The following is a 285,537-nucleotide window of genomic DNA, read 5'->3' on the forward strand; positions in this document are numbered from 1 at the left end:
GTGGATACTAAAGTATTTTCTAGACTGTCACCACGGAAATTTAGTGTGCAAGGCTTAAAATACATTTATTCATAGAAAGTGACGGGCGGAGTGTTGAGAAGTGCTTGTACTTTCATACTTCAGCAGGATAGTACGTATACGTGCGTGGACCACACCAGAGTACCAGCTCCAAGCTTAGCTTGTCCTGACTCAGCGGTTTTCACTGTGGAACCGTGTCGCTTTGGCATCGTCGGGTACTATAAAAGAAAGGCTCAACGTTATAGCGTTGAATAGCCTTTGAGCCTTCTCGGCGATGATTTTGTTCCAATCATAAAGTGGAAGATTGTATCCATATAAATTGGACACTGAGCCAAGGCATGAGCAAGGAAATATCGTTTGTAAGAGCGAAAGAATCCAGAAATCACTAAGAACTTCACTTAATGTAACACGGCGATGCTCAAAATAAACGCAAGTCATGCTACTGTGACACTATTTGATATTACGGAGTGCAGCGTACTGAAAGCATCATTCGCAATAAACTGTGTGTATTGAAGAGGCAGTTCATTTATTATAAAAATATGTTAACGGATAGCAAACCCTGAGGTTTTATCACGATCGAAACGGAATTTCAGTGTCGGCGACGTCAGCTGCTTGAAATGCGAAACTGAGTTTCGATGCGAAATTTACAATAAACTCCGTGTGACAGTGCCTGCATAATAAATTTCATCCTGAATTTGTTCTCGCTGTCTATTCATTTCTCTTTCCTCCTCTCCTGTGCAGCCGCCGCAGCCGTACACTTTCGGCTACGACACTGTGGACGAGTACGGCAACAAGCAGTTCCGCAATGAGCAGAGCGACTCGAACAACGTGAAGACCGGTTCGTACGGCTACACGGACGCCAATGGCCTGTACCGCCGGGTCAACTACATCGCCGACGCGCACGGCTTCCGCACCACCATCGAGACCAACGAGCCGGGCACCAAGGCCGGCGCCAGCGCTGACGCCGTCTACAACGCTAACCCGGTGGTCAGCGGTCCCGTGGTCAAGGCGGCCGCGGCCTTCGTGGCACCCACGTACGCCAAGCTGACGGTGCCCGCGTTTGCGTTCGGCGGACACCACCACCACGGTTACGGGTCGCGCTACTAGGCAGATCCAGGTGTCGTGTCCGAACCACAGACCGAGATGTGCGGTTGAGCGCGTTCGGATCGCAGCGACGAACGTCGGCAGCGTAGTAGCGAGTACTAGGGTGACGATGCAAGGTTTACGCCTCGCCCGCTAGATGGCGACAAAAGGCGTGCATGAGTGTGTTCTCACTCGATGTTTACGTCTTTCTGGTAGACTTTACGCACAACTACAACTTGGTGATATTCTCAAGTAACAGCGGAGAGAACCATCTACAGCTAAATGACGTAAATAGCGACTGGGACACAGTTCAGGACGTGAGCTTTTGGATAAACGTCGAGAATAATTCACTGCATCCGAACTGGCTCTGCACATCTAGCTTCGTGGTTCGAAGCGATGGTTAGCTTTCAGGAAAAGGCTTCGTTTTGCTTTGTCATAGCCATTTGCGACGGTATTTGCTTCAGGCGTGGATGCTGTACAGTGCGACGCTTTTGTCATGACTATTCCCAACGTTTAGCATGTCGTTTTACATGTGTTTTGTGTCTTGTTTGGTTCCGAAGTGCCTCTGTCAAAGAGTCCCTAAATTTCATTGATTTGTGTGGTATACAGCCACGATCGTCCTCTTATTTGCGCGAAGTGACTTGCTTCAACGCGGGCGCTGCGATCGCTTTCAGGCAAGGTCGGTATTTCTATACGGGCGGCCACGTCACCGGAAATAGAGCGAAGCAAGCTTTTAATCTTTTACTCTTGATAGCAGAAGGATTGGTTTTGACGATTATTACTGAAGTTTACCATCAGAAAGTTGTTTAAGATTTTCATGCAATCTAGAAGCGAATCACAAATACAAGGAAAACATGGCGCGCCAAGTTCATGCAAAGAAATCAAAAATTTCTGTGACAATATTTAGCAGGAAGTTCTGTATGGAGTCAAAGCAAGAGTAATCTTTGTTCGGTTAAGGCCTTCCGACCTGTCACTGGAGCTTTGAAAGATTTTGCTTTTTGAACACTTAACTTTTGTAGTTGACATAAAAAATAGAGGTGCCATTCACTGACATGATATGTCTCATTTAGTTTGAACGTGCGTCCCTTCGCAAAGGTAAAATTTGACCCAGGAAACGCTGAGCACAATGAATAGCAGTGTACAAAGCATCCTTGCACGCTCAGGTTCTATGTCTTTCGGTGTCGGGTTATTTCTGCCTTTTCGGTGGATTCCAGTTAAGCCAATGACATTTCTGCACAAACTGTGACTGTAACTTTCCTTTACATTGACCAAGAAGCTCGTCCACTGCAGAGTGCTTAACGTCCGCAAGACCAAAGAATTGCTATGAGCAAAGATTTTAACGAACTGGAGTCCTGCGAATTTCACAAGTATTACGTTCCCTATTTATTTTCACACATTACGCACGTTGTGATAGCACTGCTCCATATAAGCCACGTCCCCTGTTCCTGGGTACGTTTACTTTTTTTTTCTTCATATGTAAACTATGGTCAGAACCCATATGTGTAGTCGGTAAGGAAAAGTTTAGCACACCGCTTATGTTAATTAACTATATAGATTCTTAGGAAATGTACCGCACCAAATACGTACTGCCTGAAGAACTTATCCACTGTTGTATGAGGCCAGCGTAATGAAGCTACTCTCGCTTGGTAACCAAAGTAAAGCTCTTTTTAAAATGCTTGGAAGCGGAAAACTTTGAGCTATAGCACTCTTATTTTCTTGTGCTCAACGAAAGCCTACATCAAAGCCCCTTACCCTGAACCCCTTTTATGTTGTTGCATGTTTTTGTTAGATTTGTTGTCTTCACTGGTCACTATGCGTCCTAGTCCTTGTTGACTTTCTCGTTGTTTCGGCTTCGTCTTCTGGTGGTGTGCAGGTACTTTATTTCATGTAATACACCCTAGAGGAGTCTAGGTATCACCGCGTGCGCGCTCCATATCGGCGTTACTTTGATGTCAGCTTGACTGGAATAAATATGTTGAATTTCATCCCTGTTTATTGCGCATTCTTAATGCACCATAATTACATCGTATATTGGCGAGAAAGTTTTAAATGAGTTCAAGACAAAAATTCTCTTATACAGTATTACTGATGAAAATGTGTACTTTATTTTTCGTGCTTTCTGTGTTACGGCACTTAGCACGTGATGTGAACTGTGGACATCAAATGAGACTCCAAGCCGTTGGAGCATGGAGGTAGGAGTTTCACATACTATGTCAGGGGCGAACGCCGGTGGTGCGACGCGGCGAGAACGGACGGTCGAAACGGACGGTCGGAGACCCCGGAAAGAGGTTCTATGTGGAGTGAGAGTACGCTTGAGGCCGACGGCCCACTATAGGTGAATCTGAGTGCTCACCCTCTAAGGACGCCTGAAAAGGAGGTCAGGATCAATCAAATATGGACAGAAACCCTGCTGTCCCCAATCCCACCTATTTCCCACAACCCAAACCATTTGCCAACTTCCCATTCGTATAGCCCATCCCACCCCTCTACTTTCTAGGGGAGATTAGGGGAGTCTCCCCGGGCCCGCTCCCCCGGCGGTGGGGCGCTGTAGTAGAGTTTCCTTATTGATTTCTTTCCACCTTCGGGTGGAAAAATTTCAATTGCCCACGGGCCAAATCTTTTATTTTACTATTGGGCTTACACCCGCGATACAGTAGTGGTGCAGGAGAGGCAAATTATCTTATTAATTTTTTTATGCCTCAACTACAATTTGTGTTACGGCACTATTAGAAAACGGTTCCTCAGAGAGGTGGGCCTGCGGTGGAACCGCGAATGTGACTATGTGAAGTGGACTATGGAAAATCGGTTCAACAGCAGCCTCTGCGGCTACTGGTCTCCACTCCTTCTTTTAACTTTCTATCTCCTACATTCCACTCCCCCTTTCTCAACTTATGCCTCATGGCACACTTCTCGAAAAAAACGATTGTCTTTGGTCCACAGAACGGAAGACTGCCCTACATTACATTAATTGGCAAGTGCTAACGTAAGATTTTCGGTCCAGTTGAGAAGTAATAATAAAGGTATGAAGATGCTCGCCAGGTAACGCAGCTAATGTTTTTCGAGGCCGAAGCGTCGTGCGTGGCCCCAGGAAGGCTTAGAACGTATTTTTCCGAGAACGTATTTCTCCTACATTGGGCTCTGTCTTCTTACGACGACCTTAGCACGATTCTGCTGTAGCCCTGGTCAACTTGGTCGCTGTCACCACCTGCCAGTCGAGAGTGCTCTCGTACTGCCTCAAGGGAAGAATAATCCCGCTAGAGGTTCAGGCCTTGTTTGGTGGACTGGCGCCTTTCTGTGGCCACGCACGACGCGTCGACAAGGTCCTGAAGTCTGAAGACTGACGACAACTTAGATTGTACCAGGACTGCCTCACATGTGTCATCCAAGACGACTGTGGCAGCCAGCGCCCGTCCTGCGTTTCGTGTTTATTCTATCTTGTCCTCGTTACGTTGCGCTGTGTTAATATGTTTCTTAAAGTAGTACGTTCCACGGTAAAATGCAAGGCTATATGTCTAAACGATAACAAAGCAACAAAATAATCTGGGCATCCAAACGCAAAAACACTTTTTTTCTGGTGGTAGTAAAGCGTGCATTTGTAAGTGAAATAAGTGTTTGGCAAGGCAGGAACGGATGAGTTCCCTGTTCTTGTTCACTTCCAATGGTGTCCGAACTGAAATGCACGCATCTTTTTTTTTGTGTGTGGCAAAACGAACGGCGAAACGAAAATAGCGAGAGCAACTAGCAGACGGCGAGACGTCGCCCATCATTCATACGTGAACCAGAATAATGGGTCAATGAAATTCGGTTTGCGGCGCAGTCACAGTGAAGCCTTTCCAGCGTAGAGGATGGGGAGGTTGGCTTTGTCGGAATAGAACGTGAGCAAGTTTTTATTTTCATTTTCCCCGCCTTACAGGCCGCGCACGCCTCTAATATATTGCAAAGACATTGATAAAAGACAATGTATGCACTGGGCTTCTCTGTAGTCAGTGTGCAAACATGGTCAGGAGCCCTTTAAGTCTGCCATCAGGGGCACGAATGATTCGCTCCTTCTCGCGAACACAGAGCAAAAAGCCTGAACGCTAAGCTTTCGATAGCGGGAGCCCATCCCCAAGTGCGAACATAGCCAAGCGGCTTCAAATACGAATGTCTCCCCACCAGACTCCCCTTTGATCTACGATCGCATGTTCCTATCTTGTCTTCCTTATGAAGTGCAGGTGCCCTGATTCGCCTGCGTACTCTCCCCTCCCTCATTACTTAATGACGTTGGAAAAGGTGTCTTCTATATTGATTAAGGCTGAGGCGGCTTTTATTCCGTAGGTGGAATGCCGATGCGGCTGTCAATAAAATGCAGTACCTAGCACATGTCAGAAGTGTTCCACGCCGACCGCTGGGGTGCGAGATCGACGCCTGTTTTGGACGTGTCCAGGAACAAAAGCCTCAGGGACAAGACGATTACCATCAGCAAGAAATGAAACGCGAACAAGGCAACTGAGCCACGGACAGCAAAATACGCAGCTCTTAGCAAGGGGAAGCTGAATACCGGTTTCTACTATTTTATTTTCGAAGGCGCGAAGACTCTTCTTTAGAAGTGTTATTCAACCTCGCTAGTATTTTTCATCCAGGAGCTAATACTTTGGTGTTATTGTGTTGCTACCTACGTTTTCTTGTTCGCGTTTCATTCGTTGCTGATAGTACATGAAGTTCGACCCAAGGCCACATAATAAGGAAGAAGGAATCGCCCATAGCTTGACGAAAACACTAAAAGCCGAAGCCTGCTGATGTTGCTGGCTGAGAATAAACCCTTCATGACCTTCTGCAGCATATCGACTTCCCTTTTGCTGAACAAGGCACATCCTCGAGCTGAAAAAAAAAATAATTGTAGGGCAGATTACACTCTCGTGTAAGACTGATGACACAGCGATGCTGTTTGAGTTTGGTTCGACTAAGTTAACCGTGATTATACTCGTCATTTCTATCTGTTGCCGTCTATAGTACCCCCCCCCCCCCCCCCCAAGATCAACGAACACTGTCATCAGTACGTACGTTTATTCCAGTACCACCCACGGACGCCTGGCGCCACTGTCGAAGTGGACAACAACTGATACAATAGTTGTTGTCCGCTCCGACAGGTGGCGTTAGGCGGCCATGGGTGACCTTATTACTGCGAACACAACCACGCTGCGCACATGGCTGCGCACGACTAACGGAACAGCCTCCGGATTAAACAGCATCGCTGCTAAAAAAAAATGTGCGAGCGTTCATAGCACACGAGCAGCTTCCCTTCCCCGATAAGATGAATCTATGCACGTGTTGTATGACAAGGTGCGCATAGTAAAATAGATTGAACCATTGAAAGAAACCTCGTTCATAACCTTAACATTTGAATCGACGCGCACGACAGCGCACCATGAAATTTATATCACAGATTGGCCGTGCTGAGAGTTTATTTTACGACATTATGACGCATGGAAGCATACGTCCAAAGTCTTGCTCTTTTTCTCGTAAGCTCAGTGGTACCAGAGTGACCACCGAGCGTAACTTTGAACGTGAAGACGTACCGCATGGGCAACCACGCGAAAGCCTTGGCAAAAACGTGTGCAGCGCGTCCAGGCTCTGCCAGCAACACGAGCAACTTCACGCCCTTTGCTCGCGTGGCCGCTCTCAATACACCGATATAGAAGACAGTTCAGAATAGCGTGCGGACAACACCGAAATACAAGCAAATAAGTAATTTTTGACAACACAACTCCGTTCTGGGATCTGAATGGGAAGTGAAGTGAAGTTTATGTTTGACATCGATTAGTCAGAGGTGACGGGACAAAAAGCAATTCATTTTTTGCCTGACGTGGCCCCGTCACCCGTTACATTGCTAGGGGGTGGCAAATTACGCAGCAAAGTACACAAAGCAAAACAAGAAAAGTAACAACATCGCATACGTACTACATGAATTATATGTAACGATAAATGAGTTACACATAATTAACACAGATGCAATGGGAAATGCAAATAGCAAACAATGCGATGCAAATAGCAAACAATGAGATACACAGAATTAACATTAACATTAATTAACATACACAGAATTAACGTATAGACATAGTTGAACAATTTAAATGCCTTGGAGTAGTTTTCTCTTCCAGCATGTCTTGGGAACACCCCACGGACCATATTGTCACGAAACTGGCTCAAATAACCGGAGTCATAAGTCGGCTCAGATACGTCATTCCAAGAACAGTAAAGTTACTCCTCTATAATTCACTTTTCTACTCCTATTTAAACTACTGCCATCTAGTGTGGGGCACAGCTACGGTTAGCTGTCTTCAGCGTATCTACATTTTTCAGAAAAAGTTCCTTCGTCATGTTTACAATGTCCCCTGGGACTCACCAAGCAAAGATCTCTTTCTACAAAGTGGTGTGCTAAAAATACACAACTTGTATAAATATCGCTTGAGTGTCCGGTTTAAACTCGAAACACGTAGAAATGTAAACCACATACGTAAACTTGCCGAACTACATACCCGAGATGCAAGCTACACAACAAGGTATGCGGAGACATGGATAGTCCTGACCCCACGGTTAAACTCGGGTAGAGAACGCCTGCAGTTCACTCTTCCGTCCCTGCTAAACGCGTATATATATAATAATTTTGACCTTTTCAGTTCGTCAAACAGGTCTTTGCGTGCTTTGTATGCTAGCATGTAGAATTTTTGTTTTGTGTTTTTTTTTCTTTCTCTTTTTTTTCTTTACTGCCATTACCTGAGTCTACCCAATGTGAATATTGTGTCAGTATTGTATAATGTTCTTTCGCTTTCTCTTGTACCTGCTCATTATTGTATACTTGTTATCACGCTTTGCAACTGCCTTTTGTATTAAAAGCCTTGCTGTCAAGCTGCTGCCAAGCGAAAGGGGGCTGCGGCTTAGTCAAGCTGTCTCTCACAGCTTTTTCTGCGCCTCCGCTGTCTGTATCTTTACAAGGCAGAAATAAAGAATTTGAATTTGAACATACAGGCAAGGGGAGAAATAGCACGCAAACCAAAAACAATGAAAGCCGCATCGCATACCTCATACGTCTTTAGGACAACAAAACCAAAAATAGTCTGTATTTAGCGAATTACAAGAATATACCCAAGGTGCAATTACATGACACAAGAAAAAGTAACGCAGGTGGCTAAGAGAGCAGCAACGGAGCTTATGTGGACATAACTAACGATATCACCCCCCGAGAACGCGAAAAGCATGCAGAAGCACGCAGAGTCTTAATTCAATATTACCGGTAGCACGGCATGTCACTTTGTCGACCGCTGTCGCCGCCCATCTGCAGGAGCAAAAACTTCTTGGCAGCCCCAAGCTGTCCATGGTCTGGCAGAAGCAAAAAACGAACATGCCTCAATCAGCTTTCAGACCGGTGGGCGGAGCTTTCGGGTTGCTATGTTATGTCACCATGTAGAACCACCACCTGCCCAAAAAATATACCTGTAATTATTGTTTTAGATAGTACCCTATACGAACCACTATTTCCTGAAAGTCATTGCCAAGATGTCATACACCAAGGTTACTTTGTGTGGTATGTTACTATGGTTGGTTGGTTGGTTTAATGGGGTTTAACGTCCCAAAGCAATTCTGGCTATGAGGGACGCTGTAGTGAAGCCCTCCCGAAATTTCGACCACCTGGGGTTTTTTAACGTGCACTGACATCGCACGGTACATGGGCCTCTAGAATTTCGCCTTCATCGAAATTCCGGAATCAAACCCGCGTCTCTCGGGTCAGCAGCCGAGTATCATAACCTCTGAGCCACCGCAACGGCCCAGTATGTTACTATAGAGAATATATATATATATATATATATATATATATATATATATATATATATATATATATATATATATATATATATATATATATATATATATATATATATATATATATATATATATATATACATGTATATATATACATGGTCTGTTCTGAAAGTAGTAGGACTCATTTTTTTAAACAAAATTTATTCAAGAGAATAGTACAAACGATTACAATTTTTCAAGGTAGCACCCTTCCGTACCTACACGCTGCTGCCAATGAGTTTTACAGTTTTCGTACGCCTCCAGGAACGCCTGGACCGGAATGCTGTTTAGCTCCCTCGTCACGGCCTGTTGAACCACCTCTACCGACCCGTGATGTTTCCCCTTGAGCGTCGATTTTATTCTCGGGAATAGAAAAAAGTCTGGCGGGGCCAAGTCGAGACTGTAGGGGGGCTGAGGGAGCGTTGCCGCCATGAGCTGGGCAAAAAATCGGGGTCCTCATTCACACGATGAAGAAGATCCTACCGGTTGGCCTTTTCCTCCTCTGACAACACTCCCGGCACCAACTTCGCGCACGCTTTCCTCATGGATAAGTTTTCTGTCACGATCTCAAAAACTTGGGTTTGAAAAATGCTCAAGTCATCAGCAATCATTTTGATACTCATTCTACGATCACTGTTAGGTAAATGTTTCACTCGCTACACATTTTCGTTGGTCTTGCTGGTCGAAGGGCGTCTGGAGCGGTCGTCTTCCTCCACTCTTTTCTTACCTTCTCGGAACAGCTTGTGCCACTCAAGAACCACCTGATCTACCCATGGAAGCGTCACCGTAGGCTTTCTTAATCATGTTGTGAGTCTCTTTGCCCGTTTTAACAAGATTTACTCAAAATTTGATCGCGTATCGCTGATCCAGTAAACGCTCGATGACGTCGATAAACGTCTCGTCACGCAGAAGCGTGACGAGACGTTTCGACAAGGGTTTACAGTACAAGCGACCTCCTCTCTTCAACGGCCGAGAGCCGACTGCCGATTTTCCCCAGCATTCCCAATATCCCCCTTGAACGATCCTGCACGCGCGGATCACCTCTCGTCTGCCCGTTCGACCAGGAAAAAATCAGTCCTACTACTTTCAGAACAGACCCTGTATATATACACACTGATGAAGGACGGTCCTCCGTTCGAAACTGTTGGCATTAAAGAAGATAATCGCAAAGTTATGACCCCGTCTTCTATATATATATATATATATATATATATACAGGGTGTTTCACCTAAGACTTTCTGCAATTTTTAAAAATAGGCTATTTGAATTAGATGCGCGCTTTTTCTGGCATAGCATTGTCAGTGGTGTAGTACATCATAATGCAGCTAAGACGTGCTAACTAGCGCGCTTGTTAACCAATATTTAATAGTTAACTTTTAAACTATTACCGTTGGGCTCCTTAATTATTGAGAGGAATGTAGCCCACCGTAAGTAATGTCCATATCCGTTTTTAGAATTTCGAGAACGCGATTATCCTCGGCGCTGTAGCCCAACAAATTTCGCCTACATCGCGCCAAAATACATGCGGTTTGAGAAGCTTGCAGGCAAAGCAACCTCTCCAGTGAACCTAACTCGTCGAAATAGCCAAAATTTGTTGGGCCACAGCGCCGAGGATAATCGCGTTCTCGAAATTCTAAAAACGGATATGGACATTACTTACGGTGGGCTACATGCCTCTCAATAATTAAGGAGCCCGACGCTAATAGTTTAAAAGTTAACTATTAAATATTGGTTAACAAGCCTGCTAGTTAGCACGTCTTAGTTGAATTATGATGTACTACACCATTGACAATGCTATGCCAGAAAAAGCGCGCATCTAATTCAAATAGCTTATTTTTAAAAATTGCAGAAAGTCTTAGGTGAAACACCCTGTATATATATATATGACCTTCCTTAGAAGATGACGAGGAACCACACGGCGATTGGGAAAAGACGAAGTGAAACTGCTCCGTCTCGTGCTGACCTGACTGACTGGCTGCTTGGCGTTCCTCGGTGCAAGAGTGACTTCTTTGTAACGTTACGTTACAAATCTGGTGGAGGTAGTGCCGGGTACGCTTCCAGTGCTGCATAACCTACCTCTCACTACGGAGCTTACTCCGGTACATCAGCGCCTCGGCCGCCGCCTACGTGGAGAGCCCCCGGAATTCGGACCCCTTCCGGCCGCTACCAGGACGACGCAGCCTCGGGCCCCTGTAGCACCTGCGGCAATGACACCTGAGAGCAGGCTTCCCGCAAACATCCTGTGCGATCAGCAGCGAACACCACCGTCTTTTCATGGCGACGTGTTCGAGGATACCGAGGAACACCAGCAGCCAGTCAGGTCAGCACGAAACGGAGCAGTTTCACTTCGTCTTTTCCCAATCGCCCGTGTCGTTCTTCGTCATCTTCTAAGGAAGGCATGTGTCACTATATATATATATATATATATATATATATATATATATATATATATATATATATATATATATGCCACTTTATCCAGTTTCACTGTACATAAACGAATTAAAAAAGGGCCACAATTTGGGCTTCTATCGCACGAGGCGGATTTAGGGTAGCATGACGGCGGAACTTATCTCTGATCCGTCAAGGTAACTGCAACTGTACAACCTGAATGCGGGCCTTCAGTACAGGGCACTCAGCAAGTGGTCTGAGAGTGAAAACTGAATACGTACATTGGCGCTAGCTACAGCGAAGTAAGCATAACATTCCTTCGTTTGCAACGGTCAGAAAACGACCACGTAATCCAACGACGGTGGTGTTATCGTGGTGGTATAATAGAGTATCCGCCTCATATGCCGGAGGGGCTGGGTTCCGACGCCTGTAGCGCCAGAAACTGTGCGATCTTAGGACTAATGCAGGCGTCCCCCTTCCGGGCGCTCGACTTTACCATGGGGAAGCGAAATTTCTATAAATTTATCAAATAAACTATGGTACACTTTGCACGCCAGCCAAATCTAACTAGGGGCTCGAAAGGCAGTGGCCAGCAATTAGGAGCATCAAAACTTAGATAACAGAATCATATAACCTTGTAACTGCAGTAAAATATATAGAAGCGGTAGTGGTAGCCATTGTAGTAGTAGTATACAGATATTTTGCTTCTGCTGGTGCCGCTGGTATATGCTGCTTGTTGCGTTGTGTTCTTCCTCTTTGCTGTGTCTTGTTTGCTTATTGTTGCTTGCTGCTTGCTCTGTGTGGTGGACGCGCACAGCATTGCTTGCATTTATGTTTTCTTGTTCGCATAATGGCTTCCTGAGTTTTCATTTAGCAAAATATGACGACATACAAATTGTGGTACAAATTGTGCTACATGCTGTGCACCAGTATCTTTCCGCTGGAACTTGCAAAATCACTGAAACCTCATTGATGCCCGCCGGCATAAGTAATGGTGGTCAAAGCCAAGGTCAGCGAAGTGGAATCATGGAAACTGTAGTTGGATACAACTCGGAAATGAAAAGCCAAGTGCCCCTGTATGCACACCGTCAAACTAATGCCATCCCACCAGCTGTCAGGACATCGCTGTCAACCAACCTCCTTGCGCTTTCCACGGCTGCTGGCAGGCGCAGTGCGATTAACCTCGTCGTCATAGGGGCTTGGTGATAGTACGATGGTACAACTGTAGCCCATGACACCATTTATCAGACGGCCTCTTTTGAGAGGCATTTGGCGCTATATTGCTGGGTTGTGTCCGACTATAGCTGTCACCAAGCATTGTCGCCATGTGTAGTCTGGAACACGTGGATACAAAGCTAGCTGCAGCCAGATGGACAGTATAAAAAACACTGAGGGAAAGACGGCAAAGATGGTCCAGTACACGGCTTCGGTATTTTTCTTTCTTTTTTAAGATGCCCTCAAGAACAGATTGGAGACTATTTAGCTGAGCTGTAGCCCGTTTGAAGCCATCTGTTGTGAGCTACCGGCTAAACCAAGCTGACATGTAGGCGACTACGAGGGTTTGACAAACAGACAGCTGGACGTCTTCAAGATCGCTTTGAATTTGTTGGGGTGTGCTGTGCGCCGCCTACTGCTTGCTGTGGGCTCCTGCTGTTGCTCCTTTGTACGAACGCGTAATGTTCCGGCCATACTACTACCATGCCTCCTCCGAGCACTAGTTAACCCTGAAACTTCGCCATGCTGTTTTTACTTTGTTTCCGCTTAATTATCAATGAAAAAGTTCTTGTTCTGCAAGCGCAGCCACCGCCGCCTCCGCCAAGGGGTGAAAAACACAAAAATGAGGTTGAACTTGCCGAACCTTTCCCGTAGAAAATCAAGTGATAAAATAGAAAAGGCACCGAGGAGTCCGTTATGGAATCACTGGCGCACGAAGCCAGCCTGGCAGTAGAATGGAGGAAACTAGGCGTTCCTGGAATCAAGATCAATCAAATGATTTGAAAATGCATCAATCTTACGTGACAGTTGGATAATAGGGTAAATTTTTTTTATTCGTACTGAATTGTAACCACTCCCCTCTCTAATGCCAATGGCCCTCAGGGTATATGAAATAAATAAATAAATAAATAAATAAATAAATAAATAAATAAATTGTGCTATGTCTAAATAAATCAGAGAGCTGGTCTTTGAAGTGGTGGTATTTGTAAAATGAAGATAAAAATAACAGATTTGAACAGATGAAATGATGAGGTTATAAATCTGATGAGGTAGGTATAGCTACTGGGAGGCCTGAAACAGGGCAATCTGAGATCAGCGGTGGAGCTTTGTCTCACAGACTTAATTCTGCTGCTGCCAGTAATGATGAACATAATGAGTGAACTATACGCATAAATACCATTCACCGTGGAAGCAAACAAGATCTAAACAAGTCCAGCAACAATTCGGACAACGAACTCCTTCGTGATGTCTCCATTTCCTGCCGTCAGGTCGTCACGAGTCCCTTGCTGTGTCATAATCGTCGTTTCCTGCTCTCCAGCTCATGCTGTCTAGCCTCTTTACACCACTCTCCTATATCACCTGGTACCATCTAAAGCCACACTTTCTGTTTTCGTGCGCCGCTTTCCACTTCTTGCCTGCTGCGGAGGCACTTTTTGTAACAACAGCCTAAACAAACAGAAGTTTTACTGCTGCCGCCATCTAGTGCTGAATCTGGGAGTGAGCGAAACGCCAGACGTTATCAACTCCTGCACGATGGCGCTTGCTTACTCGAACTTTGGCGGCGTGGTGTTGTAATGGAACGACATCCCCGTAATTGCAGCTCATGTTGCAGCTGTTTGTCATCGGTAGCTTCAAGAGATATGTATGTGTTACGCCGCATTACAGATATAAATTACACACAGGTTGCGTATTACCTATATATTACATATAGGTAATATACATACATATACATATAGATATACGCATATTCGATTGCGCTGTAGTTGCTGCTGAAGGTTGATGTGACACCTGACAATATCGGAATAATAACCGTTCCGAAACCAATTCATGTACTTATAGACGCGTTACGCGAAAAGGATGAGAATTTTAAGAAGATTAAAGTAAGTGCGACTCAACTTCTGAGCATTATTTAGCGTTATCTGCTCCGTGCAGTGGTGTACTATTTAGGTGAGCTGCTCATGACAGCACTACCTAACGAGAGGGTGAGTTCGTTACGATGCTCAGAAAGTGTTGCACGACTCCTTTAAGAGTGAAGTAAGCTTAACTTTATCTAATTAGCATAAAGAGTAACCTCTTTATCAGGATAGTTTACCTTCGGCTGGTTTGGTTTGGTTTATGTGGGTTTAACGTCCCAAAGCGACTCAAGCTATGAGGGACGCCTTAGTGGAGAGCACCAGAAATTTCGACCACCTGGGGTTCTTTAATGTGCACTGACATCGCACAGTACACGGGCCCCCAGAATTTCTCCTCCATCGAAATTCGACCGCCGCGGCCGGGATCGAACCCGCGTCTTTCGGGTAAGCAGCCGAGCCCTATAACCACTGAGCCACCGCGGCGGCTTACCTTCGGCTGATAAAAAAATGGCGGCCTGCAGTCGAAGCTGTACAGTTATGCGCATTTACAATATCTAGCTGTGCGGTTTAAAATTTACCGTTATTCTCTACTGTGCCAGCATTGATGTAAATTCTGAGCTTCTACTTCTTAGCTTTTGTTCCATTCTCCGCACCTCGCACTGCATTCGGAACCACGCTTCCCCTTTATAATGCGATACTCAGAAATAACAGATGACTGAGCTTCGCGGGAAACGCAGCCTGTTGATGTCCTGTCAGAATTCCCTGTCGGCATTGAGCCATCACCATCATCATCATCATGCCTACGCTTACTGTTGGACTAAGGCATCTCCCATACCTTTGCAATTAACCCTGCCTTGCACCGGCTGGGTGCGCCACCTTATCCCCTCATAATACACATAATACAGATGGGCATATAGAGAGACACAATGAGCTTCGGAATTTGTATCCCGGAGCAAAATGACAGGGTTGGGCTAATGCCACAAAAGGCGCATCTCACGTCAACTCGGCGCTACTGGTGGGGTGATAGGGTTCCAGGCAGTAAATGTGGAAGGTCCACTGACACGGGTCACTCCCCATTTGCCAGAGAGCGTTCGGGTTTGCGCAAATGAGCCTTCCTACAATTCCTAAAGACAGCAACTCGTGACGCTTGACACGAATAACGTGTTTCGCGTTGCCCCCCCCCCCCCCCCCCCCCCACACACACACACAAATAAAAAAGTGAGAAAGCGGTCGTCGAAAAGGCGTCTTGCACATTTTCCCTTGGACAATATCGCCTTGTTTCGCAGCGAGCCAGTGGATATGAAGCTACCAGAAACCGGGCACCGCGCCGTCATTGACAGTTTAGTTAATCCCGCCATCGCATGTCTACTTTGTCATTCCCGCCTGATACCACGCTTTTAAGGCCGTGGACAAAGTAGATGCTTAGCTTTTGTGTGGCTGATGCTGTCAACACCTATCGTTCGAGCCTTCAGCAAGGCTTACATTATACGCTTCGTTCGACCTCAGTAATAGGTCTGTTTTCTTCTTATTTAAAGTCCTCGCACACTTCATATTCGCTCTCCCGCTATTTAGGTGCTGAAGATAATGTGATAATAATTAAATATCCACCTAATTTACAAGTGATCAAAATAGAATGTGAGAGTGGGATGACTGCACCAATTATTCAGTGCTGATACCTAATAATTTTGAATGCCGCTGGGGAAAAAGTCTTTCTATTCTAATTAAGAAGACACCACAGGATTCGTTTGGCACAACATCAAGTCAGGTTTATTGAAGCAACGTCGCTGTGTTTCATGAGTCAGCGTTACTCGCTGATTGTTATCGATGAGACCAATCACAACACAATGGCACACAGACAGGCGGGCCTTCTTGTACCAGCACGAAGCCCGCCGAAAAAATCCCACGCATGCAAAGTAGAGCGATCAAGAATCAACCCGCAGATAAGACCACACACCAGGGTATGAATATTTACAAGAGACGTCGCCGGCGACCCCGTACGTACAGCTCTTAGTCGCGAAGCTTGCCCTGTCGGTTCCAGTCGAGGTACTTCTTGTACCTCGATGCTACACCAGATGGCGCAATGTCAAAAGACTGTGGATGCTCAAAAGGGCGGTTCACCTCCTCCGGGTTTATGTAAGTGACGCCCACAGGGATGCCGTGCTTGTGGGTGACTTCGGTCGACTCATCAGTCTTTTTCTCTGGCGAGCCTAGTGTCGGGAATGGGCGAACGGACTTGTATACAGGAACGGCGTTGGGAGAAACCTGCTTGGTGTAGGATGTCTGGGGATCATAGTAGCCTTGGCTTCCCTCATTCGAGTACTTCTGAATTCTCTGCGGCTCTGGGTAGTACCCAAAGTCAGAGGTGTCGTCCTCGGGAGTCCTCCGGTAGTCCTGCACTGGCAGAGGACTGCGGTTATCGTATTCAGCTGGACTGTATCCACCCAGCCTTCTTGAGTCGTAAGTTGGATAGTAGCCATTTACAATATCGGTAGCTGGTATGGGGGCCACGGGCCTTTGTCCTGTGGGATGGTAGGAAGGAGAGCCACCTACGGCCGGAGTGGCCACTACCCCAGAAGGATGGACTCTGCGGACGGGTACTACTCCCGGATCAGTGAAGGCTGGTACTGCCGCGACCGCTGGTCGAGCCGCGATAACATCTCTGTGTACTGGTCCGGAATCAGCGAAGGCCGGGAGTGGTGCGACCGCTGGTCGAGCGGCTATCACCTCTGCGGGCTCGACCAGGACACCGGGATGCATTGCAGGAGTCATGTCAGCAACCACTGTTTTCTCCACGACCTTCGGCGGTGGCTTTTCGGCGGTGATTTGGACGTCGGCGGGATCCTGGCTGCTAGTGCCGGGCTCGTTCGTCTTGATCCATGCCCTGAAGCCCCCTCTGTCGGCAACGTACGTCACGTGGCGGTAAAGGCCGTTCCGGTCCCGGAAACCGTAGGAGCCCTTGCGGTTGTTCCGGCTGTCACTGTGCTCGCTGTGATGCTGCGTGTTGCCTTCTTTGTCTCGTATCTGGTACGAGAAGTGGTACGACTGTTGCCGGGTGATCGGTGCGCCGCCCTGCAAGTAGTGATTAGAATGAAGAAGGCTCGCTTGCTCGCTGTATGTTTTACGTACGCTAAACGATAATCAAGCATATAGGATTTTCTGCCTCGTGAGCGCAGTGAAGTGTACTGCCATTTATACTTGTTTGTTTCGTGTAAACACCCACAATAAAATTGATTACTCGTAGCTCGTCGTTTTGACGGCGTTCAATAAGAGCTCTGGCGCTGAAGGGGGCGCTCCTCTTGAGGTGACAGCACATTACAAGCAGGCCTAGCTAGAATGAAGCTAAAGATACACATGAAGACACAAAGCTTAGATTGTCTAACGCCTATGCATCAGCGACATAAAAAGAATAAGGGAGTAATAAAGTTCTGCAATTAGTCGATAACAACATCTTATACGTCTAGTATGCCAGCATTATACCCATTCAGCAAAATTTCAAATTTAGAAAAAAATCAGCGCACTGCAAACAGGTGGATAATGAGCGATGGTCACGTCTAGGGCGTGAGCGTCTTTCATAATTCCTCGGATTCTGATGGATAATAAGCTATATTATATAACAGATTTGTTAACCATGTGGTAGGGTTAGTGTCGGTGAAATTTAACAACTTCAAGCTTAGTTGGATGTTCCAGAACAAAATCAAGTGCGTTGCCAATGAATGTGAAACTGTGAGTACAGATGACCACGATTATTATTTTTTTTCCTATCTTCAGTCCATCACGCTATCTGCAAAATTCCTGAATTTTTAAAAGATGCTCCTCCCAAAACATTCTATACAAGCGAAAATGAAAAGTTAAACCTTTTTTAATCTCATTGTGTTTGGCAAAGTTCATATTTTTATTCACTCAAGACAAGCGAAGGCCTTTGTGCTCAAATGCGTCAGGCTTTTTTGAATAAGTGAAATATGACAGCTGAAGCGGGTGATCAGTCTTGTACGCGCGAGATCGCCCTTAACGTCACGTTTCAAGGCGGCAGGCTGTCACGAAAAGTGACAGGTCCTCGGCTCATACAGTTTTGCGCCTTCGGCCTTGCGCCTCGGTTTTGATGGACAAGGCGTACCAGCCAAGCACTTCACGGTCTTGAGTTTGGGGGCAAGGTCTCGAATACTTGACCTCCATGCCATCTGAGAATTTCTCGGTATTTATGTTTTTGACTTTCAACAGAGCTCGCCCTGTCTCACCTTCAAAACGAGAGAGCGCGAATGCATAATCTGCGCAGTTATTCTTTTGTTCGCAGAATGCACTCTCCAGCTCTTCACGTTAGTACGCACAAGTATCGTACTTTTGCTGGTTTCTAGCGGTAGTGTAGATCTAAACGCCACCTAATGGCATTAGATCGTATTAGAGTGCTTTTTATCATGCAGTACTCGTGAATGTTGTCATATGATGAAACAAGAGGGTCTCTGCACTATGCGCTGTTCTCGTGGCAAAACAGTGACAACCATAGATACAGAGTCCACTGATTAAGTACGCACACCGTAGACATGGATTGCATGATATGGGTCAGATTAATATGATATGTCAGAAGATCGCATGATCGCGGATAGGAGACAACGTAGTGTTTTATGTTACCTTCTGTGCCATTCATATTCGGAAGCCTTCCGCATACAGCTGCCACTATCAAATTTAGCATACGTTACGTTTACTGCCTAGCATTAGACCCTTAGTGTAGCTTACAAAAAGTTGATGTGCAAAGAATTCCTCGCTTCACATTCTAACATATCCTTTCAGGAGTGGCCGATTTCACACAAGGTGCTCATGACAGAACTGAACCAATTTTTTCTTTAAATATCGGCATCTCATGCAAAGCATTTAACAGGTAAAGGCGCATTTGTTCTAACACAAAAAATATTAATTATTTCATCATAAATTATAAAATTCCGTATATATTACGTGGTTTCCAGACAGGGTAGATCAATATTACGTAGCTGAAGATACTCTAAGGTAAACCAGATCTTTATGCTTGATATAAATAAGGTGCAGTAATTGGCTTGGAGAAAGACAAACCCCTTCGCTATAGAAAGGAAGCAGGGAAAGTATATTGCAATTATTATTTTTCCATTTCGCTGTTCTCTCGCCCTACCACCAGTCCCGCTTGCGTGTAAGGTCAGGGCTTACGGATAGCAAGCAGTGCCAGTCACCGACTCTGACATTAAAGGCAGTTGTGACAAACAGCAGGGGCTAATGGTTGAATCTGAACATAAATCCCTGCAATGTAGGAGGGCTGCAGCTCTTGACCAAATGGTGACGACTCGAGGTTTACACCCCCGTGTATATTCCACTGCTCTGCGAAAAAAAAAAGAGTTTTTGAGGAAAGGAAACGGCGCAGTAACTGTCTCACATATCTCGGCGGACACCTGAGTCGCGCCGTAAGAGCAGGAAGGAAGGTGGGAGGGCAAGAAGAAAAATGAAAAAGTGGTCCCGTAGTTGAGGGTTCCGGTATTACTTCGACCACTTATGAATCTTTAACGTGCACTAACATCGCACAGCACACGGGCGCCTTTTGTTTTTCGCCTCCATTGAAACGCGGCCGCCACGGTCGGGTTCGAACTCGGGTAATACTGCTCAGTACCCGAGCGGCCTAACCACTGAGCCACCGTGGCGGGTCTGCAGTGCGAGAAACGCTTTCTAGCATACATTTTCGTTCTCGTCTTCTTGCGTGACCACGTCGTCCGGTCGGACGCCGGCATTGCCGTCGCCGAAGGCGGGAGCCGCGTGCACACCCGGGATAGGCGAGTTGGAGTCTTCGTCCAGCGGCTCGTACGGTCGTAGTGCCCTGGTACTATGGCCGCAGAGCAGGAAGGTCACCAGCAGTGCCTGTGATCGGAGATAACACACGAAATGGTATGGATCAATCAGCCATTAGATGAATCGATAAATGGCTGCAGTGAAAGTACATAGGGTGTGAATCTGGGCTATTTGTAGTCGGTTCTATGAATTAAAAATTCTGTTAAGGAAACAGAAAATGAAGGCATTGACACAATCCGTTTGCTTTGAAAGTTGGTTTTGGAGGAAAGGAAATGGCACAGTAATTGCCTCACGTCTCGGTGAACACCAGAACCACGCCGTAATGGAAGGGAGGAAGGTGGGAGTGAAAGAAGGAAGAGAGAAAGAGGTGCCGTAGGCTGGGTTCCGGAATAGTTTCGACCACCTGGGGATCTTTAACGTGTACTGATGTCGCTCAGCACGCGGGCGCCTTTTGCGTTTCGCCTTCATCGAAACACGGTCGCCGCAGTCAGGTTCGAACCCGGGTTCGGTCCCTCTTTTTCTCTTTGTTTACTTGGCAGAAATCCCTGGGCAAATTCCTGTACGCAGAGCAACTACGTTTAGTGTGCAAACTGCTGCGAACTACAGCTTAGAGGTAAATCACAAAGGTAGATAAACGACATATGGCAAACGTTCCAAACGTTATTTTTAGTCAGCTTGAGCAGCTTAGATGGCAGTGTAAAGTTGTAAAAACAAAGCAAGAGAACAAAAATGGATTTTCATGCAGGGCAAGGCTAAACTTCACTAAGGACAGTAATGGTAATGGGAAAAGGAGTGCAGTGGGCTCATTATTACTGCTGCTGCACTTGAGGAGTTAGACGTCCGTGCTCCGAAGGCACTAACCAGGCAATCAAGTGCTGACGGCTCATGAGAAGCAAAAATATTGCTGAGGACACCTCATTCACATACGTACTCCGAAAGGCTTGTATTTGATTCTCGAAAAAAGAGGTGAATATTAGTTAGAGATGTATTTCCCGATATTGGCAGTCATATTCCTCCGGATGACAGGGCGCAGTATTAGCAGCAGCGCCGGCAGCGTATCAAAATCACGTAGGGATGCCCTGGTTCTCAGTGGCCGCGATAATTGGATCCCCTTTTTTCTCATCTGTTTTCTGAAGGTAAGGAAAGAACAGGGGGGGGGGGGGGGGGGGGGGTCTGAATTAAAGTTGGGTTCAACACCATAGGTTATGTTAACCGTCCAATTCAGTGCTGAGCTCCTACCAGATGAGACCATCTTATTGCATGAGGATGTTACGCGACAACGCACCATGTCCAGGTTCAGCAGATGAGACAAGAAGGGAACATCGTCCTTAATACCGAAGCAAAGTTGACACCACGACGTGAGCTTAGTATAACTGTCACTGCAAACTCCGTCCGGCCTCGTCTGAAAATTCATCAGCGCTCTCTCGCTATTTCAAGATTGAGTCAATGCTCTCAAGCAGCACATGCTATTGTGTTGGCGTGTATGTTGCAGGCAGGAAGTGCATCATCACTGAGCGAGTTCCGGTTCTCCATCTGCAGCTGCTTTCATAGATATCAGGCCCCTTGAAATGTAAGTTTCTAGCGCGATAAATGCTATTAGACTGCCTATGTGTTGTCCTTAAACTTCTTGAACTCGAGTAAAACGCAGCCGTTGGCCGAAGTTTATGTTTATCTGCCAAAAATATCTTTTTTTTTCTCGTCATAAAAAAAAAATCTGTTCATAAACGTAGTTTCAGCAAGCCATATTGAAATCCTTTAGCTGTCTCATTACGGAAGTATTTGTGTCGCTTTGATCTGTTTGCTCTTTCAGGGAAGAAATGTCATCTTCTCTTCAGAGACAATATTTACGACGAGAATGTGGCGGATGTAACTCCTTGACGTTTTACCGGAAGCTTAACAAGAACCGCACTTGAATAAAAATTGCGTAGGAAGAACAAGCCAGACTGTGAAACTCGTTATGGGCTCATCGCAGAGAAGCTCCAATCTGATTGGGGAAACAGGTTATAACCTGCTTTCTAGAGCTCTGACATAACCGTAAGCTTGACTTGTAACTTGTAACTTACTTTAGTAGAGTGGAAAGTGTCCGGACTTAGAGGGACATTTTCACCATATAAAAAAAAAACACTTGTTTACTTGCTTATTGATCAACAGTAGGGCATATCGAAGGCTTATTGTATTTGATTTTGCTTGTTCTGTCCTGTGTATACCGCAGCTTCTTGTTTGTTTTCCATTGGTAGGTTTAGGTGGATACTATGCATAAGTAAATAAATAAATATATTTACTGATTATGTGCATGTACCTTGGTCCTTTTCACTGGAATGCAGCGCCTTAAAGTTGGATGGAGCGCTGGGTTGCCTTACCAACGTCCAAGCTGTGCGTACCTGCATATTTGTTTCATAACGGGCTAGCGATTCATGCGCTTTGCACAATATCCCAGGCGTGGGCGCTTGTCTAGTCCGGCTGCTGCCTTTGCAGTGAATGTCAGTTACGCGAAAGACCCATTAATGCACAAAGGTGCACATCTTCGTGATTGGGAATGCCCTAGCCAAATCTTCTGATATAATAAACTGTTGCGCAATGCATTACGGTACACGGGTTTCCGATTAAAAAAAAAAAGTGACCAACGCTGGGTTACTTACCACTCGAGCATGAAAATAAGAATATATAAACAGTTATTAGAGCTGCTATTGTCCGAAATCCCTCACGAAAATGCCGGTGCCTCTAAGAAGACAATATTCTGCTCGGCCAGCGGACGTCGGCAAACAGAGCGCACATTGAAAATTGCTACGAAGCATCGACCCACACGCGAGACACCAGCAATCAATGGACTTACGTACCTCCCGTCGCGCAATACGCGAGTTACTCAGCCGGAACAGACGGGAATAAAGTAGAAAACAAAAAGAGGGGTGGCAATAATACAGGCAAAGTACAAACGGCCCACTATAAGAGCGAACAGCAAGCAAGACGTGCAACCCCTCTATGTAGAAAAAGAAAGAAGCAAGAGGTTTGAGTATATCAGTGGCTGAATTAAGACGGAATTAAAGAACCGATATTACAAGAAACTGCTATTCATATCTTCTTCAACAAGCGCGAAGAACAGTTAACGGCTTGATCACTAGTTAGTGACTGCGACTATAAGTTTGTTGAGTTGCGCTAAACTGACCAATATATTCATCGAAGGGTGCAGGTCAAACTTATATGTCAAAAAGTTTTAGCTATATTCATGCGAAGACTTCTCAGCAAGCGCTTTGCTTACAAAGCACAATGCCACTTCAAAGCGACACGCTCTTACCTTTATGTCCAAGGACAGAACGTCAAGAGATGAATACCTCGGGCGCGTTTTCCCGAGGAGTCGGTGCAGGGCGTGACGAAATTCTCTTCACGTACGCTGTGACGCAACGGTCAACAAGCCGTGCGAATTTGTTCCGGTCGTTACACTGCGTCGCCCGCACCCGTCAATCAGACGGACGCGAGCGTTCCGCATTCTACCTTGCTGACCCGAGAGGAATTCAAGGCCGAAAGCTAATATATGTGAATCGAAAATTAAATCTCTCCGCACGTTCGGCCGAAGGTTTCCATCACTTCCGAGATGGGTACACCCACGCTCGCACTGTGTTTGAGACAATGCGTAATGATCTCTCCTGACAGCAGCGACAAGAGATGGTCGATGATGCCCTCAATCAAGCCTCGTGCGCGTATGGTCACTTTTGAATGCAAAGGTAATCAATGCATCGCTCAGCAAGATGACTATTTAAAGTAGAAAAACTTTTTATTGAACCCCTTTTAAACTTTAGAGTTTACTGCTCATATGTATGTTTCATTTGAGATAACGAACAGATTATTCAGCCAAGTTGCATATTGCTATTATTAAACTTCACCTTGCATAAATGTGCAAATCAGCGCACAGGGCCTAACCGCTGCTTGCTTCTAGGCTACCATGCTAGTTATTTAATTGTTATTTTCTGGTTGAAAAAGAAAAGCGTTTCCTGTTCGTGCCATCGTGACCTTTATTCAGATGTCATAAATGGCAACTGCATTTGCCATTGTGGTTTTAGTCGTTTAAACCATTACATGAAAAAATGAATCGCTACTCCTATTTCATGCTTCGTTTTGCTGCGAATTTTTCATCCCTAGCATGCATGCGCAGTGCAATCAGACTATTTTTTCTTTTCAAGATAAAGCGCTGAACTGCATGCGCTGTAAGACTGGCATGTTTGATGTTGCATCAACTCTAAATGTAGAACATGTAACTTAGGTCCTACAATGCAAACTTCTCGACATCTGCAAGTTTTTTCTTCGCTATGCGCTTCCGTAAACATCAGCCACTCGCCTCACCCCCACCCCATCAAAAAAAAAAAAAAGCCAAGTCGCAGCCACAATCTGGAATCAGCTCTTTACGTTGCCTCAGTCGGCGTCGGAATGAACTGCCGCTCGTTAGGCTTACAAGTTAAATAAAAAACCTTACACGGCCGGCAAATCTGCGAAGATAGCAGGTCCGAACAAGCCGGCGAGTATGCAGCCCTCGGTGTTTCAGTATACTATGCGGTGCTGTCCAAACGACTGAGTAGGCGTCCGGCGTGGGGGATGGTATCTGCTCCCCATCGACTACTATCGAGGACGGAAGAAGGTTTCGCAGTAGACGTGGGCGTGGATACACGCCGAAGAAGCGCTCAACGAGAAACGAGTTTGCGCTTTGTAGGTTTTTTGTTTCCACTGAGAACAGATTGATTTTGGTGGAGCGCTTTTATACGGTGCTTAAACGGTGCTATATGTAAGGTGAACGACATAGGGATAGGACATCGAAAGCGAAGGTAAGTAAAATCTAAATTTTTGGTGTTCTGGGATAATCTGATAATCTAATTACCCCGACTGAATTTTTCTGAATAGTGGCTACAACAAGATCGTTTCCTGAGAAATGAAAACAAACTATCTAACCTCGATTCGTTTATTTCTAGATATTGTTATATCCCGAGCAAGTGAAAACATTATGTACAAGGTTAAATATTTCACTCTTTCCTATCCCTTTGACTACTCACTGCATCTTTGTATATTCAGCAGAGTTTGAATTCTGCTTTGGCATTGGTGTATTGATATGGTTATTCTTCGCAAATAATCTACGCCATTGAGGTCTTGGAAAAATGCATACGACTTGATTTTCTCTTGCCCGTCACGTTGCATTTTGATCAATGAAAACAGGTGATTTCATTTGAGCTATGAATGCATTACACTATCGAGGCCATGTGATTTTTTCCTCGATGGCTCTTGAGCGCAAACAATTTTACCACAACGTGACTGCCAAAGCTTCTCCTTCTAGCAAAGTTCCATTCAAGAAAACCAAGTGATAAAAGTCGTGTAAAAAGGGAAAACTTGGTCGTAAATTTCTCACTAGCATTCACACTGTTCCTTGAGAAAGAAAATAAAAGTGAAACTTAACAGCATTTTGAATGGGTGGCTACAGCTTTAAAACCCCTTGAAGGAACATAAAAATAAACAAGAAAGCTCGAGAGAGAATCTGCAGGAGATAGATTTCCCGTCGCAACCGCAAACACTGATTTGCGGCCGACCCGCACGACCGGCGCAGTCAGTGAACCTGAACGCGGCCTTCCTGTCTAAATTCACGGGCGCCACTCGACCGGTTCGCACGGGTTCCGGTAGCCGTGCACACGATACGGCCGCCGCGATGCCCCAGGGACGCACTTTGGCGTGCCGCCCTTTGTGGAGCCGATAATTCAGCTAGCTCGTTTTGTATTCACGGTTGACCAAACTTTTACTTTTGGAGCAGCAAGGCCGGCATGACTAATGCAGACCGCGTGCGCAGGGCAGAGGCTGAGATACTCGGCGGTTCAACGACCAGCAGGAGTTCGGAGGGTAGTGCTCATGTTTATTCACGACGCTTGCATTAGCTCTCGTCAGCGCCTCCTGTTTTAAAAAAAGCACGAGAAAATCACGCAACGTTGCGCAGTTCTAGATAAGATGCCGGTCTAACCACTGGTTCACGAAGAAGCAAAGCACGCTTGATCGGCCAACAAACTACTAATGCTTGTGATGAAAAGCTAGTAGGCAGCAATTTGTCAACAGTTTAAAAAGAGGAGCTTTGCATAATCATTTCAGTCAGGCTGTTTCTGTCTCGTTATGGAGAGGTCTCGTTATGGTATCGTAATGAAGGGGAAAGGAAAGCGTACAAATGAGGGCGTCAGCACATTGAGTATGCTTAAATTTAGAGACGCAAGGAGTGTGAAGGTGCGTAACATCTAAGCGTTGTTGAGCTGTTCGGTTTCAAAACTGCACTAGCGAAAATAAACTGCAGCAAAAACATTTGATACGATGGCTTTCGTGCAGGAAAAAAACATTGTGATAACGATGTGATGTACACATGAATATTCAATACATAAGATTATTCTATTATACCGGAACCTGGAAGTTTGAAGCGAACGCTTGTTACTCAAGCGGAGTAGTGCTGGGACTTATTTCTTTCCTTGACACCAGCGACTACGGCTTTTTTTTATTTAGGCAATTCTGTTTTTCCACGGGGGAGGTTGGTGTAGATGTTCAAACCACGGTCGCTGTAGTCACACTCTTCGAAACTGTGCCAACAAACGATGATTCGCGACTCGCAATCGGCCAATATGCTTGCTGACGTCAACTGTTACAAAGATCACGACAGCAGCTCCTACAGCCCGCCTGTTCGAAGCAGAAAGAAAATAAACTGCATGTTCCTTGTGGTATTTGTACCAGCAACCGGCGACATGCAGATGGAATTAAATTTTGCAACTCATCTGTACTAGCCCATCTAATTAGTTTGACTTGTAATTAATTAGTGTGACCTGTAGAGCAGCAGCCACCGTTATTTTACGCCATGCTTCCTGCATGTTAAGCCATTCGGAAGGTTGGACACAGAAGGAAACTGAAATCACATTTTTTTTTCCATCTAATTGGAAGACAGGGAAGCAGGTCACCTCTAGTGTTTTTCTTTTTTTCAGCTTAGATTTCTAGAGCTGAATAAAAATTTTTATTTAAGGAATGACGCAGCACCAGTGAGGCAGGCGAAATGCATCAGTTTCAGTTCGTTCGAGGCATAAATGTGTGCGGCGCAATGGGCTCACAGTTTTCCTCAATGATTGAATGCATGTTTAACCTTCGATGCGGTCACACTTTTCCTCCGACTGCCAGAATGGAAATTTTCTAATCTGTCGAAGAAGACAGTCCTCAAGCATTGAGCAGCTGCGCCTAATCCCACGGTTGTAGGTTTGGGATGAAAAGGTTTAGGAAGCTAAATAAGGTTCAATAACGCAAAGCCACGTATCTTGCAGATTGCACTTACCATGCTGCCGCATTGAAACCCACGCGTAAACTTTGAAAGTTTAGGCGAGTGAATCTCACTTTCAGGATAAGAAACAAAAGTGATGGGTTAAACTGTGCAGGTTCTGTGCTCGTACGTCGTACATGTGATGTGCTTCCTGTGAACTGCGCTAAAGATAATTCAAGAGCGTTCAGATACGACGTACTCTAGGGTACATTCATAAAGAGAAGGCTTTGCTTTACTGGCTGGCTATTTTTTCTACTTATCAGAAAGCAGAATAAGTTAACTTTTCGACCGAGCCGAGAAACCTTCACCACTACAATGAACACCCCCACAGCAATGCTTTCCTACTCTATGTATGTGCTGAAACATACGGTAGTAGCATGTCCGTTTTGCTTCTAACGCCTAAACTACAACGGTGTGGTAAATTCGCGAGGCTGAAATTGAGCAGACGATGAAAGGGCCTCGAACCATCATAGTTGCATTTGATTTTAACCGATTCTGCCAACTTTTTACCCTTCACACAGCTTCCACCATGTGCCGCCATGTGCGTGGATTTTGTTCCGCATCTCAATACGACGGTTAATGAATAGCATCGGGCTGTCTAATTCTCTCTGCCTAAAACACTTCAAAATGCCTTTCCACAAAGTCCGAGCCGCTACCTCCCCGTCCGGTGCACCCAGCCTGAAGCCAGTGGTCACCACAGCACTCATCCTTTAAAGACGATGATACCGGCCCGATCCTCCGGCGCTAACCGGCTTCCTGGCCGGATGCAAACGTGACGCGGAATCAAGCGCCTCAGGGAAAAATACACGGGACGACCAGCGCCGTTGCCGAAAGGTGCCCGACGGTTCGTCCAGAATGCAAGCGAAGGCACCTCTTTCCCTGGGCGCGCGCGCAGGCGACTAGGAAGAAAGCGCCAGCGCAACGTCGATCCCGTGGGACCGTATACGGGGATCGTTATTATCACCGGCACGTTCTTCTCACACTTGTGGCGCTCCAGACACCTGGCGTACGGCGCGCCTTTACCGCGGAGAATCCAGGAAGCCTCGGTTAAGCTCGGAGGGAGAAAAGCAAAAGGTTTACCTTCCCCTTGGGGCACGTTCAATTTAGTGCGCGTAGAGACCAGGAGCAGGAACAAAACTCGCCACGCGCGCTTTTAGCCGAAGGAAATGCCGAGGACCATCGAGCGAACGGAGGAACTTGAGCCTTTTTTTTTCTTTTGCTTTCCGCTTCGGTAATGGCCGAGCTTTCTGCAGACAGCCGCGTCTGGAGGGGACGCGGGATCGCCAATGGGGCATAGCATTGAAGGCTTTATGGTTCGTTTATCCCGGAACGCTCTGAAAGGCGCGCTTTCCGAAAGTTGCGAAAACCAAAAGGACAGACTCCAGGATTGTTTTATTTATGTGGCTTCCTCCGCACTTGACTTTGCCTGTTGAAGGACAAACCCATTAATTTGAGGAAGAGGACGCGGAAATTGCTGACACGGGGGGCTCGTTGGTTCCTGCTCCACGTGAGTGTGGCAAACCGATACCACAAAAAGTTCAGTGCAGCAAATATATCAAATCAACCTTTTTAGTGTGCGACATTAACATCCCTGCTGAGTATGCAAACCACCTCAACCGGTACTAAATCAGCATAGAAATACAGGCAGCAAGCCTAACTAACGATAATTTTCGTAACACTGTAAGACATAGAAAAATGTAGCACTGATGTTTCCCTGCGAAAATGAGAGTATGGTCAGTATAAGAGTATAGGAGTAATGAACTGACAATAATAGCATAGTTCAATGTTTAGCAGAATCCTCTAAGGTAGAGTAGATTTGTAATGAGGGAGTAATTATTCATTAGCGTCCACCAAAGGGCAGCCATAAGACAACAGAAACTTCGCAGTGCAAGAAAAAATCGTTGTTCTTTAACCTTGAAGAGTGCGAATTTTCCTTTCACTACACAGTTTCTGCGGAAACTGAATAGCAATTCTCTTTGTAGGCGTATTGCTATGCTTGAGTGGATGCCGATGAGTAATTACTTCCATGTTATAGTATTGACAGCTAGCTTCATTGCGACGTGCCAGCCTGTATATTAGAAAGTTATAAATAGAATATTCTTTGAAACGTTTAATATTACCAGTACAAAAAAAATATGGCCACCCGGCTCTTTTGATACTCTCCTGCAGAGTGGTTTTACATCTCGTCGTTGCCTTGCTCATCATCCAAGGCCACAGTCAGCCTATCATTGAATACCACTTTGTGTGGCTCTTTCTTGACAACCTCAGCATGTGCTCCCTGTAACAGTTCGCAAAACATTCCTTCAAAGACATCTTTCTTTCACAACTCCTGCTCCTGTAATGCACACCTCATCCAAATGTAAAGGCGTTTAAAGATGTATATAGATTGCCAAAGCTTCTCTTTCTTGTTGATTCTCAAAAAGTAAACCCTTTCAATAATTTTGAAGTCATAAGCCTCCTGTACCCTTAAGCATCACTTTCATCCTCGTCTCCTGTAATATTATAACCAGTTTGTGGTGTACTGATAGCGCATGCGCATGTTTTAAACACTGCATTTTCATGATTCGCTTATCAGCCACGCAAGCAGTCGTCGGCAGATCACATGTTCATCGGCCTATAAAAAGGCACTGTATCAATAAACGTTTGTTCAGTTCCAGCCTGGCGTCCGTCTGATACACAACAGTTGGCGACGAGGCAGCGACGGCGATGGCCGTCGGAAGGATCGGCGAGTATCGTCTCGGCACGAACGCGTCATGGGACGAATACGTCGAGCGCCTGGAAATGTTCTGCGAAGCGAACCAGATAACGAAAGAAGAGCAGAAAAGAGCAGTCCTGTTGAGCAGCTGCGGCGAAGAAGTGTACGGGCTCATCGTAACTTTGGTGAAGCCAGAAAGACCGACAGCAGCAACCTACGAAGAAATCAAGACTGCCGTGCGCAAGCACCTGCATCCAAAGCCTTCGGAGCTGTATGCAAGGTTTTTGTTCTACAGGCGAAACCAGGCTGCCGAGGAATCGGTTGCGGACTACGTCACGGCGCTTCGGAAGCTAGCCGAAGACTGCGGTTTTGGCAGCGCCCAACTCCCGTTGGACGTCATGATGCGGGATCGTTTCGTATGCGGACTCCGGAACGAAGGGGTTCAGCAGCGACTTCTCGCAGAACACAGCCTTACGTTTAAGGTTGCGTATGACGTGGCCACAACTGCAGAAGCAACCGCTAAGCAACAGCGAGACATACGCAAGCACGGTCGATACGAGACGGACGGCCAGGAAATGGTACAAGCAACCCGTGCGAAGCAAGACACCCCAGCGGAGGGGTCCAGCTGTTACCGGTGCAACGGTAAGCACGCTCCACATTTGTGCCGTTTTAGAAAGGCGACATGCTTCAACTGCAAAAGGGTTGGACACATAGCTAAGGCGTGTCGGTCGAAAGACGATAGAACTGCTCGGAAGACAGCGTATGAGCAAAAGAAGAAAGGAGATAAGCGCAAGGGCGTGTACGAAATGAGTGCGTTGTTTTCCCTGTGCGAAGTGAATGAGCAAGAACAGAAGTTCATGGTTCAAGTAATGATTGAAGGGCAAAAAGTTCCGATGGAGGTTGATTCTGGCGCATCGTGCTCAATTGTGAGTGAAGATACGTTCAGGGTTATTGAAAGGAATCACGGTAAAATACCACTGCAAGATTCTGGAACAACTATCGTAACCTGGTCGAAGGAGGCGTTACCCGTGCTGGGTCAAGCAAGTGTCTTGGTGGAATTCAAAGGCAGGAAGGCAAAGCTACCTTTGCTCGTAGTACAGAAGCAAGGCAACAGCCTGATTGGGCGAAACTGGTTTAACCCGTTAGGTATTGGCTTGCGGGGAATACAGCAAGTAAACGTGGAGGACGTGCCTTCGCGATTTCCCGAGGTGTTTCGCAGGGACCTTCCTGGCTTCAACGGACCGCCAGTTCACATCGAACTGAAAGATGACGCCCAACCGGTGTTCCTCAAAAGTCGACCAGTTCCACTGGCCCTCAAGGACGACGTGGCCAATGCAGTGGACCGCTTGGTGCAACAAGGTGTGTGGGAGCCCGTCAGCTACTCCAACTGGGCAACACCACTGGTAGTGGTAAGAAAAAAAGATGGAACTTTACGTCTTTGCGGAGACTATCGCAGTACCGTAAACAAAGCTATTAAGAGCAGTGGATACCCCTTGCCCACTACAGCTGAAATGCTGACGGCTCTAAGTTCAAGCAAGTTTTTTACCAAGTTGGATCTAGCCCAAGCTTATCAGCAGCTTACGCTAGACGACGAGACGGCTGAGGTGCTCACAGTCAACACGATAAAGGGACTGTACAAGGTTAAGCGGCTACCGTTTGGAATTTCGGTCGCACCTTGGGTGTTTCAACGAGTCATCGACACGCTGTTAGCGGGCATTCCCGGAGTGAAAGCTTATCTGGATGACATATTAATTTCTGGATGTAACGCCGAAGAGCACGCCGAGAGATTAGAGACTGTGCTATCGCGTCTGCAGAAGGCACAGCTACGAGTAAACAAGGACAAGTGCGAATTTAACCAAACGAGCATCGAATTCTTGGGACACAGGATTGATGACTCAGGAGTACATCCCAGCCGAAGCAAGACGGACGCCATCCGGCAAGCGCCTGCGCCCGCAAGCAAAAAGGAGCTGCAAGCCTTTTTGGGATTGCTGAATTTCTACAGCAGTTTCCTCAAGGGCAGGACGGAAGCGGCCGAACCGCTTTATCGACTGCTCGACCGTGACCACGAATGGAAGTGGACAGGTGAGCATCAGCGGGCTTTTGAGAGACTGAAAAATTTACTCAGCTCAGACTCCGTACTTGTGCCCTACGATTGCAAGCGTCCTTTAATTTTGTGCTGCGACGCATCGCCTGTGGGGGTGGGGGCAGTGCTAGCCCATCGTGCGGATGACGGGAAGGAGCAGCCCATAGCTTATGCTTCTCGCACTCTTGGCGTCAGTGAACGCAACTATGCTCAGATTGATAGAGAGGGTTTGGCTGTGGTCTTTGGCGTAAAAAAGTTCCACCAGTACCTAGCTGGGCGAGAATTTACAGTGATAACAGACCACAAGCCGTTACTCGGCCTGTTTAACACGAACAAGCGAGTGCCCGAAGTTGTGTCGCCCAGAATGCTTCGTTGGATTTTACTGTTGTCTGCGTATAACTACCACCTTGAGTACAGACGAGGCCAAGACAACTCCAACGCCGATGCACTCAGTCGTCTACCAGCCCCGGGAGACGAGGACGAGCCAAGACCGCCTGGGGACGTGCTCTTGTTGGAAGCGGTCGACTGCGCACCGCTGCAAGCGGCAGATATTGCTGCGCTGATAAAAAAGGACTCGGTTCTATCCCGGGTAAAGGAATGGCTACTCAGTGGCTGGCCGTCAACACAAGTGGACAGCAAGTTTGCGCCTTATGAGGTGAGACGGTCGGAGTTGTCATTGCATCGTGATTGCATACTGTGGGGGAATCGCGTCATAATTCCAACCGCAGCAAGAGAGAATGTGCTTCAGCTCCTGCATGCAAATCATCCAGGGATGAGTGCCATGAAAGCGTCAGCTAGAGGGCTCATGTGGTGGCCGAAGATGGACCACGAAATTGAGGAGTTCGTTCGGCACTGTCATCCATGCCAGAGTAACCGGCAAAGCGATTCCAAGGCTCCAGTTCATTTTTGGATCAAGCCAGATCAGCCTTGGAGTCGACTGCACATTGATTTCGCTGGCCCAGTTAAAGGAGAAGTTTTCTTAGTCGTGGTAGACGCGTACAGCAATTGGGCTGAAGTCGAAATCATGCCATCCATGAAAGCTACGGCTGTCGTCAACAGCTTAAGGAAGATGTTTGCGACACATGGTGTACCTGACGTTATCGTTTCGGATAACGGCACAGCTTTCACTAGCACAGAGTTGCAAATGTTTTTGAAGTGTAATGGCGTGCGTGCTATGTTCACTGCACCTTATCACCCAGCCAGCAATGGTAGGGCAGAGAGGATGGTAAGAGAAGTTAAAGAAGCATTGAAGAAGCAGCAGGAAGGTTCGACGCAGTGCAAGATTTCCCGGTTTCTGTTTAAGCAACACACGACGCCACATTCGGTCACGGGAAAATCGCCAGCAGAGTTAATGTTCGGACGAAGACTGAGGTCAGCGTTAGACAGACTCCATCCGGACCGGCAACACGCGCCTGAGCTACAACGTCCGGAGACTAAGAGGTTTCGTGTCGGTGACGCGGTCTACGCTAAAAGCTTTTGTCCAGGTCCAAGGTGGAAGGCTGCCAGGGTTGTGGCAGTCAGAGGTCCGGTGTCGTACGTGGTACAGCTAAACAACGGCGAGCGTCATCACAGGCACCGCAACCAATTGAGGAGCGCCTGGACGCGGCTCGAAGTTGACCCAGCCACAAGTGAGGACTACCACGTCAGGCTTCCTCCTACAGCTAGGCAGCCACAGCCGCTGTCTGCTAGCCCAGAAGCAACCCCTGGGGCGAGTCCAGGCCAAGCCACCCAAGTGCCGGTCGAGCCGCGAAGATCAACGCGTGTTCGACGACCTGTCCTGCGTTATGGCATTGATGTCTAGCTAGTCAGTTTTGGATTGTGCAAATAATCTTAGGAGAAAGGATTGTGGTGTACTGATAGCGCATGCGCATGTTTTAAACACTGCATTTTCATGATTCGCTTATCAGCCACGCAAGCAGTCGTCGGCAGATCACATGTTCATCGGCCTATAAAAAGGCACTGTATCAATAAACGTTTGTTCAGTTCCAGCCTGGCGTCCGTCTGATACACAACACAGTTAAAATGATTTTATAATCAGTTACACAAAAGGCAGTGAGATCCTTCCTATCACTGCTACTGCAACAGGCATTCCCTTCTCAAACTACGTAATATTAACTACAGAATGCTGTCGCAATGATACTCATCGACAGTAAAATAACTGAGTCCGCGTGCGGCGAGCAACGCAGAATTTCGCACAAAACAGACGGCTAAGATGTCAACCATAAGCAATCTGAGAAGATTCCTCCCACATCCCCGCAATGCCGGACACAAAATCCCCACTTAACACTGTCACACCCACCTGAACAATCATGATGCCGGTCGTCAAACACACGAGGCGACCGTGTTAATCTCCACAGGAAGGAAAGACCGACCGGAGCGCCGAAGAGCAGGCAGGAGGTGCCGGACAGGTGAGGACTAGACGAAGAAGGACCGGCTGTCGATGGGACGCTGCGGCAACTCTCTTTCTGGAGGCGGGCTCGCGCTGCGCCGGCGGAGAAGCTGCGGAGGATGCGCTCTTCCCGGTTACCGCACTGATATTTCTTTCACTTTCTCGCCGACCGCGGCACTTTTTATACGGAGAGGGGCTGGATGCCCTAGTTTACGTCCCCTCCCTGCTCCGCCACCGGACGGACGCGGCTCGCTTCTGGGAAGGGAAAGAGTGCGGGCTGTCCGCACGCTGGCCGCAAAATAAATAAAGAGAAAAGGACGCCTGAAAGAAACGACGCGCGGAAAGGAAGAGGCAGCAACAGCAAGAGCATCGACAGGTCTAGACGCCGCATCTATGCACGCTTCAGAGCGCATCACCACCATCCTCCCTCGTGGAAAGTACGGACTCGGAGAGGCAGTGCAGGGCAAGCAACAAGAAAGGACCAAAAGTTCGGCGACGACCTTGCGACCGTTCCTTCACCTTGTCAGGCAGATCGACCTCGTGAACTTGGCGGCTTCCTTCTCGTTCACCCTTTCTTCGCCGCAAACGAAGCAGCGAAAACGAGCAGGGCGCACGTGGCAAGTGCCGGCTCAGGCCTTCTCTCCGCTCAGGCTAGCAAGGAAAAAAGGATGCTCAAAGAGGCGGCGACGCCCCTAGTCGTAAATATTATGCGAGCTTGCGTTCGACGGCAGGTTGTCTTGGGACTCCAGGCACCGGCGATGGAAGACGCCCTGGAGGTCTCACGTTATCGCTCGCTCCTGTTCTTTCACCCTTTTTCTTTAATGAGGAGCCCAGTCTTCAAGTTCGATGTCTCCGTCTCAGGGTCAAGATAAGGAGAGGACAGCATCCAGCGCCGTCTGGCCTGTCGTGGAAGCGAGTAGACGTCATCATTTGCCACTCTCTGCGCAACGTGTTCTCCACTTCATGTGGCAGGTGCTGTGGCATAACCATGCCTTATTGGGCTCAGATATTTTTGTAGGTGCTATGCTTAGGCAAGATTGAAGTGTTGTGTATGGCGCCTCCAACATTTCTTCCGAGGCATACTGTGAATAACAAACAGGGCGAGATTAAATACAAGTGATATCAAGCTTTGTAAGCCAGCGTCGTTTAAAACTTGTCCGTCTGTGCAGAAGGGTTAGAAGAGCTGTAACAGGCACCCGCGAGGTGAGGCTTTAAGTTTCAAGCCAAGAAGCGCTTATTTTTCGAGAAGGAGATAACACAGTGGATGGGACAGAAGGCCACGGGAGCAGGAGAGATAAATGTTTGTTCTCCAGACCAGCAATGTTGTTCATAACGTATGTGTAGAGGGTTCCGCTTCGGGTTTTGCGAAAGAGAGACGTATGCGAAAGAAAAGGAACTGCTCCCGCATTGAGCCCTTCCTTAAATAGGTCGCTGTCAGGAATGCAATTTTGACTCGCTGGTTTTATTCGAGGTCAGATTTCTTCTGAGTTGAAGCAATGGGCTTAGTTTTCGCTTCTTCATTTGATTTTTCAATGCAAGAGATGGCAGGTGTTGGCTTCCGCAACAATTAAAATTTGTCCCCTGAAGAACCGTTATTTCAAAGCCCTTCCTTTCTTAGCGCACCAGAGTGCGCTAAAGTGACTAGTAAGCGTACATTTCGTGGAGCATTCTTCCGCACATTCATGTTTACTCCAGCACGTCTTGCTTCAGGGTTTAAAATCGCACTGCTCTGTTTTTTTTGTTTTTTTACGGAAGGACTGACTGAAACTGGCTATGGTATTTTCACACTCGAAGGCCTACTACTTTTTGTGCACAAAAACTGACATCCACCATGAAGTCGAAGATTGTTTTACATTCATTAATTCGTCGTGTCATCCATTCTGTGTAGAATCTGACGTCAGCTGGAGAGAACCCAGCGCTTGGTTTCTTTTTATTTAAAACAATGTTCTGGCTTTTGAACGCTCAATGATCGAAAACAGGGCCAAAGGACTAATGACTGGTGTTCACAGCAACTGAGTGAAGCGTTTTGCGGTACGCTACCGGAGAGAGAGGAATTGTCTAATAATACGAGACGGTCCACTCTTAAAATTTTCTGAGAGGACGAGCAGCGCTTGGATTTATGTGTCTGACCCACCTACGATAAGCTTCGCTGAGCAGAATTTCGCCAAAAGGGTAACGAAAGTGCGTTCTTTGCAGCCTAAAAATGCAAGCGTTCATAGTTACGATGGTAAACCTTATGTTTACAAAGGATTCAATCGGCGATAGGTTACATAAGAGAGAGAGAGAGAGAGATTTTAATGAATACTGGAGAGGTATACGTGGTTCTTAACATGGTGTACTACTCCACATGAGGCTGAAGGAAGAGGGTGAAAAATCGAGAGAAAAAGGAACAAAACAAAAGGTAAAAAGTCAAATCAAGCATAAACAGCACTCGCGCACTCACAAACACACAGGATCATCAAAGGGTGTCTATCAAACCCGTGTCCCTTAAATAAACAAGTAAGGGTTTTGTCCGACGCACAGCCCAACCTGCCTCGCTTCTAGGTCCAAGGACATGCTCCAGGCACAGGGTGCCCTTCTGTGGAAGTCCTAAAGTACTTAGCAATGCCTTGCGGTGAGTACTCAAAATCTGACAGCAGCATAGCACAAGTTCAAGATCTTCGCGAACAGCGCATGTCTAGCACAGAGGGCTGCTTGATGCACCAATTTTATGAACACCGTATTTTGTGCAAGAAACGTCTAAACATATTCGGTGCAGGCAATTACGGCCGACGCGGTGGCTCAGTGGTTATGGCGCTCGGCTGCTGACCCGAAAGACGCGGGTTCGATCCCGGCCGGGACGGTCGAATTTCGATGGAGGCGAAATTCTAGAGGCCCGTGTACTGTGCGATGTCAGGGCACAGTAAAGAACCCCAGGTGGCCGAAATTTCCGGACCGCTTCACTACGGTGTCCCTAATAGCCTGAGTCGCTTTGGGACGTTCAACCCCTATAAAACAAAGAAAAGCGATTACGGTTAAGCCGGTCTCAATTTCGTGGCATGCGAAAATCACAAGTTGTGTCGATACGAGGAAGGGGTCCGTGCTAACGCTGATGATCACACCACAGAGAATCTTGTGTCAGCCAAAAATCAGAAGCCAAAAATCGAGAGCCGTCACTACGAGAAAAAGGAACGGGTGGCAGCACGGAGGTATTGTCATGCGTCGTTTTTTCTGGTCGTTAGCGTGATCGTTGACTGCGGGGCCACTGCGAGCGGGCAACCACTTCAGCACAACATGGTGACGTAGTTCGCATGCCTTTGTACGTAGACTGTTGAAGTCCCCGGTGAGCTGCTCCTGAATGCACGATAACTTTAACGAGTGTAGTGCAGCGTGACAGTCACTGAAGATTGCCCACGCAATTAAGGGCCGTTGCAGAATATAAGTAAAAAGAACAGGCAGCAAGTGTCGCATCGAGGATGACACCACCAGCCTGGCTAAAAAGTAGCAGTAATAAAACAAAGGAACAGGACGCAAAAAAAACAAACAAACAAAAGGGGGCTTTAAAAACTCTACAAAGGGTAGCAGCACTTACATTTACAATGAATGTCAAGGAATAAAGGCAACGAATGTGAATAGAGTGCTCCAGGCAACCCAATCTTCTGCTCGTGGCTCGCCAATACTGCAAATAGCCATTGGGCTTTTGCTTCTCCAAAATATCCAAACGTTCTCTTCTCGACGACTTTTGCACGTGATCGAAAAGAAAATGTTTTTCAGAGAGCAGTACAAAGGTAGCGAGCAGAAGACGGGGAGGCGATTATACCCCAAATGCCAAACACTGTTTGATCAGTGTGGTTTTCCAGCCACCAGTGCCCCACCGCCACATGCTGCCCATAAGTTCGATTCGGATAAGTAATTTTTCGACCGTGAGACTATGAACGCGGAACTTTGGTCAGTAGTCTTACTTTTCGGTGCAAGCAAGACGCAAATTTGGGCGGACGCAGTTGACAAACCGGGTCAGAATGGCAACGGTGGTCATGGTGAGTGGCGGTAACAGCCCTGACATACGGCTAGGACGTACCCAGAACCATCAGGCATATAGTAGATATCGACTTGTCAGTTTATCTTTTCTCACGACGCCAAGCACGTGAATAGGTTCAATGGCCAAACGAATGATTGACTGACTGTCTGACTAATTGTAGCTACTAACATTTTCACAAAGCAAACCCGATGGCTTTCCTGCTAATGCGCTCAACCTGGCGCCGAGCTTACATCTCTGTTTAAAGGTAGAGAGGACATAGGCAGTATATGTACTGGACGGGATAAATGCTACACCAGTTGGGCGAGCCTTGACACAAGGTGGTCAAGGCAATTTCCACGTCTTAGGGTCGACGGAACTGATGATTGCACCAGTTCCTCTTCCCAGGTTGACCCTGTGGAAGATTTCTTATCCCACATGTTCCTTATGGCTTTGTGCAGCAGGGAGCAACTGTAGTTTTCGGCACCGGTATTGTGCAGCTTTCACGCCCAAAGCCCTTCACTCAGATTCCTACCAGAACGATAGTCCTAGAACAGGGAGCAGTAGGAAGTCCTTCATAGTTGCAGGCCGTCCGCACGTCGACTTCAGACTTCTTTCTGACTTCGTGAAAGCCTAATTACTTATGACGTCGCCACCAAATGCTGAGCAAGCGAGAATTCGAAACGTTTTAGCAATTGGTTTGGTTTATTGGTTTATTGGTGTTTAACGTCCCTAAGCAACTCAGGCTATGAGGGACGCCGTAGTGAAGTGCTCCGGAAATTTCGACCACCTGGGTTCTTTAACGTGCACTGACATCGCGCAGCACACGGGCCTCTATAATTTCGCCCTCATCGAAATTCAGCCGCCGCGGCCGGGATCGAACCCGTGTCTTTCGGGTCAGCAGCCGAGCACCGTAACTACTGAACCACCGCGACGGGTTTTAGCAATTGGTGAAAACGAGCAATTACTCAGAAAGACACCAAAACCCTTTTTTTTTTTTGTCGAATGGTCAGAGCATAAAAACGTGGCATACTTTATTTTAAGATTAGTGCCCTAGAAAGCGCGTTTCAGCCGTTTTAAGTGGCTATATATCTGCTGTTTATATCCTGACATTATAGACTCCAGCTTCCCCCTGCGTTCAACAACGCATTGAAACCCGATTAGAATAAAAGAAGCACGAAAAGAATATCTTCTTTCAATTGAATAATCTCTAGAAAATGTTCTCTGAAGACAACGAGTTTGAAATTACGAAAAGAGGGCCAGAAAATCAGTTTTAAAAAACAAATAAGGAAAAAGCAGACAGGAAAGGGAGCAGCTCGCAATTTTGCGCTTCGCTTAAGAAAATCTTCCCACAAGCTCAGGCAGAAAGACATTGGTTCTAGTTGTCGTATACTGTATAAAACCGCCATGACTGTGGGAAAAAATGGAAAAGTCCGCCTCATGATCTAAGCTATCTAGCATCGTAGCACCATGTGTTCCATTAACTTTATCATATCTAAGGGTAGCGATATCAAGCGGTTAAGCTTTTCACGTTATATCTCGAGGCGTTCATCGAAAAACGGGGCAAAGTTCGACGACTTTAAGCTTGATAGTATATCTTCGTTGCCTGATATTTTATTGCACCCAGAGACGTTGACGAAAGGCAGCATTTGCGTTTCAGTGTGAATGATGCCTACAGCTATGCCCACCTGGAGCAGCAACGCGAATTTTTCAGAGACAAACGCAGCTCATACAATGCTTAGGGGTTTCATCGATAACACTGAATTCACAGCACTGGAATATCCCGAGGAGTTTGTTGCTTGTAGACTGAAGAACACCAAAACTTCACGCGAAAACCTCAGGTGGTTTCGAAGTATTTGTCCAAACGCTAGCAGTTCGATTAAGACTGACTGTTCAGAATAACGGCAGATTCATAGAATGAAGTACACACTCTCACATACACTGGCCATTATTAGAATACCGCGAAACGCCGCCCAGCTCTTAAGAAGTTTCTTTGTCCGCGGGTCATGGGATAGGGTAGTATATACCAATCCAAGGTGTCTTATAAGTTCTTCGACTTCGGCATTATGTCTTTGAGTGCTTTCCACCAATTTCACCTCACCCGATACAAAATTGTTTGCTTATACATCCCTCGTGCGACCAATCTTAGAATACAGCATAACATGCTTGTTCCCACACACAAATAATTTAATTACCAAATTAGAAAACATACAACGCAAGGCAATTAGATTCGTCTATAACAAGTATCGCCGCCACGAGTCCCCACCCGAACTTCTTACCCAGGCTGGTCTCAGCACTACTAGTAGACACGCCAGGCATACAGGCCTCAAATATATTTATCTTCTCATATCTGTAGCCTTTAAAATCAACCGTGAGAGTTACATATCCCGCTCAGCTCACCGTAGCACTAGAACACAACACTCCAAGCATTTAATCGAATACCGGGCACACAGCAACACTTCTAAGTATTCATTTTTTCCCCAAGCAGTCCGTGAATGGAATGTCTCACCTGATGACGTGGTCAAGTGCCCGTCCCTTGAAAGTTTTCTTTCCCAGCTATCAGCTGTACCCTGACTGCAGAATGTTCTCGATATGTTAGTTTTGCCTTCCTGCAAATTTTTTTTGTGGCTTATGATCTCTGACTGTAGTTTGGTTTCCTTTGTTCCACAATGCCAACCAGAACTGTATAACAATTAGTTAAGTCTACTTTGTCTTACTGTCGTTTCCTCGCTTGTATAATATGCCCCAATCCTGCAACAGTTTCGGCATGAGGCTAGCAGTATATACTAAATAAAACAATAAAATCTCACTTACTCACTGGAGGCTTCGTATTCTCTTTAATCCCCTCGTAGGCAGAAGTTCCCAGCGATAGACATCAACTACTTCCCTACTAAGACTTACGGGTGAAACCACATCTCTTGCGCTGCTATGGTTGCTTGTTCACCTTGGCAGAGAACGCAACATTTGCAATGGCGAGACAGCCACCGCTATAGCTGGGTGCCTGTGAGTGAGCATATTCACCCCGTTTTCTTGAAAGGGCTCTGAAGCACCTACTGAGGAAAGCCCATAAACTCGCTGAGTCACTACATTCTGTCGTCATTAACACCTGAGACAAACAATACACTCCTGCATGCAGCAAACCACAATCGTACGCGAAAGTTGGCGAGTCCTTGCTGGAGACTTTTTCATGCTCTCGTCCTCCTCCGTCACACGCTCCTGTGTAATTCTGTTCACAGATGCCCACTGCTTAGATTCTCTCAGGCGTCACGCAGCTACTAAGGCCGCAGCCAGTCATAAACGTCGCTCCGGCTTCTCAGGAAGCTACGCCCCCCACCGAGGAATTCCCGCGCGAAGAGCGCCTCCTTTAGAGTGCGCAAATAGTGCCGGGAGAAGAGGAAAAGGCGCGACGACGTTGAAATCGCAGCTTCGACGCGGTAGTTACTGAGAGTTTCTCGAAGTACGGCCTAGCATCATATCACGACATTGCTAATGATTTTAAACTAGACAGATGGATCTTCACCCCTCCAGACAAAACCTTAGATAAACAGCAGGAGACCACCCGGAGGCGGTTCAGACTGGATCCTTCACGACTCCTTACTTACTACCAAAATTCTATCCAGGCGATTATGAACCGGAATGTACACTATGTGGGCCACTTACGCTCACATATTGTGTAAATGTACAGATGAGCCGCCACCGGAATCTCTAATACAAGAACCTACTCTCGAGCAATGGGAGGCCGTGTTGGTCTGCTAATACCTGGACGTTCAATCCCGGGCCATTGAATGAACTACTCAAGTCTCTGTCAGCTGTGAACTGATAGCCACTTAGCATGAATCATCTGCATTTCACCTTTTCTGACAAAAAAAAATGTTTTGAATCCAATCTAAGAAAACGCATTCAAAAATTCATGTCGGAGCAAATTCGTGAAGTGGCGTCCTTTAACATCCCTGGAGTGTCGCACCTTTTTGGCAGGCCCTTTCAGAGTCCCTTTAAAGCGACTGCGTCGGACTTTACTGCGCTGCTGCATGGTGCTCATAACGTACGCCATGGCATGAGTATTCTTAGCACGATGGTCTCTTTCGTTGTTTTCGACCTATAGCTTCTGTATGATGCGTGGTCCTGATAGGAGCCACTAAGCTTGCTTCAAGTGGAACTACATTACACGTAAAACACATCTGTCTGGTGAAAATTTGTGGGCGCGAACAAACAAAAGACAGCGAAGAAACCACAGGACAAGCGCCTTTCTTCGCTGTCATTTGTTTGTTCGCGCCCACAAATTTTCATCATGAACAACCTACAACTAGCCCAGCTTTCCATTCTGTTGAACATCCGTCTGGAAATTATTCTCGAGTGTGCATCGGCATGTTGAGCTAAAATCTGAGTGTCAAGCCGCTTTGCGTCCTTAGAAAGGACACTCAAGAATGCGCTCGGATTGAGCCGTAGCTCCTGCTCTAACATGACGACTCTAGTGCGAACTTAAAGATGGCATACAAAAAGGATGCATATCTGTGTCCGACGAATTCCCCTCAGTGAGTGGGTCTTCGAGCTTCATCGTTATGATCTTAAGCAGCCTGACAGGCCCATGCTAGCCAAACCTCTCCAATAGGCATCACAATCTGTTTCTGATATTCATTTAGACCTCGTCAGCGCGTGTATTTGAGCACATTTTAGGCATTGTCGTGTGGTCAAGGCAGTGTTTAAAGTGGCGCTCGCTTACACAAGGCCTCGTAACGTGGTAACCACTAGACCACGGCCAGAAATTCGGACGAAATGGCCAGCGTAAATGCATTTTAGGCCCCGGAGGGGCCTCATTATGAACGTATCAACAAAGCACTGCACAAGCCCCATATCGATATGACGTAGCAAAAAATACGTTGACTCATTTCGAGTCTTCGCCTTCGGACAGCAAGCACTTTATCAGAAATCATTTTTTTTTTAAGCATGACTCCTTTGCAATACATGTAGTTGCGGTATTGGTACCAGTGCGTTTATTTCCGTTCAGTATTGTGGAGGCACAGCAAAAGGCTCCAGTTTACTGTCTGACGAGATATGGTCGCCTAAACACAGCAGCTGTGTGAGCACTAACTGGCGTGACATCGCAAGTCATGCCGATCGCGCCATGGCCATTTTGAGACATGTAAGCCAGGGAAGAAAGCAAAGACATGCCGAGCTTGACCTGCACAGCCTCCTCTTCCTTTCTGTCAACGAGAAATATGTTTTTTGATTATTTGCGCGGACCTCTAAAATTATACCGGTCATCGTGCTGAAAAACAAGTTTAAGAGCTTTTACTCCTTTAGGACGTTCATCCTTGTTCCTTCGGAAGGCATGAAGGCAGCCGACGCGGTAACCATTCTTTAACGGATTAGCATCGCCTTGCTTTGAGAGGACGTCTCCCTTTAGGATTTGACTTTGAGCGGTAAGCACTGGGAAGCTGGAATGCCCCAGAGCCGTCTGACCTTGATTTCCACAAGTCAGAGTCAACAGCCCCGCTTGACGACGCGTAGAGATGCCTCGGAGCAGCAGGAGGTCTCACTGCATCTCCTACAGCGTCCAGGTTCATGCCCTCTGCACTTGCTTTCACGGTAAGATAAGTTCCCCCCTAGGGGCAGATTTGAATGTCCGCGGTAAAGTTATGCATGTACTTGCAGCGCCACAGGAGAAAACAAATAAACAAAGTAAACGTCCCGCTGACACAATGTGAATTGGTCGAAATGAGGGGCTGCTACCTATTCAAAGCATAAAAACTGCAATCGTAGTTTTATGTTTACTTTTAGATTCCATTACCAGATACAACATCGCAAACAAGGGGGCTTGAAGTTTGTTGTCGATCTCACAAACTAGAATGGTGAATATGTCGGCAAAAAGGGCTGTACAGCACGTGTGAGAAGATCCATATCCAGCCATGTGCTCATCAGTTTTTCTGATAAGCACTTCTTCCCGAGCTCCTCGAAGGATGAAATCTAATAAAGTTCCATCTCTCTTGCACTGATTGGCGTTTTTTTACAAGAAAAAAGAAATTAAAGAGAAACAAAAACCTCTTTGTGTAATGGCCTCTGCTACCCTTGAACGGCGTGAAAATTTTCAAGCATTGTCGGTGCACGTTTTCGTGTCGTAATAGTCAAGTAGTAGAAAGTCCGAATGCTTCCTTTTCACATGACATACCGTCTCAAAGCCGGCGGCTCACTTTCTTTCGGTCCACCGCAAAGCTCAGAATTGATGACAGCAGGGGCAGGATGATCATACGCGGGCTCGCCTTCATAAATGGGTTCTTAAAAAATATGCGTAAAAGCCTCGATATCCATAGATCCATTGTTTGACTTAATGTTTCAGTTGCCTCCACGAGGTTTGCGATTTCCTCCAAACAAAACCGCAGTGCAGGATTAAGAAGTTTTTTGAGATGGTGGAATTCTCGAGGCTATTCATGTGCACAGTGTATGTGCAATGTTTTAAGACGTTTTTAAGGCAGCTTTTTAAGGCGTTAAGTACATAATTGTGTATATTGCTAATTCCAAGTCTTTTCAGGATGCGTGAAGCTGCTAGCAGTGATTTCATTGTTTCAGCCTGATTTGGCAGCAGTTATACTTAAAATTTGTCTATTTTATTTATTTATTACACAACGGTGCAGTTCTGAAAGACATTATTAGAAGCGGGAATGACATCATATGCCGGTAAGGACAAATAGGAAAAATACAGTGACACAGAAGTAACCAACAAAACTCATAAAGAAGAGGACAACTGCATGACACGTCACATATCAAATATGAATGCGCAGAATCTTCATCGGAGCGTTAATTAACGCCAGTAAGTAAGCTGCTCCAGTTTTATTATCAGTCAAAAGCGTTTTAATACATCTTTCTGACATTTAATTTCATGGATATCCCAGTGATGATTAAGCCGTCTGGATTGAAAATTTCAAAAAGTTTGAATCAAAAACTGGTCTCCGTTGACGTTAAGCCTTTGAAAATACATCCGATACGTCATTTCTAATCAGAAGTTATTTTTCTCTGCACTTAGCTAAGGAATGCCAACGCAGACGGTTGATAAGCAACGTGTCACTAGTTGAAAAGTTGCTATCGCCCGACAAAAATCTCACAGCGTTCAAGCATATCAGATAAACAAGGAAAATGGAGGCCCGTACTATAAAGGCATATTGAACAATAGGCCCTATGAAAGTGAAATACAACCATTAATTGACGTCACATGGCGATTCATTTAAATTTTGCTTTAGGAAATCTAGCATGTAGCAAGCATTGGATGCAATATATTAAGCCTGCCTCCTCCACGTAAGGTTAGATAAGAAGCGAACGCCATGATACTTATACTCATCGATTTTTTTTGCAAAGGAATGCTATTTATAGCATCGAATTGAAATCAGGGTACGTTTTCGATGAAAACAAAAAAAAATTCAATTTTGAGGTTTCCAAGCAAAATTGGCCGTTCACAACCCCTGCAGTGAACTGAATCTAAGTCACCTTGAAGCTTCAGTACATCATAAGAACTTTGGTTGGTTGGTTTGGTTTATGGGGTTTAACGTCCCAAAGCGACTAAGGCTGTGAGAGACGCCGTAGTGGAGGGCTCCGGAAATTTCGACCACCTGGGGTTCTTTAACGTGCACTCGACATCGCACTGTACACGGGCCTCTAGAATTTCTCCTCCAAAGAAATTCAACCCCCGCGGCCGGGATCGAACCCGCGTCTTTCGGGTCAGCAGCAGAGCACCGTAACCACTGAGCCACCGCGGCGGCACCTATAAGAGCTTGCGCACCTATAGTAAATTGCGCAATCGTCAGCATAGCGCCAAATTTCACATGTAACATGCAAAACCGTATTATCAGTACAAAATCAGCAAAAAGCGAGGTCTAAGAGTTTACTCTTCGGCACACCAGAGGCTACAGTGACGTAACCTGAATGGCAAATTAATCAAAACGCGCTGCCTACGGCGCTGATGATACTAATGAAGGCAGTAAAGCACGTGGGAATGTAGCCCAAGGCAAAATTACGTGTGTAATAGGAGTACAGGAGGTACAGGATCGAATTTGGGGTGCTTTTATGTCAACTAGCCATCAAGATCACTATTATTTCACAAAAGAATGAACTTGGCCCTGCGTCGTTATCACGCAGACAGGTTGCGTCGCCCCCAATATCACTATTTTCCGCGTTTCTAGGGTGATTTGTATCTTGGAAAAAATACAAGTAACATGAATCCCCTGATTGCTCCCGTAACGTTCGACAAATGCTGCTGTTTCGATATTACAGTCTTTGACCACTGTGTCATTTTGCACGGAGTTTCGTAAATTCCTGTAAAACAATTACCGTCGTTGTTTTCTGCCACGAACCAGAATATAATTGGTTTTTGTGGCCTGCATAAATTATTTATAAGATAAAATGAAACGTCTGAAGATCATCAGTGGGTTGCGTTCCAGGTGTTATGAAAAAAAAAAAAGACGCGGCAAAATTTTCAGCTCATTTGCTTTAATTCGGCAGATAAGCACGCCGACAGTTGGCTCTTCGAAACTGTCTCTGCGGCCTTTGGCTGCAAAAGACATGCATTCGTTTATCATGCCGACTAAAATTATGACTGAAACGTAGTTCATAACGCAATTTATTTTCGTTAATAAACACCAAAGATTACGTTAGCAAAGTTTCATTGCGTTCGTTAACCAACCTAGACAGCATAATGCCAATGCGTACCCCAAGTAGGTACCGTCTTTGTAACCGTCTTTGTAGGTACCGTCTAGGTAAGTAAACAGGCTGCATGGTTTGCTTCTAGCTTGCATAGTGGAGCCCGTGTGGCTTTCCTAAACATCAAAGGGTGTTGGAAGGTAAGAAAACCCTGAGTCCTTACCTTTACCTACCATTTCAGCTTCAGGGAAGCTGTAAGGGCTCCACTGGACGAGCTAGAAGTAAACCATGCAGCCTGGTTACTTTTGATAAAGACTGTACATAACGTGCAAAGTTGTAGCGGAGCAAAGAAGAGCATTCAAAGATGGGCGAACTAGTTAGAGTCTTCCTATACCAGTTTCTGTGATCTCAATTTTCTCCTTCACATCGACTACATGCAAAGGTCTCGGCAAAGAGTCTGTACTTCTATTTCCCCTTTCTTGTTTTTGTGCTCCTCTGCAAGTTTGATCGATTATGACTCTCTACTCATCGAACAATTTCCGGACGCCTACTACGGCTTCTAACTAAAACAACCCTCCCTAAAATGCTTTTTTGTTTTCTGATGATAAAGAAGAGGGACCATTCTAGTTTTTCAAGTATTTTTATCCAAGCATCTCAAAAACGAGTGACCCCTGCGAACGGTTTAAGTCAGGAGTAGTGCATACGATACATCAGTATAAGCAGTATGCATTCAACGCTTGCTTTCACCAGCGTCCTCGATATGCAGCTGCATGCGCCGGAGCAGGCTCGCGAAACGAGCAGCGCAGCAGGCGTGGGTGACCCGGTTGTGACGCCGCATAATGGGACGGGGCTTAAACGTGCACTTCCTATTTGCGCTTCGCCTCCTTGAGATCCTTATTGGTTCTTGGCGATGTTCGTGTACACAATGTCGAGTGTTCCCCGTGTTCCGTGTTCGACAGGAGCGCTCTAGAGAACAGTAAAGTGGCGTTCGGCAGATAGACCGTCGGCTTGGGCTCTGACGCACTGAATCGCACACACTTCGAAAAGGCAACAGGATTACAACGGCATGTTGGAGAGTACAGCACCTGGAGGAACAATGCTCGCAAAAGTATGCTAGAAAAGTGACAAGCGCTTTGCACTGACCACGTTAGATATGCAGTATAACCTTCGGTTCGTACCAGGAAGATCGCTGCCAAGTTCCAAGAAAAAAAAAATACTTTTCATTTGCGTGTTCAACAGTACTTGCAGCAACACTCCATATTCCGACAGTCATTTAGAGAGAAAAATGTGCTGTGCTTTTCTCTAGTGCATTTATTTTTGTTCTGCTGCAGGTGACAGCCATTTATAGTAAGCATCAAACAGTAATCACCGACCTCAGCCGCTAGCAGTGAATCCGCTAACCTTTGAAGTACCGCACTTCAACTTAGAGTAGTCGGCCGCTGACGGCTACAATTTCCTCGAGCACCAACAAGCAGCTGCTGGTGCATACGGGCATTAGAAGAAATTCTATTTGTCTGCGATCTAAGTTTTAAAGTGAGCTAAAGAGCAGCACTCCAAAGGTAAGTTGACTCCTACTGACTTAAGGCTGATAATGATGTTTGTGTTTGTTATAGATGATGTTCAATAGCGGGAGAAAAAAAATAATGGAAAAAGCTGCTCTTCGAAGGCAACTGAGTTGACTGGTACTGGCTTAAGGCGATGACTAATGTTAGCGTTTGTTACAAATGACGTTCACCAGAAGGAGGAAGAAAATTAATGGAAGGTTATTCTCAAAGAGACCTCTAGAAAGAGCTACCCTCAAAGGTGCCCCTAGTCTGCGACAGCCAAGAAAAAATATGCGTGCTGGTCGCTAAATATGCGTGCGGAAATGCAGACATTTATGGCAGCTTTGCTTTCGCAAGTCTGCAAACAGTGTCCTGTGGAAAGACATAGAAGGCCATAGTTGCTCCTTCTGGCCTATGATAGCCTACAATTCAAGACAGTGAGTTTAAAATTACAATTGTAAACCAAACGAATGGAAGGTACATTTGTGATTTCGAAGCCTAAAAAATTAAAAGAAAGACTGAGACAAAATTATCGAACAGAAAAATTATTATAAAGTGAAACCTTGTCCAGCTACATATTTCCAATCAATTTTTACTTTTATTCTCCGAAGCATATCATCAAGACAACCAAAGATAACGCGACAGTTTCTTTGTCTGTTGTTGCAAATAGATATGGATAGCTATTGTACACTGATAAAAAACCTTGTATAAATGATCATCGTAGAGTGCCAAATAAATTTATACAGTAAACAAAATAGCTGGTTCCTCGTTCCTAGTTGCTGAATCCATGAACAAGTTCCTCGATAGGAAAGGTATTCTTGTGAAGCAAACGACGCAAGCAGCACTTGCTTAACTGAACAACCGTATGGGCGCATTTCACCTTCCCATGTTTAGATACCAGTGCCAACTACACGAATCACTTTAGTTAAGGTAGGGATCTTATACAGGTTCCCACATTGACCGCCCTAATGTCGTGCAGGTGTCCACTCGTTGCACCATTTGCTGACAGCCTTGCTTCGCAAACCTCCACGTGCCGATTGACGTGGGTACCCAAATCTTCCCAATAAAGTCGGTGACCTAGATCGTGGCCTCCTATCAGGGGGTCATCACTAAAACTCCCCTCATCCAATGGTCCAATAGTTGCACAGTACGCAAAGCCGGTACGCGCACTCGTTCCTTCTAAACTAAAAGCATGCACACGTCAAAAACAAATCCCACGCACTATCCCTCGAGGACGGAGAACTTAGTCATTATCTCGCGGTTTGTCGACCCGTCGCTTCGGCCCGCGCATTTCCTGAGCAAGAATGCAAACGCAAAGCGTCGTTGCTGAGCGGCGCCGGATGTCCTCTTTCCAGCATAACAGCGCGGCCGGCGCCGTCGCTAAAGGGCTGGCCATTAGAATTCTGTACGAGCCGCATTCCGTATCGGGTTGCGCGCTGATTCTCCATGAGAAGAAACAGAAGGCGAAATAACATGCAGTCCAGCCGGCAAAGCCGCGAGAACTTCTTCTAAGGTAGAATGCATGATCGACGGGTGGGGTCGCACAGACGTTTTATCACTCGCTCAGCATCCAGCGCTCTAACGAGGAGCCGTGCGATGACATACGTGCACGCACGAATAGTGGTCGTCTTCAGTTTCTTGACCTCCAGTTCCTGAGTCAGAAGGGTCTTTTTCCTGGAGGAAAGATAAAAAGATGCAAGAAGAGGGGACACCTTCGCTCGGCTAAGCCTTCCGAAATCCACAGCGTGATGCAACAGCGAGGAACCGGCGACAGTGCTTTCGCAAAACCTGACAAACACGTTCCTGTGGAATGACAAACAGGCCCCGAGCCGCTTCTTCCAAGATATGATAGCCGGCCTTTTGCTTGATCTGCTCGCCTCACTCGGTTTTGCCTCTCGGCGTGGTCCTAGTAGCGGGCAGTGATGAGCTAGGCGCGAGGGATGGCAGTCTTGCAACCCTTTAGGTTCGCGCTCAGCTTCCATCTGCACTTCCTCCCTCTTGTTCTCTGACCTCTGAGCAAAAGGGGAAGTAAAGACGAGAGAGAGAGAAAAATTTACGGCTTGCATTTGCCTCTTCAAAACAGCTTTTATGGTCGTGCCAGAGCAATACCGGTTGGAATCTGCATATTCCGAGTCCCCAAGTGCACGGGTTTCACCGGGTCAAGCAATCGCGCGAGCGACTCCCATTTGAGAAAATACCATATTATGAGAGGCTACTTTGGGTATATAAGACGGTGTCGTGCCGTGTTCTTGCCGGCGAGCGGAGTGAGGCAGGAGAAGTACGACCTTGCATTCAGCTGTGCATAACGTTTGCAACTTTCGCGAACGCGCAATGTACTTTCCGCTAGCCGCTTCGCTGCCCGCAGTTAAAAGTAGACGAAGAAACCACGTTAGATTAAGTTCAACTATCCTGCGAGGAGCGGCATTATTCATTTCAAAACAGGTGCCATAGTGTAAGTGTTTATCTTCTCATAACTTTCTTTTATACTTCAGCATCGTTGACGCCGCCATGCACGAAAAAAATTCAGGATAAATTCACTAATTCTTGGTTAAGAGTATCTCAAACACGCTTGAACAAAATTCGTGAACAGAGAATAAGGAAAGGTAAGTACAATTCCGAAATTTTCGAGCAAATCGCAGCCGTCGCTGAGAGTTGGAGTGATGAGGTCGGTGTCAAAGGAGCTGCATTTCGTTGACACAAAAGGCATACCAAGAAATTCTGGAGAAGCGAATTTTTCAACGGGAAGCTGTTTATGAACGCAATTTTTCCATATATCGTATGATTCCACTATGACAATCTTTGGATCCGCAGATCTCGACTCGTCAGGCTTGCATTTTTTTGCTCTTAACGTACATGCCATCGTCAAAAACGTTTCTCATTGGTTTCCTATGGCAGTCTTTACTACTCGAGCGATGTGCACACTTTAAAAAAACAAGATTTTGCTACGCATCGGAATAATGGACCATTACCTTCAATGTTTCCATAACAGCACCTGATAGTCCACAGTTATCTCACAATTAAAATTGATGTCCAGGAATCCGGTCTTTAGGGCATATCTGGGGTCATTTTTTTATTGCGTATTATTGGGCGAAGAGTCCTGGAATTCGGGATTTTGTTATATTTTTTTTTGTTATCGCAGATGTTTTGTTCGTGTTGGGTAAATCTTTTCACTTCACCGGTCGTCCTCAATCGTGCTTCATGCAATTGGTTTATACTTGCTCCACACTTTCCCCAGTGCTCTCTACCATTCGCTTTTCACGCCATGTTTAGTGCTAACATCGCCTTCTACTTTTCAGCAAACTACCCGCAATGTAGGGTAGCCTACTGGGCATCGCCTGGTTAACCTCCCTGCCTTTCCGTCCATTCCCTCTCTCTCTCTCTATCCGCACCAGTAAGCTTTAAAGGGCCGACGCCAATTCTAGCAGCAGAATTTATGATCGCAATTTCCGGTATCCAGTCGGTGGGCTATATATGTTTAGAAGTTGAAATTTAGTGCTATCTATACGTGTGAACAATGAGGCTTTCTTTTTAATAACGCCGAATGCAGCAGCAAATCCCCAACGCTTATTCCATTAGGAATTTTTCTTACACTTACGCTTAGCGTGCATATACGTTTCTATATGTGGATTGCACACCTGGCTCCAGCAAGGTACGTACCGGACGCATACGATATACTAAAATTTTTCTGCCAAAATTGAGCTCTGTGAACCATACACGGAATGGGAACTGCATACGGGAATTGCGGTATCTTACGTGTTGGCGACTCCACGCGTAACAAAGAAAGGAGTGCTTTACGCTTCAATTGGCAAGCTAGCTTAGCCCCCAGCAGACCGAAGAATTGTGAAGCGAAGCGCTGTACATGTCATGAGCACTGCAGATTGAGAGTTTTTCTGACTGTCGCTTGCCCTGCTAAGATAGTGCTAGGGATCAATGTGGTTGTGGCTTTCAGCTCCTCTATCTGTCCCGACGACGTGTGTCTCCCGATTCATTTAGATAATGAAAACGCATTGTAGCTAAACTCTTTGGAAAAGCGGCTCCCCTCTGACTTCGCCCCGGTAACTTCGTCTCCATCCTGAATGGTCTCTTACAGTTAAAAGCTATTACTGCGCCATCACACTTAAGTTACGATTTCAACCTCTTGGAAACAAATGGCTTCTTTGCGTTCACGCAGGGACATGAAGAGGAGCGTCAGTAGTTCACTTATCTAAAGGTTCGTCAAATACTACAGCCACATTGTCAACATCATCGGTGTTTTTGACGACATGAAACACCATACAGAGTTTATATTCCGTCCGACTCGATGTATCTTTGGACATTATACAAACGCGAAACAGCGCTAGAGCACGGCCTTCCAGTGGGATAGGGTGCGGATGGGATGAGGAGTACACTGCCACGTTGTTAGAGCAGGTAAGAAGAAAAATTACACAGACTGTTAACATTCGCTTTAGTGCGAAAACACAGGCTCTTTTTTTGGCAAAAGACTATTTTACTGATTTTAAATGGAATAACGACTGCAATGAGGCACACAAATGACGACTGAGTAAATTTTCCGTCGTTTTTTAGCGAACATGCAAAATCCAATTTTGCTCGGATCAGAACCTCCTGGTTAGCGCTACTTGGAAGACTACGATAAGCAGGCAGTGCCGCGGGACGGAGAGCTCGCGCTAGGCCAGCTGCGGACACGCAAGAGACGATTTTGCTGAGGCATAACCACCGGGTAAGTGCTGGGTAGAAGACAACTATGAGAGGCCAATGCCGTAGAACGTAGCATGCGTGCTGGGCACACACGCAAGAGACGATTTTGCTAGGCTCTGAATGTCGGATTTACGGCTTTCGCACTAAAAAACGTGGCTGTAACAGTTCATGAAGACGACAACGTAGGAGCTGGCTGACACGAATGCGCGGTTTAGGCGAATTCGTGACGATAATGGATGAAGAACCAGACAAAACCTCGTGAAAGCGCAGATGGCAGGAGTGAAGCGGGCAATATGGTGAATAATCGCCATTCCGACTACGAGGAGTGTGTTCAATGTGTGTTTCAGCAAAGTAAAAATTGTGCTGCCACTTTTCTAAATGCAGCAGCACCACGCAGAAACAACACCGGTGCGTACCGACACGACACTGACGTCGCGTTCTCCGGACACGTCTGCAGACTCCGTATGACGTCGGTCCTTCCCATATCACTAACGACGACGCCAGCACTATGACTGGCCGTCGTTTCAGTGTAGCCACGCGGAAAGACACAGTAAGCGAACTGTCGGCGACTGGCCTTTGGTAGGTATCGCAAACTGTACCGTGATATGACTCTTCGGCCTCAGTAATTAGGCTTTTGTTTGCCATATTCAAGCGGGAAATGTAACAAGCGTCTACATTTTGAACATTCGCACTTCGGCACTCAGCAGCCGTCAACACTGACCCCATCTGATCCCCTTTCATTTCGAGTAGACCTCATAAATGGCGGAGTTAGTCCAAGTTCAATTTTGATCTAAAATTGACGACGGCGTGCATAGCAAGCAATGCAAGCTATGAGCGGAAAGTGCAAAATACGCTTAACGCGGCAGCGTTAAGGCTCCTGCTCTACAGAAAATCCGGCGTTGTGGGCGGTGAACGAACAATCTCCGGAGAAGCAGCTGAGATGGCCCACATAGGTCACGTCGCCTTACGGCGTCATCACAACCTGCCCACCGGATTCTAAGCAACATGACCTCAGTGACAGGTGACAGTTAAATTAATGATTGATTGTTCAGGAACCGCAACCTGGGTCGTGAGAGCCCCACCGGTGGCAGCCCCTGCCGTCGCAGGGCAGTGGCGCACCGCTCAACCGCTGTACCACTGTGCCTGTAGTGGTACGGTGACTCTCGGCGATCTATGAGCGCAAAGTCGATAATGGTCAATTCCGCATATAATGGCAATAATTAACTCATTAACGTTATTGCGCCATACCGTTAAAGCGCAGCTGAAGTGTTCATTTCCCATTTTTTTCCCTGCCCTTCCAAATCCCAATAGGCACCTTATAGCCACCATCGTAGACTCGTAGACTCCTCTCGCGTCTGTCACTACAAAAGCCTGCGAAATAGTGCGTATCTCTTTCTTTCTGGCATTCTCCTGCAAGTAGGATATTGTCACCACCGAAAGGAAAATTTCAACTCGTCCTGTTGGTAGCAAATAAGATTTGTTTTCACGTTTCAGGCGTCGTCATCATCATCCTGACTGCGCCCACTGCAGGGCAAAGCCCTCTCCCATGTCTCTCCAATTGATCCTGTCCTTTGCCAGCTCCGGCCACAGTATCGCCGCAAAGTTCTTAATCTCATCCGCCCACCTAACTTTCTGCCGCCCCCTGCTACGCTTGCCTTCGCTTGCAATCCACTCCGTTACCGTTAACGACCAGCGGGTGTCTTGCCTTCGCTTTACGTGCCCTTCCCAAGCCCATTTCTTTCTTTTCATTACGACTAGGATGTCATTAACCCGCTCTTGTTCCCTCATCTACTCTGCCCTCTTCCGGTATTTTAATGTTACACCTATCGTTTTTCTGTCCGTAGCTCGTTGCGTTTTCCCTAACTTAAGCTGAATCCTTTTCGTCAGCCTCCACATTTCTGTCCCGTAAGTGAGTACCGGTAAGATGCAGCTGTTGTATACTTTTCTCTTGAGGGTTATTGGTAAACTGCCTTTCATGACCTGAGAGAATCTGCCATATGCGCTCAACCACATTCTTATTCTTCTTGTTATTCCCTCTAATGATCCAGATCAGCGGTCACTACCTGCCCTAAGTAGTTGCATTCCCTTATGACTTCCAGCACCTCGCTACCATGTTTTCGGTACTCTCCTGCAATAGCCTCTTTATCGCTTGTGCTCGAGAAACATCTTTCTATCAGCGAAACTGCTGTTCAAAAAATTCAGAGAGCACTTTGTTCACCTAAAGTGCGGTGAGGTGAACGCCTTTAGCGCGATGTTCCTGCTTGTGTCACTGATGTGTGTTTAAAATGTTAATTAAGTACACAACTGTTTGTGAATCCTAAATGCTGGAGACATTGGAAGGCGTTTGTGAGGCATCCGTCTGATTCGACGCGTTTCTGAGAAGTCCGCCGCGGTGGTTCAGTGGTTATGGCGTTCGGCTGCTGACCCGAAAGACGCAGGTTCGATCCCGGCCGCGGCGGTCGAATTTCTTTGGAGGCGAAATTCTAGAGGTCCGTGTACTGTGCGATGTCAGTTCACGTTAAAGAACCCCTGGTGGTCGAAATTTCCGGAGCCCTTCACTACGGCGTCCCTCATAGCCTGAGTCGCTTTGGGAGGTTAAACCCAAATAAACCAAACTAAACCAGCCTTTCTGCAAACACTCGCCAGCGTCCTAGGCAAAGCGAACTACATATGCGTTGGCAGGAAGTAGCGTAGCCGCACGCTCGGCTGCAGAACGGAAGGATGGTGGTTCGAATCCCATCGTGCACAAAGATTTTTTTTTCTGGTCTGACTAGAAAAAGCGTGACATTTCTGTTGACAACCCTCTGTCGACAACGATGAGGCATTAAAGGCTTTCGCCTTAACACAGGTCTACAGTTGAACGGTTTGAAGCTAAGGACTAGTTCTATCCACCATTGCATCACTAGCTGTACCTATAGGGAACTTTCATACCATATTACTGTGATCGGTTCATCCCACTGCCATTGTATATTCAATGTTTTCCGACGCTGCGCGAAATTGACCTCTTATAATATGGTCTCCTATCTCCATGTATTACGCTCATGGCTGAATTATTTAAAATATACGGTTAGAGGGGCAGTAGTTATCATGTACTAGACTTACTTTGGTTTGCATGAGAAGAACGGGACTGCTGTATCTGTCATTTCCGTCGAGCATAGCGCCCAAAAATTTCCATATAAGCCTCGAGCACGCGAGCCAAACTTTAATCGAATCAAAAGTTGTCACTTTGGCGACTGTCCAGTGATGTTGGTTTCGACGAGATGGGAGCAAGTATTTGAAACGAAAGCATGTTATAAGTTTCTGGTAAAATTATCGTAGCAGATCACTGAAGATAGCTATGAGACTTTCAAGAGTGGCGAGTAAGTGTACGGAAAAAATAGGTTTCCAATAGTTGGGGACGTGTCTTATCTGCATGTGTGAAAAAAAGAAAAATAACTAAATGGGCTGCAAAGCAACATGAAGCCTACTAAATATTGAGAAAGTAAAAAAAAGAACAAAATATTTACGAACGCAGCCAGAAACCTGAATCCTGCACTGAGATTAACACTCTTCCCGAAGTACTACCTCGGACCTCACAAGTACCAAAAACCTCACACAAAAAAAGCGCAACACATACACTGCTATAGGACGCACAGAAAACCACTTTCGACCTCATCCTGGCGGTCAAAATCACTACATAAATATGAAACAAACCTCCCAAAATCTGCTTATAAATAAACGCATCTGTTCACTCCAGTAGTTCATCGAACGCATCCAGACTTTCCTCACCTTCCAGACGAAATCACAGAAAACAGAGTGCGCCACACGCTGGCAGAAGTCAGCGAGTACTCTGCAGCGACGCCTGCGGGAAATACAGGCGCTTCCCGTGACATAACGACACGATACCCAAAACTGCAACAGGTCTTATTCGCGCAGCCGCCCGCACCCGTATACGCTCGGCTAACAAAAGGCGACGGCGCGTCGACGCGCGTTCACAGAGCATGCAAAGAGAGGTGTTCAGGAAAGGCGCGTCTTCCTGAGCACGATTTTTGGAGGCGCCGCAACGCCTATGCTATATACTAAGCGGCGAGATTAAGATTTCAACGGACCCTGCGACGACTGCGACTTAAAATAATCTTTAGCCCACCGCTCCTGCACATATCAGGCTCGCAGCTGTTTTCGGGGAATGTGGCAAGTCACGAATTCGCTTTGCATGACAGGAATGTAAGGCTGTGACTTCAAGAAGCAGGTGAAAAGGCTGAAAAGTAATAGCCGGCTTCGCGCATCTCGAGGTAGAGCGCTCCCAGAGGAACTGCTCCCGCTTTATAGCCCCAAGCGTGAACCGAGCTGCCTTATATAGCAGTACTTCTCCACACTGGCGCTCAGTACAAATAAGAGCGATACGTCTAAATCATTCCCGTCTAATGTGGAAAGAAGTTGCAAAGGACAAGAGTTTATTTTTGTCGTTGAAACTAGCGGAGACAAATGAACAGTGCAACATTTGCATTCTCTTTCCACTGAAGTAAAAAGTTAACCATACTTTGGTGGGATGATTCGCAATAACAGTTTGATTTCGCCTTGAACGCAAGGACCGGTTGACATAAAGTGCGTGAGCCATTTTAATCTACTCTTGCAAGTATCCTCTGCAAGTTTGAAAGATAGGCGATACGTTGCAGGTAGTACATGTTTCGGTGTTTGCTTTTCTGTAAGTTTGACTGGCCGCTGAAACATGTTTGTTCCAAGTGCATGCAACGCACAAAACTAAACGCACACAACACAACCCTTACACAGAAAAAGTTTACAACATACAACACGCACAGAACAAAGAACATTTATTATTTTTAACACCACTCTCCTCCCCGCCCCATACTCGTTAACGGAAGCTTGCACAGCCACGAGGTCTTAAACCGCATTAATCTAGAACGTAGACTTATTAAAGGTGCAGTGAAGAGGAATCTGAACTCGTCTTATTGCCGCGGGAAATCGATCTACACGTTCCCAGCGTTCTTAGAAACTCCGATTTATTGCCCTGTGTGGCTGATTTCCCTAATTAAATCGAATTAACGTCCGGCTCCCGCCTTTTTTTTTTTAATTCTCCCCGTCCGGTGGGCGGAGTCGACCAACGCGTGGAGTGCCTTTCACTCAGTCCCGTGGCGGTTTGCCGCTCTGCCATCGGCGGAGTAATACGTAATAATCCGTAGAAGCAAATAGTTCGCGCGTATATTTATTTCTGCGGGCTTATTTTGCGGCTATATTATCCGCGAATGAAACTATTCATCCACAGAAACCTAGAAAACAAAATAAAGCGAAAGCAAAGCCTCCACGGAGCTGGCTGAAAGGCAATCCACGTGTTGGTCGATTCCGCCCACCGTACGGGGAGAATTCAAAAAGTAAAGGCTTGAGCCGGACGTTAATTCGATTTAATTAGGGAAATCGGCCACACAGGGCAATAAGTCGAAGTTTCTACGAATTCTCAGAACGTGTAGATCGAGTTCGCGCGGTAAAAAGACGAGTTCAGATTCCTCCTCAGTGCACCTTTAAGGCCTAAAACGCCGAATAATATCACACCTGTAACCTGACACTAAAAGCCAACAATCATTGGTAAACTTGTCAGATCAATTTGAGAGGGAAAAAAATTGCAAGGAAACCTAAGCTCCTCCTTATGGGTATGACGAGATAGTGTAATGGGTTAATGCCCATACATACGGAATTGGTCATTATCGACTTCACATTCGTGGATTACTTCGAGTTCTCATACCACTCCTGGAGCAGTGGTGCAGCGATTAAGCGATGTGCCACTGCCCTGTGATGACAGGTTCTGCCACCAGGGGGCTTGTGCAACAAAGGTTGCTCTTCCCGGGGAAACTCTCGCATTCAATCATTAATTTAATTGCCATCTGCCACGGTGCTCAGTTTACTAACAATGCAGTGAGCAGGTTGAGATGACGCCACAGGGTCAGGTCGCCTAGGTGGCCCACAAATATCTTGCTTCTCCGGGGATTTTTCGCTCACAACGCCGACGGCGACATGGTAGCCCTAACGTTATCGAGTCAGAATCAAAAGGACCCACCAACATGCTCCCTAAACGAGGTTACAAGCCATCACCGCATGAATATTTTACGTGAAATCCCGGTCGGAAACCATAACAGAAAATATTTTGCTCTCATTGAAGCTTTCTTTTCCAACATTTTTGGACATGGCCTTGACGTAACGACATATATTGTTGTAGTATCAACAGAATATTCGCTAGAATTGCGCATTCCCTTGTAACGACAGAACCCGTTGGTCATGACGACAAGAGATTTCCAAACAGTACAGAAAACTGTCGTTACGGCAGGAAGACCAAACATTTTGTTGTATTCTAGGCACGACTATGCTGCATTTTTTTATAAAACACACCCACGTAAAATTTTCGGTACAAATAGAAAAATTGAATAACAACGGCAGAGGAGAGAACTCCATCGCGTCCTCCACGCACAAGAGGCGAATATAGTCCTATGCTTAATAGGTGTTAACTGGGATGCCTCGACCTTAAAGGGCGAATAGCTGCAGTCTTGAGGGGGCTGCCCCCAGTCACTGGGTGGTGTTGCAACCGCTGGCTGTACCTCCTTTGATTGGTGAACAGGTTTCACGTCCTAACCCCCCCCCCCCCCCCTCCCCTCCACCGCATGTCAGCGAAAAATAAAAGCTTCGAATTAGAACAAAAGTTCTTTGGAGGAGGTTTTTCCTTATAAACCCATGCGTCAGCCGTGTCACGCGGTTAGCGGCGCCACCACGGGATGGCGCTGTGTGAGCTCGCGCCAGAGAGGGCGAAGCGCATAGAGCGAGTACGAGACTGAGGAGGGGCGCGGAGAGGCCCCAACGACAGCGCAAACATTCTATGACGGATGGAGTGAAGTGAGAGGATGAGGAGGAAGGGGTGGTGGTTAAAACATATAGGGGGGCCCTGAGTACAGGGCTCCAGTGCAGAAGGCCACTCTCCTGGCTTGTTCCACTAGGCGACATTGGTCACCCAGTTGCGAGCTAAGCAGCGCAGCCTCTCCTGTTTCACTACAGACACAGCGTACAGACACAGACACAGACGAAGGAAGGACAAGCCTCCTTATAACTGAAAGTTTATTGGAAAAGACGTGGATAGTATATACTTAGGGTTATTCGTTTTCGGGTTTTATATTTTTTAAATTCGGGGGGTAAAAATCGGGCGTTATTTTTCGGCTTCATAATCGGGGAGAAATCCAGTTTTTTGTGGAAAATCTCCGAAATTCGGGTTTTATCGGGTTAAATTTGCAAGCTAATAATTTATTTCATTTGCTCTAACCGGTGGGTAACAATTAGGGCTATATCTTGGGCTGCTTTTAAGAAAGTATTGCGAAATTTGGCATTTCTTTGGTAATTATTACTCGCAGTGAGAGGCAACGGTCAGTTTTGAGAAAAGAAACATTTCATTCACGAGGGCTGGTCATCGACGTTCTACACGTCCTTATTAACATACATAATCATCTGCATGCGCAACATCTCGGTTTTCATCCGAGACCTGTCTGGTCTCTGCAGGTACCTTAGCTGAGAGAACGTTCGCTCAACGTCACAGCTGCCATTAGCTAGGCACAACAATGACAACGCTGCATTTGCTAGCCTTGAGTAACGCACAGTTGCGTCGTTCCACATCACTTCAACACCTTCATCTGCGGGGCTTGCTTCCAGCAAGTAGTGGTTAAACTCCTCGCGAAGCGAGCCTAAATCGTCCATCACGGAAATAAAGAGAGGTCGGTAGTCATCAAACGACTGACTCAGCAGCCGCTTCCGGAACGGACCGAGTACGGCTCCCAGTTTCCACTATGTCAACTGGTTTTCTTTGTCTGAGACTAGAGGCACAGCAATTCCGTGGGCACAATTATTTCAGAAATCGCGAAAAATCGGGTTTTACCCGATATTTTAGGAACACGTTCGGGGCGCAAAAATCGGGTAAAATCGGGTTTTACCCGAAAACGAACAACCCTATATATACTCAATCTACAACCAGAAACGCATGCGCTTCGCCAAAAAGGAACAGAATACAGATAAGGAGATACAGATAAGAAAGACGTTTTGTGCTGGGCGAGTACAGTACGTCTTTAAAAGGTTCTCCTTCGTCTAACCTGGCCTTGCATTACAAAGATGGTTGTGTTAATTATTCCATTTTTTTTTATTTTTAATTGCCTGAGGACCCGTGTTAGGCGTTACACAGGGGAAGAAGTAAATATGGAGTTCCTCGAAGAAAAATTCGTACACTCCTCTGTTTAAAAAAAACTTATGTTCTATATAGGCATAAAGAACCGTTAACAAGATAAATAGGTGAGGCATGTCATATTCACGAGAACTGTGACGCGTACGTTAGCACTCCTCATGTTCTTATCCACGACTGTGAAATTATGTACCAGGATTCCTATCAGTAAAGCATTTTGTGTCTTGTTGGGGAAGCGCATTCTCTCCTAGCTGTAGACTGAGTGTGCATTGTCCGTGTCTTTTCCAATAAACTTTTATTTGTTAGTAGCACTTGTCCTTCATTATTCGTCTATTGCCGCGGCGCTGTTTGTAGTCAAACAATGTATGAACTAGCTCATTTCTACGTTCTACTGCAGTTCCTCAGGTGTGCGGTGATGTGAAGGGGCTGGGTGGAAGGTTTTGAAGGAAGGTTTAATGTGTGAGGTTCGCAGGCTCACGTTAGAGAGGGATAAAGAACGATGAGACTCATATTGACCAAGTGTTACGACATGCTCCAGACGAGGAAGAAAATCGCCGAGTACGTGAAGCACTAGCATTGCGTGCAATACAAGCCGAACAAATGAAGTGTTCGAGGAAAGCGGATGCAGAATGAGTCACGAAGGTGTTTCCCAAGCAACTGCAAGGCATTGTTTGCAGTCATTCTGAGTGAGATCACCTCTGGTTCTGGAACGACCGCATGCATTACCATCGTTTTGTTGTCGTATACGCTCAAAGATCCGTTTACGACTGCGGAACTCGCTAAAAAATTTCCACCTGGCCACCGCCTGGCTCTGAATTTCATGTTGTTTTTTTTTGTTTCATGTTGTTTTCAGTTTGTTTTTGCACCCAACTAATGAATCAGAAGTCTACACAAAATTTATGCATTTGAATAACAGTGCAGCATTAGATGTAGACAATATCCTGTTAAATATGTTTTGGAGCATATTCTTCCTGTTCTAACTCATATCTATAACTTGGTCCTTGAAACGGGCATATTTCCAGTTGCCATGAAGAAAGCTAGATTAACTGCAGTTCATAAAGGAGGCGATAAAAATTTGGTTTCAAATTACAGGCCAATATCTGTCCTCCCAATATTTTCAAAGGGGCTAGAGAAATTAATTTATGATCGAGTAATTCTTTTTCTAGATAAGCATAATGTGCTAACCAATGCTCAACATGGATTTCGGAAAAATAGATCAACCTAGACAGCCTTATTGACTCTGAAAGAAAATATACTAGAAAATATAGAAAATAACAATTATACTTTAGGTTTATTTATTGACTTCACGAAAGCTTTTGATTGTCTTAATCATGATATACTACTGCATAAGCTTTCACTCTACGGAATTCGGTGCATACCACTGGAACTGTTTCGATCATATCTCAGTGGTAGAAAACAGTGCGTATGCGTCGATAGGGAACAGTCAAACTTTTTAACAATTACTCATGGCGTACCACAAGGAAGTGTTTTGGGGCTTTTATTATTTAATTTATATATAAATGATATTGTTACACTTGACCAAACGGCGAAGTTCATAATATATGCAGATGACAGCACAGTGTTATTTTCTGGCCAAAGTGTACCCAAATTAGTATTAAAATGCAATGATGTGCTTGACAAGCTCTTGCTCTGGTCGCAGCGCAACAAGATAAATATTAATGCAGCAAAAACAAAAGCAATTATCTTCCGGGCAAAAAATAAACCATTTGAAATTCAACACGCAATTAGATATGCTGATAATGAGATTGAAATTGTGCATGAGCATAAAATTCTGGGAGTAGTTTTCTCAGCTAATCTTAGCTGGGATACGCAGGTTTATAACATCTGTAAAAAGCTCGCTGCGACAACAGGAGCACTGTCACGATGCCACACGCTGCTACCGTCAAAGGTTAAGCGACAAATTTATTATGCACTCTTCGAATCACATATTAATTATTGCAGTTTAATATGGGCAACCACTACGAAAGCAAATATCGCGATGATTCTGTGCCTCCAAAAGAAAGCCCTTCGTCACATCGCAAATGTACACTACTTATCCCCAACAACCATTCTCTTTCCATTGTATCACATCATCAGCATTGACCACATGTACGACTTCCGGATGTTACGTTTGTTTTATTTTTCTAATAGTTCTTACAAGGCCTTTATTACAGAAACAGCGTCCTTAAAAACTAAACATACCTCAGCTAATACCTGCAGCACGGATACTTGTTTGTTCCTCATTTTAGGACTAATTATAAACTACAAACACTGCAACACAATCTTCCGCATGTACTCAACAAATATAAACATACCACAGATTTCAGATTCACAAAATTGCGGCGGTATTTTTTTGATATGTGATGTTTTTTTTGCACTCATTATGTATTTCTGATTCTCTAGGTGCACTATGTTCTAAAATTTTTGATCATTTTATACAACTTGATGTGTGTACTCTGCTTTAATGTATGTATATTTCATTGTAAGTGTATTTTATTGTTTGCATTCTATAGTGTGTACTTTTGTTCTCCTTTTGTTGTATCTTGCTTATGTTTATTTTAATCACCTTAAATGTCTAAGCCACTGTATGTAACGGTTTTCCGGGCCCAGTCAAGCTGCGAAAGCAGATTTTGCCTGGAAATCCTTCCAGTTGTTCTGAAAAATAAAATTCAATTCAATTGCCGTAACCGGGGCGTCATTTTAATTCGCTAGCATGAATATCCTAACTATGGCAAAATCTGTTGGTCTGTTGCGTGATGCCACCACCCTCTAGGTTGCTGCCCCTAGCTACCCACCCATCTTTTTCCTCTACTCATCGCCACCCTCCAGAATCTTCCCTCACCACCAAACAACCTTTGTTAAGCCTCCAAAAGCTTCACCCACCACCCAACTTCTCCTTCTAGTAGGCTTACACCCACTAACCACCCACCTTTGTCCTGCACCCACCTTTACCATCCATAAGCCGCCACCCAACACCAACCAACCCACATATAAAACAAAAAAGCTACAACTACCACGAACTAACCATCTTCGCACTCCAAAGGCCATACCCCCCACCGATTCACTCACTCCGCCCTAAAGACGCTACCACCCGCGATAACCTTACGCAGCACTGAAACGAAAAAACGACGCAAAATACAATTCAAGGACGCAACGGGACGGTGATTATTGAAGAAGCCATATGAACAACTAATCTGCAGATTAGTTTCATGCCATTGTATCATCACCTGTGAATTTTTTTTTTGCTCAATTTTTCTGGGCACTTTTCTATTGGCAGCAGTGTCCCTGTCTGATTTCCTCTCACTAGCAGGTAATCGAAAAGCAGATCACCATTACCATCTGATAAATGACGTTTTCCGCAGTCGCTATAATGCATTTCAAGAGTGGAGAACAACTCTTGCATTTCTCTCATTCTTGCTGTCGGGACCCGCTGGTAAATCGCGACTTCATGCAGTCAGCGAGTGCTGCTAAAAGCAGATGTCACCAGCTTTCATTGCAGCCAACATTTCATGACAATCTTTCACTCTTTTTCTCCCAATTTTAGATACCAACAGTCTTGAGCACATTTAGCCAACATACCTTCGACAGAACCAAATGTTTGTGCAAGACTGATTACCCGGACAGAGTACAAGTTCTCGGTTTAGTAGAAACATGACGAAAGCCGCGCACTTGTCAGTCATAAGTACGCCTCCTACTCCGCGGCACATTTCCTCTGTAGGGGCTTCCCATTTATCGCCTTCCAGGGATCCTATGAGTTGCCTCACCAAAGCTGGCTGATGTATTGCTGTCTCACAGGGCTGAGAACTGTCCCCGTATAAACATAATGACCTGACGAACACTTTCTAGAATTATTTTTCCTCTTGATCAAAATTCCGTGACTGTCACCGCATTTGCCACAACGGGCAACGAACGGGTGTCCGAAATAACTCTGCAGTAAGTTAACGCGCATAGCCAATCATGCTTTCTTCGGAACCTGCTGTTCTAATTTTGGTTCAACCCCTAGAGAGGTCTTTACAGAAATGTGAACCTAGCAAATTAGCCGCTTTCTGCAGAATTGTGATGCCCCTAACGCTGATTTTTTTTTTTACTTCGTGAATTCAGATACATTTACATAGCAACTCCGGTGTATTTTACGTTATGCAGAAACATAAGCAAATTTATTTCGCATAAATACTTGCTTAGAAGCACGTGCTCCAACATAGCCATGAAGGCTGTCATTTTATTGTAGGTTTTAGGGGTCAGGTACGGCTTCGAAAAAACTTTCACTTGACTGCACAATCCTTAGACTGCCTATACTACAAATCTCACTGATTAGGAGCGAGCGGGAATCTTTCATTAGAACAATTTGTGCGGCCGCAATTGTGGGCAAAGCCCCTTGGTATAAGTTAGGACGCGCCCCACTCGTCCCCTTTGGTTTGCTTTCCTGCGATGCACCCTTCCTAGTTAGCTACCTTAAATAACAAGAGAGGGCGCCTGCATCCTCCCCACCTGTGACCGTCTAGCTTCACTTAGCAAGGCGTATGTGTATTTGCCAAATAGTCACTAGTGTTGTTACCTAGAATATTTTCTCTGCCGCCTTGGTTATTATTTCTTCGGCAGGCTGCATTCATCTCACGTGAGTGTAGGTCTGGCCAGATTTCTAGCGCAGCAAGACGAGGACAGCGAAACGAAGTCCACTTAGTTTCTTTGTCCTCGTCTTTCTGCGCCAGAAACCTGGATAAATATGTACCAGCAGGCCTGCGAGAATTTTCTGTAGGTGTGTTCGTAGTGAGCGAAAGGAAGGGTGCTCACGATTAGTATGTGACCGCGCTGGAGAGGTTGAAAAGCGCCGTGTTAAGTGGTCTGTCTCGAGGAGGCAGTGCTGCATAACGGAGTTCTCTTTTGATAAACGCTCCTTTTGTCTTATTTTCCATTTATGTTTGTAAAATAGGTAGCCCACTTACTATGAACTTCGGACAAAACAAGCAATTTATGTGTGCGACCTTTAAGAGGGCCCAGCTGTACTTATGAGGGGAAATGTATTTTTTTTTCACAAATGGCAAGTGGCGCTTGAAAAGGTTAAACATGAAAAGTTCACGTAAAAAGTATTCGGCAAGAATGCATACTTCCGAGTTTTGCTTGGATCCTAGCGTGGACGTGCAGGGCATGACTGAAGTGTGTCGTCGTGTGCATCATGTATACCACTATATTATGAGCTTTAAAACAGATTCTAGGAATGATTACTATACTCCCTAATGCGAAATTTAAGCGCAGCTCTCCCGTCTTCGGTGGCGCGAACGGCAAGGTCATCTCGAAGGCGCCACATAGTCTCTGTTCGGGCAGCTAGTTTAACAGCAGCGGCAGACGAAGCATTTCCACTGGTTGCGTCGCTCATTCTTCAGAAAGAACTGGTGGAGACTGTTTTGTATTGTATAATATTAACAGACGCTTTATACTAAGAAGACAACGCTGTGAGTGTCGTGGCCGACGCGGGAAATCTGTAGCGTGAAGCACATTTTACACCACCGCCCGCCAACGGAGCGGAGCGTGGCGTGACTGCGAGAAGGCACCACGTGCTGAGCGTGGGCACGTGCCGCCGCACATCCGCTCTTGCAGTAGTGATGGACGACGACGCGCACGGCGCTCCCGCGCCTACCCCTCGCAACCGCTCTGGCTCCATCTGTGAGCGAGCGGCGGTACTCGCGTTCGCTCGGTTACGCCGACGGCGACACGGCTCAACCCATGAACGAGTGCTTAAAGGGACTATGAAACAAATTAATTGAGATTACGTAAAGATAGGCAATCCATCACTCGTCACCCCAGCGAAAGAATTTTCGAGCTAGCATGAATAACAACGAAGTTATAGACGATTAAAAATCACGCTCCTCCTCTCCCCCCTCAACTCATACGCGCGGAGCACCAAGAAAAAATAAAGAAAACAGCTCCGGGACTGGGCTCCGCCCATGAATACGTCATTCGCTGACGTTCGGTTTACGGCTTCCGGTTGTCGCACTCCCGAGGAGCAGCGTGCGTCGGCAGCGTTTCTCAGGTCTCGGCGCTTTCTTTGCTCCCGAACTCCCGGCAGAAATAGGCGGCAGAGGTAAATTGGAAACATATGCGTGAAGGCAATGCCCTGGCCCGCGCTTGCCCGAGGGGGTCGCGCGGCGCCTCGAGCAGACGATTTTCACCGCTACCGGAAGTGTGCCCGTGACGTCGTAGCTGCCGCGGCTCGAGCGAATGACAGCGTGTGGTGGCCTACCGACGTCATGGGACTAGTGACGTCTGTTTTCCCGGTTTTGGTTTCAAAATCGCTCCCTACGAAGACACCAATCGGCCCGCGAATTTTAAAAAACGCGATTTTTAAAAAGCCATAATAAATTGCCGGCTCAGTTCCGAAGACTCATACTTGGTGTCAGTGCTACTGAGCATAACTTCTAACATTTACAAGCGTCTTTTAATTCTTTTCATGGTCCCTTTAAGAGCTGCGCTCTAATAACGATATGGACAAGTAGACTAACGTGGCAGTTTCGGCTTGTTGGTTTGTCATGACGAAAGCGTATAGTGCACTAAGGGAAGAGAATACAAGAAAGGAAGACACATGGTCAACGGACGAACGTAAAAGTGGTCTTTTTGCGTCTCTGATAAGACGAAAAAATTATGCAAAATGGCAAAACCTGACGGTTCAAAGAAGCTAGAGTGCAAAAAGAAGCACCGAAAGAAGTTCGTAGAACGTACTAACTCAACTGCCTACAGCATCCCTTCGACATGCAGCAAAAACTATATTGACCAAATCGTTGCGCGTTTAAATGATCGCCCTCGGTGACATTGTAAAAATGTAACTGAACAGCGAGGAGAGTTTGCACGCACATTGCAGAAAATGCAGGAAAAACAAAAACGTGCAGATCAGAACCAAAGTGAACCGGGCGAAATGTACATGTCCAAAAATCAAAATGAATCAGATGATGTGGCCACGTCCCAGCCCGTTTGCCGTGATTGCACGGTTGTCACCAAAAGCAGATAACAACTGACTTGGGAGATTATCTAAGCAGAAATTATATGCCGATTAATGTGCTTCCTGCGTGTCACAGTTATCGATCGCTCTTACTCACAAGAAGCTATTGCACCTGCGCCATCACATGAATATCTCGCCTGTTGCGCATGCGTGACGTCGCCCATGCTTTTACTATATATTCCGTCCCGAGGTTGGAAATAAACTGTTGTAAGTTAGCGCTCGTGTGTCCCATTTGTCTTGCTTTCTTGTGTCCTCGTCTCTTAGTGCGCTGCAGCATCAGCCAGGTCAAGTAGGTTTTCCTGTCGTCCTTGAAGAGCTCAGAGTTACTACATGATAATGTAGGAGGACATTATATTCTCTGATTAACTGGCAGTTACTGAAGAGGTTTATGCTCTTCTTCTAAGGCACCTTCATGACACCGAACTAGAACCCAAACCCTGACGTCACGAACTAGAAACCTTTCTAGTTGCTCGAACGACCGGTGAAAGACAACATTTATTGCAGAGAACTGGCTCGCAAACATTGATAGATCCTTTCATTTATCTAAACTATCACTATGGCGGAGCTATTATCGCCAGTATAAAGCAAATCTAATGCCGCTTAGTAGCCACCGCCAACATCAACTTCACCCTCCTGCTGACCTTGCCTACAGCAGCTCACCAGCGACCGCTGTACCGCTACTCATTCATCATCGTTAATGGTTTAGAGCCCTTAACGAACAAATTCAGCATAAAAACGCACACGAACAAGGCTAATTAGTCTGCAATGACGTTTGCCCGTTCAAACATACATAGCAACCGGGTTAGTAGTCGTTCTTTTTTAAAGACTCAACATTTCGACCAAATTTTAACGTCAGAGAGAGATCCAGAGGTCTAAAACATATTTGCTATACTGCTAAAAGCCAATGCAAGCTTTGCTTGTATTTTTTTTTAATTCGTCTTAACCAAGTTTTTCCTCACATGCATGTACACCCCTCGTCAAAAGTATACGGCCCAAGAAGTTTGCTTGTAAGGCCTGCTGTTTGCCTCGTTATGCATCCTCATCGACCGTAACCTCTCCAAAGGGGAATGACTTTGCATCCTCTATCCTCCCACGCTTCGGACTCTTAGATGTGCTAAGCAGCCCCGCTTAACAGATTAGAAGCAAACCCCTTGAGCTGTATACTTTTGACGGTGGCTGTACTTCGATTTTTTTTCCTTTACTTACGTTAAAAATGCGGGCGCACTTCATACGTAAGGCAGCTCACTGACGATGCATGCTAATCCGGCTGCACTGCACCCGTGTTGCACTGGTATCCAACTCGAGTGGGAACGCAACACAAAGATTATGCAGTGTCACGCCAGTTTATGTGGTCCTATCTGATCTTACATTTTCACTTATCAGCAAGTAAAGCGACAAGAAGCGGTCGTTGTGTAAGCTATCACAGTTAATGCTGCTGTGGCCTAATAGGACGTGTCAATAAAAGATGGCGTCAGTACTGGCAAAGTTAACGAGGCCACTAGTATATTGCTGAAATAAACACCACTACATCTCTCTTGGGCATCACTTTTAATCGTGAAGGAACTGTGGAATATTTTAGGATACTGCTATGGACATACTGATGCCAATTAATGGTCTAAGCTTTTGATGCGTAGAAAAATCTTGCTTTAGAAATTTGTCCTGAGTGCGCTTGTCAGGAATTTTGGGATATGCAATTAATTGCGTATAATACCGGCGTTCCAAAAATTGATGCATGCATTTGGAAAACTGCGTAAATGCGTAAAATTTGGCATCATTCTGTGACCTAACCTAACAACGCAAGCTACTCGTAGATATTGCCTGAAGTCTACTGCCAAATTGTCATCCTAAAGCTGGCATGTTAGCCGCCTCGGTTAGCACAGTTGGTAGAGCGACTGTTCCGGGGGAGATGTGGTCCCGGGTTCGAACCCCGGATCAGGCCGAAATTTTCTTTAACTGAGAGACTTCGGAGAAAGCTGTAGAGCTTTCCTCTGTAGTCATTGATTGAGCATGAGTGAATGCCAATTGAGTTATTAATCAATTCGCTCACGCCATACTATGTGCTAGCCGTCCCGATTATCTAATTTATGGAGCAAGGCGGTGCTCCAGGGTTCGAACCCTGGACCAGGACAATGGTTTCTTTAGCTACGAGGTTTCTGTGGAACCTGTATATCTTTTCCTTGTAGCCGTTGACCGCGCTTGGGTGGATAGTAAAGACTAATTACTCCCTTATTAACGCGATAGCTTTAAGGAGCTCATGTCACAAAAAATCCGGCATCGTTGACTGTGAGTGAAAAAACCCCGAAAAGTCTCCAGAGAAGCAACCTAGGAGGTATGTAGATCAGCTTGGTCACGTGTTCTTGAGGTGTCATAACCTGCCCACCGGATTCTCAGCAAACTGCCCACCATAACAGACAGGAGTTAAATTAATGGTTCGTCACGAGAGGTTGCTGAGAAGAGCAGCCTGGATCGCACAAGTCCCACAGGTGGCAGCACCTGCCACCTCAGGGCAGTGACGCATCGCTTAACCGCTGCACCACGGCGCCAGGAGTGGTACGAGGACTCCCAGGAATCTATGAAGGTTAGGTACATATTGCCCAAATCTGCATATATGGGAATTAACTCAATACGCTATCGCGTCATTCTCTTAAGGCGGAGCTTAAGTGTCACCTCCAATTTTTACATGTCTTTGTTAGCAGCTATAATAGACCCATCAGTTGATGTCTGTCTGATGTGAACATTCATAGCGCAATCAATACACGCAATCGACAAAGCGAGCAAGGCAGTACATTAGCAAGGAAGAACTGCGCTGACGCTTCTGCCTTAAGTAACTTCCGGACGGTGCATTCTGTGTAATCTGATCGTGACGCTACCCTGTCTGCGCGACACTCACTTACACAAATATAAGAAAGTTACAAAACCATCTCGCGACACTGCTTCTGCGGGCGCATAAAACGGCCTTTAACAAGGAACTTCCAGACCAAGCGCGCCACTCATGGGGTGTTTGTGCAGGGCATCCGCGGACGTACTGGAGACAGACTGCACGCTATGGCTGGAATGTTGCAACATGTTATCGCACTCGAAACCACCGGAGAGGAGAACAGCAAAGAAAAGAATACAGGTTCCCCCGCATTCGTGACAGCGCTCGCCGTCACTCACGCATGCACGGGGACAGCGGAAAAGCCCTTGGGCAAGAGCAAGGTCTTGGGCAAAAAACGCGCCAAGCATGAGAGTTCTGCGCCGAATAGCAGCAGCAAGCAGCAGGGACGGTGTGTCAGCGGCCACTGCGGCACCGACTGCGTGTGTGCGGCGGGGTCCCCGCGGCGGCAGAGACGGCGGCGCGGCCAAGCCGGTTTAGCTCGGGCCGGGCGTCCGGCTGCCGCCAGGAAGACCCACCACCGGCAGAGCCCCCAATCGTTGGGCGACGCAAAGCCGCCGATACTCCGGATGCTTTGACAGAGGAGGAGCCTTCTCTACCTTTCCCTACCGGTCGACGACCTTAGCGGCTGTGAAGCGCCGAATACCGGATGGGCCGACTTGCGTCGGCGCGGGGGTCCCGAGCGCTCCACTGCGCGCCACCCCCGACAGGGTCGGCCACCAGAAGCAGGCGGTGACTCCGCGCAGGTCGCGTCTTCGGGTGAGTGTTTTTTTTTTCTGCCTACCCACTCCCCAATTAATTTCATACCTGCACTGACCTTGAGGTCTGCGTCCTGAGCAGCCCTTGTCTTCTTCAAGTGTCAAGGTCAGGTGACGTGCGCCGCTCTTGCACTCACCTTTCGTCTAGCATGCCGTGTCTGGCCCCCTGATACGTGACTTCTGTAGCCTAACGAAGGCGGCTGTAGGGCAGGAACGAATAATATCTCGTCTACATCTCGCTCTTTTCGCAAGTGACTGCCTGAAGTTAAACGCTCTAGCCATGGTCTCTCTCGTCTCTCTGTAGAGACAAGTCGGAAGTTGTGTAAATATTTTGAGGCACCACTGCTGAGTCATCATGGGAGACTGTGTCGCATATCGCCCCCTTCCGGCGACCGCTCATAAACTATCCTCAAAATGTTTCCAATCGCTCCCACAGGCGTTTCCACCACTAGCGCGGCGGAATGTGACGGCTAATATGCACTCAGAATGATAACACTTGCTTTACATAGTTGCACTCTTGCGTGATGTGAACATATAAACAATGCAAACAACTGTGCTGTCTCATATCTTGAGCAGAAAACACGCAGAGGAGAGAGACAAGGTAGCGCGAAGGTCAAGACGTGCGTAAGTTCGATGAATGATCTTACGGTAGCGTGACAGACGCCCAAGGTCAATGTCTTCCGGCCAAGCTACAGCCATTTCTCCCCCTACTAGTCGCTGTCGCGTGAGATGCCTTAGCGGGGCGGAGGGCTGCGGCTCGAGACTGTTGCATATTCAGAAGTACCGCTTATCAGATTGGGGATGCCAGGAGCACATTTCTTGTTTTATTCACTACTGCATCATTAGAGGTAGCCCTCCACTTTCTAACTGAAATCAGTAATGCAAGACACGTAGCTCGAAACTCTCTGTTCTATTCTGTGAGCACATTGTGCACATTGCAATGAATGCGATTAGCTGCTTTCTTCCTGTGTATGCACACAGAATGTCGTGCATATCGTCACCAGGCGCGTGCTTCTTGTCCGTAGGAGGGTCACCGAACTCTGAGTACACATCATGAAGACCAGACTGTTGCATCTCCTGCTCTCCTGGTCACTTCTTCTGGGCATTACAATTGGAGCAGAAAGTAAGTCATGAACGCTTGAAACAGACCTCAGCTCAAAACTACAAGTAAATTTAATGTAGGACTCAAGGCTTCCATTGGAAAGCAAAACGTTGAACCTAAAAAAGAACCCAGGTTTTTGTCTCGTTGTTCTCAAAGACGACCAAGAAACCTCTTTTTTTATTTATTTACTTACTCATTTATTGTTAGTTAAGCCTACTTCCACTCTGTAGAAAATAGGCAGTCGGATGATAATAGATAATGATGATTATGACCGTGGTAGTAGCGTTTAACATCATAATTCAAGCGCCCACACCCAGAAAATTTTGACAAGCGCGTTTTTCAACGGTAATTTGTTTACCAACGTAACTTTCCGCATACGTTAAGGTTGCACCATATCAATGAACATATCCGCAGAGTCTCCCTCGGAGCGCTTGTAATTTTCTGATATTTATTGTCGAAAACGCACCCCCGTGGTTTTCTATGCCAGACTTAAATACTCGGTGCAGGCCCAGGACAAAATTTGAGAACAAGATTTTGGTGCTCATCGGAAGATTAGCGAATTCCCATCAACATGTTCGAACATTGCCTTCAAATATTCCACATTTTCCTCAAAATTAAAAGTTAAGTCCAATATAACGGGACTTGGAACAGCAACAGAAACGTTAATGATTACTTCAGCAAGTTTCCTGCACATCGAAAACGGGACATATACGCTTTGTATTTAAGAAGCAGCGAGTGAAGGTACTACGTGGTACATAAACGCATTTTTCTTGCTCGAGAGATTTTTTTGTTAAGATTGTTAGCGGATCGTAACGCTGAGGCTTTCGCAGCGGCCAATGATGACGCCAAGCTTCGGACCCAGCGACAAAATGACGGTAGTAGCAGCAGGCAGAACCCCGGGCGTATTGTATGCTACTACAGCGCGTGGGCTCTCTACCGACCTGAGCCTATGAACTACGACATCGAGGACATCCCTATAGACAAGTGTACGCACCTCATCTATTCCTTCGTCGGTCTCAGCAACCAGACTTGGGAACTCTTCAGCATTGATCCGGAGTACGACTTCAACAAAGGTCAGTCTCCACGCACTCACGCAAAGACTGACAGCAGCTAAACGTTCCATATATAAAATGGGAGTTTGAGTAGGCTGACTGCGTAACAGCTCGTTCAGTTTTATAAAACAGGCGCTCCCCAAAAACAGTTAATCCACACACGAACTCGCTTCAGTTAGCCATCCGGGTTTCATTAATGACAGAAGTGTGCTGAATTCCGTCACTCATTCTCTCTTCTAAAACCAAACCAGACTATTATAAGAGTCAGCAGAGAGCATTCTCATTTTGTGACAAGGTGCTAGTCTTGTACTGTTAGTCATGGCGACAATGTAGACAGGGATGGACTTGAAGGAAAGTTTTGAGAGGGTTGGTAGCATTTGCATTTCTTGGGCTTCATTCATAAAAAAAAAAAAAAAAATACGGGGTGCCGATGTCCTTTTCCCATTAAATATTGCCACCTTAAATTTCTCTATGAACTTAGACGACATGCAAATTGTACTTGTTAGTTGTTCTTGGTCTCAGGTGCATTTTTGACGGTTCAGACAGCGTCAGCTACTAAACGATGTTATCATAGTTAGTGGCAGTCTCCGGATATCCGTCATTGTTTCGCTTAAGAGCACACAAGTAAAGTCATGAAGATGGCAACGATTTTGACTGCAGCTGAAACCTCGCTTCTGTAAGAGCTCAGCCAGCTGCAGAGTTCACGTGAATACCAAAGGCGATCACTAGAATTGTCTGTGTGTCTGTTGTGCATGGAAATTAATATGGTGTTATTCTCTTCAACCTTGTCCATTTCCTCTTCCCATCCAGGCGGATACAGGCGATTCACGGCACTACGCAAGAAGAACCCACAAATGAAGACACTCCTGGCTGTGGGTGGCTGGGCCGAGGGGGGAAAGAAGTATTCGGAAATGGTGAGCACAACTGGCCGCCGACATACTTTCATCAACAGCGCCCTCAAGTGGGTCCAGACGTACGGCTTCGACGGTTTCGACCTGGACTGGGAGTACCCGGGAGCCTACGACCGCGGAGGTGCATACTCTGACAAGGCCAACTTCCTCCTGCTTGTCAAGGTGAGCGACGGATTAACTAGCACCATGAGAGACTCCATATCGCCAGGCCAAATATCCTGTTGCAATTATGGTCGAGCAGTTATACGTTGGCGCTCATGTTGCATTCATGGCGCTTTAGAGGCGTTAGACAATAAGGACAATCCTTCTTTATGTTAAAAATGTCCCGAAATTTGACAGCATGAAAGGAGCCTAACGCAAAGCAGAGTTATAGCTTTAGTGACGCAGTATTTGGTCTGAAAAGTATGGAAAGTAGAGTGAGTTGTACCGCCAGTTATCCTTTGGAGCACATCGAAGAGTATTTACGTCATTCGATAATCTCTCGGACGGCATTTCGAGCCTACAGCCTTTTCTTTATCCTTCCAGAGAGCAGCGATAGGCAAAGTTTGATCAAGATAATTGAAGTGAGAACAGTTCTTTTATTATGCAACGAAAGCCTCTGCTTGCTTACACCTCTACGCGTGGAAGAAAACTTGGCAGTTACAGCTTTACAAAAAGTAAAATGCGTTGCAGGTGAGCGCCTGTTCTCAGCAAATGAAAACATAAAATACAAGCATTGCAAAACACTACTACTTCGTCTTCATTTTTTTCTTCCAGAAAGCGTACAGTGTCTGAGGCTTGTTAATTTGCCTTGAGTCTCAGAATTTTTTATTCTTTTTTTCAAAAAACGTGTGGATGACCTTTGCAGTATTACTGAAGAGTTACCCTATGCCTCTTTCAGGAGCTGAGGTCGGTTTTCAACCAATACAAATTGCTGCTGACCGCTGCGGTTCCTGTGGCAAAGTTTCGTCTACAAGAAGGCTATGAAGTGGCCGAGCTGGGAGAGTGAGCATCCTTTTTGCTGCTTTTTTAACTTTTAGGAAATCAACCCTACGGCCAAACGGAACGAACCAGGACGCCATTGATGTCCGAGCATAAACAAAATGCTAACATGATAAGCATGCTCGTCTTGACGAAGTTTCAAGCAACACACTGCCAGCAAACAACATGTGGTAGATTCACTTCTGATTTTTTACAGGCTGCTTGACTGGATAAATGTCATGACATACGACCTGCGTGGAAACTGGGCCGGATTTACCGATGTGCACAGTCCTCTGTTCAGAAGGTCTTTTGATGAATGGGCCTACGAGAAGCTGAACGTTGTGAGTACCTTAAAGAAAATATATTAATATTTCTCGATGCATTTCATACGCAGAGTTCTGCTGATCCATGCTGAAATCTTACGAAAATTCCGCCTGCTCACATTTGGAAAATGTCGGTTTCGCATACTGACAAAGGTTGTCATGAAAAGCAAGGTTTACAACATACATAATGCATTCCAAAATATATTTTTATTTTTATTATTTATTTTAAGCGCCCATTCCAGGGTTGAGTGGCTTTGGGTTCCGATGACGTAACCGTAAGAGCGTGAGGAAGAAAGTTGAGGAGGAGGCAAGAGAGTGGGAGCAGTGGAGAAAGTGAGAAAGTGGAGACGGTGTACGCGAGGGTGAGCGGCTCCGACTTGGCAGCAAAAACGACGAGCAGGTAGAAAGCGGTGAAACTACCATCCTTGAAGCAGCATGTGCCTCGTGCAACCTGTGTTGTAATCGGGTAAGGTAGGATCCTGACTTTACACTTACCATAGCCCCGACAGTGCTTAAACACCTTTCCATCTAAGGCGTCCCCTTGCCAACTAAGACAAGACTGAAAGCACGATGACGAAAGTAGACTGCACCCTTTGAAGCATGGCAGTTGTTGTTCATTTCGCCTATTCTTGCAATATACAAAACAGCAGTGCTGAAAACAAATAATAAACACTGCAAAAGCGCGTCGACACGAATACCAAGAGGCCCGGCCGCGTGAACTACACAAATCCAACTGCACACACGATGCTTCAACTGCTCAGCCGCCAGCGCTTTAACAACGCTCCTGTTTAAGGCACGTTCGATGAGTTGAGTGGCGACCGTTACTGAAGCTCTCGAGAGGATGAGGAGGAAAGAGGAGCGAAGAAACGATGCAACGCGAGGGGGAGCGGATTCGATTGAACAGATGGCGGCCCGCAAGTGGCGCTCGTGGGTGCTGCCTTGAGCCAATTCTACCTGTGTGCGTCGTGCTTGCAATCTGGGACAAAAGGCAGCCAACCGCATTCATCGACTACCAATGTCCCCACCCAGCTGAGCTGTCTATTCGTACTGCCGAGAATCGTTTTTTTTTTAATGTAATTCTCACGACCGAAGAGGTTAAAGAGGGGAGTCGTGATAAAAAGCAAGAAATACGAAAACAGATCCAGTAAATGTTATGAATTCGAAATGTTTTTCATATTCCGGTATTAAAGGCGTAGCTAAAGTGTCTGGAAAATGGTGGTTATCAGTAAGGTCGACAACTCATACAGGAAGGCTGTTCAATTCGCGTGATGCACGAGACAAGGACCAAAATGCAAATATATGTTACAATGCAGTTTTATCTGAGGGAAGCAATGAGCACGTCAGGTATCGTGGGTTGATGGTAATGTTTATGAAAAAGGCTCAGAAAGGTTATCTTACGGCCGGATGCCAAGGTCGGCAGGAAAAGGTTAGATTTTATACTTGTTAAGCTCGCGATACGGTTAAAATTTGATAGTATTCATTCATTCATTCATTCATTCATTCATTCATTCATTCATTCATTCATTCATTCATTGCATACCTTGCGAAATAGAAACAAGCATTAATGGACCCATAGCCAATGGCTAGTAACGGGTCCATAATCAACATAGAATACAAAATAAATGCAACACGCGAACAAACGAAACAAGAAATACCATCGATAACACAGAAACACTTAACATGCGTAGTTTATACAGCAAATGAATATAAAGTCACTTATCATTAGCAATATTTTTGAAAAAGGGGCCTCTTTAAAGCAGGAGTAAAATTAGGGGCTTGTTTTACGTTCAGTGTTAAAGAATTCCAAATAAGAGCGCCGTTAAACTCTACGAGCCTTTTTTCGTACAGGTTCTGGCATGGAGGTAGATTAAAATTTTGGTTTGTAGCAGCTCTTGTGTTTAGTAACGGAATTTTAAACGAAGTGATGGGAAGTGGATCTTAGTTACTATGATGCTGTGAACGATCTGAGCAATTTTGAATTCGTACAGTGCATTTAGTGGCAGAACATAAAGAGAATTGTACAGGTACATGCTACATCGAGAGCTCCCTGAAAAGGATATAATTCTTAATGCGCGTTTTTGTAGACGGAATACAGGTTCCAGGTGAGTAGTAAAGGTGTTTCTCCATGACCCAATGCAGTAACTGATGTGACTTCAAATAAAGGAAAAGTAAAGAATTCGTAGGTGTGCTTGTCAATTCGAAACTGTTGAGTATGTTGTGTATGTTTCTGGAAAATATTTCAAAATGTTGGTTTTTTTTAACTGCGTAACACAAGGATGTCTGCTCAAGATTTTAGGCATTCATAGTATAAAAGTATACATGTCTGTACTGGAATATGCATGTACCGCGTGAGATTCTCCCACAAATTTTGATAAACGTAAATTACAAAGAGTCCAGAACTTCGCACCCCTTTATGTTTCTGGCAGTTATTGCAAACAGGGCAGTGTGACAAGCGTAAAACGGAAATTAGTATGGGAACCTCTTGAAAAGAGAAAGGGAAATGACATGCTAGTCGAAATCAAGAGGAAGGAATGGGCTTGGTCAGGGCATGTAATCCTAAATCAAGATACCCGCTGGTCGTTACGGGTAACGGAGTGGATTCCAAGAGAAGGCCAGCGTAACAGGGGGCGGGAGAAAATTGGGTGGGCGGATGAGATTAAGAAGTTTGCAGGGATACAGTGGCCGCAGTTGGCAAAGGACAGTTAATTGGAAACATGGGAGATTCATTTGCCCTGCAGTGGACGTAGTCAGGCTGATGATGATGATGACGACGACGAGGATGATGATGATGATGATGAACGAAGCCATCAAGTGTTTGCTGAAAAATCTTTGTTAGCATCAAATAACTGCCATTAACGGTTTTTTTTCGCATTAAATTTGTCATTAATGCAGTAGTAATTGGAAGATGAATCAAATTTTAACACCTCAGTAAGTTCTACAGAGCCTGAGCTATCGATAAATTTTGGAGGCATGATTAAGTAACTATACTGGTTGTACGCAGGTAGATTTTTGTTTTATGAGCGGGAACAATTATATCAAGTTAACCGATCGTCAGTTGGGGGACTGAAGATGCACCAAAAGTTTTTGATGCTGAAATACTTCGGTTTGAAATGCTTAAAATTGCATGCATTTAAGCATTTAGTAACCGTTGATGGCGGTGTGTGGGACTGTGTAATACCTCAAAGGCATTGTGCAGCAGATGTACCGGTCCGACGAAGCAATCGGTAAAGCGAGCATTGAAAATATATATATTTTTTTACCATTAGAAGTGAACCCAACAAACATAGCATGGTGACAAACATCTCTTTTTTTTTTCACAGCATGACGGACTGCAGTTGTGGATGAGCCTGGGAGCACCGAGGGAGAAACTAGTCGTTGGCGTTCCTTTCTACGGAAGAACGTACACGTTGAGCGACAAGTCCAACACGGCACTCAGGGCCTACATCAACAAGGAAAAGATGGGTGGTATACCTGGACCGTACACGAATGCTACGGGTTTCCTCGCATACTATGAGGTGAGTAGTGCTAATTATCCTCACCTCAATGTTGCGTAATTTAGCGTATCCGTACTTAACTCCATAAAATAATGTAACATATTTCATGCTTGTTAAATTCCAGCAACATCAGAAGTAACTATAGCAGCTTAAAGGACAGTGCAAATTGTTTTCCGATACTTTATAAGAGTTTGCCAGTTTCTTGGCCACGAATGCACAACACTGGTTTAGCGTTACCTGCTGCGACGGCTCATTTACAGATCTGCCCACACGTCAACTCTGGAACCTGGACGAAGAAGTTTGACGATGTTGGCAAGTGCCCCTATGCCTACTACGACAACCAGTGGATCGGCTACGAGGATCCTGAAAGCATTTCGATAAAGGTAATACACCTTGCTCGTATTCATGAGGGAACTTCATTATACCGGGTGTTTCAGCGAACACTTTCAAAAATTTTCTAAAATTGGATTTTGGGGTAAAAATATGGCTTTTGCTGAATAGTATTAACAATGTTGGCGGACACCAGAAAAGCAGTGAATCGTCTTAAGTAGTAAGCTGGTTAACTAATTTTTAATAATTAACTTTTTAACTAATAGAGTTAGGCGCCTGGTTGCAACTAGAGGTTTGTAGCCGGTCGTTAGTAATAGCCCTTTCGCTTTTTAGAATTTGGAAAACGCAATTACCCTCGCCGCTGTGGCTCCACAGAATTCGGCTGCATCGAGCGAAAACACATGCGCTCTTGGAAGCATGCAGGCAAAACAACCCCTCCAGTGCACGTAACTAGCGTCGAAAAAGTCAAATTCTAACAAAATAGGTTATAATTGGTACAAAATATTTGCAATCCTTTGCGGCATTTAGTTGACGGTGCCGCCTTTTGTTGGGTGGTATTGAGTGAAATCGCTCGTCACCGTTAATACTCTTTTATTGGCTAACTTTGGCACGTTTTTGGAGAATTCACGAGGCAAGGAGGATGCGAAAACTGTGTTGCTGGCCTTGCTCACAAGGCAAAAAACAAAAAAAAAACAGAGGAAATACCAAGACACGTGCCGTCGATGCGTTTGCAGCTAAGCGATAGCCTTTCTTGCACCCGACGACCTTTTCCTTGAAGAGTTTAACTTCTTTTTTTATCTCTTAAGTGGAGCGTCTGGCTCGGCTTTCACTCGACTAGCGCAGAGATAGAGCAACCGTCGAGCTACCGCCGGTTTCAACTGCGCTTCCCAGCAGACATTCCTTAAGTGTGGGCACGCTGGCTGTTTTGCGTCCTTCATATTCTTGAATGCAGTCACTTTTGTTTTCGTAAATGCATAGCTGCCTGGGTGCTACGCTTGGTAAACTGGAGAAAATGATAGTTTCAAGGTGGGCCCAGAAGCGTTAAAATGAAATCTTGAATACAGACCCGCCTGTTTATGGGTCTGTTAATCGCCTGTTTTTCGCTTTAAATGGCGCCACTAGATTTTCGCGCTTTCTTACACAGCAACAACACGACCGAACGCGCGAGCTAATACTCGATTTTACACATCACTAGTTGGCTACCCTTTGTTACTCGTCGATAAGCGGAGTCGCTGCTCGACGTATCAAGCGCCCAGACTGCATTGTACAAAATATTTCAGAATGCGCAAGGTAAGCGCGGTGACCCTCAGTTGCCACTTCCCTTTGTATTTAGAGTAAGTCTCCAGCTGCCTCAGTATTGATGCGGAAGATAGGCTTAACGTCCTGAAGCTTAATGCTGAATAATATGACGAACTGAAACTGTCAGAGTACCTGACAGGAAACAAGGTTTCCGTCACATTAAACAATGTTTAATGTGACCACTACCCCACGATGCCACAAAGCCTGCATAGCAATGAAGGCTGCTTGAAAACGAAGGCAGCCGACAAGTTTAAATAATCTCATTTGTTCTAGAGATTTACAGTAGCTACACATGAGGCAGACAAAAATTACCAAATAACGCCTCATAATAGCTCCCACCTGAAACACACACATCATGCGTTTCTTTTTTCTTTCACCGAAAATACCCGCAGCTTTTTCAAAAGGTTTCTTGAAAATATTTATTGAAGAAATTGAGTATGAGCCCCGTGGTTGCAGTTCCTATTTCACGATTAAATTGGTCGCTGCTGCGGCCGCCCTGTTCACGAGCCATGTCTGGCCCTCAGGACCTGCGTTGAGCAGGAACTCCTCCCATTGGTTAGAGGTTGGGGGCTGGAAAGTGTCTGTCGGGCAGCCTAGACAGCATTCGAGGCTGGCTTTATCACTGTAACAGATCGCCACGCAAGAGACTCTATATGTGATCAATGAGAAGATATCAATACAAAAAACGATCAGATGATTGCACGCCCCTAAATAACAGCGCCGTCGAAGGCGAGGGAATGTATTAACGGAGGACGCCATTGCATGGCTGGCTTCTAGGAAGAACGGGAAAAGGCTGAACTTTTGTGGCGGCCAATCAGGAACCATTTCGTATGAAAGAGACACTTCACAAACACCTTGCGAAAACAGGTAACAAGGTAAAAAAAAAAAGAAACGTAAGCGCTAAAGACAGGAATCACAAATAGCATTGAAAGTTGATGGCTGGTCCAGCTGAAGTGTCCTCAGGGCCATGCTGTTGCAGCATACCAAACGGTTGCAGACTGCGAAGACTACCACCCAGGACGAGCAAGAGGTACTCCGTGATGTCTGTATAATGCCTCAAAAAAACCAACAGAGGCACACGTGATAACACTATGCACTGCACAATCACAGGTGGTTGGCAATGTTCCTATGAAGACGGCAAATTTCTTGTTGGTAAAGATTCAATAAGGCAGCAGCAATAGCCAGCAGGTTCGAATTAAAAGCTAAATTACAGACAGAACAGGCTTGGCGAATTTCATGATAATTTGTTCCAGAAATGTTTCAAAACACAAAGTTATTGGCACAAAATAAGCACTTTGCCGACAAAATATTGCATTTTCTTCTCCTTCGAAAGCCTATAGTAGTTAGCGTGCAACGTTCGGGTCAGTATAGTCGGTTATATTAGTTTTTAAGCAACCAAAGCAATGTCCCCATAAATAATGTATTTTTTTTTTACATTGCGATAGTTTTATTTTTCCGGTCAGTAAACAGATCCCAAGAGCGCATGAACTGATGAACTGGTCACTAAACATATACTCTTCTAAGTTTCTTGGTAAAGATATTTCCCACGGCCAAGGTCACTGCTGTTTTGCACTTTTATGCCTGTCTCTTAAAGACGACAGATGCCTAAGCGGCTTTACAACGAATGATTTGCATGCCACTATAATTCATGTCGATTAACAAAAATTATTTCCTGCTTCAGTAGTCGCGTTCTCAGTGAAACATCGCTATCCTGCAGCAAGTGTATTCAATATATGAAAGGCAGTGAGCCACTCCGCTTAAGTTAAGTACAACGCGGCGAGCTATGCAAAGAAAAATTAAAGGTGCAACGTTAAAAGACTGGAAGCGGGAAGAGTGGGTGAGGGAACAAACGCGAGTCAATGACATCCTAGTCGAAATCATGAGGAAGAAATGGGCTTGGGCATGGCATGTAATGGGAAAGCAAGATAACCACTGGTCATTATGGGGAACGGAGTAAATTGTAAGAGAAGGCAAGCGTAGCAGTGGACAGTAAGAAGTTAGGTGGGCGGATGAGATTAAGAACGGCGGCCGCAGTTGACAAAGGACAAGGTTAATCGGACAGAAATGGGCGAGGCATTTGCACTGCAGTGGGCGCAATCAAGCTGCTGATGATGATGGGCCACTTCAAGAAACAGCAGCCTCAAAATGTTTAGATCAGGAAATGTTCTGTTACGAACGGGAGAGGCGAGAATGGAGTCCGAAGTACTGTCGCTGAGGTAGAGATGCAGAACTTCCGGATATTTTGAATGGCGTGAAAAAAAAAAAAAAGACGGCTTTTTGTTTTCACAAGAAAAATTGGGAATTTCGGAAAAACGAAAACCAAGACAGAAACCAAATTTTTAATCGAGAAATAGCGGAAACATCAATACTAATGCTCACTATTCAAACTAATATGCAGGTATAAAGACCATATTTGCGGAACGAACTTCTAGTTCTATCGCACCGAGAAAATGAACATGAAAACTGTACAATAATCACTCCGTGTCGGACTCGGAGTTACTGCCCTTAGGTGCGACACTACGCGTTCCCGTAACCTTCTCGCAAGAAGCTTATAAAGTGGGGACTTTGCTCGCTCAGAAGGCTTGTGTTCGAAGAAAACCGCTTACGTGTGCAAAAACCTTTGCCCTTTCGTGCCATGTGCGTCGCGCGGCAGCATGTTCAGCGATTTTGTTCTACTGCGGCCGAGTTCAAATATTAAATATTTGTTGTCACGTTCAGCCCGGCGCATCCATGTGACGGCGGCTTCAACCGCAACCTCGAATCTCGAACGTTTTAAAAACTCTACCTTACACAAGCGATGACGACTGCTCTCCAATCATCCACTGAGGTTCGCTGTAGTTGTCCTTAAAACAAAAAATATGAAGCAAAACTGTAAGCAAGAAGTCCTAAAATTTTGAAGTATCAATCGTACATTTTCGACGTTTTTTTTTTCTCCCATTTTTCACCGATTAAAAAAAAAGAAACTTTTTCTTCAAAATTTCTGTTGTTTTTTTTTCTGGTATTTACATCTCTACGTGGCTGAGCAGAATGTCAGCTTGAAACGCTTTTTCACTTCTCCATTTATTGCTGCCTAGATGGACTACATCATGGGTCAGGGTTTCGGCGGAGCCATGATCTGGGCCATCGACATGGACGACTTCCAAGGTGTGTGCGGCCGTAAGAACGCACTCATCAACGTCATCTACGAGAAGCTAGCCGACTACGACGTGCCGCAGCCGGAGCCGTCCACAACTACGCCTGGCACCACTTTCGATGACGGCCAGTGGAAGTCGACCACTGCCCCGACACTTAGTACGACCTCGGCCCCGCCCAGCGTGACCAAGAGCTACCCGCGGGACTGCGACAGCCCCAATATTTCGTTCATCCCTCACGAGAACGACTGCACCAAGTACTACTGGTGCGTGTACGGCACGCCCATGGTCATGTTCTGCGAGGGTGGCACTGTGTGGAACCAGGACAACGGCAATTGCGACTGGCCCGAGCGGGTAGACAGGCCCGAATGCAAGCACATCACCCGCAAGCCCAAACGGCCCCACAGGGATTTCGAGGAGGAAAACGTGTAGCTCCGTCCGCTACAATCACTGCCGAGGCAAAAAAAAAAGTGCATGAAAAAAAAAAAATGTCAGGCGGCTTGCTGATGTTTAAACGGGAGCTGACGCAGTCATATCTAACAGCAGAAAAGTAGTATGCGATTGGTAGAAAACAAAAACATATATGTTGATTATATCCTCTATAGATAAAATCGTGGAATTAAGAGTCAAACAACATATTCCGATTGCATAATCCCAATTCGTAGCGCTTTGGTCTTCCGGTTCGTTATCCGCTATTTCATGCTGATATAACATCAACATGAAACTCGGTACGTATGTGTTCTAACGCCACTATACAATATGTGTTAAACAGAAGCCAGGAGAGACCAGTCACAGCATTTAGGCATATTTACACTGGTGCGCTACGCCTAGCTCTTCAGTGAGTTTCGTAATCAAAATAATTCTAGCAAACGTAGTGCTTCAATTTAAGCCACTGTTACTCGCACAGTGACGAAAACAATATTGCGTGTAACAGAAAGCATAAAGCACACCTGCTTCCCGGAAGTACTTACACGGCAGTGAGCATTACTGAAGGCCGCAAGGCTGCGCATCTTTCTTGCTACCTGTGTCTCGGCAGCTAAGGCCCTCTTCCCCACGTTTTTCGCACGTAAAGCTCTTCTCGACAGGGTACTACTGCTTCAGCTTCCGTTTAATGGCAGCTTCCAGTGCCAGTGAACTTCTCGGTGAGAGTATTTCTGTCACCAGGCCAGCCTTTCGTTATTCATATGCCATGTCTTGACGGCAAGAACTGTATTCTGCGTTGCGCCGTTTTGTCAACTTCATGTTCCTGAGCATTTTCACTTCCGGAGTGTTTGTATTTATAGAAAGTGAGGAAATGAAAACTTATTCGTGTGCTTTGGTCCGGCCACCATTTACCTGACTGGCTTCCTCATAACTCGATCTGCTTGAGCCGTCCCAAATGTTTTAACCTGCCATTGCTGTCTTAAAACCCCAGTGTGTGTTACGTCTGCTATTGCTTCTTATATTTTCTAAACCGACGCTGGTCATCACAAGCATTTCTGTTCAGTTAACTTCTCGTAGCCTTAACAGATGAACATATGTCCCCAACCGGTGTATTTAAAAGGAAAAAAGGGCGACCTTTCTTGTGCTAAGCAGGTTCATCAATATATCTGTTTTTGTTTTGTTTTGCTTTTTGCATGAAAGGCATGAAAGGAATCCCAGCTCCAAGTTTTAGTGTGGCGGATTTCACTGTGAACGCCTTCAGCGGGATCAAAATTTGAATGAATATTTGTGAAGGGGATGATAGAGAATACAATCATTTAAGGTATTTTGCTGTATTAGGGTCTTATTTTTACTGATTGAATTTTTGTTTTTCTTCAATTTATCAAAGTTTCCATCAGTAATAAGGCTTCACTAAAACAGCAGAGAAGAAAGACATTGCACTGGGCGATGTTGAAAAAGTAAATATTTCCGAATGCAGTGTTGCAATTATAAGTGCAAAAACTGCACCGACGAATATTAGATAAAAGCCAAGCATGTGCATTGTTGGTAATGCGCGTGAACAGAAAGAATCGTCAACACAAAAGACGATGTTTCAGCGCCTATCGCTACTTTGACGTCAAAATATGATTTAATCGTTCATATGGAAATCTTCATCATGAGCTTGGTCGAGAACATTTCAAGTCTCATTGCAACAGGAGGCATAGCAGCATTTGCATCTTGTATCCTTTCTCCGCTACTTAAAGAAAGAGATGTCCCGGTATGCTTGAATATGTGTCAAAACCAGCATTATCGTTTCATACCTACTTTAGAAGCACTGGTACTTGTTACCATCGATTATTCTTTTTTCGCTTACTAAGCAGCTACCGTTTTCAAGGCCACTACATGCTGGACGATAAAAAATATAACGCGTTTCAAAAACTCTGTTGCACTTGTGAATAAAAGTGGGTTTCACAACAGGAATGGATATTTCTGTTTTTTTCCTTGTTCTTTCAAGCTGTTAAACTACTGTGAAGAACACAAGACAATGCAAAAAGTGCATGACCAAGCAGGCTATTAAAGCTGCTTAGGCTGCTGGATTCCGCGTAAATTTCACACGCACAGGATATTTCAGGCCACAAGCAATTATTATTGCTTGCACAGGCAAATATACAACGGTTGACAACTGAACGATATCTCGTCCTGCCAAATAATTGTCGCATGAAAAGGAGCAACAAGATGACCCCGCCTTCTCGGTAAGTGCTGCTTAAAGTTATTCATTCTACAGCGTTATTTAACCTTCATGCTTTTTTACATAGGAGTTAGTCACCTATATTTCTACGCTGAATGATATGGCGCCACAAACCAGATAGACAGGAATAGCAACACTCACAGCAGACGCAGAAACACATTAGTACATAAATAACACCTTTTGTGCTTTAAATGCCTGGATGCAGAAGCCAAGGGCGACAGAAAATTGAAAATTTTTCATAGATTGAATACAAACGAATATAACAGCAAAAAGAAGGGAAAGATGTAGTTCGAGGAAAATGTGAGGCTGGATGTAGGAATGGGAAGAACGCTGATAAACCTGCCTACGAGATAACTGAGCCGTCGCCGATCAGCATTGTCTACAGCAAGGTAGGAAGTACAAAAAAGTTCTCACGACGCATTCCGCTTGTCGGAAAAGGTGAGCACTTGGCGTCTGTCCGTAAATGACCGTAGTTTTCTCGGGCCCGCGTGCCCTCCGTTAAGAGTGCGCATCAAGTGGCACGGATGGTGTTTTCTGTTATGCGCTTGCAGCCCTGGACACACGTCAAAATATTCCTCAGAGAGAGAAGAAGCGAGATTCGGAGAGCCACACGTGCAGCAGAGCCCCGGCCAACAACAAAATTGCGCTGTCCGTGGGTACGCATGACCTTCAAGCTGCGCGCACGAGCATTAATAGAAACTGCAAAAGCAAAACGAAACGAGAAAAGCGGGGTAGGGGGGGGGGGGGGGGGGCAGGAAATACGTCACGCGATGTGCAACACGTGAAGGGCACTTGCAAGCACGTGGAAAGGAGAAAGAAGGGAGGAGGAATCAGTGTGTGCGAGTGCGTGAAAACATAGACTTTGGTCTTCGGTCGCGGCAAACGCAGCGAAAAGCCGGTTGTCTCCTCCGCCGTCCATGCCTGCAGCCGTTGGCTCATCCGCTGCTTACTCTGGTCAACCGGCTTCCAGCAGTTAGAGTTAAGATAACGATGCTGAGACGTCCGAGAGGGATGCGAAGAGATAGTACGTCGTCTTCTAAGGCGGCATGAATTTTGTTGTTCGCACGCCACCCATCGAGGACTCCACGCTGCGTCTCTCACCAACTGCAGTGTTGAGCGCGGCTGCTTACGCATCAGACCATCAATTCTGCATTAGATAAGAAATTCTTCCTTTTGTGTCCGGGTGAAATCGGACGCAACATTGCAGCTGGGTGGCGCAATCCCGGAGAAAGAGGGTCGTCGTTCTAAGCAGTTCGAGGTCCACTGCTCTGCGTGCGACAGCCGAAGTTGGACGCGTGAACCTGCAGTCCTGCTTGGTCCTCCAGAACGACCGACACAATGTGGTCCGCAGTGCCAGTCTTAGTGTACCTGATTGCAGTTTTCGTGCAGCCATCGTCAGCGGTGACCAAAGGTATGAAGTGCCTCTAAGCCTTGAGCAATCTTTAAAAAAATATGGTTTTCTGCTTCAGTTTATACAAAGTGCTTCTTTGTTTCTTTTTGAGTCTAGCAGTAACAGCTGCTAGCGTGTACGTTCAACTTCATATGTCATTGGTTATGCCCAGATGTGAGATGAAATATAAGAAACGTTGTTGCGCTTCTTTGTTCATTCATTGATAATGGTCAAAAAATCACTTCTTTTCTTGTAAATGTACTAATACAGTGCGTGTAAAATGAAATAATGATTTTGGTTGTCTCCTTCTGACAACATAATAAGTAAAAATTCAACAATGCAAGGCTAAGATTCATAATTAAACACGAAAAATGTAAAAAGTTCTTATAAACAAACAATGGAGGATCTAGCTGATGGAAATGGCGCGTTGCTGCCTCCGCTTGCCTGGAGACATCAAGTGCTTTCTCAGACTTCTGAGCAACGTTAACTTCTTCATGAATTTGTCTTAGAGAAGTTCGTCAAGATGTGAGGTACTCAAACAGTGATAGTATATAGAGCATTTTTTTCGCTTCATCTCGCTAATGCTAATGTTTGTTTATTCAACTGTTGCAACATGCGTGCTAAACAGTGCAGTAGTTTAGCAACTCATTGTTTAGCGCAGTCAGTGCGTTTTAAGCTGAAAATTAATATGTGCGATGCAAGCATTAAATAGAGAGGCGCTCAGACCCTGAAGCCCTGTATTCCACACCATCCCTTGCTGACAGGAACTGACGCCATCCACGGCATCACTATACCCCGCAACAAGTTCGAGGTTCCAGTGGTGTGCTACTACTATGGATGGGCGAGTGCGCGTCCTGCCCCGATGAACTACCAGGTGGAAGACGTGCCACTGGACATGTGCACCTTCGTAGTGCTTGCCTTCGCCGGCATCGACGATCAGACCTTCGAACTGAAGAGCATGATTCCCGAATACCAGGCAGATGAACGTGAGTCTCTGGCCACTACCGATTTGTACGAGCAGGTATCTTTCTTAGTGGTATCTTGGGAATGCATTACCTGCAGGACTATAACATTCCAAATACGAATGTGAAGGTTTGGTCTAAAAAATTTAACTTGAAATGCTTGATTGTTTGTCATTATTAAAGTTGTAAGAAAACTGCCATACGTTTTTTTTTTTATTTCTCATATTCTCTTGTTTAACCTTGCGCAGTAATGACGTTCTAATGAATGTGTACATTTTAAAAGAAACAAAGAATGCAGTGACTACTAAGTTATCATCATCTGTGAGTCGCAAAGGGATTGGCATGGCTCCAAGCTTCATCGTTAAACTTTTTATAGAAAAATATATACGCACGCAAAATATCGTCAGCTGTCTTATATTTCAATAGTGGGTGTCTGAGATAGGTCATGACAAAAAACGCACAGCCAGCTTGTGTGAGGGAGCAGTGCAGAAACTGAACTTTCCTGAGCCTTTTGACTTTTGACAGCATTTGAATATCTTTCAATGCGCGTTCATAAAGCCCGATCATTAGCGTCAATTTCCAAAGATAAGCCGTTCCAAAGTCTTCAACTGACATATGGAAATTTCTTCATCACAGTACGGTGAGAAAATCGCTGGGTATTTCGTCACAACCCAAATAATAAAGATCAAGGAGAGGAATGAATGCTTGAAAAGTCATAATCGTTGCATTTCGGCTTCGATTTCCTAAGATGCGAGTTTCTAAGCGATGAATGAATTGATACTTATGCTCCAGCATTCAGTACTTGTTTCTTAGCGCGAGAGCGTGAGGAAATGCCCGAAAAGTAAACTTAGGATGTATACAGTATTGTGCATCTGTATTGTGAAGACCCTTTAAAAAATTTCCCGCCTCAACAACTGGCTCGTTTGCGGGCAAATTGCAGAGCCTTCATGTTGCGTTAACTATTAGCAAGTTTGACAACGGCACTTACCTCGTTCAGCCGCACATGATGCAAACCCGTAATCGCCTGTGCCAAGATCGACGAAAGCTGCCAGCCCCGGGTTGCACCAAGAGGTGGCAGTGGCGCCTTCAAAGGACCCGCACACCTTGCAACGCTCACCGCAGCGCCTTCCTTGCCATGGCACTTTTGCCTACAAACAACAGATGTCGCCACCACCGCATTCGGCGAAAATCCGGCGTTGGCGCTCTTCAATATCGGCGCAGACGATTACGGGTGGGCACCACGCAGGCCGAACCAGGTAAGTACCGTTGTCAAACTTATTGCGCGACAAAAGTTACTGGAAGAGGGCAAATACGGGCTGGTTGGTACATGTTTTACGAATTGTAAAAACAGCGCAATCAAAGACGAGACACAAGTAAGCGCTGGTGTTTTGTCCTTCTTGTGTTTCGTCTTTGATTGCGCCGTTTTTCCAATTCGTAAAAGTTACTGCAATACCCAAGCTCTGTGCGAAGTTTCAGCGAAAATGAGCCAGCGGTTGAATTGGGAAAATTTTTATAATTCTTCACGAAAAAGATGCACAGTAGTGTAGAGAGGGAGATTTGCCAAGTATCTGACTGGTTGCCTTAGGTCCGAGTTCTTCAGTGTTGGCAGGCGAAAAACAGCGACGATGATCCACTCCGGCGAAAGAAAATCAGGTCCACGGGACGAAAGCCAAACTTGCAATTATGGTGCATTCCCTGTTCTGTCTCCTAGATTTCTTGCTTTTTTTTTTCCATCTTACCTGAGTATGCGATGCATTTACGATGTAATGCTTCCCCTATATATTTGGTTTGTCTCATTACTTAATTTTACGGCCAACTTAACATTAAGAGAATGCAAAAATTACAGTAGAAGTCGTTTATACATCGGACAACTTAACAAGAAAGCCTTTCCTAAATAAATATAGAGGCCTAATTGTACTTACGCGTTTTCTTCTTTCAAATGATGCGTTAGACATTGTAGTACCTGCATAACCGCGTGGTAATCACCTATGGCTTCTAAATAATTTATAATTCAATTTCTTATTTAGTGCTGTTTCGGCTGCATCCACCGAACGATGGCTGTGACATGCAGTTGACCTTCATTTGACGTGAGGAACCAAAAAAAGAAAGCAATATAATCGCATAAGTCTTTATATTACACCACAAGGATTAAAACAGCTTGTTTCAAGAGTTAGAATGATAGCAAACAACGTATCAAGAGTTATACTGCCGTTTTTTCCTGCCTCACTTGGCCTATACCCTAACTGCATGGCACAGCCTTCCTACGTCGAAGCAACCAAAACAGCGTCAAAAAGAAATTCAGTTTTAAAGTCATTAGCGGCCGTAGGAGGATATCATGAGGTGATACATGTACATGAATGTCTGCTTCATTTGAAATAACAAAACACGCAAGCAAAAGTTTGGTGTTTTTAGTCACTTGAGGAAAAAGATTTCGTCTCTGGGAAAAGCAGTGCCTCAGAAAACTGAACGGTGCATAACTACAGAGGCTAGCTTAGGCTCCAGAAAGTGGGTTGAATACAAGGAGCACTTCTAAACGCCGTTATGTTTTTATCTAACTTCACACTGCTTTTTCCACTAGCGACCGCCAGGCGAACTAAGCCTGCCGACCAGGCCGGCCACGCTCACTCCCTTCCTTGCGGCGGAAATGCCCTCAGAATAGCGGCATGGGCTTCCTTTGGAACAATAGTTAAGAGCAGCGGTGGCTTCTACCAAGACCTGATAACCGTGAGTTAACCGTGCCAAGACCTGTCGCTTTGTTCGTAAGCAGCGCTGCACATAACTTCAAGAGAGACTGAAAGATGTAGGCAAGCCATACCGCGTCTTCTTGCTGGAGGTTCCCGTGGGTGCGGGAACCACGTGTCAATCTGTGTTGGTCTGGCCTAGAAGATACTACCGCGGCACCCAAATATTGTCTTGCAGTTCGACGCGTCGTTGGTCGCTCAAACGCTCGTCGTGGAAAAAAAACACCTGCAGGAAATTTGTTCGCCATTTTCCTGGGGAATTCCTGGCCAAAATGGCGGTTGAGGAGGTTTGGCGGATGCGCAGGCGCTACTGGAACGAGATCCATTAACGGTCCAGGCTCTACGACAAACAAGGGGCCGTGTTTTCTAACCTCTCGTCCCATTTTCATTTCATCTGGCAGTGACGTCAATCATGAGGAAAGCAACAGGAGGTGGGGAGCTAACGACCAATCACTGGCACGACCTATTTTTGGAGCGAAATATGGGTGTGGGGTGCAGTTTTGTAAGTACTTGGCATCATGGGCGTTCTTCTGCAGCTACCAGAGTAGCGTTAACTTCTACTGCCTACGTCACTCGGGGCAGCGACCAATGGCAGATGATGAAATGAGATGTAAACTAGATTAATCTTTACATAATACGGCCCCGGGAATTGTATTTGAATACAATTTTTTCTTTTTGTGTTTTGGGCTGGTGATTTATATTTTTAATTCATAAGGTGTCTGACGTCTAATTTTCAATGTACCACTTTTTGGAATAGAATGAAACCAACACAGGTATATTCTTGCTCGTTTCGTATATTTGTGTGGCCTATAATTTCCTGGGCTTCAATGTCCACCCATCGCTTCGATAACTCTGCGACACCGCTTCGTAAAATTTACCCTTAGTTGCTGAAATTACCTGCCTGGATGAAGCCCGTGTAATAACGAGCCCACACTTCACTGCTTTTCTCAATCGAGGTCATTGAGCTTGTTCAAACTGCTCTCTTTGTACGACACGTGTTTCAGGGAGGTACCGAAACTTCACCAACCTCAAGACACAGCACCTCTACCTGAAGACAATGCTGGCTGTTGGCGGCTGGCACCTAGGGGGCGAGGTTTTCTCCAAGATGGTCAGTAAGCCAGAAAACCGGGCAGCGTTCGTGTTCAGTGCTCTACGGTGGATGCTCGACAACGACTTCGACGGCCTTGAAATCATCTGGAAATATCCGGGCTACGAGAAGCGAGGCGGCAAGCCGCAGGACAAGGAGAACTTCGTGCTTCTTCTGAAGGTAATTACTTAAATAGGGCTATAACTAGACAGAAAGACGGAAAACTGAAGGCAGGGACATTAATCAGGGAATGATTCCGGTGGATCCCAACACTGTAGGATGCGGAGAAGAGTACAGGTCTGCAGTTTTTTAGTATTATCTCGGGAGCGTCGACCGGACACTCGTTCAACGCGGCGAAACGGACGCGCATGCGCACAGAGTACTTGGCAGATGCAGCGTCATCTGCGTGGCTGTTCTGCTGACACGGCACCACTCCCGCTGATAGTATGCTTGCAAAGCTGGCGGAGCGCGTTTTCGCAAGCGTTGCGAGCAGACGAGCGCGCACGCACCCTGTGTAGCAGAAGAACATGGCCAGTGCTGTTGATGTTTTTCTGTAACACAGGGCATGCGCGTGCTTCGTCGTCTCACAATAGCCACAGACGCCACAGCGATAGTGTCTGCCATACCGATGAGGAAGGAATGCAATGCCGAGCCAGAAATATGAGAGCTGGGGGCTAGCTGTTTTAATGCGATAGCGTTAAAGGTCCTGTTCGACGAGAAACCCGTTGGCGGCGTCGCCATAACTGGAAAATCCTGATTGGTCGAAAGGGTTGTGACGTAGAAATTCAGTTTTACTGAAGAGATCAGGTGATCAAGCGGAATTGAGCCGGTGTAAATTGCTTTGAGCGCCGGCCACGCTACCACTACACAACTGAGGATGTTCGCAAAGGGGGTTAGAGGCCTTGTACGAGCACCTCACTCCGAACAGCAGGCGAATTACATTATAGCAACATTTCGTTTTTTAGGATGTATATTTTAGCATCACCAATTAATATAGATGGTGATGTGCCATAAAGCAGTATGTGCTGTCAACAAGCTCATTGATATCTGTGAAATGGGGCGCTAGAAGGTGTCCAGTGAGCGTAGGAACCCTATAACGTTAACGCGTTATACTCTTAAGGTGAATTTCAGTGTCTCCTAAGATTTTTCTCTTTTGTTAATAAAACAATACGTTAAATTGAAGTTTTGATATCAATTTCAGTGTTATATGGGAGTAAACGAAATCAAAATGACAAGCATTACTTACTAATTTAAGAGTGACAGCTTAGTACATTCGTTTGACTGATTGTTGTTTACATACTAGCAACACGACAAATAGGAAATCGCGGTCATGGCACTAGGCGTGTGCCCTGGTTTATAAACAAACAAGACAATGGCATTTTCTATTGCTCCGTATCGTTTCCATTCTGTACAGAAGATACTGTGGTCCCCATAAAAATGTATGTACTCCAATACCGACGCCCTTAGATATGCGACTGTATGTTGTGCCAAAGGAATGCCGTCGCTGCGGACCTAACAGCATCAAATAAGTTGTCGTTTCATAAAATTTATCAAAAATATACGGCCAATTTGTGTACCGTATTATTTGCATTTGTTGTGCCCTCCCACATCCCGATCTGAACTGTCATGGTGCTATCACATCATCCTCAATTTCAGCAAAACATTTTTTCATGTATTCTACGAACTGCCTATCCCCTTCTTATTTCGACTACTCGTCACTCCAAACGGTACGAAGATACAAATATCGTGACGTTATTTTTACTCGCAGTATGTCATGGCCAAACACATCGATTACATCGTAGCTACAGCACTAAAATGTTAGGTTGCTTGCGGCGCACTGTACGGGTAGCTCATAAAGAGACGAAATTGCTCATGTGCAAAATTTCTTCCGTCCTATTCTAGAGTACGCTTCAAATGTCTGGAATTCATACAAGCGCTGTGAAAGTAATAAAATTAAATCTGTACTACGGAAAGCTATAAGATTTGTTTGCCGACGCTATGACTCATTTTTCACCCTTATCTGTCATGTCCTCCCTAAATTTAAGTCTACTCTCATCCCGCCGGAAGGCTGATTCCTGAAAGCTTCTCCATTCCATACTGCATTCTGGTTGCTGCCTTCCAGGTGGTAACCATATCTCATTTTCAGAACCATCTGCAACTAGTAGCCATCACAATATTAATATCCAACCATTTTTTGCGCGTACTAACGCCTTCAAATACGGCTTCTTTCTGCGTGCAGTGGAGAGTTGGAGCTCTTTACAAGGGAACGCACGTTTATTACAACTTTCTCATTTTGTGTCCGCAACTGAGTCTTTTTGACATGCGGAGGTATTGTGTTCATATTTTATTTTATTTTTGCCATGTGCACGTGGAGCGTGAAATTGTACATTGTAATATGTTTTACGTAACCCACTCTTGCTATAGCCCCTGCATGGCGCTGCAGTATTTTCAAATAAAATAAAATGAAATAGACAAACTAAATCCTTACCCTTACTCCTCGTAGTTAATGGCATGAATTCAATTAGATCATGGGGGTGAAGTACTGTTCTCACTCAGAAAATTTTTTCGCAAGCCTCGATCACCCGTAAGTCTCTTATTCTCCAATTTACCTGCTCCTGCAAAGCGTGTCTCCGTCTGCTTACCAGGAGCTGAAAGAAGCCTTTGCTGCACATCCGCTGTACTTGACTGCTGCTGTTCCATTGGAAGAGAATTATCTGGACGATGGTTACGACATTGCCACCATGCAACGGTATAAGCTCGTTTTCTTTCACATAGTGTGTTTCTAACAAATCTGAATGCACAACTAACATGTACAGGTGCAGGTAAAAGTAAATGGAGCCCGCCACGGATATGTAAACGCCTTAAAAATTTGGATGTATAGCATGGAAACGCTGGTAGTTATCATTGGTGCGGTTCCTCGCGGACACGCAGTGGTTCTTAATTTCAGCTTTCACAGACGTTATTGCACTTGAAACACAAACCCGTGCACCGTTTACTTATGCAAGAAGCGAAAATTCCTGAACAATGCAAAGCCATCGTCGTTGTGCCATTGGACCACAGGAGCCGCATAGGACGGAGAGCGAATGCTCAGAAAATGTGCTATCTCTTATTAAGAGATACAGATCGGCTTTACATAACGTCATGGGGGACGGTTTGATGAACATTTTCATGTGCCGTCTCTGGTTACTTGCGCCTTGAAGGCTTAGGAGTGGGAGTTTTCGTGGATGAAGCGGAATAGGTATCATGGTTACCTGTTCACAAGTGGTGTCTCGGTGGAAAGTCTGGCGGTTTATAAATACGTCGGTGTTTTATCACAGACAGATGAAAAAAATGCAAAAAAAAATGTCACTGGTGCCTCAAGCGCCAACAAGATAACTGACCGGGGATCTTTGCTGAAGAGCGCGATAGAGGCCCTCGTATTTGCTCAGCAGAATGATAGGCTGGTCCGGGCTGGAGGAGGGCAGCCAAAGCCAGACTAAGGAGTCAGGGCGATAAGAAGGCGGCAGACAGACAGAAGCGGCGCGGTTGCTATTCTGACGGTGCTGATCGTGAGAAGTGAAGGAACGGGGGAGTTGAAGGTACTCTTCACCATGCGTAGTGGTTTGAGAGACGGTTGTAAATTAGGAGGCATTTCTTCGGTATGGGGGAGTGGTGTCCATGATTCAGGAAGGTTCCCAGGCGTAAAGAAGAAAATTCAGAGAGAAACCAGAAGTTACTTGCGTTGCAGAGTTGTAAGCGTTGATAACGAAGGGTGAAACACGGTCCCAGTTTGAGTGATGGGAAGAAATTTACTTCGGGATCGCGTCGCCAAGGATCTGGTTAAAGCGCTCGGTCATTTCGTTCATCTGCAGATGGTACAAAGACGTTGTACGGTGAATTATATGCCACTCCCTAAGATGGGTGTCCACGATGCCTGACAAGATGGCGCGACCCCGAGCGCGGAGAAATTTCTGAGGCGCAACGGGACGAAGAATAATGCTGTGAAGTATGAAACCGGCTCCGCCGTGTGCAACCGCAGCTTTTAACGATGCAGTTTCCGCATAACGTGTGAGATGATCAATGGCGGCAATGGTTCCGCGCTTTCCTGCGGAAGTGCTGGAAAGAGGGCCATAAAGGTCGATCCCAACACGGTCTCATGGCCGGGTTGAACAGAGTAAAGGGCAAAGTAAAAGATACATGCCCCTCCAGTATAGTGACAAAAACGCAGACGGGTCGACTACCGAGCCGGAGTACTCGAGCTCGAACCCGACCGCGGCAGAGCAGCCGCGGTGGCTCAGTGGTTATGGTGCTCGGCTGCTGACCCGAAAGACGCGGGTTCGATCCCGGCCGCGGCGGTTGAATTTCTTTGGAGGAGAAATTCTAGAGGCCCGTGTACTGTGCGATGTCAGTGCACGTTAAAGAACCCCAGGTGGTCGAAATTTCCGGAGCCCTCCACTACGCATCTCTCATAGCCTTAGTCGCTTTGGGACGTTAAACCCCATAAACCAAACCAAACCGACCGCGGCGGCCGCGTTTCGATGGAGGCGGATCACTAAAGTCGCCCGTATGCTGAGCGATGTCAGTGACGTTAAAGATCTCCAGTTGGTAGAAGTTATTCCGGCGCCCTCCACTACGGCGCCTTTTTCTTCCTTTCTTCTTTCAATCCCTCTTTCATTCATTTTCTTACGGCGCTGTGCTGGTGTCCACCGAGATGTGTGACAGTTACTGCGCCATTTCCTGTCCTCAAAAAAAAATAATTTTCCAATATTCTAGAATAATTTTGACCACCAGGGGATCTCTAACGTCCACTGCCCGCACAGTACACTGGCGATTTTTGTGTTCGGCCTCCTTCAAAACACGGCAGCCACGGTTTGGTCCAAACCCGTGCACGTAAAAGGAAATTTGGTTTTGAGGGAAGGAAAGGAGTAGTAACTGTCTCTATTCTCGGTGGGCACCTCAACCGCGACTTTAGGGGAGCTATGCAGGAGAGGCTATGAGAAGGAAGTGAGAAAGAGGCGACGTAGAGGAGGTCCCCGGGTTAATTTCGGCCACCTGGGGTTCTTTACCGTGCGCTGGCATTGTAGAGCCCATGTGCGTCATTTGAATTTCTCCAACACGAAAACGCGGCCCCATGTGGCCACGATGGGATCCCGCGTCCTCAGATTCAGCAGCCGAATGTGCTAGTCACTGAACCATCGCGGCAGGTGCGTCACGTAACGAGTTCCTACACACCCAGCTTCGCGTGCAAGAGAAGGTGACGGTGGAAGATTATGTGCGAGAGAGGGTATTGGCATTGTGCTTAGCTACGAGTCTATTGTGCAAGCTAAGAGTCTATTCTGCAGCGTTTTAGTACACGGAGCCCTGTGAAAGGGGACGTGGAAGTACATAGTGGTGGCGTTGTGATCTATGCACCAGTGAGCGTACAGAATAGTAGTAATATGTAGTTGTGATGTCAGTGACTATTATGTAAATAGCGTAACTTGGCACCGATGCCACTTCATCGCTTCTTGGCACAGACGAAAGTCTGTCTCACGAGGCTGCCCCCCCCCCCGTGCACTGAGATCCCGGACGCCACCGCGCTCCTGCTATTCTTAGCGATTTCCGCAAAGTTGCGTAAGCATTTACGCTTTTTTTTTTGCGGGGGGGGGGGGGGGGGGGGACGAGCTTGGAACCATATTCTGAGCCTACTTTTCTTAGCTAGCAGTCTCACACTCTACGTAAGGCATCATGATGGACATCATTTGCTTTTCATTTCCCTTGACATGCCTATTAGATGCACGTGTGATAGCGCAATCAAGGTATGCAGTTTTCTTAAGCATCGTGGAATGGCGCGAAAAAGTGACTGAGCACATCTGATAACCGCAGGTCTGTATTCCACAGGGTTACACGTAGGCAAAACAGGGTGATGTCATTCCTTATTAGCGCATTTTCAAAGGGGACATCAAACACTGTAATATTTCGTGCCCACAAAAGCTACTTTCAGAAGCAATTTTTAATAATCTTCTCCGGTTTCGTTTTAAAAGTTTCACCTCCACCCAGGTGTTTGTTCAACCTGTACACAATTGGTGTACAGGTCTGGTCTGGTCGACGGAATAAGGTCTTAATACCTTGAAATAGAAGACGCTCTAGAAAAATTTTGCCCCTATAAATTCGTTGCTCAGAACTGATCGGTGGAGCGTGCGCCGACCATTTTAACTTCAAGACTGTCGCATTGTTCAGTTTTAAGCCTGAAGTTATCACGGATCAAATTTCATCCACAGCGCTAGGCGAAGACAATAAATAGCAATAGCGCACCTCTACACCTATGTACTAAACTGCTTCCTAATTACACTAACACGAAGTTGTTCTCAAAAGAATAAAGAGCATTTCAATTGGAAAAAACAAGCCTTACCTTTGAACAAGAGAAGGAAAAGCCTCACGGTGCTTGCCAATATCTAGACAAGAGGACTTCTCTTTGGCTCGTCCTTATAATATGCATATAGCTTAATAAGCCAGAAAAATAATAGCCTCGAAGACAAACTAGCGTGTTTTGCATATAATTTCGAAACTCCTCTGACTAGAATATGCAAATTCGTTCATGTCACATATTCATAGCCGAATGTTGAATGGAATGCTTTCACAAGGCTGTTAGAAACAAGAATAGGGACTGTTCGCAAAGTCCCTGCGGCTGCTTGTTTCAAGGTATTCACTTCCTTTTTTTTTTAATTTCTCAGCCACCGTTGTGAAGATAGGAGGTATGATTTGAGAGGGCATTAAAAGATAAGAGGGAGGGGGAGAAGAGCTTAGAGAAACAAAGACAGAAACTTGGGAATTATTTAGTTCTCTGCCTCAACCTTTCAAATGAGGCCTATAAACTTTCGCTTTGAAGTACCCAAATTCTTCTTTTAGATCGCCGCAGCTCTTGATATGCGACTTCAATTCGAGTGCGTCTTCCTTTAGATGTGGGAGCACGGAGGAGAAATTATCTTGCCGAGCTGTCCTCAAAGCCTCTGTTTGAATAAAAGTGTTGCTGCCGCCCCAAGGACGTATCGCAGTGCGATCGCGAAGGGAAAGTGACTGCACTGCTATCAGCAGGCTCTGAAAAGGGGGGGGGGGGGGGGGATAAAAATCCAAATGAAAGAAATAAACGACTCATACGTGCTCGCCTTTCTATGCAGACACGTCGACTGGTTCAACGTCCTTGCGTACGATCTTCGAGGCACCTGGAACCGGTTCACGGACATGCACAGCATCCTCTATAAGAGAAGGGGAGACTCTCCTTACTTTCAGGACCTGACCATCGTGAGTGGACACAGCGACAACTGTATAAGTTTACAGAGAAGTTGCTGCAAACATTAGGCCTTATTGTGTTTAATTTTGACAGGGGGTAAGGGGACCAAGAATGTTTCATTTCGTAGTTTTAATTTTAGAGCAGATAACACAAAAACTCTACGGCATTCACGGCTCAGTGTACTTCATAGGTGAGCCCGCGGGACTTATACGTATCTTTTAAAAATTATCTGTGCTTATGTACGTGCGCATGACTTATGTGTGAGTGTGTCCCTCTTCCTTCTCATCAGCCTCCTCTGGAGTAGCTTGTAATGTATGTTATCAGGCTAACAGCACCAGTTTTCATCACAGTGCCTCATTTTCCTCATTTCCACAAAAAACTCGAAGACCTCACCGCGTTGCACAGTGGACTGTTGAAGCACATACTCATAAAACTAAGTAGCGATGAAGCGTGCAGCGCCCACATCGGATCGTCACCAATCCAAACGTCATGGACATCGATAGCAGCGAAAACGTCTACAGGTCAAACGATTTTTATGTAAAACTACGGCACATTTAGAAAGTACACGGTCGCGTCAAATGAGGACTGTCTTTTGATGCTGTATCATGCCTGAGAAGCGAGCGTTTCTCAAACTCGCATAGCGTGTTCTCCTCCAAAATTCCGGTACTGAGGCGATCACTTCATCTGCAGAAATGCATTATCATCAACTTAACTACGTCCACTGTAGGACAAAGGCTTCTCCCATATCCGTTCAATTAACCCTGATCTGTGCAAGCTGTGGCTACCTACCCTGCAAACTTCCTTACTGCACCCACCACTCTGAATTTCTGTCGCCTCCAGCTACGTTTGCCTCCTCTTGGAATTCATTCCGTTACCTCCCTCGGTTCCCCGCCTTCGCATTATATGCCCTCCCAAGTTCATTTTTTCTTTTTGCTCCCGACTAGGATATCAATAATTCACGTTTTTTCCCCGACCTGTTCTGTTCTTTTCGTTAGCCTCCAAGTTTCTGCCCGAAAGTTGATTACTTGTCAGGTGCAACCGCTGTATACTTTCTTCTTGACGGATACTGTTAAGGGGCTACTAATAACCTAGGAGTGCCTGTCAAATGCACTCCACCCCATTATCATTAGTCTAATTATTTCACTCAGTAACTACCTGCCTTAAACAGAGTCATTCCCTGACAACTCCGAATGTTTCACTGCCTGTCGTAAAGTGACCTGCCCTCCATAAATTACTGATACTTGCTTTAGATTTCATTACGTTAATTTTTAAGCACGCCATTTTGTTTTGATGATCTAGGTTCTCGCTCATGCTTTGCACTTTGTACCCTGAGTCATCTGCGAATCGGAGATTACTGAGCTATTTTCCGCTAACTTTTATCCCCAATACTTTCCAATCCAATTCTCTGAAAATCACATCTAAACACGTGATGAGCAGTGCTTGAGAAGTCATGTCTCCCTGCTTAACACTCTTCCTGAGATTTAATTCCTTTGTCTATGCAAACCATGGCGGCTCTGCAGCCGCGATTGATATTTTTCAGCACAATTACATATGCCTCTTCTACATCCTGATTCCGCAACGTCTGTCTTACTGCTCACATTACAAATGGGTCCTGCTTTCTTGTAATCTATAAGGGCTATACAGGGTGTCCCAGCTAACTTGGGCCAAAATTAAAAAAAAAAACTAAGCATTCTTCAGAACTGAAATTGTGTGGATGTTGTTAAGATTTATCTGAAGTTACAGTACAATTTTTTTGCTCGACCTACTTCAATAATTAGTCCAGATAAATTAATTCACTTTTTAAATGTAGCTTGACACGTTCAGCCGTCAATAGGAAAGTTGTGGACCTCCACAAACTTTGTTGAATCCAGGCACTTCCAACGAGATAGACTTAGGGTGGTCGTTTTTATTCAGCAAAAACGAAAGTCCGCGGAGTTTAAAAAATACCACGTGACGGCGCGCTCCGTGTGCCCGGATGCGCCGCGATTACAGCGCTCTCATCCGTGCTTTGTAAAATCATCGCCCGCGCCATGCCTTCTCTACGCTTACGAGATAGGGCTTCAACCATGGAGGAAAAATTTTCCTCCATGGCTTCAACCTTTGCTTGGCTCTGACAGTACCGGCAGCGGCTGGCGACGGCGCTCCGAAAAAGCTTCGTCAACAGCCACTCGCCGATGTCGCGGAAGAGCACAATTATCGCCGCAGAAACGGGAGCCGCGCTTTCCTTCAATTGCCGCCCGTACCCACTGGCGCTTATCTTCGAACCAAGCGCTACGCGAAGCTCTGTCGTAGGCAGCACGAAAGGAGCGAAGTGAGCGATGTTTTTCACCAAGCACGGATGAGTGCGCTGTAATCGCGGCGCATCCGGGCGCACGGAGCGCGCTGTCACGTGGTGTATTTTAAACTCCGCGGGCTTTCGTTTTTCGCGAATAAAAACGGCCATGCTAAGTCTATCTCGTTGGCAGTGCCTGGGTTGGACAATATTTGTGGAGCTCCACAACTTTCCTATTGACGCCTGAACGTTTCAAGCTATATTTAAAAAGTTAATTAATTTATCTCGACTGATTATTCAAGTAGGTCGAGCAAAAAAATGGTACTGTAACTTTAGATAAACCCTAACAAGATCCACGCTATTTCAGTTCTGAAAAAGGTTTGGTTTTTTTTAAATCTTGGTCCAAGTTATCTGGGACGCCCTGTATATAGAGAGCGGTTATATTCTGCGCGTTTTTCTATCATCTAATTATTGATGTCAATACGGTAAATTGTCGAGTAGCCTTTACGAAAGCCAGCTGGGTCCTGCGGTTGACTGAGGTATAAGGATGCTCCGGTTCTATTAGCGATTGCCTTATTTAATATTTTATAGGTAACAGGTCGTTAGCTGACAGGTGCGGTGTTTTTCAAGCCCTTGACATCCCCATTCTTATGAAGTAAGACGACGTTATGTTCTTCCAAGATTCCGTCATGCTATAGGTAGTGACATTGCGTGTACAGGGTGGCAAGTTTCCCTAGCACAATGTCCCCACTGTCCAAACGGATCTGCAGTTACCTCATCCTCACCAGCCGCTTTCTCCCTTTACATTGCTTCTAAACCTTTCTTTATTTCCTCGTTCATTAACAGCGAAAACACCCATTATTCCACGCACTGCCTCCATCATTATCGCCCCGAATATTTTGGCTACTCTACAGATCTGTGTAGCATTCATCGGCTATTTTAACTACCTTATCTATATTAATAATAATTTTGTTCTCGTTGTCTCTTAGTAAGTACATCTCAGTTTTGCCTATTTCTAGTTTCCTCTTGGCCGCTTTTAGGCTTCCTCCGTTCATTAGAGAATGCTCAATTATCTCTATATTATACTTCCTTAGTTAATTACCATACCTTGACTAGCTTTTAAAATTATGCCAGTTTATTTCCATCTATGAGACTACAGGTTTTCATGCTGTGGTGTTTCTTAATGAGGTCTTTTGTCTCCTACGACAGCTTGCCAGTATCCTGTCTAGTTACCCTACTCCCTACTTCTACTGTGCACCCCGCAATATTTGTACGACTTTCATTCATCGCTTCAACAGTGTGGTCGTCTTCCTTAGTAAATGCGAAATCAGTGAGGTCGTCTTCCTTAGTTAATGCGAAATATCTGTTCAACACCCACATCCTCAATTCCTGGGTATGAACTTTTACAGCTAACTGGTTAATGGGATTCTTCCTTACTAAGTTCCTTCGTTCTATGTTCCGGGCTAATTCGAGACATCATCTTACGGTCACCACATCTCACCTTGCTGAGCTCCTCCACATCCTGCACGATGTCAGGATGCGCGCACAATACGAAATCTATTTAATTTTTAGCCCCGCCATTCAGGCTATTCCACGCTTACTTCCTGCTCTTCCCTTTGCGGAAAATGGCATTCAAGAAACGTAAACTGTTTCGTTCTGGGAACTACTGTAAAAATAAATTCTCCTTGCTATTCCTAGAGCTAATCCTAAAGACCCCCCTCGCCCGGTTGCAGTATCGCGCGTGCAGTTCTTTATGACTACTGCCAAAAATTGTTGCTACGTGAGCCTACGTTTTTACTGCCGTTATAGGCTCCGATGCAGCGGATTAGAAACTGGATCGCTTTGGAAAAAAAGCTGAATAGCTACATGCCTATGCTAGTTTCCTCTTACATCGACATCAAAAAAAAAAATTAGCGATGAACTGAGTGTAAGCCATGGAGCCGCAAGCATGCGCTCTTGCTTCGTTGCCTGAAACAAAACTCGAACAATGTGATAGTTTCAGTCGGTGGTCGTGGTTGCATAAATATTCGAAACTTATAGCATAGAGCAGACCTACTAGCGTAGATGTATACGTGTTTGCCGGACGCAAGCTAGCCGCGCCCCTACCAGTGCACGTACGCAGCCGGCATCCGGTAAACAGGTATACGTCTCCGCTAGTACGTCTCCGCTATGCTAAATCTCCCTATGGGTAATATTTCGATTAGCGCTCATTTATAAAGCACTGACGTCTTCAGCAGGCTGTCAGCATGGAAAGAGCATTGGTCAACACTGTTTCCACTTCGAGTTATTGATCAATTCGCTCTCGCCCTACCATAAGCTTGCCGTCCCGGTTAGCTCAATTGGTAGAGCGACTGCTCCAGTGAAGCGGTGGTCCCGGGTTCGATCCCCGGACAAGGACGGATTTTTCTTTAACTACGAAGTTTCTGGTAAAGCTGTTTAGCTTTCCGCTCGGGTGGACGTCAATGAGTAATTACTCCCTTATTACAAATCTACTCAACCTTGGGGGATTCCTCTAAACATTTGGTCAAAGAGGCTCTTCTTCGGACATAACGGGCAGGAGTTCTGGTCGACGGCTTCCTTGTGAATTTTAAAGGCACACTGAGAATAAATAGAAGTTGACCTGTGTCGGTAGTGTACACCAAGTTCTAATCATAAAGAGACCACCCTCATGGGCAAAGGAGCTTTCATAAGCTAGAAAAGATTAGAAACACAAAATACAGGTGTCGCCATCAGCGGCCGATTGCAGTAAAACTCTTGCATGGCAAGTAAAACTCTTGCATGGACACTAATTTACCAGCCGCACATCTCAGAGGCCATGCTAAACGGCCATTCTTCAGGCATGGATGTCACGAGCTTCAGTCGACTGGCGGGTAGATTTTTAGGTCCAAATACCTGGGCGATAATGCGTGGTTTGCTGGTGTGGTTGGTTAATATACGTCCCTATCATGAAGCTTTATTATCTCTCATGCTCACTTTATACTAAAATTTGTCGTTCACCTTTCTTTTTGTGTTCATTTATTCAGAACTAATTTTTCACTCTATTTTGTCCACTGAGCAAAAAATAGCATGTTGCTATTAGATCCAACCTAGTTGCGCGCTCATTGTTGTGGAGTGTACGCAAGCAAAAATAAAAGCTCTCAACTTCAAAGCGTGGCCCAATTTCTGCTGCTCTCATTTTCGGTTTTCTTTTCTAGGCTGAAGGAATGAAGAGACTCGTCCGCATGGGTGCCCCAAAGAAGAAGCTGATGCTGGGCATCGCTTACTACGGTCGTTCCTACGTGCTCCGGAACCCAGCGAAGAACGGAGTCAAGGCGCGCATAATATTCGGGGGCCGAGCGGAGGCGGGCCCCTACGTTGGATCTGATGAACTCAAAGGCTACTACGAGGTACGTGAATATTTTTGTTTTGTTGGGAAAGCAGCACTACGCGAGTCGCCGAGCCATTTCATGGGGCTGAGGCGAGGCCATACGCGCATGCGCGAAGAGCAGTGACGTCACACGACGCACAGCTGGCGCGCCGCCGCCGTCGCTGCGCGTGTGACTCAGAGGTGCAGTCGCCGCGCTCGCCAGTTGCGCATGCGCAGTAGCGGCGCATAGCTAGCGTGTCCGGGCCGCCGCCGCTGCTACGCGCTCTCCATCGCCTCTCTCTCTCTCTGTCTCTCTCCTCGTTGCTTTCGCAATCCTAAACCACTGCCATTTTTTTTTTACAGCAGCTACCCATAAGGGCTTCACTGACACTTCACCGCGTTTGCGGGGCCATGGCGCAGCTCTATCACCTCTAAAAATTGTTTTCTTGGGTGTAAGAAACCTTATTCGGCTATGAGTGGTCAGTTTTGTTGTGCATGTTGAATGTGAGTGTTATTTTGCATATGAATTTTTGCTTTCTCATTATACGTTTTGCCTGATTAATCTTATCTTTAAATCGCTAATTTCTGCCTTTTTATTTCTGCGTGAGATTTGCCTTTCGGCTTCGCGCCTCGAAATATGTGAACATGCGTTCTCGAAGTGGTTCGCTCAAGCAGACAAAGCGCTGGGCAGCATGATCTTCGTAGCTGCGTTAAAAATATATTCACAATTTGTTTACAAATAAAATTAACTTAAGGCATGATAAGTTGGTCCTTTTAATTTAGTATACTTTCACACATCGAGCACACCGGCGTTAAGTTGCAGCCGTAATTTAATACGATGCGTTCCAAATGCATAAACGTTAAACAACGAAATAAGGCCAATAGATTGATACTTTCTTCTCTGCAAGCTTCGCCACAATGTTTTCAGGAAGAAATTTTGCTAGTTTCAAGCACTCTGAAAAGTCAGCAGTTTTTTATACGTTTTCATGCTGGTAACCAATGAAGGTTCGGAAGAAGGCAACTACTGTGGATCTCCCGCAATTTGTATGCCTTATTTTGCGGACAATAAATCTGGTAGCCGTCAGAGACTCTCAGACGTATAACATGAAGTGTCCAGATAAGAAAATAACCAGTGGAATAAATTTGTTAATCCTCTTCGAACGCTCGACGTCTAACTTCAACAACTTGGTAAGGTGTAGAATTACTCCCGAGCATAAATTCTAACAAAATTTACGCAACAATCCAAGCAGACATTCAAGCGCAACATCCTGTCAACCGCGTTTCACTCTTCGTACGACCCTTACAGATTTTTTCCAGCTGTCAATCTTGCGTTTAAACTCTTTTCCATAGATATGTCAAGATATCAAATCGGGCGGCTGGACTCGAGTGTTTGACGACGAAGCCAAGTGCCCTTACGCCTACCGCGGCGACCAATGGGTTGGTTACGAAGATGGAGAAAGCGTTGGTCACAAGGTGAGACTAAAACAAAAAAAAAGTGTCTCTCTGAACCAGAATCCAAACATACTGCCTCTTGTAGATAGCATAATCAGCAATACTTCACTTATTTGTGAAGTAGAAATATTGCCTTCTTTCAGAACTCCCCTCTTCACATTGTGTTAGAACTTCCTTGCACTCAGCACTGGAAAATATATCTGCTCTGATCGTCAGAACCACCAGTGCTGACACATCTATTGCCACTTCATTCTAAACATCATACATTTTTACATGTGAATAAGCTTGCTTGCCTGTCCATAACGTGCAACAGTATTCCTACGTACGCATTCTTTAAATGCAAATGCTTAATTACTTGGCTTCTCTTGACAATATGCCAAGAGTGCGCTCGTAAATCTTCAGAATGATATTACGCTATGTGGCCATATAGCCTGTGGTGTTGTATCCTAAGGTTCTTGAGAACGTTCTGACCACCCAATCACAGCGTTCGCAGCCGCGTTCTTAAAAAATGGGGCGGAAGCAGGCTACCATATATGGCAAACTTTCCTGGTGTTACAAACCAGACTAATGGCTGCATTTCTTTAAAGAAAGAACCAGTTTTAGTCATTCGTTTACTTGTTAGTTTCACTTCTGTCCTCCGGTAACCAGAAAAAGCGCGAAGTTTAGTTAGGGTCTGTCGATGTTCTCGAAAAGCACAAGCCATGCACGTCTCATTTCTACATTCATTTCATCGCCGCAGATGGACTTCATTCTACGGGAAGGCTACCGCGGCGTCATGGTGTTCAACAACGACCTGGACGATTTCCGCGGTGTCTGCGGCCCAAAGAACCCACTGATGACTGTCATATTCAACAAGGTCGGCGAGAAGGCACTGAGAGAGATTAGGGCCAACCAGACGCAGTCTTCAACGGGCTGACTTCTTCGTCAGCGAAGTAATATTTATGTTTTACTCATGCCCTACAGCTGCCAGTGCAAATAGCACCACCGTCATAATAAGCCAAAATAAACGAACAATGAAAACGCAGCATGGACTTTCACTTTCTGGTCATAAAGCAGTGTGTCATGGCTAGTATTCTGGAGTACTGAGAAAGCAGCGATAGTACTCGATTGGCAACAGCGTGGTTTCTGGTTGCTACGCCAACGCAGAGTTCTGCAGACATTCACGGCAGCCAGACCAAGATTACATCGTGCTCGTGAAATACTATATGTTTACGGGTCAGAAAAGAGATATGAGCACGTCACGAGCCTATCTCTTCGCACGGTCCTGTTACACTTCATAACGCAATAAGTCTGCTTAAGGAGAAAGCGTGCTATGTTCTAGGACAAGAAGAAACTCTCTAGCGTAGCTGCATAGACCTACGAGCTATCAGGGCTCTGTTCCTAACATTGCTCCTAAGAGACCAGGTTCCTAGAAGCGTAGCTGCGCAAAGATATCGCTTTATTTGTTTCCCAGCCCACCGGTTAAGCGCTCCAGACAACATGCTAACGTCTTTGCATGACACTTGGTTTCTTAAGTTCAATTTTTGATCGTTATTCATTATTGCGTGGACATTTTTTTTTTTGTATGTCCCTTTCTATAAGGTTCCCGAGCTGACCTAACTAAACTATTCAGGCTGTAGAAGACCTCTTTTTTCTACATAAATAAGTACCCAGCAATGCTTTGCTACCGTTCCTCTGACTGAGGTTTGTAGGAACTCACTCAGTGCACGTTAATGAGCCCCAGGCGGCTGAAATTTCAGGAGCCCTTCACTACGGCGTCTCTCATGGCCTGAGTCGCTTTAAGACGTTCAATCGCCATAAACCATAAACCATTTCTTTGAGCAGCTTAGTGAGTTTACGACAAGTCAAGCAGTTTATTCACTAATACGAGCACTGGATTACAAACTTTACTGTGTTTTTGCGTTGAAATACATGTTTCTTTATTTAGTACTTGTTTACTTCTGCTATGTAAAAAAAAAATCTGCACGACTCGCTTTCAAGGGCAACACTGCATTCTTCTTGCTACGATTCGGAATAAAGTGTGCCTCCTTCCCATGTGAAAATCAATAACTTCACCGCATTATGAAAACCCCAAAAATACGCAAAGAAAAATCCCTGAAATTGAAAAGTAGCGCCATTTGGAGCTCTTTAGAATACTTCCGTCAATTCGCTTCACTTCTTACGACGACAACGAGGAGATCAAATAGATCGGCGCAGTGCAGTTACTAACAATGCGGCAAAGTCCCACGTGGTTATTTAAAATATGATGGGTCATCTAATCACCATGCATTTACCAGTGAAACATTGCACGCCTACATATTGGAGATGAATGAGTGGTAGTTTTTGATAAAGGACCAGAAGGGTTCGCCTAGCCGCAAGCCATAAATAAACCCACGCATGTCAATAATTAAAAATGAAGTAGCGCTTGCCAAAATCCCTCATGCCTAAAACGCAACAGCAAAGACACCAATGCAAGCACTCAAGGCTAGATGGGTCTTCATACTGATCATCTTGAAGACCAAGGTACGCGCTCAACATGGCTTCCAATGCGTCCGGAGCAAACCAGCTGAAGATTCCGCTTTATAGTCAAATAACGACCCCTTATCCAGAGCAAACAAACAGCACAAACATTTAACGTACAGTCTTTGTCAAACAGCCCAAGGGGTTTGCTTCCAAGCCATGTAGCGGGGCTGTTTAACACATTTGACACTCTTAAGTTTGGGAGGGTTGAGGACTCCTGCCTTCAAGAGCAGCCGCACTGCAGGGCTCAGAAGCAGGCCCTTTTGGCTGTATACTTTTGACAAAGACTGTACATTGCTCTTTGCATCAGCTGATAAGTATACGGAAATTGAAAATTTCACTCCAAGAACTCCCCTCCTGCCACAGCTCTGTTATTGCCGCTCGGCACACCCTTTAAATTTTTTACAGCATCAAGCGAGCGTCGACCTTTCGCAATCTATCAGCGGCTTATAACGGAGTGAATCGTCAAACTCGGTGATAGCTGCCGCATGAACACGAACCACAGGCTAGGGCGACCGTGTTCTGGTAGGCCGTTTATAAAGCTTCACATTACCAGATTTTTTTTCGCTTATCTCATTGCTTGGCATACACGCCACCGATTTTCACGTCAAACCACTTGGCGCCAACTGCTATCCACACGCTCAACCTTTCCCGAACTAATCTAGCAATCAACGCATCGCTTGTTTTCATCCAGTTTCAGAAGCTTAATGAACGGATATGACCGGTGTTGGCATCAGATGCTTGTTTTTCCACTGTATCATTTCACATTCTAAACATTCTAAAAAAAGAATTCGAAGAAAATCAGCTTTCGATCTCTCACTTGTAAAGGAATGACTCTTCTCCTGCAGCTAGTTTTTTTTTCTTTCACGCACATGATAATACCGGTGCACTTTTGAAACAACCAAAAGCTAAAAGCACAGTTGTCGAGACAGCCGATCGTGGAATGCCGAGCCTGCTGCTATCTGCCGGTTTCACGTCCCCTCTTTGGGCTTTTGGAGACGGGTTTGACAAGCGGCTCGTTAAGCGAAGCACAGAATCGGGGGGCTGCGCGCTGTGTTCGGAACAGCCTAGCAGACAACGGTCGTCCAGGACTGCGCTTCGTGCGCATGCGTCAACTTTCCCCGAGTTCGCCGCCTCGCTCCGTCATATGGCTCTGATCAAGCGAAACACCTACTCTGTCGCCTGTTATGGTTAAAAAATTGTGAGGGTGTACTTCGCAGCCCGAAAACATGCTGGAGCGCGAGGCGGAAGTGGCTCATCTTCTCTCCTGACTTTAACGACTTCCTTCAAGGAAGTGAAGCGGCCACAAGCGCGTTAGTGCAGCAGTATCTCCAGGACACCGCCCATGGAGCATCGTTTAACACATGAAGCAATTTCTACGGAGAACGTTAACACAGGTAAGACGAACGCGTGCACGGTCACGCCATGCAGTGAAAACTGCGTGACATGCGAAGTCACTTTTCGAGTCGAAACAGTGAACATGTCCGCGTCGTCGTAAAAATCAGACCAGACGTTACGCTGCCAGCGCCACGCAACAGCAAATGCAGGAGCTTCTCTGTGGATACATGAAACGATGACTGTAGCCGGCGGCGACCAAATCAACATCCACCGAGGCCATGACCGCCCGTTGTAGCCACACTGCGCACAGATGCCAAAAGACAAGAGTGCATCGAGATTGCACTATGTTAAGTACATTCCTGAATTCAATATAGAAGCGAGGTCGTTTAAGCGTCGCTCCAGCAGCCTACAGTGACATTTAGCGTCTCATAGATCCACAATAAATAAAGCTCAACCAAAGGACGCATTCAACCCACAATCTCTTCTGTGCGTAGGCAGCTGATGTCGCTGACCCCCTGCTACAAATGCTGCAGTTGCTACTATGTACGGACGCTGCAATGTCGCTAAAAAATCAGCAGAAGTCATCCAGCTCCTAGCCCATTTATTTCGCCGCAAGTGCTGGTCACAGTCGATCATATCTATGTGAAAGCGAATATACTAAAGCTACGTTTCTCTAAGATTGCGGAGCGTGCCAATAGAAACCACATGGGTGAGGTGTACGCAATAAAGTTTTTGCGTATATGTGGCTATGAACGCTGTAGGGTACAGCACTGTTCTCAAGAGCAAGCGATGAAGTTGATTAAAATAAATTAGAGTAAATGAACGGCACTCTTTACATGTAAGCTTAGAGAGTGGCCAACGGCCACTGATGTAAACTTGCTGAATATTGTAAAGTGTTCTCCGGAAAAATCCGAATTACTCACTGGCACAAGTGGAAAAGAAGTGATAGCATATCTGCACCCAAATGAAGTTCAACGGCGTAGTGTTCGAAATTGCCTTTCTAAATACAGTATGTCACTGAAACGGGACGCCCGCAGCTCTTAGATGTGAAAGTTAAAGCGCAGCTTTGCTTAAAGAGCTCGACTGCGGAGTGCTCCTTAGAAGGCGATCTGCCGCTAGACCTGTTAGCAACAAAAAGCACAATACGAAAACGAACGCTCCTGACAGAGGAAAGGGAAGCGCGAGGCTGAGTCGCCAGGAATAATCGCTCCGTCTTCTTCCTTGGCGCCATATTAGGGCGCCGTCGGCGCATGCGCCCTTAGGGCTCGCTGAGCAAGCTATGTTCCAGAGCCGGTCATGCAACATAACACGCGGTAATCTTTGCCGCTTCTTCTGTTCCACGCGTCGGCAGCTGCCTGCGTGTGGCGCAAGTATGATGTCGCTACGGGCGCCTCGGGGAAAAGTCTCAGAAAGAGGGAACTGCGCGTGGTGTTTACGACTGTCTCTCACAAGGGCACTTTCTCCAATTACCTGCTTTTTTCAAGGACTGTTTCCTAATATGCAGTCCTGAATACAATTAACTGCAACTCTACAGTTGTTAAGTGAAAACTTTTGCTCGTAGTGTTCGGTGTCAACTCAGCACTTCCTGGTATGAAGCAGCTGTCGCGAAGTTGCCGGTGGTCTTTCTTCTGCCAGCGTCGCAGCTTTGCAAAATACGCTTGGCTATGGGTGCAAGTGCTGTTGTTTCTGCTGAGTGACCTGCGACCGACATCAGCGGTAACCGCAGGTAAAGCAACTTTTACATGCCACGCAAGACGTTACAAAACGTTGTGCCTCTTAAAAACAAATTAGTTTACATGTGCCGCTCTTTTCAACACAGATGCCAGCTACCCTTTCTTTTTCACTTGTTGTTCACAACAAAAAAGTTGCTAATAGTGACTGTTAGTCCTGGCGAGGGCTGTTTATGTGATTAATTATGTTTTCTTCACCGATGAATATTGTGTAGCCGTAAGTAAAAGAAACGTGAAACTGAAAGTTCTTATTGGAATTGATTCTTTCTGTGTTTAAATGCACGTTTTCTTGCCTTCGTATTTTTGTCATGTTAATCGAGAACATCGCCTTCGTCTCTCTCAGTGCGAAATTTAAGATTTTTCTTCGTCTTTCTACGGCATAGCCCGTTCTGCCACCCTTGATTGTCCTTCGCCCATATATTGCATGCAACTCCTATGATGCACGTTTTCGTGATTTTACGATTCGAATGTTAGTGCTTTCCCGCCGGTCAGGACACTAGCTACCAACAATACGTATTTCATCATGCACTCAGTTCTTACTTTGTCTACTGCTCAAATCATGCTTCAATGCTGATGTTGGGCAAGCATAGCTTCCATCACCATTTCCAGCAACGATAAACATGGTTATCTTCTTTCCATTATGCATTATCTTCGGGCCAATAAATGCAAGAAAAAGTAAATAAATTAACAGGTGACGAATTATAATTATGGCAGCAAATCAACTGAGAGGCAACGTGTGACACATTCTACGTGGGCATGCACAATCGTTCAGTGCTCGGCAGTATGCAGTATGCAATTAAATAATTCCAATTAAAAAAGACGGCTGAGAATAAATTATGATTGTATAGGAAAGACGACAGAAATGTACTTACACTTTTCCCCCCTATAAACCACGGCCCACTTAAAATGCTCCCTGTTTTAGCAGTGGTAACTATATCGGGTACGTTTGGCATAATTTAAGGCGTCCACAAGAGTAACTGAAAGCAAAATCATATAGTTGCGCCCTGAAATTACAGCATCACATGGTACAGTGACGCCACCAATCAAGCGTGAGCATAATGTCACACCTGCGTCTTATAACTAGCATTGACCGACGCAGTAGCCATACTCAACGCAAAGAAAGGCAACATAAAATGGCAGCTCTGCACTTATTGCCGTCTTTTCATCCTGTGATCATTTCTGCCGCAAACAGCGAAGGACAAGCTTTTTGTTCCCAGCCATGGGTTATCGCATGTAAAAGCTCAGGACTTGCCATAAAATTCTCACTCCAAATAAATAAATTGGTAACAGGTTGAAAGAACTAAAACCCCTTCTTGATTTTATCAAACAGTTTGACAGAAGTATTGCGTAATGGCACTCACAACGCTGTCCGCGTGAAAAATCAGTTTGCAACTGCCTTCTCCATATATGCTCGCCGCTCAGTACACCAAGGGACGAATAACCAAGGTAACTTGACAGTCCCAACGTGGCATTATGTGAAAAGGCTTCACAAATACGGTTCCTTTTGTTGAAGCAAGAATGCTTCTTGCAAGCTAATACGAAATGAAGTTCTCCAGGTTCAAAAGGACGGGGAACACCAGTCATATTCCAATGTTTCTTTTTTTCATTATAACCCGATTCTAGAGTTCATGAATTGTAACAGGTTACTGCAGATTTTGCTTTTAGTTCAATAGGTTTCTATTAACTTTTACTTCCACATCTTATTGCATACAAAGAATAGGTTACTTTGACCATTGTTTGAACGAGTTCCTCCAAAAAACATCAATGACTAAAACTCTAAGAAATACCAAGGAGAGTTATATATTCGCAAAAAAGAAATAAGAAGTACCAAAAGATATACACTCTTTGTTGATTCTCTAAAAGATCACAACCTACTAAACTCGTTCACAGTTCAGATATAAAGAGAGCTTCAATTAGCATTTCATACACACAAAATCCTGCCAACCCAACCTGTCAAAGCATTCAAAACACTGCAGTTAAAGTCTTCATGTCACTATGAACAGAACAAATATGAATATTTCCAAATTACAAGACATACAAAGAGTAATTGTGCTCAGTAAATACAGTACATGTGATGCAACCAAGGCGATGCTATCGGAACGCCTTGTTTCCTGCACCTCTCCTACGCATCTTTTGTCCCATACACTGTAAACAAAAATATACCCAAAAGGGAGTAAAAAGGGTGGCGGCCACCCTTTTTACTCCATTTGTGAAAACCTTTACTCCATGAGTGGGGAATAAAAAGGTGGACTGTCCTCCATTTTACTCCCATGAAGGAATAAGGGAGTAAAATGAGGATTTACCAGAATTTACTCCAGTCTAGAAAGGGAGTTAATTGTGCCAAATACTCCACCAGTGCCGAAATGGAGTAAAAAACACCATTTTGCGCAATCCGCCCCGCCACCTAGCGTCTCGTCTGCTTCTGGTCAGTCGTCTGATAACGGCGGTGAGTGAAGACCGCTTGGTTACCATCGTCGCCGGATCTCTGCTGACTTCTGCTCCTTCACGGGCGCCTACCGCGGTACAAGATATCGGCTTGTCGCCGTTTTCCGCTACAGTACGGTACATAATTGAATTGCTCCTGTGAAGCCGCCAGTGCTCTAACCATACCTAACTTTCCTTGGTTTGTGTCGCCACCCCATTACAGCCCCCGCTTAGGCCTAATTCTCATAGGCTTTTTTCAGTGTGGTCCTCGCCATGTGTTGCATGAACATGGAACTGTGATAGAACATATAGTGTCAACGCTGAGCTCTTGATTGAGCTCATGAGGCCACATTTTTCTTCAGCCATGTTTAAAATCCAAGCCTTAATGGAAAGCAAGCACTGCCATTCCAAACTACCATCAGGTGTATTTTCATCTTTTCTGCTCTGGTTTTGGGTCAAATATAGCGTGGTGCATGACAGTGCAAATTACCCAGCGTCTCCTTTTCAGTTTTGAACTACTGATTATAAGGTTACATCCCTTTATCTACGAACATGGCAACGAAACGAGCTCGTACAGCAAAAGGAGACGACAAGCAGACGACTCCTGCCGCGTACGCCGCCGCTGGGCTAGCAGACGGCGGAAAGAATGCGTGACGCGGGGTCACATTAGGGCAGCGCAGTTTCCCAAGTTGGGTTGCCGGCGGCCCGCAGAGCTACTGCCCGTTTCCGCCTCTGTGACTGCTGTAAGAGTGAGCCTGAATGAGGATAAATAAACATGACGCCATTTTTGGGCTTCATTTCTGTGGGTAGTAAAAAATTTACTCTCTTTTCACACCAAAATAACTCCCTTTATACTCCAAAATAACTCCCTTATATAAGGAAGTAAATAAAAAACACCATACGTATGGAGTAAAAAAAACTCCTTTTGGGTGTGCGTTAGAGGACAAGCCATTGACTCCCTTTTGGGTGTTTTTTTTTGCTAACAGTGTACATACAAACTGTGACGAACGAAGGCAACAATTAAATCGACACGTTAAGACCAAACGTACAGTCAGGCCGGAATGAAACGCGAACACGCATATTTCATACATTTCTGCTTTGCAGCGAGATATTCCTTTACAACCTATTCTCGATTATGCATTTCAGTAGGCCCTTTACCCAGACACATGAATCAGGCTAGTTGTACACTTCAGCTGAGAGTATGCAGGTAAAATATTTTGTTTTCTTGACATGCTCTGTTCGCGTTTCATTCCGGCCTGACTGTACGTTCCAGAAACGTCAAGAACTCTCTTTAGCCCGGTCGTCTCAAGGAATCAATCACCAGTCTCTTAACATCCTTTCAAGCTCCTTTTTCATAACGATCAATTTTTTTTCGTCTTACCCCAGCTAGATATACTTCCATTACCAATATCTCGATTGTGTAGGGTGATGCGTCTTTTAAGGCTCAGTTAGTGAAAATGGAATAATATATTTTTGAAAGAGCCACATCACTTAAACGGACCATATGACGTTGTTTTTATCATTCTTGCACGGAATTTTTAATGGAATGAAACGGCGCAGCAGTAAAAAATGCTTATTGCCACCTACATCTCAACGTGAAGAACCATTTTCTTATTTCTTAGTCCACAGTATTCATGTCTTGAACGCGTCTTGTTTTTCTTTCAACTGCGCCACAGAGTACTACGCATTTGTTGTTACTCTTAAGTTCGCAGCAATCAGTCGGAACAAGAACATCTTGGATGCATAGAACTACGTATACGCGCTCATACAAAGCCGTCAATCCTATAGCTCCCTCTAATTATTCTCATTGCGGCTACAGGACGCGATGCCATCGTGGGAATTACAATCCCCCGCAACAAATTCGAAGTCCCAGTGGTGTGCTACTACTACGGATGGGCCAGCCGGCGTCCAAGCCCGGGGAACTACCTGCTAGAAGACGTGCCTCTCGACATGTGCACATACGTCGTACTTGCCTTCGTTGGCATCGACGAGCAGACATTCGAGCTGAAGAGTGTCATCCCGGAGTACGTTGAGGACGAACGTAAGAGTTACACCTGTTTCTGTTGCCTGTACTTACGAATACAGCGGTACCCTGTCAATTGTAAATCCGCTGTCAAAAATTTAAGGAACGGAACTATGGTGAAGTAATTTAATTCGTTTGCGTTCAAGGCGCATTAACTTAGATTCAATAGTGTAATAATTCGCACACTCGATATTACGCTGCATATATCTACTCCTGACTGCATATAGCTACTGCTGTGAAATTAACTTTTTGGTAATATTACACTTCATAAGCTTTTGACTTCGGCCGTACTTGGCGCGTAGTGGTTGCTGAGAGATGCATCATTGCGACGCTGCACAGATTAAGCATTGAGTAGCCACAACCCTCCTTTCTATCAGGATTTGGCTTCTTTTTTTCAGCTACTCTGTAATTTGTGTTAGAAGTTGTTTCTCTGTCATTAAAACAATTCCCGCTCTCACCGTTTACTTTTCTGTAACACATGATAAGTAACCAAACAATTCGACATTGGTCAAGACAAGGCTACCGTAAGTAATAACCTGTCCGCTTCGCTTGCATCCACTCAGATTTATCAAACTAAATTTAGCTACTAAAAACTGCATCCTTAGATAGCGATGAAAGTGAATTTTATGGACATACTGATTTTGACTGCTTAAGAATATTTGCTTTACTTTTACAGAGGCTCAAAGAACCTATACGCTTCCTATTACACTTCCGACTCGAAACTTGCTGCAACAAAGGGAGGGGCCCTTGAATGCCTCCTGCCTTAAAAACGAATTGATAGATAATGATTTCAGCAGTGCGAGTTTCACTAGCAAAAGTTCCCTTTTCCTATCTCATACAGAACGGCTTCGTTGCATCAGATAAACGATTCAACCAAATGTGTGTATTGAAGCTCTTCCATCAGCTGGTAGTGAACAAAGTAAGGAGCAGCGGCGGTGACGCCTGCGACAGTGTAAAAGGGGTTCCAGCTTCGTTGCACACAGTCAATAAATCAGCTGAATCGCTATTACCGGCAGTCATCATTGCAGCATGATTTCGTAGGCAGGAAAAGCCGGGCACAAGATTACAGAGTAGGACGACCACTCCTACTAACAAAGGCATTTCCGCAATCGACGCAAGATTACCATTGCAATACATGCTGCAATCATAACTTTGGCGAGGAAGTTTCTTCGACGTGGGAATACCCTCTTGAAAAGTTGATATGAGTGCACCTGATAAGCCATGAGTTACAAGAAGCTAAATATGCTATATTGTTCAAAATAAGTTTTAATTTTTATTATATAAATAAAAACAAGCATTATCTTCCTGGTTAGCGATAATTCTAATTTTCCCTGTGGTACACAGCCTAATCTGACGTAGGAGACGTGTGGGGAGGAAGTAGTAGTGCTGGAACTGAAACGGTCATGAAATTTAAGCAAGTTATATTCACATATGTGCTTTACTGCTCAGTAAGTACTGTCTTTTAACAAAATATACTAGAAAGCTTCTAAAAAGTTAGGAAAAAGATAGTAAACAAATGACTTCACAGTGTTTAATACGTTGTTACTTTACTCTTGCTAGCGCCAAATTCAGCACACAAAAATCAGACATTTTTCAAAGTCTACCTCAAATTTAAAGAAACCAGTTTTAAATTATATAAAATTTAAAATCCCAAATCTTAAACGGCTCTTAAAGAACGCCAACGCAGGGCTGTAGGTTTGTGAACAAATAAAAGTAACTATACATATTTGGCCAATAACTATACTTGTTTGATAATGCTGCAGAATGGCAACATTAGCACTATTTGGCGAAAAATTTGGAGGACAGCTCTAATAAAAATAAATTGATTTGTGCATTGGAATATGAAAAAAAAAAGAATTATGAAAGTTTATATGTTTGTTTTTCACTTAAACCACACTGAACTGTGATTCACTTGCTACGCTGCCGCAGATAACAGCACCAGCACATTTTCGTGCATGTATAACTAGCTTGCTTTTGGCGATCACTTTGTGACCACAATCCAAGTGTCGTATATACATGCAATACTGTGCATGATTCAGGAAAATACCTCGATTTCACCGACCTCAAAAACAAGCATCTCTACCTGAAAACAATGCTGGCCGTCGGGGGCTGGAACCAAGCAGGCGAAGTGTTCTCCAACATGACCAGCACGCCAGAGAACAGGGCTGAGTTCATCGACAGCGTCCTGCGGTGGATGCATGACCACGAGTTCGATGGCCTGGAGATCATGTGGAAGTATCCGGGGTACGAAAGGCGAGGAGGCAAGCCTGAGGACAAACAAAACTTCGTGCTTCTGTTGAAGGTGAATCCATTGTTTTGTGACAAAGAGATTGCAATAGATAAATGCATATTTTCAGCCTGCGAAAATAATTTAGAAGAAATCCTGAGTACGCTCTGAAATTTAGATTTTTTGCTCGCACGAGAGCATACCCCTACACACTGCAACTATGTTTAACCATGTTGAGCCAAAGTATATTCTTAAGCAGCACACAAAACCATTTTTTGGATATTAACACACTCTGAATGGTTCACTGGGATTAAAAATAGCAACACGTAATGTAAGTAATTTAAATCGCTATAAAAACCTAGAATTCAAAAATATTCAAAATGCAGCGCTGGAACATTCAATATAGAGCATGCAATGCAAAACTAACATACCTTTTATCTTTAGATACCAGTGCCGCCTAAAGAATAAAAAAGAATAAATTAACAAGTGCTTCAAAAACTGTGCATCAACAGCCTTATTATAAAATCTAAGAGCATGCATATGTTGAGAACATGCCGTATGTTTATGTTATGTGTTTAGATTATGTTTAGAACAAGTGAATATGTCTACAATATGTGCATCGTTCTATAGAGTTGCGTTATAAGCTCTGTTATCGGCTTTTTGTTTTGAAATGTTTGTTTCTAAAAGTTAAGAGAACTTCGTCACTGCACCGTATTATATGAACAGACCCCTGGAAGGGCATGAGCATGATGATCCCAAAACGCAATTTTATTTTTATTTTGTGACCTCGGTTTTATTCCAAAGCCGCTCTGTCTCCAGGTAGCACCAAATGGCCACAAGTACTTCGAACGATTTACGGTACTCATAGAGGCTGTAATACCTCACTAATTTTTCCTGCTTGATATTTTGTCATCGTGGTCGTTTTATATGCATGAATGAAGCATTTCGTAAAAATTAAGAACGCGCAACAGGTGTTCTCTCGTCCCCCCAGGAACTAAAAGCAGCCTTCGCTCGACGCCCTTTGTACCTGACAGCTGCTGTTCCTCTGGAAGAGAACTACCTCAGCGGGGGATACGACATACGTTCTATGCAAAAGTGAGCAGAATTGGACTTGCACTCACGACAGTGACGCTTGGGAAAGATGGCACGGGCAGTCAGAAAATGGCTAACGTGGAAAATTGGGCGTGTTGGTACATGTCTTGAACAAATAAAAGGCAGTGCAAGGAGACAAGGACTTCTTGTCTCGTCTAGTCCTCGTCTCCTTGCGCTGCCATTTATTTGTTCAAGACATTTGGAATACCTTACACTCCCTCGCAACTTCTGTTTTTTTTTTCAGACTCTCTCTTTTTCTGCCTAAGGACACCCGCAAGTTTGCTGGCGTGCTTGTAAACTTAAGCTTAAGAAATCAATAAAACTTTTTTTTCCTATGCTAAGTAAAAGAAACGTAAATAGCTCGCACCGTTCGATAAATGAATAACTCAACAAGGCGCACACCACAGGCATGCTTTAATACTTGCTTTTCACTATACTTTTTTATCATTCTAGCGTGCATGCATGACATTAGTGAGTGGAAACTACCTTTATTTGCACTGTGCACTTACGGGCAAAGACTTCCTGAGACCTTGGTTAAATTCACTGACAATTTGTGTCTACCGGTAAGGTGCTTCATAACAATAATTTGGACACACTGGCATTTTGTGAACATGTGTGCTTCTCTCTCGTCCTTCTTACCCGAAAAAATAAAATAGATCTCTGAATAATATGTTGAAAGTAACCCTGAGGAAAATTTCATTTTCGGATAATACAATGAGTTGCCAACTCAGACCGGCGACTCAGTGGTTCCCGAGACCTGCCTGAGATTCGCAAGTGAAAATGAGATAATTGCTATGGCACATTGACTATTGCAGCTACGTTGACTGGTTCAACGTCCTAGCGTACGACCTGCGAGGACCTTGGAATCGGTTCACGGACATGCACAGCATTCTATACAAGAGAGCGTCGGACCCTCCTTACTTCCAAAGCCTGACTATTGTGAGTACGCAAATAGACCTGATTATGGTTGTCCGAGGTAAACAGCAGAATGTCAAAGACTCAGGAACACATTTACAGAATTGCCTCAAAGTGCTGAAAAACTTGTTGCTGGGACAGTTGGCTCATTTCTGCGTACAAATTTAGCGCAATAATTAATTGTAAATTCTGAGCCCTTTACAACAATGTGGCGATTAGTAGAGTGTTTGAATGAACTACATAGTTCCGCATTTCAACGACCTCTGTTCAGTGCTACTGCGGCAATCTACACAGATTATATCAAATACCTCACCGCGCTACTGACGATTAAATACATGATTGATCAAAAAAAATGACTTTCTTTATAAAGAATCTAAACAATAACAGGCAAAAATAACGGATGATTTGGATCAATATGGATGTTAACTAAAGCTAGATTGTTTAGGAAATGTCTTCTTTCAATCCACGCATTAACTGAACTGACAACTTTCCAGGCAGAAGGAATGAAGCGGCTGGTGCGTATGGGAGCTCCAAAGGAAAAGTTGATGCTGGGCATGGCCTTCTATGGCCGCTCGTACGTGCTGCGGGATTCGAGAGACCACAGAGTTAAGGCTCGCATCAATTTCGATGAAGAAGCTGAAGCGGGTCCCTTCGTAAGATCCACCGAACTGAAAGGCTACTACGAGGTACATTCTGGTGATATTTTGTCTCTCTGCACTGCCGGCACTCAACATAATAATGTAATGCGGTACCCTTGAAATAACAAAAGTATAATTCTTAAAGCTTGTCACCTTTCACACTTATTTATTCTAATAAGTCGCTAAGCTATGAGTACAAGTTTAGCAGTGCACGAAATTTTTTTATCTAGGTTGTAATGGTTTTTAGGCAGCTATGCTGCGCTTTATGCAATTTTCTAAGCAGTTGTATACACTACTCAAAGCTGTTATTTATGTGACACAGAAAAAAGCTTCACAAACGTGATACTAATAGACTGAACTGAGTGTTAACTGCTTGTTTCTCACTCTCCGGCTTAAATTACTTGCTAAATTGTGCTGCGCCAAGTCGACTGCTCATGAAGCCTCAGGTGATGACAAGGCCGACGAGAATTAACAACAGGTGGGCTTTTGAAATCCATGATGAGGGTTCTCATGACAAGCACTGTTTTTTTCTTTTCGACCTCTGCCGGCAGATATGCATGGACATAAAGTTCGGCAATTGGACACGGGAGTTTGACAACGAAGCCATGTGCCCTTACGCCTATCGAGGAGACCAGTGGGTTGGCTATGAAGACGAAGAAAGCGTTGCTCACAAGGTGACACACAACAAAAAAGAAGTCGCTGTCTGCATTAATTTAGTTAAACTCGTAACCAAGAATTGTGACTGCTCCAAGACTGAAACCAACGAGACATGCTAATAATGTTTTCTTCTTTTCTCCTTCGCAATAACCAGAATCCAAACTTTGTCCTTCGTGCAGAGTGCAACATTGGCAGCAGTTTCATTATGTATGAAGTGAAACAAGTCCCTGTTTTTCTTTTTAAACACTCCGCTTCAAAATACATTTTCATTTAGGACAAATTACATTACAGCAAATGTGCCTATAGGATTGGTATAATCACTGCGATGACCAATTTTTATCCAGTTGTACGTAAATATTTACACGGTTTTCAATAGATCTGCAAAGCTTCAATGTACTGTTGTTTTATGTGCACTTATTCATTGCACGCGTAAAATAAGTCTCATAATTTTCTCAAGCCTGAATAAGCTTTCTGCACGTTCTGCATCCCGAAAATGACCGATGGATGCTAATTCAAACCATGCCTTCATTAAATACTGAACTTTTCCGAACAGCGCACCCAGCGGGCGCGTACAAGCTGCTAAAACGATCATGCATTACAAATGAACATAGCGAGCTGGGGTGTAAGCTGTAACTCGAGGATATAACTTTAAGAAAGCCGATATAAGGAAAATAAGCTCTAAACGCACTCACTGCGTTAGGACATTTCCAACCATGATTTTAATAAGATATTGATGTCAGGGCCGGTACAATATAACGATTCTATAACGATTATATCGACCTGTTACTGGCTAGTTCGGGAGCACAGCGTCGGTGTGGCTGTAGCCGATAACGTGACTGCCTCATCCGCTATACTTCTTGCCTCGCTATACTTATGTCGTCTTCAGGCGGGGCGCCCTCTCATCCGTGATTACGTCAGCACGCGAAGCTCTTCCTTTCGATAGGTGAACCACCCGTAGACACAGGCCATGTCGGCTGGGAAGGCAGTCTTAAGACGCCACCAAGCAGAATTGCCTCACGGGCGCTCTCTTATAGCTGGTCCGGACGAAAGGCAGCGTAGCATCCCCACAGTGTGCGCACACTTGGGCAGTACCATAAAACTTTCGATCTCAGGCAGCCAAGAAAAACGCGTCGATTACTTAGGTTTATGTCAATAGTAAAGAGACAGCATAATGTATGCTATCTGATTTCTATGTTCTTGCATCCCCACAGATGGACTTCATCCTGCGTGAACGCTACCGAGGCGTCATGGTGTTCAACAATGACCTGGATGACTTCCGTGGCCTGTGCGGACCAAAGAACCCTCTCATGACCGTCATATTCAACAAGGTCGGCGAGAAGGCACTGAGGGAGCTTACTGCAAACCAATCGCCGTCGTCGGCAGTTTTAATCCGTCGTTAACGAAATATGATATGTATGTTCGACAAGTGCAGTGAACCATCCAGCACAGCTATCATGACATCATGTTCAGTATAAATAAATGTTCAACGAAAACAACGTATAAACTTCCTTGTTTATCGAACGGAACAATGAGCCACAAAACGTAATCGGCAGTGAAGCTAGTGAAGCACCAGTACTCGACCCGCAACATTTCGGTTTGTTTACTACGTCAAGGTAACCTTGCAGAAAAAGATCCAGGCTGTGGGACCACGATGAACACCTTGCTCATGGAAATCTTTATTTATACGATATCAAAAAACGATATTTGTAACCGATATTGGGGAACATAAGCGCAAATTAGTCTCAGTGCTATCCTACAGAGCGCAGCAGGAAGGCTAGTTAAGGAAAATCGCACAGTGCGAAGACAAATGCACACAAGGAAAGATTACGAAGCGCTTAGTTTCTGCCATTTATTTTTTTCATCCGCTGGCACTATTTCAGTCTTTTTTTCTTAAAAAATAGATAAACTAGTTGATCCAAGTGAGCCCATTGTGGTATATGGGGCCGTTTCTGTAAGAAATCAGAGGGCACTTGGCTGGAATTCTTGTCAACATTGTAACTTGTTTAGCTTTTCAAAAATTAGTTCCTTAGAAAACCTTGTGAAATTAAAGCAAAGCAAATAGTCATGTACTAAGTACTAAACATCTTGTTAACGTGTACCTTTACTTTGAACTGTAATACTTGTTTCTTCTTGTGCTAGCTAAAAAAACGGTACTTGTATTTTTTGGTTTCAAAATGCCCTTCATCGTCTCTAATTTTATTCAAAAAATCGGTATCTTCTTTGCACTACGTCATGGAAACGAGAAGAAAAAAATAGAAAAACTCCCTGAATCACCAAATTTTATAGCTTACAGCGCTCAAAGATATATTCTACCGTTTCAATGTTCCTTTTAAAACGGTATAGACAAAGCGCCAATGCCGATTGACGCTGTGACCAGGTAAAAACAATGGAAATTTTTATTCGGTCATTTCTTGAGCTAGATCTTCCATCATCTCGCCATTAGCTTGCGGGTGAAACGACGCATACCTGTCCTTCAAAGACGAGAGGGAAATCCGTATGATGACGTCTGAGAGGCTCAGCTAGCCGCGAGCCTGAAATAAATCCTCAGATGGTAACGGTGAACGATGCAGAGCCGCCCAGACAAATCATTCAGGCACGATTGACTCTAACGCAAGCTCTCGACGCTGCTTACAAGGTCTCGTCTCAAGGTCTGGCTGCTCAATAGTCTCAAGATAGATCGCTATAAAGGCTTTAGTTTTGAACGATTTGAAGACGGAGGTTTCCTGGCACCCAAGAGGGGCATGACGCATTCCAAGGCGAAAGTCGCAGCTCAAATAGAATTCCGGTTTTATACAATGACCAAAACGGCACCCTCTCTGGGCATTGTGACCGGGGCGGGATCACAAGCTGGCCCAGATGCGAAAGACAAGAGTGCATGCCTTAAGTGGACATTTTACGAATAACTGTTTTCAATTCAATGGGGGACAAACTTGTTTAAGCAGTGCTTTAACCACCCAGTGTAATTGCGATTGTCCAGTGCATAAAAAATAGCAACCACTGCAACAGGGCTCAGTGACGTATGCAAGCAGAATTGTCGCGCAATACCTGCTATTCCGTTCGCAGAGACTTGAGACGCTACAAGGCCGCCCACGAACGAGCAGAAGTCGTTCACCCTGAGCCTTCGCTAAGATCAGTCAGACATATCTGTATGGAAGCATAAGCGCTGCAGTTGAGCTTCATAAATGGCAGTGACTGAGCAGTGACCTCCACAGTTAGCTCAGCTTGTCGCATCGGCCACACAATGCATGAACATGTTGAAAAGGCCTGCATAGTTTCAGAAGAAAAATCAAGATTTCTCACTGATATTTCTGACATAGAATGGTCAGTATATGCAGGCCTAATTTTTTTTTAAGTACTACTCAGTATTCGACAAGTTTTTCTTCCTCGATCCAGTATGTCAGAAAACCTTAGTGCCAGCAGTGAAAGTACAAATTTGTCTAAAACTCGACTGCAGAGTGCTCCAGAAGCGGTTTGTCGTCGCTAGGGCTGCTAGCAAGGAAAACGAGACTGAAGAAGGTCGAAAGAGGAGAGCGGCGCGTGGGGAAGAGAGTTTGTCTGGAATCACCGCTGCGTCGTCTTGCTTGCCGCCATACTATGGGGCCGCTGGCGCATGCGCCCTTGGAGAACGCGAAGCAAGCTGTATTCTTGAGCCGGTTGTGCAACTTAAGACGCGGTAATCTTTGCCGCTGCTTCTGGCGCACGTGTCAGCTGCCGGCGAGTATGACGTCATCATGGACGCCTCGAAGGTAAAAGTCTCCAAAGAAAGAGTCCCCCTTGGTGTTTACAATTTTCCGTTACTAGAGTGTTCTCAACCGTGACCTCGTTTTCTTTAGAATGCATGCTGCTCTTGCAGTTCGGTGTGACTCTCAAGCTAGTTGGTGAAAGTTTGTGCACGTCCAGCCCCGCTTCCTGCTATGAGACAGCTTTCGCCAATTCTCCAGTTCTTTTGCCTCTGGCGGCGCCCCCACGTTACAAACAATCGTCTTTTATGCGCACAAGTTTTGCTCTTTCTGATGACGGACATACGGCCAGCAGCAGCGGTGACCAAAGGTAACGCAAACTTCATTTGTCATGCAGGATGCTAACATATATCCTCATCAGAGTGTGCACTTGTGCAGTAAAAGTTCAGTTTGTGAGTTTTAATGAAAATATATTTTGCAAATCTCAGTGCTGGCATTAACATAAAGAAAAAGTGATGCAATTTTCGGCTAAACGCTTCTTTCAGTTCGACTTTTTACGATGTTCTTTGCCTAGGGTGTCTATGAGTTCAGAAATATGCAGCAGCGTTCTATGATGCATAAATGCATGCGTGGCAGAATATCCACAAGAACTCGAACAACTTAAAATATAAGCACAACAGGGTCCCATTTACTGCCATCTGCATTTTGTCTTAAAGCAGAAATTCCGTAATTGGGAATTTTCCGAAATCACAATGGAAGGGTTTTCAATTTGTGGGAATCGGATTGGACGCAGGTATCGTAATGAAAGAAACGTTTTTATGCAAACTTCTCAATCCTGTTGTTTCTTCCAACTCTCTTCATTCCACCGACAGGACGCGACGCCATCCAGGGCATCAGCATTCCTCGCAACAAATTCGAGGTTCCCGTGGTGTGCTACTACTATGCATGGGCCAGCCAACGCCCGAATCCAGCAAACTATCGGGTAGAAGATGTGCCGCTTGACATGTGCACCTACGTCGTGCTCGCCTTCGTTGGCATCGACGAGCATACATTCGAGCTCAAAAGTGTAATCCCGGAATACGTCGAGGACGAACGTAAGTGTTGTCACGCTTGTTCACAAGAAAAAGTACGACAGCAGAATCTTTGCAAGTGTACATTACCAACAGTGGTTGCTGAAAGGGTGCATGCAGCACTGAGAGTATGGATGACTGCACGTTGTTTAGTTACAACTGTGGCACGCTGTAAAGTCACAGGGTGGAATCTGCTTGATTTGTTCACCTATGCAACTGAAACGTCATTTCTTTGCTGTTACAATGGTCCTAGGTCTCATCGCTCACATTTTCTCTGTTACCAAAACAAAGTGGCTGGAAATAATTAAAAGTTACTCCTGCTCTATTGAAGCAGTAAATACGGGTTGATTTTGAGCCAGGAGCAAAAAATTAATGCTATTTACAAATATCTGGTGGGCCTGGCCCGAGTTCACCAAGCTGAAAACGGCTATTGCAAGCAAAAACTCTTACCGACAACAGACAAGAAAAGTTCCGGCGCAACAAGTTTCAGGAAGGGACCATATCACCGTAAAGAATCACAAAATGTTCATGTGAGGGCTTTACAAGCACTGGACTTCTAGAATGCGCCGGTCATAAATACTTCTCAGCAAAAGTGTAGCCCACTGCATCAGTAACTGTATTTGTGACAGAAACATAACGTTTCACGTTTTTTTTTTTCTATGGAGTTTAAGGTACGTGATGCGAAGCCTTTATACCCGTTTCGTCAGCTAGCAAGCGCATGAAAACACCCTGTGGAAGCCCTTAACTCATGCTCATTCGCAACCTCACCGCGAACAAGCGGTCAGACAGAGTACAGGCAGCCATCCCAGCAAATAACTTTGGTATAGAACTAACGGCAAACATCCTCGCTTCATGCGTCATAGTAGAGTGGCCTCGTTGTATCCCAATAAGAAAACTTTATTGGATAAGAACGGCGTTATGGCCGATCCTGTGGCCATAGTGTTCAGTCTTCAAGATTAGTAGAACCTAAGCCGGTTGGCACACAGGTTGCACAGCGTCATCTAGGTAATATGCGGAAACATACGTGATCGGACGTGGGACGACGCTGGTATTATCAACAGCTTTATTCAAGAGAACGACAGCATATATAGAGGATAAATCACAATTTTTCTCGTACATTCATTGCCGTACATTCATGGCATCACACACAACTTGAAAAAGACAGCCTCAAAAGTCGAGGCCAAAGTTTTTTGCTACGCTCCTTCAAGGGTTACTCAATCTGCCGCCAACACTTGCTTCAGGGAATACTGGAAGCGATTCTGTGCTCGTCAGGAGAGCGTAATCGATATTATTCCGTTCTGATGTGAGCGATAGTACATTGATACTACATTAATGCTATACACTGATACTATATTGATCCTAGGTTAATACATCGACTGGGATCCCTTCAATGATTCCACGTGTTCTCGAGCTCTGTCTTTAATACATCAGCAAAACTGGCCGAGTTATAATGACAGTGCCCGAAGCACGCGCAATCACTCAGAGGGGCCCGACTAGTTACCTTGCCCTGCATAATCGGAACCACAGTGACAAGTGAAAGTCAAAAAGGTCAGTACTATTTATAAAGGCAAAAGCAAATGAATGCCAGGAATTAAGGATGCAATGGCGATCGACTATTGTGGACCACCATGTGTCAGCGCCCCTTGACTGAATTTGACAACCAAGGAGACAGAATTATTGCGCAGAACATAGAAGCACAAGTTGCTGTATCACTTTTCTGGAAACGAAAGTTATCATGTCGCCCATATATAGGTTGTCGTTCTCGCGAATAAAACTGTGGACAGCTTCGGCGTCCCCTCCCATGGGCTTCTGTCTATTGCCGCGTTGACGTCGCGCAAGCTTTTCAGTCTTGGTGTAATTGTAATACTTGCTTAGTGCGTTTTAATGAAGCTAGCTCTTCTGCTAAAGTTAGTGCGTCAGTAACACGGGTCCGAAGGCAGCGAGAGATCTTATTCTGCACTTAACTTTTTTTTTATTCTGTGCTGTTGCCTTAAATTTGGTGGTGTCGACTGGGCAGCGAGCCTTACGTTGTGTGAGGCCTCAGTTGAGTATGCCAGGTTTTCGTTAATGCTTGTCTGAGCACTGTACTATCATGCTAAAAAGAAATGCGAACAGCGGATCGCCTATAGGCGCTCCACTGTTCGCATTTCTGTTAAATACGCTTTTATTTCGGGGCTAGCAAAAAGATGCTAGAGTTGTCCGTGACGCATCCTAAGACGACTCTAACATCTTTTTCTTAGCAACTAGGTAAAAGCCCCATCTAAAAAAAAATTCGAACAGCGGAGCGCGTACGCACCGCGCTTTTCGCGCTTCTTTCCATTTTAATAGCACCTTGGTCTTCAGCAAGCTATTTATGTTTTAAGATCAATCTACAGTTGAGATATTGCAGTGTTTTGAGTAGCCGCACTTCTCTTCATGTTGTTTATTTTTTTATAGAAGCATTCCAATAACTCCTTGACTTTATAATACGCAGGAGAGCCAACCAGTAGTCGTCTCACTGTCGTGCTGGCAGTGTCTGCTACGTACAGTGGCGGTGCGCAGCAGCATTTAAGTCTTGGTACACGCTACCGTTAAACAAGCTTATAGGTAACTGCGTCCGCACGATGTCGACGTTTCCAATGCAGGAAGATTCGGGTGTAAAATTGCGCGTTGGGCAACCACTCTAACAGCCGGGGGATATTCCACGGCCGAGGCAAGAGTACCATTGCAACTCATGGTGCCATAAGAATATTTCTGCCATAATTATCTCCGCGTGTACGGACTAACAAGAAACGTTATTATTCCGACGCTAAAATATTAAGCAAAGCTAAGAAAACGGATTTCCTAAATAATGTGCGCAGGAATAATTAGTTTTTTTTTTATTTTAGTGGGTTGGAATCCTTCTTGCGAAATAACAGTCATTAAACTTGTCAGGAAAGGATGCGATGTGCGTGCGTGTGTGCGCGCGTGCGTGCGTGCGTGCGTGCGTGTGTGTGTGTGTGTGTGTGTGTGTGTGTGTGTGTGTGTGTGTGTGTGTGTGTGTGTGTGTGTGTGTGTGTGTGTGTGTGTGTGTGTGTGTGTGTGTGTGTGTGTGTGCGTGTGAGGGGAGATGTTTGAAACTTCGGATCACTGATGATTTCTTTGCTCATGAGTAAGAGTTACGACTTATTGTACCATCCGCCCTTTGTCAATGAGTGAATTATCTGTTTTGTGTGCACAGAAATTTTGACATTTGTGTAAGTGAAAGAAACTCCTTTGGTTCATTAGTTAGGAGAATCCTTCAAAGCGGAGTACATTTGTAATAAGGGAGCAATTACTCATTCACATCTACCCAAGCGCAGCCATACTGCTACTAAGGAAAGTTATATAGTTTTCACAGAAATTTCGTACGTGAAGAAAAATCCTGGGACCAGGGCGAATTTTTCTTCGACTATCGTGTTTCTGGGGCAGCTATATAGCTTCTTTGCAGCCGTATGGTCGCGCTTCCCTTATAAAAATGGTCTATAGACTTTCTATAGACTTTTTATAGACTCTATAGACATCCTATAGACTTTTACTTCTGTCTATAGACAGTCTATAGAAAATCTATAGACTAAAGTCTATAGCTATCTCAATTTCCTTTTGTCTATAGACTGTCTATAGACTCTCTATAGACTAAAGTCTATAGCTGCCTCAACTTCCTTTAGTCTATAGACGGTCTATAGATTCTCTATAGACTTAAGTCTATAACTACCTCAATTTCCTTTCGTCTATAGACGGTCTATAGACACTCTGTAGACTAAAGTCTATAGCTGGCTCAATTTCCTTTTGTCTATAGACGGTCTATAGACTATCTATAGACTAAGGTCTATAGCTGTCTCAATTTCCTTCCGTCTATAGACGGTCTATAGACTCCCTATAGACTGAGGTCTATAACTACCTTCATTTCCTTTCGTCTATAGAGGGTCTATAGACTCGCTATAGACTAAGGTCTATAGCTGCCTCAATTTCCTTTTGTCTATAGACTCTCTATAGACTAAAGTCTATAACTGCTTCAATTTCCTTTCGTCTATAGACGGTCTATAGACTCGGTATAGACTAAGGTCTATAGCTGCCACAATTTCCTTTTGTCTATAGACGGTCTATAGACTCTCTACAGACCAAGGTCTATAGTTGCCTCAATTTCTTTTTGTGTATAGACGTTCTATAGACCAAAGTCTATAGCTGGCTCAGTTTTCTTTCACCTATAGATGGTCTATAGACTCTCTATAGACTACGGTCTATAGCTGCTTCAATTTCCTTTCGTCTATAGACGGTCTATAGACTCGCTATAGACTAAGGTCTATAGCTGCCTCAGTTTCCTTTTGTCTATAGACTCTCTATAGACTAAAGTCTATAACTGCTTCAATTTCCTTTCGTCTATAGACTCGATATAGACTAAGGTCTATAGCTGCCAAAATTTCCTTTTGTCTATAGACGGTCTATAGACTCTCTACAGACCAAGGTCTATAGTTGCTTCAATTTCCTTTCGTCTATAGACGGTCTATAGACTCCCTATAGACTACAGTCTACAACTACCTCAATTTCCTGTCGTCTGTACACTGTACACTATAGATAGTCTGCTGTCTATAGACCAGTCTATAACAATCCTAATTTTATCTAACAATGTTCGATACACTGACTTTCGACTAAGTATGGAACAATGTCAATTTATTTTTGCACTGCATGCTGTGGGGACCTGCATCTGGTGACCGCAACTATGTCGGTTGTCCTCCACCTCCTGCGCTATTACGGAAATTAAAAAAGTATTGCTTGAGGACATTACAACACCCTCCAGTATATAGTTTTCAGGAGCCTTGACAAGCTCCTTTTCGTTATATCGTGACGTATATTGTCAATACAATTAAATATTTAATGCTAACAAGTAAGCCGAGGAAAGGCAGCCGTTCTTGGAGTAAGGGCGCCGCAAACTGTACTACATCGAATGAATACGCTGTCCCTTAAAGGAATCGCTCGACACAATTCCATTCCATCTTTCGATTGTTACTGTCCAACGCGCTGAAATCAGAAAGATTTCATCAACGCTTCTACATTTGTCTTTAAAACATGCTTAAAATAAAGAGGGAAAGACAGGTGTGAGAATTCAAGGAAGCGCCCATCCCTTAGAAACACCTCAGAATAGTCTCAAAGAGCCTGGTCCTCTGTGCGATTAACATCTCCCATTTATACCTTTGTAGTTTGTATTCACCGACGCAACAATCACAAAGCCAGTATTTTTTCGTTCCTACCCTTGCACCTGTTACTTCGGAGCAGATGACACGCTGATGTCGAGCATATCAGTTTTCTAAACACGAACGCACGCTAAAAAGACGTTATGCTATGCAACATTATAATTATTATTTGATAATTGTACCACATACTATTCGGTGGGAGATGCGGCGCGTATACGAGGGGGTACCCAAAAGAAACCGGACTTATTTTTGTTTGAACTTATTTGTTCACATTTTCAGCACAGACCTTCAATATCCTTCAAAGTACTGTCCACTTACAATGATACGTTTGTCGAATCTTTCATTCCATTTTTCAAAACATTGTTTAAATTCATCTTTTGTGATGCTTGACAGTCCCTCCGTCGTTTTTTTCTTCACCTCAGCAACATCAGCGAAACGCTTTCCATTCACCTGTCTTTTCATTCTACGAAACAAAGAAAGTAGCACGTGGCAAGGTCGGGTGAGTATGAGGGTTGAGGAACAGAGGTCATGCCATTTTTGGTCCGAATTTGTCGTAGAGACAGGGCTGTGTGAGCAGGGGCATTGCCATGGTGGAAAAACCAGTCACCCGTCTGCCACAAATCAGGCCGCTTCCACCGAACACTGTTGCCCAATCTTTTCAAAACATCCAAGCAGAAAGCCTGGTTAACTGTCTGGCCCTGCGGAACAAATTCTGAATGGACGACTCGTCTCACGTCGAAAAAACAAATCAGCATTGTTTTGAGGTTTGGTTTCACCTGACGAGCTTTCTTGAGGCGAGGTGAATTTGAAGTTTTCCATTGGCATGACTGTTGCTTTGATTCAGGATTTAATTCAGGAACACTTGAGTTGTCCCCATAGAATCGTCCTTGAACGTCTTTCTGAATATTTCAAAAGTTTCCGTTCCACTTTTTCCGAGAAAAAATCAGAATTTCACCGGCGCACGCTGTTCACGAAAATCAGCCATTGCAAAAACGACACTCACAGAAAACAGTCGTCACTCGAAAAATCTGCCTAAACTAGTCTGACCTCCTTCAGCGACGGAAATTGGCTTACTGACTCTGAAATGTTCGTTCTATGTACTCCCAGCGGCAAAATGCGGTACCACAGAAGCTGAGCCGATTCAAAAAATTAGTCCGGTTTCTTTTGGGTACCCCCTCGTACGGTCAAGCAGTTAGATTTCGGTTCTGTTTTCACGTAAACAATAAGGTTTTTAGAGGGTAAGCGAAGAATTTACGCTTATAAACCAATTGCATTCTGTGGTCTTGGATATCAGATCAAGCTGCACACGGCAAGAGTGGAGCGATAAAGATACGACCGTGAAATGGGTTTCTGTTTCACGTTTTACCGTTTTACCGCGAGACGGCGGAAAATCATTCGGGCTGCAAACAACCCTGTGCGTGGCTGCGTCGGTTGCATGGATGGTCGTTGGCGTCGGCGTTTTTTTTTTTCGCGGATTACGTTTTCTTCAAAATCCAGGTTCATCGTCCGCTTACGGTAAGTCTATACGTTTAGATTTTATTCATTTGGTCTCCTAAACAACTCTAAGCAGAGCTGTGTGTGCAGAACAGATTATGTGCGCAGTGAGAAACGTCCTATCTTCGTTTCTAAGGCGGAAGCCATTGGGTTCTCGACTAATGCCGCTTATCTCTGTGCCGCTGTCTTTACTAACGCGCGGAAAGGCAGTCTGTGCGATGCCCTTGATGATAAGCCGCTCCTCGCGAGCTGTCTACTAGGTTTTTCGTGTTTCAAGGTAGATGCGCGGCCAGAAATGTCGTTTAGCCTGTGAATGACGGCCGAAATGGAACTGTGCGTTAGTTAACGCCGTGTGAGCTCAATTTACTTTGCACCTCTGAAAACGTACTTACATACACTCTCGTTCTGTGGTGGATTACATTCATTTTCTAATCTTTGTGTTATCGCCTGTGTGGACCTTGGAGTGCTGTTCTTTTTGAGGTGTGCATTTCTTGCTACGTATAGACGCTCGCTCGGTGCGCGTCGTGGACGCCGACGTTTCAGCAAAGGTGTCTTGTAACGCTACACACTGGAGCGCAGACAAGCGGCGCTGGAGGAATGCTTATAGTGTGATGGTATAAAATTCATTGCCGGCGCGAATGGCCGGCGTGCTCAAACACCGCGAAGAAATCACGAGCTCCATCCCGTCTCCCCTTCGTTGCACACGTACGGATTCCTTATGTCTGTCATCAGAGCCGTTGGCCGCCGCCGCTGGTCGGCGGGCACTTGAAAGCTGGGTAAAGGTCGGCTCGACAAGAGGTGGCTTACATTTCGTTCCGATTGGTTAGTTCATCAATCCCGCTCACGCTTGCTCAGATTTCTCTAATACCATTGCGCGAGAGGCAAAGTATGTGTTTCTGATTTCAGACTGCTACGTTACGAAAACGCCGATGTAATTCGCGCTTACTTGCGCCTAAAATTAAATTAAGCTCTCGTGTTATTATAGCTGCGCCTGTTGAAGGCGTTAATTGTTTCATTGAAATACTTCCTACTTTGAGCGCGTTCAATGCTTTAGTTGATTTTTCTAGCAGCGTTGGGTTAGGCTACCTCAATGCAAGAAACACATCTCTTTACTGCGCTTTTGGGTCTGCACTTGAAGGAAAAACTAAGTGAATTTCAGACGGTATTTTATCGTGACAGTAATTTGTTGTCTCAAACTCGCGACTGCTTTTGAAACGGCGTAGCTGCAGCCTCTGTGTGCTGTATGAGTTTTCTGAATAATGAGCGCGGCATGGAAGCGCTGCAACCCGCTTGTATCTAAGAGCGCGCGCAGATGTACGAGTATGCTGTTCCGTCTTTGTGCTTCAAGTTATAGGCGCAAATCTGTGGTGAACTGGTTGCTTCTGCCTGCTGGTTTTGTATAGCTTGTGCCCGTTTGAGTATCGGTTTACGTACACTCGGCCAAATCTTTAACTGGCTCTGGTGTTGCATCGATAAATACACCTTGTAAAAAAGGTGCCTTTTGGCTACACTGCTGGCATATTCATGTTGTAATTTGACACCTGAGGTGGCATTTCATAGTTTCTTTTTGTTAATATAACGTTTGAGTGGAGTACTTGCGTGTTTAGATCAAAGTTATCGGAAATATTCATCGTCTGCCGCTACGAACAGCCGAAACTATAGGCGCAAATCTGTGGTGAACTGGTTGCTTCTGCCTGCTGGTTTTGTATAGCTTGTGCCCGTTTGAGTATCGGTTTACGTACACTCGGCCAAATCTTTAACTGGCTCTGGTGTTGCATCGATAAATGCACCTTGTAAAAAAGGTGCCTTTTGGCTACACTGCTGGCATATTCATGTTGTAATTTGACACCTGAGGTGGCATTTCATAGTTTCTTTTTGTTAATATAACGTTTGAGTGGAGTACTTGCGTGTTTAGATCAAAGTTATCGGAAATATTCATCGTCTGCCGCTACGAACAGCCGAAACAAGCGGAATACGCAGCAATGGTTCTGGTGGCGCATTTGCACTTACTCTGGGTAAACGACTTGTCCGCCATGAAAGGAGTGGTAGTTTACCCAGAGGATGAGGCCATATGGACCAGATTCATTGCCGCGTCTGCCGCTTGTTTCAGCTGTTCGTAGTGGCAGACGAATATTTCTGCTAACGTTGATCTAAACACGCAAGTACTGCACTCAAACATTCTATGAACAAAAAGGAACCACGAAATGACATTTCACTCGTCAAATTACAGCATGAATATGCCATCAGTGTAGCCGAAAGGCACTTTTTTACAAGGTGCATTTAGCGATGCAACACCCGAGCCAGTTAAAAATTTGGCCGGGTATACCAGGCTTCACGCAGGGTATTTTGAAGCGCTTCTTCTATAGCGGTTATAAGAATAAATGCTGCAATAATCTCCTTTTTGGATCCTTGTGTAAGGTGCACTGAATCTGTATTTTATGGAGGTGGCATTCTTAACAGCTCCTTGCGAGTCAATGCAGATATGTGGCACAATTGTTCAAAGTCTTCTGTTACAAATAATGTAAAAGGATTGCCATACAGAAATTAGTATCGGTACTGAATTCAGAGTAGAGTGCTCCAGGGATTATGGGTCTTTGTTACAATGTTTTATGAAGACACTTATAATCTGTAGTGTATTTACTGAAATGAATGCGCCGGCATAATAGCTCAGTGGCTATCATGTTCGTCTGGCGACCTGAAAGATGCTGGTTCGATTCCGGCCTAGGCGGTCGCATTTTAATAGAGGCAAAATGCTAAAGGCCTGTGTACTCTGCACAGGTGGCCGAAATTATTCCGCGGCCTTTCACTTCAGCGTCTCGTAGCCTGTGTCGCCTTGGGTCTTTGAACCCCATAAAACCAAACCAAAAGATCAAGATTGCCTTTCTAGAATGGCATAGCCAGGATATGCCTTGCATTGTAAAGCACATGTGTATAGATGGAATGGGAATTTTTTTCAGTTCCTTTGTTATTTTTTTTCCTTTGTGCTGTACAGGCGAACACACCCGGATGATTGACTGCAGACAACAGGCCGCAAGAATGCTTCTGAGGAAACTAGCCGGACTGTTACTTTCAACATTTATGTTACTGTGGTGCATTCTTATGGTCCATGTATTGCATATTCCCAGCCGGAATAGCTTGGAAATAAAACTAAATTTGTAAGTATATTGATTGTGTCATTTGTGAACTCTGTCTGGTGACCTTTTTCAACGGTTGTAGACTGTCTATAGGCAGTTTATAGATAATGGTCTACTAATAGTTTAGTAGACAGAGGTCTATAGACTGTCTATAGACAATGGTCTATAGCACTGCCAGGCCACACACCTGTGGAATGTCTATAGACAGTCTATAGACATATGTCTACTGGACCAGTAGACTTTTGTCTGTAGACTGTCTATAGACAGTAATCTACAGGAAGTCTATGGCCATAAGTCTATAGGTCGTCTATAGTCCGTCTATAGACAAGTGTCTATAGACGGTCTATAGACAACTCTATAGGAAATGTATGACCATAAGTCTATAGATCGTCTATAGACTGTCTATAGACCTGTGTCTATAGACTTCCTATGGACCTATAGACTTTCAGTAGACATTTGTCTATAGACTGTCTATAGACAAAAGTCTACTAAAAGTGTATGGCCATAAATCTATAGACTGTCTATAGACCAGTCTAAAGGATTTGTCTATAGACAGTCTATAGACTTCATAGACTAAAGTCTATAGACAGTCTATGGACTTTCTATAGAAATTTTTATAAGGGTTAGGTGGATGGCAATGAGAAACCACTCCCTCAATAAAAGAAACAGTTTCAATGATCTTTTAAACGAGGCATACCTTCACAAACACTCACAGCCTTTAGTATTCGATATCGAATGAATGGGATTAGAAAAGTATGACAATGCGTAAGTTAAGACTCACAGTACTGAACCTAAATTAGAAAATTCCAGCAGACCATAATGTTTTCGTTTTTTTTCGCTTCTCAACATATGAGATGCCAAGGTGTATGAAAAATAGGCTCGTTTAGCAAACTGAACAAACGCAATGCTACTGTGTTCTGTTGCGCGCAACTATGTTCAGTTTTTTACCAAGAATGGTGGTCAAAAGAGATCAACTGACAAACTTTTTCACAACAGAAGCAAGAACGCGTCTAAATAAAAATGATGTAGAATCGCCAGTGGAAAATAAACTGAGCATTCTAGGGGAGCGTTGTTACGCAATTTTCCTAACACAAAAGACACTGAATATATCTAAACACTTTTCTCAACCGATACCACTTTTAAGAACCTTCTGTGACAACTTTTTCGAGAAGCCGTAGCCGCAGCGATCAGAAACTTACCTACAAGTAGAGCTGTGCGCCTCGCTCAGGCGAACAAATATTGAGCTTTTCCACTAAGTGCAAGCTTCCAGACCAAACAAAGTTAAAAAAGTGCAATATGTCTTGGGGGACTCTCGTAAAGTTCAGTATGTATTAAACAAGATTAAACAAGCAAACATCTATCTTAGCGCAGCCTCATGTCTGAAGAGGAACGCTGTATAGCTTTTTGTAATAGCTGCGCGCCTCCTAATTTTATTCCATTCGGTATTGTTTAAACTCTCATTCAACTCTTTAAATGAAAAGCTTATCGCATTTGTTCTAATTTTAATATCACAAAACTAGTAACAACGATTATCTGGCAAAATACAAAACTACAAAGCGCTCTTTCTTGCGCCAGACACTGTTCAAAAACATTGTAAATGTGACGGTCGATCAAGGCTTCGGTTATTGAAGCACAGTCATGTCTTAGAAGACATGGCTGGGCTAACAAGAATGTCCTACAGTCGGATACAAAGTTTAGCTTATTTATTGAGTAATTGTATAGGTGCCAACATAAAAACTTCGTTTCCATTAATTCTGCAGGCTTTCTTCCTGACAAAACTTATTAAAAAAAATGGAGCCACAGAAAGACCAAGTTTCGTTGCACTTAATTTTACAACCTAGATTCACGGCAACTACAGAGCCCTTGTCACTAATAATAGTACGAATGACAACACGGTCTTTATGCAAAAACAAAAAATACTTCCTGCTGACGACTCCTTCTGTAACACATTCCAAGTGGAGCAGGACCATAACAAGCTTCGCATATTCCAGGAAAATACCTCGACTTCACCGACCTCAAGAACAAGCATCTGTATCTGAAAACAATGTTGGCCGTCGGAGGCTGGGACCTTGAAGGCGAAGTGTTCTCTAACATGACCAGCACGCCAGAGAACAGGGCTGCCTTTATTGAGAGTGTCGTGCGGTGGATGCATGACTACGACTTTGATGGCCTGGAGATAATGTGGCAGTACCCAGGATACGAAAAACGGGGAGGCAAGCCTCAGGACAAACGAAACTTCGTGCTTCTGCTCAAAGTGAGTGTATTGTGTGACAATACATTTAAAGAGAGAAACATATAATGACAACGTATGCATTTGATGTGGCCCTGTATATAACTTCGAAGCCAATATTCTTTCGAGGTAACCTCTCTTCCTCGCCATCTTCCGTTCCCATCAAACTTAGCAGTCAATTTTAAGCTGGAGTGCAATATCCAAAACCATACACGCCAGCGTATGTCCATGTGTAGTTCGCAGATTTCATAAAAATTTGTTGGCTGTGTTAAAAGCAGACCTTCAAACAATTATTAGCAGAGCGACACACCGTGAATCGAAAATTAGTACTAAGTGATAGCAACATTCGATGAAAATAACAAAAATAAAGCGGCGCTGCGTTGAGGTTTATGTCACTCTGGCAAACAAGGCCATCGTGCGCGAAATTAAAGGTGAAATAAGGGTAAACAGACTTCATTTAAGTACACTAAATACAGATATTTAACCACCCCTAAATGCTAACCTCAAGGACGTACCAAGGATAATGTAAGTCGCAATCGTCCTGTAATAGCATCTTCTAGCCTATTACCAAACCCCCGCACACAGCGTACCAGCGGGTAAGTTCCCAGGTGCTTCATAAGCACTTAATAACGAGCTTGAAGAACGAGTTCGAGCGGGTAAATGATTTCATCACTTATTGTAAAGCAAGCTGTAAGTCGGTCAGCTGGACTGAACTGCCTTTTGAACGATTTGTGCTCATATCGTATTTGCCTCCGATAATGAACGAACTTCGCAACCACAACGCACTTAATACACACCTGCCTAAGTAAAAAAATTTTAATAGAGGTAACGTTCCAAAAAGCGGTATTTTTTCCCCTTTTTTTGCGTCTGCTATCCTATTTCAAAATGCGTTGCAACCTCCAGCTGACATTACAAAGGAGTACTAGCCACCATTTCTGTGTCTTGCCCTGATCGGCTTATCGCTTACGTCTTTTCTTTCTGCTAGTATTCTCGCTCTTTTAAGTGCATGAATTAAGCATTTTGTTTAAGCTAGGGACTCCCGGGGACATTGTTTTATCTTTCCAGGAACTGAAAGTAGCCTTCGGTCCATGGCCCCTCTACCTGACAGCCGCTGTACCTTTAGAGGAGAACTACATAGACGACGGATACGACATACCTTCTATGGAGCGGTGAGCGGATTAGGGCTCACATTCATTAGAGCATCGTTCGAAAGAAAAATGATGCGGACCGCGTCAACATGCCACGTTTTCTCAACCAGCGACTTTTAAGTGCGAAAGCACTACATCACGACGTCTAACCGGCTTAAAGAGTTTTTGTGAAGCTTGACCTTCTGGGTGACCTTGACCCATTCCGAAGTAAAATAAATGTAAATAAACATTGCCGCGACTGGGTGTCGAACCAATGGCGCCGGAAACATAACAGCTTCGCTGGTCATCGCACGAAAGCACTATGCTACTGTCGCTTTTTTTTTTTTCTTTAGTGCTCTATGCTATCGTCGCAGCCGATCACGCCTAGTGTTAAACTGCAACGCACTCTCGCGCTGTGAACTGCACATCATCGTATTCATCAAATTCTATCTGCGGCCCGAACAGATGAGATCAGCTTAACCTGAATCAGAGCTTAATCTGAGCCTAATGTCTTCTCCAGACGTTCCGACTATCCAGCAAAGCAAAACCATAAGCCAATCAAACTAAACACATGCTTCGCATGTCTACTCGTTTTAACTACTTCTAAATTCTATCAGTTTTTTGTCGACGTTTTCTTTTTTTTAATGGCACCAAATACAAATCTTAGCGCAAAAAGACACTAACGAACATTCTTTGTTCTCTGATAAAAGCTTGTGATGCAGATGGCTCGCGCCGTGTACATCCAAAAAAATCGACAGGGTGCACGCAACGTGATTTTTTATTTCCTTCTTGTAGTGCTTCCCTTACTCTTATCATCGGCTGCTTTCATGCTGCTGTGCCTAGTGTAGCATCTAGAATTTCAGGTAATTGCTTTGTACATTTATACGCCGCGTAAATTTCTAGGCATGGTAAAAAACCAGAGATAACTTGTGCCTGCTGTCCAGGCTAACCGTATCGTAAATCTGTACACAAGCGCTGACACATGAAGCTGCTGTGTTGCTGTCGCTCATATTGCTTGCGAACAGCGCGCTAGTTTTCACTCGGATGTGAACACTAACCTAGTCGTAAACCTTAAATGTGCAGTCACTACGGTGAGTATGCGTTTTCACTTTCTCCCAAGATCATTTCAAGCTGACTCGAAGATTGTCGGGTCTTGAGAAAAGTGAGGAAATAAAAATTACCTGACAACATTCCCATGACCGTTGATTCTTGCAGGTATGTTGACTGGTTCAACGCGATTGCGTACGACCTTCGAGGGCCGTGGAACCGGTTCACGGACATGCACAGCATTCTGTACAAGAGAGCGTCGGATTCTCCCTACTTCCAGAGCCTCACTATTGTGAGTACGCAAATAAATCTGATTTTAACTTTCGAAGGAAAGCGCAGCACAATGTTATAGACACAGAGACATAGTCACATGAAGCGTCATAAAGAATTCTGATTTTCTAGCAATTCGTAACACTCATCTTCCAATGAGTACAGTAACATTATGAGCGTATAATCCACACACATACTAAACGCATACAGTTTCATGTGGGGTAAGTTTTGTTCGTAGCTACTGCATGATACAACCTACACAAGGGGATCTCACGGCAGCTTGAGTTTTTAGAAAGTTGAAAAATCACTAAAGTTTTATTTCTGGAAGGGGAAAATGTTTTTTTTTATTCTAAAATCATATCCAAGGCACCTTTAACCAAATAAGTGCCTTTTCTCGAAGAACACCCTTTCGAATTTAAAACGTGATACCTTTTGCACGACTACCGAAGGTGCAATGACTTTCTCTGCGTCTACAATATGAGCACTAGCCTTGAAACGTGCATTGGAAAGCAATGTGCTCAACTCGGCTAGCGGTGCCGCAGAATGATTCGTCGGATTTGGTGAGAGTTTATTTGATCCCCGCCTGAAAAAGCACGACAGACTGGTCTGTGTCATTGGCTGTATAAAAAAAAAACAGGACGAAGTTAAGGCTGCTGCGCACTTCTGATTCCATCTGAAGTCGGCTTCGACTTAAGGGTCACGACCTCACTTTCACTACTCGAATATGCCTGTCGATCTCAGTGCCATTCCGCTTAGGGGGCGCGAATCTAAGTCACACTGAAGTGTGAGGTCTAAAAACAAAACACCTGTTGCGTTATTGTTCCTGACGGTTACTCCGGCGCACATTACTTTTCGCCCACCGTATACACCTGGAAGGCTGACATTTTACTTTACCGCATATGCGTAGCTGGGTTATTTGCAGCGGTGTCCCCGTAGAAACTTCCAGGGCCCAGTAAGAGAAGAGGTCGAAAAACTGCCTGAAGCTAATATTTTTTCTGTTATGATGCCAATATGCTGGCACCAATATACGAGCACCACTTTAAAGCTATTCTACTCGCAATCTTTCAGGCTGAAGGAATGAAACGGCTGGTCCGCATGGGTGCCCCGAAGGAGAAGCTGATGCTGGGAATTGCCTTCTACGGCCGCTCGTACGTGCTGCGGGATGCCAGGAAGAACGGAGTCAAGGCTCGCATTATTTTCGGGGCCAAAGCTGAACCGGGTCCGTTCGTACGGTCCTACGGACTGAAAGGTTACTACGAGGTGCATTTTCCAGGAGTTTTATTTATGTGTGCTGTAGGCGCACGAAACAAAAATGAGATGTGGTGTGCTTGAAAAAAAAATGTGGATAATGTCTTTCTTTTGCCCTGTTTAAACTTAGAATTTTTTTGTTGCATGAAGCCATCAAACCATGGTCACAAGAAGCTTAAGCAGTACAAAATAGATTCTTTTCTCTTGACACCATTGGTTTACTATCACAAGCTGTAACCAGTTTATTACAGAAAAGAAATTGAATATAAATTAGTGAAGTTGCATACCTTACGAGAAAATTTGGTCACTTATATAGAGATTCCCAATTATAGGTGCTTTTTCCCTGCAGGAGCTTGATAACTCCATTAATATTCAAAAAAGTGAAACAATTTTAGTTCTTGAAGTTCCCTGAAGTTTAGTAAGTATTCTCTTTTCGCCAAATTTTACTCCTCAGATTGCTTGAAGATAGGAAATTTCAAGAACGGTATATCACTGGTGCAAACGCTACATTAACGGCGCTCACTGATTACGAACTGCTCATTTCTCATGATCAAAACTCAATGTCTTGCTGGATGCAAATTGCACCCAGCTCAGTCGATTGCTTAGGAAGCCTGAATGATGACCATGTGCTGCACCAGTCTTGGTGAGAATCGATTTGGCTAGCTGAATTTACGGTGTTATTCTTGTATTGTTCTTCGTTCTTATGCTGGCAGATATGCTCGGACACCAAGTCGGGCGGCTGGACACGGGTGTTTGACGATGAAGCCAAATGTCCTTACGCTTACCGTGGAGACCAGTGGGTTGGATACGAGGATGAAGAGAGCGTTGCTCACAAGGTAAGAAAAAAAAACAGCACTGAGAAAAGACTTGTTGGAAGAGCTATGAGATTATTGTTCTCAAGTTCAAGGCCACAGATTAAAAGATTTAGAGCAACGCTCATCCCGTGCACATTTCTCCAGAAGTTTTTTGTTCAGTGATCACCTTTCATTACAGAGCTAAGTTGAAGTCACTGCAGTCCTGCGCAACCTCTCACATTATGTCAGTTATTGCCGATTACCTAACCAGAAGCTCAATTTAGCATTTGCACTTCTGACCATCAGCGATAACTCGTCTCAATAAACAAAAATGCCTCCGACCATAAGAAGGATGGAACGACGTTTCGGCTCCCGCACAAGATCTTTGCTTACACTTCAATCTCGTCCTAATACTGATGTGTTTTAAGGTGTCAGCCAACGTATCAATGAGCTTAAGAGCATCGTAAAAACATATAAGGAGCATATTCTGTAACGCGTTTCGTATATTAATATTTTGGGTCTTGTGCCATTAAACAGAATCGCCGGTCACATCAAGGCCCGCCGCTAATCAGCAGTCTGTGCGCCCTCTTTGATAATAAATGAGACGATCAGCAGCGGCAACAATGAAAAAGAATAAATCCGAAAAGGAATCGCTACCAAAACCTGCCATAGAAGGGTACCTGCAGCACGCGACAATGTGGGTGCTTGATGTTGAAGAGCCTGCTAGTTTAACAGATTGGGTGCCAATTCGATGGGGCACTTACTCTTAATTTGCTACAGATGGATTTCATCCTGCGAGAGGGATACCGTGGAGTAATGGTGTTCAACAACGACCTGGATGACTTTCGAGGGATGTGCGGTCAAAAGAATCCACTCATGAGAGTCATATTCGACAAAGTTGGGCAGAAGGCACTGGAGGAGCTGAAGAACTCTACTTTCATTCAGAGATGAGGAGATATTCTGACGCTGAAGGTTTCGAAAGATATATTATTTGTGCTAATGCTGCGAGCAAGACAATGTTCTGTGGAGTTTTTAATAAAGAGTTGCTCGAAAATATGACCGCAATTTTTCGCTAAGAAAAATAAATTCTATCTATACCTTTGAGTTTACAAGTTCGCCAAGAACTTTCGCACCTCTGTCCACGGATCAAGCGACGATGTCTTTTGTATGCGCAAAACGTTCCCCTTCATGAAAGCCACGGCGCAGTCCACGGGCTAAATCTGCCTTGCATGCAAACTCGCAACGGCGCGACCCGCGCGAGCCAACGCGGAAGATCGAGTACCGAGATTTCGTGCCCAAACAGCCCATTAAGCGAACGATAAACATCTTGCAACCGTACGTGCAACAGATGCTCGCATCTCAGGAACTTACACGGTCATGTGCAACCTCAAAAGCCACTGCTGTTTGTTTTCGCTTAGAACATGATAAACAGTTTCCATCTCCTCAAACAAGAGTTTTGTTCCTAACTTCGGTGCCAATAAAATATATCGTCTGGCATAGAACCAAGTAATATGCCGGATCTCCGCTTTATGACGTCTCAACCCTTCTGCCCGTTGAGTTCGTTGCTCCTGGAATGGGTCTGCCCGTCATTTACTGGCATCATTTCCAGTTCGTTCGCACCAACTGCCGCCTAGCCATAGACAAAGGTTTCGCTTCGATCTCCAACCAATGCAAGAATACCAAAGCCAGCACAACTTCTCGGATACAGTCCATAATCACCGGTTGCACCAACAGGCGTGGAAAGCTAGCTCTCACGGGTACTACCACATTGCAAGCCTGCAGCCAGGTCGAAGCAAACTGCTTCTTCCACGGTCGGCCGACTGTTACGTTCCTGCGCGCACACAGTTGCGTGTTCTCGGAGCACTGTCTCCCTAAGTAAAGAAAAACTCGGTACGTTTCGCCTCCTGGGGCGTCCCCCGATCATACGTGTGTAGCCTTGAGGGAACGCACGCGGCTTCACCCTGCCCAGGAGGGAGAAAGGGCAGCAGAGGGGGAGGAGGGATGCGGGGAGGTAATGGGGCACGCTGCGTTTTCTGTGCTAGCCACGTGTGACATCTTCGCTGGGGCCACGGACAACAAGACGTAACGGAAAGGCAGAGAAGGCACCGCACCGTCACGGCGCCGCGTCCGGTTTAACTAGGAAACCCCGCCCCTCGCCGCATGTGCCAAGCTCGCGCAAAGGAAACAGTTCGCGCAGGAGTCACCACTAGCGGCCTTTGTTAGGGCGCGCCTGTTGGTGCACGGGCGAGTGCTCAGGTCTGTCTGGAGGAAATCCTTCTCCGCGGATAGTTTTTTCCGCCCCGTTCTTCGCGCTGCTAGTGCAACAAAATGGACGCGCCAAGTTTTGCAATCTCTCCTCGGCGCCGCGAACGAAGGTCGTCGGACGCTCCGACGCGTCAGAGGCAGTTTGCTCGGTGAGTAGAACGCATCGCTCCCTTCTTGTGCTTGCTCGTCATATCCAGCGCGTCGCGAGGTGTTCAACAAAGGGCGCGAAGTTCCTTCGGCGCGTGGGTTTGGCGGGTTGCCGTCGCTTGCTTTGACGGCTGCGTTGGGTGAATGCGCGCGAAACGAGATGCAGACAGGAGGAAGAAAAAAAAAAGCACGTACGGCGCTTTTCCCGAGTGGTAATTTCTACCGTCGAAGCCATCGTGCTTGTCACGGTGATCGGCACCTGAATGAGCGCTCTGTTGCAACACTGAAGCATTGTTCAACACCTTGTAAAAGGGCGAGAAAATGGAAACGATGAGTAATTTTCGCAGCCTTGAGTCCTCATTCTCTTTTTGGGACGTGTACATCGCGCTTGCATTGCTAGAGCTTGTAATTCATATTTTAAATTGCTGCTTTTCAGAACTTTTATTTAATTCGTATTTTTTTCTTAAATCCGTAGATTCTCCTGAAATGCCCTTACAGGACAGACTTAAAATCGTTCGTTGTACAACTTTCCAAAAGACTTTTATCACGTGCTGTTGAGTGAGTTGATTCGGTATCTTTCAACAAAAATGTGTTAAAAGTGAACGGTAGATAAAGAACACACGAGAAACGCGACGTGTGTGTCTCGTCAGGCAGGCATCCGGGAGGGGCTGACAAGCTCACCCCCCCCCCCCCCCTCAGCACACAAACACACACCTTGCGCTTCGCAGTGCTCAGGCAACTGCCAGCACCCCGCCAGCTAGAAATCACCTTGGGCCTCTCCCGAAAAATTCCTGGTGACGTGCCTGTGTCTCTGGGTTCTTCAGCCTGTCATTTACTGTTCAGGCCTTTCCGCAGAAACACTTCTTATAACCCGAAGAGCTACGCGGGATTAATAGCCAACTTGCTTAACGCATATTTTCTTGATTCGCTCATTGTTAAAAAGCGAATCTTCATTTGCACCCACTGATTTATTAGTTTTCAATTATCCACACTGCAGCCAACGCTTCAATCGACGCGTGCAATCACCGAAAGATTTTTCGCCCTATTTGCTATTCCAGGCTTCATTGTTCAAGGGATTGCTAATACCGTAACCAACAAACCGGATAAACTGAGGGGCTTTGAAATTTAATGCCTTCCCGTCGTATTACGTTGCCTTCAAATACTCTCCTGTATGTTTCTTTCTGTGGTGTAGTTTGCTTCCGTTCCAGCTGTCATTATGTCGCACGTATGGCATTTTCTGTTAAAATTAACAATGTTACATGAACGTGGCTTCCCCTCTACCAAAATGACCGAAAGGCCCTTTAGGGCAAAATACTCTAAGCTAATTACTAAACACAACTCGCCTTTTTTTTTTTGTATACAACGTTATGCAGATATTTATCTCACTGCGTTGATTTTCACTTTCAGGAACGCCACAATGCTCCAGGCTTTCTTGAGTGGGTTCCTCCTGGTTCACATAGTTCCTCTCATCCGCGCAGGTAACATATTCACATCATTAAAGGTCTTAAATACATGTCCGTCACCGAAAGCTAACGACACTGAAACTGCTATAGGTTTCACTACACTTTTCTTAACGCCTGGTAATCTCAGTGGCGAGACTGCATTTCTAACTGCTTAAGGCAATATTCATATCTTGCTCGCGAAAGCGATTTCCAACATCTACGCTTGACCGCAGTGCTCACAAGTGCGGCAGCGAAGTCATTGAAATAATATATAAATGCTCATTTGAGTTTATAACCCAAGCGCAAGGAAAAGTTGCCAACCAGATAAATTTCAGGAGAAATGTATATAGCTGAATGAAATGTGCAAGTGAAAAATGTAATGAAGAATTAATGTACAAGTGAAAGTGGAACTTCCCCGACCATGGCAGAGCTAGCCACCATTTCGTTTCGTTCGCGTTCGAGCCTGATATTTGTAAATATTTTACATTTACTTAATTTTACAGTGCACTTCTGCGAAGTCCGCCCGCATTAAACTAGGCTTTTTTATGTACAAGGAGGATTTTTTCGGCACCATTGAGGACTAAGCTCCAATTTTAAAATCCTGTTAACTGGTGTGTTGGTTAACTAACCTATAGTAGGCTGTTGACGGCCACGCAATTTGTTTGACGAACCAGGAAAGCCAGAATTCAATGTGCCGTGGCAACCAGGAGAGCCAAGTTTTCGAAATTTTATGCGGATGTTCCTATCGGATACTGTAAGGATATAGTTGGAGTATGCGCACGGTCACTCACTCTCTGTAGCACGGAGAATTCGGGGGACGGGTCGTTGACCCCTTCACCGGGGTGTAGCTGTCCGCAAAGGTGGCCCCCTCCAGCACCCCACCGGTTACCTGGAAGCCTATTCACAGCGCAAGTCTCCGCGCTGCTGGGTGAGGGTGAGGCCTTCGAGGGTTGATGCGCTAGCGCGGAGCCAGTCCCGGCTGAAGCGACATCGTGTTCGAGCATGGGAGACTCGAGCGGTCACAGTGTTTATAAATTGAGGGCTCACTGCCGTTGAGTTGCAAATATTTGTTTCATACTGTACATATTTCTCCTTTATCAGAATACACACATACAAGCAAAGCCCTTAGTCGGCATTACCTTAACTGCCCCCTGCAGACATATCAGGAACCTAAAAATCACTGGTACTTAAAAATATGGGCTTACAACTGCGTGCTTAAATGCAATTGTTATAATGTTACCTATCAAATTTTGTTAAGCACCTCGCCACTCAACATGGTTAATCTGTTTTGGTAATGGTTGAGAGTAACGCTCAGACAAACTGTATTGTTCTGTTGCTCTCTAGTTTCAAATGCATGTCGTGTGAAGGAGAAAGTGATCCTAACTTGTAGCTTTGACCTAAAACGGGTATCGCAACCATTAGATGTAAGAATACTCCCAGCTATTAGCTAAAACAAGACTAGCGTGAGCTGATGCTAATAGAGCATTCCACCAATAGCCAGGGGGTAAATTCACAGCCGTACTCGTGAAATGCACGTTCTCTCATAAAAATCGCAACAATGGTCCTCCCGTGCCGTTGCAGAGGATGACTTCATCAAAAATGGCGGCAGTCCTGTGGTGTGCTACTACCACGGCTGGGCAGCCGACCGTTACAGCCCTATGAACTACCGCATCCGGGACATTCCGGGAGACCTGTGCACGCATGTGAATCTCAACTACGCCGGCATCGACAAGGACACGCTTGGAGTCAAGGACCTCATACCGGCCTATCAAAACAACTCACGTGAGCAAACGCCTTCTCGATAACGTACCAGGCGGATTCCCACTAGCCTTGAGGGTGTCGGTGCTCTCGACTGCGAAGCTTACCTTCCTTTTCGCTTTTTTTTTTTTTTTGAAAAGCACGCCATTGGGAGATTACACATACCTCCGTTATCACATGAAAAAAAAAAAAAAGACGTATTTAGAGAACGCAGCAGGCTCCAAAGAAAATGTTTGGTGTCAACGTGCGCTTGTTGCGAACTGCTCTTGAGAAATAGACAGGAAAACTACAGCATAAATTATAAGGCCGGATTTTCTTGCAGTTGTGATTTATGCTTCAAACCGAAAGGTGGAAGTACACATAGAAGCAACACGAAGATAATGCGAGTTGCTCAACATCAGTAACTGCGTTTTTGTATAAATAATACCATAAGCTGTCCAATAAGCAATTGCAACACCTCTGTTTACAAAATCTCTTTCGGAAGGTTGCACCGCTGTACATTGTAAACATCCTCGACAACTTCAGCTTTTTTCAAGGCCTGCCAGGAAGTGACGCATCAGTCCAGACTGGGAGCACACCCGGCTTCCGCCTTTTGCGCGTGTTGTGGCTCATGCAGCTACTCGTAAATATGCAGATTACAAGGACTTCACGGGAATCAAGAAGAAGTTCCTCTTCGTGAAGACGCTGATCTCCCTCGGAGGTTGGGATCACGGCGGCGAGGCGTTCTCGTACGTGGCGGCCGACCGCCGAAGGCGATGTAACTTCACCCGAAACCTGCTGAAGTTTCTCCAAGACAACGAGTTTGACGGAGTCGACATTGACTGGAGGTTCCCGGCAAGCCCCGACAGAAATGGAGTTCCAGAGGACAAACAAAACTATGTACTGTTCCTTAAGGTGAGTTCTGCTGCATTCTGCAACATGCTGCTTCAGCAGTTTTGTTGGCGTGGCATCTCCTTTACGCGCGGAGCGCAGTTGGGTGGCTCGTGTTTCGGATCGCAAGAAGTGTAACGGCATGATTAAACAGCTTCGAGATTCATCCTGTGCTCAGTAATCGAGTTAATTCCTTTCGTAACTTGGCTTTCGCTTGTTCTATACAGTGACGTCAAATGTGACTTTTTTTCAGAGTCTCTGCAAGCTGCGGAGGAAGGGTCTTATTGTGACTGCTACTGTTCCAATCACTCCATTTTATCTTGACAACGGATACAACGTAAAAGATATGGCAAAGTAAGTCTCGCGACGACAGCAGTTTAAAAAGGTTTCAACACGATCACTGACTGTCATGTTCCATCCACCATTGCCCAGGTACGTTGACTGGCTCAACGTGATCGGCTTCGACCTGCGAGGGCGCTGGTCTGGCATCGCAGACGTTCACAGCCCTTTGTATGCCAGATCCTTCGAGACGGGCGATACGAGGAAGTTGAACGTGGTATGTTTTGAATTTCGGCTGTGCCACCATTGAGACATCTTTTCACTTCGCTGTTTAATATTACAGTGGAGAAAGTAATGAACAAGTTTAAATTCGATATGAAATGCATTATTCAACGTCGTCGTGTTACTCTGCACCCATAACCCTGCACCTGACTGTCTCCACTAACTTACACCCTGCGCGTAATATCATTGCTCCTGTTTTAACCATTATCCAATTTTTCCTGGCAACGAGAGCCTGTAGTTTAAGAGCATCTAGAACAGGAACATCAACTGAACACGAAATATTTGTAACTACCTCCAAGTTCTGTTTTTCTGAAGTGCTGGACACACCAATATTACATATTTTATGTAATTGGTTGCCTGCCATTTTAATCTGATACTTAATGCAAGAGGAAATCGGCATTTCTCTGTCAAGCATTTAATAATGGCGCATAACGAATAGGATAGAAGCATATGCCCATCGGGGAAGCAGTACATCAAAAATTAGAATTTAAAATCATCTCGTCCACCAACACCCGTGCACTACGGACTGCGTGTCTATGCGGACACTCCGTATCTAGTCTGTGACGTGAGTTACCATCGATGCTTTACCAGTTTATTAACATATATTACACGTTACTTTTCACACGATCTATGTAAGGTGTTCATGTCTGGTGAATGTAAAAAAACAAAGTAATGTGTTTTCGGTCCATGGGAGGGAAGAATAGTCCTTCTCCTATAATATTTCTCTAGAGTCCCTCTCTCATTTGATAAAGCTATTACCACGGCGTTTCATTGACATTGACGACCGGGGCAGACCGGCGGTTTGAAAAGTGAATGAGCGCGGTTGTTTTCAGTGAGAACTTGTTCCGGAACAGGTAGCGTCTGCTTAAGTGGGATGTTATTGCGTAACAATAGAGAAATTGATGGTCCGAAAACACGCAGGCGGACATAGAACGCGACGTTAGCAAGGTGATAGCCTGACGGTCATTCATACATGTGTCGTGGTTTTTCCTGTCTCGCCTCGCAGGATGAAGGACTCAAGCGTCTCGTCGAGCTGGGGGCTCCCAAAAAGAAGCTCGTTTTGGGTATCCCATTTTTCGGGCGCAGCTTTGTGCTAGCGGACAAGGACAATCACAAAGTAGGGGCGCCCATTAAGGACGTGCCGGCGGCTCCCGGACCTTTCATCGGTAGCACAGAGATCTTGGCCTACTATGAGGTATCAGCACCATCTTCTGTCACAACAGCAGTGCTAGACTCTTCGTTACGTTATGAACTTTACTTCGGGCCGAAGAAGAAACCAGAAAGCAATACCGACGCCAGTGCCACGTTTTTCGGACTTTCAAATGAAAATTTTATGCCTTGAGGAAGAAACATAATTTACAGTGCGGGACCAAAAACACAAACCTTTCATTCGCTGCTAGTGTTCTTTGTCCTTACTTGCTCCTTACTTTCTTACTTGTGTGCCTTACTTGCCAGTATGCAATTTTTTGTATTCTTTGGGGGTTTGCTTCTGCAGCATAATTGTGCTGAAAGTGATGAGCTGATGTTTAAAACTGTCACGGTGTTTTGTCTTTCAAAGATATGCACAAACATTGAAGATGGTACTGCGACAAGAGAATTCGACAATGAGGCCAAGTGCCCGTACATGTACTACGAAGACCAATGGGTTGGTTTTGAAGACGAAGAAAGTGTGGGCATCAAGGTAAGGCATTGACGTAACGTTTATAAACTGCGTTACCTGTAATGTTCCCATTTAGAGCTGGTAGCTTAAAGCAAAAAGTAAGAAGCAATCTATTTCAATCAAAGCAAACACATAATTAAATGAGTAATAATGAAGTTAATTCGAATTAGACATGTAAAAGCTCAGTTTACCTGATCATGAAGGCTGGTATAATAAACACCTTTTTTCCAAAATAATTTTCAGGATACTGCAAATTGGCCTATCCCGAACGGACCTGACTAGAAAAAGACAAGTTTTATAAACATTCATTCTCCTGTAACACTCAACACTATTCAGTCTATTTCACCTCAAAACTGAGGCCTTCATTTTTAATCGTTTACTTGGGTTCTTATGTCGAAACAAGGGATAGGCGTCGGTCATTCTTTGAAATGCACCGCGCAAAAAAAAAAGAAGAAAAAACCAGAATGAAAGCGGAGCGTGCTCTAGCTCGCAACTGCACCTTGTGTAAACGAACATGGAGTTGGAACATATACCTTCGCCCTAGTCCTTGTAGAGCAAAAAAAAGTTAAAAACGACACCACTTAACGCAGTAAAAGAGAAAACGACCCCCGGGTCCTTTTCTCGTCGAGAAATTAAAACGTTGTCGGAATCAGCACCTGAAAACGCAAGAAATATTCTCTTGCTGCCAATCTTGCAGACATCAAATATGAGAAACTTGTCCAACTTCACAATAAAGGTACGCTGAGGGCACTTCTATCCAATAGTTGTTCTTACTAAAAATCAGCTATGTGGCTTTTTCAGGGCGTGCTGATCGTTGATGGGAAGCAAAAGATGCATTATTGCTGAGAAAATTGCATTTCGAAATTTTCCCGCACTCGATTAAAACTCCTGACGACTACACCGTAAAGAACTACGGGATCTCCGTTGAAGTGAATGACAGAGTATTTTAGCCTCAGAGATAGGCGAAAAACATTCTCGGCGCACGCGGTTTACTTCCGAAACCAACCGGTAATGGTGACATAAGTATTTAATTCTTTTGTCGTTTTCGAGCTTATAAAACCTCCGCTTTTGTTAAAGCAATGTCTTTTTCATTACAATGCAGGAACCTATTGACTTAGGCCAACTTCAGTTTGTCCTCATTGTCTCAAAATCAATGTCATAAATGCCTGACTTACACTCTTATCTTTGTGGTGTACAGGTATGAACTGAAATGCCTGAAAGGTCTCTTAAGAGGCAATCAATAATCTATCATAAAACTTTTTTGCGAGTCGGCACGCGTCCTGTTGGTTCGTTTGCTCAGTTTTCGTCATTCGCGGCGTTTGTTTCTAAAGATGCAGCCAATCATAACATCCAGCCCTGTTATCTTTACTGTTGCCTTTAATTAAACACGCATTTTATTCTCTTCTAGGTGAACTTCATCATTAAAGAAGGCTACGCCGGGGTGATGGTATTCAACAATGACATGGACGACTTCAACGGTGTCTGCGGCACTAATCACCCCCTGCTCAAAGTGATCTACCAAAAACTCTCCGAGGCAGCACCGGAGCGAAAAAGGCGGTGACAGACATCTGGTGCGGCAAAGAAGGCACGGTCTGGTGCGCGGAGTGCTTACAGCCCTGGCCGTATTTTAAACCGCTAATCAGATGACTTTCTAGCGGACGACAAATCAGCAATGGCTGCAGTCACAATCGCGTAGGGTACAAACTAGCTCAGGTCGTTTTTATGATGCGCACACATGCGAACGACAGGAAAAGTGTTCACGCTCGCTTGTCGCCAGCACTTTGATAGTTTTCTCCTGAAAATAAAGAATTTCCCTCCCATGTCGGTCTCTTCCGCCCTTGGCTGCAATATGCCAACGTTTTAAATTAGATCTGAGATGAAACAAAAGTGGCCAAGCTTTGATTATGTTTTTTTATGGCCAAATGGATGAAACATCGTAACGCTGCCTACTTCTTAGTTTGCCAAGTATAAAGATCGAATACTTTTATTCCCAAAAGGAAGGCGTTATGCATTTGAAAACTGCGTGTTGTAGGTACACTATCACATGATAGACTATCCACCGAAACAAAGTATGAAGATACTTTCGGAACTTAGTGCCCCATTCGCAGCACGTCATGGCGTGTGTAACGTGTGAAATTTGTCTCCTTTTACTTCCGGCCTGCTACCTTCGAAAAACATTGAAATAAGCCGTAGATTCACCTTCACCCTTTCCACAGCCTTCAGGCTCTCCTCTACATGCCTCGCTCTGCAGCGGCCAGCTTCAGTGCGGCTCCTACTCGTACCCACTTCGCGCAGCTTGCCTTTTCCGCCGTTATTTTCCGTAAACCGTCCACTACAGCCCGCAAATCACGTGATCTATGCGTTCCCACAGCATCTCCCACCGCACCTACTCGCAAATGATCTGTGGGACATCACCTCATCGGTTTCGTTACTTAATGACAGCTTTCCAAGTGTGTAGACGGTCTCTTAGGTCTCATACCTCCAGTAAGACGTTCCCACGTTTCCCCTGCATACAAAGACTCGCCTCACGCAGTTGTCTATTCGCTTCAAATCAAATTACTCCCTGCGAGGCGTAAGGCGTATGGTACAGGCATGGGGTAGTGTACAGGCGTATGGTGAGTTGCGACAACACAGTCCAGTGCACAGGTAGGTTGGGCCACCCACGCGTGCCCTAGACCGTGCTGGGCCATATACCAGCATTTTCTCTTCTTCCCTGCGTTCATCATTCTTCTCGTGGCGCGATTCAGGTACCGATTCTAAATAAGGCACTTACCGCCAGTTTCTTTTCTTAATAACTTAACCAAAAGCCACTGTTACAACCTCCCTTTCAAGCTGTGTGCTTTAACTGGCGAAGCTGAAAGGGGCTCTAACAGTTCGTCTTTTAGTTATAGCGATGACGACGCGGCGCTAAGATAAGGCACATAGTGGCATGCCCAAGCTGTCAAGATACAGGAACGAAGCAGCGATACGTTTCCGTCGTGTCCCCAAACCTTTTCACAAAGACGTGAACAGAAATGAAAAATGCTCTAAATTTCTTACCGAGCGAAAGTATTTTATTCTTTCTCTGCACCATTAGCGAATGAAACTTTCTCTGACCGTAGTGTCAACCAGTGACAAGAATTCGCCAGTGTACTAAGACAGCATCTCTCTGCATGGTGCCCGTAAAGAGGTTTTGCCGCTAAAACGTTCCCTTTGCAGCACCTTTTCCCATTGCGGTTATTTTCTGTAGTTGGAGGAAGCTAACTTGTTATCGCACCATTTGGCTATACCAAGATACTTCAATCTACAAATACATTCGAGCAGTGGGAGGCTATGCCGCTCTTCTCGGACCCCAACATCCAGACAAGAATAGCGAACAAGGCCTGGGCTGCAGCAAAGGCCTGCGATGTCCTCTATCGGACCCAACTTCGACGAAGCTTACCAATAAAAGTTACTGCCCTCTCTATCTTAATAACTCATACTGCGCTTCTTGACATTTCTTTTTTCATATGTTAGAATTTCTTGCTGATTTTTATATATGTTAATGTGTACTAACGCTACTTTGTTCCCTTACCCTTTGTCAGAGTTTCGCATTGTATGTACCACATCTCTACTATAAAGCCCCCGGGCTACCTGTTGGACAATAATAAATGAGCAAATAAATACAGACTTCAGTCACTTCAGGATACGCAAGACTTCGTTCATAACATTTATTACAACAGAGCAAGCGCTAAACCTGCTGCGACCCCTTCAGCAAGCCCTCCACAGTTCTCAATATATGTAACGGGTCAGATGCGGCGCTTCACAGCCAATTTCATTCTCAGGTGTCGCAGAGGAACGTCACAAGGCTTCGTAAAGTGCTAAAAAAACTGGTGATTAACTACGGTAATTGGAGATAACTTAATCCAATAATAACTAATAATTATATTGCAAATTGAGCAAAAGGAAGAGTCGAAAAAGGTGTCCCTCCAAGCATGTTGTCACATAAAAAGCATATTTTCTCGAATGAAAGACTGTTCACAGTTTCTTCTATTAAATTTCCTACATATATTTATCAGACATCAGTTTGGAGCATCTGATGCCAGATGCCGCCAATAAAGTTTATTTATAATATTACATTGATCCATGTCTAGGCGAATTACCCAAGGCACAGGTCTTAGCGTAATAAAACGTGCACTGGTCTCAGCGACACAGACACAGGACAAGTAGAGGCAAGGAACGATTGCGTTAGGAACTTGTAATTCTGCAAAGGCAACTCGTCCAGCAGAACGTTTTGCGAAATTGTATAAAGATCGGCACAGTGATTCAGCAAGGTTTGACATTAACTTACAAGTGCTTAACGCGCGCTCTCTTTGTCATGCAACATAGAATAATTGTGTAACCTAACGCCTTATTCACATCCGCGCCATACTCGTTAAATTTTGTGGAAGCTTACAGAACGCCGTCCCCTTGAGTGCCATTTATTTTTCTTAGGAGGAAACGGCGCCCAGTGTCAATCTTCTTGGAAAACGTGCGGAGCCTTATCATCCCAAGATATGCTCCGTCAACTTAAGTGTAAGAAATAGCTTACCGCCGTCAAGGCTGCCTCGGGCAGACGCCGTCTCGCACACGCATTGCAAGCACATCTTCAGCACTTGCAGCTACAGACGAAATCCTGGTGAGCTTTCCTTTCGATCTGCGTGTATGTGTCGTTCCTTGAAGTGTGCAACTGGGCAAATGAGAAATGCGTTTCTTAACATGCGTGAGTGTTTTTTTTTTTAATACAATGTTTTGAGAGCACTTAATAAAGTAAAACCAGGTGCCTTATATTTGCTGCCAGCATCACGCATGGAAACGATATGTAGGTACCCTGACCGTTTTGGGTAAAGTCCTAATTTGTGGACGAAAACCGTATCTAGCTATTTCCCGGGAGAAGCGAAATTTACTGATTTATATATACTGACATTTATGATAGCCTCCTGGTTGCGCAGTTAATTTTTCTAAGTTCACTTTTGCCAATCAAGTTCTGATGTGTTGGTTTCACGAAATAAAATGATGATGATGAAAAAAAAATAGAACTGTTCTCTAATCAGAACACAGCTGGACTTCAGTCAGATGTGCATACCAACAGTTGCGTTCAAGAGCGCATCGTTGCGATCAGCCCCAGTCTTAGTTCATGCTCTCTGAAAAACCACCCAAATAATGACCAAATACTAAAGTGCACCGGGTGTGCGCTACTTTTAAATGGCGGTCTACTCGGCTAAAATGTGATTGTCTGTGATGAATAGGTCTTGAGCAAGCACTTAAGAACGCGTAAAATAAAAACCCAGGGACAGTCAAAGAGTTTAACGAATTTTAAACACGAAAAAATCGTTCTGGTATCTAAGACACGCGTAATGAAGTTTTCCGATTAATTTTGACCACTTCGGCCACTTTAGTACTAGGATTCTAATTCCGTTTCGTTTTTCTTTTCCCGCCCTTTTGATTGGCTGAAGGAAGCCTGCCCCTATTTCTACCTTTATCATTGGCTCAAACAATTCCACGATCCCACCATTTCTGGGCTTGAGCCAGTCACATGGCGTAAGCGAAGAGGGGAGTACATTGAGCCAAAGAGAAACGATTGAATGGAATAAAAAATTCATTGTTGCATCATGCAGGCCTTGGTGTTCTTTCACTTGCATAAAGAATCTCAGTAAACGGTAATAATTGCAACTGTATTCCAACAAAATGCTGCGGCCGCCGCGGCCGACATTAAACACGTTGACTCATGCTCTGCAGTGTACGCCCGAACGCACAAGCCACCTCAGTTGGCCTAATAAACCAAAGAGTATATATGAAGCTGTAATACAGGTTCTATGGTGCTATACCGTAGTGTTGAGCTATCACCCTCACAAGTGATCTTCGTCATGCTATTTTAATTAAGTAGCCTTATAAAGGTTCGCGCGCAGCCTATTCTCATTTCAGTTCACTATGTTAATTTCATGCATTTATTAAATCGCCTTATTCTTCGCCATTTCAAATAATTCCTGAAATTCGCTCTCTAAAAACCCACAATTTCTTTTAATTCCAACCTATACCCTGATTTTCAGTTACAAACAGTGTATGTCGATATCCTCGCCAACAGGCATAATATTAGTTATGGCGTGATATGTATCTCTTCACTGAAGTGGATGGAATGGAACGCACGTGAGTGTGCAGAATCTACATATATGCACAGGTTGTACAATTTTTCATAGCATAAGTTTTACGCGTTAAAAGTCTAAAGTACAAATTCTCCATGCTCGAAGGCATAAAATCCTAGTAAAATGATCAGGACTAAATCAGCGCAACTGCCTTTCCTTGAAACTTGGTTACTCGGCATTGCGACGTCGTTATGTGAGAGCAGCAACGATGTCTCCTACACACACACACACATATATACAAGGTGTTTCACCTAAGACTTTCTGCAATTTTTAAAAATAAGCTATTTGAATTAGATGCGCGCTTTTACTGGCATAGCATTGTCAGTGGTGTAGTACATCATAATGCAGCTCAGACGTGCTAACTAGCAGGCTTGTTAACCAATATTTAATAGTTAACTTTTAAACTATTACCGTTGGGCTCCTTAATTATTGAGAGGCATGTAGCCCACCGTAAGTGATGTCCATATCCGTTTTTATAATTTCGAGAACGCGATTATCCTCGGCGCTGTGGCCCAACGAATTTCGCCTACATCGCGCCAAAATACATGCGGTTTGAGAAGCTTGCAGGCAAAGCAACCTCTCCAGTGCACGTAACTCGTCGAAATAGCCAAAATTTGTTGGGCCACAGCGCCGAGGATAATCGCGTTCTCGAAATTATAAAAACGGATATGGACATCACTTACGGTGGGCTACATGCCTCTCAATAATTAAGGAGCCCAATGGTAATAGTTTAAAAGTTAACTATTAAATATTGGTTAACAAGCCTGCTAGTTAGCACGTCTTGGCTGCATTATGATGTACTACACCACTGACAATGCTATGCCAGAAAAAGCGCGCATCTAATTCAAATAGCTTATTTTTAAAAGTCTTAGGTGAAACACCCTGTATATATATATATATATATATATATATATATATATATATATATATATATATATATATATATATATATATATATATATATATATATATATATATTGTCACCAGATATTATTGAAAAACAATTTTGCAATTTCTGGTGACTTGATCTTATATTGATGAATCAGATGCTAGAAATCAGTATCGATATATATATATATAATGACGCGCTTATTTCCAAAACTTCTAAGGGCGCCTGACCCGTAATGCTGAGAGCGGAAGATATCGACAATCACGCTGTTGCTGCACATCCGGAAAACGGATAAATTCCGAGAATTTCCAACTCGTGCAGACGGGATATGAAGTAAGAAAGGACGTCGCTGAAGGAAGCGCACAACACGAATCAAGCATCCGTCGCATTGGCGCAGCATTCACCGTCAGACTGAAATCAGCAAGAGCTTGTGCTCAACAATGAAATCTGCCTTCTCTCAAGGTAAGTGCCATGTTGCATTTAATTATCTAAAATACGCATACCTTCAGCAACTTCACCGCGATGTTCGGGGATGCGTCATCCTATTACCTAGGCATGTCGATATCATTTTATTTCTTTGTTATTCCTCAAGTGTCCCTACTCGAGACAGAACATGAAGGGTCGGTCTATTATCGACAAAAAAGACAACTTGGAAATGTTAGCCCGAATAACATATTAGTTCGTATAATTTTGTGTGCTCAGCGTTCGACGCTGGCCGAACTTCGCTCAGAGTTACAAAGAAGTGTACCAGCGCATTCGCTTGCTGGCAATAGCGAAAGGTGCTCCCAGAGCAATGTTCTCTCTTCTCGGAAGTCATCTATAGAAAGAGAGGCAGATGTTAGTGCCGAGAAACTATAGCAGCAGCCGCACTTTTGAGCACACACGGCGCCAGGTCGGCATGTATCGAACGCAAGGAAAAAGCAACGTTTGATGCTATTGTACGCAGAGGTGGCACGTTGGGCTACTTGGTGCGGCATAGCGAACATACACAGTGCGGGAGAGACAGGGCACCATGATAGACACGGGCGAGAGCTGACTTTCAACTGGATATTTATTTCGTAAAGCGAAGGGCGGGAACGGAGAGAGTCACTGTGACTGCACGGGGTGCAAGAACAAAAAAAAAAAAAACATGCGCCTGCAACGAAATTGCAATCCCATTCAAAATCTGATTTTTGTTTTCTTTATGTTTGTTTTGTCTTGTTTTTTTCTATTTTTTGTTTCTGTTTGTTATGGCACCCTGTGCAGTCAGGCCCTCTGTCGCCCTCCACTTTTCCGCCCCTCGCTCATCCAAATAAATATCCAGTTTAGTCAGAGTCGTCTGTGTCCCTCACTGCATGTGTCCTGTCTCTCCAGCGCTGCATCTCGTAGTCATTCTACGCAAAGGGCACGAGTGCATCATGAAACTTTTTTTCAGACGGAAAGTGTTGCGCTCACCGGCTCTTATGGGTGCCTCGTGCTCGTTCACGACGACTACAAAACAGGCCTAATCACAGTGAAGCAGTTTTTGGCACGGTTAAGGATGGGCCGCAGTTGTATGACACGCAGTCATCATACACGTAGCCCCTGCACAAATGCAGCCATTTCGAAATAAAAGAAAGGCGCCTTGCTCGACCCGCCTCCGCGGCTTGGCTAACCGCTACGGGGAAAATATGCAAAGCGATTAAAGTCAACGGGCTTGGACACGTGAGGCGCTTTCACTAGAGAGGTGTTTCTATGAGTACGTATTCAACAACATATATATTATCACTTGCGATTTAGTGCGCTGCTACTTCGTGCTGTCTGCTCCAGGCCAACAAAATTTCGCAGGTTAATGTCAAGGTTTAAATATACTTTCTTGCGCACATATTCGTAATCGACTAGGTTGAGTATTAAGATTTGAACACTTGAAACACTACCGCTATACAACAAATTGTATTGTCACGTAGTGGTGACTGCAGTCCGGTGAACAGGAAAACAGTGAGAGTGGCTCCTAAACGAAACTCTTTATTTGGGCTGACTTGCGCCCGAAAAGAACTGAATCACTCGGCGGCGGCGTAGCAACAAGCGTGCTCGGCGGTGGTCGAACAGAATGCCCGCCGCTCTCGGCCGTGCTCTTTTTAAAGCTGGTAGCGAACTTTCGAGATAAAGCTTGGAAAGTTACTAGAACACTCTGGAACAACGTAGAATCGGCTCCGCCTGAATGCGATCGATCGCGATAATCCTAGATGCGTCTTGCATCCCAAACAAAGTGATAAAGCGGCGTGCCGGCAGCTTTGAAGAATGAACCAACAAACACTACAAACATTCGTGGCAGTATTATAATATTTTCAATCAATCGACCTTTATTGGACGTCCGCATGTGGTTTTTGCTCTGCAGCATGCACAAAGAAGAAAATAAAAAAATGCATACAAATACTTCACATAAAGAGATAACAGCCGTTAGCAAAACGAAATCGCACTGAGATTTCATTAAGAAATAGGCCTCGTACAGAATGATGTTCCTAGTAAGCATGATTTGCAGGTACAGGCGGCCAAATCCTTAGCTGGCGTGCCGACAGCCGCTTTTCCTGTGCTCCTGCGCTTTGCGACAAAGCGAACATTCGGGAATGTCACTATTAAGCACGGGCTTAGTGAGCCTGTGCTTAGATTTGATATTCTCACAAGCTTACTCCGTCATAAGCTGCAGGAGCACGGAAAGCGCGGCCGGCGCGCACGTCAGCTAAAGATTTGGCCGCCTGTACATATATCGCAAGAAAAATATTCCTAAAGGAATGAAAGTGAACATTTGTTTATAAAGGCCAATTACATAAAGAAGAAATACAGCAGCGAACCGCATTAGAAATAATCTCGCACGAACACTTTGCTTTAAATAAAAATATCAGTGCACATAGAAGTGACATTCGAATTAATAAAAACAAATGAAAATTTAATCAGGAGGGAATGCACAAATTAAGTAACAGCAATATGCTACAAAGGCGTACTTACATGTAATAAAAAAAAGACTGCTGAGAACGAGACAATATGACCTTCAAAAATAAATGAAGGCAGAAAGTTTTGGAAAATACTGAGATGAAGATAAAAAGAATCGAACAACCTTTTCATTCTGCACAGAGTGGAGCAGGAATGTAGAAGCGCCAAAACCTGAAATAGTCTATACTCCCTTTTATTTTTTTTTTCGCGTGGTACTCTATTAAACACCCGCTAGGAGATAAGATTGACCATAAAGATGTTTGTACAGGAAATTATATCTACCCGGACAGATGGCAGGTAAGAGAAGGTAGGTGTAGCAAGCTATCCAGTCTGTAACAAGAGCTCGAAGTTGTGTAAGGAAGACGAAATTGAAATATCCGTATAACCTTTTCAGGGAACTGTATCGATTTTGGTTTGGTTTGGTTTATTGGGGTTTAACGTCCCAAAGCGACTAAGACTATGAGAGACGCCGTAGTGGAGGGCTCCGGAAATTTCGACCACCTGGGGTTCTTTAACGTGCACTGACATCGCACAGTACACGGGCCTCTAGAATTTCTCCTCCAAAGAAATTCTAGCCGCCGCGGCCGGGATCGAACCCGCGTCTTTCGGGTCAGCAGCCGAGCACCATAACCGCTGAGCCACCGCGGCGGCTTGTATCGATTTTGTAACAGTTAGATATGCAAGTGCCATTCCAAACAACAGACGCATGCTCCAGAATCGGCAAACGTATGGACATCTACAACTTTAAGAACGGGAATGATGCATGAAACTCTGACGAAAGCCAGCAGATGAATTCAAGCGCGCGCATAGGCAGCAAGCAGGGTAATGCGTTTAGCATGAGAGATGTTGAGGGTATTGCCGAAAAGTACAGCGGGATTTTTAATTTTGTTATTCCTGGACAACGGCATGCAATTCACAGAACACGAGCATAGAATGCTGTGTGTTTTGAGCGCAACCGAGGCAACCTTGGTTTTGGAAGAACTTAGGGTAAGCCCGTTCTTCGAGCACTAGGTAAAGAAGGCATAAAAATCTGATTGCAATAAGGAGCAATCTTGGATAGAATATATACCTTGAATATTTTATATCATCAGCATAAAGGAGAAGGGAGAAGATTTTGACAAGGGAGGAGAGGTTATTTATACAAACAGGAGAGACAAGCGACCATATTTCAATGCCGTGAGGAATTCCACTGGCTGCAGTGTAAACAAACGAGGGCTTTCCATTGATGCTGACGAAGCGGCAGTGGTCAGGATAGTAACGTAAAGAGCTACAATTCAAACTTCGATGACAGAGAGCAAAATCTTTTCGAGAAGTAATGGGTGAGCAACAACGTCAACTGCTTTGCTCAAATCACAGTACACTGAATCAGCCTAACTTCTCTGAAGAAATGCAGCTGACGTATTCGTCATAAACGTGCCTAGCTATTTTAGTTCTACTCGTACAGCCCGATATAAGCCACACTGATTAGGCGTGACGAAATGTTTGACATAGAAGGAAAATAGTTTGGGCAAAGCTAATAGAAACCTTATAGGCTGCGCGCAGAAAAAAAAATCAGACGGTAACTGGAAACTTCAAATTTGTTGCGTAATTTAAGACGGGAAAAGCAATTGCCGTTTTCCTCATGTGTGTAAAAGCAGCTCTTTTCAAGCAGTCATTGAATATCGGGGTTGAAACGGGAACGAAGATACTACTGATGGTTTTTCAATTCCGGCTAGAATGCTTGAAAGATACAAAAATGGTTTCGGACCCTTAAAGCTCACCAACTTCTAGCCAAAATGAACGGAATTAGTTGCGCCAGCTGGAAGGCATGTGGGATCACAACGTGCAGATTTTAAAACATAAGAAACACGTTGGAGCAAACTGTCAGCAACGTGTCAAATTTCATTCCCGTGAGAGTCGAATAAGTGAATACGCCCACCAGAGCTATTCGAACGCTTGCGAACGCAACGTCAGAACGCAGTAAGCCGATTCGAGGAACTCTTCTGCAAAAACGCAAGATAGGGGTCATGATCACACTTTTAGAGGCGTTTCCAAAGGGAACGCAAGCGGCGAAAATCATCCGCTCATTTATCAAGTTCGCAGCGTTTCGCTTTATGGCGGGCTTGCTCCTTTAGTCTTAGCACGTTGTCGGCTCCAAGAAAAGCCAGTAAGGAAGCATGCAGCGAGTAGTACTGTGGAGGGGTATGTACTGGCACATACCATTAAGAACTATTTCAGCGAACCAGCTCACTTGTTCGTCTACATCACTGTAACCGTTTAAAAACGACCAGTTTACATAACAGGAAACCGGGATGACAAACATAGTCGCCCCGTGCATGAGCAAAATTGGAGGATTGTCCCGCAGCATTGGAATTAGTAGAACTTGTGGAAGAGGCTGAAGCCGATGTTAACATTGGTAATAGTAATAGATTGAAAAAGGTTACCACTGTAGCAAAAGTGAATCGATAGCACACCGCACAAAGGCGGAATTGGCTCAAGGCAGCACCCGCAAGAGCCACTTCTTGTCTCTTTTCTGTGTCCTGCTACCCTGCGCGCTGTTTTGCCAAGTGCCAACCCGTAGCACGTCCTCTGTTCAGTTCGCGCCGAACCCATTCGCACTTCACCTGCCCCCCTCTCCCTCTATCACCTCCTCTTCCGTTTTCCCGTTTTCCTCCTCGCCCTCTTCGAGTCTTCAACGTCGGTCGTCAATCAGTCCATAGAAAAGGCCATAATTTGGGCCCTTCGGCGGCTTAGCAATTCAGACGGCTGATGGGTTCGTGCAGCTAAAGCACCAGTGCCTCTTCGCTCTTCATATTCGTATCGACGCGCCTGTGCAATATTGGCCATTCGGTTTTTTCACAGCTCGTTTCATATATTCAAAGGCCTGTCACCGACTAACGGTAACTGCCTTATACCACAGTGCTCAGACAACGTTTGTCGTCGTGTTTTCTGCCTTAGTTCTGCGCGGTCGTGCCATAGGTGCGTCGAAGTGAAGGATTATGGAAGCAGGACCAAGTGCACCTCTGGCGTGTGCCGGCGTGTGCGAACTGTGTCGTCTTCGGCATTTGTCCGAAGGAGGCCACATAGCGCTAGAACGAGAAGGACAAATTGAGAGTACCATCGCTTTCGTTGTCGCTTTCCTACTCGCACCCTTGAGGTTACAAAATCGCTACCGACGATCCATAAGTCAACGGAGACCTAACAGCAATGTTTTAATAGAGGTACTGCTTGAAACATTTTTGCTGGATGACAGTGGTCCAGAACACCAGCGGAGAAAGTATACCTAATCGTACTGCACTAAAAGAAAGTGTAAAGGAACTCCGACAAGGGAATTATTGAAAGTTCGAGCGTAAATATGAAAAAGGTGCGTTCAAATGTTAGCGAATGCACATGAATTACCGGCTTATTCATTTTTTTCTGAACCTAATTTCAATGTGTGCCTTACAAATTTAAGCTCTATTTTCTTCTTGCTATTCACGCAGAAGCTTCCAAGGCGTCACGTATTTCGCTTTTTCTCCTCGTGGCCGGATTTTGGCGGCTATCTGGTAAGTGATCGTCATTAAATCATCCACAGCCGATCGACCTTAATTTCAGCTTTCGCTTATTTCCTGCGCGTTTCAAGCGGCTGTCTTCATTGAAAACTTCAGCCACGGGCGGATTCTGCCCGTGGTGTGCTACTTGGAGAGGGGTCAGGCTTCCCGTCCTACACCCATGAACTATGACGTGGAAGATGTACCCGGGGACCTCTGCAGTCACGTGAACCTAGCTTACATGGAACTGGACGATATCACCTGGACTATCAAACTGGATTCCACAGGTAAAAATCCAGAAAAGAGCTGAAGAAAATATTCGCGGTGCGACAACGTCGAAGATACTTCATTAACACCTCTTTTTGGTCTAGTTGGTGCGTACTTGAATCAGAGAAAAAATAGCGCCAAACCATGCACACCACAAGGAAGGAACGCTTGTGTCTCGTCCTCGTTCCTTTCTTGTGGTATGCATGGTTTGGCGCTATTTTTTCTCTGACAACATCGAAGTAAATTAGAAATCCATAAATTTCCTTCTAGCAGATTTAAACAGAAGTGCAGCCCTGAATTAGCTACTGAATAAGAACTACTGAATAAGGAGGAATGACTGTCGTTTTGTTCCTGAAAATAGAGAAACAGTACAATCAAGATGACGTTCGGTATGCTCGCAAATTTTCGCTCTAATTATTAGTTGCAGCTAAACGATACTATACTTGGCATAAACTATAACTGTAACGCAAGGTTGCCATGCACACGTACATACGAAAAAAACAGTTGCCCCAAAAAGAACCTAGACAGCACCTTGTACCGTGTCTGATGTCGAAGATCTATGTGCTTGAGGCCTGCTAGAAAACCTCCCTTACCATACTCCAGGTTACTGGCTAGAGGCGTAGTTCTCTACATCGTTTTATAAAGCTATTCACACACATAATTTAATTAAACTGCCGATACGAGGAAGTTGGACCGGCTCGAGCAGTGAAAAGTGTTATTTCCCACTCTGAATTTCAATGCACTTCGGCCACTTGCCACACAAGGGCTACAGCAAGAGTACAAAGCGAATATACATTAGCTTTTGCAAACTAAGAAACTGAAGCATGCATCTTTTATATATCAAACTTAAATGGCTCATTTGTACATAGGAGGTCTTCATTACCGCAAGGTGACAAAATTTATCAAAAGTAGCAAATTTTAGAGTGGGGAGTCACCCGGGTACTAATCTCGTTAGACTGTATATTAAAACACACCGACTTTCCTTTGTTTGTGCCTTGCTGTGCAGCAAGTCAAAGTCATAAATCGGGTTATCCCAGCATTAAGTGCTCTGATAATTCCATCTTTGCTAATAGGTTAACTGGAACGCATACTTTGTTTACTTTTTCTTGACAAAATTTCTTCAGGGGCGCAGTAACATCTTTTTTGGACATCCCTTGGACATATTGCAAAATACTAGTAATGAACATACTGATGCGAATGGTCTAACCTTCCGCTGCGTAGCAAAATTTTGCTTTTAAAGTTAGTCCTGCGCTGACGTCGGTTAGTTAAGTCTGCCATAGAAAATCAATGGGGTGCGTTTTTAACGATAACTATGAGTCAATTGCGAATTATTCTAAGGTACAGTGGTGAGCAGCCTTGTCTAGAGCGCTTGAGCAGTGCGCACTTGGTAACAAAAACCGAAATTAGAGAGCAGCCCCTCATTACAGGGCAAAGTTTTCGTGCCTGCTTTGTTTACGAGGCTATCTGGCGCTACTTCCGTGCAAGCGTTGCAGCTGGACCCTAGAGGCTGCCACAAAATCTGGATTTGTTTTCAAGGAAGTGCACCGCCCGAGCGCTCTAGACAAAGCTGCTCACCACTGTACTCTTATGAATACATTGATCATAATGGTCTAATCTTCCCATGCGTAGCAAAATCTTGCTTTTAAAGTTTATCCTGCGCTCGCGGAGTAGTTAAGACTGCTATAGAAAATACATGATTTTCTTTTTTTTAAGATAAATACCAGAAAATAACAACAGTCCCGAGGAGGGATCTGTAGATATTTTGGTTGTTATGGTACAATCTTACGAAATGCGGAAAGAACGTATTCATAAACAACTTCCTGTTGAAAAAAACGCTCTTCCAGAATTTCTGGCTATGAAGTTGCTAACTTACCAGTTAACCATAGCCAACGACAAGTAGCAAAAGAGGTAACGATGCTCACTAACTTTCGGTAACTTAAGTTCACATGATCCGAAAGAAGTTGGAACTTTGCTCGAGAATAAGAATGACCATACACAGCGACTTACCATACCTCTTTGAAGTTTAAGTATGTACTCGATGCAGGGGCTTATCAGCACTCACCTCTGGGAACGAAACTTGCGTGCAAACAAAAAGCTTGAAACAAGGCTAAGGACAGCATACTGAGCGATAACAACGAAAACTATAAACGCAGCGTTAAAAGAGCTATACAAAGCAACACGATTTAGCTAAAGTTCCCTAACTGATCATGTTCTAGCTGAAACTAAGAAGATTAAATGGACTTGGGCACAGCACATCAATGGAACTGGTTGTCTACTGGACTGAATGATGGGATGCATAAGAAAGGAAAAAGCCCACGGGGGTGGAGGGTGACAAGCTTGAGCTTGATAAAGTTTCTGGTACGCAGCGGCTGTGAGCATCTTGAGGAAGGCCTTTTCCTTGCGTAGGAAATCAGTTAACAATTTTGATAATGATGATAATTATGTTTTTATTTAATTATATACATAAATCATCATAATACTTTTTCAGTAAGGCTTGCAGACTTTGCCCAACTGAAGAGGAAGTTCCCACGATTGAAGACACTCCTTTCAATCGGCGGGTGGAGCAACCAGACGCGAGTCATATCAGCTATGGCTTCCACGCCGACACGACGAAGAGCATTTATCAATAACACGGTCCAACTGCTCGTGGACGGCGGCTTTGATGGTCTAGACGTTGTCTGGCTTTTTCCGGTACACGTCGGCCCAGGAAGAAACAGAAGCGACAAGATCAACTTCGTCTGGCTTCTAAAGGTCAGAAATGCGTTCTGATTTATAAATAAAACGTTAAAGGGGATCTGAAAGGAGCTCTTAAGAAAGGTGCGTTATGCCTGGGATGTTAAACGACGCCGCTTCACGAATATCCTCCAGCAAGAACATTTTTTAATGCGTTTTGTAGAAGCTGAGTTCTCCGTAACCAAAATTTTAATTTCGCTGTCTTCGTTCCTTTCCTTCTCCTCTTGTCACTTTTTGCACGTTCAAAGTCCGGCGCTCGTCCGCCGGCACTACCAACTCAGCCCCACCAATGGATGCCGACGGGCGCAGGAATTCCCCGGTAGGAGGAGCTTCCTGACCCACCGGAGGGACACGGCTGACGCTGACTGGCTGACTGGCAGCGGCAGTGGTAGCTGTGTGGCGTCTGAAGGAATCTAACCAACAGCCATCTCTTAACCGAAATACGCAGGATCTCGCGGTGGAGGAGGGCGCGAGCATAAAAAATTCGCTAGAGAGGGCTCGCCAACTTACGCGCGTGATTCTGGGTTCTCTGCTGCATGTAGAAGTGCAATATTTGGCTCAGTTGTTCATGAAGACACAAAGTAATTAATGTGTGAGTTTATGTACTCTCCTCAAATGGTGTTTCAGAGACCCCTTAAGTGTAGTTCGGCACAGGGTGGGGATCTTGCACTGACTTTCTTTCGCAGTCGGCGCTTATTTTATTTCAACAAAGCTTCACACAGAGCGAAAAAAGGTGGAGATATCACGCATGGATTTTTACGTATTCACTCTGATATTTATTCGCATAGCACTTAGAATAAGGACAGCTTAGTGAGCGATGTGATAGAAAACTATGGATGCAGCGTTCAAGAAGAGAAACAAAACAACAGTATGTAGCGACAATTGCTGGCTGATGATAATATAGCGGAAAATGTGAAGACGGAATGGACTTGGGCACAGAACATAAATAGAACTTGTTGTCTATAGATTGCATTAAGGGGTACGAATGAAAGAGAAATTACCTCTATGGCGTCGGAGGGACGAGAGTGGCGCTGGGGAAGAGTCTCAGCGTTAGGTTACACGCACTGCCCCCCAAAAGTAGAAGATTTAGACATTCGCCTCAGTAGCTGGGTTGTCACAGAACTGCACGTGAAATTTGGAGTTCCTGGGTTTGGGATCCCTCCGGTGGCAAGTGGTTGTTTCTTCTTCTACTTTCTAACCAGCTTTCTTTCAGATGTAAAATAACTACACTATTAATATGCCACTGAACAACACCACAAATTAAAAATTAAGGATGGAAACATTGGCCTATCGTTTCTTTGATTTCAGTGACTATTGGTTTCCTTCATATGGCCTTCATTACGAGCCCCCCCGTACCCCCCCCCCCCCCCCCTCCTGTCTGCTGTGCAACACATGACATTACGATATTCACCTCACTAAACACACTCCCCCTACACTATCTTCTTCCAACGAGAGCTAATTTTCATTATCCACCAGGCTGTTCAATGGACAAATTGAAGACGGACCGTATCGACGAGGTACCGCGCATTATTGAATTAAAGACCCCACTGCCCGAAAACATAGCTTCTATTATCTGAAAATGACAAAAGAAATTCAATACGCTTGTCGTCGTCATCGACCGATTTCGCAAGTACACTGCCGGTGTCGACGCCGATTTTTGGCCCGTATCCGAGAGGCTGCGCAACAATGCCATTCACTTCAAAGCGGTGGAAATCAGTCCTTTTGGGTGTAGACGTCACGAGTTTTAATCGAGTGGCGAAAAAATTTTTAAATTTAATTTTCTCAGTCAGAGTAGCGCATTTTGCTGCCGGAAAAGCGTCAACATACTAAGAAGGAGCCAGTGAATAAATTTTACTGAGAACAATTATTGAATGTAGTAGTCCTCGGTGTCCCTGTAAAAAAAAAAGAGATAGTTATTGCTACTTTTATATTCTTTCTACTTAAACGCAGAAATATTAGCTTTACTCAAAAAAAAAATACTTTTCCTCCAAAAGTCAGTACTTATTACGACAGGCTCACATCATATTTTATGGGTATATTTTTGCAATAAAATTCGTAATTTGAGAAAAACGGGCCCCTCAGCAGTAATATTCAAGAAAAACAAGAAAATGATTTTTACTAATATGTGCACGTCGACTGATATCCTACCGCAATGATAGTGTGCTCTTTTTTTAATATTTATGTATTGAGAACGCGATGTATGCACTAAATTGTGGCGCATATATTTTCGACCGACATTATTACCTGCTTCTGACTTCTGTTACATGTTTCTTTGCTTGTACTTGACTGCAACCGGCTGACCTCAAACATTCCAACGGAAGTGAACATGACCAGATTTCAGGCACTTTTAAAAATAATTGTTATGTGTAGTTTTCCTGCTATTTTGTTTTGTTTACCTATTGTGTTTCTGAGTTTAATGTATTGTCCTGCATATTACGTCAGTTACTCTTGTTTTCTGTTATCTGTGGTATTTCAATGTTTGTTCTGCATTCGCGTAATTTTTTATCCTTCTGCTAGCTATATTTTGTTTAATTGTGTTATCCAGCTTCATGTATTGATCTGTTTGTTATAATATCAAGTGCATTTTAGGGTAAATGGATGCGCATTTTTGTATTATTGCTTTCCTTTACCCCCTCCCCCTTTAGGTATACTCTCTTCTAAGGGCCTTTAGATGTATTTCGGATGAACAGATTAGTGCTTTTAACAAAAACCAACTATGGAATTATTGAGCATGTGTGCTTTGAACTGTTCATTTCTACTTGTCGCGTAATTCATTTTATATACCTTATGTAACATTATCAAATAGCCCTCCTGACAGTTTGTAACCTAGAGACCTCCTGCTGTTGTAAAAACGGCCAATAAAGATTCTAAAAGGAAAAAATATATTTAAGACTGCAAGAGAGCATGTGGTAAAGTACACACGAAAATAATACGTTTGCTCGCGTTGAAATGCATTTTAAATAGATGAAGAATCTTCAGTAATTCCTGTTGAATTTGCAAAGGAAAATGTTGCTTTTGCCAATACAGTTGAAACTGTGCACGTGTTTTTGTCAGTGCAATTACTGCCACTCAGTCACTTGTGATGGTAAGAGTTTATTTACGCTAGGGTGTCTAAAATTTGATTGCCGATCACTTTGGGCTCCAACCGCTCAGCAGCTGTTTGTTTCGTCTTAATCAAAAAAAAATGCTTGATTTTTTTCATCACAAATACTGTTTACGTTTCCCTGATCTTGATAACTTATAAGTACATCGATACCTTCCAATAATGGCAATGCACCTCCATAGCTAAGTTTCTGTGCCGTGAGGCACTGATTTCTATACAGCGGATAACGACAGAAAAAATAACTAGATGCTGCTTGTACGATAAATCCACTTCTTACGCAGGAACTATACTCCGCCTTCAGAGAGCACAATCTCCTCCTGACGGCAGCAGTGCCCCTCAATCAGCGCATTCTGGACTTCGGATATGACATACCCGCCATCGACAGGCACGCAACTTTCAGGCTTACTCCATATATAGAGTACCGCCTACCTCAAATCTTTATGGCACGGAATGATCGAAAGACAATAAGAATTTTATACTTGTCTTTTTATACTACGCACTATTCTGGGCCGGTAACGGAACCCCAGCACCATTAAATTATTAGGCTAAGTTCACTTATGTCTAAATCGTAGCTTCTATACCCAGGGATGCCACTTTTTTTGCTCATGAATATATATATTGATGAATAGATGGTAGTGGTAACACCTTTTAAAATATATTTCCTTACTGGTGGCACTTTAAACATAGTTTTAATATGATGATGATGAACTTTAATGGCGCAAGTGCAGGTTTGGCCAAGGAGCGTCATGACACAAGGTATTGTGGTTACACAAGGCGAGGTCAAAAACCCATCTTCTAATTAAATCACCCCAGAGAAGCAGAGTACCAGGCTAGGGGAAAGCTTGTAAAGTTGACGCGTTGGTTGCTTTATCTCGCACCGTAGTTGGCTCACACCGTCACTTGCTGTCGCTATTCTGCTTTAAGAAATTTCGAATAAGAAACGGTCAATAGCACCACACGGCAGCTTACTCCAGACCATTTAAAAAATATTTAAGTGATACAGGACAGGATTGAAAAAAATGGTTTTTGTGATAAACTTTTTCTTTGCTATCTTCCCTTGTCAAATTGCGTCGCCCCTCCTTCAGTTATTTCTTCCCAGGGCCCAGCAATACACTTGAAGTATTTTATTCTATCGTTTGAGCCTTTTGGAGACGAACAGAACACGCAAGTGAATGCGTGCTTTCGCATCTGTGCAAGAAACCGCGCGACGAAAACCAGGCAATAATGAAATAAGACCAAAGAGGATTTAGAGCTCGCTCACATCTGCGAACCTTCTATCACACATCCATGTACAGACGTACCCACACAAACACGTATACAAACATCCTACACCCCGGCGACCAGCAGTCACGGCTTCAAGGTCAATGCCTGCATCAAGTTCAGCTACAACAAACCGTGCCTTTTGTTGTTCAGTTAGGGTGACTCATATATATGTCATTTTAATCTTGTACGTGGTACATTTGCGCAAGTGACAACCTTCTAAGATGCATGTGTATTATACTGATTATTTAGATACCTGGACTGGATGAACGTCATCGGTTACGACCTCAGAAGCGTCTGGAACGCCAGAACTGATATTCACAGTCCACTCCATCGCAGAGTAATCGAGGGATCCGACGAGTTGAACGTGGTGAGTGCAAAGAAAAATCAAGACCGTGAGTGCAGAGCATAAAAGCTTTAAATGAAAGAAATAAACTATTGTTCCCAGTTTTTCAGTATAATTAGTTTCCCTGTGAAATATATGGTACCAAAGACACACGATGTATTCAACATATATTAATACATTAATTAGAGTAAATCTCATCACATGAGCATGTATGCAGCAAGAATTGTTTCTCTTTTCCTTGTACAAGTCCAGCTTTCTCGACAAAAAATTTTTAATATTGGAATATTGTAAGTAAATGTTATGGCAATATTGAAGGTAATGGTCCATTCTGATATGTAGCGAAATCTTTGCTTTAAAGTGTTTTCAACGATAGTATCGAACAGTTAAGACATCCATAGATAACCAATGGTGAACGCTTTTCACAATAGCAAATCTATTAACAGAAAAAAAAATACAAGCCTGCCATGGGGAATCTGCGGATGTATTGATTGTTATAGCGAAGTCTTCCATTATGTGAAAAAATTTCGCTCATAAATGATTTTTCGTTGAAAAATGCTTTTGTCCAAAATTGCTGCGTATGATGCATCTTTTCGACTCCGCCTTTCTTTCTTTATTTATTTATTATATATGCCTTTATTTCTTATATATGCCTCCACAACTGTTGCCATATGTCTCCTCGAATAGTCTCCTCGGACAAGCACTGTAAAATCTATGTTCATCCACCACCCTCTTTTAAACTATGATTCTGTGCTAATTAGGGCAGCTTCCTTCGTTAATATTGTCTATTCTTCCTGCTTTATTCTTGTGACTTCTATTGTATGGTAAATAATTTCGTGTTTCAAGGTTCAGTACACAAAGTAATAATATTGAAGTGCATGAGTTTAGTTGACGCGAGCTTCTCTTGCTTGGCTTTTCGCCTGGTAGCTGACTGCAATCCGTGAATTCATTGTCCCCTATTCAATATTTGTTCACAAACAAATGCCCTCAGCGCAAGCCAAAAAAAAAGCTAAGGAAAAAGACACCTCTGGGCATTTCTCTAAGCGGTGGTAACTATTCGGCAACTACCAAGCAGCAAGGTCCTAGTAAAGAAAACTCGTTTTCCTTGTGTCCCTTTGTTCAGGAGCAAGGTCTTCAGGCTCTGCTTGATCGCGGCGCCTCGAAGCGGAAGTTGGTGCTGGGCGTGGCCTTCTACGGGCGCGTGTACAGGCTGGCCAGTGCGCACAACACCGGGCTGCACGCCCCCATCGACGTCGTGGACACGCCGCAGAGCGGCCCCTTCCTCTTGAGGGACGACATTCAAGCTTATTTCGAGGTGAGCACGATGGTCAGCACGTCTCCTAAATTAGTGCTTGGTAACGGTTTCGTCGCAGAAGGCATATAGTTTTTTCACATAAAACTATCTACTTGAAGCACATGTGTTCCTGGTGTTAATCATCACGTTACACGTTGAAAGAGTGGTAGAGGTGTGTTGAAATAAACATTTATTTTTGTAATTTTTGCAATATTTTTCTCCGTAATCTATGCACCACTTCAATCTTCAAAAGTAATCGTCGGGCCAATACTTTCTTGCTCTGCTGAGGGGACAGAGCCCACCGGTCATCCCCAAACCTTTGGGAAGTCTTTGTCGTTTGAAAGTTCTCTCTTTTAGGCTGTTCTCTCCGCAAGAGAACAGCGCGAAGCTGCATGACGTGAGGTCTGTATACAGCCCTTGGGATCATTCAGTACATCCGGCTCTGTACTTTAAAAACATTTGTTGCCGAGTTTCAACTTAGCTAGGCATTCCTCAATGTCCACTTTGCGGTAACTGTTCTTTTTCCGAGCCCCAGCACTTCACACCAGCCAGTAAAAAGACAGTATCCAGTAAAAAAAGAAATAAACTTTTTAGTGGCATAAAAATAAAGTGATGCTTTCTGGAGCTCAATCTTATTATCGTCCTGCGATGAGAACTATCATCCCCCAGGAAAGGGTTTAATTCTCCCAAGCACTGATTAGCAGTTAAGCCGCATTCATCCGGTGTTCCCCAAGGAAGTGTTTTGGGTCCTCTGCTTTTCCTTTTGTATGTCAATGATATTGTTCAAGTTGTTAACCCACCAGGGCATATTCGATTGTTTGCTGACGATTGCATTCTATACCGAGAAGTTACAAATATGGAGGATCAAGGTGACCTGGACAGTGCCTTGAACAACGTTTTTGAATGGTGCGGCCGATGGGGCATGGTTCTGAATGCTGACAAAAGTGTTTATAAGCCGATAACTCGAAAAACCATACTTCATAGCTACACATATAAATTAGGCTCTCTCCCTCTTCAACAAGTATCCAACTACAAATACCTAGGAGTAACAATAACTAACAATCTATCGTGGAACTTGCACATAAACAATATCTGCTCTGCTGCATTTAGAAAATTGTGCTGCTTAAGACATAAACTAAAAAATGCTCATTCTAACATTAAGCTACTTTGTTATTCTTCAATAATTAGACCTAAACTCGAATATGCATGCATAGTGTGGGACCCGTATCCTAAATCTAACGTAAAAATCTGGAAAGAATACAGAGAAGAGTTGTCAGGTTTATCATTAATAAATATGCAAGGTCTGACTCCCCAACCACTTTAATACAGATTAATAAAATTGAACTACTTGAACATCGGCGAAGAAAGCTTAGGTTAGAATTTATTTCTCTTATTACATAACAAACTTGGTTTGGATCCCTCATCATACTTAACGCCGGCACCAACCAGACAAACTCGTCAACACCATCCCAGTTCTCTAACCCCTATATTCGCTAGAACAGACACTTACAAGTTTTCGTTTTTTCCACCCACAATAACAGATGAATGAATGAATGAATGAATGAATGAATGAATGAATGAATGAATGAATGAATGAATGAATGAATGAATGAATGAATGAATGAATGAATGAATGAATGAATTATTGTAAGGGAGGGATGGCACTCGGCCGCCGTTGGGGAATTAGGAGGCGGTATGGGAGTGTAGGTGTGGAGGCAACTCTAGTCGGTCGTCCTCATAGCCTTCAACGCTGCGCGTCGTAAGTCAGTCAACCTCCCTTACACTACTGGAAGCAGGCCGCTATCTCTACCGTATGCAGCGATTGCATGCTGTGCCGCGGTGCTTACTCGTATCTAGTCTGCCAGAGTGGTCATGTCGTTACGTGGTAGGTGCCGAATTTTGTGTCTCCCTCGAGAGAAAGATTGGCGAATCCGTATAAGATGCTGTAAATCTGCTATACGGTGTTCTTGACAGTGGGTTCATCTGTTCTGCATATGTGCGTCGTGTCTGGCAAAATACCACTTGTAAAGTATGTAGGGGGAGTACGCTGCGTTTGCAATAACTTTGTTCAAGAAGATATCTTGTGGCCGAGTGAGCTCTCCCGTAGTGTCAGCCACGGACGCTGCTGTTCCTAAAGCATTAGAAATTGCGATTCGCTGCTAGCGGCTGAATCTCAGTCTGTTGATCTGATTTCAGGTTTGCGCAAACGTCGTGTTTGGCAACTGGCAACGCGGCTTTGACGAAGAAGGCATCTGCCCGTATGCAACAAACAGAAAGGACTGGGTTGGCTACGAGGACCCAGAGAGCATTGCCCGGAAGGTACCTCTAGGTTCCGAATTTTTTTTTTACCATTGTTGACTAGATATATAGAAAGCTATTGCACAAGATCTAGATATTAAAACGGTAGTTCTAGAGTGATTTGCATAATTGATTACACTCTCGCAATGTCTCTAAGTACAGTGAGGGGCACTCAGTATAGGGTGGCTCTTAGGCCTAAAGAGAGATAGAGGATGGGAAGAGGTGGGTTACAGGTGGTGCAAGAGGCCCATCAAAGACAGAAAGTTAGGGTTATCTCCTTCCTGAAATGTCAAGATTTTGCCCAAAAAATGTGAAAAAGACGTCCTGGGACTTCTTTTTTTTCTTTGACGTCGTTTCAAAAAAACTAGCAGCCATTAGCTTACACATTTCGGCCGGTCCTGTATGATACTTAACACTCTTTGTATTGCAGGTCGAATTCGTGAGAAAAGAGGGCTACGCCGGCATTATGGTCCAGAGCTGTGACAAGGATGATTTCCGAGGCGTGTGTGGAAGGAAGAATGCCCTCTTGGAAACAATCAACAACGGAATACCCAGGCTTAGAAACAATGTCGTTCTTTAATAGACACTCTGTCATCGACACGCTCCGCGGCAACTGATATGGATCAGAAGTAGTAGAAGAACCCCGCATCTGAGCAAAAAACACACGCTGATTCCGCTATACAAGCGGGTAAAAAAGACTAGCCGGTGAATAAAAAGGAAACAGCGGAAGCAAAAATGGCTAGCGTTTATTGCTTAGAAAAATGAAATCTGTCAGTAGAAAGCGAAATAAGAACGAATGAAAAAATTCGAGGGAGCACTTTGTTGACCTAAAGTGCGGTGAGGCGAAAGCGTTTGTGTTTGGGAGGCATCCGTCTGATTCGACGCCTTTCTTCAAACTCTCCAGTGTCCTTAGACAAGGAGAACTACATATGCGTTGGCAGGAAGTAGCGTAGCCATTAGCTCACTCGGTTGCGGAACGGAAGGATGGTGGTTCGAATTCCATCGTGCACAAAGAACTTCTGGTCTGACTAGAAAAGCGTGGCACCTCTGCTGACAACCTGCTACTGACAACCTTCTGTCGACAACGATGAGGCATTAAAGGTCTTCGCCTTAATAAACGCACCAGGCTCCATTATTTGGGTGACGCATACTGTACATCTGCACACAAGACGCAGGGCAGGTAGAGAAATATAAAGTTGCAGTCTGACTCATTTCTAAGACAGAGAGAAAGACGAATCTTCATTTTCACCGTATTCAATGTTAAAAGAGTGAGACTGGGAACGTCTAGAGGAAAGCATAAAAGAGAAATGAAAAAACTCCAGCATCAAAGTTCTGATTTACAAGAGTTGCAAGCAGAAACTCCAAGTGAACCGCTTAATGAGCTTTTTTTTTTTTTTAAGTTTCCGCAAGTGTGTGTCTTCCGCCTGAACTAAGTAAAGGAAAAACATACTCTGGCCTCCGTCATAATGCACGCACCTCATCCGAGTACTGCGTTTTATTGGGTAGTGTTTTCCAGGACCCTTCGTTTTCAGGTGAAGTCTGTTTTTGCCCAATTTTTGCACACATGCCTAAAAAATCAGGTTAAACTGGCGTTCTACCCGACAATGCGTCTTCAAGAGAAGGTAGTTTTGTAGTGCATAAATGAAGACATCAAGATAGAAAACTTCTCTGCAGAACTGGACAAAGGAAAGGAGCAAACAGGACACGTGCAGGACTCGCAGTTTTCTTTCATGAAACCATTCACCGAATGGCACCTGAACGGGATTCGATAAATGAAGACACCGTAAGAAAACTACTGCATATCATGTGCTTACTCCAGAAGGATGTTTTTGGTTGATTGTTCACTTCAAGCTCTCTTGAAGCTTGGTATGCGAGGGGCGGCTTAATCTGAAGATAAGTTAGAAAAGTACATTTTAGGAGGCAGAGGCCAAAACACTGTACTGACCAGATGTCGCATTGGCAGTATTGTAAAAAGCATTGCTCAGGCTAACGACCTGTATTTATTGCCTCAGGGCATAAAAAAGGAAATTACTGCATGAATAAAAAGAAACTTGCGGATCTAATGAAGTTCAGAAGAGAGCGATGATGCGATCCCTGCGTCCTAGCAGCACAGCACTATGTTGCTTCCTGCTTACTAGCGCTGCTATGCTGTTACTATTACTAGGATTACTATTCTCTTTACTAGCACTGCCCGGTGGTGATGATTGTTGTGATGATGGTGCTGATGATGATGCTGATGATGATGCTGATGATGGTGTAAAACATTTATTGTGCCCAATAAAGAGTTTGCCCTGTCCAAGAGGAGCCCCCAGACCACGATTCCCGCAGCGGCTGCCGTAAGCCTCGCCGGTCCCCCAGCTTTCACTGGTCATCCAGGTCCGGGTCCGTCAGCAGCGAAAGAGGAAGCCAGTACACACTACAAAGATAGATAATGATATGCGTACAAGCCGGCTCCGAGATCTGCCGCTGGAGAGAGGGGGTCATACGTGCTGCAGGGTTGGCAGTGTCCGGGACGTCCTTCGTGCGAAGGCAGCACCGGGCGGTTGTCCAGTATTTCACTGCCATTACGCAAACTACACTTGCACGTTGCGCTTCCGACGCGGCTCAGCTTGACCTCCTTTCAGACGCTATGATAGACCCGTATTTGCGGTGAAAAATAGTACGCCTTCCGAGGCGAGTGTTTACGTCTCGAGGGGTATGACGTGTAAAAATGGACGCTCGCCGGAAAAACCTGTGGTTTTGCTACCCCTAGTAAATTAACAAGAAGCGGCATAAACCTGCGCTTAAGAATCACACCCAAGCCTGAGCATCCCGGGGAGAAGATATTTAAGCTTGAAAGTCTTTCGAGCTCCCATTCTCGGCAAACTAAGACGAACATAGTCCGGCAACCTCTACAGATGTGAAGCCTAACAAGAAACTGGACTTGTCCGAAAGCTTCCAAATTTTTCCATTGGTATCAAACTGAAAAATGCTTCAGCGCAATATAACCAAAAGCTGCATTCGAACTAATGGGGTGCAAACAGGGTACTTTCTTTTTACGATAAGATATACTACTCTGCCATCACCGCAGCCTCTCGCGCCATGTGTTCTAACTGCACACCTGACAGGTTCCCAACAACCCAGTGAGCAGGTGGGTCACCTGCCACAAAGCAGGCTTCAGACACGTTCTCACGTAGGCCCGAAACCGAAAAATGCGTCTAGCAGTGCTACTGCACTAAAAAGAACACAAGCGGGCGAAAGTGGTGGGAAAGCTCATCAGCAAAGTCGCCTGTTCAACAGCCTCCTGCAGATGCCGCAATCTATGAATCGTCCTAGAAAGCGCTACTTCTTTTCTTCACTGCATTCCTTCCTTACGTCTACTCTCCACGACGAGAGAAGATAACACTTTTTGTTTTATATCCGGATCAGTTTAGGATTTCCAGTCGTAGTGGTTGTTTAAGTGTCACGACGGAAGAACAATTACGGACGCAACAATTATTTCGTGCAACTTTCGAAAAATAAATATACATCAGCTCACCGCCACAGGACACAATAATTTGCCAGGAGAACGCCAAGCAAGAACCAATGGCAGCCCGATGTTTGGGTACATTTTTGAACAGTCAAAAAATATTAAGCAACAGCTGTACAGTGCTTACAACTTTGTTTCCTAAAATTGCAGCAGCATTGTTCATTATGCTGGGGTATGACCAACCTACAACACAAGCAAGGTTTTCTGTTGGCGCAATGCCGAACTCTCTTCGAAGACTGAGACTTATTCTCATCTGCTGAACTCTCGTAGAGCGAGCTCATTTAAACTTCATCGAACTCTCCCAACTACGTTGAACCTGTCAACTCTCCACTGAATCACGAACCACCTATTCAGGCTGGCGGGGTTCGAAACTGGTTTCGCCCCCGGAGGACGCAGCGGGGTTTGCGGAGCACCTTCCAGGCGCACACCCCTGAGGAAGCCGGGCGCTGAATTGAAGGCTCTTGTACTCATTTTTACCGGTGGGCTTCCGGCGATAAGTTTCGAACCAACCATCTCCGGCTGCCGAGGCGGACGACCAAGCTTCTTGGCCATGACAGGCACGACAATGCATGTTCAACTGAACGTGCACTGTCGCGCTTCATAAATTATTAAATTTGGACACAGTCTATCTCTTCAGATTCGTCTATGACATAACTTGACGGCCGTTAATTGTGGCTGCCGCCTAAATAGTGCGAGTTGACCCCGAAGTGTAGCTCACACTTGCAAGTAAGCGTGAGTGTGTGTAGCCTACTCTGTTTGTATGCCCTCGAGCTATGCTATCCACGGCATACCAACCCACCAACTGGACATCACACCAGTACCTACGTTGCACAACACCAGATTACAATACTTTCGATCAATACGGCAACTCCTCCCCCCACCATGCAAGGGGCTGAGAGCACAGGAGGCTCGGGACTGGAGGCGACTCCAAACCAACACCTTCCCAAATTCACATAAATACAGCATAATATTCCCTGAACACTACAAAGACGCATGGCCGTGGTGCTACGAGAGACCCGCAGCAACCACGTCACGACGAAAAGCCAGACAACCTACAAACACGCAACACGAAGGAGCAGTGGGAGGTCGCTCTGTGCAGCTCTGACCTGACGATCCAGCGTAACCTGGTGTCCCAGGCGAGAGAAACAGCCATCGCCATTGGAGTCCTGAAATAAGGACAGCACCCGCAGCAGAAGACTTCAGCTTCATTTTTAATTGTCAATAAATGTTTCTACTACTACTACCCCCCCTGCGAGCAAGCATAATGCTACAGTTGCGGCGCGATGTAGATCTCTTCAATCAAATGGAATCGGACACATGCATGTACAGAACCTAGATTATGACAGCACACAGGCTGTACAATTTTCCCAAGCACACAACCTACGTGCCTGAAGTGCGAATATAATTTTTACGTGCTTGAAGGCATAAATCCTTCGTAAAATGCTTAGTCTGCTCAAGTCTAGATCAGTGCAACCGCCTTAATATTAAGGTGGATCACTCAGCCTTACAATGGCGATTTACAAACATGACTTAGGCACATGGAATGAGTAGGGCGGTTATTTAATATTTCACACTGGCAACTCTACTTATATTTCTGTCTTCGAACTTCCAAGAAGGGCTGTGACGTCGTAGTTCTGAGAGGAATATCAATAACCCTCGCGTAGCTTTATATCCCCAACAACCAAAGCGCCGGTGGTGATATGTGTCTCCTACGCTTTCCGCCGAATGGAGAAATTCGACGAATCTCCAACTCGTTCAGACGGGATATGAGGTAACAAAGGATGCCACTGAAGGAAGCGCGTAACAGAAACCTAGCTCCCGTCGCACGAGAGCAGCAGTCGCCGACTACCTTCAATACGCCAAGACCTTATGTTTCAGCGATGAAATCAGGCACCTCATGAGGTAAGTGCCTCATCACCTTTATGGAATTTAATTAGCCCAAATATGCATACCGTCAACCACTTCATCATGATGTTCTCAAATGCATCGCTGTACTACCCAGACGTACCTGTGATCATCTTTAAAGTAACGGGGAGAAAAATAAATAGTATTTCATGTATACTTAATTAGGCTTATAGTTCGGAGTCAGCCGTGGTACGCTCACAACGACAGTGCAGAGCCGTATAACAGAGCATTCGCTCGCTCGCTGGCAAAACCAGAAGGTGCTCATAAAACAAGATATATTGCCTCTTCTATATATTGCCGGATATTGCCGGATATATTACCGGATCTTCGTTATAGTAATGGATATATGATTGTACTGAGAAACTATTGCGCGAGCCCGCTGTGAAGTATTGATGCTGCAAACTCAAGTAAGACGCAGTGCCCGCTGTTGAAGCCCGTGCAGGGCTGGGATCATCATCACCATCATCAGCCTGACTACGCCCACTGCAGGGCAAAGACCTCTCCCATGTCTCTCCAATTAACCCTGTCCTTCGCCAGTTGCGGACACCGTATTCCCGCAAATTTCTTAATCTCATCCGCCCTTCTAACTTTCTGCCGCCCCCTGCTACGCTTCCCTTCTCTTGGAATCCACTCCGTTACCCTTAAGGACCAGCGGTTATCTTGCCTTCGCATTACATGCCCTGCCCAAGCCCACTTCTTCTTGATTTCAACCAGGATGTCATTAACCCGCGTTTGTTCTCTCACCCACTCCGCCCGCTTCCGATCTCTTAACGTGCATTCCTCCTGACGAGAGACACCGCGCTCATCGACTCTTGAGAACGCCTGTTGCGCGTTGATGGCTACCATAAAACAGGTGTAGTCATATTGGGGCATTTACCGCGGCAGTTCAGGAGTGACGACACCGATGCGACACGCAACCACTATACACGCAGCCCGTGCACGATGGCAGGCATATCCCCCCCCCCCCCCCCCCCCGTCCCGCAAGAAAAAAAAAAATAGGCGGCTTTATCGGCCTTCATCCACCTCTTGGCATACAAATTCTGAAAAAAAAAATGCGCATAGAGATTCTGCGTGGGCGCCCGGCAAGCGACGATAAATGCTAGTGAGTGGCAAAGTTTCTGCAGGCAGGAATTCAACCAAGCATCTCTTCTGTCAGTCGTCATTTCAGTGCACTGTTCCTCTGCACTACCTGCTGCAAGCTAATCAAACTTCGCGGGGAAGAAAATATGACAAATAAAATATACTTTCACGCACACATATTCACCATCCATGTTGTGTGTAACAATGAGGGAAAAATTTGCGGTGCAACTAGTAGTCTTCAATGAGTCGTCAAAGCCAAATCTTTGCCGAGTAAGGTAGTATTGGTGGAGATATCACTGCTAAATAATGGACTGTTTCATGACATAATTAAGAACAAAAAAATACGGAGAGTACTTAAGACTTCAATCCCCGCCGCGGTGGCTCAGTGGTTACGGCGCTCGGCTGCTGATCAGAAAGACGCGGGTTTGATCCCAGCCGCGGCGGCTAATTTCGATGAAGGCGAAATTCTAGAGGCCCGTGTACTGTGCGATATCAGTTCACGTTAAAGAACCCCAGGTGGTAGAAATTTTCGAAGCCCTTCACTACGGCGTCCCTCATAGCCTGAGTTGCTTTGGGACGTTAAACCCCAATAAAACTTCTTTTTGGGCTAGTTTGCGCATTTTGAATTGAAGGAAAGGAACAGCGCCAAAGCATGTAAACACAAAGAAAGGAGAAGACACAAGCGCTGTGTCTTCTCCTTTCTTTGCCTGTGTTTGCATGCTTTGGCGCTACTTAAGACTGCTTGCGTATTTTGAATGCAAAAGCATTGTTTTTTTTGTTTTATTTACTCTTTATTCTTTTTTCCTTTCCTTTCTAGTGACATACCAACTCATTAGCATACAGTCGTAAGACAACGCATATACTAGGTTCCCCTGTGTCCACCAAGAAGCGACGCGGGTTTGTTAAAAAAAGAACAGAAAAGAAAAACTGTGGCCTATAGGTTGCGCGCGCTTGCCTCGCAATCTGAAAGTTCTGGGTTCCATTCCTCGCACCGTCAAAAGAAATTTATCTTTTATGCGAAGCATACTACTTTAGCTACCACTTCAGCCCTTCACCGTGGTTATGCGCCTCCAAATCACGTGACACGACGTCACACCACGTGACACGATGACGTCACGACAGTGGAGAAACGGGGGCCCACCTCGCGCCGTCGCTGTGGTTGTGCGCCTCCAAATCACGTGATACATGACGTCACACCACGTGACTTGATGAAGTCACGACAGTGGAGAAACGGGGGCCCACCTCGCGCCGTCGCTGTGGTTGTGCGCCTTCAAATTACGCGACACGATGATGCTTCGCATTCTCCAGGCTTAACCAAGTTAAGCCTCAGCCATTTTTCTGCCAGATCGCGTATATTTTTTGGACGCCGATGAGCCATGCAATGCTCTCGTATTAAAATAGATAATAGAAATTCTGTCCGAGTTGTGGTGGCTAAGTACTTTTGTTCGAGACAAGCAACGAAGACGTATTTATTTATCACGCCCTAGAAGAACACGTCAACGGGCACCGCATGCGGAACTGCTTGGAGAAATTCTAACGCTGTTAAGAAAAGCAGTGTGAAAGTATCAACAGAATGCACAGGAATGAAGGATTTTGCTATCTTTTCTCAAATATAAACAAAACAGACCCTCGAGATCCCCACTCATTCACAGACGCGTCGCAAAGTTTGCCGAATTTCAAGTTCTTGCGGCATCGGCATGTGGTGCATTGTTTTGCGCGATATATGGCAGGTCTATTAATAGCCACTGAGTCTGCTTCACAGGGTTAAATGTAATTTTAACGTGACAGCGTTAAGGAGCTCGTGTCGCAGAAAAAGCGGCGTCGGCGTCATTGACCATGAGCGAAAAATTTACGAAAAATCCCCCGAGGAGCAACCTAGAAGGCAGATGGTCCACCTAGTTCACGTGACATTGTGGTGTCATCACAACCCACCCACCGGATTGTGCGCTAGCTGCCCTCAGTGGAAGGTGGCAGTTAAATCAATGATCGGCAACCTGTGTCGTACAAAGGTCACCGTTGGAAACACCTGCCATCGCAGGACAGTATATATGGGCATAAACCCACTAAGCTATTGCACCATACCCTTAAGGTGGAGCTTGTGTGGCCCCTCCAATTCTTTTTTGTTTTGCTTTTCGCACAGAATTCTTCAAGATGCCAGTGTTTTTGTTTCTCCTTTTCCTGGTGGCATCCTGTCGGCTGTGTGGTAAGTTTATCTCGTTAAAGCATTTTTTATAGTATCCACAGTGATTTTAATATCAGTGTCTCCTAATTTTCTGTGCCTTTCTAGGGGCTGTCTTCATTGAAAACTTCAGTCATGGACGGATTCTTCCCGTGGTATGCTACTATGAAAAAGGTCAAGCCTTCCGTCCTACACCCATGAACTATGACATGGAAAATGTGCCCGGGAACCTCTGCAGTCACGTGAACTTGGCTTACATGGAGTTGAACGACACCAGCTGGACTATCAAGCGGGATCCCAATGGTAAAGTGCCGAGGAAACAAATCATTGAGGAGAGGCAACATTAAAGCTGTTTTTAAATCTGAATGTTCTTCGAGAATATTTAAATGAAAGCGTGCCGCAGCGTCAGTTGCGGAAGAAATTTTATGAAACCGATATGAGAACCGTTTCTTTTTTTTTTTAACGAACACGCAGATAACAGCCGGATAAAGACTATGAGCGGTGTTTCTTCATCAGATCGCTGTTGTCGTTGCAAGATGAAGCGAAGCGCAAAGACAAAGAGTAGAATGAGCTAGAAAAAGAACTAAAAAGAAACCTTCCCGGCCCACACCGCGAGAGGCACAACGGGCTAAGCGATACGAAAGCTGGAGCGGAGAGTGCTTTCAAAACAGAGGTCTCATGCACGTGTAGATACGGAACAAAAAAATTACGCTGCAAAAACACCTCGCCAGCGCCGTGTATTGAATCAAGCGTCGAAGCTGGTAAGCCCTTACTGTCGGCAAAGTGCTCTCCGTTTTCACACAGCTGCAGCTAACATCGATATGGCCAAATTCGCAAAAGAAAAGTGGATCATAGAAGAAACGTGAGTTATACCAGCTTCAACAGACGATGAAATGCACTTGGTCAAAGCACATAATGCGTACTACTGATTTGCTAAACGCAAATAGTGGACACGAAGAAAATGAAAAAGCAAACGATGTTGGCAGAAGGCAAAACGAGTGAGAAGCTCAGGAAATTTTCTGTGTAACCGGGATTTCGCTACCGCAAGACAGGAGTGATTGGACGTCTTTAGGTGTGTCCTACGGTGGACATTATTTGGTAGGTAACAAAGTTTTTAGAAAACAATACGCATTAACCTTCACGTTTCTACTAAACTCAACTACTGTGAAGTTTAGTGCGTAAAATAAACTAAACTAAACTTCACCTTTCCCCTTCTTCTTGCAGTAAGGTTTGCAGAGTTTGCCAAGCTGAAAAAGAAGTTCCCACGATTGAAGACGCTTCTTTCAATCGGTGGCTGGAGCAACGAGACTAAAACCATATCAGCCATGGCTACCACTCGGACACGACGAAGGGCGTTCATAACAGACACCGTCCAACTGCTCGTGAACGGCGACTTAGACGGTCTAGATGTTTTCTGGCTTTTTCCGGGACATCGCGACCGAGGAGGAAACAGAAGGGACAAGATCAATTTTGTCAGGCTTCTCAAGGTCAGAAAAAAGAGCCATTCTGTTTGCCACTTATAATGACAGGCATAGTTCCCAATCATGTGGCACGCAAGCGCTTAGAAACAAACAGAGGGGGATTTCGCCCTCCGTGTTTTCGCAATCTGTGTTAATCATATGAAGACGCAGTTTCATAAACAGTATGACAGAGAAGGATGTTTGACACATGTTGTGTTACCCGTTCATTTCAGTGTGAACAAAATCGCATTTTACTGAACCAGAAAACGCGATAAAATTGAGAAAAAAAAAGGGAGATGTATATTCGGATTCGCATTCATACAAAATAAACTCAGAATCTCCAATAAAGTTTACTTTGGAAAAAAAATGGTGTCATCAGTGCACTTTAAACAGTGCACAATGTTGTATTAGCGTAATAAATATCAGGCAGCCGGTTGTGATGATATGCGGTAACCGTTTGTTTGCGTTACAAAGGTGGAGACCTCTGAAATTTTACTGTCGATTCGTTTAACGTTGATGCGCTCAAGTCTGTCTTGTTTCATCTTGACCAAACAATTATTTCTGCCGTAAACACTAATTTTGTTGGAGAGGTCTCCAATATATAAAACACATTGAAGTAGTGATAAAGGCTTTCTATATTGAAGTAAAGATCTCGTTTCAGTACCACGATGCGTTCACTTTTCTTCAGGGCAATTTCAGATAGTATTAGGCAGTGGATGGCTGCTTTACATTTTAGATTCAGTGGATATTTTATAATATCACTGCCCAATCATCAAACAGAAAGGATCTGCAGTTTATTTTTTCCAGAAAAAGTACTACGTAAAAAATTCTTGATCATGGACTCCCGCGCACGTGCCGTGCTGTTTTCGCCAACTTTGGTTCTGAATTACTGGAAATAGGTTTTGAGGAGAATCAAAATTCATACAACACCTCTATGACTGCTGAAGAGTAAGCTGAGTTAGTTTGGTTTATTTGTAAAGTTTTTCTTCAAAATATTTTGCAAATTTGGCGCATAGGATGTTTTTGTGCAAACTTTTAGGATTCATGTCTAAAAAACAAATAATCTGTAACCTCGAATACTACACGGAGCCTTCTACACAAACCTATAAACTCACCACCATATCTTTTACAGATCGAAAAATATCAATTCAAAAAACCCAGGAATTGCAGAAGCACGACAACTTTGGAAGGCTATTAAAAACACATCCACCGAAGAGCCAAAACTGCAACACTCAAGATGTTTTTAATGCATATTCATATAATACATAATACCTGAACAAAGTGCAAGAAATATATTTCATAAGTTTTTATCATTCGTCATTCATAATCTGCGGTTATCTAGTCGCTTGAAGTTTGAGTAATATTTCCTTATCAGTATTGCATACCCGTATCAGTCAATATTATATTGTTTAGCATAAAATTGTGAACAGAACACACTCTAGACTAGTCATAATTATATTTTGTCTGTACTTGCAGCAAGGAATCCAAAGTTGAGAAAAATCATGCGCGCTAATCTTCAAAATTTTCGAAAAACACTAAAGCTAAGAATAGACAATGTAACTTGGAGCACTCTGTGGTAAATATAAATGTCCTCTAAAAATTTTAGGCGTGTGTTTGCAAGATATTTTAAGTTATTCGGAACCAATGTTAGAGGTACTGCTTTACAGCATCAGCAATATTAGGCAAATTGTTTTAATGCTTATGAATATTCATATAGAGTACAATGCATGGAAAGAGTATAAAAATATCATAAATGGGTATTTTTCTTTAATCGCATTCCGAAGTCTCGTGGTTCTGCGATTTAAGGAGTTTTCGCGTTATTTTTCTATCCGTAAAAGATATGCCGGTGAATTCTATATTGTTCAGTAGACAAGCTTGTGTAAAAGGCAGCGTGAAATGTTTACGATTGTAGCGTATTTCTGCTATCAGATAAAGCCCCAAAGTTAGGGAAAACTTTCTTGCTCCAAATTCGCCAAAATTCTTGCGCCAAATTCTAGAAAAAAATAAATCAACGCAACTTGTCGCACAGTGTGCCAGTTATAAATTTGCTTGAAATTTTTTCAGTCATATCCTCATAAAATATTTTAGTTATTTATAACCCAAGAGTCCACCCTTCGTTATCAATAGCTTTCTGTACTTCCAGATATTTTTCTGAACAAAACAATTGCTCTTTCCTGTCATCAGGCAATGACGAATAAAAATATTTTTTTAATCCAAAATGCTGACGAGCCACCATTGTGCGATCTTATCCGAAATCACTCTCAGTAAATATCAGCAGAAAAGTACAAGGTACTACTTCAACGCCAACTTCCCTCTTCTTACAGGAGTTGTACGCTGCCTTCAAGGAGCACAAACTCCTCCTCACAGCAGGCGTGCCCATTAACCAGAACATACTGGACGCCGGATATAACATACCCGCCATAGACAGGTACGCAGTTTTGTGACGCTTACTACGTATGCAAATTACCGACAATGTTAAATTTTGCTGTCACGGGATGATTAAAGCAAAATGAGAATTCCATATTTGTCTTTATATACCACCCACTATCCTAGACGCTAGACTGGGTTTACGTTATGGTGAAAAATGCACCTCACTTTGCTCTCTGGCGAATATAAACTCATGAATGGATAGATTGTCTTTGCACTATTTATGTACAAAATGTCCTTCCTGACTGCAGTACGAACACAGCTTTAAGGTGTGTCACTTTCTTAATTAAGTTCAATAACCGAAAAACATGCCGCTTATACGACACCTAGTGCATGCCCACGAAGGTACTCGCTGTTACTGTCCTGCTTTAAGTCAATGCGAGCAAGAAAAAAAAATCAGTATTACACCACGCAGCTGTCTAGACCATTTCAAGTGAGCTAAATTAAACGGTAGAGCAAAACAATCAGAAATAAGGTCTTGCGACAAGCTTTCCCTTCCTCAAATCTGTAAAATGCGTTGTTAATTCGTGTTGCTGTCCCTTCTTCAGTTATTTCTTTCTCAGCTCCTAGCAATACTTCTTTTCTCAAGGTATGGTTTAAAGTATTCGCCGTCCATATCATTTCCCACGTTCTAAAGTAGTTTCAATACATGATAACTACTTGAATATACTATATTTAAGAGCAATAACCGAGCCTATTTTACCTTTGCTTTTAGTGCATTTTTGAAGAACGAAGAATGTAATTGAATGTGTGTTTTCGCATGTGCGTGTGGAACGGCGCGGCGGTAACCAGGCAACTCTAAAACAAGACCAAACAGGATGTAGAGCTTACTCACATTAGCAAACTTTCAAACACACATACACCCATGCCAATATGTATAGAAGCATTCAGCACCGCGGCAACGTGCAATAACGCTCTGGGATCATAACATCCGTCAAATTCGGCCCCGATACACCGTCCCTTTTTCCTTCCATTCAGCTTAGTAGAAGAGTGACTCATACAAATGCCGTTTCAACAATGTGGTTCAGTCCCCCAAGTGAAAACCTTTTTCCTGACGCAGTTGTTTTACACTAACTTTTTAGATACCTGGACTGGATGAACGTCATCGGTTACGATCTAAGAGGCAACTGGAACGGTAGAACTGATATTCACAGTCCACTCCGTCCCAGAGCAATCGACGGACCTGACGTCCCTGAGTTGAATGTGGTGAGTGCGAAGAAGCAAGGTGGCATATAGAGCTTTAAGTGTATAAGAAAAGAAAGTAAACCGTTCCGTCTAGTTTTTCATTTCAGTTTGCTTTTGCAGTGAAATAGGACATCAAATTCTCGTGATACAGGTAGCTTAAATTGACACAATCAGCCATTTGAAATTAGCAGGAAATAAATCACGTCATATGAAGATTCCTCCTGGCTTACAGCTTAGTCGAAAGAAGGAAAGTGTATACGCAGTATGACGCAAGAAAAATGCACGCAGCAGTCTTCGTGCTTCTCTTTTTCTTCAACTCAACCTTTTCGTACATTTTTCTTTATATCATTATGCGCCTCCTCCACACAGCCGAGTTTTCACCTCGGTTAACCATATTACTATTCGTAAACAGAGGAGCAAAAATGGTTATAACAGCATAATGGGCGACAACATAGCTAATACCCCTGTCACACTAGCAAATTTAATGTCATTCGAATCGAATGACATTAGCACCTAATGTCATTAATCGACTGCTACACGGGAACATGTAATGTCATTAGGTTCGAATGACATTCGCCATCGAATGTGTTAGGGGAACTCATTCGCATTCGATCTCGAACCGAATGCGAACTCTGGACACCAGATACGCAGCAGGAACAAGCGACGCGAAAAAATAATGTGCACACTGCCAAACCTAGAAAGTGCATTTATTTAGTTCTGCTAAAAAAAAAAATTACCGACGATTACGTTACTTCCTAATGTGAAATTTGAGCGCAGCAAATAAGCTGTTTCACCTTTTCGATAGATTGAGGCAAAGAAATCGAGCAACACATGTATGCGCTATCACAGAATTTTTTTTTTATTTTTCACACGTATTCCTTTAACAAAGACTCCACTAACAGTTCTTGACAGTCATGAAGGAAGCTTTGTGGTCGGAGAAATAGACTGATATATGTTCGACTTGGTACACCAATGCTTGATTCTCAAAGACGAGATCTATACAAGTGCCTCGCGAGGTTGTCACAGCCGTGGGACGCGTTACGAGCGAGAGGAACGGGATGTTCTCCCGCATAAGTGTTAGGAAATTGCTGTTTGTCTTTATGTCAACATTAAAGTCCCCCACTACTAACATCGGTGTGGATCGATGGACGGTTAATGCGAGTTGCAGGAAGTGCACGACGTCTTTCGTGAGTGCGGTAGGGGCGAAGTAGGCAGCTACTACCAGCAAGCCGTTGGGCAACTTTGCGGCGCACAGTTCGCCAACTTCATGTGACGTGCCAAACATTTCGACTGGTATTGCAGAGAGACCTGTGCGCAAGTAGATAGCGACTCCCGCCGCTCTGTTGTGGTCTCTGCGAGCACCACAGCAGTATAGGAAATCTATGATTTCCAGATGCTCTTCGGGATCCATCCAGGTTTCAGCAAAGCAAAATACAGAGGAATGGCGCAGAATGTGATCGTGGTGTACGTCCTTGGCATGTGCGGCAAGGGAGCGTACGTTAAGAATGTGGTTGTGAATGATGAATCAAGTGCTGCCAGCGAATGACGCGTCCATTGGCTGTCTGCGTGTGTTACTGATGTGTGGTTAACATGTTAAGCTTCGCCTGTAAGAGTGGAACGCGACAGCGTCTTGCAACGCTGCCAGGGAGTCCACAGAACGCCATCGCCAATTCGGCTGTACGCCTTGCTGGACGGTAAATTTATTTTTTGAGGAAAGGAAATGTATCTCTCTCGCATATCTGGGTGGACACCTGCACCTCGCCGTAAGGGAAAGGGGGAAGATGGGAGTGAACGAAGACGCCGTATTAGCTAGACGCGCCTTTGTTCATTCCAAACCATTCAGCCGGCATTACGGAGTGGCTAGCGTGCTCGTATCGCACTCCGGAGACCCTGGTTCGATTCCCCAACTCGACCAATTTCGTTCTCGGTTTTATTGATTTATGCGGTCTAACTAGAAAGGTTAATTAGGCTATTTCATATTTATATTCTTGTATTTCTATCCATCGTGTTCTGTCATTAACCTGTCAATTGTTGGAACTGTCTAGGATGTTCGACACAACGTATATGAAACGAGCAACGTCTTACTGAGTAGGGAAGTGCGTGGTGGTGGAGGGAACGCGGCTTCGTACTTATCTGTTTTTTTTTTTCAGCAGCGTCTCCTTCCGCGGACGCTGTTGTCGCTGCGGCGCGCGTCTTTCTTTTCTTTTCTTCTGACCTCTTCATTCTCCTCTATATTAATTAGGCTAATTGATTAATTAAGCAATTAACTAAACTCAGTCCAACTTAGTTGCAGCATCACTATACGATCCCTTTGATTGGTTGCATGGTTACTAGCCAAAGTACAATTGGCCCCATTTGAAATTCGCGCACTGTGACGTCACGAGCATTTCGACCAATTAAAAAGCGTGACATTGGGGGCGGAGCTGGTTACGAGGCCGACGACGACGCGAAACCCAGGAACGGACGCCAAAGAGCTGCGCTCTAAAAAGTTAATGTTGGTGTGAATCTGTTCACACTAGAGGCTGTCGTGGATAGCTATTACTCTCGATCTCAGCAGCCTACAGCAGCGGCCGAGCGCGAAGCAGCATCTTTCCCGCGACCGTCGGTCATTTTGGGATGCGTGATTCTTGCTGGCTGGCGTGCCATGTTTGTTAAGCTCGAAGGTACTTAAAGACGTAACTGAGCAGTTCACCTTTTGGAAGTCATTTCCAAGCTCCGCGCGTGTCCGCGCGCTGCCATGTCAGCCATTTTGTTTGTTTACATTTTTCGGATTTGTGGTTGACTTTGTACTTGGCTTGGCTTTTGATGGCTAAAGTGGTGCAGAATGGCCGCAAATAATAATAAATACGGCACACAAATGTTCTCACCCGCTTTTGAAACACTGCACAACAATTTCAAACATCTTTTATGCGCGCTGATGACGTTAGGTTGGACTATTTTTTTTTCTCTGATCGTCGATTCCATCATTTTCGAATGACATTACTTTTCTCCGTGTAGCACGGAAAGAGACCGAATGACATTCGATGCATCGAATGCCATTAGGTTCGAATGACATTAAATTTGCTAGTGTGACAGGGGTATAAGAAACTTGCGCTGCGCGCCAATTTCTACTTTTTTTCACACGCATTTTCTTTACTTTAAGACAGTTTTAGAACTAGCTCAGAAAAAAAAAGATTTTTGCTGACGTTTGCTAAGAATTCATGAAATATTCTGAAACGAAAACTTCGCGCCTGTGAATTTTGTATAATCGCACAGAACCCGGTATTCGACTTTTCCATCCAAAAAGTTAGTATCTCCTTTTAGAAGACAATAGTAGCTCCAGCAAGGCGTAAAAGGCTTTTAAGTAATGTGTGCTGTGCTTAACCAAATACCACTATACTGACATGCTCATCTGTCACCACAAAATCGACATTTCATCGACCGCGTGAAATAAAGGCATGAGCAGCTGTACTGAAAACAAGAAATCCATCAAAATCAATGTGCATACTATAATAGAGGTACCACTATGATAAAAGTACTACGTCAATGTTTATATTTTTGTCCTCGCATGGAATGCACTCCAGTATTTTCGGCAGCGTCTACCACTTCGTGGCGTTGTGGTCGAGTAGTACATCTGGAGTTTGTCGTGAAGGGTGCCCAATTACTACAGTATTGTTACCACACTGAGCAAACACTAACAGCTAAGGACATCTGCATGCTACCGACACCTTGTAGCAACATCTTGCGATGTTTGCATGCTCGCGGTATTTGTGGGTTTGCGCCAAGTGAAATGAATAAATAAAAATAAATAAAAAATATCCGCAACTTGAATTAGAACCCGCGGCGGCGCGAACAAATCAGCTTCGCTGGCCACGGCGCGAGAGCGCTGTAGGCTGTCGCCGCAGCCGGACGTGCCTCGTATTAAACTGCAACACGCTCTCGCGCTGTGCATTGCACATCGTCTTCTTCATCAGCTAATAGTACTACCAAACTAATATTCGCACTTCGAGCTATGTTGCGGTGGTGACAGAGAGATGTGCGCTGCATGCTTTGACGTGGACAACGTTGTGGCAGAAACACGGCACTGTAGCAATAGGCGTTGGCGTCGACAACATTGCTGCAAAAATACGGAACTGGAGCGTAGGCCGCCTGCGTACATTATGTAAATTGGCACTTACAATTAAAAAGTTTAAGACGTGCATAACTGGCTCCTTGGTTTCGCGGACACCTCAACCGCGCTTTCAAGTATGTGCCGGTGGTGTCCACCTGCAAAAAACTTTACTTTAGCGCAATATTTCGTGCTTAGGAATGCTAAACCGCCAGCCATATTTTTTACAATATACAATGATGTCGAACTGCACAAGTTAAATCAATTCGTGCCTCCCCTGTTGTCTTCGCTGTTAGCCTGATAGCTACAGGAATACCGTTAATTCATTGCTTCGTATTCAATGCGTGTCCACTGGAAAACACTTCTAACAGGAAGCCAGAAAAGTTCTTAGGGAAAACACCATATATTACAAACGCGAGCCTCGTGCGCTTTTCTCTTAGCGGTGGTAACTGTGCGGCAACTGTACCAGTAGCAAGAGCCTCGTAGAAAACCTTCGTTTTCCTTGTGTCCCTTTGTTCAGGAGCAAGGTCTTCAGGCTCTGCTTGATCGCGGCGCCTCGAAGCGGAAGTTGGTGCTGGGCGTGGCCTTCTACGGGCGCGTGTACAGGCTGGCCAGTGCGTACAACACCGGGCTGCACGCCCCCATCGACCTCCTGAACCGGCCGCAGAGGGGCGCCTTCCTCATGAGCGACAACATACACGCCTACTTTGAGGTGAGCACGGTGGTCAGGATGTCACTCTTGCAGTATTCGAAGCCGCTAAATGTTTCGTCGCAGATGGTATGCCTAATTTTCCTCGAAGATCCGCCCTTTGGAAACACAGGCGTTAACCATAACAACAGGCGTAATGTCAGTGTTTGGCGAGACACATTTTCTTCTAAATTTTTCACAATACTCTCCACCTTGCTCAAAGCGCTCCATCCTTGAAAACCTCTCATCGGACCAACACTTCCGTGCAGCCTTGCGGTGCTACGCTCACTGGTCATCGTGAGCCCTTCGGAGGCACTCGCTGTTAAAAAACCGTCTTAAATTTATTTATTTACCAGTGTACTTACAGCGCCAGTACAGCATTAGAATGTGTGTGTGTGTGTGTGTGTGGGGGGGGGGGGGGGGGGGGGGGTAAATGATGCAACAGAAAAACATAGCGCACATATATTACAGAACTATCAAAATATGCCAAAATGAATCAATCCAGCCTAGTAATCATTCGATGCGACAGTTGGAGCAGCCCAATCAAGTCGATTCCATTCCCTTAAATTTCTAGGTGAAATGACATATTGGAGTGATATGTTCTACAATATGTTTCTTCGACCTTGTTTGTGTGTTCCAGATGCGACTAAATGTAATCGAGGCTCAGAATGTACCCGCAGGGTTTTATACCTGTTTTATAATAAAATATATTGCGGAATACTTTCAAACAAAGCATTTTTCACAGTTTTTCAAGTGCATGCCGACCGAGACTCTCTTTGTCAGTTGGTAGACTGAAATACTTCGAGTAGTTATTAAAAACAAAACATGCTGCCATATTCTGCACCATTTCTAATTTAAGGATATAAGTCATTGTACAGGGATCCCACATTGTACATCCACATTCAAGTACACACCTCATAGAAGTCTTGTAAAATATGAATTTTGTTTCAGCCCTAAATCGTTTCGTGTTTCTGGGGGTGAACACTAAAACTCTGCATGCTTTAGCCGCAGTAAAACCAACATATCGGTCCTAATAACGATTGGCTACCTTGTAAACGACGAAATAAAATTGTGCTCAGGCACAGATTCTAGGTTCGGTCCATCAATATTATATTTATATTCATGAGACGTCTTTTTTCTAGTGAAACACATGTGTACTGCTTTGTTTAACTTGATTTGCATGTCCCACGTATCGCATCATGCGTATCGCACTATGCGGGGGCAACCCAAGCCTTCCTGTAATTGGAGGCAATAATTCAAATTACTGATTGGTCTGTACAACACACAGTTGTCTGCGACTAGTCGTATACAAGAGTCGTATGATCACAAATATCATTAAATATCATTTTCAGAAAAAAATCTACAGTGGGCCCAGTATGGATCGTTGCGGCGTACCTGTAGACACATCTGTATCATTCGATTATTCTCAATTTATGACTGCCTGTTATCTTACTAAATTAAGATACTATTTTATACAATTAGCAGCCGATGCATTTATGCTATGCTATGACAGTCTTTCGATCAAAATTGAATGAAAATCAACATCAAAGGCTTTTTTTTTAAGTCCAAGAACAAACAGTCAACAGCAGTTCCTTGATCAAAAACACCTGCTATATTATGGGTTAATTCAGTAAGTTGGATAATGCAAGAAAAGCCGCTAAGGAAACCTTTTTGTTGAGGATTGAGTAGACAGTATTTGTTCGAGCTTTGCATGAAGTTAGTGTAGAACACATGCTCGAGAACTTTACAAACGACACTTGTTATAGAGACTGGTCGGTAATTATTAACAATATTGCGAGGCCCTGATTTGTGTATCGGTACGACACTGGCAATTTTCCAATCCATAGGCATAGCGCTCTCTTGCAGCGATTTACAAAAAATAATGTGCAAGTATTTTAAAAAATTAGCCGAAAGCAAAGCAGTCGGCAATCCGTCACGTCCTGTGGCTTTGGATTTATCGACACGTTGCAAGAATGTTATCGATCTCCTTTTCAGCCTGTTGTTCACGAAAGGAAACTGTGCGAAGTCATGGGGTGCGAGGTATGGAGTGCAAGGATGATGCTTCAGTGCCTTCAGCCTAGTGTTTGCCAAATGCTTGGTGAAGACTTTCAATGGGCGAGCAGGGTCATTGTCGCGGCGGAAAAGATTACGTGACCTGTGTTCCTTTGAGCGTGGACGTATATTTTTGACAGTGGGAACAACCCCGGATAAGCCCTCCTCGGCTGCTATTTTGCAGTGACTGTTTAATCCGCTAGCTATCTTAGCCTAGCTCCCCCGCCTTCGTGAGGTCGGTGGCGCTAGTGTTCCGTAAACAAGCACGAAATTGTCTAGCCTGTGATCACGTGACCCTCCTCTCCCCCCCCCCCCCCCCCCCCCCCCCCCGCTACCATGTACGGAATCTCTGCCTCGCATCTCATGTTACCTCTGTAGTGATCGGGTGGGGCGCGCGATCACAACAAGAAGCCGCCAAATGCCTCAGAACTTCTCAGGAAAACGTCTTGAAATTCATGAATTCCTCCCTCCCCCGTTTCAAACGCACTTTTCCAATTGTTCTTGCCGCCGCGGTGGCTCAGTGGCTACGGTGCTCGGCTGCTGTCCCGAAAGACGCGGGTTCGATCCCGGCCGCGGCGGCTGAATTTCTTTGGAGGAGAAATTCGAGGCCCGTGTACTGTGCGATGTCAGTGCACGTTAAAGAACCCCAGGTGGTCGAAATTTCCGGAGCCCTCCACTACGGCGTCTCTCATAGCCTTAGTCGCTTTGGGACGTTAAACCCCATAAACCAACCAACCAATTGTTCTTACTGCCGACTACAACTTCGATGTCATGAAGCGCAAGCGATTCGTTGTCGACGTCGCGTAATAAGTTTTCACTTCTCGAAAGCAATCGAACGCACCGTTCAGCAGGTAGCGCACTTGAACAGCGATTGCGCCAATATCCACGTATTTCTCTTACCTCAAAGATGGTACAACCTGGATGTAAGAAACGGGTATGGCAGACAGCCAATAACCGCTGCTGCCAAACTTAATATAACACGCACTCTCGTCATTTCATAACCATGAGCCAACCGCCATCATCACAGAAACCATCACCAAACTAACTTTTATCTGCGTCATCATTTTTCTTTCGCGACATACGTATGTTCAAGATAGCATCGACATCTTTTCAACTTACTTGCAGTATGCTGCAAGTAGTAGCACCCTGCACGCGTACAGGCGATTCCTACTCATTCAAGGGCAATATTAATGACGTGTTCTTTAATAACACCATTTCGTTCAGATAAAGAAAGCTGCGTTCTCACAACGCCACATGGTTAAATGTAGTAAATTTGCCACTGCGCACAGATTTATTCTGTTTACTTTTTTACTTTATTTCCTTGGCCCTTAGTTCTAGCTAAAAAGGCTAGAAATTATCAACAGTTCATTTCGGCGCTCATGCAATGTTTTCATGCAAATAAAGACACGTTATGACTTAAAGTTTGAGCTAATAAAATTTAATATCATAGCCCCACACAACGCTAACAAAGTCTTCCCGAAATTTCATCTCAGCAATAGAACAATGATAACGCATCAGAAACTACTATGATTTTTCTGCTAATAGCCCGATGTTCTGATGTCATTCCAGGTTTGCAAGAACGTCATGTTTGGTCGGTGGGAACGGAGATTTGATGAAGAGGGCATGTGCCCGTACGCAACAAACGGACAGGATTGGGTTGGCTACGAGGACCCAGAGAGCATTGCGCTAAAGGTACTTCTACGTGCAAAATTATTTATTCACTTCATGTTGTTTACTGGATACAAAATATTGTACATAACAAAAAAGAAGATAAAGTGAGAGTTTAAAATGCATTAGCATTATTCATTACGGTCTCACAATGTCTCCAATCGATCATAGTTATGGGGCAATCATGATGTCGCTTTCTTGGACCTTAACCTTTATGTTTATTTAACGACTCTCCCATTAGTCACCTTTTTTTATCTAGTGTGATTCCTTTAAAGAAGTAAAGCGGCATTCATTTACGGCCTTGCCACATTTAAATTCATGCAAGCTGCAAACATTCATTTGCTTCTCATAAATTGAGGGCGTTAACCCAACAACACGAGATAGACTTTCTGAAACTTTTGTTAATTTCTTGAAACTAAACCACATTTATGCTGCTCATTCACATCACTCCTTTATGAAACAGAACGCTCTTTTCATTCCAGGTGGAATTCGTGAGAAAAGAGGGCTATGCCGGCATAATGGTCCTCAGCTGTGACTTGGATGATTTCAGAGGTGTGTGCGGAAAACAGAACGTCCTCCTGGAAACAATCAACAACGGAATACCCAAGCTGAGGAATAATATCTTTCTTTAATGAACACTTGGTTATCGACACACTCAGCGGCGACAGATGGGTTACTTGTGGGAAGCAACAGAAATCTAAAATAAACGATATTAAATGCCCCAGACTAATGCTGCGGCGCAATACATACGTGTTTAAAGAGAGCTGCAGCAGTCTGAATTAGCAGGTTGGTTCAGCTCCAAGGCAGAGAAGAAATGTTCATTTGCACATTGCTCAGCGTTAAAATATCACAAATTGGAACCTCAAGAAGAAGACAGAAGATGAATGAAAGAACTTCATCACGAAAGCTCAAATTTACAAGGTTTGCAAGCAAGAACTCAAGATGGAAACCAATGTAAGAATATTGAATCAATTTTTTTTTCGTTTTTGGAAATGTCTGTATTCTGCATAGCTTAACGCAGAGAAAATAAAAAATATAGAACTAGCTAGAACTATGGCCTGCACCATGATAAAGTACCTCAACTAATGGCTGTGTGCGTGTGCGGGCCTGTGTGCGTGCGTGTGTGCGTGCTTGGTTTGGTTTATGGGGCTTGATGTCCCAAAGCGACACAGGCTATGAGGGGCGCCGTAGTGGAGGGCTCCAGCTAAATTTGACCACGTGGGGTTCTATGACGTGCACTGACCTCGACAGTATACCGCCCCCTAGCATTTCAACTCCATCGAAAGGCGACCGCTGCGGCCGGTATCGGACCCCGCCTTTTGGTCAGCAGCCGATACCATAACCACTGAGCCACCACGGCGACTCCGTCTGTCTGTCTGTCTGTCTGTCTGTCTGTCTGTCTGTCTGTCTGTCTGTCTGTCTGTCTGTCTGTCTGTCTGTCTGTCTGTCTGTCTGTCTGTCTGTCTGTCTGTCTGTCTGTCTGTCTGTCGGTCGGTCGGTCGGTCGGTCGGTCGGTCGGTCGGTCGGTCGGTCGGTCGGTCGGTCGGTCGGTCGGTCGGTCGGTCGGTCGGTCGGTCGGTCGGTCGGTCGGTCGGTCGGTCCGTCCGTCCGTCCGTCCGTCCGTCTAGCCTGTTGTACGTATGTGGTGCAGGCAGGGGCTTATTATTTTCATTTCTTCTTAGGTAGCCTCAACCTAATGTATGTGTGTCTGACCGACCGACCGACCGACCGACCGACCGAACCGACCGACCGACCGACCGACCGACCGACCGACCGACCGACCGACCGACCGACCGACCGACCGACCGACCGACCGACCGACTGACTGACTGACTGACTGACTGACTGACTGACTGACTGACTGACTGACTGACTGACTGACTGACTGACTGACTGACTGAGAATACATAAAGGGGACTAAGGGGACATTGCTTATAACTAGAGTAATACTTTTTTCGCTCTTTCCTTTTAATGTTTCAAACAGTACTTACTATAAGCACCAATCAAGAATGTTAATTTTGCCATTGCATAGAGATTCAGTTTCAGTTTATTTCCAGAAAAAAAAAATTCTGGTGGGACACCTGGGCTAAAAGCTGCTTTTGTCAGCTTGACAAAATCGGATACAGATCGGACACATCGACAGATCGGATACATTGCCCCATGGCAGGCAAACACGTTTCACTAGCACGCCTAAACAGTTTTTCCATTAACTAGACCCCGCACCTATCACAAATCTCTCGACAGGGAGCCTCGTGCTGTAATAAGTCGGCAGATCCGTCAACGGCGAAAGAGGAAACCAGCGCTCGCTCCATAGCTAGATAATGACTTACGTATAAGCCGGCTCTGAGTTCTGCCGCTAGAAAGAGGCGGTCATACGTGCTACAGGGCTGGCAGTGCCCTTGTCGTCCTTCGTGCAAAGGCAGCAATGGGCGTTTAGCCAGCATTTCACTGCCATAAAAAAAGCTACACTCTAGAGTATCGCTGCTGACACGGCTTGGCCTTAGGCGAGACGCCTTGCGACCTCCTTTCAGACGCTGCGGATAAGCCCCACTTGCGGAAGATAGCAGGTGAAAAATAATGCGTCTTTCGACTTTCGTGTTTTCGTCTCGAGGGAAGTATGACGTCTAAAAATGGACGCTTGCCGAGAATTCTTGCGACTTTTCTGCTCGTCGCCAATATACGGTAAAGGGCATAAATGCACTTTAATGGAACACGCCCGAGGCAAAGCGCCCGTGAGATGAGATTTTTAAACCTGAAATGATTTCAGCTCCCGTTCTCGGCTTTGAATCAGGCGAAAGTCTCACAGAAACCGCGACGAACCCGACGCCAAACGTGAAGCCGAACTTGCCTGAAAGCTTTCTTATTTTTTCGTCCGAATGATATGAAGCCGGAAAAAAGCTCCTCAGAACAAAGCCCTGAGCTCGACGCGGACAAGTGGCGGCACCTTCATAACAAATTCTTTTATCTATGCCTTGTTCTACTCGACCATTGTCGCAGCCTCTCTCGCTACGTGCCGCCGGCTGCTGAAGCGACAGACGCGAGTTCGCATCCAGCCGTGCTGCTTGCATTTCGTTGGAGGCTAAATGCTGGAGGCCCGTGTGCTGTGCGATGCCAGTGTACGTTAAAGAAACTCAGGTGGTCGAAATTTCCGGAGCCCTCCACTACGGCGTCCCTCATAGCCTGAGTCACTCTGAGACGTTAAACACCCATAAACCATACCAATCTCTCGCTACGTGTTCGAAGTAAGGCATGGTACCGCCATTAGCGCTGTGTACTAGATTATTGACTGAGTGATATTTTTTTTTTTTTGTCTGAAATGAAAGTAAGAGGTAGTGGGTTCTGGAAGTTGTCGTTTTCGCCATCATTCATCCCGTCGTTGTTATCCGCGAATATTCGCTAAGCTCGCTGAAGGACGGACGAGGGTAGAATACCTCAAAGAAACGCCGAGTGCGCTGCCCTGCACTATATAAAAAAAAAAAGTGGCAGAACGTGGCAGCCCGCAAAGCAGCGAAAGCGGCGAAGGAAGCCTAGCACGCTCTCCGCCTGAAAGCGGTTTATGGCGGAGGCTTCCCGAAGCCCGAAATCGGCCAGGGAGACTCGCTGCTTAGCTCAAAGAACCCAGAAGGGAAATGGTGGGGAAAGCTCAGCAGCCAAAACACTTCACCAATACTTGCCTGCAGATATCACTATCTATGAGTAGCCCTAGAAAGAGCTAAGACTTTCCTCCAATGCATTTCCTGCTAACGTTTGCGCTCCGTGACAAGACAGGTTATCAATTTTTCTGAGTGTTTTTAGCGCGTTGCCGCAGGAAACAATGTTATGTCAGGGCAACAACTCAAAGCAAGAAGCAAATGGCTTCCCAGTACATTTTTGGACGGTCAAAGAATGTTACATAACGACTGGCTATACAAACAGTGAACTATGGTTTCTAAAATTTAAACTCACTATACTAGACAATCACATCACCACACTATTTCCCGTCAATTAAGCAAAACAGTTTGTGAGTGCGCTGGAGCATGACGTTCGGTCTGCTATACTGCTGGAAGCACAAGACGCATCGAATAAATAATACGGAACAGAAAAAATATATACGGCTTATCTTCAATTTGATTTTGTCTCTACATACGCTGTTGTCCCAGAAAGAGGGCGTTGTTAGAGGGCTGCAGAATTTCGTGTAACTATAATGTGAATGAAGCACATTTAAAACTTTTATTAAAGAGGGCAGAGAGACCGCTAGCTATGCCACCCCACAGGTCGATTAAACTTGCAAAGAAATATCAGTTTTGTCAACAATCACTTGCCTGAATAAAAGGTGTCAGTATAAATTCCTAGCTAAGGTTTCTCGAAGGTCTGAGGGCACCTTTTGGTGCGTGGCACGAGGAGGTAAAGTTCTGGTTTCGGCTAGTTGGCTCATGTACTTCTAGAAACGGCGCCTGGCTTGTACATAAGTGTGGCTTTCCGTCGCCCTCTTTTTTTTTATTCGTTTTGAAAAAGAAAAAAGGAAAGGCGCAGTAACCGTCTCCATTCTCGGTGTACACCTCAATATCTCCGTGAGGAAGAGGAAGAAGGTAGAAGTGAAAGAAGAATAAGAGAAAAAGGTGCAGTAATGGAGGGCTCTGTAACTGAGTGATCCGTAGTAATTTCGATCACATGAAGCTGTTTCTTGAAGCGCGGCGTGAAGAATTTGTAACGCAATTCTCAAATTCTAGAAATTGGGCGCTAAATAATTCTACGCTTATGTACTAATGGGTATTGACTTAAAGAAACATAAAACAACTTACAGATGGCGAAGGTCAGAAAAGTACAGGAAAGGAGAGAAAAGATGCGGTCATAAAGCGGCATATGAAGCGGTGCGCCTTCTTTTGAGTCTGTTGAGTATTCAGCTACAATAGAGCAATTTCGTTATAAGGACACTAAGAACAAAATGAAGATGTCCTACATCCCTCGAATGCCACTTTCTAATGACAAAGAGGATACCTTCTCTTAAAACAAGAATTCTTGTGACCTAGAAGGAACGAAACGTTTAATGTCTGGTATCGCCGCCACAGGCCGTTCGCCCAACTTAACTACGATAACGCTACGGATGATGACAAAAATGAAGAATTAATTACGCACGTGAATAACGAGGCAACTTTTGTTTCGCAACCAACACACTTTTCTCGCAAAAGAAAAGCGAAGAAGAAAACTAAGCACGAAAAATAAATCAAAGCGTATTCCGACCCCCCGACGTCATCAGCGAAGTGAGGAGTTTGTATTAGAGCGACCGGAAAAAACTATTCCGAAGTACAAATGTGTAAGCAGTGAAGACACATTTTTCTGGCAACAAGTCTAATCAGACTCATACTCATAAAAGGCCCAGCTATGAGTTTTTGCTACGATAAACACTAATTGGTGTTAAGGTAGGCTGACATTGAGGCAGTTGGTACATATCTAAATGGGGTGAGTGTAACTTTTGGAAAGGACAGGAACGAAGTATAGACGCAGACACCGCTAGCACGTCTACTTCGTTCCTGTCTTGTCCCAGCAGTTAAGCTGAACCCATTTAGACAGGTGGAGTTTCCTTCTGTCGTTACTTAATGGTCAAGCAGTAGCAACAATAATTAGCAGTAATTGGCAAACTCCCTGAGGCGTTCCTCTCCCTTGTTCAATTTGTGTAAGAAGCCCATCTACGTGCCCTCTCTTTAGTAAAGTTGTGGATTAGTTGCTTATATCAGTATGGTTTGCTAATTTGCGCTTGAGTAGTAAAGCGCGGCATGTACGAGCAAATTTTATACTTTTGTCCATAACAAATGACCGTTTATTAAAAACTCCGAAAATTATATGTAAAACTTATACTTCTGCTTTAAAACCTCATTAAACGAAAAAATACTGAGTATCAGACGCAAAGGACGGCGACAGGCAGTTGGTGAGTGACGTAATATTTTCTTAAATGTAACTCTTGTTGCCCACGTCTCGCACCATGTGCGCAAGGAAAAGAAGAATTATGAATGCATTTATGGCCTGCGAAACGTTTAATCTCGTCGTGTAAAGGTCGTATTACTGTATCTGCCGATTTCTTTGTGCGTTATGGTGCCATGATCAGTGGTATTCTTCTATGCATTTTCTCTCTCCTGCTTGAACATGCATGTCCACAGTACTTCATACATAAATAAATCACAGTCACCGCCATAAAACTTGGAGCGGTATTTTTTCTCGCCAACATCTCGCAGCCTTTTAAAACCTACAAAGACGCCGTCAGCTAAGAAGTCGTATGCGCAAAGTTCTCTAATTCACAATGAAGACGCGCAAGAACTGCTCGTAATTGTACAGTACCAGTACGGTGGTTATAATGGTCTTATCCTCATAATATCCAATAATAAAGCATTCAATGTGCAAGAAGTAACGAAGCGTTACTCCTCGAGAAAAACTGCCGGGTGTGTTCCTTAATCAGTGCAAGCAAATTCTAGATTTTCTAGCACGCAAGGTACGAGTATTACTGAGATAAATTGCAAAAAAAGGGCGATACACAATGAGAAGGGAAAGCACAAACAAAACAGAGAGGGAGGAGGAAGTGTTGCTCTCACGACAACACCACTAAGAGTCTTGTGTTAACTAGTTCGTTATATCGAGGCGTAATGGGCATAAAAGTCAACTGGGGCGATAAATCGGGGATGGCAGTTTTCGTTTACTAGCGACAGTTTGCTTTTAAGGGCAGTGCTGTTTTGAAAGCTACGAGAAACAAAGAAACAATTTTGGAATCTGTGGACTCTAAAGTCAGTACAAACTGTAAATGGCCATAAAATGAAGCAGATAAACAGTATACCTAGCGAGTGACTTTCGTTGCATTTGATTTCTACTTGAGGTGGGACTGATTTTCAAGAAATCAAATCATCATAGCACGCATTTGTAATAACATCCATGCATCAAAGATGTCAAAGAAAATTCCAACATGAAGAAGCAAGCTAATAAAGTATGCGTAAACGAAGAGCATTTCAACACAGGTTATCTTTATTTATTGGCCCCTTTTAATAGCAAATATTTGCGTTCCCTTTGAATGGGTTCTTCGCAGAAAGCTTGCGAGGGCCGATTAGCACCTTCCTTCATTAACGGCGACTGTTACAAAAAGCTTTTTCATGTAGGAGCATCTCGGGCGACTTAGTCGTCGTTATCACCATTCAAAGATAAGAGAGGTTTCCAGTGCTTGGTGCCGAATACGTTAGCTTATGTATTGCAAGGCATATGGAGGCGGCGTGAAATAGGCGATACGATCGACGCGCTCCTCTGTTGATAAACGCTTGTTTTTCCAGACAAGGGCCGACAACAGCAGGACGTACTCGAACTGACAACAGATAAAACTTTGTCTACACTTGCCTTCATATCTTGTTGTTGTTGTGCACGTGTTTATGAGAGGTACTTTTCTAGCTTGATTCTATTTATGCACGAATTACGCAGCTGCACTTTCTTGCTGATGGAAAAGTACGTCAAAAAAAGTGTGCCGAACAATGGATGTTAGCCAAGCGTCTAAGGGCTTTATTCCTCTGAAAAGCGAATTTCATTCTTCCTCGGCTCTTGTCCATTGCTGGGTCCGTGCGTTGCACACGGTAGGTCACGCACGCTGCGACGGTGCCGATATTCCTGTCACGGAACTAGGCTGCACGCTAGGTTGAACAGGATGTTTTTGGTGAGCGACATTGAGCACTTGTGAGGCCACGGTCAGTCCCTTTTTCCTTCACAAGTGATGAAGAGCCAGCAGTTTTGTAACAACATCGCCCTAGCGTAATACGCCCTTAGGGGAATCCCCCCAAACCGAGTTGGCTCCGCACACGAGAATCGTTGCAATTAAGATCCTCCAGGACGCAGCTATGCGGCAACAAAGGAAAACAGAATGTCTTTTTCATGGGTTTCCTTTCTTTTGTATCTTAGCTCTACTATCGTTCTATCAGCTTTCCTCAGTGGCCGTGCTGCTTTGCTCAGGCAAATTCTAATTGCTGCAATTACCCACCGCGTCGGCTTACTGGGTGCGGCGTTGGGTTGGTGAGAACAAGTTCCCGCACTGAATCTCAGCCTTGGAGGCCGCATTTCAATGGTGACTGAGTGCGAAAAACCCATGAACTGAGATTTTGGGGTCGATTAAAGAACCCCAAGTCGTCTAAAATAATCCGGAGCACTTCATTACTGTTTACCTTGTGTCCCGAGGATTTGATCGGGCCCGTCGAGTCCCAATCCAACAAATGTTGATTTTCTTTTCACGGCAAGGCAGTTTATGCTGAGACTGTTCTGTTGGGAAGCTCTGCTGTTCTACAGATTATAGCAGCTCACTTCTTTACACAGTTTGCTGCTGGAGGGATTCGCAGAAAAATATCCACAATATCGAGCGTGCCGAGAACATAGCGATGGCAAACGGGGTCACAGACCACACCGTCTAGCGCGAACCCGCAAGACCAGCGAAAGCTTCTCTGGCAGGCCTACAGGATCGCGGCGGTACATGGAGCCCTGGAATCAAGGAAACAAACAAACTACAGTTTTATAATTTTCCGCCGAAAGCCAGTGTTTTCTAAAGATGTCTTAATATATTGTGTAAAAATAATGAATGTGTGTTCTATCATGTAATGCTTTTGTTGATTTTTGTAGCCTGTGGTGCCGCCTGTCATCCGGGTGGCGTGGCCTCGTCAGGCAATGTATGCCTTTTGCCACGTCACCTTGGACAACCTCTCCATTGTCTGAAATAAATTCTGAATGAATGAAAAAAAATGAATGAATGAATGAATGAAAAATGTTTTCCTCCTCCTCCACGTATGTAATTACAATTCATTCTACACAGTAACTATTGCAAAGCAAATCTTCTCGTTTCAGAACCCGTGCCTTACCACGGCACAGCCCTCAGTACACTTGGCGCAGGGCACCAACTGACAGCACTTTGTAGGAGAAGGCAAAATTACCTAACATGAACCAAGGCCAAAATTTTTGCAATCAACCGCTGTTCTATTTGATACGCCAGCAATATTTGTCTTCCGTGTAATTTCGCAGTGACTACGTCAAGGTTGCAGTTTATGAACAGCGCATGGGACGAGGACGTAGAAAGAGGCAGAGGACAGACGAGCTAGCCCCCCCCCCCCCCCCCCCCCCATCAACTCTAGTAAGGTTGCAGTGTTTTGTAGTGGCAGATCGGCTTCGACCGCACCTGATCGCATAATCATTCGGCGCTTCTGATGAAGCCTAATCCCACCCCGTTAGCCTGGAAACGTTAGCCTGGAACTTCCTCTCCCACGAAAACACGGACCCGGACTTGAGTCGTTTAAATAAATGTTTCTCTCTCTCTCTCTCTCTCTCTCGAGTTTCGGTGCCTGCGTTCACTGGAAGCGTAACTTAAAAGAACTAGTTGTAGGATTCTGCTGGTGCGTTGAAGCTCGCGTCCCGATATTGAGCCGCACGTTTTCCCCTAGGTATTTTTTCTTACCTAGTTCAGATAAGATCGCTCACTTTCCCTGGCCTCCACACGGATGCGTATAAACCTGTATATTTAGCCCAATAAAATAGCAACAAGTTTAATGATAAGAACCATTTTGTACGGGTATATACTTAACTTCGGAACGGCAAATCCTACATGCCACCAGTAGGCACTGGCAGCGGGTCAGGCTAATAAAACAGACAATAAAAATGTCATTTGTGCAAGTGATAGCAATTTATAGATAGGAAATTTAAAAAATAAAAAGAAAGAAGGCGCTAACGAGCTTACTGAGCTGTAGTGGCAGGAAATGATAACGGAGGAAGGTTCCAACGTTCCAGTACATTGACGCGTGACTCCGCGCAGTGCGAACGCGCAAACGCTCAAGTGTTGCAGCTTGGCAACCACACAGTGCCTGTGGAAAATCCCGTTAGGTCGCATTCCAGGGCGATTAGATCACAGCTACGCGTTTCCGTTCAGTCATGGTTCTGCCTGATGAAAACCGTTACTCGCTTGCTAACGGAACTTTTGGGGTTAGTTTGGCTGGTAATAAAGTATAGAACAAATAAGTGTAGGAAGATGACAGGATCTTTGGGATACATACAGGGATTCAGTGGCGGCACATAGTTGTCTTTTTTTTAATTAATGTAAAATTATCACCTTCCAAAAATTATTATGAGATGAATTTCCCGATGTAATAAACACTACCATAAAAAGTAAGATTGTTTCAATGACTGACTTTTTTTACGTATGGTAGAATATAGAAGCAGGACAAATCAGACACGACACTTGCAAAAACGACACAAACTTCCTCTCCCAAAGTTGTGTTTACTTCAGTTCTGCGTTGTTCTTTCTTTATTTTTTCACTTTGTTCCTAGCATTTTTATTTTTCTGAGTTCTCTTCCTCTGGGCTGCCAGTACGCACGAGATCTAGCAGCATATTTATGGCACACACGCCCACCAGAAATCAGAGCGGCTACTAGCTTCCCGACGCGGATTTCCATGCGCCCCATCCCGCACGCGCCGCCACAGGTTACTGGCTCCGTCGACAGGAATACGTGGAACCGGACGGAGCGCTGCCGTCAGCCGCCGCTGCCGCGCGTGTGGCTGATAATAGGAGAAAGAAGGGAGCGCGCATAGATCCCGCGCGCACACACGAATTTCCTGTTCCGCCGGCAAGTGGATTCTTTCTCCGCTCGAGATTTCGTTGCGCAAAGGCGTCGGCTGCGTCCGGCTGCGTGCGTCGGCCGCCCTTAGCGACGAAGAGGGAGGGGAAGGGGTAAGGAGAGGGAGAAAGAGAGGGAGAGAGTGGGGGGAAAGCAAGTGACGACAAGTGCGCGCGTCGCACGGGTCTTCCCCTATCGTGGCGCGTCGTTACAAAACTGGTCGGCCCTTTTTCTTGCTTATAAACAGTCCTGGGAACTCGTGCGGCAGAGACGCCGTCTTCGCATTGCTTGAAGGTAAGCATCGGCTGTACGCCTCCTCGTTCGTGAGTCGTGTGTGCCCGTATTCTACCGTGCACTCGACGGACGCGTCTTTCGTCCGTGAACTTAACCTTCCGCAGGAAGCATGCCGTGCAGACGGCAGATTGTTCCATATGAAACGGTTTTTGTTTCCGGCAGAAATGCCTAGTGTCCAACGAATACGAATGCCAACACTCTAAACCTTTTTGATCTCTATCGGCCTTTGTTACTTCCACATTGAATTGTTATTCTTCACTGGTAATCTCAACGTACTATGTGTTTCTAAAGTTATAACCTCGAGCGAAATTTGTGACATATTCTATAGTGACAGCCTCGGAGAGAATTACAATGGAACCTATAGAATACAACAAGTAGCCTTCCATTAAACGCAGAAAACCGCTAGGCTCAGATACGTGGGCGCTTATTCCTAAACAGTCACATCTGATCTATTTACTGCGATCTACAACTTCTAATACGATGTAATTTTTCTTTTTCGTTGGAGGCTCTTAAGCTGTTATCTCTCGCGCACCGCGCGAGCGATAACGACAGCATGCCCATATTCGAGGCAATGGCGAAAAGCAAAGCTAATCAGATATAACACGGCTAAAACATAATCGCTAAATACCGGCCTTGAACCTTGCTCTAAACATGCCATTACGAGTGTCAATTGCGAAGGTGTAAATTCCGAAGGAGTCTGTGAAGCTGGTAGTATACTCAAAATATAGGCAGTGAAATTAACGGAAACTTAATTCAAAATGACTACAATTAAAATAAGTGTTTAGTAATTGTTTATTAGGCGCAACTTAGGACTACTCAGTCAGTGATCAAAATACCTGCAAAGAGTTACTGAACGAGGCAGAGACTTGCGCGTCATTAGGAGGCGTGAGTATGGCGCCTTGTCGGCGCTTTTCTTTCGGAGTAAAAAATTAAAAAACATCGCCGATTATTGATCAAAAAGGGATGCTAGCAACGCGGCTAGCAACAAACAACACGCGCACCTCGAGACAATGCATTCCTCCGCATTTCAATGTCTCACTCCGCACTGTTCTCTTGCAGCCCTAACCCAAGCCAACGCCAAGCAATGAAGCTTACAGCGCTACCGCTCGCCCTTTTACTAACGTGTGCTCTTGGCATGCCCCAGCAAGACGGTGAGTATTCATCTTCGCGCACTTTGTATGTTTTACGCGTGCGTAACGATAGGGCACGACTGAGGGTCGCAGAGGAAACTGGTTTTCCGATTCTTTTGCACATTAACAAAAGTACAAGAGATCTCTCGGGAAGATTGTTTCCAACGCGCTAGAAGGCAGCAACAAAAAAAAAAAAAAGAAAACATTGCGACCATAGGGAAACTTGTTTAGACGTGTAAATCGTAGTTCAAGAAGCTGTACGCTCAAACGACCTTCACGCCAACGCAGAAAGAGCGTTGTGCTGGGCGTGATCATTATCACTCTAGTAGGCTGCAAAAATAGCGCAGACAAACGATTTAAGTCTGCGGTAGCGACAAGTGTTCGAATGCTAGCATTTACTCCCAGCGTTTACAGGTGGAACTTCTGTCGGCAGTGATCATAGTTTTATCGCATTTCTGTCGCGTAAACGCACGCCAGCTCTGCCATGACAGCGTACTTCATATAGCGCCGACAGGCTTGACGACATCTCTAGGCGCCATCACAACAGCAACAGTGTCAGCGGCGAAGGCTTTCTTCTTACTAATAATGTCGTTTAAGTACTCCTAATTAACCAGGTATAGAAGTCTTCTTTCACAATAATATTCAGTCAAGATTAATTAGACTAAGGCGCAACAGAATCAAAATACAACACGAGTAAATGATCAAGTGCGCCTCGTCTCATGTCTCCTCTCTGATACGCATTAGTCGACTTATTCATGCAATGTCAGCTAACCTGGCAACGTACTTTAGTGAACCTTCATTTTTTCCTTCTTTTTGACTCTTTTTTTTTCGCTTACTAATTTTATAAATTCTGTAATTTATTAGGGGGTGCTACGACGGCTTCAACGAGCTCAACCAGCCTGTCCACATCGGCGGCCAGTTCGTCGTCCACATCCCAGGCGCCAGCCAATGCCACGTCAAGCACGACGAGCACCACCCGCTCCGGCGCTGCGTCGTCAGGTCGGTCGCCCGTGGTGTGCTACTACTACGGCTGGGCCAACACGCGACCCAACCCGGCCAACTATGGCGTAGACGACATCCCGGGAGACCTGTGCACGCACGTCAACTTCGCCTACGCTGGCGTCGAACCGCAGACCTGGGAGCTCAAGAGCGAGGTGCCCGAATACGAGAGAAACAGAGGTGAGCAACTACAATCGTGTGATTCAACCTACTGGTTCCACTACCACTGAAACCTTTCAGTTGTAGTGAAGGGCTCCGGAAATATCGACCACCTGGGGTGGTCGAAATTTCCGGAGCCCTTCACTACGGCGTCTCTCATAGCCTGAGTCGCTTTGGGACGTTAAACCCCATAAACCAAACCAAACCTTTCAGTTGTAGAGAGTGCAGTTTTTCCCTGAATCAGATTCAGCTATGGTGAGCAGCTACCCCATTTCATGTTTCTAGGCGAGCGATCCCTGCGAAGAGAATACTCATAAGGCGGTCATACATCGATGTCAATCAGCACTCCAGAAATAACATGTATGAGTGTTCGCGTTTGAATCCGGCCAGGCTGTGTATGAATAGGTAAGAAGATCCTAAAGCCTGCTCACTGACACGTGGTAAAAAAGAACAACAGATATAATAACTGCTGTCGCGATTGCTTGCAGCACGCTGGTCTAAAAACAGGACGCATATAATAAAACCTAGGAGCTACATAACGTCAGATGAGCACTCAAACATGGAATTGCTTTAATACGCGATCTCGTCTGCAACGTCCACTGTCCCGTGGTGGTCCCTCAAGACATTCAAATTGAGAGAATTTATCCTCTCAACATTTTCAGGCACATGTATTGGTGACATCGTTACGCTACTTCTAGCAGCACATCCCAATATCAGACCGGCTTCTATACTCGCCGCATTCATTTTATTTAATGCTTCGCTTTGTAATGAACAGCGGCTGTCTTTTGCCGCCATCGCGATTTTTCGTGCCAAGGTGGCAACTCCTTAACTACTAGCTTCGCGGTGAGTAAACCTTTCTTCGAATCGATCGGCTGCCATTGTAATCGAATTTGATAACTCCTCTGACCGCTACCTCTCTGAGAACCGTACAGATAGAGCCAAGAATACTTTCTCCTTAACCGCTGTCTTACGAGAACTATGTGGGTGTTACCGCAAGATACGTCCCTGGGATTACTTGGCATAGCTGATAAATAAAAGCGGAAAGGCCTGCGCCACCACCCAAGAAAGCATTGACCGACTGGCAGTGCTCATCGTTAGCAGATTAAAACAACTTATTATAGTAGAGATTTATCCTGATTTTGACTATTTAGCTGATGATGATGACTACATCTCTGACATGTACTACCTGACATGGAGCACTGCTCATCCTATCACGCCGTACGCACATGCCCCACCGAATCTGTCTAGACATCAGAATAAATTCAGTGTTCCAAACCGCGATAAGGTTGCAAGTCCTCGGAAGGAACATCCTTGCTTTCATTCGCCAATGTTCACTTGCCTAAAAACTTCGTCCCCCCCCCCCCCCCCCCCCCCCCCAGAGCTGTTCAAGAACTTCACGGCCATCAAGACCAGATACACCCAGCTTAAGACGCTTCTGTCAGTGGGCGGCTGGCAACACGAAAACGGTGTCTTCTCGGCGATGGCCGCGAGCGCCGATCGCAGGGCGCTTTTCATCGAGAGCGTGCTGCGCTGGATGAAGGAGTACAACCTGGACGGCGTGGACATGGCCTGGCCTTTCCCTGGCGTCTCCTACCGAGGGGGTTCGCCACGCGACAAGGAAAACTACGCCAGCCTCATCAGGGTGAGGAGAAAGGAGGGTGGGAAAACGAACGCACGCTACACGTTGTCTCGCTGCTTGCAAGCAGCACGCCAGACGCTCTAAGCGCTGATGGTTCCACCACAGAACTACGCATTACCAGCATCTATATGTCAAGGCGTAGTTTTTCTTGCAGTTACCTTCATGTTTTGTTTCCTCAGCGCTGTAGCTTTGAGTTTCAAGGTATAATGAGCTTTGGTTTAAGACTACCTGGTTCCTTAAGCGTACAACTAAGAATTATCCGCCATTATGCCTACCTAGATGGGAAGCTGCTGTCAACAGGTGAGGGCTGCAGAGCCATTTCGTGGTCTCAACTTTGCGTGTGCTGCGCGCAATTACCGAAACGAAGAAGGGTAGCGGCTTCTGCGGCTGCGTAGATTGAAACGCGCTACACGCCACCAAGGTTGCGCTGTTTTCCACACACGAGAACGACTTAAGGCGCGACTCCCGCCCACCTTGCGTCACTTCGGGCCGGCGACTCCGCTGAAAAGCCTAGCCACTTTCCTTTTTTATCTTTCTCACGGGACATTGCGTGCGAATGGCACGTGCCGATGACTTGGTATTCGTCACGCAGTCCACGTGAAGCAAGCGTTAGCAGGCGGTTTCGCAACGGCTGGCAATGCGAGTCATTTAAAAGAAACTGCAAGGTCTCCCTCGGAAAGACACCCGCAGTTGTTATTATGAAACTGGATTGACGTAGCGAAGTAAAGCTAGGTATCAGATAGTGTTTCAAAATGTCAAGTGGCAAACAAACTCACTAAGGGGCTCCAAGTAAAGGATAACACTTTTTCTAAAGGCGCGAGCGATATCCGGGCAATGGTTCGACGACGGCGCATGACTAAAACCGTTAGCCTGGACTACTTACATTGCTCGACGTGACCACAAAAAACATAGCATGCACAGATATTTCTTCAGTCATCTGGCGCTCTATTAGTCATGTCGGCTTCGGCTAGTTAGCCCTATTAATTTGCCGAAGCTTCCACCTTCACCCTTCCATCTGTAAAGAAAAAAAAATTTCGACGCTGCAAGCCAAGTTGTAAGTAAATAAGCCGATGTGGTTTTGTAAGTAGATAGTTGTAAGCAGATAAGCCGACTGGTCCTTTTCTCCAAATGCGCTGCTTTTTTTATTTTTTTCCGTCCTATGGTAATGATTTCAAACACATTTAAACCGAATGCCGAATGAATGATTATCTAAGAGCACACCGCAATCCTTTGGACAGGCATTATTACGTGACCATGCGAAGAGACAGGAACTCATAGGTAGCTGATTCATGTCCATAGGCGACACAACTTGGCAACCGAACCTGAAACAAGGTGACCATGTCAACAACGGTCTATAAACTGCGATAAGGTAACTTCTGGCGTTTTATTGGACCTTGTTTTATTTCACCATGATCGTACAGTAATTTTACGGGACACGTGTTTGCGAAAAAAAATCTGCGTGGTCAGGCCGGCAGTTCACTTGAAAGCCTAGATGCACGAGGAGATAGGCATACTTCGACAGCTTGACCGAGCACCAGTTTCTGGGTACCGAAGGAAAAGGCAGCGTTTGTTTATTTTTTTTTCGTACAACAGCATCCAGTAATTTTTTTTTTCGTGACGACCTTTCTTTGACATGTGCATAATGAACCCAAGCCAGTATGAGTTATTCATGTGGTTTGATGTTCTGGGAGAAGCATGGGCACTAAATACGAGTATTTCATGCGCATTCTTGTTCCTTCAGGAACTGGCTGGTGCATTCGAAGGAAAAGGCCTGCTGCTGACAGTCGTCGTGCCGCTTCCTGAAGAGTTTCTCGAGGCCGGATACGACATTCCTGAAATTTCCAAGTGAGTTGAATTCATTGTAACTACTCTAGCACTGAAAACACATGGGCACAATATAGCGCCACGTGTTATTCTCAAAGACAGGACCGATCCCGATAAGATCTGATTTTTAAGTGTCGATAATATATTTAAGATCTTTAAGCGTCTTTAACTTATTCTTTCGTGGAATTTGGTGCTGAACTACAAAAAAAAAATAAACCTGTGCTTTATATCCCGACGTTTACTTAACTGATTTCTTAGTATAAAGAACTGGTGTTTTCTGTCTCGGCTGCATTTTTTCTGACGAATGGCGCGCTACGTTTACAGTGGTTTAAACATAACATATAACAGCGCAGTAAACCAGGTCAGTTTATTAACCTACCAGCTTAACAACAGTGGCCGACTGTAGGAGTAAGTTCAGATACCGCCGTGCTGTATGGTGCCTCTACTCTCTACTTACATTTGAGACCAGAAGCCATATTTTTACTCCCGTTTTTTGTCGTTAATTTCTTCTCTTTCTTCCCCTTCTTTTGCATTGCTGAACACTGTTTTTGAAAACAGAGCCGGCGAACAACTGTCTCGAGTTATTTGCCCCATTTTCGCAGGAGGTAGCAACTCTGAGTCGCTCTTTTGCCTTCTTTCCCTTTGTAAAGAGACCAAAAAAAATATTTAAGAAAACGATCTTGGCAAAATACAGCTCTGGGTTTCTTCCTTTTCACGAACCTTGGCCCAGTCCTTACCCTTTGCTTGCCGCTTACCCACAGGCATGTCGACTGGATCAACGCTCAAGCCTACGACCTGAGGGGAGTCTGGAACGGAGTCACCGATGTCCACACTCCGCTTTTCTCGAGATCCATTGATGTCGGTCCACAGAAGACTCTGAATGTGGTAAGTTCACGCTTCATCAACGCACGACGGTGCGCCAACGTCGCAAGATTTAATTTGTGCGATAACAACGCACAGCCGATGGACCTATTTGCAAAGAATTAGTTGCGAAAAAAAAAAATCTTCGTAAAATAAAGCCCCTACTTTCCTTGTTTGTGAGTAAGTAGTTCATATTCTACCCCAGTGTCCCTTGCAGGAGTGCTTGTTTGCACGCAATGCTGACGCGTGCTCTGCACACAATGCGTTCCCTTCTTTACCCGCAGAAAGACGGCCTCGCTCGCATCGTGAGCAGCGGCGCGCCGAAGTCCAAGGTGGTAATGGGCATCGCTTTCTTCGGGCGGGGCTTCACGCTCCTCGACCCGGCACAGCACGGCCTTCACGCCCTCGTCAACCGCGACGTGCCGCCGCACGCCGGACCCTTTGTCAGGAGCAACGAGGTGTTCGCCTACTACGAGGTCAGTCTCCTCTTCCCCGCCCCTCTTTTCCTCTCACAACGGCGGCGACTTCGACGCCAATGTCGCGAGAGCTTTTGATTTCGTAAATCAGACCAGTCCAATAGCTTTCGCAAATTCTCATGTTAACTGTTGGGCCACATAACATCTCTTCACCTGCGCTAATATTCTGAAAAACTTCACGCTTCGTCAAAGTACGACTACTCGATCTAGCAGTAATGCCGTTCAATGGCATGCGGGTAACGAAAGAATAGTCAGCTGGCAGAGTAGTCACGCGGAAGAACAACTAAAATCTCGCTTCAGGCCTTTTTTACTTGTGGTAAACCCAGGCTTTAGCTGGTCGACGTCCGGCTATGCGTGACACTGTTGAGGTTTGCTTGAAGCAAAGTGCATATCCCAACACTCTACCCCTCTTAGCTCAACAGAACAATGAACGGAAAACCGTCGTGCGAACTGAAGCTGCACAACACGTTTTCTAATGAAGTTATTTTACGAAATGTATGATATCATACTTTATTTAATTTTCTTGGTTTAGGTACGATCTTAAATAAAGTCAAAGGAAGCGTTTGTAGAGCAGTGCATACAACTTTCTAAACTTACGCCATCTATCTTTTCAGATCTGTCTGAACCTGAAGGGTAACTGGAAACGCGAGTTTGACGAGGAAGGCAAGTGCCCGTACATTTACTACAGGGACCAGTGGATCGGCTACGATGATGCTGTCAGCATTCGACACAAGGTATCTACTCAACCTTGGTCACACTTCTCTAAATCATTTTTTAATCATTCTCTATTAAAACCTAAATCATTTTGCGAATTAGTAAAATGCTCCATTTTTTCGGTCACAGTTAGTTTTGGATGCTGCGATAGCTTTAAGTGGAGCTCTGAAGTAACTATGTGCGCTTAATTCAGTTACCGTAATCAAGTGCCAGTGGTAGTTTGCAACTACAGCTGTGAAGTGCAAAAAAAGCAACAACGAATACTTTATTATTTTAAACCGTACGCCAAGTATATGTTATTCATTCTTGACGTACCGAATCTCCAGATAACATATGTTGTACAGGCGCCCCCATAATAACCACTTGAATTTTGTTCCGTTCATTCCACTAGATCAACTTCCTCCTGCAAGAGGGCTACCGTGGTGTGTACGTGTTCAACAATGACCTGGACGACTTCCGAGGCTTCTGCGGCGAAACCAACATCCTCCTGAAGACCATCAATGAAGGCCTGAATGGCAACAAGAACGAGGTTGCCGCATCGGCTTGAGATGCGACCTTTGTTTGTAGTCAGAGAAGGTGGCAATACTAGTCACGATGTGCATCCAAGCACGTAACAGAAATACCACTCTGGTGTGAACTTAGAGCACAGGATTTTTCTCTCGACTCTCGAGTGCCGCTTTGCGAAGCCAGCAGCTCGAGTCCTATTTGCCTTTTCATTTTACACCACCAAACGCTCATCGCACATGCGTAGACGTATTCGACGCCACACACACACACTCACTCACTTTTTTTCTCATCAGGGACATTTCCAGAGAGGTATATTTCTGCGCTTAAGAACATATATATTTCTGCAAGTGCAAATTGTACGCCAGAAGTTGAGGATTGCTATTCCAAGTACGTAGAGCGAAATTCTGTGCTTCGCGCACAAGCAACAGTGGCACGTAATTTTTTGGCGCATGCAGACATGTTTACCTCAGTTGAGTTAAATCCTTTAACTACCTCGAACGGAGCCTGCTCTTGAATACGCACGATGACTCATTTGTACCATGTTGTTCACCAAGACACGGAAATAAAAACTTGTTGATACCGGGTGATATGATTGTCCTGTTTAACACTTTCAGCAAACGTGCTTAATAATGATTCAGTGATTCATAATGATTTGACTTCAATGAATTGGAGTCAAAAGTCGCACTGCAGCCACGTCATTACAGTTGTTTACCTGAAGCAGCTACAATGCGTCAGTACTTGTAAGATGAGCGTAATTTAACAACAAACGCTTAAATGAACACCAGCAAAACTGTTACGCTGTGCACTGCAATCTAAGGGTCAGCAATATGACATGAATAAAAACAGGAGAAAATTTTTAGTAAAAACAGTTTGCTGCAAGAATAAAAGCGTATATGGATACCTAAAAGAGGGAAGAGCATGAAACGAATAAAAAATTGGAAGGAACATTTATACCCTCGCGCTCATCACGGGTCGCTCCTACACGTGTTGTTTGCTACTCATTGCCTACGACTTTGTTGATGTAAATTTACGAACAGGATACTTTCTTAATTCGTAAAATCTAAGCGAAGAAAGCGTTGGCACCAGCGATCATCGCACAATTTCCCACCTAGCTTCGACAAATCTTGCAAAGAACTCTCCGCGCTATTAACACTGAAACTTTCCCTCAAATCTGCTTCAAATGATACCAAGTTATTAGCTTACCTCTCATTCGTTCGCTCCATGCTTGAAGACAGCATCATTTGCTGGTTTCCACTTTCTAAAACTTGTATTGCTCAACTGGAAAGCGTTCAGCGGCAAGCGATAAGATTAATTTACAGCAAGTATTGTCTTCGCGATTCTCCTACAGAACTTTTGCGCAAAGCCGAAATTCCATGCAACGATTCAAAATCGACCCATATTCCTGCATATAATTTTCGTTTTCTTCCTTTAAACTATGTATTCAGGATTGGTAAACACCAATACGAGACGTTTTCAAATGCAGCAAATTCAAGAACAAAACATAGAACTTGTACGAATGCAGATTTCATAGTGACACGCTCAATTTCTCCTTCTTTCGCCAAACCATCTGAGACTGAGACTGAAACATTCCATCTGATGATGCTGCCACCTGCACATGTTTCGATGCCTTTTTAGATGGCTTGCCAAACCTAGATTGGGAGTGAGTGCCGTAATTTCGACTTATTTGCTTTTTGGTACTTTTACTGCTTGTATGATTGGAAGTTTTTTGTTGTTTCATTTCTTCCGCGGAAACCAGAACGTACGCATTTTTTAGTATCTTTCCTGCAACAGCTTCCTACTTGAGGTTAGCAGCAAGTTGAAAAAAAGATAAATAAAAGTAGGGTGTCAGTTCCACCTAAACGAAAGCAGCAGTCATTTCGGAAAGTAAACAACCCACGATGAACGAGGCCGCGTTTTACGAACGGCCATATGGTCTGGCTTGCTTTCGAAGAGAAAGCTTCACTACGGGACTTCGGGCTATACTTCGCAGAGCTTGAGAATTGCGCTTGCAAGCAATTTAGACGCCAGAACACAGTCATGGCGTGTTGCTACGGTGCTACACCAAGGTGGCCCATAACATCATAGGTCCAGGTCATGGGTCAAGGTGAAGTCAAGGTCAAACAAAATGTGTTTGTTGGTTGAAAATGTGACGTGAGTGTAATACGATGGTGTGGTGATGACGTCATACCACGTGGTCGGTATGAAGCTTTCGTTTACACACCAGTTTTAACTAAAGATAAATCATCGGCAATTTTTACATAGACGTTTAGACACTTCATTTCTTCAAGAAACTGACAGGCATCAGAACGCCGCGATAGTCACTCGAAGCCCGCATCACGGTCTGGCGTCAGCTGTTATTGCGGCGTGCGCATGGAGTGAACGAAAACTGCAAGTCACCGTGCCTGCAAACTAAACTTGTGAGCGTCAGACGCGAGTCACTGCCACATTATAAATAGTTGGCCATCTATGCACTTGACGAGAAACTTTTCTTTCGGAGGCACCGTCCTTTTTTCGAGCAGCCAGGCGTCGTAAGCGCGCTGGTTTGCCACAGCCTTCACACTGCGGTCTTCACTGGTCGCACTTTGCTTCCGGGCATGGCTCGCCTCTGCAAGGAGTTGCGAGCGCAGAAAATGTTTTGAAGAAAGCGTGCGTTCAAGTCAATGATAAAACAAAAAAGACGCGCAATTGGAATGTTACAAACATACAGGGTGTTTCACCTAAGATTTTACACAGTTTTTAAAAACAGACTTTTTCAATTAGATGAGTGCTTTTTCGGCATAGCATTGTCAGTGGTGTAGTACATCAGAAAACAGCTAAGGCGTGCTAACTAGCAGTCTGGTTGCTAATTTTGAATACTTAACTTTTAACTGTTACTGTTAGGCACCTTACTTATTGTGAAGCGTCTAGCCCACCGGAAGTAATGTCCATATAAGTTTATAGATCTTCGAAAACGTGATTACTCTCCAAGCTGTGGGCCAGCAAATTTTGCTATTGCGACGAGTTACGTGCATTGGAGAGGTTGCTTTGCCTGCAAGCTTCCCGAAAGCGCATGTATTTTGGCGCGATGTAGACAAAATGTGTTGGGCCACAGCACCGAATGTAACCGCGTTGTCGAAATACTAAAAATTTATGTGGATATTACTTACAGTGGCCGGCACGTCTTTCGTAATTAAGCCTAACAGTAATAATTCAAAAGTTAACTATTGATATCAGTTAACCAGCCTGCTAGTTAGCACGTCTGGGCTGTATTCTGGTGTACTACACCGCTGATGATGCTATGGTGAAAAAAAAAACACTCTTCTAACTGAAAAAGCCTATTTTTTTTTAATTATGCAAAGTCTTAGGTGAAACACTCTGTATAATTTCATGTCGCTACCATTGTAGTTGCCGCCGTCGAGGCAGCGCGTTTTGCGAGATCCAGAATTTACCAGCACCTGATGGTGCTAGCATCATTCTGGTTTCGCAAACACACCACTACGATGGATACTGAGTTAATCAGGTATATTCACTTCTTCACTAAACGATTTACTTTAAAGGATCCTCAAGCAATTGTCGATAAAATAAGTCCTGAAAAATTGAGGCAAGATAGCCTCTCAATATTAACAGGCGTTAGACAAAGGTACTCCTACCGTGAATAAAAATCGTATTCTTTTTTAAAATGAGCTTAATACAAAGCCGCCGCGGCGGCTCAGTGGTCATGGCGCTCGGCTGCTGACCTGAAAGACGCGGGTTCGATCCCGGCCGCGGCGGCTGAATTTCGATGGAGGCAAAATTCTAGAGGTCTGTGTACTGTGCGATATCAGTGCATGTTAAAGAACCCCAGATGGTCGAAATTTGCGGAGCCTTTCACTACGGCGTCTTTCATAGCCTGAGTCACTTTGGGACGTTAAACCCTCTTAAACCATAAACCATAAATAAACGAGAGTGGAAGGAGATATTCATTATATTCTTCCTCTTTATCTTCCTGCATTTACGTCTTCGTCACGACTCAAAGCGCACTCTCGAAGATATACCTTGATGACAAAAAGCGCCCTTACAAGAAATATGAGGTGCATGTGCCATAGCCTCTTCATGTACCCATGTCCAGATGCGCTTAATATATCCAAAGCCGCAAACTGTGACCATTTCTTAGAGCAGAAGCTCGTTTGATATTGCATTTACTCAGTAGTTGCAGGCTTCCCTGCTTTTGTATCGGTTTGAATAAAGACACACAAATAAGACATGTAATTGCGTTTGTGTATATTTTCATTTACTGAGCGAATGAAAGTAACAGCAAGGAAAAGGTGAAGGTGTGCAATCAGGTATATGGCAATGGTACACGAATAACACTGTACTGAAAACCGTTAATAAGAGCTGCAGCTTCAACGCAGCTGCAGCTTCAACGCCAACAAAGTGGGTTTTCCAAGCTATGTTGTCATCATAACAAAGGAAAGAAAACGACAGGCAAGCTTCAGGAACAAAAAGCTTGCGGGAAGCTGGCCAGAAAAAGCGTGTGACAGATCACATTACAGTGATCATGCGGTCTTTTAAAAAAGACGGGGTGGTGTCCGTGTATTTTCTTAATTTTTCTCTTATAGTCAGCATGAGCCTGGTAACTATAGGACAGTTTTTGTAAGCACCATGCGTAAATATTACTCTCACAGAAGCCGCTGCATACTCGAATTGACATATGTTGTGTTCATATAAAACCAATACCACCTTGTTTCCTTAAACGCATTATGCCCATGTAGCCTCTATTTGTTTCTGGTTCTGTCAACGCAAGAATATGAGTGTGTGCGCATTCCGTCAAGTTTAGCCAACTTCTGGTCTACGGCTATTATTGATTTTGCTTTTTTTTAAGCTAGACGCACAGAGGCGAGGGACAATTTAAAGGTCGATTTACGCCTCAATAAATTGTTGAAAGCAGCACCGGTTACTGTATCGTCCTTTCTATTGTACTCGTCTTTTTTCGTGAAATTAGCACGCGACATTAGTGCACTGTTATACTATACCTATACAACTTCGAATAGATGACTGTCTCCTTTGACTGAGTAAAAAATTATGAGAGGCGTTAAACTGAGACCCTGTTAAGACTGACACACTGCCACTGATCCGAATGACCTCGGACCGACGAGATGAACTCCACTCACAGTGGTAAAAAGGTGTATCAGCAGCACATTTGGAGTGGATACCATAGAGCCCTCTTATTGCGAGTGTAGCTAGCCTGCCCACTCCACTGCGCCTCCACGGCCGACGCGCGCACGCGTGGGTAGCACTGCACGACCTCACCTTGCTCCAGTTTCTTCCTGGCCAGCCATTCCTTGCACTTCCGCTCCGACTGTTCGCACGTGCGCCGATCCTTCCTCTCCCTCTCGGCCTCCTTCTCGGCCCGCCGGCTGCACTGCTCGGCCCGCCGGAGCGCCTCTTGCCTGTCCTTCAGGGCACACCAGGCGGCGAAGGCACGCTCCGCCTGGAGCCGCTGGCTGGCCTTCTGCTGCGCCGCGGCGCGCTCCGCACTGCGCGTTGCCCTCCGAACCTCGAGCTGCTGCCGGGCGCACCGCCTCCACTCGAGATCCTTGCGCAGATACCAGCGTGTCCACGCATCCAGCTCCTCGTCTCTGCCGTCGTCGCTCCGCCCCGACGACGCGACGCCAACACTGCAGCCGCCGTTGCCGACGGCACTGCTACGGTCACCTCCTTCGCTAGGACTGCTAGGGGCTGAGTCGCTTCCGTTGCCGTTGCTGTTTCCAACGGCGCTGCTACTGAGGCCATCATCTTCGCTGTGCGAAGTAAAACTGCGAGAGGCTGAGTCGCTGCTTTTGAGGCCGGCGCTATGACGGTCACTGTCTTCGTTGTGCGGAGTAGGACTGCCCAGCCCTGAGTGGCTGCCGCTGCCGATGGCACTATTACGATCACTGTCTTCGCTCAAGGGAGTAGGAGTGCGTGGTGCTGAGTCAGCCGCGTCATCTCTAGCCTTGCAGCCGATGCTATCGTTCGCCGTGGGCTCGTCGTCCGCTTCGCTGTCTTGGTCGTCGCTCGTGCCGCTGCCCTCATCCAAGCTGGGTCCCACGCGGTCGGCAGTGCCGGTGCTGTGGGTTGTACAAATGCTAGTCACTCATAGCGGCAGAATCGTCTCATCTTTGCGCGTGGAACGTTGTTACGGCGCCAGAAAACAAGAACAACGAAGTAGTATCCTACTCTGACCTGCTCCGAGTCACAGCCGAGACTTATACTAGATCGCTGCGGCCCTTACGGAGGCAACATTACGTGCTAAGACATGCTATTTTCACGCTGCCCACTTTACGCTGTGCCATTTTCGTATACCAGAAAGATAGTACCAATAGTACTCTATACTCTACTATACCAATAGTACTCTACAGTACTCTACCCGGCCTCAGTGACCGCGCAGTATTACACACAAGGTTTTAGTCCCAACTACCGCGAACAAAAAAACATAAAAAGACAATAACCCGCTATGACAAAGGTGACTATACAAGAGTCAACAATGAGCTTGCCGCTTTTAGTTCCTTCTTCCTTAAGGGCTTCTCGCAGCGTTCGGTCGAATTAAACTGGTCACTCTTTAAAAACAAAATGCAGCATCTCATTGAAAAACGCGTTCCTACAATCGAAGTAACTGAACACTCTTCATCGCCATGGTTCAACTCATCTCTGAAACGCCTTAGTAACAAAAAGAAGCGTTTATTTAGAATAGCTAAGCTGACTAATCGCACTAGCGCCTGGACGAAATATTTCGAATCAGAAAAAACATTTGTGTCACTATCCGCGAAAGCAAAACATGTATTCTACGCATCCACTTTGCCCACAGTGCTCCGTTCTAACCCCAGAAAGTTCTGGAATGTTATTAACCCGAAGGTTTCGAAGCCTCTATCCTTGTTGGACACACACAACTGCCCAATTCCTTACGCTGAAGCCGCAGAATTGTTAAACCGCACTTTTTCTGCTGTATACACTAACTAACCGAATGATAACGTGCCTGAAATTAGTTACCCTGACCACCCCACCATGCTTAACATCACGTTCGCACCGCACGGCATTATGAAGCTCATTGAGTCACTCAAGCCCACGTCATCAGCTGGCGGAATCAATTCTAAAATACCAAAAATCCAAAAAATGTCGCGAGTGTGCTCTTATCTCACATGTTTCAGCAATCTCTGTCATCGGGATTGGTGCCGGCCGACTGGAAAGTGGGTAAGATTATTCCAATTCCAAACAAAGGTCCATCTTCATGCCAAAATTGCCGTCCTGTCTTGCTCACCAGTGTCGTTCCAAATTAAAGGAGCATATCATTTACTCTTGCACAATTAAATTCTTAACCTCGATCAATTTCTTCCACCCTAGCCAACATGGCTTTCTTAAAGGACTATCTTGCGAGACCTAACTAGCATTGTTCATGACTTAAGTTCCTCCATTGACAGTAACATTCCCGCAGACGCAATATTCATTGACTTCGAAAAAGTATTTGACAAGGTTCCTCAGAGACGCCTCTTCGAAAAACTTCTGTGTTTAAATATTAACCGTTCAGTTTTGAATTGGATTCATTCCTTCCTTACTAACCGACAGCAATTCGTCTATGCGAACAAGTGCTCATCCCAAATGTCCCGTGTCATCTCCGGAGTGCCTCAAAGTACTGTATTTGACAAGGTTCCTCAGAGACGCCTCTTCGAAAAACTGCGAACAAGTGCTCATCCCAAATGTCCCGTGTCATCTCCGGAGTGCCTCAAAGTACTGTTCTCGGCCCTTTACTCTTCCTCATTTTATCGAATAACATATCTTCTAACATTCGTTTGTTCGCAGATGACTGTGTAACTTGTCGCCCCATCCGCAGCACCACCGACGTAACCGCATTACAGAATGATCTAAACCTTATTGAATATTGGTGTAATAAATGGTTAATGACTATCAATACTAATAAAACATCTCTCATATCATTCCATCGAAAGCGCTCCTACCCATCACCAAGTTACGTCATTTTTGATTCGGCAATCACCTGTGCCCGTTCTTACAAGTACTTAGGTATGAACATAATCCACGATCTATCCTGGTTCGATCACATATCAGCAGTCACTAACGATGCCAAGCGATGTCTTCGTTTCCTCCGCCTTCACCTAAGACTCGCCTCACCGTCTGTAAAACTTATGGCCTATCTAACCCTTATCTGACCAAAATAAGAATACGCATGCGTTATTTGGGACCAACGTCAATCATTTCTTATTAACACTCCCGAATCAGTGCAGAATCAAGCTGCACGCTTTAGCTATTCTAACTAGAGCTATTTCGCCAGTGTCGCTAATCTAAAGTTTCAAGCTAACCTGCCAGCTATCGTTACCCGACATCAAATTTCTCGACTGTGCCTCTTCCACAAATTTTATCATTCTCAGCATCCAACCCCGTCATCCAGCCTTCTCACCGGACCTCGCAACGTGTCAGCCACACCAAAAAGTGTTTACCCGCCATCTGCCCATACTTCCGCGCATCTTTTTTCATTCTTCGTCCACACTGCAAAAGACTGAAATGATCTTCCCGTTGATGTCGTGCACCACTCCAAGCCATAATATTTCAAGCCATCTATTGAAAAATTATTTTGTTCTTGTAGTAAGAGATGTATCTCTTTTTTGTTTGTTTTCTTCATGTAACAATTTTACCCCTCATGTAATACCCGTACCTGGGGCCTTTGAGGTGTATTTTAAATAAATAAATAAATAAATAAATATATACATTACTCTAATCTAATTACTTAGGTGAGATAACTAAAATATATCGCGATTGGAAGGCATGTGAAACGGCTTTTCCTGTGCTTAGTCGACGCTACCACTCGAAAGATAAAAAAAAATCAGAGACTAGAACTAAAATCTGTCTTCGTATTTCCGTCCTCTTCCCCATACGAAGTACAAAAAACATAAATATCTGCGGTTAAACGCCTTGCAATTTCGCGGTTTGTTATCAGTATTTCTCTTTTTTGTCAGAGCGCCAATGCTTACATATCAGGAAACACGACAGCAATACACAGTCATATGCTGACATCAATGCTGGTAGGCTCGCCGAACTAGTTTTCCTCTTATGTTCTTATTTCTTTTTCATTTTAAAAACAATGTAAAAGCGGAGGGCAATTCTTAAATTTCACCGTGCGATTCACAGTCTAAACGCCCACAAACGTCCACAAAAGGTACCTTTAATTTCCGTGAACGCGCGCTCCCTAGAAATGTGTCTGAATCACCGAAGTTACAGCGCACGGCTGCTAGAAAGCGTTTTATTTTTTTTTTATTTTTTTGCATACCTCAACTAGCCGTCATGGGTTCAGAACACGTGTGCTATCCAAGGTCGTTGAACCGTGGGACACCGGGAAAAAAAGATTACAAATTGCTCTGCTATATACCGGGATCGCTGCACGAAGTGCACGAAGTGTTTCTCCGGATGGCCTAACCTCGCATTTCCGAAAGACAGAGGAAAACAGGCTTACCCTGAAATTGTATCGGCAGCTGCTGCTTCCATGCTTTCCAAACGCTATACGCGAGATCAAGAGCCGCCCGCGGGCTCTCACCGACCGCGAGTCGTCGCCCAGACGACGGGTTTGTTGTGCCCGTGAGAAGCTCCGCGCGGCAGTTCCACCCCTTTCTTCTTTCAATTGTTCGTTCATTTCGACATTGCATAATCCCCGAAGCTTCGCTCAGACCCCCACGGGTCCTTTTCATTGGGCAGAGCCTGTAGGATCAGTAATGATGTTCATATAAAAGGTATACACGTAGAAATATTTGCAGAAAAATTCTTTATGAAACGTGTGGTTTGTTATAAGCAGCCAGGTAGACCGAAACGATAGCTCTTTTATTACCGTACAGAGCGTAGTCATGGCATGTCAGGATATAATTAGTGCGGTTTTACGTGTGATCTGCATAAACTCTTGCAACTAACTGCCTCCTGCTTTAATCTAACACTTTGAACACCCACTCATTTCTTGATGAATAAGCACAACATGAAATGACATCACGTCAAACCGGTACGCACGATTAACGAAAAAACGCCGTGCTGTCAACCATGCGAAATAAAATCGGCCATTATGATGAAGGAACCCGTCCACTTTTATGCGTTACCCTAAGCAATAAATCCTGCAGCTGATTCCACTGAGACAAAACATTGCGCATCAAAACACCGCAGCTCTCTGACTCGATCGTCAATCATATTCGTATTCTGAGGTCTGCACAGCGTATAGACTATCAGGTGGTTGTTGAGTAGACGCCATAAGCAGAACTTACAGCTGTTCTGCGCATTGAGAATGTCTTCAACTGCGGTCAGTTTATAAGATCGCCTCTGTAGGCTTTGGACTCAGCCTGGTTCTGCACAACTGGCAAAGCGAAGACAACGAAGAGCGTTTAGGGATATTTGCATTTCATAATCCTTGATGTCCCCCAGGCCGTTATGAACAAAAATTCGGAAAAATAAAATGACGCTCTACAAGCAATTCAACCTCGTCCTTAAACCTTCAATAATCAAAGGCCACGCATTTGTTTAAGTGTGTGTAAGGACCTAATTTTTCACGAAGCAGCATCAGAGCTTATTTAAATTGTTGAAGCATTTTTTGGTGTTCCGCAAAGTACCTCATGGAATGCTGGCAAGCTGATTTACAAGATCAGCGCCCTCTCCCATAGTACGATCTCTTCTGCAAACGCGTGCACTCCGTGCCAGATATCTACAAAGCTTTTCCTCTTGTGAACCACTTAAACGACATCTCCGTGGCTTTTCAGTCGTGTCTGCAATATTTATGTTGTTTATCACTACTTCTTTAATACATAGGATGATAGTCGCACAATTCTTCCTCGCGTCCATACTGAGGCATGTACCCCTGCGCTTGCCGTTTTTATGTTCCTCTCAAGCAGGCACATAAGAAAGACAATGGTTCATTAACCGTACGATATTTCTGCTTCGCCACATTTATTATGAATGGATAAGTTAATCTGAGGGTTTAGGGCTCCACGGTGACTAAAAGCCAAAAGGCGCAAAGTCACTATTATGATCTTTGCAAAAGTACGTCCTTCCTTTTTTTTCAAATATGCTCGCGTACTCTGTTATATATTCAAGAAAAAGACCCTTCGTTAGCGAACCACGGTTAAGCAGTGAAAGATACTTTATTTTCTTGTGCTTATACCATTCATTTAGTCATAATCATGAATGGGGACCACATCTGCCGGGTTTCATCCGACAATTCGCTCGTGGGTGCAGTGGTTGTGCCAGAAAAGAAGGAGAAGACGAGCCACCAGCCAGTTTAAATTTATACCTATGCAGATGTGGGTGGTATCCGACAAACCTATGTGACTCATGCGGGGACGTTGAATCTGTGGACCATTTCCTGCTCTACTGTCCAAAGTTCGCACAAGAGAAAGATTTACCTGGAGGTCCCTCTCTCCAGGTTAGGGCTCCCGTTATCTCTGCCAGTGTTGTTATCGTTCGGAGCGAGCGCCAAAGGATTTGCATTGGGTTCAATTTGTGGGAATCTCCATGATTACATAATTGCAATTGGTAGGTTGATTTGCTAACTCCTTTAAAAGTCTTGGAGTTTTACATATATATATATATATTATTATTATTCTCGCCAAAATGTTCTTTGTTATTTCACTTCAAATATTCTTCTGTCGTTTTTCATGAATACATTTTTCAAAATTCACGTTTGGCTCCGATATTTTGTCGTAATCCTATGAAAATTCCCTTATGTATACCACTGTACCTTGGCCAATCCCCCCACGTGGGTATGTGCCATTATAAAGAGGTGAAGAAGAAGAAGAAGCAGCAACGTCGACAGACAGAAGGCTCAGTCGCATCGAAAAAGGCTGCGACCATGCGAGGCTACGCGGCCATGATCATTGCCATGTCCGCAATGCTGTTCTCCATCCTGTACATGGTACCCCTGGTACGCACCGTGGCGCACATGTTCTCTCTCACCCTGGTCGTGGTGATCGCCTCGCACTACTCGGCAGTCTGGCTGCTCAAAGCGTTCACCTACAAGGTGGTCGAACCCAGGGGCAAGATCGTCGTCATCACGCGCTGCGACAGCGGCTACGGGAACCGACTCGCCATGGAGCTCAACCGACGAGGGTTCACGGTAAGCGGTCACGGTACGCGGTTCTTAATCGGAGCGCAATCCGAACTCTGATTTCGCAGAGAGCACGGCAATGCTATTGCGGCTGTATGTAAATACGCGCAAAGCAAAGGCCGAGAGAGGCTTTCCACGGAACGAGGTATGTGTGTCGAATGATCTGTAAGCATCGCATGACCTTATTGCCCGCCAGCTGCAATTCCCTCGGAAATTTGTCAATTTTAGTTAACGTGGCAGTCGAATTCTCTACGCTTGTCAGTAACTGCACAATGCAGGTAAGTGGCCAAAGAAAAACAGAAAAAGCTCTAACCTACACTGAAGGCACCCCGTTAACCTAAAAATGTTTGCTAATTTTTAGGTTAACGGGGTGTCTTCAGTGTAGGTTAGAGGTCTTTCTGACTTTCTTTGGCCACTTACACAAGACAGGAAAAATTTCTCATGGACACTTAATTTCACTATGTGTTGGCAATGCGATGGCATTAGCAGTTGTTGATGCCTTTGCAGCAAGTGACGTCACTTCTGGTCTGGTGACGTCACTTGCCTCCAGCCAAAGAGGCGAAATAATGACCGACGAAACATTTTGGCCCCATTATAACGTACTTCTGGTGAACTTCTCAAGAGAGGCAGAAGTTGTAAGCATTTTCGTCAGGCCGGCGTTATAACCAAACACTCCACCGGAATTGCAATAGGGGGTAAGCTGTCAGGCTGCTGACTACTCACGGCTTCGGTTGCACTTTGCACTGAATGAAAACTTCATTTATTAATACGCTGGCTAAGAGCTCGATGTTTAAAACTTTCATTTACTTCATCGTGGACCTATACACGCTAAGTTCTTTTTTTTCGGCGAAGAAGCACAAGATCTCGAGCTTCCAGACGATACTCGCACCTTTAATCAACTAATCAGCGATTTCGCAACACACTAGCTGCACTGCCCAAAATAAGCATTCGCCGTCGTATCTGAGCCGCTCCACTGATAAGTCATGTACAGCGTTGCCACATTCAACACATAAGCCTTTTTTATGGCTACCTATAGCTGCAGATTCAGGCGGCTATACTTTTCTATGCACAGCTAAAACATTTGCATTGTTCCGAAGCTATAGCTCTAGTGGCATATATTTTTCAATGGCTGGCAATAAGCACCGCTTTGGGCGTGTATAGACGATCATAAAAAGGCCGTAGACGGACATAGCTTTTTCCATACACGCCCAGAGGCCGTTTCTTTAGGGGACATCACACACACGCACAGCTTTGTCCAAAAGTCTCCGAGCCAGGTGGTGTACATTTCAACTTTAAGAGGTACCTAGCTTACGGTACACCTAAAGGCCAAACGGTCTTGAAGGGTGATGACGAAGGTTCTAGTCGGCTTACAGAGATTCAGAAGTTGTGGGTGCCATAAGCGCTCCACTACACGGTTGAGAAGCAAGCCATATGTCCTGAAGACTATGAAAAAGGATGCACATCTATTGAACGTGGTGATAGGAAAAAATGTCAGTGCAACTAAGGAACCAGAGGAGGGTACCTTTCAGTAAACCTATATGTACATCTCGGATCTGACATCAAAGGTATCGTGTCGTGCACGCCAAATACGAGTGCGTGCTCTGGCACAGCTTGGCGTGTTCGATCGATGCACGCAGGTGGTCGCCGGTTGCGTGAGCGCGCAGAGCCCGGGAACGCGGCAGCTCATGCACCATGGTTCGAACAACATCCACGTAGTGGAGACGGACGTGACGCAGGTCGAGTCGCTGGCAGAGTTCGAGAGGCGCGTGCGATCGCTGTGCAAGCGTGACACTCACCTGTGGGCCGTCATCATCAACCTCAGCGTGGTCTCCATTGGCGAGCTGGAGTGGTACGACGATGAAGACATGCGATGGACCTACGAGGTGAGGTCATCAACAGGTCAGCTCTGTTGTCTCACCTCGTTTCATGGTTTTAGAGTGCGGTGAAGGGCCACAAATGTTCGACGTCAGTGTAGTGCTACCATATGTAATCGACGTGATCGTGTGGTCTTTCTGTGGTGCTTGTTAGACGTATATGACGAAGACTTCGCACCGTACTTTGCTTCCCTTTGCTGGCCCTTAATGAAAAAGCGCTGAAAAGGAGGCATTGTTCCTTATTCTGTACAGCGGACGTTGCGCCACTCTGCGTAATCTACGCCGCTGAGGCAGCCGTGCCTCTGGTCCCGCATTAGTGACCAGTGTTTAAGCATGTTCTTATCGCTTATGTTCTTATCTTGTACCATTTGGAGTGGGCTCTACTTACCACGTTGCGCTTCAGCCTTACATATTCTATGCTTGTGTTTGTGGAATAGACGTAGGGATGACATATAACACTGCAGAAAGTACCCGTGATAAAAGTAATGTTTTCGCATCATGTCACTGTGACTGTACAAAAACTACTAAGCACACAGTGAGAAAGCACATAAAAAGTCACAATACTGGTACCCCGTGAACGTGCAGGTGAATGTGCTATGCGTTGCCCGCGTAGCCAGGATGTTCCTGCCCCTGCTGCGCGAGTCTCCATACTGCGGACGGCGCTTCGTAATCGTGAACAGTGTGTGGAGCCGCATAGCCATGCCCGGTACGGGACCGTACTGCATGAGCAAGTACGCCGTGCGCTGCTTCACCGAGGTGCTCCGCCGGGAAGTGCTGAAGTTCGGCATCTACGTGGTCGGCGTCGAGCCGAACCTCTACCGGCTGCCGCAGACGGAACCCAGCTCGCTGCTGAAGTCCTACAAGTACATGTGGGACAAGCTCCCGGACGAGACCAAGGACATTTACTCTCGGGTGAGCGTTTAATTCCTGTGGGTCGAAAAAAATCATTTGAAAGTTGCCACAGGAAATATGCGGCAAATAAACTCCTGCGATGTTTTCGTAACGACAATTCGAGTCCTCGGCACTGCCAGTTCTGTCGTTGCAACTGAGGCGTTCGAAGTGGAGGACGGAAGGAGCGAAGTAGTGAGCAACTCGAAATGAACAGGACAGAGAGAGAGTGAAATTTTTATTTGGCTCGGAACATGAACAATAAAATTCGTGCGTGATGGCTCACTGCCATAAGGTCTGGCAGTAAGTGTTCGCTCTTTGCGAAGCAAAGCGCAGATATCAACGGTGCAAAGGCCAGAGCAACACTCGGAACCAATGCGGTCTGTTCTTGTTGGAAGGCAGCGATACGAAGTTATGCATTCGAAAGTTATCCTCTTGAATCCACTGCTAGCTACGCCAGTTAGAATTAAAGCCTGCCAGCACATGAAAAGGTGGAACTATGCAATGCCTTTTCATGGCGGCTCGCTGTTGCCGACTTCCTGTTGTGGAGCTCGCCACTCTGAATCTTGCAGAAAAAAGAAACATGGTCACGATATTTACCTAATTCCGCTCCTCTCAGCACGCACTACCTGTCGTTCACTGTGCTATGAGCTCCAGTTTGATTTTGATTTGTTGTGCAGTGACAAACATGACTTTCCGTTTGCAATACTACAAAGATTCATGTCTCGTTGAAATTAGCCGAAGAGAACAATAATTCTCAATGTTTGTTAATCTCAGGTGCAAACTTGCTGACAACAATTGGCGGGGATGGTACCGTATGTACAGTGCATATTCAAAACTTTTATTCGTAGAAAAAATAGGGTTCAGTATGTTTTTTAAATGGCATTTACTTCACATCCCCCCCCCCCCCCCCCCCCTCTGATCTTTTAGATCCGACCATGATTCGTTTAGTACCGGTCGGAGTAACATAAATCTGAACACAACCTACAGTTAATAATTAATTCGCGAAGTATGAGAGAACAGCATACTTTTCTTACGAATTATTTCTTTAAACGCGAAATCCCTATATATGATGCGTTTTCATGTTTTTTGGAGACATAAAAATAAATTTTATTCATGAGTGAAAACTAAGTAAGTGTTCCTGTACGCTATAAGAAAGGCATTTTCTCTTCAAGCGCGTAAGTTGATAGTAACTGGCTAGATGAAAAAAATTCAGTATGCGTTTGTATATGTGGGCTACTCTTATCTTGCAGTTCCGTCTGATTTCAAGGTATAACGTGCAAACAACTGTCTTCTATTTGCGGCGTTCGAGATGTCTTTCACTGTCTCCTCGCCCGCAGAGTTACGGTGACGAGATGGGGGCCAATATCCGGAATATAATAGCGAAAGAATCGGACCCAGTCGTCCTGGAAGTGGCGGAGAAGATGCTCGACTCTGTGCAGACGGCGCATCCCAGCAAGCTCTACCAGCCCGACCTGCTCAGGAGGAAAGTTCTGTACGCTGGATTCCGCATGCTTCCGGACGAGATCACGGATTTCTGGCTCACGGAGGTATCCGGACTGATGAAAGCATAACTGATTAAAACAAAGCGATATCTGATGTCACTGGTGCACGCTGTGGACGAGTTAAACACCCAAAAATTGCACAACATACAAACAACGTGTAACTTATAAGAAATGGAAATGTAACCAGTGCAAAATATATAAACGAGGACATGTGCAATTAAGCAGTTGACTGCTTGCAACATACTGCTCCCGAACAACAGTTACCGAGTACGCCTTACTTTATTTGTTTTTCTTGTCCGAAGATCTTTAATCGCTAGCGCAATAAACCAAAAAGCGTTTATTTAGCTTTGTTTCCCCCTTCGTCGAAGGCAGTTTGGTTCAGTTAAAATGCTCCTTGTCACCATGATCTCTGCTTTGATGTCGCTGCCTGCATTCGCGCTCCGTCGAGTACTGCTGTAGCTTGGCAAATCTGCAATAGCACCCGCCGCGCACTACGCAAAGTCATCGTGGGAAATGTTTGACGGGCAGGCCGTAAGTTTTTTTTCAAGGTGATGGTTTCTATCTAGAAACAATATTCCGTATACCGCCTGCGCAGTTTTATTTGGCTTATAGTCTAAAAAAAACGACCCCCACTCAACAGGGCTGCACATATTTCGACTCTCTACCATCAAGCCCTTAGGTCGTGCGTTCGTATTCGCATCTGTCCCCTCTTCACATTGTCGCCTATTGTAGCCCCCTCTATTTCCTATCCCCGTTCATTCGTTACACATTAGCAGGCCACAGAACCATACAGATCAGGTCGACCTCTGTCATTCTTTGCAGATAAACCTCTCCTTCTCTCGCTTCAGTCTACATGGAACATGGATTCCAAAGTAATTCTGACGGTTGTGAAAGTTACAATGAGCGCCATGAGAAGTCTGCACGGCCATCCTTTCACTCTGCCTCATTTGTGCCGCAGCCATTACAGTCCTGGATCCATGACATCGCTCACGACCACGAATAGTCTTGAGCACTGGGCAGCGGTGGCATAACAGCATTTTTGTCACGTGTGTTTAGTTGCGCACGCGAAACAAAGGTGACTTTTTGCCCTGATTTTTGCCTCCAGCATAGAGTGGACCCGACTGTAAAAGTGAGCACACCACAGGCTTTTTAGATTTGGCTGCGCAAGTTACATAATGATCCGCACGCAGCGACCGTGAACGCGCACCCGTTCTATAGCAGTTCCAGTATGCCTTGGCGCTGTACCGTTATGCTGTGGTTTCCTAAACGAATAAGCGAGTGCATCCCTGGCTGTCTGTTCACCAATGCATTACGGCCAAATTACAGTCGCAATAAACAGCAAGCTGCGTGTCGCCTACATAAACAGCAGCTAACAGCCGCAACTGCAGGCAACGTATACCCCAGAGAAGTGTCTTGCCAGCACCTGGACAAGGTGTTAGAAATCACCGTTTATCTGGAAAAAAAAAGAAACGTTGCATGCTAAAGCACGTTGCAGCACGTCATACGATATACGAATATTCATTTAACTGCATCCCGCCGGCTCGACATGACTGCTCATCTTTACAAACCTCATACCACGTGCAAACACCCGCCGTCTTTCATTAAGGACCCGCCAACAAGTAGGGCTGCCATCAGCTCCCCTACCTCCAATGCGCAGGGTTGCCGACATTTTGCGGCACTTTTTCCTCCCTTCCACTTCAGTGAGCGCAGGCATACTGCGAATTCCTGCTGAACTTGGCGCGGACTTCTGCAAAAAGAGGTCCAGGGAGTGAGCGCGGCAGAAGAAAAAAAGGAATGCGAATTAAGGCATTGCACTCGTCAAACGGCGCAGACTGCGCAGAAAAATTGACTTCAGTGTACAACTCCGAAATGCATACTAGCTCTGCATCCTTCGAAAGCTGCTCTGTCCGCTTGAAGCTAAATGCGCTGTTTCTTGCGTAACTTTTGCTCTGCTGTGCGCGCAATTAGCCCAGTCATTAAATTCGAGACAGTGATTATATCCGTTCGTTTCCAACATTGTCCGATGTAACCATATCCTGCTTTTTTCTCAGATTATTCCCTCCCTCCCTGGCTTTCTTTTTTCTTTCAATAGATATAAAACCATCGCATCATCACAATCAATTTTACTATCCTGCTTTGTCGCCTCTGCAGCCTGCTTACGCACTACCTACTACCGACGTCTAATAAAGTTACAGCAGTACTCCATTTCATTTGCTGGAGTTTTTTTCAGGCTTAATTGTAGGGTATGAAATACTTCCTGATAGCAGAGTAATAAGTCCGGCAGCCCGAGCTGTCCAAACGAAAACTGATGTTAACAGCGCCCAGCGTGATTTAGAAAATAAATTCATTTCGGTGACATCCCACCTGAAACTGAAGAAAATGGGCTGAACAGAACACGCGTTCAGCAGAAGTAATAACTGGAGATGTGTTTAGAGTGGCCTAATGGATATCAAGGGTGGAGTCCAGAGGAGCCAGGTATTCTAGTGGAATGACAGGTTAGAAAGTTTGCTGGGATCCGGCGGCCGCAACTGTCATAAAACAAGAGTAATCGATTGGATGTGCGCCACACAGTGGGCAATTCGCGGTGCAGCGTGTTTGGTAAAATTTGTGCCCCAGCGCAAGATGGGGGAAAGTGTGAACCTGGATTTGGAGCTAGCAGGTCGCCTCGTTTCGACGGAGAATTTTGTGAGGTGGTGAGCATGTTCTGCAGGAGAGTCGGTAATATTGAAGTATGTGCGCATTGGTAATCTACCATACATACCATGTATGGCTTTTTTCCCTTGTCTTGCGTCTTCCCTCGTTGAGTTCCGGATGATGTTTCGCGGTATTGGGGCAACGGAGATGTTGACTTCTTGCTCAGATCTTTAGTTTTGCTGGCATGCAAGTTTCGTCCGTGGCATGTCAACAGTGGTTGCAACCATCTTTCTGCTGAAATTTCAACCATTCTCGGATCTGCGAAGCTATCCAGCGGGCGTATGTGCTGCCCTAGATGTTCCCCAGCATAATTTTGTGGTTGTTCATTGGGTCCTGAAGGTATACGCATTAATAAAGATAAATATCCATTCCTTTTCCTCGGTTTCGTCATGTAAGGATGTTCACCCAGTGAAACCCCCAACGTTTCTTTTTTGTGCGCGCATGTGTTCTATGTGAAACTGCATTTCATATTACGTTACTATTACGTTCCTAGAGGGAAAAAAATGACATATTTCAGTGAAAGTTACAAGCGTTCACAAACTGGCGACAGCGAAGAAGAAAATGCACCGGCAACCGCGTGCCATGTTTACTGAGCTGAAGAAGAAGAACCGCGTGCTACCCCTCATCCAGAAGCGGGCGCATTCCAGTGGGAACAGCGAGAAGACCGGGAACATGCGAGGCTACGCAAGCATGTTCATCGTGATGTTCCTCTTTCTGTTCTGCATCCTGTACATGGTGCCCGTGGTACGCACCGGGGCGCACATGGTATCCCTCGCCCTGGTCGTCATAGTCGTCTCGCACTACTGCGCCGTCTGGCTGCTCAAGCTGCTCGCTTACAAGGTGGTCATGCCAAAGGGCAAGATTGTCGCCATCACGCGCTGCGACAGCGGCTACGGAAACAGACTGGCCCTGGAGCTCGGCCGACGAGGATTCACGGTACGCAGGAAGTACATGACCCTTGTTTTCCTAGAACGGGGTTAGGGAAATCTAGAAACCAGATTAAACTAAGCAGCTCACGCGTAACTGGGCAATTTAAAATAACCGACAATGGCTTAGTGGATTTGGCGTTCGGCTACTGATCCAAGGTCGAAGGCTCGATCCCGGCCGCGGCGGCCGCATTTCCACCGGACTGTAAGCAAACTGCTAGGTGCTCGGAGCAAAATGCCCACCGTGGCAGGTGGCAGTTCATGATTATTCCCGAGAGTTTGCTCAGGAAGAGCAACCCAAGTCTCACAAGCTCCACCGGTGGCAGCACCTGCCATCGCAGGGCAGTGGCGCACCGCTTAACCGCTGCACCACAGCTGAGCCAGCAGTGGTATACAAGGACTCCCGGGGATCTATGAATGCAAGAGAGAACGACCAATGAGAGAATGAAAACCGATATGCTAGCGCACCCATTTCACATAAGGCTTAACCATGCTAAATCGTCAGTCATTTTTTCCCGCGTTTGAGCACATACGTGAACTTACGGCAAGAGCTGCGTAGCTTTGCCTCCTCCGGTCAGCAATTTTCCCCACTGTGGCAGCGACCTAGCGTGCCCACAGCCTTCCCCCGTTGCTAAACGTCACTCGCATCCCCTAAGTCATCGTGTGGACGTTGCAGAATGAGTTTAACAACTATACTGCTTTCAGACGCGATAAAGTCACCTGCTTTCTTTTGTCGCTGTATGGCAAAAGTATATAGAGTGCACACAAAAGCGTGACAGTGTAGCAGCAGAAGGACAGTACTGAAGATATGTTAGGACAGTAAGCCTACGGAGGTACAGCTGAACCTCGTTATAACGAATTAAGTTGAAGGGGCCCGGCGAGTACTTCGTTATAGCCGTCACTTCGTTATAGCCCATGTTGAACAAGCTTCTAAGAGGAATCGTTTTTTCGTTATATCCATTATTTCGTTATAAAGCGTTTCGTTATAACGAGGCTAGACTGTACTTGTCAGGAATTAGACCTTGGTCTTAGCCAACTGCTACAAGAGATCTGGCGAAGGTACACGCCAAGTATTGAGGCCCGCTCTCATGCAGTGTATCGGATCACAATCCACGCAGGTGGTCGCCGGCTGCGTGAGCGAGCACAGTCCCGGCACCAGGCAGCTCATGTACCAGGGTTCGGACAACATCCACGTAGTGGAGACGGACGTGACACAGGCCGATTCGCTGGCCGAGTTCGAGAAGCGCGTGCGGGCTTTGTGCAAGGACGACTACCACTTGTGGGCCGTCATCATCAACCTGAGCGTGGTGTCCCTCGGCGAGCTGGAGTGGTACGACGACGACGACATGCGATGGACCTACGAGGTCAGACTTGCTTTCTTTCGTGTCACCAGTAATGCTAGCTATAATGTTAGCATACAATGCTGAACGTGTTCGTTCGGGTTTTTTATTACTATACGAATGAATTTCTGCTCGCGCAAAATGTACTGGCAGTGCGCAGATAATGTGGGGCAGACATAATTGTGTGTCTCGGTCTTAAGCATCTATTTAAAGAAAAGCTTATGGCCGGAAAGGCAACAGCCTTTTTTAATTGATAAACAAAGTTTGCAAGTGCAAAGTATGGCATTTTATGGACGTCCCCATAGAACCGAGCCAGACTATCGTCTTCACATATATAAATTAAGACATGGTACCTTAGATTGACGTTGCATTAATTGAAGACGCCAAAGAGTGAACAATGAAAAAAAAAGTCTTTCTGCCCTGCACCGAAGTGGCAGCTTCTAATGAAAGCCTGCACCACACCTCTGCGCCAGTTTTCGCACCCTTGCCCAATTGCCTCCCGTGTGCCCACACCCAAGAGAGTAGTGGAGAGAACAGCAAAAAATGAAAGGACAGGCTTTTGAAAGGTGTCTCAGTAATCGAACAGCAAGACTATCACTTATCTCAACCGGTTCTGCAGCAGATTTTGACGTGCAGCAACAGCTGCTGCTTACGCAGTGTGTTTAGCACGTTGTAAAGTATACCTACTAACCGTATATATCCCACTGCATGTTCTTCCTTTTCTTTTTCTTTACGCTTCATTCTGCCAAGGTGTTTTTACTTCAAGTGCAGGATTAGGTAGGTCCATCTAAACGCTGCCCACTGCATATACCGCATTTGCGTAAAATCAAAAGAATCATCGAATAAGTAAACGATAAAACAATAGAATAATAAAGGCGCGCTTATCTAGCTGTAAAGCCTCCTAAATTTTTTCGCCGCACAGGTGAATGTACTGTGCGTTGCCCGCGTGGCCAGGGTGTTCCTGCCACTGCTACGCCAGTCTCCCTACCACGGACGGCGCTTCGTCATCGTGAACAGCGTGTGGAGCCGCATGGCCGTGCCCGGCACTGGCCCGTACTGCATGAGCAAGTACGCCGTGCGCTGCTTCACCGAAGTACTCCGCCGGGAAGTGCTCAAGTTCGGCATCTACGTGGTGGCCATCGAACCGAACCTCTACCGGCTGCCGCAGACGGAGCCCAGCTCGCTGCTCAAGTCCTACAAGTACATGTGGGACAAGCTCCCGGACGACATCAAGAATATTTACTCTAGGGTGAGCGTTCAGTACTAGTGGTCCGAAATACCCAATAACTAGTAGATATCACCCTTTAAAAAATGGCATGAGGTAGATTTTTTAAGCCAAACTCGCTTAATTCGGAACCACCGGTTTATTCGAATTATGCTCTGGGTGGGTATAACATGACGAATTCCTTTCCGAATAGATTTCATTTTCGAATTTTAAGCCCTTCGCCTTTGGCTGAAGCGACAACACGCTCTAGGCTTCAAAAGGGTGAACGTGGGCCGTGGCATCCCTTTAGACAGTTGTGAACGGCGGGAAATTCAAAAACTGCATAAAATAGGTTGCAGAATCGTTATTTTATACCGGCCCTGATCTCGTCAGCACCAAGTGTATTTAAAGGGTTGCTGTTAATTTACACTACACATAATTCGAACAAATTCGCGCTCACTTTCGAATTCGAATCACCGAAATTCGACTGCACCATTTCGCTGACAGCAAACTACGAATGCGGCCCGCGCTTTTGAGAGCCCGTCGATTGTGAAACACATTGACTATAACGTGGTGCTTAATTACGAATTTAATTTTGCTTTAAAATGTACGAATCTGAAGTTTTCGACGCTAAATTTTTTCTAAAAGCAGTTCGCCCAAGCTTTAGTTTGTCGATCTGCTCCACTAAGGAGTCAAAGCTTGTCAGCCGTCACTAACTTAAGATGCCAGTAAACAGTGCGATTACTGACGATTTTTATGTTCATAAAACCTACCTAAGCGCAACTGCGACCACACCAGAAGTCAACAGAATTTCGCACCCCTCTACATTAGAGACTTTTAGAATGGGGCGACCCTATCGTTTAGGGGGATAGGCGAATAGCGGTGCGCGACTGCGCAGGACAACAACGCCCCTCGGCTATTGCTCTGCGCATGCGCAGTCGCGCCCCGCTATTCCCCTATCCCCCTAATCAATAGGGTCCCCTATTCTAAAAGCCTCTCTTAATTTAGAGATTACTACAAGAAACCACATTAACCAGCTCGTTTCTTTTATCGGTTTCCTTTGTACTCAATGAGTTGGTGCTCAGACAGGCTACATTTAGCCTGACTGAACAGTTTGATTAGCTGAACAATTTGATTGAACAGTCGTAAAAAAAAAACGCAAAGGAACGGAAATGAAACGTATTTGTATGATTTAAGCACCGAATATTGTTAAGGAAGGTAGTAACACAAGTCGCAAATTTGTGTTATGTCAACCCAACTTTGTTAAAGGGACACTGAGGAGAAATTGAAGTTGGCTTGTATCGACAGAATACCAGCTCCTGATTACAAAAACGCCACTCATACTGGCAACAAAGCTCTTGTAACGTAGAAAAGAGCAAGAACCAAAATACAGGTATCGCCGCCACAGGCCAAACTCGCAAGTATCTTTCCTCCATGCAAGTACAAGCGTCATGACGTCATATAACAAAACAGTGTTGCTGGAACCAATGGTTCTAGCAACGCTAGGACACGAGAAGCACAAATCACTGAGGCGCAGCCAATCCCAGTCAAAAAAAAACCATTGGAACCAATTGGACATTCCAAATGGAACCAAGTGGACATTCCCATTGGTTCCAATTGGATTTCCCAATTGGAACCAATTGGTTCCAGTTGTGTTTTTAGCCCCCGACCAATTGGATCCAAATGGACTAGCCAATTGGACCCATTAGGCTAGGCAGTTATTTGACCCAGAAAATATTCACAAAATATGTTACGTTCATAGAGAAAGGTAGCTAAATGTTTGAATAATATGCTCTAGGACCTTGGATGAATATTTCTACAACTTAACACATTGCAATGTGCAAAAGGAAAACTGATTTATGAAGACTGCGGGGAGGCACTCTGCCTAGTGCCAATCAACATTTTTCTACAGGATTGAAATTAACATGCTTTTATGGAAATCAAAGCCAACGGACACACATGCATCACACACAAGCAACAATGCACATTCAGGCACTAGTAGCATACATTAGCTCAATATGTACATCCAGAGAACACACTTCTGCTTTCTGCTCCAACTTATATACCCCACTTATGAGGCTCTCATGCTGGGGCCGGTGGCGCTTGCCCACTGAGCGCAGGTATTTAATTTAATTTCAGCTCCAGTGGTGGTGTAGGTGATGAGTACAATTTATTAGGCTAAGCTGCTGATAGCTCTTATTGTAAGTACCATACAAGTTCTACCTTTTTCGTCAAACATGCAAACATTCATTGGATAAATTGGGTGCAGTTCGGCAGACCAATTGGATGCAATGGGTGAGACCAATTGGGCTCACCAATTGGAAACCCAAATGGTCCAATTGGATAGTCCATTTGGACCATCCAATTGGAACACCATTCCAATTGGAACCAATTGAAAACCCAAATTGTCCAATTGGATAGTCCATTTGGACCATCCAATTGGAACACTATTCCAATTGGAACCAATTGGAAACTGAACTCGTCCAATTGGAACCCATTGGAAATCCAATTGGTTCCAATGGTTTTTTTTGACTGGGATGCATGCGCAAATCTCCTTGACGTCGCCAGATGGCGCCACGTGCCGGGCAGCTACGCGCTCGCCTGAAGCATCGGGACCAATCAGCGCCGGCTCGCCGGCGTTAGGCGGGCTCCCGGTATTCCGCTAGCGGTATCAAGGTACACGGTATGCTAAAGGTGTCTATTTGCGAGAACTTCGTTGACGACTTCGAGAACGAGATCCATCGTAACGCTCGCAAAACGCCGGTGCAAACGTAAGCGAAGCGACTGTAGCGACGGCCGCAATAGCCGATAGATGCCTTCAACGTGCGGCCGGCGGTAGCTTTCTTTTCGGCTGCTGCTAGGCCGCACTGCTGGCAGCCAGAAATCACGGAGTCTGCAACACGTCATGTTTCACGTCACTTAGTCCTCTGTCGTCATAGCCGAATCCCAAGTTTGAATCATAGCGGCGGGAAAAACCTTTTCAACTTCGAATCCAAATTTCTTAGAAATAAATGCATTTTTCGCTGCCGGCCAAGTGGCAACAAAGCCATGACATGCCGAACTATCGGATTTTGCTATAAAAAATATATTAATAGTGCTCTCAATGTCTATCAATACTTCGACTTCTCTTTGCCTACATGAACACCGTTTCAGGGACCCTTTAAAGCCCTATAATGGGCACACACCCCGTAAACTTTTGCTGCCGACTGCACCTGTACTTCGCCTCATGAATCCCAAGACATGTGCAGAGCTGGACAAATGGTCGGCTTATGTGTGTTGCGCGAAGGGAGGTACTATCGCGCGCAGTATGACTTGCAACACACATCAGGTGGTACGAGCTGATGTCACGAAGCAATGCGAGTCAGGCGCTGCTGCAAAGTTCCCTATATAGCTGCCGAGCGAGCAGCGTGTCTGCATGCCTGGTACTGTGCAGCAGCACACCGTATTCATTTTCTATCAAACGCAAACCAGGAGAAAGCGGCCGCCAGAGCGTTGCAGGTCATCCTGACCGTGACTGTATATACACATGGGCCAACTTTCCAAACTTCATCGTATTTTCACACTGGACTAACTGCTGTGGCCGGCATTTGTAGGAACAGATTTATGAACACTGCCTGGTTGCCGGCCTTGCAACATCTGAAAACAACAGGACACATTTTCCTCTCTTCTGTTGCAGGGTTACGCTGACGAAATGGAAGGCAACATCCGAAAAACTATAGCGAAGGAACCCGATCCCATAGTGCTGGACGTGGCGAAGAAAATGCTCGACTCGGTGCAAACGACGCATCCCAGCAAAATATACCAGCCGGACCTGCTCACCTGGAAGATACTGTACGCCGGATTTCGTTTATTGCCCGATGAAATCACTGATTTCTGGTTCACCGATATAGCCGGACTGATGAAAACTTGAATAATGAATAAAGTGTTCAGAGCAGACCTCACCCACACGCATTGCATACATACAGTCCTTTTCAAAAGTTCCCACACTACATAATGAATGTTCAGGCTGTATGATATGCTTCAGAGCTTCGAAGCTCTGTAAGCCTTTGGCAGCTTACACCTATCGAAAAGTGAGAAGAGAAAGTTTTTAACCCTCTCGATTTGGAGCAAGGGGGATATGCTATGCGACTAGCATTGAAAGAGAAAAAAAAAGCAGCCCAGTAGATTGGGAACGTTTGAAAAGGGCTGTTTCTCTTTACCTGTAGAAAGGGGCGGACAGGCTATGAAGCCCTATGAAAACGTCAACATTTCATTTTTTTGTCTTGGATTTTCTTTATTGAATAACTACCATTTGTGTGCATTCACATCCATAGTTCTTTTTGCACCTGAAACTGCACAACATTAAGTATTCACGAGCTATGACTAGTATTGCTTGAAAAAGTAAAGCAGAGCCTCTTACGTTAGAGGCTCATTCTTAGTACTGCACTTTCCAACTAATCCATAAACCAAAAAGAGTTTTTCATTCCTCATATCAGTCAAAATCAAGTACTCTTGTGTGAAGTTTCAAGTGTTTTCATCTTGTGAATGCTCAGGATACAAATTCTGCAAAAGCTAACCTCCATGGTGAAAACTACGAACTGGTCCAAACAGATTATGAAATAATTCCCAGTTAGTTTTAACTCATACCAATTTGTTTCAGTTAGAACCAACAGGGAACTGATTTGGCCTGTAGTCAGAAAAACAGTTGGAACAAATGAACAAACTGGAAACTGTATCAGACCCAGTTGGAACCAACTAGGAATTGTTCCATAAACCAGTTGGATTAGTTAGGATTTTCCCAGAGCTACCACAGTGAAATCATTTTGCGCACCTGTTGGGCACATATGCAACAGCTAGAAAAGAACACATCATACTTGTCAACAACAAATTTTTATTGTATCTCTTACTTCTCTCAAGTCCATGTGCGTTTGACTACAATTGGTGCCGACATATATTTTCACCATTTTTAGAAAAAATGGGCTTGGGAAAACACCTGATTTGTTGTGCCAAACAAGTATAAGAACGGTGGGGCTGGTGATCTGCAAAAGCAAAAGGCTACCAGTTTCCTTGTGCACCTTGGTCCTATGCACTGTAAGCTGAAATACTTTGCCTTGTGCCCGCCCATGTCCAAAATCCCTCAGCAAAATTTTAGAAGCATAAACCTGAACGAGAGAGACGAGATAAAGTAATGGCTGCCACTTTTCTCCCTCCCACTTCATTCATTTCACTTCTGTGGTCTTTTGACGAGTAAGTTCAATTAATATAGTGATGCAGTACTCTGAGCCTACTTCACCTCTAAATAACCCATCTTTTAGGGCGAAAGCCTTACATATCCCATTAGCAATGAAACCTGTCTACTTCCAGGAAAAGTGGTCCACAAAACCCACAACGTGATCAGCAAAGAAAAAGATTTCCTCCCAAGTTGCAGGGAAATTAACCAGGGACCTTCAGACTGCTAGGTGAGCACACAACCCATAGGCCACAAAACAGTGTTGCTTCTTGACAAAGGTGAACTTATTGTATGCATTGCCTTACAACTGTATGCTAATGTGTAGGTGTGTAATTATAAAGGAAGACAAACCTAATTTAAAAACTTAGCTCCCCTCATTTTTTTTTCCTCTAGGCCCTTTTTCTTCCACTTTTCAGCTCTATGGTCCTCAGTCATATGTCCTTGATCACAAACATTCTTTTTTCCACCTTGCACCTTAGGGGGTCCCACTTGGTGCGCTTTAAGTTCACCTCAAAGTGTTCTCCACTTCCAAATTACCTTTCTGCTTCTGCCCCTCATCAATTTTTGGTCGCCTTCCTTACTGATCTGATCTGATCTAACAATCTTACAAAGACAGCTTTACTTCCAAAAAATGTGCACAGCTCCTGAAAACAAACTACACCAAACTTGTTCTTTTGTTTTACCTAGGCAGGCCACAGCGACTAAGAGCACTGCCCATGACGCCACGACATAAACTAGATAAAACTACCCCATCAATGATGTCATGGCAACCTTAACAATGAAAGGTTTGCTAACCAAAGCACTGCTGAGCCTTCCCAAGACATTTTTGAGTTCTTCAGACTTAGCTCATATTTTTTTCCAGTTTGTGGCCTTCCACCTAAAGTTTGGAAAACAAACTGTCCAGGTTCTAGTTATGCATGGCTTTTGCCCTCAAGACCACTGACTGTGTTTACTAATATCCCTACTGAAAAATTACACATTAAGGTCACCATGCTCTGGAATGAATCCTACTCCCTAATTCTCCACTCTCACATGCCAAATGAAGTGCAAGTTATTTATACTCAGCCACTCATCATGTCAAATAACACAGACTATTAAGTAACTGGTATACAAATATCATGTCACATGAAAACTGGGAATGTGAAAACATTCCACGCTACATGAGTTCACCACTTATTCAACTGTCAGAAAATTGTTAACCACAATACTACAGTTTGTACATTCAGCAGCCTAAATCCTAATACAAGCACCCAAGTAGCACTTTATTCTTCATATCAATATGCCTAGGTTCTATAAAAACTTCTGCCCTGATTTTAGTGGATCCCTCCATGCAAAATGCATTTCAAACAGGGAAGAAATTACTCAACAGCATCCAACCAATTAGTGACTCATTACCATCCACCCAAGCAATTATTCCCATTTTTCAAATCTATTTCAACTTACGGGTTTTCCTTAAACACATCGGACAAGAGCCTTTCAGTGCAACAGTTAAAGCACATTTTAAAGCACTAACATAACTTCTGACTCTAATTCAAGCACATCAGAACTCACTGACAATTCTAGCAATGGAAAATGATCATCTCATTTAAAGTAAAAGCTCGTTAATTTGGACTTCAAGGGACCGCAAAAACATTCGAATAATCGAACAGGCTCCCAAAAGCTGCAAAAAACTTCACATCATAGCAAATTTACCTAGCGAAAACCCGAGCAATGGTCATCTGCTTTCAAGATGGAAGCTGCACAACGACGAAGATTTCTCACAGTTCCATCAAATGGTTTATAGTTTATGGTGGTTTAACACCCCAAACAAAGCGACTCATGCTGTGAGGGACGCTGTAGTGGAGGGCTCCGGATAATTTCAACCACCTGGGATTCTTCAACATGCACTGACATTGCACAGTACACAGGCCTCTAACATTTCACCTTCATCGAAATGAGGCTATCATGGCCGGAATCAAACCTGCATCTTTCAGGTCAGCAGCCAAGCTCCATCAAATGCCTTATTGCATGCACACAGTGGGCAGTGTCAAAGCCGAACTCCTGCAAAATGGTAAAAGCCTCAGCAGCCCTCTTCATGGTGCTATGTGGTAGCTGTGAGGTCTCCCCACATGCAGCATTATTGCATGTGAGGAGGTTTCACTGCACAGGCTGCAAATATCGTGACGAGCATGTACTTTCAACGCACTGGAGGTCCCAGTACAATCTTTGACTACGAGACCTTCTTTTGTATAGATTTGACAGTGTTGTGCTACGTTTTGTGTAACAGTAAACCTGATTCTGATTCTGCCAGACGGACAAATGCGAGGGAAGAGCATCTGCACGAAAAGGGTGAGACGCTTACTAAGAGAAAATAAAGAGACAACGACCAGCCACTTATGATCTGAATAACGCGTAGTTGTGCTCAGGCGGTTGGCAGCCATAGCCTCCATCGCTGCAGGCCAGCACGAAGCTCAGAAAAACAAAACCGATAATATAAAACAGGACTATTTTTCTACATCAAGACTGCAGTTGTGCACATCACAGGTTCAATGGCAAAGCTACACCATGCAATTCAGGCTTGACGAAGTGAAGGTTGTTTGGACGACCACTTGCTGCTTCAGTGACACCTCGAAACAGCCCTCCAGAGGGAACCCATCTGAATTACCTGGCTTGGGCCCAGCTACGCCCAAATAAATGAGTGTACAAAGCCATAGATACACACAGGCATAGGCTGGGACCACGCCAGCAGTCCAAATTATCCGAATTTCCAATTTAACGGGAGGTTGAATTAATGAGGTTTTACTTAACAATACGTTAAACATGAGTATCCATATTGTATGCAGTACATGACATTTATGAAATAACAGTAATGCAGTTTTTAAAACATTATATTATAGCACTGATTCGTCAATACACATATATAAATAAATTTAAATCTAAATATCAACAACAAAACAAATGTTTATGAGCATGATTTCATGTTTACCTCTCCGTGCCAGATGAAAAACATAACAGCATCAATGATGTAAATTACAAAAGTGAACCACAATTGATACGAACTTTCTTGTTTTTGATCACAATTTGGAGCATATAACTCTTCAACACTTAGATCTGTTGCACTGCACTTTTAGTATCTGATAGAAATGCAGAAAGAAATACAGAAATTATAAAGAAATAGGCTTGTGCGAATAGCATTTTTTTTTTGGTCTGAAGCGAATTCGAAGTGAACAGTAGTTTTCTTCAAATAATTTTGAAGGGAATATTTCAAACGGTTTTGGCACACAAGGCCATTACAAAAAAATGTGCACAGAAGCTTTGGTGCACTCATTGAGCTATGATGACTTTTTGCAAAAATGACCACTTGAAACTGAGCGAGTCAATCTGCAAAAAGCATACATTTTATGCAGGGTTTTTATTCTTTTGGCTTTTGATTATCAAAGAGGGACACCAAAATGAGGCAAAATGGGGTTCTGAGATAGGCTCAGTAGAGCAATGGCTATTATGTGCCTTGTGCCGGTGCCCATTTTCGCTATGATTTATAGAGCCCCATGAGTAAAAAAAAAATAGTCAATTCAAACAAAAATGGGTGCCGGTAATGAAGATCCGAACTACGTGCTATATACTCATCATGTTTGCTTTCATAGACGAGTGGTATGTGGCACGAGAGCAAACTTTAGTTTGGTTCCATGCTTCCAGTTTTCCTGATAACTCACAGAGCGTGCATTGTGCCAGGATCATTAACAACAGGACCACTGACAATTCGGTTTGCCACTTAGTCAGCCGAGCTGCACGCAAATGGAAGGCACAGAGGTTGCGCCGTTTTATCACCAGTGATCACCACTTGCCTTCAACTGCTGTAGTCTTAATTGTAATAGCGTTATTACATGGCTACTGCTTTTTAAAAATTGTAGGGTTTAACATCACAAAGTGACACGTGGGCCAAGAGGGACGCAGTAGTGGAAGGCTCTGGACTAGACCACCTTGGGTTCTTAGTGCACTCAAATTGCACAGCACACAGCTGTTTCTGTATTTCGCCTGCATCAAAATATGGCCACGGCAGCCACGGCAGCCACGGTCGGATCAGTAACTAAATTCCAAAGACACTGAGCCACTGTGAAGGATAGCTGCTGCTTTTAGCTGAGTGTGCCACAATGCCATCCCAGGAAGCACACCGAACTGAAACCACAGGAAGTGAGCATTCCAGAAACATTATTCACTTGAGATGGATACTCAACATTTGGATCGAATTGAATCGAAAACCAAATACTTCACTATATGACTGATTACTGAAATTCATCGAATATTCGCACAAGCCTATAAACAAATCAAAACATCAGCAATGTCAACAGCCAGCCATGCAGATCTGAAAAACACATTGCAAGTTATACTGTGTGCATAAAACTGTACCACTTCAGATTACACCATGCTGCATTATAAAGCAATTCAGGAAATACATAAAAAGCCAGCATAGATATATACATATCATGTCTATCCAAATGAATATGTGTGCAAGTATGGTGGACATTATGCTGAGCATATACTTGGCTTTAACACAGCTCCCATAATCCTTAACCAGCAATGTACTCAAAAAGAGAACAAGTAGCTTCAACAGAGGCAACTGCTTGTGTTCAGCTGGCATTGGAAAGGAGCTAAGCAAAAAATAAGATCAACATCATACCTCGAGAGCAGTAAACAATGTGCAAAAAAAAGTCAATAGTCGTATATATAGCCACTTAATCACAATGCAAACAAATAAGCACAGAGAATGACAAACCTCTACCAAAAAAAAAAACTATGAGGCATGAAATTCATCACAGACAGTTATCTCTAAGCTTAAAATATACATCAACATCTATAATACAGAGAAATACTTTCCGATACAGTATCATACGTTTTGCTTCGAATACACAGAAGCACGGCCTCCGAGGCTATCAAAAAGCAAAATACTATTATGTACGCACAGCATGAGTGTGCATGTGCAACGTCTACGACACGCTGGCCCAGCTTTGGTGAACGAAGACAAATGCCATGCTTCGGCAGCAGACAAGGTTGTCCGCAGCAAAGTGGTGCGCTCCCTACAGAACCTCCCTCTGGTTCACAAGCACAGATGCCTGGCAGTGGAATGTGATGAGCAGAGTGGCAGGAGTTTGCTCCCATGGTTCGCCGTCCACTTGCACCGGAAGACGTTCCAACAGCTCCAACTGTCAAAAGACAAAGCAGGCAAAAGTTTCTTCACTAAGTGCCTTCAAAGGACTTGCAGGGTAATTGAGGACAAACTGAAGTTAGCCTATATCGGTTGATTATCGTATTACAATGAAAGTGAGGTTACTTGTAAAAACGCAGCATTGCTAAGCTAAAAAGAAGTGAAAGGAAGAGAACACAAAATTAAATACAGGTGTCATCGGCAGCAAGCAGCCATTTTCACGAGCAAATACTCCAGTCATGTCAAGACCAATTCCGAGACTAGGCTACGCTACCATTCCCTTCCAAGCAGCGATAACGAAGTCCTTCTTGGTTTTGAAGTCGTAAGTTTCAATCAAGTGGTACAAAAAGAATATGTTCTATTTTAAAATCATATTATCAGCATTTACTAATAACAAAAAAAATGTAAGGAGTCGTCCTCAGTTCCCCTTTCAACACTTCCACCCCTATCACCTAAACAGCTCAGCTACAGCTGTGATCACAACTACGAAAATCTCGATGCAATACACACAACTGCTGCGACTAGCCAATGCTGTTTATGGGCCAACTTATATTTAGAGCTTTACAAACAAGCCACCATGACTGAGCCTGTGCATAGCATTATACCTATGCTGGTCATTTTGGTTCATGGCTGCTGTAGCACAGCTGACCAAAATGTTTTATAAGTCAAACCCACTTATAACAATACCGGTTATAACAATATATCGGATATAACAATGGTCAGTTGCGGCACCGTCAGCTTTTGCATGTGTTCTATGGTATTTTCGGCACAACCCTGTTATAACAATTATTGGTTATAACAATGGTATTTCCATGGCACTTCAGTATTGTTATAAGTGGATTTGACTGTAGCTACAAGCTGGATCACACTTGCTGACCAACTAAAAGTTGAATTTAGCCTAATTGACACACAAGTTACACAATGCCATAGGTGCCACCCAGTGCATGAAGTGCCAGGATTACCCTAGCATGCAATTACGAAGGAAGGTTTATTTCTTTACGGAATGGACACATACTTGAGGAGAAGGGAAAAGGCCCACCAAGACTAAGGAACCAGACACGTACAAGCGCTAAAAAACACGGACAGAGAAGAGACTTGGACAACACAAGTCTCTTCTCTGTCCGTGTTTTTTAGCGCTTGTACGTGTCTGCTATGAACCAACTAGCCCAAAGGTCTGTGCTCCTAAGACTAAGGAAGCCCAGAAAAAATACCATAGCTAAGTCATTTTTTTTGTTTGTTTGTTTTGGAGGTGCCGTGTGTGTTTATACAAGCGGCATTCTCAATAAAACTCAGTTGTTAGTAGCACTGTGTTGTGTCATTTCTACTGTTAGTCCATGTGCCATTGAACTGCTTCAACATCAGACTAAATGGCTCATCGGTTTGATGTTTTGGTAGAGTTTTTTAACTGGTAAATTTGTATTTATTTTTCACTGTGCACGGCATGGCATGAGAAAAGGTTTGTCTGTTGCAAAATAAATGGTCAGCTTAAGCAGCAAGCCTAGTGCATTTAGATCATAAATAATTTAATATCTCTAGCTCACCCCAATGGACCTGTGATCTGGAAGTATGGACTGTCAGCAACAACTCTTAACTGCTCCTTTTGTAGCAAGAATAATGTTTTCAAGTTCTTGTCTGATTTACCTACCCAGACTACAGAAGGAAATACTGAAAATTGGATTTCACAAGTGCAAATGAAAGTTGTTTTTTTTTAATCTGAGTGATAGAATGAACCCAAATTTATTGATACCAATGGATCATGACACCTTCAGCCACACAGAGTTTACATGGTCATTCCACAACAACTTTCGACTAAATATAACTCTCAGGAAACACACTGAACAAACACGATGGATAACACTGTTCTGAAAATAATGTTAGAAAATAATGAAGGGCCCTTAATTTCCAGATTCTGTCATTTCTTTTAAGTTAGATTTTATTGTTTCTTTTAAATATTGGGATACATTTAGGACTCCCAATAATCACACAGGTAACAAAAATTCTAGGATGAGAAAAGAAGCATGTCTGTCATTTTGTGTACAAGTTAAATGATGACTTCAGCTCACCCTGACTTCTTTAGCCTGCCCAAGCCGAACAGGCTCAGATATGCCAACCTGAAGCTGTGCAACATGAAACGATGAGTACAGGCCTATCACTTCCAGGAGGCCATCATCATACCTGCAAAAACACGATTTCGAGCACATCTACAAGAGCACACAATTTCCAGTCAGTTATACAATTCCCGTTGCCCATAAAAAACAGGATATTCGACGCATGCCTTCTGCAGCAGTCGGAAGTCCCACAGATAGGTCTCACGCCCCACAAACATCTCTGCACCACAAGTGAATAGACTCCCCTGATTTCGGTTGATAATTTTTGCAGCAAGTCGACACAGCTTCAATGAGTTTGGCAAAGCTTCAATGCAGTCTTTCTTTTTTCATGTAATAACATTATGTGTTAGAAAAATACATAATTTTGAAAATGCTTACTGTGGCGTTAACTTTTATTTTGTGTGCCAGAGTTATCTGAAACATTCGCTTTGAAATTACTAAAGAAAATTACTACTCACTTCAAATTAACTTACAACCAGAAAACCACTATTTGCACACACCTGAATTTTACTAAATTGATAATATTTGAGTTCAGTGAACTTTCACTCAAACTATAGTTGTTTAAGGTTCCCCAAAGCTCGTTCAGGTGGTATTCGTATTCTACTGTAAAATTCTCAAAAAGATATTTTTAAAAACAATACAACATTGGAACATTGATTTCAAATGCTTTTGGTCTACTTGAGCTGTACTGCATAAAGTGAGTGCATTTCAGGAAGTAACAGAGACTGTTTTCTACCGAACGCAGGATAACTCTTACACGCAATGCAGATATGTGAACAAAATCTGGTTTTCTTTACTGCACAGTCCAGTGAGATATGTATTATAAAGCAAACAGAAGCAAGCTTTCGGCAAACATTGCACTCAAATGGCAGATCGAAGGAACATGTATAGCTTACGAAATGTTACCGCCATTTGCAAGGATAACGGATATGTAACTAAAGCTCCAAAACTAGACTTGGTATGGTACTTTCTCTTCCATCTACAATGTACCCTTTGAGCAGTCATATCAGCCTATTTTTTTCGTAAAGTTGACAAAAAAAGTAAGACCAGTGCAAACAAGATTGCTGATTAGCCTCTTTACGTGTCCTATGAGCAAAAAATCCTGAATTTGCACTTTCTATTTTTACATGCCTCCTATTCAGCATCTGCAGAATTTTTGCAGTGAATAAGTTTTCAGAGCAGTTCAGCACTCTGTAGAATCTGGATGTTTCGAATTACTGTGCATGTTAAACATCTCAACCCTCACCTGAAATATTCAATGTGAAAGTACACAAGTGCCGGATCTATCCATTCCATTTATCCAGTTCTTAAAATCTAGTGTAAAGAATAGAACTTCTGTGGTGACCGCATAAGCAATGGAATCCAAAAGGAAACACACTGTAAAGCTGACTACATACCTCAGGTTGTTGAAAAAATAAAAAATAGATAGATGCCACCCCATGCCGCTACCTACTGCAGGCTTCCTAAGGCTGACTATAGACTGATGACAGCTGAAGAGTTAAACTGTTTTGGTTTGTATTAAACAGTTACGAAAGGAAGCCTTGCATGGCCTCATCTACATCGACCCTCTTGCACTGAAGACACAAGTAGCAATCATGTCTTACTAACCATGTACTAGCATGTGTAATTAAACCTCCACCTGTGCTCGTTCGTAAAGCAGCATTTAAATATAACCTGAGTAAAATTATTAATTAAGGAATTTGAATAATCTGGATATCGCACACATACAAGCAAACACATGTTTTCCTAAAGCAGTAAGTGCATATTTATTCAGTTTCTTTTTAACTGCAGTCATCGAAAATTGTGAGCACACTGCGTTTCTGACGGCCTTCGAGCATCCCAAATTCCATGGGATTCCCCGTGGTGGAGCACCACCAACTTATATCGCCAGGCACAGAAGAGATCAGAAGAGCAGAACTTTCATTGGTTGCAATTCCACAGTTCTCTGACCAAAACCAAGATCATAAAGCAGGCAAAGAAAAGAACAAACTTTAAGGTTGATTTTTTTTTCATCTTTCATTTTTTCTGTGATTGCTAACATTCATCCCTTCAAATAACAAATGAATGTCCCAAAACCCGTACAGATTCAAGCCGCAAGCAAAAAATGAGCACAGCTACGTCATTTCTATGATGCATTTGCAATGAAGCCCTCTGACTAACCAAAGTCACCACTTCCACAGAGAGGAAGTGCGGCAGGAAACCGTAACACGAAAGACAACCGATCAGTGGTCACAGTGGCAAGGTGCAAATGCAGGCTGTTTCAGTAGTCAGCCACACCCACTGGAAGGCAGATGCTCTCCGCAGCATCACATGCGGCTACGTCTCATTGCTACACACACGCACACAGTGGAAATAGGCTCCATGGGTGCGAAATAAACTAAGCGAAGTTACTGAGGACATCTGTAGACTGCAGAACAAACTGCTTATCATGCTCACGCACATATACACCACCGACTACAAGGCGAGACTCTTTACATTCTTGGCTACACTCGCTGCACTGCTCCTCGTATTTTGACACCAACTGCCTACTGACAGCAAAACAATTCTCCCTGAGAAAGCTCACAAATACGTCGCACACCGCTACAGCACAAATCTGCAAGTTGTGGCGCCACGTGTATTCCACTTATATGCAATTTTCTGGCTTATAAAAGCTTTGTTTTTGATAAAAAATTGCATATTTGCTACTGCGTGACACTAACCTATCAGTCTAGCCTGACTTCGTGTTCCTCGTTAGTGTTCCTTTAAAGGGGTGTGATAAGAACTGCATGACTACAACTCCGGACTGCAGCCTTGTCTTAATGCCTTGCTCTTGGACACTTTGCAAGAACAGAAGTGGAGGCCTACGGCACCTCTGGGGCTGTGCCAGTTGCCCTCCAGCGCCCATGTGCCATGGTCGCACGCCCGCACCCCAGCAGGGGATGTTGAGGACGGTGATGGCCTCCAGGTGGTCCAGGTTCTTGCGCTCCCCATCCAGCCAGAGGCGCACCTTTTGGGGCAGGTCCCGACACTTCTTCTCCAGCAGGTCCCGGGTCCCGTACGTAATGTACAAGAACTGCATGGCCATAACACACACAGGGCATCAAGTTGGACTGGTTGGTTTAGAGTACTTGAGTGCAATCTTTCTAGCGCAGTTTAACCAGGACAAACAGGTTAAAGGGACACTGAGGAGAAATTAAGTTGACTTGCATCGACAGAATACCAGCTCCTGATTACAAAAACGCCATTCATACTGACAACAAAGCTCTTGTAACGTAGAAAAGAGCAAGAATCAAAATACAGGTATCGCCGCCACAGGCCAAACTCGCAAGTACAAGCTTGATGACGTCATAGGACAAAACAGTGTTGCTAAACCAATAGTTCTAGCAACATTAGGACACGAGAAGCCACGAATCACTGAGGCACAGCAAATGCATGCGCAAATCTCCTTGACGTCGCCAGATGGCGCCACGTACCCGACAGCTACGCGCCCTCCTGCAGCGCCAGGACCAATCAGCGCCTGCTCACAGCGGTAGGCGGGCTCCCGGTATTCCGCTAACGGTAACAAGGTACACGGTATGCTAAAGGTGTCTATTTGCGAGAACTTCGTTGACGACTTCGAGAACGGGATCCATTGTAACGCTGGTAAAATGCAGGTGGAAACGTAAACGATGCGACGGCCGCAATAGCCAATAGATGCCTTCAACGTGCGGCCGGCGGTAGCTTTCTTTTCGGCTGCTGCTGGGCCGCACTGCTGGCCGGCAGAAATCACGGAGTCTGCGTTACGGCATGTGCACGTCATGTTTCACGTCACTTAGTCCTGTGTCGTCATAGGAGAATCTCAAGTTTGAATCAGAGCGGCGGGAAAAACTTCTTCAACTTCGAATCCAAATTTCTTAGAAATAAATGCATCTTTCGCTGCCGGCCAAGTGGCAACAAAGCCATGAAATGCCGAACTATCAAATTTTGCTATAAAAAAAATGTTGATAGAGCTCTCCTCAGTGTCCCTTTAACCCTTTCCCTATCTGTATGTTTGCCATTTTATGTTTGCTGAAAAAAAACCAAGTTATCAAATCCATGAAACACACACATCGCACTTGCACTAAGGAAGTACACCAAAAGGCTTATCAGAAAAGTTTTAACGCGACAGTGTTACGAGATGAAACTCTCGTTAATCAAAGGAATTCGTCCGCACACAGGATCTGAAGATGAGCAATGATGGTGTTGAGTGAGCCACTCAGAAGTCTGCCACTACAGAAAGAGTGGTGCCAGTGACAAACCAAAATGTAGAGGCACCATGTATCATCGCTATGACCACCAGTCAAGAAGGTACAACACGATACCTTTTTGTTTTGTGCAGCACCCCTCCACACCTCCACAAACAACCAAACGGTTGGTGTCTGCACTCATTTAAAGCCAACTGAAATGAAATTTTACTCTGGCCACAATTGTCTCTTAATTTAATGCATACAGTATTGACATCCGAATGTAATGCAATCATGACTGCTAACGTGACGATTGACTTTCCGGGCACGTAAAGGAAAAAGCCAAAGAACAAGAATATAATGCGAGGAAGGATGGGTACAAGTTTATGAACAAAAGAACCTCAAAGACTGGCTTCCGCACACTCCTCCTGTTTCAAGAGAGCTGCACAAAAGATTATCGCATAAGATCGCTACCAAGATAACGAAGCATTTCAGCTGCACCCTGTGTCCACTGTGTGCTTTAGAGGACTCATCTTGAAAACAATATTTCTCCCAGTCATTCAACTGTGCAAGTCATGCCTCTCAAACATCGGTGGCCATTCTCAGCAACATTTAAGCGAGTCGAGTCGTCATCTTGCACATGGAGCCATCAGAAAATTTTAGAGCAGCACACAAGTTTGATGTCACCGAAAAGTGCATCAGATACCGATATCAAGGAATGCAGCAAGAGCACCTTTCTGCATGCATTCCCGGTGCTAAGCTTTCCATGCACCCGAAATGTATTACTGCCATTACAGTACAACATCGACAGCGCTGCAGATGTCCAGGTTGGCTGCCGAACTTTAAGCAGCCGAATTTTAATAAAACGAGTTGAACCTGTATATAACTCTCAAAAAAACACCTATGAGGTCGGTGATATAAAAGTAGCAGTAAGTTTAACAACATACAAACATACTTAGATGAAAAAAATGAATTTCTTTGATAGCCAATTACTGCGTGCAGATAACTGAGAGAAATATTGTTCATTTCTTGTTTCTTTGCCTTCAGTGCTTGAGAGAGGACATGTTTTTCAGTGTTATTGATTGACTCCAAACAGATGAGACTGTAGCCTTCTGTCCACGCACAATAGCGACGAACCATGCTGAGCGCATGGAGCACTTCGAAGCATGTGGGCACAGGTTCTCTCAAGTCCTCATCATAATTTGCATCAGTGGTGTCTTCGTTATCCGCGACGTTGGCAGTTTCTTTATCCACAAGCTCTCCCACATTTTTGACACCATTCCACAACCTACTGCAGGAGCTGCTCATTCAAATGTCTCCTAAAACAAACTTTCACCGCGCAGATTATCCCGTGGTCCAAGGGTTGAAGCACCGGCATTGAGTTCAGCGGCAGAAAGCGAAATGCAATGCTGCTGGAACTAGCACTGCAGTGATGGGCACAGACGTAGCAATCTTGGCCTATCATATCGTCCTGCCAAGCCTTAAGCTACTTGGCAAAATAATTCGCAAGTTATCAACACTCTTCGATTGGACCTGTAAGTCACCAGAGCCAAAAGCACATTTTGAAAACATCGCAGAGACTTGCTTTTTCCGATCACGCGTTATCGAAGCTTAGTTGATCCATCCGTGTTGGTGGAAAGCAACTTCATATTTCTTCTCACCTCCTTCTCGCTTGATAATTTCCAGTTTCATGGAAAAGGGGAGGTTCTGCCGCTTCATGGCTGCCATCAAGGGCATACGCAGACAATGAAAACCATGCCAAGTTGCCGACGGCAGCATGATGCACCAAATATGCAAACTGCATTACAACAAGCTTTTGTGCAGGCATCTTACTGGTAAGTGATGGTGGAGTCATGAGCCTTGAGGAACACAATATATGTTGCAAATATCATGAGCCTTGAGGAACACAATATACGTTGCAAATATAATTCAAATTCAAATGGTTCAGGGCAGCTACAGTCAATGGCTTCAAAAATGGGGTCTCATCTTGATCCTGCCTCCAAAGCGCAATACCCACTCGCCTAATCCAAGCACAGGATTTGAGTCCTAATCTTCAGACAGAAGAATTGCCTTCTTTTTTAACATTACGCTGTACTGAATTCTCTTCGTCATTCAAAGAGCTTTGTGTATTGTGAAATCAGCAATTGACAAGCATCACACAGGCCTAACATGCACACAGGCCTAACATGCCCACAGCCACTGCCGTTTCCACCATCACCAAGCCACAATGGCTGCTGTTTCTTTGTGCGTCCCACATCCGGTTCTGGGCCCATTTGCTTCTTTCTTTTTATTTCCTTGCACCCCACTTTTCATTGGCTGCTTTTTTTTTTTTTTCTTGAACACCACCGCCACCATATACAGCCCATGTCATATTCATTCATAGTCGCATTCTTTTTTGTCCATTGCATGCCACACTGTTTGTTTCTACAGTCCCCCAAGGGCACTGTAAAGTAAAAAGTTGGCCTCTCTCAGTCCAAGAGCCCAGTAGCTGAGGAGGTCACTGTGTACGTATGTTAAACAGCAGAGGAAAAAAAAACTGTGCTATGTTCATACCTCGGTTGCAAATGCAAACCAAAACGAGTTCTGAGGAAGCTATTTCAGAGATAAACTCCCACTATACTCGTGCAAATACAGCATTCAGTGACCAGTACACGCCGTAAACAGTCGCGTTTTCCTAACCTTGTTGAAAAGGCGATTCTTCCAGAAGTACAGCCAAGACTGCCGTGTCTTGTGGAAGTTGAGTGTGACCAAGGCATCCACGCCGACAGAGAAATAGTTTGTCATGTACTTCTCCTGCAAAAGATTTGCAATAGCAAACAAATCATAAAAATGCAGACTCAAGTGAACCTAACTACTCACAAGCCAATGAATGTGCTAAGCGTATATTTCACTGCAGGGGTTCCATAACTGTATTCCACAGAGCCCAAGCACTAGAAAGACTGCTGTTTTTGGTTTCCCAGGCACTTAAACTTGTTAGAGTGAACTCCTACTACAACCATTTATCCACCGCCATAGCATTATACAGAAGACTCCTTTCGACACAAGTACGATGGGAATCTGCATATCTATTCAGCATGTCATAACTCCAGCTCAGCAGATGCAAGCAAAATATTAAAAAATGCGTCAGGGCGTAGAGCACTGTTGGTAAACTAAATATGATAAATATGATAAGAACACAACTGAAGGAGAATTTGAGGGGAAACATTTGCTGGGTCACTTGGGAAGAAAAAAATGGCTGGCAGTTTAGCATTGCTAAGCACGAAATATTGTGCCAAAGCACGGTTTTTTGCAGGTGGACATCATTGCCACAAAGAGTGATAGGAGTCCACTGACCCAGGGAGTCAGTTATGCACCTTTTCTTTTTTCAGGAGCCTAAACCTTCCGCTGTTTTTGAGAAAAGGAAAGGCATAAATTTGTAGGTGGTCGCCACTGCCTACTTACTGACAGCATGATTGAGGTGTCCATGACACAGTGAGCAAGTTACACATGCTACTTAGAGGCTTCACACGCATACACAGACACAGACACACACCGCTGAAACCTGGGGAGTGCGGCCAGAAGTGCTTTCACAGTAAAACCATTTTCAGAACTACCATACAGTGCCTGCGGATGCAATTCAGTTGCTGCAGGGTTCATACTTTTCTGAAACAACTTATTTCATCAGACAGGTGACAGACATTCATCCAACGTTTGCTGAGCACTGCTTACAACCCTTGGGCATCTGAACGAATATAGCCACAAAAGAAAACTTATAATTCACTCTATCCAGATCAGAAAAGCGTGCTGATCCCTCAAAGCTCGTAACTGTCAAACTTCCAAGAGCATCCACGGCATAGCAGTGTTCCAGAATGATGTTTCATCTAGCAATTCCTTCATGTTCTTCAAAGGCTGGCATTTTCGAAAGCGAGAATGTGTGCGAGACAGATGCCATCAGTGTTAATAAGGCACATGAAATGGAACTGGTTTCTGAAAGTTTTCATGGCCACGTGGTGTTGAATTTATGAAATGCGATAGCAATACCCTAATACCTGGCATGCAACTAGACGCTGAAACACTGAACGCAGCTACTGAACAAATGTGCAATGATGATATAGTGACGGTGCCCCTAATGAAAGCTGATGTGTCGGCTCTCAACATAATTAGGGCCACAAATCACACAAGACAGACATTATCACTTGTTGGGGCAAGCTTCACTTTGAATCAAAATGAAATCTTTCTGTTTTGCAACGCTCCCATGGCTGTGCACGCAACATAAACCTGCCAAATGATACTGCGAATGTAGTACTAGTACATCAGGTTTCCTTGTAGTCCGAAAGACTTCTCAATACTGAGGTCCTACTGAAGCTGATTTTTAAAGGTAGATGACTATAGAGTAAGTCTGCTAATACATTGCTTTTTCAAATCCTTTTCAACTACTTTAGTGTATTAAAACTGCACCCCTGTGGCAAAAAATGAGCTCAAGTTCAAGGAAAAAGTTACTGTTTTTCAATTCATACATTTTCATGGTCCCCACATGTGGAGAACGTACACAAACAACTGACAAACTTACTTGACAAGGAGGGGCAAAGCCAAGGCGTCGTTGGGGAGATATGTGAATTTTCCACCTAGAAACAAGCAGGGCTATAAGTAGGCGATGTGGTCTCACTACTGCTTAATCAAATGTCAGACAAGCACAGGAGTCAGGACACTAAGCTCATCTGCAATGCTTATTTCAAGGGGGCTAGTTGGTTATCGATAGCAACACATGAGCACGCTAACTTCAGGAGTAGACTAGATACCATGGAAAAACAAAAGCAACAAAAGACTACAAGTGCAAAAAAAAAAATCTGCGCATGTAGCCTCGTGCCGCTTATATATTTCCACGGTGTCTAGTCTTGTCCTCAGGTTAGCGTACTCATACACATGTAGAACCCTACGTTTTTGGGTAAAACCCAATTTCACCCGATTCTTATATCCAAAATATATTTCTTAACAATCGAGTTAAACCTGATTTCACCCCGAAAATGAGCCTTCTAGATGATGCTGGTTTTCCAGTTCACAAAGCTGAAGACATCACAAAAAAATCTGCGGATATCTAGTGCTTATTCTAGAAGCATGTCATTGGTCAAACAGAGACTGAGGAAGATGAATTTGAGGATAAGTTCGAAAAGGGTGATGAGAGGCCAAAACATGGCTACTGACAAGCCGTCTTATCGGAGTCACCGCACGGAGTGACAACATCCTGATCCAAGGTACTTGTGCGTTCAAAATCTTTGCTGCGATGTTGAATGTTTTCGCACTGTACAAATAAAGGCAGGCTGGTCGTTCTCAGACGTGGAAGACATAGTGCTCCGTAGGAGGTTGGTAACGTACATGATGAAATATTTTTAATAGGTTAGGAAAAGAATATCTTAATTTGCAAGCATTTTCTTTTCACAGAAACCCACTATTTCTGTGTTTATAAAATAATGAGCAAGTAATAGAGCATTTTATGTCTACCAGAAAAAGGAACTGTTATAGTAAACTGCCTTGTGGTGCAAAAAATGACATGAAGAAACCCAGCCTTTGGAAATTTTTTCTGAATAACCCGAATTTCACTCAAATTTAAGCACGAAAGATATCGGCTGACTTTTACATTCCAAACACCGGAAAAAACGAAATCTGAAAAACGAAGGACCCTATATAGTATTTGTGGGTAAGGGCCACACTCATGTTGGTGCCAGATATAGCGTCAGACTGTATGGGACAATAAAGTAGTTTCCCCAGAATATAGCTTGAAAAGTGAACTTTAAGCTTCCGCTCTTGGGTAAGGGCCAAAACAACTAAAAATTGAGAAAAAAAAAGTGCAACCCTTCCCCACATAATACAACATGTTAACAAGTTCTTCTGGCCTTCTAAAAAGTTCAATCTGTCCAGAGGTACTCACTTCACTCTTTCAACAGAAGATGCTCAACTATGATACAGTAGAATCCCGCTACAGCAAGCTTGGATATAGGAAAAACTTGGGATATAGTAAAATGAAACTGCAGCCCCATTCCACCTTCCATAGAAAACTGTACTTTTTTTAAAATTTTATAGTAAAGTTATCTTAATAACGAAACGGATATAGTAAAGAGCTACTGGCCATAACGACGCACTTTCCGCAAAATGATATCGCGGCATGCGCGCAGTCTAGAATACCTCAGAGCCACAGACACTAATTGGCGTAAACGCAAGGCCAACAGTCAGAGGCAAATGTATGTCGAAGACAATAAAAAACGGCGCTCTTTGAGATTGCTTAGCTACCATGTTTGTGAGCTGCGAGGTGAAGCCAACTTTTCGAAAGCCGTGAGGCTGAGAGGCAAAGCACGTGGCACACATGGAAAAAAAAAAAAAAAAAAACCTGGCTATGAACATACGAAAAAGGCAATGTGGGCTGCTGACAAAGGAAGACAGTAAAAGTGCAGTGAGGTGTAGCCAAGAGAAGAAAAGGGGGCGAACGTCTGCAGCACTGGACAGCACAGAGCGCGAAGTAGCAGTGCAAAGAAGCTGCAAAGAAGCGGAGGCGCGGTGGCACTACATGCGCGCCACATTGTGTTGAGCATGTTTCTCAACTACTGCTTTCTAAATGAGACTGAGGCCACGGAAGATGATGCCGTGTTCACACAAAAGTTTTAGTTCTCACATGGAATCAAAATTCACCCCTTTCCACGCCCTCGCGCTATATTAATGGCCGTAGTATATTCGTGCAAATGCTGTATTTCCACAAACCAAACAAAATCATAAACATGACAAATAAGATGTGATAAATGAAAATAAATAACCAGCAAATGGGATGATTAGAGAAGGATGGGCGGTATTTCTAAGCGTTTCTGCACCGAACTAACACCATCTGCTTCATAAGCAGCCAGATAGCATCCACAGAGCTTTGCAATCACTAACAACTGATATAGGAAAGACCTGGAGTAGTAAATATTTTTGCTGGCCCAAGCAAGTTTACTACAGAGGGGTTCTACTGTAATGCTAAGCAGGACCACAACAAAGCAGTAAGACCACTTAAACTGCCAACTCATCATGTAGTTCCTAGCCTGTCAGAATGAAACACATATTGTTAGTTCTGCATGCAAAACTGATATAGTTGTAGCACAGTATGAGGCCTGAAATGATGCATGCTCTTTCGATCAACACCTGCTTAACATTTCAGCCCTTGCTGAGCACAGAAGAACCAAAAAACTGCTGCTGCAGTTTTAGAGCTCGTAAATGAACAACGTAGCAAAAACATACAATATGATAGCCATTTTCTACTGGGCATTAATGTCATTCAAACAAGCAAGCACAAAGACAATAAAAGGAAAATGAAAGCACAGGCTCGAACAAGACACCACCGTTTTAGCACCTGCTGTTAGCATGCTCATGCTAAACTTCCAAGTGCCATCTACCCCAGCCGCCACCACTAAGCAATGCAGAGCAGGCAGGGCGTAGATCAGCACATGCCTGATCATCCAGGTGGTTACAGTGCTTCCGTTTTTTTAACACAACAGCATACGTGCCTGTCAATGTTCTCCACTGTAGCCTGATCGATGCTGTCAAGGACGTCGATGACATTGATATCCGATGAGCTGTAGCCTTCGCCCCAACCAAACACCCGGGCAAAGTCGTTGCCTGTACCCAGAGGTAGGACACAGAGGGGAGGTGGAGGCTGCAAGAGCAAGAGCATTGTATTTTAACTAGGGGTGTGCAAATACTGAAGTCTTCTAATACGAATTGAATACTATTATGAAGAAAAAATGGCTTCAAATATAGCTCTGAAAAGCTGAAAATGCTGATCATCACCTGCAAGCACTACAATCTGTGTTGAAGCATGAGTAAGCGGTGCTTAGCTGAAAAATTCCTTTTTTTCAGCAATGTTTTCAGGTCAACCCTTTTTAAACACCGTGTACAGCCTTCAAGACCATTTTTCAATACCTGCTATTTTCACACATCCTCATGACGAAAAACTTTTACATGCATATTTTACGCTCCTTGCTGCGCCAGACCAACAGCATACACACAGACACATGCAAGGCAGGCTTGGGAAGATCAACACGGCCGCACTGCTGTATGCAGCTGCAAAAGATGCGAGTGGCAGGGGAAGCTACCACGCTAGCCCCCAAAAAATTCAGACTGAACACCGTTTACCTGGCTCACTCGCGCTGGAAGTCAGTTTCCTGGATGAACAGTTCTGAGAGCAAACTGCTAGTGACCATGGCACACGCCGGAATCTGAAACTCCCTAACCATTTGCTATTCGGTTTGCCGCTAGTCAGCCGTGCAGCCCGTGAAAATGCCATTTTATCCCCTTTTATCTCCAATTGCCCCTGACTGCTGGCTTTCCTATTGTATCAATTTTTTTGGCCAGCGAGGGGTGTGAGTCGAGGGGGTCGACGTACAGGCGGCAATATATGGCCTTTGTAGTATTTTTAGGGCCTGTTTTTTTGTGCACCCCCCTTTCTGAAGCCTTAATTTAAAGAAAAAAAGTGTGAAGGTTATGCAAGCAGATACAATAGTCCCCAGCATGAAATCACAGATGACAGGCAGGTGCCTCCAGGAAATCTGATAAACCGCGATGTCATGCTAATCTTGGCACCATTGGATGGACAGTCTCCTTTGAGGAGTATTTGCCACTGTCTTCACCAGTAGTATCCGACTTTAGGTTTTATTGCAGTCTGTGACTACCTCTAATGTATTTTTACAGGCAGATGATTTGAAAATTGTAATATTTAAGGTCCTTCTCTGCTAGTACAGACAAGAGACCATTTTTTTTTTTTCCTTGTAAACTATAGTTCATCCAAAGTAACATAGAAGAATCTATTTACCAGTCTCTTCTGCTCAATAACACACTAAGATATTGAAAAAACATAATAATGAACACACAGCTATCGCAGCTGGAAGGCACAGACTACAAGTATTACAAGACAGCAGTGCCAACCATCACGCCTCACAAGTAATGCCATTAACAATCTGCACTTAACTGACAGCGGCTACATACACTAGGAGATGCACATAGTGCTACAGGTCATTGTAGCCATGCACTCAAAACCCTGACCTGATGACTTGAGGCATGAGAGTAGTGTTTGGCAGGGCTTGCATAACCATAACTGGAGCACGTCAAGGGAATAAATATTTCTCTGAAATCACATATAAGTTTACCTACCCACATGCTCATTTGCAAGGTTCTAGCCTAAATGAGTGTTCGGGGCACATGAACACTATTTACACTGCTAAAGCATGAACAATAAAACTCGGTGAAATTTGCTGCTTAATAATAGGATGATTAGAGTTTTATGGTTCTATGGCGGTTTAATGTCCCAAAGCGACTCAGGATATGAGGGACGCCACAGTGGAGAGCTCCGGAAATTTCGACCACCTGGGGTTCTTTAAAGTGCATTCGCATCGCACAGTACACAAGCCTCTAGAGTTTCACCTCCATCAAAATTCGACCACCGCAGCCGGGAAGAAAGTGTGGCTCTGCTACACCATGTTTTAATTGCCTTGTTAAAGGTGCACTGAAGAGGATTCTGAACGCGTCTTTTTGCCGCGGGAACTCGATCTACACGTTCCTAGCATTCTTAGAAACTGCGACTTATTGCCCTGTGTGGCCGATTTCCCTAATTAAATCGAATTAACGTCCGGCTCCCGGCCTTTTTTTTTAATTCTGCCTCGTACGATGGGCGGAGTCGACCAACGCGTGAAGTTCCTTTCAGCCAGCTCCGTGGAGGCTTTGCTTTCGCTTTATTTTGTTTTTTAGGTTTCCATAAATAAATAGTTTCATTCGCAGATAATATAGCCGCAAAATAAGCCCGAAGAAATAAAAATACGCGCGGACTATTTCCTACTACGGACTACTACGTATTACTCCGCCGATGGCAGAGCGGCAAGCCGCCACGGGATTGGGTGAAAGGCACTCCACGCGTTGGTCGACTCCGCCCACCGTACGAGGCAGAATTAAAAAAAAAAAAAAGCGGGAGCCGGACATTAATTCGATTTAATTAGGAAAATCAGCCACAGAGGGCAATAAATCGAAGTTTCTAAGAATGCTCGGAACGTGTAGATCGAGTTCCGGCGGCAAAAAGACAAGTTCAGATTCCTCTTCAGTGCACCTTTAAGAATTCCAAAGGAAGGTACACCCTTTTTAAGTAAAACTGTCTTACAACACGGGAAAGGTCTGCTGCCGTTGCACCAACTGCCACAAATTAGCAACATGATGATGACAAGTTTACAACAGATGTTTGTGTTGTGAATGGCTTAACAGTACAGAAAACCTGCACTCATACCCTTTAACAAACTAGCGCTGACTAAAAAAACAGTGTTTCCTTCATACTACAATCATAAATATAAACAAAACTAGTGCCTCCTGATATGGTTGTACAGGTTTAGTAAGAAAAAACTAAACATGACGTATTAGAGCTCAAAAAGGTATTATTTGTTATACTTGCTGCTTATGAATAGGCAGACAAGAAAAGGTGTCAACTTTTCAGGTACACAAAGGGTAAACTGATAGTTCTCCACATCAGACAACTAGAAACAAAACTTGCAGAAGGGGCTTCTAGCCATCCAACAAGCAGGAATTTCGCTTTACTTTCAAATCAGACAAGTGCTCTTATAACACTGCTTTCATGAAGAACCTTTCTACACACATTTATGTCATCACAAGTGCACTCTCTTGAATTTTCAATAATATCATATGGCTGTCCATGTGAATGCCCTATGTCGGTACTTTAGGAAACAGCATAGCAGACAATTCTCACACTAGACGGGCCTATGCGCACTTGTGCAACCATTCGGCGATTTCTCCAGTTATCGCTGTTATCAGGCACTTAAATGCCGTGCGGTTGACAGACACGTGATATTATTGAGATCCGGAAAGCTGTACCGTGCAAATACAGCAGAAACTGACCTCTAGCTTCAGCCTGTCCATGACAGTGAAGATCCAGTTGATTGTTCCGTCACCTCCGGCCACAATGATTCGACATGTGTGATCTTTGATCAGGTGGCACCACTCAAGGCCAGACTCCGGCGGTAGGTCATTCAAGTCCACCACCTGCATGAACCAACAAGGCATTCTTGTCGTGGACGTCTAGTTGGACTAAATGTAATGCAACAAAAATAACGAGGTTCTTCAAGTACAGGGGTAAAGGAGTTCTGCAATATAAACAGTAGCTCTTGACTGATGACGTTCCTTACATTTCCATCCCACTTACACACAATTTAAATCTGTTCAAGTGGATGGAAATTCAATTTTCCAAGTGCCACTGAAGTGAATGGCAGTCAGCTGTGTTTTACATGACACTTTAAAGGCCACTTAAAGCTCTCAATCTCAGTCACATCATGAGCACACCAGTAAGCACCGAAAACATGCCTGTATCTGATTACATTTATTTCTAAACACTCAGTATGTTCTACTTATCTAATTTGCAACTCTGACAAGTTGCGCACTTCGTGTATACAATATATGAACAGTACCCAAAGCTAAGTCAATCCAAAGATGCTCACTTGGCTTCAGTGCTTAGTTCCAGTTTTGGCCTTATTTTAATGTTCTTGTTTCTATTTTATGCAAGTACATGTGGAATCTGGATACATGAGAAGCACTTAATTCACACTCGGGCGCCATCACAGAACTGAATGTGAAAGGACCCCTATTAATTCGAACACCTTGATTTGTAAATACAAAAATGCAATTCATGAATGCAGTGTTATCATGCCAACTGTATAAGCAAGTGCAGCTTATACAAATGTGAGGGCTACTAATAAAAATTTCAAACCAAACCAAACCTTTATTTAGAAAACACGGTACTGTTCCTCAGTCGGCTGGCAAATGGCAAAAAGGCATAGACATTCTAACCATTTGGCGCAGAACTCGGTATATCGACGTAAAGCCAAAAAGAGTAAAAGCAGAGTAAATTTTAGAGTAAAGGCAGTTTATGATTAGATGCATAGACCAGAAAATATGGTAACGAGCTTTACAGACCAAATACTACACCATGGCAGTGAAGCACGCTAAAGCAAAGAGGTCACAATTTATTTCAAACCCCTTGAGGTTCTTTATTGGACAAATTTTCATTCACACACATCTTTGCATTTTGCTTTGATCAAATCGTAGCCAGCAAAAGCTGAGACTAATGTGATGGAGATCTTGTGATGGAGTTATCCCAAGATTTTGTGATGCCTGTATGCCCTCTATCAAAGCCACTCAAAAAAACCATATTTTCGTGCGTGTAGCCCACCCCTGCATAAACGTGCACCCTTATTTCAACCCCAACGATACAAAAAAAAATATCCCCTCGTATAACCAGCAAACTTGCCTGAGAGAAGTACAACTAGGAAGTTTAATAATTAACTTCACAGACAGTGATCCCGTTGTTGTTGAAACATATTTCGAGAAGCTTGCTGCTGCAGTCTATTCATCACATTATATTATCACTATCACTACCGTCTTCCGAGGCTTTGTCATAGCTGTCACCACCTTGCAATTCATCCGTTCTGATGCTAATTATGCAAATCATGAAGCTTCTCAGCACCACCTCAGCCAGTGTTGCCTTCCTCACATCAATGATCAATTGGCACAACAGTACAATGTTTGACCTTAGCCAAGTAGGTCTTTTCTCATTTTATTCTGATCCCCTCACCACCTGAGGATTTCGAAAAGGATATTTTAAGAATCCCACAATTATAAGTGCCCATTCAAACAAAGAATTACTTACCCCTGCACTTTACACATGGACTAAACTATAAACAAAACTTTTTTGCTGAATACATCAGCATGCGCACCTCCACCCGGCACATCTGGCACATCTGGCACATCTAGCACATCCAGCTGCACAGAACCGAGCAGTGATGTGTGTGCAAATAAATCTAGGGTAGTTTGATCTACAAAATGCTCACAAGCCGCATTTTTAATTTTATGATAACCCACCTAATGATGCGACCAAAACAGTTTAAAAAAAAAAAGCTTTCTTTAACTTCTGTCAAGTTGTCACACAATTTTCTGCCACTGTGATTACTCCTGATCAGACAACCAAGCCCTTATATTCACAATCAAGGAACATTAAGTACATGCAAATACGACAGCATAAATACTGCTGAATGTAAGAATGGTACCTCTGCAGTTATCAGGACGCATTAAAAACAGTAAATCAAATAATGTATTGAGGTACAACTAAAGCTAACGATTTTCACACGTGTGGAAGAGCAGAGGGAATCCATCACTTTAGAAATCCTACACCCACAACTGCCTTTCAGCATGTGTTGAAAGGTTTTGAAACTTTTGCAACACGGTAAATTCATGGTTACACGAATACATCGTGATCATTTCTTCCCCCACACACCTGTGCAGGGTTGAGGATGCCACGAAAAGCACTGAGGACGTGCTCGCCATCATTGTTTCCACTGCGCCGGTTGGCCACGACGATCAGGGGGCTCCAGGGGAGGTACTTTGGGGGGTTCACACAGCGCACCACAAGGTGGCGCCTGCCCTTCCAGCCCACCATGCGCAGTCGCACGCAGTACGGGGGCACCAGGGATGCCCTGTGGCGCCCCAGGTCACACACCTCCTCAAGCTTGCCCATGCACGCCGTGTGCACTGTACGCTGGCACCAGCAGCACCGGAAGTCAGCCAGGGCTGCCTCCAAGCCGCACAGATCGGTGCACACTGCGCAATGGCTGTTTGGAGAGGTGTTGCCTGCAGGGATTCAGAAGAAAGGAAGGAACCATTGGCAAGTATATTTTAGCATCAGGTTCCGCTATGCTGCGTAATGTGAGAACTCAGTGATAGACGAAATACTGTGCTACAAGTACGACAAAAATAGCTTCAGTAAAAGAAAGGCACGTTGCCTATGTAGCACCTGCTCCTACCCTCTCCTCCTCTCCTGCCCCTCACACTCCTTCACCGTACGGACTGGGCGTCTATGCAAATGTCACGGATCCCCGCATGTACAGAAAGTTACTACGGTAAAGAAAAAAGTTATCCACGATTCAAGAATGCCAGCAGCAGTTCCCCTAAACCTCAAAGAGGCAACATTCTATAAGCTCAAGAGCAAGCTCAGAATGACAGCAGTGGAAATTGCCACAAGCCTTTTGGAACAAGATTTGTAGCAAGAAAAGTCAAGTTAGAGCATTTCAAGTTTTGTAGCGTAACTCAGATGCTGAATTTTGGCCCAACAGTTGTGAGTTCAACATATGCCTTGCATGTCACTTTTTCTATCCAACAGCAAGGCACACTGCACTAGCATGACATGAACAATGCCACAGTCCTCTCAAAACCATAAAAAGTCCCTCGTGGAGCTACTGCTGTAAATTGGGGCCATGTATTATCCAACGAAAAAAAAAAGAAGGAAAGTGCACTGGCCAGACTACGGCCAAGAGAATGCTGCCTGAGCCAGGCCATGGCAATGTGATGCTGTGCACGAGGGCAACATGGTCCTCTGGTGGCATGTTGGGTGTTGCATGTGGATAACGACAGCAGTGTAATGCTTTAACACTAGAAAAATATGTATGCTGAATGCTCAAAGCAGCAGTCAAAATGTGGTAACATGAGAGTGAGGCTCAGGCAAAAATACAGAAGCAAGAACAGTAGCAAGGTCATAAGATGCTGAAATGCCCGAGCGGCATGTGACCAAATGGCAAGAGCATGAATCTTTGAAAAAGGCATCTGGAAAGAAATACAATGGAAGAAATGAGAGCTTTAGACAAAGCGCCAATGATGGAAAGGAGGAACGGCATTTAGGCGTGCTCTGCAGGCTCACCCAAAGTGATACTGGTGGCAGGAGGATAGAGGTGCAAACAATAAATATTACATCATGTTAAAGGTCCTTTAGGATGTAATCAGATGAGTCTCTCAGTGTTCTATTCTTTTTCATCTTTTTACCTCTACAATTGGCACGTTAATTTTGGAGAATGCTAGCTCCAGTAACGGTTGCACTGCCAAGACAAGAGCACCAAATGCGAGCACACTGGTTAAAAGCAGGCGGAAAAGTGTACAAATGCAGTAATGTGGAACAAACTTTGATCACCCACTTCACCCTTTCCAACCTACAGACGTAATAGCCAACTCGCCGAGTTACAGCAACATGCAATGGTAAAGTATGGCAAAACTGGCAAGACAATCCCACCACTGGACTGAAGGAAGATGCTCACAATGACACTAACGTATATGAACTGCAACAAATGCACCAGAATTTTGATCGAATATAACGGCGAAACATATTACCTCCTGCGCCCAGTGCAAACTGCTCGAAGAAATTAATAAAGGGCAATGTGCACACTTACCTTTTACCCAATGGTGATTGATGGAATCGCCGACACAGGAAAGGAGCTTGCATGTGAAATCTTTGTCGGCTACGCCGCGACAGCTGTGGTCGACGCATATGCCACAGCAGTCGCAGAAGAGACCATCCACAATGAGGTTCTCACAGACGCTGCAGTAGCCTGTGCGGCTAAGGATATCTGTGACAGACCACCGGTGTCCCTTGGTGATGTCCCATGCCGGCACTTCATGAACGGGAGGTTTTTTGATGCACCTCCAAATGAGGAAGATTATGAACATCAGCATCCCCAAGTAGACGGTAACCTGAAAGTAGATTTAAAAACGTTTCCTGCAACCCAAAAGCAAGACCGCAAACTAAAAACACTGCATAATTTGGATAGAAACTAGCACACGCAAGCGTTAGAACACTACCTACGAGTTCGCACGTGTATCTGACTCATATTAGACGTGTCAGTAGAAAAATCACGCAGTAATCAGTCATATGAGGTTAGAAGAATGCAAAGAAGAAAAAAGTATGAGTTGACACACCTCAGATAATCTCGCAAAGTTCTCGACGGAGAGCAAGGCCAGCGATAATGAAAGCATCATTCTTTCGTAGCGGCACCTAAAAGAAAATGCAAGGAGCATGTGTTAGCAGCGTTAGGATGTCTGCGCTTCACTGGAAAATCTGCTAACCCGTTACTGCTAAAGTGCTTCATATGAACGTCGAGGCGTGCAGCAGGGCAAATGCAGAGTCATGCAACGTTCACAGCTGATCAACCAAGCTCGATTGTAAACATACTTACTCCGGTACAAGTGAACAGTTTACCGAAGGCAGTTCTCGTTACCCAACCCCGGACAACACAGGACGTCACTCTGTGACACAAGACAATCACAGACAAGAACTTAACACACAGTCCCACATTGCTGTACTTTTAAAGGCTGCTTGAGATACCATTTTTGAAGCGTGATCCGCCATTTTAAAGCGAAGTTCGCGATCAGCGGTCCGACGGCGCTCAGCTGGCGGAGCAGCCTTGGGGAAATGCAGCGAAGCGAGAAGCGATCTCACGTGGAGCTGCTGAGTAGTAAACAAGACCACTGAATCCGGGATGAGAAGTGGCGCCCTCTTGAAAAGGCGGTAATTTTGAAAAGTAATTCATATGCGACGCGAGAGAGAGAGAGAGAGAGAGAAAAAAAAATTTGTTGAATCTTGATTAATATCCCCGCTTGAGGCTCTGCTTGAGTACATATTCATCTAATGCAACGGGCGTCCCTCAGTCCGGTGCGCCACTTGCTTCTGTTGCCCGCTTGGGACGTTGGACCAGGCGTTGCTGATCCTTTTCGTCCTTGCAGATCAGCATCTGCTCATACTGCGCTTCAAGGGCGTCCGCAGAACTTTTTCCAGGGGGGTGCACCCGATGGCCGGTTATGGGGGAGGCGGCAGCTATGTAGTTGTTTTCTACTAGTGCATAAATAATATCCGTAATTCCAAGGGGGGGGCAACCGCCCCCCCTTGCCCCCCCTTCCGGACGCCCATGCTGCGCTTTACTCGGGTTTTTAATGATTAAGTTGACCGGCGTTTGGTCGCATTCCCATGTGATATAATGAGCGGTTACCCCAAGAACAAAATGACTAACGCTGCTTCGCTTAGCAAATTTTATTGTATTAACGACGTCTTCAAATCACCTGCGCATCGATTCCAAGAACAACAGCAACTATTGCGCACAAATGTTGATAATGCTAAACACCACTACCTCACTACGACGAAAACAGCACCACGGTCTGGAAGGAGCGACAGTTCAGAAAAAGGAAAGGCAAGGCTGCACAGTGAGTTGTCTTAATTCTTATGTTGTCGCTAGGGTGCTTAAATTTGATATCAGAGATTATTTTCCGGAGTTTAGGCTTTGAAAAAAATCGACGAATTTCAGACTTTTCATTTTGTAAATGTAAAATTCGGAATGTTTAGAATTTAATTTGATTAGTTCCAGACTTCAAAAAATTATATTCTGCTCAGATACACAGCGCCGCTACTAAGGGTTTTATCAACAACGAAATCGGTGAAAGCATTCTGTGGCCCTTTACACCTTGATATGCGCACATGTGTTCAAGGGCCGCCGCGGTGGCTCAGTGGTTAAGCGCTCACCTATTGACCAGGAAGACGCGGATTCGATCACGGCCGCGGCGGTCGTGTTTCGATGGAGGCGAAATTCTAGAGGCCCGTGTACTGTGCGATGTCAGTGCACTTTGAAGAACACCAGGTGGCTGAAACTATCCGGAGCCCTCCGCTACGTCGTCCCTCATAGCCTGAATGGCTTTGGGACGATAAAAACCCATAAGCCATAAACCATAAAGTATTCAAGATGGAAAGATGATTGGGCAGCTGGTTAAGCGTCATTTTCACAGACACATCGCGCAAGCATTCACAAAAAAGGCAGGGAACATGACCTGTGAGTCTGTGCAAGTCTCGTTCCTTGCCTCATCCGTGTCTATAGACTTGCGCACTGCGTGTGTGAAAAATAAACGTAAACATCAATTTCAACTGCAGAAAGACCTTCTCTGCTCAGAGCACAGATAATCAGGACCTCTCTTTGTTGTTCGCACGTACTGTATACAAGGGAAGTCATCAAATTCAGTGCGCGGCGTAAAAGTATACGGGCCATAAAGGCCATGCATATGCCAATGCCAGAAAATTGCAGGTTTATTAACCTCGTTCACACCATGGCCGATAAATCTAGTTCTCGCAATATTAATATTGGAAGAACTCTGCTGCAATACAGGGAACATAGTAATTTTCTTGAATTAAGAAAGCAAATATTCACTCAAAATGGCGAATGTTTCTAGATGATCCCGCTCGAAAAATTCGACAATTTTGACTTATGCCTGCATCCCGGACTGCAATTTTCTCGCCAATGCGCTAAAGTTCGCTTGAAATATTTCGCTCCGCATTATCGCCACTATGCTCGGCCTCCGAGCGGTGGTACTGGTGAAAGGTACCAATTTTCATCAACTCTTCGATCGGTGCCTGGCCTCCCCGAGCGTCTTCCTATCTCTAAAGCCTGTGCATGGGCAGATAATTGCTGGAAAGCAGTCTATTAACAGATCAGTCCTGCAGAGGATACACTGCACGAAAGGCAGTGCGTAAACGTGACCGACCTTATAACCCAAGTGGGATATGCTCGGACGCCACTTGTCATATTCTTAGCGTTGTTATTTAACCCTTAACTGCGCAGTTCGCCGCAAGGTATCAAGAGATGAGATGTCCGCGGCGAGATGCATCCACAAGTTATAAAATAAAAATGCTTATATTTTCAGGTAAGACTTCCTGCAAGATAGGAGGGTCTCAGATATGTCCAAATTCGAAAAAAAAAGTCCCTGCGCATTCCAATGCGTAGGAACAAAAAAATATGACCGACGGCTGTTTTTCGGACTAATCCTGGGTGTGTGCATGTGAGGGCGTGTGCGTGCATGTGAAAGCGCGTGCGTGTGTGTCAACCCGCTGAAGATATGAGGATATTAATGCGCAGTAGTCATAAACCGACCTTAACCGCAAATCAGTGCACATTACCTGCGTCGTAATTCGCATTAGGGCAAGACGACCAACCCTGACACACTCGTGGCGACAGTCACTCCACCTCATAGGTATACCTTATGCGTCAATCATTCAGTCTTCCATACATTGATCTTTTGTCAATGGCGGGTTTAATGGGTAAGCACCCCCGCTCCAAGAGAGAAATTTGTAAGAAAAAAATGAAAAAAAAAATCCCCTCACAAAGTGCAAAAAATGCATTGCTCAAGTAGGACCCCCCTCTCTTCCTAACCCCCCCCCCCCCCCCCCCCACCATTCACCGACCAGGGGCGCACTGAGAAGTCCGAAAAGGAACTCAAACGCCCTTGTCCTCGAAGTCCCTGGTGTACGTACAGGGTCAGTCGCACTTAGAGGGAACACGGCTCAGCGTGGCCACGTACCTGCGGAGTGCCATTGCATCTAACCCGTTTATGAATCAATGCAGAGTGTCGCGCGAGAAGAAGGACCTCGAAGTGGTACTTCGTGTCATCTGCCCCTTAGCAGGGGTTTGCCACCGGCTTGGTCGCAATAGTGCTCCGCGTGTGCGCAGCCACGCGGAGCCGTGTTCCCTCTAAGTGTGAGTGACCCTGTACATTCCTGGTAATTCTGCATCGTACACAACAGCATAGACAGCAAGCACAACTGTACTTGTCAATCATTCAAGCAAAAGTTGCAGATCCACATTGACTTCAGGGAAGCCTATGGAGTCACCCTACACTTGGCAGAACGAGAGAAATGCCTATCCGGACAAAGCTTACCTCGCCAAGCCCAAGTTTTGTGCAGCGTAGCAAGATCCTACCCTCTTCGATTCAAGCACTTTTAGCGGCCGCGTGTGGTCGCTTATACGTTTCAGGTCGTTCGCACCTTTCCTTTCTTGACGCAGCTTAGAGGTGGTCTTCTTCTTCTTCTTTTCTCCTTCCTCTAGAGGCCCGTGTACTGTGCGATGTCAGTGCACGTTAAAGAACCCCAGGTGGTCGAAATTTCAGGAGCCCTCCACTACGGCGTCTCTCATAGCCTTAGTCGCTTCGGGACGTTAAACCCCATAAACCAACCGACCAACCTTCCTCGTCTTCAAATTCTGAGAGCCCAGGCATAGCCCAAAACACTCCAGCATTATTTTCAAGCACTTAGTAAAAACTTTTACGCATGCAGGAGTAGCGGCTTATCAGTGCCCGCCGAGCTTCTTAAGCACTGCGTAGAATTAGTCGCAAGGAGAACGAGTAAGAAAAGAACAAGAAAAGCCCGTTAAAGAATACTGGTGCTAGGCTAGTGCTGGGTTGCACTAATTCCACCTCGCCACGGGTACGAAGCCGAGAGCAGCTTAGCAGCAAGGACTTAAGGAGTGCCACTCAGCACGCCGAGAAGAAAGCGGATGACATCTGAAAGTTCGCATGTCGTGTTCCACGACTTGGGTGTACTGTAACGGCCAAATCCCTCAGCTTCTGCAGATGCTTGTGTTCTGTCTCATTTGGTGCGGGCGGAAGCTCTAGGCGTACAACACAAGATTCTGAACGCAAATGAGAAACCAAGCTTCTATTTTGTAGCGATTCTTCTCTCTCTTTCCCTGTTTTTCCCTATTTTCGGCGGCAAGCATATCTAGCTATAAGTAGGAGTTCTTAGGCCAAAATTTTCAAGTTCAGTTTTAACTGAAAAAGGTCGGCATTCTTGACATCCGCGCCGGATTTAGTTGGCTGTCGAGTAGGAGTTACACTCAATCAAATGATAAAATCAACAAAGTGCGGGAGCTAAGGCCCTCGTGAGATGGTGCGCCGTTGAATTAACGTGCGTAGTTGTTCCTTTTGAGGTATCGATCGCTCTGTTACCTTACCCCCTTCTGCATAATGGGAGGCCCTAATTCGTCGCCGCATGTCGCCCGCTAGCATATAGCGCTGTTCGCTGCATGTTGTCACCTGCGTAGGGCGTTTACTTGGTTCGAAATCATTCGTGGACACCCGATACCATGCATAATTGTCACAAAAAAAATGTCATGTTCTGTTTACCGCAACGGTTAAGCGTCAATTATATCCCTTTCGCCCAGACCACTTGATGTCCGCCCTTTTGCTCAAGCTAGCATGCCAACCCAGATAACACACCAACCTACCTTTTAGAAATTAACATTCACGCGTTATTGTTCAGCGGTCCAAACGCTTACCTCCCGCTACTTTTTTTTTTTGGTGGTAGCATTCCATTTTTCTAGCACAGCTATACACATAGCTCGCATCAACGTCACAGTAGCTGCCATGACGGCGAACCAGGAGCACCGTGAAAAGGTGTGCGTTTCTATCATCCGTTTATCGAAACCTGCTTTGGCCGGCACTGCCAAAGCTAAGCGTTGTTCACTATTATGGCGCCCGTGACGTCAGGTCAAGCCATTTGTAAGAGCTTAACGACCAGGTGTGCGTTAATTACAGGTAAACGAATGCTGAAGCTGACAAAAAGCCAGTTAAACTCGGAGTAACCCTCATCGCATCTGGATACCATAACTCATCACCGAGAAAAAAAAACGATAAATCATCCGTAAGAAAAAAAAATTTGCCGAAAAAAAAAACACACTAACTGCGATCCGATATCGAAAAAATCCGCCGAATTTTCAGAAAGTGAAATTAGGAAAGAACAACCCTATATAGCCATAAGCCGCCGATGGTAAAGTGGAAATGAATGAAGCCGGCAAAGAATCTTTAGGAAATACGATTACAGTCAACCTGTCTGCATTGTCTCTATTCATGCTTCTTCTACAGCAATATCCATTGCCTAACAGGCTTCAGCATTGTTACTGTTATATTGTTATATAGAGGTTTAACGTCCCAAAGCGACTAAGGCTATGATGGACGCCGTAGTGAAGGGCTCCGGAAATTTCGACCACCTGGGGTTCTTTAACGTGCACTCACATCGCATAGTACACGGGCCTCTAGAATTTTGTCTCTATCGAAACTCGATAGCCGCGGCCGGGATCTAACCCGAGTCTTTCGGGTCAGCAGCCGAGCGCCATAGCACTGAGCCACCGCGGCGGGGCCAGCCATCAGCTTTAGACTAGAAGTAATATATCTTCTGGTTATTTGCATTTAGTCTGAACTCTGTCACTTAAAGGTTCTGGGGCTCCCAATTTTTGTTGTGTGTCCCTTCTTCGGCATGATGAGTAAGACATTACCAAACATAGATCGCCATGCGGAATACATCAACGTCTGATAAAAAATTTGTACTTGAATTTCTTCTACCATATAGTTTCGGTACTGGCTTCAGCAGCCGAGACCTCGCAAGTGGGGTTGAATTCAAGCTAGGCGTGCAAAACTGGGATTTAGTCCTGCTTTGTCGGTTTAATTCTCTCCATTTCTCATGCCAGCTCGCCCTCGCCACCGGGGTGAAAGGGAGTGGACAAACAGCTATTTACGATAAGCTATACAAATACTTAAGAGTTGGGGATAAAAAATAATGGGGAATACCTCAGTAATCTTCGATTCGTTGCTGACATTACCTTATGAAGTAATGAAAAGACGGATTGCAAAGCATTATCGCGGACACAGACAGGCGAAGCAGGAGAGTGGGTAGGAATATTATTATGCAGAAAACTAAAGTAAAATTCAATGCTCTTCAACACATTCAACAATAGAACAGCAGCTTACTATAAACGGCGGAGAGTTGGAAGCGATAAGGGAATACATCTACTTAGGGCAGATAGCAACCGCTTACCCGGACCACGAAAGTAAAATAGCTAGGAGAATAACATGAGGTGCAGAGCATGTAGCAGACACTCTCATGACAAGAACATCAGCTTACCAGTATCCCTTATGAAGCAAGTATTCGATAGCTGTGTCTTGCTTGTACTCACCTATGGGGCGGAAACTTGAAGGCTAACGAAGAGGCTTGAAATTAAGTTGAGGACAGCGCAGTGAACTAAATGGAAAGGAAAATTATAGGCGTATCGTTAAGAGACGTGAAGAAAGCAGAATGTCCCAGAGAACAGGCGCAAGTTAATGATATCCTAGTTGAAATCAAGATGAAAAGTAGGCCCTTAGGGTAACGAAACGAATCCCAAGAGAAGACAAGCGTAGTAGGGGACAGCAGAAAGTCAGGTGGGCTAACGAGATTAGAAAGTTTGCAGGGATAAGATGGCTGCAGCTGGCACAGGACAGTGTTAAATGGAGGGATGTGGGAAAGGCATCCGTCCTACAGTGGACGTAGTTAGGCTGTGGTGGTGATGACGTTGATGATGATAATGATAATAATATGAATACGTACAGAACTTTGCATCGGGCGAGGGAGTTGTCGAAAAGCCTCCTCTATGGACTGTCAGAAACGGGTTCCGCCGCCGCTTCCACCGTGCTAGCGCATGGTGCCACGACAGTCCAGTGAACAATATGGCAGTGCCCAGGGAGCCCTTATTGCAAAGGTCTATATCCCCCCCCCCCCCCCCCTTCCTCATGCACAGAAAGAACTTGAACCTACTGTAGCAAACAGCTCCTGAACGATCGTCGTTATCATCAGTGCCGTTGACCAGAGCAGCAGTTGTATGTGACGCTTCATCCTGGTTTTCGTTGCCCTTCGCGAACCTTTTTTTGCTGATCCTGACCACTTCTCCTGCCATAAATTCGGTCAGTTTGGCCGCACATAATACAACCGAGCAGGTGCGTCGAGCAGTTACGTGATCTAAGAGCTGGGTGGGTAGCGCCACAGGAACCTCTTTTCGCCTGTTCTGACCCCTCATTATTCTCCTCCTTATTTTCCTTGGAACATCTTGAGAAAAAACAGCGCTTGCAGACAAAGGACCAGAACAAGAAGGACACACAACTGCGCAGTTGTGTGTCCTTCTTGTTCTGGTCCTTTGTCTGCAAGCGTTGTTTTTTTCTCAAGATGTACCCCAACCAACTCGCCCAGCAAAACACCTTTCCTTGGAAGCGCCTTCACTCTCTCTACGTCCTCCTCCTTTGATTCCCTTATCATCCCCTTACAATTTCACTGACACCAAAGTCGCGAAACCCAGGGAGTGGGCGCTTATTACTTAACAGCTGCGCTATAATATTATAGCGCTAGCTGTATCAGCCTATAGTTCCCCCATTCGGCGTTGTCGGTGTCGTCGTTGTTCTGTCGCATGCCCCATCACGCAGCAAAAAAGAGAGAACGCTGTGCGCACGCGTACAAAGCTACTGGCTTGGGCACGGCCACCCTCGACTGCACCCTCCGGCGAAGGCCAACCTGGGCAACCGAATTCAAACCGGAAACTCTACCACGGACCATGATGCCAGGTATACTTTCCCGCGGCCATGATTCTGCCTCATCATTCAGGGGTTACTGCGGCTATCTGTGTTTGTTCAGTGGTAGGTAAGTGGCAGTTGTAGTTGTACCTGGTGTGAATATTATGTCAATAATTTCGCGAACCAGCTATCGTTGATCACCCCTCGTACCCTGAAGGCAAGCGGCTGTAATTTTCTAAAATACCTTACCCTCTTCCTGCCATCTTTTAATAACTTGGCTCTCTCTTCTGACATCCTAAATTTTTTTGCCTAACCCCCAATTCTTTACTCAGACCAAATTTTTGCTGCATCCTTTCAACAAAAAACGGTAATGAAGAATGTCAAGGGATGGTTAGAAAAAAAAAAACACGCCCAAATAAGGCCTTAAACATCTGTCAAGAGCAATGATTTCCCGATAACGGTTACGTTGACCGTGAAATCGTTCACGCAGTGATTGTTTGCACATGCTGTTACAGATTCTTCAGATCATCATCGACAGTTTATCCATATACTAATGGGCTCTCCTGGTCTCGACAGACTAGCTCCAGTGGTTCCAACGCACTTTACGCTCGAAACCCTAAAAAAGAAACTTGCTGCTCGTCCGCATACGGGTAACCTCGGGCGCCAGCATATCCCGAATAGAACACAGGCAGAGACTGATTGCACATAATCGCAGCCCTTTTATCTAAATTCAAAATTTTGAGCTCTGAATGATGCCTTAATGTTTGCTTTCTCTCTTTTCCTCACTAAACTAAATTTTTATTCAGGCCCTGCGACCTGCCCTTCCTCCAATTTTTTAATTGTTGTTGTTGTCGCAGTTGTTGTTGCTGAAAGTTATGAGAGGCGTCCCACCGGGGTGTTTGTGAGTGTGCTAAACAACCCAACTAAATGTGCGAGCAACATCTTCAGACATTAGTGAGTTCTGTCACTCCGAGACATAAGCCATGCATGCATGTCTTATGTCGGTATTTAAAAAAAAAAAAAGAACGAGAAGCTCAGCTTTCAGCTCTTTCCTTGGACACTCTGCACTCTGGCTTAGAGCACTACATGGGGCCTGGGTCTGTCCAAAGTATTAGCACCGGGCCAGCTACAGCAGTTTTCCGCCGGGCTTGGGCCAGGCTTTGGACAGCAGGCCCGAGCCGGACTCGGACCTGTAAGCTGATGGGCTTGGGCCAGCCTCGGTCTTGGGCCGGCCTCGGGCTTGGGATGGGCTCGAGCTTGGGTGCTTTTACTGAAAACCCGCTTCTTATGTCCTCAAGTGTGTTAACAAGCGGCAGGGCCTTTAAAGAAGCAATTTAGGTGACAGGTCACGTCATCTAGGTCATGTGATCTTGTGACGTCATCACAACCTGCCCACCGCATTGTGAGCAAACTGCTTACCGTAGCAGGTGACAGTTAATTATTGGTCGCAATAGGTAGACCGGGAAGAGCAACCTGGGACTTACAAGCCTCATCGATGGCAGCCCCTACCATCGCAAGGTAGTGGCACATCGCTTAACCACCATTGTGTCAGGAGTGGTATGGCTACTCCCATGAATCTACGAAAGTAGAGAATGTCCCATTCCGCGTATATGGACATTACCCATTAATTCTATTGCGTCATACCCTTCAGATGGAGCTTAAGTGCCCCCTCCAGTCTTAAATTCTTACAACAGTGCGAACTTCTTAATGTACGATGATGCCATATGACATGCTCGGCGTGCAAAATAATTACAACAAGGTAGACAAAGCAAACCAATCAAAGCATTATTCAACAATTCCTCTTTCTAAGCCGTGTGCCAAACTGCAAGACAAAAGAAAAGATAAGATAAAACAGCACATACCATACTGCTTTCCTCAAACTCATTTGCTCGTTTCCAGGTCTCATATTCTGAAACACTGAAAATATTATAGATAACTTACTTCTGCTTGCAATCATCTTAGCTCTGCGAGAAACAATTTTCTTTAATAAATCGGGCTTAGCCTGTGACCAGCACGAACTGTCAGGCTGTCTTTGCTGTTTTGGAGCTATATTTTAAGCTCTGAACGCATCGCACTTAAATCTTCCACAGCTCTCGACTTTTTTTTGGTAATGCTTCACTCTCGATACTCGCCAGTTTCATATTTCCTGTTTGGGGTGTTACTCCCTCGGGTTTCTCGGACAGCATACTTGCATAGAGGATGCTACACATGCATGAAAATCTGGGTCTCGACGGGGACATCCAATAAATGGTTAGTTCAAAGCTAGCGCCCGCGTTGCGTGGATTCTTTCCTTTCGCTCTGTCTGCGTGTCCGTTTTAAGCACTTTTCTAATGTACGGCACAAAACTTATGATCCCTCCCGCTTCTGACTGTCAAGTCCTGCCTATACTCCTCAATTCTTCGATTCTCTTTAGTTTTTCATACATTTTATAAGCTTATTTTGAGTGTTTTAGCATATCAGAACCGCCGCATGGCCAGAAAAGAAAAGTGCGAGGACACTTTCG

General features: G+C 44.8%; 14 protein-coding genes and 1 long non-coding RNA gene across 24 annotated transcripts in view; 11 read left to right on the forward strand and 4 right to left on the reverse strand.

The window, feature by feature from the left end:
* LOC149342139 (cuticle protein 10.9-like) overlaps positions 1–1,196 on the forward strand; it is a 2,308-nt gene extending 1,112 nt beyond the window's left edge. Inside the window, exon 2 of the mRNA XM_089542118.1 lies at positions 760–1,196. Coding sequence (XP_089398244.1) covers positions 760–1,125 — 366 coding nt within the window. The 3' untranslated portion in view covers positions 1,126–1,196. The remainder of the gene's footprint in view (positions 1–759) is intronic.
* A 14,943-nt stretch (positions 1,197–16,139) lies between these two features.
* On the reverse strand, positions 16,140–88,805 carry LOC149342140 (uncharacterized). 2 transcript variants are annotated; one of them, XM_089544393.1, is made up of 4 exons: positions 88,470–88,804; positions 34,585–34,784; positions 20,091–20,270; positions 16,140–17,468 (listed from the first exon to the last, which is right to left on the reverse strand). In XM_089544393.1, the coding sequence occupies exons 2-4, from the start codon at positions 34,594–34,596 to the stop codon at positions 16,407–16,409; spliced, it is 1,254 nt and encodes a 417-aa protein (XP_089400519.1). In that variant the 5' UTR covers positions 34,597–34,784; positions 88,470–88,804; the 3' UTR covers positions 16,140–16,406. The 2 variants fall into 2 exon arrangements, with proteins under 2 accessions (XP_089400519.1, XP_089400518.1); XM_089544392.1 differs by lacking the exon at positions 34,585–34,784 and having other exon boundaries at positions 88,470–88,805.
* LOC149342141 (endochitinase-like) lies at positions 44,107–85,887 on the forward strand. 2 transcript variants are annotated; one of them, XM_089544390.1, is made up of 10 exons: positions 44,107–44,254; positions 71,733–72,357; positions 73,382–73,479; positions 74,289–74,531; positions 75,321–75,583; positions 76,302–76,405; positions 76,599–76,722; positions 80,025–80,219; positions 80,459–80,581; positions 84,902–85,887. In XM_089544390.1, the coding sequence occupies exons 3-10, from the start codon at positions 73,410–73,412 to the stop codon at positions 85,388–85,390; spliced, it is 1,611 nt and encodes a 536-aa protein (XP_089400516.1). In that variant the 5' UTR covers positions 44,107–44,254; positions 71,733–72,357; positions 73,382–73,409; the 3' UTR covers positions 85,391–85,887. The 2 variants fall into 2 exon arrangements, with proteins under 2 accessions (XP_089400516.1, XP_089400517.1); XM_089544391.1 differs by lacking the exon at positions 44,107–44,254 and adding an exon at positions 54,001–54,111.
* LOC149342142 (endochitinase-like) lies at positions 88,456–109,131 on the forward strand. Its single transcript, XM_089544394.1, has 8 exons — positions 88,456–89,019; positions 89,763–89,984; positions 93,706–93,968; positions 96,434–96,537; positions 100,925–101,048; positions 106,504–106,695; positions 108,006–108,128; positions 108,847–109,131. The coding sequence occupies exons 1-8, from the start codon at positions 88,947–88,949 to the stop codon at positions 109,021–109,023; spliced, it is 1,278 nt and encodes a 425-aa protein (XP_089400520.1). The 5' UTR covers positions 88,456–88,946; the 3' UTR covers positions 109,024–109,131.
* Positions 109,132–113,273: 4,142 nt separating this feature from the next.
* LOC149342143 (endochitinase-like) lies at positions 113,274–125,146 on the forward strand. Of its 2 annotated transcripts, XM_089544395.1 has the most exons (8): positions 113,279–113,670; positions 117,918–118,139; positions 120,161–120,423; positions 121,340–121,443; positions 122,256–122,379; positions 122,850–123,041; positions 123,545–123,667; positions 124,862–125,146. In XM_089544395.1, the coding sequence occupies exons 1-8, from the start codon at positions 113,535–113,537 to the stop codon at positions 125,048–125,050; spliced, it is 1,353 nt and encodes a 450-aa protein (XP_089400521.1). In that variant the 5' UTR covers positions 113,279–113,534; the 3' UTR covers positions 125,051–125,146. The 2 variants fall into 2 exon arrangements, with proteins under 2 accessions (XP_089400522.1, XP_089400521.1); XM_089544396.1 differs by lacking the exon at positions 117,918–118,139 and having other exon boundaries at positions 113,274–113,670.
* A 1,968-nt stretch (positions 125,147–127,114) lies between these two features.
* On the forward strand, positions 127,115–145,914 carry LOC149342144 (endochitinase-like). Of its 3 annotated transcripts, XM_089544398.1 has the most exons (9): positions 127,115–127,396; positions 127,484–127,700; positions 128,203–128,424; positions 140,209–140,471; positions 141,513–141,616; positions 142,790–142,913; positions 143,960–144,151; positions 144,853–144,975; positions 145,714–145,914. In XM_089544398.1, the coding sequence occupies exons 2-9, from the start codon at positions 127,565–127,567 to the stop codon at positions 145,882–145,884; spliced, it is 1,335 nt and encodes a 444-aa protein (XP_089400524.1). In that variant the 5' UTR covers positions 127,115–127,396; positions 127,484–127,564; the 3' UTR covers positions 145,885–145,914. The 3 variants fall into 3 exon arrangements, 2 of the variants coding, with proteins under 2 accessions (XP_089400524.1, XP_089400523.1); XR_016283004.1 differs by lacking the exon at positions 127,115–127,396 and having other exon boundaries at positions 127,409–127,700; positions 143,960–144,140; XM_089544397.1 differs by lacking the exon at positions 127,115–127,396 and having other exon boundaries at positions 127,409–127,700.
* A 1,043-nt stretch (positions 145,915–146,957) lies between these two features.
* LOC149342145 (endochitinase-like) lies at positions 146,958–155,456 on the forward strand. The gene is made up of 9 exons (XM_089544400.1): positions 146,958–147,347; positions 148,753–148,823; positions 150,369–150,569; positions 151,180–151,439; positions 151,669–151,769; positions 151,848–151,971; positions 152,983–153,171; positions 153,535–153,657; positions 155,045–155,456. The coding sequence occupies exons 1-9, from the start codon at positions 147,262–147,264 to the stop codon at positions 155,195–155,197; spliced, it is 1,308 nt and encodes a 435-aa protein (XP_089400526.1). The 5' UTR covers positions 146,958–147,261; the 3' UTR covers positions 155,198–155,456.
* A 139-nt stretch (positions 155,457–155,595) lies between these two features.
* On the forward strand, positions 155,596–179,543 carry LOC149342146 (endochitinase-like). 3 transcript variants are annotated; one of them, XM_089544401.1, is made up of 10 exons: positions 155,596–158,272; positions 160,886–161,127; positions 167,076–167,138; positions 167,216–167,410; positions 169,879–170,141; positions 173,508–173,611; positions 174,739–174,856; positions 175,953–176,144; positions 178,320–178,442; positions 178,852–179,543. In XM_089544401.1, the coding sequence occupies exons 2-10, from the start codon at positions 161,106–161,108 to the stop codon at positions 178,999–179,001; spliced, it is 1,230 nt and encodes a 409-aa protein (XP_089400527.1). In that variant the 5' UTR covers positions 155,596–158,272; positions 160,886–161,105; the 3' UTR covers positions 179,002–179,543. The 3 variants fall into 3 exon arrangements, with proteins under 3 accessions (XP_089400527.1, XP_089400529.1, XP_089400528.1); XM_089544403.1 differs by lacking the exon at positions 169,879–170,141 and adding an exon at positions 170,372–170,442; XM_089544402.1 differs by lacking the exons at positions 155,596–158,272; positions 160,886–161,127; positions 167,076–167,138 and having other exon boundaries at positions 167,153–167,410.
* A 4,187-nt stretch (positions 179,544–183,730) lies between these two features.
* On the forward strand, positions 183,731–202,048 carry LOC149342147 (endochitinase-like). The gene is made up of 9 exons (XM_089542119.1): positions 183,731–183,831; positions 187,055–187,117; positions 187,202–187,396; positions 188,318–188,580; positions 190,878–190,981; positions 192,063–192,186; positions 196,773–196,964; positions 200,562–200,684; positions 201,143–202,048. Exons 2-9 carry the CDS (start codon positions 187,066–187,068, stop codon positions 201,290–201,292), a joined length of 1,203 nt encoding a protein of 400 aa, XP_089398245.1. The 5' UTR covers positions 183,731–183,831; positions 187,055–187,065; the 3' UTR covers positions 201,293–202,048.
* Positions 202,049–211,388: 9,340 nt separating this feature from the next.
* LOC149342148 (endochitinase-like) lies at positions 211,389–220,442 on the forward strand. Its single transcript, XM_089544404.1, has 9 exons — positions 211,389–211,544; positions 212,604–212,695; positions 213,539–213,853; positions 215,212–215,474; positions 217,213–217,316; positions 218,057–218,180; positions 218,441–218,632; positions 219,247–219,366; positions 219,738–220,442. The coding sequence occupies exons 2-9, from the start codon at positions 212,629–212,631 to the stop codon at positions 219,891–219,893; spliced, it is 1,341 nt and encodes a 446-aa protein (XP_089400530.1). The 5' UTR covers positions 211,389–211,544; positions 212,604–212,628; the 3' UTR covers positions 219,894–220,442.
* A 1,598-nt stretch (positions 220,443–222,040) lies between these two features.
* On the reverse strand, positions 222,041–229,342 carry LOC149342149 (uncharacterized). The gene is made up of 3 exons (XM_089546759.1): positions 229,311–229,342; positions 225,122–225,921; positions 222,041–222,458 (listed from the first exon to the last, which is right to left on the reverse strand). Exons 1-3 carry the CDS (start codon positions 229,340–229,342, stop codon positions 222,289–222,291), a joined length of 1,002 nt encoding a protein of 333 aa, XP_089402885.1. The 3' UTR covers positions 222,041–222,288.
* A 2,335-nt stretch (positions 229,343–231,677) lies between these two features.
* Positions 231,678–236,485, forward strand: LOC149342150 (short-chain dehydrogenase/reductase family 9C member 7-like). The gene is made up of 4 exons (XM_089544405.1): positions 231,678–231,941; positions 233,570–233,815; positions 234,392–234,718; positions 236,035–236,485. The coding sequence occupies exons 1-4, from the start codon at positions 231,678–231,680 to the stop codon at positions 236,266–236,268; spliced, it is 1,071 nt and encodes a 356-aa protein (XP_089400531.1). The 3' UTR covers positions 236,269–236,485.
* A 2,930-nt stretch (positions 236,486–239,415) lies between these two features.
* LOC149342151 (17-beta-hydroxysteroid dehydrogenase type 6-like) lies at positions 239,416–246,273 on the forward strand. The gene is made up of 4 exons (XM_089544406.1): positions 239,416–239,829; positions 240,938–241,183; positions 242,082–242,408; positions 246,040–246,273. Exons 1-4 carry the CDS (start codon positions 239,455–239,457, stop codon positions 246,271–246,273), a joined length of 1,182 nt encoding a protein of 393 aa, XP_089400532.1. The 5' UTR covers positions 239,416–239,454.
* Positions 246,274–247,216: 943 nt separating this feature from the next.
* On the reverse strand, positions 247,217–248,498 carry LOC149342152 (uncharacterized). Its single transcript, XR_016283005.1, has 2 exons — positions 248,368–248,498; positions 247,217–247,381 (listed from the first exon to the last, which is right to left on the reverse strand). It is a non-coding gene; the product is annotated as an uncharacterized LOC149342152 (long non-coding RNA).
* A 3,136-nt stretch (positions 248,499–251,634) lies between these two features.
* Dgkepsilon (diacylglycerol kinase epsilon) lies at positions 251,635–275,343 on the reverse strand. 3 transcript variants are annotated; one of them, XM_089544407.1, is made up of 11 exons: positions 275,236–275,343; positions 274,830–274,905; positions 274,304–274,604; positions 272,365–272,717; positions 269,937–270,080; positions 266,552–266,700; positions 263,593–263,647; positions 261,723–261,836; positions 257,712–257,914; positions 254,818–254,929; positions 251,635–252,752 (listed from the first exon to the last, which is right to left on the reverse strand). In XM_089544407.1, exons 2-11 carry the CDS (start codon positions 274,887–274,889, stop codon positions 252,627–252,629), a joined length of 1,617 nt encoding a protein of 538 aa, XP_089400533.1. In that variant the 5' UTR covers positions 274,890–274,905; positions 275,236–275,343; the 3' UTR covers positions 251,635–252,626. The 3 variants fall into 3 exon arrangements, with proteins under 3 accessions (XP_089400533.1, XP_089400534.1, XP_089400535.1); XM_089544408.1 differs by lacking the exon at positions 275,236–275,343 and adding an exon at positions 275,087–275,221; XM_089544409.1 differs by lacking the exons at positions 274,830–274,905; positions 275,236–275,343 and adding an exon at positions 275,087–275,204.
* Between the last annotated feature and the right edge of the window lie 10,194 nt (positions 275,344–285,537).

Source organism: Amblyomma mixtum, chromosome 5 (assembly GCF_055824585.1).
Source record: "Amblyomma mixtum isolate Tamu chromosome 5, ASM5582458v1, whole genome shotgun sequence".
Taxonomy (NCBI): domain Eukaryota; kingdom Metazoa; phylum Arthropoda; class Arachnida; order Ixodida; family Ixodidae; genus Amblyomma; species Amblyomma mixtum.

Excerpts from the sequence above, each read along its gene's own strand:
- LOC149342140 (XM_089544392.1), bottom strand. The coding sequence starts at position 88,742 with ATGCGTAAGCAGCCGCGCTCAACACTGCAGTTGGTGAGAGACGCAGCG. Across the intron at positions 20,271-88,469 it reads TGCCGCGACCGAAGACCAAA|GCACTGCTGGTGACCTTCCT; the intron begins GTCTATGTTTTC and ends CTCCGATCACAG. Across the intron at positions 17,469-20,090 it reads AAGAAGACGAGAACGAAAAT|GGCGGCGCACCGATCACCCG; the intron begins GTATGCTAGAAA and ends CACTACTTGCAG.
- LOC149342142 (XM_089544394.1), top strand. The coding sequence starts at position 88,947 with ATGTGGTCCGCAGTGCCAGTCTTAGTGTACCTGATTGCAGTTTTCGTG. Across the intron at positions 89,020-89,762 it reads ATCGTCAGCGGTGACCAAAG|GAACTGACGCCATCCACGGC; the intron begins GTATGAAGTGCC and ends CCTTGCTGACAG. Across the intron at positions 106,696-108,005 it reads AACTCAAAGGCTACTACGAG|ATATGTCAAGATATCAAATC; the intron begins GTACGTGAATAT and ends TCTTTTCCATAG.
- LOC149342144 (XM_089544398.1), top strand. The coding sequence starts at position 127,565 with ATGAGACAGCTTTCGCCAATTCTCCAGTTCTTTTGCCTCTGGCGGCGC. Across the intron at positions 141,617-142,789 it reads GACATACCTTCTATGGAGCG|GTATGTTGACTGGTTCAACG; the intron begins GTGAGCGGATTA and ends TGATTCTTGCAG. Across the intron at positions 144,152-144,852 it reads GACTGAAAGGTTACTACGAG|ATATGCTCGGACACCAAGTC; the intron begins GTGCATTTTCCA and ends TTATGCTGGCAG.
- LOC149342143 (XM_089544395.1), top strand. The coding sequence starts at position 113,535 with ATGAAGCAGCTGTCGCGAAGTTGCCGGTGGTCTTTCTTCTGCCAGCGT. Across the intron at positions 121,444-122,255 it reads GACATACGTTCTATGCAAAA|CTACGTTGACTGGTTCAACG; the intron begins GTGAGCAGAATT and ends TGACTATTGCAG. Across the intron at positions 122,380-122,849 it reads ACTTCCAAAGCCTGACTATT|GCAGAAGGAATGAAGCGGCT; the intron begins GTGAGTACGCAA and ends ACAACTTTCCAG.
- LOC149342141 (XM_089544390.1), top strand. The coding sequence starts at position 73,410 with ATGAAGACCAGACTGTTGCATCTCCTGCTCTCCTGGTCACTTCTTCTG. Across the intron at positions 75,584-76,301 it reads ACTTCCTCCTGCTTGTCAAG|GAGCTGAGGTCGGTTTTCAA; the intron begins GTGAGCGACGGA and ends TGCCTCTTTCAG. Across the intron at positions 76,723-80,024 it reads CCTACGAGAAGCTGAACGTT|CATGACGGACTGCAGTTGTG; the intron begins GTGAGTACCTTA and ends TTTTTTTCACAG.
- LOC149342148 (XM_089544404.1), top strand. The coding sequence starts at position 212,629 with ATGAAGCTTACAGCGCTACCGCTCGCCCTTTTACTAACGTGTGCTCTT. Across the intron at positions 212,696-213,538 it reads TGGCATGCCCCAGCAAGACG|GGGGTGCTACGACGGCTTCA; the intron begins GTGAGTATTCAT and ends GTAATTTATTAG. Across the intron at positions 218,633-219,246 it reads AGGTGTTCGCCTACTACGAG|ATCTGTCTGAACCTGAAGGG; the intron begins GTCAGTCTCCTC and ends CTATCTTTTCAG.
- LOC149342149 (XM_089546759.1), bottom strand. The coding sequence starts at position 229,342 with ATGGAAGCAGCAGCTGCCGATACAATTTCAGG. Across the intron at positions 225,922-229,310 it reads GCTGCCGATACAATTTCAGG|CACCGGCACTGCCGACCGCG; the intron begins GTAAGCCTGTTT and ends TACAACCCACAG. Across the intron at positions 222,459-225,121 it reads CAGGAAGAAACTGGAGCAAG|AGGCGAGCCATGCCCGGAAG; the intron begins GTGAGGTCGTGC and ends AACTCCTTGCAG.
- Dgkepsilon (XM_089544407.1), bottom strand. The coding sequence starts at position 274,889 with ATGATGCTTTCATTATCGCTGGCCTTGCTCTCCGTCGAGAACTTTGCG. Across the intron at positions 274,605-274,829 it reads ACTTTGCGAGATTATCTGAG|GTTACCGTCTACTTGGGGAT; the intron begins GTGTGTCAACTC and ends ATCTACTTTCAG. Across the intron at positions 272,718-274,303 it reads CAATCACCATTGGGTAAAAG|GCAACACCTCTCCAAACAGC; the intron begins GTAAGTGTGCAC and ends GAATCCCTGCAG.
- LOC149342150 (XM_089544405.1), top strand. The coding sequence starts at position 231,678 with ATGCGAGGCTACGCGGCCATGATCATTGCCATGTCCGCAATGCTGTTC. Across the intron at positions 231,942-233,569 it reads TCAACCGACGAGGGTTCACG|GTGGTCGCCGGTTGCGTGAG; the intron begins GTAAGCGGTCAC and ends CGATGCACGCAG. Across the intron at positions 233,816-234,391 it reads ACATGCGATGGACCTACGAG|GTGAATGTGCTATGCGTTGC; the intron begins GTGAGGTCATCA and ends GTGAACGTGCAG.
- LOC149342146 (XM_089544401.1), top strand. The coding sequence starts at position 161,106 with ATGAAATCTGCCTTCTCTCAAG. Across the intron at positions 170,142-173,507 it reads ACTTCGTCTGGCTTCTAAAG|GAACTATACTCCGCCTTCAG; the intron begins GTCAGAAATGCG and ends CTTCTTACGCAG. Across the intron at positions 178,443-178,851 it reads CAGAGAGCATTGCCCGGAAG|GTCGAATTCGTGAGAAAAGA; the intron begins GTACCTCTAGGT and ends TTTGTATTGCAG.
- LOC149342145 (XM_089544400.1), top strand. The coding sequence starts at position 147,262 with ATGGACGCGCCAAGTTTTGCAATCTCTCCTCGGCGCCGCGAACGAAGG. Across the intron at positions 147,348-148,752 it reads CGTCAGAGGCAGTTTGCTCG|GAACGCCACAATGCTCCAGG; the intron begins GTGAGTAGAACG and ends TTTCACTTTCAG. Across the intron at positions 148,824-150,368 it reads AGTTCCTCTCATCCGCGCAG|AGGATGACTTCATCAAAAAT; the intron begins GTAACATATTCA and ends GTGCCGTTGCAG.
- LOC149342147 (XM_089542119.1), top strand. The coding sequence starts at position 187,066 with ATGCCAGTGTTTTTGTTTCTCCTTTTCCTGGTGGCATCCTGTCGGCTG. Across the intron at positions 192,187-196,772 it reads ACGTCCCTGAGTTGAATGTG|GAGCAAGGTCTTCAGGCTCT; the intron begins GTGAGTGCGAAG and ends CCCTTTGTTCAG. Across the intron at positions 200,685-201,142 it reads CAGAGAGCATTGCGCTAAAG|GTGGAATTCGTGAGAAAAGA; the intron begins GTACTTCTACGT and ends TTTTCATTCCAG.
- LOC149342151 (XM_089544406.1), top strand. The coding sequence starts at position 239,455 with ATGCACCGGCAACCGCGTGCCATGTTTACTGAGCTGAAGAAGAAGAAC. Across the intron at positions 239,830-240,937 it reads TCGGCCGACGAGGATTCACG|GTGGTCGCCGGCTGCGTGAG; the intron begins GTACGCAGGAAG and ends CAATCCACGCAG. Across the intron at positions 241,184-242,081 it reads ACATGCGATGGACCTACGAG|GTGAATGTACTGTGCGTTGC; the intron begins GTCAGACTTGCT and ends TTCGCCGCACAG.